At 44.2% G+C, this 247,668-nt stretch overlaps 25 protein-coding genes, 3 long non-coding RNA genes and 2 pseudogenes across 51 annotated transcripts; 14 read left to right on the top strand and 16 right to left on the bottom strand.

Annotated features, from left to right (window-relative positions):
- The first annotated feature begins 6,815 nt into the window (after positions 1-6,815).
- On the top strand, positions 6,816-7,777 carry LOC4347374 (probable E3 ubiquitin-protein ligase XERICO). The gene has a single exon (XM_015756678.3). It carries the CDS (start codon positions 6,973-6,975, stop codon positions 7,468-7,470), a length of 498 nt encoding a protein of 165 aa, XP_015612164.1. The 5' UTR covers positions 6,816-6,972; the 3' UTR covers positions 7,471-7,777.
- Positions 7,778-15,974: 8,197 nt separating this feature from the next.
- Positions 15,975-19,851, bottom strand: LOC4347373 (serine/threonine-protein kinase D6PK). Of its 4 annotated transcripts, none has more exons than XM_015756674.2 (3): positions 19,544-19,851; positions 17,581-18,563; positions 15,975-17,042 (listed from the first exon to the last, which is right to left on the bottom strand). In XM_015756674.2, exons 2-3 carry the CDS (start codon positions 18,450-18,452, stop codon positions 16,163-16,165), a joined length of 1,752 nt encoding a protein of 583 aa, XP_015612160.1. In that variant the 5' UTR covers positions 18,453-18,563; positions 19,544-19,851; the 3' UTR covers positions 15,975-16,162. The 4 variants fall into 4 exon arrangements, with proteins under 4 accessions (XP_015612160.1, XP_015612161.1, XP_015612162.1 ...); XM_015756675.3 differs by lacking the exon at positions 19,544-19,851 and adding an exon at positions 18,854-19,352; XM_015756676.3 differs by lacking the exon at positions 19,544-19,851 and adding an exon at positions 19,308-19,352.
- A 6,618-nt stretch (positions 19,852-26,469) lies between these two features.
- Positions 26,470-29,376, top strand: LOC4347372 (uncharacterized). Of its 3 annotated transcripts, XR_010735044.1 has the most exons (5): positions 26,470-26,791; positions 27,458-27,646; positions 27,986-28,091; positions 28,862-28,972; positions 29,123-29,376. XR_010735044.1 is itself a non-coding variant. In XM_026020535.2 (4 exons), exons 1-3 carry the CDS (start codon positions 26,519-26,521, stop codon positions 28,061-28,063), a joined length of 540 nt encoding a protein of 179 aa, XP_025876320.2. In that variant the 5' UTR covers positions 26,470-26,518; the 3' UTR covers positions 28,064-28,091; positions 28,862-29,105. The 3 variants fall into 3 exon arrangements, 2 of the variants coding, with proteins under 2 accessions (XP_025876320.2, XP_015610735.3); XM_026020535.2 differs by lacking the exon at positions 29,123-29,376 and having other exon boundaries at positions 28,862-29,105; XM_015755249.3 differs by lacking the exons at positions 28,862-28,972; positions 29,123-29,376 and having other exon boundaries at positions 27,986-28,522.
- Positions 29,377-37,271: 7,895 nt separating this feature from the next.
- On the top strand, positions 37,272-43,653 carry LOC9269152 (cellulose synthase-like protein E6). Of its 2 annotated transcripts, XM_015756203.3 has the most exons (8): positions 38,422-38,750; positions 40,787-41,105; positions 41,273-41,413; positions 41,494-41,625; positions 42,056-42,268; positions 42,378-42,950; positions 43,051-43,295; positions 43,391-43,653. In XM_015756203.3, the coding sequence occupies exons 1-8, from the start codon at positions 38,476-38,478 to the stop codon at positions 43,467-43,469; spliced, it is 1,977 nt and encodes a 658-aa protein (XP_015611689.1). In that variant the 5' UTR covers positions 38,422-38,475; the 3' UTR covers positions 43,470-43,653. The 2 variants fall into 2 exon arrangements, with proteins under 2 accessions (NP_001411783.1, XP_015611689.1); NM_001424854.1 differs by having other exon boundaries at positions 37,272-38,750; positions 43,051-43,651.
- A 1,770-nt stretch (positions 43,654-45,423) lies between these two features.
- Positions 45,424-51,768, top strand: LOC4347370 (cellulose synthase-like protein E1). Of its 2 annotated transcripts, none has more exons than NM_001403843.1 (7): positions 45,424-45,871; positions 48,582-48,900; positions 49,060-49,200; positions 49,319-49,450; positions 49,904-50,116; positions 50,223-50,795; positions 51,134-51,768. In NM_001403843.1, exons 1-7 carry the CDS (start codon positions 45,582-45,584, stop codon positions 51,677-51,679), a joined length of 2,214 nt encoding a protein of 737 aa, NP_001390772.1. In that variant the 5' UTR covers positions 45,424-45,581; the 3' UTR covers positions 51,680-51,768. The 2 variants fall into 2 exon arrangements, with proteins under 2 accessions (NP_001390772.1, NP_001390773.1); NM_001403844.1 differs by lacking the exon at positions 45,424-45,871 and adding an exon at positions 46,919-47,034 and having other exon boundaries at positions 51,134-51,765.
- On the bottom strand, positions 47,650-66,638 carry LOC4347368 (uncharacterized). Of its 9 annotated transcripts, XR_010735042.1 has the most exons (27): positions 66,459-66,638; positions 66,295-66,345; positions 66,107-66,160; positions 65,227-65,277; positions 65,109-65,159; positions 64,794-64,948; positions 64,341-64,454; positions 64,066-64,131; positions 63,443-63,526; positions 63,278-63,364; positions 62,938-63,029; positions 62,781-62,841; positions 62,473-62,529; positions 61,788-61,848; positions 61,420-61,527; positions 60,683-60,801; positions 60,415-60,486; positions 60,220-60,305; positions 60,042-60,138; positions 59,367-59,516; positions 59,042-59,144; positions 58,163-58,208; positions 55,863-55,927; positions 55,608-55,758; positions 48,747-48,797; positions 48,599-48,669; positions 47,650-47,965 (listed from the first exon to the last, which is right to left on the bottom strand). XR_010735042.1 is itself a non-coding variant. In XM_015756205.3 (21 exons), the coding sequence occupies exons 1-20, from the start codon at positions 66,568-66,570 to the stop codon at positions 59,382-59,384; spliced, it is 1,713 nt and encodes a 570-aa protein (XP_015611691.1). In that variant the 5' UTR covers positions 66,571-66,638; the 3' UTR covers positions 58,686-59,144; positions 59,367-59,381. The 9 variants fall into 9 exon arrangements, 1 of the variants encoding a protein (XP_015611691.1); XR_003238623.2 differs by lacking the exon at positions 47,650-47,965 and having other exon boundaries at positions 48,399-48,669; XR_003238625.2 differs by lacking the exon at positions 47,650-47,965 and having other exon boundaries at positions 48,619-48,669; positions 55,637-55,758.
- LOC4347369 (cellulose synthase-like protein E6) lies at positions 52,306-58,565 on the top strand (annotated as a pseudogene).
- Positions 66,639-67,532: 894 nt separating the features above from the next.
- Positions 67,533-69,328, top strand: LOC107276543 (protein ROOT INITIATION DEFECTIVE 3). Its single transcript, XM_026020534.2, has one exon. The coding sequence runs from the start codon at positions 67,612-67,614 to the stop codon at positions 68,941-68,943; it is 1,332 nt and encodes a 443-aa protein (XP_025876319.1). The 5' UTR covers positions 67,533-67,611; the 3' UTR covers positions 68,944-69,328.
- A 1,849-nt stretch (positions 69,329-71,177) lies between these two features.
- LOC4347367 (uncharacterized) lies at positions 71,178-78,127 on the bottom strand. Its single transcript, XM_015755191.3, has 9 exons — positions 77,861-78,127; positions 75,449-77,356; positions 74,709-75,355; positions 73,055-74,294; positions 72,585-72,919; positions 72,427-72,504; positions 72,026-72,132; positions 71,542-71,633; positions 71,178-71,458 (listed from the first exon to the last, which is right to left on the bottom strand). The coding sequence occupies exons 1-9, from the start codon at positions 78,021-78,023 to the stop codon at positions 71,421-71,423; spliced, it is 4,608 nt and encodes a 1,535-aa protein (XP_015610677.1). The 5' UTR covers positions 78,024-78,127; the 3' UTR covers positions 71,178-71,420.
- A 2,081-nt stretch (positions 78,128-80,208) lies between these two features.
- LOC136351894 (uncharacterized) lies at positions 80,209-80,961 on the top strand. Its single transcript, XM_066304356.1, has one exon. The coding sequence runs from the start codon at positions 80,326-80,328 to the stop codon at positions 80,824-80,826; it is 501 nt and encodes a 166-aa protein (XP_066160453.1). The 5' UTR covers positions 80,209-80,325; the 3' UTR covers positions 80,827-80,961.
- Positions 80,962-89,862: 8,901 nt separating this feature from the next.
- LOC4347366 (uncharacterized) lies at positions 89,863-90,561 on the bottom strand. Its single transcript, XR_001539829.3, has one exon. It is a non-coding gene; the product is annotated as an uncharacterized lncRNA (long non-coding RNA).
- A 1,066-nt stretch (positions 90,562-91,627) lies between these two features.
- LOC136351722 (uncharacterized) lies at positions 91,628-97,364 on the top strand (annotated as a pseudogene).
- Positions 97,365-100,816: 3,452 nt separating this feature from the next.
- LOC4347365 (fasciclin-like arabinogalactan protein 1) lies at positions 100,817-102,006 on the bottom strand. Its single transcript, XM_015755845.2, has one exon. The coding sequence runs from the start codon at positions 101,923-101,925 to the stop codon at positions 101,104-101,106; it is 822 nt and encodes a 273-aa protein (XP_015611331.1). The 5' UTR covers positions 101,926-102,006; the 3' UTR covers positions 100,817-101,103.
- Positions 102,007-109,922: 7,916 nt separating this feature from the next.
- Positions 109,923-110,684, bottom strand: LOC9267800 (uncharacterized). The gene has a single exon (XM_066303990.1). It carries the CDS (start codon positions 110,682-110,684, stop codon positions 109,923-109,925), a length of 762 nt encoding a protein of 253 aa, XP_066160087.1.
- A 3,653-nt stretch (positions 110,685-114,337) lies between these two features.
- On the top strand, positions 114,338-118,922 carry LOC4347363 (uncharacterized). Its single transcript, XM_015756814.3, has 2 exons — positions 114,338-116,394; positions 118,309-118,922. Exon 1 carries the CDS (start codon positions 114,405-114,407, stop codon positions 116,217-116,219), a length of 1,815 nt encoding a protein of 604 aa, XP_015612300.1. The 5' UTR covers positions 114,338-114,404; the 3' UTR covers positions 116,220-116,394; positions 118,309-118,922.
- Positions 118,923-119,254: 332 nt separating this feature from the next.
- Positions 119,255-121,960, bottom strand: LOC4347362 (protein MICROTUBULE BINDING PROTEIN 2C). Its single transcript, XM_015795884.3, has 5 exons — positions 121,710-121,960; positions 121,568-121,616; positions 121,001-121,285; positions 119,869-120,090; positions 119,255-119,732 (listed from the first exon to the last, which is right to left on the bottom strand). Exons 1-5 carry the CDS (start codon positions 121,799-121,801, stop codon positions 119,583-119,585), a joined length of 798 nt encoding a protein of 265 aa, XP_015651370.1. The 5' UTR covers positions 121,802-121,960; the 3' UTR covers positions 119,255-119,582.
- Positions 121,961-123,720: 1,760 nt separating this feature from the next.
- Positions 123,721-124,756, bottom strand: LOC9268074 (dof zinc finger protein MNB1A). The gene has a single exon (XM_015755433.3). The coding sequence runs from the start codon at positions 124,682-124,684 to the stop codon at positions 123,992-123,994; it is 693 nt and encodes a 230-aa protein (XP_015610919.1). The 5' UTR covers positions 124,685-124,756; the 3' UTR covers positions 123,721-123,991.
- A 3,945-nt stretch (positions 124,757-128,701) lies between these two features.
- On the top strand, positions 128,702-135,752 carry LOC4347361 (uncharacterized). Its single transcript, XM_066304185.1, has 11 exons — positions 128,702-129,141; positions 130,055-130,212; positions 130,352-130,574; positions 130,668-130,810; positions 130,918-131,120; positions 131,518-131,652; positions 131,951-132,079; positions 132,452-132,843; positions 133,376-133,586; positions 133,783-133,976; positions 134,147-135,752. The coding sequence occupies exons 1-11, from the start codon at positions 128,774-128,776 to the stop codon at positions 134,358-134,360; spliced, it is 2,370 nt and encodes a 789-aa protein (XP_066160282.1). The 5' UTR covers positions 128,702-128,773; the 3' UTR covers positions 134,361-135,752.
- A 2,779-nt stretch (positions 135,753-138,531) lies between these two features.
- Positions 138,532-142,109, top strand: LOC9269670 (rhamnogalacturonan I rhamnosyltransferase 1). Its single transcript, XM_015795747.3, has 8 exons — positions 138,532-139,162; positions 139,573-139,640; positions 139,747-139,835; positions 139,920-140,085; positions 140,186-140,475; positions 140,558-140,762; positions 140,851-141,005; positions 141,570-142,109. The coding sequence occupies exons 1-8, from the start codon at positions 138,841-138,843 to the stop codon at positions 141,811-141,813; spliced, it is 1,539 nt and encodes a 512-aa protein (XP_015651233.1). The 5' UTR covers positions 138,532-138,840; the 3' UTR covers positions 141,814-142,109.
- Positions 142,110-144,772: 2,663 nt separating this feature from the next.
- Positions 144,773-152,038, bottom strand: LOC4347359 (transcription factor BIM2). Of its 4 annotated transcripts, XR_010735022.1 has the most exons (13): positions 151,801-152,038; positions 151,552-151,659; positions 150,781-151,032; positions 149,990-150,196; positions 147,950-149,789; positions 147,545-147,671; positions 146,714-146,783; positions 146,530-146,625; positions 146,384-146,422; positions 146,081-146,291; positions 145,827-145,968; positions 145,598-145,730; positions 144,773-145,243 (listed from the first exon to the last, which is right to left on the bottom strand). XR_010735022.1 is itself a non-coding variant. In XM_015757038.3 (12 exons), exons 1-12 carry the CDS (start codon positions 151,811-151,813, stop codon positions 145,127-145,129), a joined length of 1,515 nt encoding a protein of 504 aa, XP_015612524.1. In that variant the 5' UTR covers positions 151,814-152,038; the 3' UTR covers positions 144,773-145,126. The 4 variants fall into 4 exon arrangements, 2 of the variants coding, with proteins under 2 accessions (XP_015612524.1, XP_015612525.1); XR_010735023.1 differs by lacking the exon at positions 150,781-151,032; XM_015757038.3 differs by lacking the exon at positions 147,950-149,789.
- Positions 152,039-164,677: 12,639 nt separating this feature from the next.
- LOC136351721 (uncharacterized) lies at positions 164,678-170,436 on the bottom strand. The gene is made up of 2 exons (XM_066303989.1): positions 168,855-170,436; positions 164,678-168,726 (listed from the first exon to the last, which is right to left on the bottom strand). The coding sequence occupies exons 1-2, from the start codon at positions 170,434-170,436 to the stop codon at positions 164,678-164,680; spliced, it is 5,631 nt and encodes a 1,876-aa protein (XP_066160086.1).
- A 10,281-nt stretch (positions 170,437-180,717) lies between these two features.
- Positions 180,718-185,104, top strand: LOC4347357 (phosphatidylinositol 4-kinase gamma 5). Of its 2 annotated transcripts, none has more exons than XM_015756546.3 (2): positions 180,718-180,975; positions 182,526-185,104. In XM_015756546.3, exon 2 carries the CDS (start codon positions 182,738-182,740, stop codon positions 184,718-184,720), a length of 1,983 nt encoding a protein of 660 aa, XP_015612032.1. In that variant the 5' UTR covers positions 180,718-180,975; positions 182,526-182,737; the 3' UTR covers positions 184,721-185,104. The 2 variants fall into 2 exon arrangements, with proteins under 2 accessions (XP_015612032.1, XP_015612033.1); XM_015756547.3 differs by having other exon boundaries at positions 182,498-185,104.
- Positions 185,105-189,920: 4,816 nt separating this feature from the next.
- On the bottom strand, positions 189,921-191,960 carry LOC107278901 (uncharacterized). Its single transcript, XR_001539819.3, has 2 exons — positions 190,952-191,960; positions 189,921-190,795 (listed from the first exon to the last, which is right to left on the bottom strand). It is a non-coding gene; the product is annotated as an uncharacterized lncRNA (long non-coding RNA).
- Positions 191,961-192,879: 919 nt separating this feature from the next.
- LOC136351665 (uncharacterized) lies at positions 192,880-193,922 on the bottom strand. The gene is made up of 2 exons (XR_010734850.1): positions 193,316-193,922; positions 192,880-193,002 (listed from the first exon to the last, which is right to left on the bottom strand). It is a non-coding gene; the product is annotated as an uncharacterized lncRNA (long non-coding RNA).
- Positions 193,923-195,206: 1,284 nt separating this feature from the next.
- LOC107277227 (uncharacterized) lies at positions 195,207-196,732 on the bottom strand. Of its 2 annotated transcripts, none has more exons than XR_010735154.1 (4): positions 196,586-196,726; positions 196,164-196,486; positions 195,856-195,905; positions 195,207-195,773 (listed from the first exon to the last, which is right to left on the bottom strand). XR_010735154.1 is itself a non-coding variant. In XM_015755940.3 (4 exons), exons 1-4 carry the CDS (start codon positions 196,664-196,666, stop codon positions 195,669-195,671), a joined length of 390 nt encoding a protein of 129 aa, XP_015611426.1. In that variant the 5' UTR covers positions 196,667-196,732; the 3' UTR covers positions 195,207-195,668. The 2 variants fall into 2 exon arrangements, 1 of the variants encoding a protein (XP_015611426.1); XM_015755940.3 differs by having other exon boundaries at positions 196,333-196,486; positions 196,586-196,732.
- A 2,522-nt stretch (positions 196,733-199,254) lies between these two features.
- On the bottom strand, positions 199,255-200,248 carry LOC136351931 (cation/H(+) antiporter 15-like). The gene has a single exon (XM_066304391.1). The coding sequence runs from the start codon at positions 200,150-200,152 to the stop codon at positions 199,694-199,696; it is 459 nt and encodes a 152-aa protein (XP_066160488.1). The 5' UTR covers positions 200,153-200,248; the 3' UTR covers positions 199,255-199,693.
- Positions 200,249-204,445: 4,197 nt separating this feature from the next.
- LOC4347356 (heat shock protein 90-5, chloroplastic) lies at positions 204,446-209,127 on the top strand. Its single transcript, XM_015757066.3, has 19 exons — positions 204,446-204,831; positions 205,040-205,113; positions 205,231-205,356; positions 205,443-205,536; positions 205,651-205,734; positions 205,868-206,011; positions 206,137-206,253; positions 206,353-206,394; positions 206,481-206,561; positions 206,709-206,813; positions 206,900-207,040; positions 207,141-207,233; positions 207,351-207,428; positions 207,507-207,761; positions 207,854-207,956; positions 208,040-208,214; positions 208,305-208,410; positions 208,544-208,633; positions 208,723-209,127. The coding sequence occupies exons 1-19, from the start codon at positions 204,562-204,564 to the stop codon at positions 208,918-208,920; spliced, it is 2,376 nt and encodes a 791-aa protein (XP_015612552.1). The 5' UTR covers positions 204,446-204,561; the 3' UTR covers positions 208,921-209,127.
- A 6,231-nt stretch (positions 209,128-215,358) lies between these two features.
- LOC4347355 (transcription factor bHLH49) lies at positions 215,359-220,755 on the bottom strand. 4 transcript variants are annotated; one of them, XM_066304403.1, is made up of 9 exons: positions 220,351-220,755; positions 219,559-220,237; positions 217,545-218,150; positions 217,206-217,430; positions 217,052-217,117; positions 216,883-216,951; positions 216,637-216,708; positions 216,371-216,547; positions 215,359-215,993 (listed from the first exon to the last, which is right to left on the bottom strand). In XM_066304403.1, the coding sequence occupies exons 3-9, from the start codon at positions 218,109-218,111 to the stop codon at positions 215,883-215,885; spliced, it is 1,287 nt and encodes a 428-aa protein (XP_066160500.1). In that variant the 5' UTR covers positions 218,112-218,150; positions 219,559-220,237; positions 220,351-220,755; the 3' UTR covers positions 215,359-215,882. The 4 variants fall into 4 exon arrangements, with proteins under 4 accessions (XP_066160500.1, XP_015612417.1, XP_066160501.1 ...); XM_015756931.3 differs by lacking the exon at positions 220,351-220,755 and having other exon boundaries at positions 215,359-215,996; positions 219,559-219,789; XM_066304404.1 differs by lacking the exons at positions 219,559-220,237; positions 220,351-220,755 and having other exon boundaries at positions 215,359-216,061; positions 217,545-218,631.
- Positions 220,756-223,474: 2,719 nt separating this feature from the next.
- LOC107277653 (pentatricopeptide repeat-containing protein At5g48910) lies at positions 223,475-225,472 on the bottom strand. The gene has a single exon (XM_015756927.3). The coding sequence runs from the start codon at positions 225,313-225,315 to the stop codon at positions 223,558-223,560; it is 1,758 nt and encodes a 585-aa protein (XP_015612413.2). The 5' UTR covers positions 225,316-225,472; the 3' UTR covers positions 223,475-223,557.
- A 10,925-nt stretch (positions 225,473-236,397) lies between these two features.
- LOC4347354 (basic leucine zipper 8) lies at positions 236,398-237,252 on the top strand. The gene has a single exon (XM_015756919.3). The coding sequence runs from the start codon at positions 236,511-236,513 to the stop codon at positions 237,030-237,032; it is 522 nt and encodes a 173-aa protein (XP_015612405.1). The 5' UTR covers positions 236,398-236,510; the 3' UTR covers positions 237,033-237,252.
- Positions 237,253-247,668: the final 10,416 nt, after the last annotated feature.

The following is a 247,668-nucleotide window of genomic DNA, read 5'->3' as shown; positions in this document are numbered from 1 at the left end:
TTAATTAAGTATTAGCTAATTTTTTTTTCAAAAATAGATTAATTTGATTTTTTAAGCAACTTTCGTATAGAAACTTTTTTAAAAAAAACACACCGTTTAGCTATTTAAAAAGCATGCGCACGAAAAATGAGGGAGAGGGGTTAGGAACAAGGGTTGCAAACAGGCCGGTTCATGGACGGAGACCTGGATGCTGTATTCCAGGGACCACTTATGTTCAGACTGAATTTGAAGAACCCAAACATCCAATTCTTTCAGAAATTTCTGCATTGTAGCGGCGACACCGGGGGACATTGGCTGTGGAATGGAGTGGTCACAAGACACACCTTGCCATCTACTCCTTTTTTTTATATTAGGGTGAATAGCTAAAGTGGTTCTCCAAGTTTCACTGAAGCTCAGTTTAGTCCTTGATGTTTTAATCTATCCATATTAGTCCTTCAAGTTTTCATTTTAGTTCAAACTTATCCTTAAACCAACAACTCTTTTCATAAATGACACTTATACCCCTCATCATTCACATATATAAGAGAGAAATTGCATGCTTAAATTTTTTATAGATAATACATAGTATATTATGTAAAACGAAAAAAAAAATATGTACTAGCAAGTGTATATGATAGCAATTGCTTAAATTTCATGTGCATATGTTGAAATAATGGGAAGTAGATCTGTAATATTGTTTATTCATGTTGTCTTTCTTTTTTCTAGTATATAGATGTATACAAATTAAGGGCAAAAATGATATTTTTTAATAGAAATATTGACTAGAAATAGCCATATGGCATATTAAGTGGACCCAAGAATGATTTCAAGCCAAAACAAATATTCGAAGGATCTATATGGACAAAATGAAACGTGAAGGACCAAATTGAGCCTTCGCTGAAACTTGAGGGACTAAATTAGCTATTCACCCTTTATATTATAAGTCGTTTTGATTTTTTTTTTCTAATCAAATTATTTTGGGTTTGATAAGTTTATAGAATAAATTACCCGAAGCCTGACGAGTATCTCCTCGATAACATCTGGTGTCATTCTTATGGCAGGAGTTGCCATTGGGTGCAGTACAGACAACAGTGTTTAGACCAGTGTCCATTACAAGCACCTTTCCTCTCGGAAGGTTGCCAAGTCCTGTAGAAAAGCTAATTAAGGATGAAAATGTAAGCCACAAAACAGAAAGGAAGATACAAGCATCTGTTATCAATGGATGACTAAACCATGGAATCACATTTTACCTTGTAATCTTATCTGAAACAAGTCTTTTACCTTGTAACGAAAGAAAGCACTTCCTCACTAATCACATCTTATTTAACTGAAGAGAGGCAATATGCATTTCTTTTGAATAATGAACTATGGTAACTTGTAGTTAACCCTCTATACATGATAAAGAAATAGCGATGTTTTAGTACTCTCTATTTATAATATTATACTATCAGTTGAAATGATCTGAATTGTTCGTTATTAAAGTTAACTTAGTAATTTACTAATATAATGGTTAGGGGTAACTTTATCATTTATATTTTTTTCCGGCTAAATCGATCTACGGTCATTCATTGTGATGGCATCGCTCATATTCCATCGAAAAAACCTAAAAAGAAGGGGAAAAAAGGTTTGGTCGAGGCTAAATGACGATTATACATCTCCATACTTCTTTTTTTCAATAGCGCCTCTCCACGTTTATACTACCACTAACTATGATGGTAGTATAATTAGATCCGAACCATTTAATTAAATAAGATCAACAGTAACCCAGTTATTTTACCGAAATTTCCTCCGATAAAAGAAAAATGCCATCTGCTGCACCAGAAGAAATACGTATCCCTGCTAGTACTGCTAGTCTACCACACGTAGTATTCGCTGATCCACTCGCCTACCCACTTGACCACTCACCACAGCGGCAACTCTCTCCCTCTATCTCCTTCTGCCGCCATGGTTGGATCCAGCTACTGATCGAGCCATCGTCGTCGTCGGACGTCCATTTCACGGCCTTGTTTTCACGCGTCAGTCGTAGTCGCCCTCGTCCTCATCTCCATCCACCTCAGACGCTCTCTGATGATGTGTCGACACACACGCACACACGTCGCTGCCATCACCCTACAAAAGCGCAAAACGACCGGTCGCTTGCAGTAGTAGTACCGCCACTTGCGTCCTTGACGGAACGTACCCAAACATGCTTCCCCCAAGTGGGCGGTCTCGTATTTTCGCTTATTCTTACGTTTATTAATTAGAATTTAAATTTTTAACAGTTGATTTTAAGAACTTTTTTATCAAAGTTTATTTTTTAGCTATTGTTTTTAGATCGCTAGGAACACGTATGTAGAAGTTTTATTCACAAATTATTTTCGTTTATAAATATGCCGTTTGGCTGTTCCTATAAAGGCATCCACAATGTAGTCTAAAATTAGTTCATAAGTAATAAAATATTTTATTCAGCCACCTAACCACATTGTGGAACTAATCCATAGCAAGAAAATAGCAAAAGTCACCCATAAACATATGGGTTCCCCGTATAAAATAAAATATTTATTTATCTCTATTTTCTCTCCTCCTAATACTAGTTGCTATCTTTATACTTCCTCCGTCCAAACAACAAATCTAGAACTGGACGTGATATATTCTAGTACGATGAATCTTGACAGATATATGTCCAGATTCGTAGTACTATAATGTGTCACATCTAGTACTATATTGGTTTTTTATAAAACAAAAAGAGAGTATATTGTGAAGATAGCAATAGTTATCTATATTAACTATTTTTGTTATATACATCTGCTCTCATAAGCGAAACAATGGGGACAGGGCTTGGCTGCCTCGTTCACCTGTCACCGGTACCGGCGCCGCCCGAGACTCGGATGCTCCACGCCCGCCGCTGCCGGCGGCAAACCGGCGACCAATTCTGTTCCACCGCCGGCGAGAGGCGGCCGACCCCGCCGCCGCGCATTGGCCCCGCGCGACGGCGACGGCGATGGCTGCTGCTTCCTGCTCCTGATGGTTTGCCAGGTTCACCGCTCCGGGACACAAGACCAGTCCACCACCACCACGACGTCGCTCTCCAGCACGAGACGAGCCACGTGGCGACCACGTGACCTGGCGGGGCGGGGGAGGGGCCCACCTGACCTGCCGCGCTGGGTGCACCGCACCGCACGGGCGGCGGCGGAAAGCAACGCCCGACGCGGCACACGTCAGCGGTCGCGGCTTCGCTTCGTGGGCGCGCGGCCACGTCCCCCCCCCCCCCCAACACTGCAGGCCGGGCCTACCTACATAGCCCACTAGTACGAGCCATGCACCCATCTGGGGGCCCATCTCACCATCCTCCCCTTCTCTCTCACACACCCACCCCTCTCCTTCATGTCCCTCCATTTTCACCCATTGGTAGACGAGGAGTCAGATGACTAAGGAATTATTCGTTTTGCTCGTCGAACCAATTATACCAAATTTTATTAATGCTAAATTTTGATATATTTTAACTTTTATCAAATTTCAGTAGTGTTAGTTTTATTTGTTTGTATAATCCTACCAGTAAAATGCAGCAGAACATCACTCACTCACCAAAATATAGTACTAATATTGAGAATTTAGTAAGGTTGATAGTGAACATGCACTAACCAAAGTCAATGACTATAAACCATACATATTGTTGCATAATTTTATATTTCACCCTTACTGAAACCTTCTAGAAAAAGGTGGTGGCCGGAACGTAACCAGACGCTTCCAAGCCGAAGAAGAAAAAACCGATAGAAATCAAAAGGCAGCATGGATCGATGATAGTGATCAGGAGAAGTATAGACTATAGAGTAGACAAAGCGTACAACACAAGCACCCACTTGACGAGCCCAACAAGTTGGGCAGGCAGGCAGAAAGGAAAGAGAGCAGCAAGCACGGCAACAATGCACGCACGCACGCACGCAGTCATCGGATGCCTCCTATCTATCGCTGTGGATTAGCGCCGCCCACATCATCCCCCATATGTAATTACTCTAATCTAATCTTCTCATCTCGATCTGGTCCACACGGCCAAAATCTCCACCCGGATCTCGCTTAACCGAGTCGTCATTACACTCGAAGCATCCATCCCATCGATTTACAAATTAATCCCCTCCAAGCAATTATAAGCCGGCTAAATACTGAGATGGAAGAGAGAGAATAAGCAAACTGTAAACTTACAGCCGATTTGGACACAAGAACCAAAAAAACTCAATGGAAGAGATAAGTGGACCATGTATTAATTACAAAAAGCTAACAATATATGGGTAGGCTGAGAAGGCTACAAATAACTTTATACCCAATCGGCTGTATTATTAACCTTGCTCTCACTAATCTAATCCTCCTCTGTACGCTAATTAAACTAGTCCCGTTCACATTAGGGGGCGGGGTTCGTTAAATGTGGCTGCGTAATTAGGCGCTAATCACGCCCACCCATGCATGTGCTGTGCCGGTGTAATTAAACAACCACCCAGGACACAACATAGTACATTAGTACTGCATTAGTACCCAGACTTTGATTAATTATATCATCCGGTCGAGATAAATTAGGCAGTTAATTAGAGCAGGTAAAATAACAAGCTATAAGCCAGTTGCAAACATATTTTAAGAAGATAAATCAGGAGAGAGAAGAGCAGCGGGCTACAGATTTATAGCTAGCTGTAGCACGGACTTCAAAACATAGTGTGTCTATGACAGGTGGGATCTTCAGACTTGAGTTCATTTGGTGCGCTTAAAATTAAATTGGCTATCGCAATCTCCGGCCCGAGATCGATGTGAATGTTAGTTTAGGTGAGGAACTAGCTAGCTAGTGGCTCGATCGGCGTATGAACGGAAATTTGCACTTTGAATTTGGCGAAATGGTTACAATATTCGAGTTATTAACCGACATGCTAGTGGAGATGAGCATTTGAAAAATGGGCCAAATCTTCTTCGCGATCCAACCGACTGTTCGAGGCGGTGGCACGCATGGCCTGGCCACGCTTGCTAATCCCCGAGTCAAGCCGGTGGCGAGGTCAAGTTCAGACACAAAACCAACATCAACAATTTTTTTTTGTTGGAAGCGCGTACATCTAGGCAGGCGTGCAGTGATTATATTACTGCCAAGTGTGAGACGAGTGGCAGTTTAATCAGTTAATTTTTCCGGATTAATCACCAGGTCCGAGAAATGGATTTTTTTTATAGATAACATGAACAACTTTATTCAACAAGACAGAATTTAGAGGATATACCCCAGTACATCGCACGAGGATACAACTTAAGCTAAGAAAACCATCTCTATCAAGGTAGAGAGTAATCACTCTAAGAAAGCAAACTTTCTAAAGAGACAAAACAACAGTAGAGAATCAGATTGACAGAGTTGAATCCTTTGGCCTCCATTGATATGCACACCGCTTGACAGACTGGAAGGCTCCTACAACAGTCACCACGATGAGCATTTCATACGCTGTAAGAGCGAGTATAATAGCAGGCTACAAGTTAGCTATAAGCAAGAGAAGAGAATAGAAGAGAGAGGAGAGAGGAGAAAAATGGACTACAGATTTATAGCCGGCTGCAATACGAACTCTAATACGTTATGTATATATAAGAGAGGTGGGACCATATATTAATAGCTTATAGGTAATTATTGTATGAATGGGCTACTCCCTCCATTCCAAAATATAAGGCACAACCACACTTAAACTAAAGACCAAGAAACAATTATTATCACCTCTTTGTTTGAATCATCCCAACTAATATAACACATGCACCCAATAGAATTAAACATCTTGTGATTATAGGATTTAAAAAATAATAGTTTAGGAGAGAGGAGGTGCTATTAATTGTCATATATGCATGCACGTCTTATATTATGAAACACCTTTAAAAAGTGGTTGTGTCTTATATTTTGGAACGGAGAGAGTATTAGATTGGTTATAGATGATTTAGAGCGGTAGTTGGCTATACTATTAATCTAACTGTGAGACGAGTGGCAGTTTAATCAGTTAATTTTTTCGGCTTAATCGCCAAGGTCCGAGAAATGGAGGAGCATTTCACACGCCGTGGCACCGACTCCGACATCGCGTCGCGTCGCGTCGTCTCGTCTCTCTCTCCATCTTATCGCCTCGATCGCCAGCCTCGAGCGACACGGGGAGCGCCGCGGCAGCCGCCGCGTGTGACGCGTCGCGCCCCCGCGGCGTCCCTGCCTCGGCCGGCACCGCCGCGCGGCGCGCTCCAGAGCGCGCGCGCCCACACCCATCGCGTCGCGCCGCGCTCCGCTCCGCGGGTCCCCCCCACGCGCCTCTCGCGGACACCGTTGCGCGCCGCGCGAGCCATGCACGCACGCACCGGACACCGATCGATCTGACGCCGCCGCCTTGACCGGCTCGCGCCGATCGAGCAGACGACGTTGCTGGCGGAAAGCCCAAGAAAAATGACAGACACAAAAACACCTCCGAATTCTCATCACATTTTCGCCGATCTTTGATCTGAATTGTGCCCAAATCCACCAATCATAGCTAACGACGATGGAATTAGAATATGTTCCTCCATTAGTCCGACGCATTCTGCATTTTGTACACATTACATATGATGATTATTTGGATCATTTTAGCTAGAATCTCTGAATAATTGGGGGGCTTCTCTTGAGCCGTGCACATTATTGGACGCCACGAACCAAAGCAAAGCCGAATTATTGGGCGCCCACGAACCGCACATGTGGGATGTCTCCCCCCGTTTGCCGATCCGACGGCCGGATGCTCGTCGGGGAGAGGATCCGACGGCTGGGATGGCCTCCGCGGCTCGCGTCACCCCACCCCGAGCTATAAATGCGGTTCGAGCCACCCCCCAGGCTCTCTCCCACTGTACGCAAACGCTTCCCACCCTCCACTCCTTCGCGTCGATCTCCCCGGAAGAATCGTAAATTACAGATAGGTCCTCGGATCGAGCGGGCTGAGATATTCGAGGGGGTTTGCTGCAATTTGTTGTGTTCGTCGGCGGCGAGCGAGAGAGAGAGAGATGGGGATCTCCAGCATGCCGGCGCCGAAGGATAGCCTCGTGCTGTACGTGCTGTACAACGCGGTGGTGTCGGTGGCGGCGCTGGCCGGCGTGGTGCGGGCGGCGCTGGTGTTCCTGGGGCTCCCCACGCCGCCGTCGCTGCTGCTGCTGCTCGGCGGCGAGGAAGGGGGGGAGGACGCGGCCGTGGCCGTGTCGGTCTCCGCGGCGGCGGCGGCGGCGGGGCCCAGCCTGGCGGACACGTTCAGGGCGAGGTTCCGACCGGCGCGGTTCGGCCACCGGCGCTGCGGCGGCGGCGCGACGGCGGACTGCCGCGTCTGCCTGGTGCGGTTCGAGGCGGAGGCGGTGGTGAACCGCCTCCCCTGCGGTCACATCTTCCACCGCGCCTGCCTCGAGACATGGCTTGACTACGACCACGCCACCTGCCCGCTCTGCCGCTCCCGCCTCCTCGCCGACTCCTCCTCGCCGCCGGCCGCCGCCGCCGCCTTGGCCCGGACTTAGCGAGTGGATTCGATTCGACTCGATTCGATTCTCCGACGAGCCGCCCCGCGCCGGCTACGCGCCACCGTCTCCGGGTGGCCTCCCCGTGTGGGCGTAGGAAACTAGAGAGAGAGCTCTTTGCCTTTTTTGCACTTTCACCCCTCACTTTGTCCCTTTTTTTTCCGTTTCGGGCGGTTTGTGCCTGTACCGTGTAAATACCTCGCAGCAAGAGAGTGCTCCTACGGGTGTAGCACTTTTTGTGAGCTTTGTGTATAAAACCTTCTCGGAATAGCAACCAAAAAAAGAAAAAATCGCATTTACACTGTTATTTATTTATTTATTTATTTATTGAATTTCATGCAAATGATATTGTGGAGTACATAGAGGAGAAATGATTTTTTTTTTGGGGGGGGGGGGGGTTTCTTCCGGAGAAACGGCAAGGAGAAATGATAGAGTAATGGAGTCAAGTGGACGGGTTGGTTACTTGATGGGGTTTTTTTTTTGTGATGAGAGAGGGGAGGGGGGAGACAAGGCGCTGAAAGGCACGGCAGCGGGAGCGGTTGTTTATGCGCGCGGGTCACATGGATACGTGCCTATCAACGTGGGGCCCACCCCCACCCCCGGTGCGTCCGTCCGCATCGCCCGCTGGCACATGCGCCCCCCAACCGGATTCGGTTCCTCTGCAGCAGTGTTCTTGGTGTAACAGTAACTTAAGCGGCCGTACTACGGCTGTTCAGATGACATCCAACGGCTGAGATTATTAATTAGTGAAGACACTGTTTGCAACAAATAAATAAATACTCCCTCCTTCCCTAAATGTTTGACGCCGTTAACTTTTTTAAACACGTTTGACCGTTCGTCTTATTCAAAATTTTTTGTAAAATATGTAAAATTATATGTATACATAAAGGTATATTTAACAATGAATTAAATTGTAGGAAAAGAATTAATAATTGCTTAAATTTTTTGAATAAGATAAATGGTTAAATATGTTTTAAAAAATCAACTGCGTCAAACATTTTGGGATTGAGGGAGTATGTTTATAATAGCATTGGGACTGTAGCACTCAATCTAAACCGTTTCTTGAAAAAAGAGAAAAAAGAGAGAGGAAGGGATGAGATAGCACACAGTCACTAACTTGTAGTTGTAGTAGTCACCGCATGTGATCTCAATCCCCTGCAACCTTGTTCTTTCTTCCTCCTCGCTGCTCATCCCTATCTCCTTCCCCTGGCACAACATGATCCATTTTTTTTGAGAGCTTTGAGATTCTAATAAGCAAACTATGAGTAGCTAAATACTACTCTCTCCCTATCCCAATTTAATCATTATCTAAGCAAATAGAGCAATTTAATCATCACTCTGAAATTAATCTTCATCGATCAAGATGCTATGTTGCTTCGTGTCCCATAGGTTGCATTGTGTTTTAAGTATTGCATGGAGGTGCACCAATAAAAAATAATCTTGGCTGGTTGCATACAGCGTATTCAATGATACCTATTTACCTTTTGCATAAATAGACGAAGAGAATGATCACATGATGTTCATTTTGGGAAGCAGGACCAAATCTTAGATGATGATTAAATTGGGATGAAGGAAATAACAAGAATTTATAAGTATTTAGTTTCTTTGTCTATCACTTCTAGTTTGTTTATGGATTCTTCATAATAATAAATTCTTAAAATCTTTATGGGATTTTAAAATATTTTAGGAGCTGAAGATTCTGGAAGAAATTACAGCTGGTAAAAGCTTCTTAAATATATATAATCCTCGACAATCCCCTTTGATCTTATGTATAGGGTCTCAGAAATGTCTTTGATACAAGTATATTGATCTTGTGCATAGGGTCTAATAAATTGTTTGCCGATGAATGCCGCTTGGGAGCGGTAATAGTTGGCGGTAATTCCAAATTCGACAAAATTGCTCTTGATTATCGCTCGATAATCAAATGAAAACCAGTAAAATTCGAATAATATTTGCTAGAAGTTTGAATTCCAGTTCGATTCCAGAGGATTTTTGTCAATTTGTTGATCACTGCTGCTCGAAAATTGATGTAAACAAGTGAAATTCAGATAATTCTTAACAGAAAATTGAAACTTAATTTTTTTCTATAAAGGCGATGGTTTACTGAGTGGTTTCCCATGCGAGCCGGAATGAATAAAGAAAACGTAAATACCAACCGGTGGTTCTACAAACTTTGCTCGAACTCCCTCTATTCCAAAATATAGAGCACAACTACTTTTTAAAAATATTTTATAATATAAAGCGTGTATGCATACATGGCAATTAATTAGCATCTCTTCTCTCCTAAATTATTATTATTTAAATCATACACTCACAAAATGTTTAATTATATTGGGTGCATGTATTGTATTAGTTGGAATGATTCAAACAAAGAGGTGATAATAATTGTTTATTGGTCTTTAGATTAAGGGTGGTTATGCCTTATATTTTGGAATGGAGAGAGTATCAGGTATAGATAATTATACGGTAGTTTATTCAGGAAGGCCATAAAACGTACTTTGCTCCAAAATATTCAAAATTATATTTTAAAATAGAGGAGTAGCTAATTGTACATTTTCTTTTAATACATGGATGGTGAGATGGTAGATGCTTTCGATGCAAGTTGCAGCTTTGCAACCAGCCTTGATCCTATCTCTTTGCATGAGATTTGCTTCGGTTGATTTTTTTTTTGTCAAATGATATTTATTAACATGATTTAGTAATAGCAAACATAAGATGCTCTCTCTGTAGTACTGTTCATTAATATGCAAGTCAAAGAGTAATTAAGAGTTAAGACCTAGGGTCTATTTGGTCCAACTTCAAGCTCTATTACTTTTGATTTTTTTTTCGAACGGCCAAACAGGTTGCTTGGCGTTATATTAATAGAAGGAGATTAAGTACACAGCAAAAACTGAAGAAAAATGAAAAACTGTACATTGCTGACTGCAAACATGTTTGCACATCAGTCCACCTTGCACCTCATGGCAACAATCTCGCAACGTGCTTTGCGCCGACCAAGCTCCAACAACCTAACTCGTCCTGAATTTAGTTGATTATTTGATGGGTTGTCGCTTCCTTGCCTCAGAACATTCTCGCATTTCTTTCTCTCCAGATTTCCTAAGCAACTAGCAGGAAGATTGATTTGAGCCCTTTGTGTTTTGTTGCTTCTGGATCGCTTGTTCCTTGCGTCCATCAATCTAGCAGATCCTTGCTAGTGCTCCACCTCGGGATGATGTGCCCTTATCGTAGCCAATGGAGCACGTCAAACCAGACTTGCTTCGAGACTAGGCATTCGAATAGCAGGTGGTTGATGGTTTCAAGGTTTCAAAAGCATAACTGGCATAAGTAATTGTTTGGCCACCCCCTGATTTGCAAACTATTTGCTATCCATACCTGATTTTGAATCGCAAGCCAACTGAAGATCTTGCATTTTGCTGGGGCCCATGCCTCCCAAGATAACGTTGCTGACGGCGGGGTTGTCATTATCTCAAATTGGTAAAGATAGGCAGATTTTGCGCTGTATTCCCCATTTACCGTCCATCTCCAAGTAATCAAATCCTCTACTCCTTCTATCAGTTGTGGGCATTGAAGTGCTAAGACCTCCCAGATCTTTATGTATTCTGAAAGAATGGTGATAGTGAGGTTATGATAGATGTCATTTATCCACCTTCCATGTTGCAAGGCATCATGTGCTGTGTGGCTTTTCCTATTGGAGTGCCTGAAGTGGTTCGGCGCTAGACTTTTGAACCTATGTCCGCCAATCTAGTTGGATTCCCAGAAGTTCGCCTTTCGCCCATCCCCAATAACGACTCTAGTCGATACCGCAAACAATTCCTTATCAAGATCATCACATGGTGTTTCGGTTCTTATCCAGGGTTTATTTGGCGCCTTCCATTCATACCTAAGCCATCTTAGTCGCAAGGCTCTAGCAAATTTTTCCAGGTTGGGAACTCCAAGACCGCCATAGCAGAACCTCATTACTTTGCATTTGCGCCCCACGTATTTCCTCATTACCGACCCAAAGGAAGCGTCTTCTTGCTTTGTCGATTTCTTGAAGAAATTGTTTTGGCGGCTTCAACACCGTGAGGACATACGTTGGGATGGAACTTAGCACCGAGTTGACCATAACCCGGCGCCCTCCTATGTACAACATCGATGGCTTCCAACCTGATAGGCGGCCTTTGATCTTATCATGCACCGGCTGGAGATGTACCTTGCGAGAAACCTAACCAAATGATTTCAGCTTCACGAGCTAGCTAGAGTGATCTCACAAAATAAAACAAGAGGGCTAAAGTTGGATTTAGGTAGCTTCACAACTCCATTTTATATTCAACTCTTAAAGTTAAATTTAAAAGTTACTCCCTCCGTTTTAGGTTATAAGACGTTTTGGTCAAAGTCAAACTAATCTAAGTTTGACTAATTTTGTAGAAAAAAGTAGTAATATTTTTAACCTAAGACAAATATATTATGAAAATTATTCAATTATAGATTCAATGAAACAATGCTGGTGTTGTAAATATTACTACTTTTTTCTATAGAGTTAGTCAAACCTAGAGTAGTTTGACTTTGACCAAAGTCAAAATGTCTTATAACCTGAAACGGAGGGAGTATATATGGTTGTGTTTAGTTCCTTCCAAAGTTAAAAGTTTGGGTTGAAATCGGTATGATGTGACTGAAAAGTTGTGTGTCTATGATAGATCGATGTGATGAAAAAGGTTGGAAGTTTGAATTTAAAGTTTAAATCTAAACACAGCCTATGTTAATGAGCGGTGATGCAATCATGCAAAGAACCCATATGTCCAATAACAAAGGAGGTGCTCCAGTACATACTCCTACGCACGTACTAGCAGCAAATGGTCGTTGTCAAACCAAGTTTGCAAGTTTGTTGCGACGTCGAATTCAGGTTGACATCTACGACTTGTCCAGCGTCAGCGTCGGCCGATCGTACGGCCTACGCAGCTGTAAAACCGGCGATAAGTATTGTGTGCATTATTTTGAACGAGACGGTTCCAGTTCTATTGATAGAGTAGCAAAAAATTACAAGATTACATCTTTGGAGGGTCGTAATCAGGAAAAGAAAAAAAAAACCACCTCCCGCACACCGGACCGGCCGCCGCTAAGCGTGACCGACCGCCGCTAGACCAACAAAGGAACACAGACAAGATCGCCCTCTAAGGGATGCCAAAAACGACGTCTTCAAGAAGAGAAGCGACGGAAAAAAAATCGCCGCCGCCGTCCATCGGGGCTCAAAGGAGCCGAGACTAGGCTTTTGCCCGGCAACCGCTCTTGAGAGGTGAGGCAATACGACAACGCCCTCAAGAGGAGAAATAAACCATCGTTGTCGGCCCGGCCAACACCGGACTAGGTTTTTTTTCATTAGCATCTCTCAAAGGAAGCGAAACGGTATTTTTGCAGGCACAGCTATTTATGCAGCCGAAGAAACACTGCTGTCTGTCGTGTGAGCTGCAAAGCTCGTTTTGCTCACTTGTTTTCCATGTGTGCAATTGAATTTGTCAGCAGTTTGTGAGGAAAATATGCTGGAACGAGTTCCAACAACAATGATGCTAACTGCTAAGGCAGAGAAATCAGAGTAGTTTCAATGAAACTATGGAATTTTTTTGATCAAAGCACTTTGGTTGTTTTATGCATACATTCCATGGGGGACATGGGCGGATATAAGGAGACGACGATGTTGCTGACCTCGGTCAGGAGAAGAAAACGATGTTGATGACATGCTGCCTCGCGTCACTGCGGCCTGAAGATCCGTGTGTGTGTTATTTCCGTGCGAATTGCGGCCGATTTGTTAATAAGTGGAACGAACAAAATAGATTCAGACATGTAAGCTGATTTCAGCGGCAGAAGGAAGAAACTAGGAAGGCGCCGTTCTCACTTCCCATACTTGTCTTAGCTGTTTCTCATCTTGTCAAGTAGGAATAGTCCTTAGGTTTATTTGTAAATATATTTTTTAATTACAATAGATCCTTTTGTTATTACAAATATATTCTTTTCAATTTATTTTACAAATTCATCCTCAGCATAAATGATATTGCTATCACCCCCTTTACATCAGTGAATTAACTTCCACGGGGAGACTAGGGGATGGCGTCAATGTCTTTGATATCATCAGGCGTCAGTAACGTTGGCGCCGCGAAAAGAGTTCACTCTGGTATACGTTTTTTAGGGTTTATTTGTAAAATAAATTTTTAAAAAGGACAAAATTTTGAAAATTCTCCATGGACTCTCACTGAGATGCAGATTCTGAACCAATCAGGAATGTTTGTTTGGCTGCAGCCTGCAAGTCATAGCTAGGACAGGCGAAAAGGACGGTTCAGAGTTTCAGACTTGTACAGTCAGTCAGTCTCATTCACATACCAGTAAAAATGTTCCACATGTGTCAACCTCGATGAGAAAATTCTGTCCTGTTACGTCGAATTCAGGGGGGGAAAAAAAGCAATGCATGAACCGATGGATCATGCAGAAAACAACAATTCTGAAGAGGATAGGATCGTATGGCAATGGAGCTAGTACAAAACTGTTGGAACTTCCAACCAGATTTTCTGCCCAAATCTCAGATGTCAGCTTGTGCAAACATGCCCAAATCGTTGCGGATTTGGATGCAAATTAACACCTTGCGCTTCCCGAACAGGTCAAAATTCCTTGAAACATTAACGGAGTAGTACTAGCAACGATCAAAGTGATTCACAAGTTTTCGTTGAATCTTTTTTGTTCTTGTTTTGTTTTACCACTGCATCACTTGACAGGGATAGTTGAGGTCAAGGAAAGTACCCCTGAAAATGACGGCCTAAATCCCAGGTCAAAGAAAAATGATTACCCTGCTCTTGTACCGGAGTACTCCGAATTATAACCTCTATCTTTTCGCTTATATTTATTAGCCAAAATTTAAATTTTCAACCTAAAATTTAGAGTTAATTTGGTGGTTTTCTCATCGAAATTTATTTTTCAACATTTGTTTTTAGATCGTTAAGAACACACACACACACACATATATATATATATATATATATATATATATATATATATATATATATATATATATATATATATATATATATATATATATATATAAGTTTTATGCACAAATCATTTTTCGTTTATAAATATGCCAATCGATGGGACCGTTAGTGTACTACTGCCGGTAAGAAACTTGCATTAAAAATGATAATGACAATACACCCAACTAATCCAACGATGAAATGTCACCGAGAGACAACATGGCGTGTCTGATCTGATCATCTGATTGAGCCGATGAAGAGACAACACTCGAATCAGAGCATGTATGGAGTCTACTCCCTCCATAAAAAAAAAACAAACCCCGGATTTCCGTGTTCAATGTTTGATTGTTCGTCTTATATAAAATTTTTTTATAATTACTATTTTTATTGTTGTTAGATGATAAAACATGTCCGTGACTTGTTTTTTTAATTTTTTTCATAATTTTTTAAATACAAGACGGATGGTCAAATGTTGGACATGGAAATTAAGGGTTTGTCTTTTTTCTTGAACGGAGGGGGGTATAGAAGACAAATTGTGCATGCAGAGAGAGGATAAGAACAGAAACACTGACGATGAAAAGGCGTACTAGGGAGTGGGATATTCGGTGTCGATTTTCCAGTCAGATTCAGAGTTTCAGACAACTTCCCCTGCTTTCGCGGGAGCCACTGCGACGTGATGCGCTCCTCCTCCTTGAGCTGAAACTTCTCCATTGGGCTAATACTGGATCAGTAGGCCCAGTTGGCCCAGCTGTATTTCTGAAGCCAACACTGCAGCAAAGCAACAGCCAACAGACATCTGAGTCATCTTTGTTTTGCCATGTGCTTATTATAAACTGTAACGGTTTATCAGCTAACAAAAAATAATTTATGGATGAAATTTCTGTATATATGCTCTTAGCTATTTAAAAGCCACAAAAAACCCTCAAAATCAACTGAAAATTAAGTTTTTAAAATTCAAAATTTGACAACTGCTTACAAGCTGAAAGCTCAAAGACAAATGATGGGCTATGACAGCATACAGGTGTTTCAGTCCCTACTAAACAACAGACGTTCTTAGATCATCGCCAACAGTATCTTGATATCATTTCCTACCTGATAATTTGAAGATCTTTTGGTCAAAAATCAGTTCCAACCGATCCCTCGATCACTCTGCTGGAGGGATGGAAATTTTAGCACCTCAAATTTTGTTTAAGATTCCCAAAACTAAAATTTTGAGATGCCGTTGGTGATGCTTTTCTAGTTTGTGCTGCATGTCTAACGTAGTAATGAACAATTAAAATCATAAAACTGCAGTGGCCACTGAGAAGTCTGAGATACGAGTACTTGCAATGTCAGGTACATGTATCAGTAGCAGCATTTTCCTCTGAACAAGATGTATATGATCAAGAACATTCAGCTACATGGAGAGCAGCAGCTCGAAGCCTCCAACAAGTACTCATCAACAAATCCATTCAAGTAACACCGGTGGCTTTGAAAATTGCAGCACAGATAAGAGTCATGGAGACAAGAGTATGAACTTGAGTTAAGCAGTTCAATGGAAAATAGCTCGGGGTTCCAGAAATGAGCTTACAAATCTACAGCTGAAGAGTACCTCATAACCAGGCATATATATGCCTGGAGGAGCTCTACATGTTTCTCTTTGTTTCGCGCATCAGCTCAAATGCACAGTTTCGGATTTCAGAAACCACAAAAGAAAAAACCTAGAAAAATTCAAACTCTAGATAATTGTCTGAGCCCTTCTGGTTGGAAGCTGGTGCAACCTTGCCATTCGTTGACGGCACCTGCTTCGGGCGACAATCGAGCTCAACGGGCTTAGGAATGTCTGGAGGGCTCGCGCATCTTATGAGCGCCCAGTTGACACCCTCAAAGAATGGATGCTGTTTTATCTCAGTAGCCCCACGCTTGTAGCCAAGTCGGTGCTGAGGGTCCTTGACCAGCAATCCCCTTATCATGTCCCTTGCCGAGAAGCTCACTATTGGGGATTCTGGGAACCGCAAGGGCTGGCCAACGACATTGAAGAGCGTCGCTCGATTGCCTGAACCCTTGAAAGGGGTCTTGCCAAACAATAGCTCATACAAGAATATGCCAAAGGTCCACCAATCCACCGCACTGCCATGGCCCTCGCCTTTAATTATTTCTGGGGCCAAGTACTCATGGGTGCCGACGAAGGACATGGACCGAGCATCAGTTGGTTCAGCGATGAGCTCAGGGAACAAGCTAGCTTGGTTTGCAGCTTCAGGCTTTGATTTCTCTTTCTTGGACTTCGATTTGGACTTAGACTTGAAGAACCGTGGTCCAAAGCATGTGGTTGGAGCAACACATGATGGCTGAATGCACGATGGCTCTATGCAAGCAGGCTGGACACAGTACGCTGCATTATTCCTCTGCAGTGCATCTAAACCAGGATTTGCAGACTTGATCACAGTTGGGCTCACTGAACAGCGAAGAGAGAGGTCAAAGTCGGAAAGCATGATGTGGCCGTCCTCCCGAACTAGGACATTTTCTGGCTTCAGATCACGGTATATGATACCAAGCATATGCAGGTACTCCAACGCTAGGAGAACCTCTGCTACATAGAACCTGAAAGAAACATCAAGAGATTGAGTACCAGTTTAAGCTAAATGCTTGCATAAACTTTTTTATATTGAAGATTGATTTGGCAAAGACTGATAACAAACAGGCCCCAAGTACCTATATTTTTTCTACCCATGTAATTCAACAATAATCGAAAGAATTAGACCAGAGCAGCTTAGAGTTCTCTAATAGAACAATACATACAACATGAAACACAAAAATATTTCACGAGCATACTTCAATTTCCTGGCTATCTTGTGCGCAACAAATGGGCTGTGCATTTGTATAAACACATAATGAGTTTTTCTTTGGTCCTTGGGAGGTATTGAATAGTAGTATATGTACATCACATTGTTAATCAGGAGGTACATACCTCTTAGTAGAGGTATTATACCTCCCAATTAATACTAAAAATACCTCTACCCCCAAGAACCAGAGAAATGTCAGAGAGATGATACTGCTAATAGTACACATACTAGCATTTAGTCAACAAATTATTCATGATGATATAGTGATAAATTTATGAAAAAGAAGAAGAACATACTTTGCTGCTTGCTCTGAAAAATGTTTTCCAGGCTGCCTTTGTCGAAGAGTGTGGAGGTCCCCTCCAGGGCAGAATTCCATCACCAGACATGAAAATTTATCTGTTTCGAAGTGAGTATATAGGGTTGGTAGAAATGGATGATCAAGCGACTGCAGTATCTCAAGCTCAGTCTGCGATCGAAGAAGCTTCTTCCGACTTGCCAAAGATGCCTTATCCATGACCTTCATTGCAAAGTAACTCCTAGTACCACTCAATTCTGAGAGATACACGCTGCCAATATCTCCCGAACCTAACTTCTTAAGCAATCTAAAATGGTTTAAACCAAGAATGCCATCCTTGGTTTTGACCGTCTGGATCGCTTCCCACCTTGAATCATTCCCTTTGTGCGGCTTTGTGGTGGCGCTGCTCATGCTGCTGCGTGAGCTCTCATCACTTATGTCGCTGCTCGTGCTCGCGCGACACATGCTGCTCTTCCCACTCTCAGTGAAATTAGCCCTGTCACTTGTCTTAGCACTACCACTGGTCTTCCTCAAACTATTCGTCCCATCACTCACTTTAGCAGAAGCAAAACTATCGCTCGTACTACTCTTCTGTGACGTCTTCTTCTCCTGATTCCCATTACAATCCAAGTTTTGGATCTCCTTCAGTTCGCCGGAATCTTCCTCCTCCGCGACTAACGAATCATCCAGGATCCCAGACTCCGAAGAGAGGCCTGAAAGCTCCTTGTCCAGCGTAGATGCCGGAGAACCTTGATGCTGGTCAGATGGTGTTCGCTCCTCGGAAACCACCTCAGCATCACCTCCCTGTTCCCCAGTGCCCTTCGGCTTTGCCGCTTGACCAGGCATGCTTTGCAGCGGTGATTTGGACGACATGAACTAAGCAGTTTATCAGAAACAATCAAGCGCGGAATCGGACAGCAAGGTGAACAAAATCCCTCCACCCCCAAATTCAGTACTTCAGCAGGGCGGTCAATAATTCCTCATCTGAAAAAAAAGGAGAGAAAAATTTCCCCATTAGCATTACCATGTTACCAACATAACAACTAGGGTTTGTTCCACAGTCACTCCGATTTCATTCACACAAACAAACAACTCGAGGGGATCAAGAATCCAACCAAAAAAAAAGAAGAGATAAAAACAAAGCGGCACCGATGAACCAGCCGGTCAAATCGAGCAGAAACCCACCTGAACCTTTCGAACAAAGAGAGAACCCAAAAAAAAACAGAAAGGGAAAAAAAAAACTTTCCGCGATTCAGGATCAAAGAAACACCTACGGATTCGACAGATCCAGCCCCGCCACATCGCCACTCTCCAAAAAGGGGAAGAAGAACAAGAACAAGAGAGTGCTTGCTAGGAGGAAGAAGAAGATGAAATCACGAGGCCCCCGGCATTTCCCACAGAAATAGGGGGTGGTGGGGAGGGGAGGGGGGGAGCAGTGGGCCAGAAGAAGAGGAGATTAATAACAAAAGCTGGAATCTTTAAGATAATCCCCTCTCCTCGGCTAAAGGAGGAGGCAGCCACAGCACAGCACAGCACAGCACACACACTGCTGCTCCTCCTCCTACTCCTACTATACATTGCAGCATGCAACCTGGAACAGCACAGCACAGCTGCAAGCTCACAAGAAGCAGCACACCATGACACCCCTCCTCCCCCACAAAAAGGAGAAGAAGAAGAAGCAGGAGTCGTATGAGCACACACACACAGACACATGTGGTGTTTCCTCACCTCCACATCCCACAGGCATGGGAGCTCTGCCACCAAGTCGCCATTGAATGCGGCAGCGGCGGCGGCGGTAGATTTATATAAAAAAAAGATTGGATCTAGAAAGTGATGTGGGTGGCACACATTAAAGCAAAGCAAGAAACAGATCAAGAACGAACATTTCCTACATCCCCCACACCTGAGGAAAATGACACCCCCAATCCGGGAAGGGAGATGGGGGTTGCAGTGGAAGGAAGTACCTGTGCTAGGGCCAAGAAGAGGCCATGGCAGTGGCAGGTTGTGGAGAGGGGAGATCTTCACAGATGGGATGCTTGCTGCCTGCTCCACCGGCTAGGGGATGTTCAGCTGTTCATTCACCCAGCTCTCTCTCTCTCTCTCTCTCCCTGACTCCATGGCAATGGCAATGGCAAAAGGCAAAGCTGGAGCTGCTGCATGCTAGTGGTGGCCTTGGGGGCTCAATTTGTGTGGGGCTTCAGGGTTCAGGCTGCAAACTGCAGAGTGCAAAGGGACAAGGGTGTGTGGAGAAGAGAATGGAGGAGGAGAGGACGGGTCAAAGCCTCTCAAAGCTCTAGTGAAAAGCTGAGCTCTTTGGGGTTTGTTTAGATAATGGAAAATGAGGGGTGGAATTGGAATTAGAAAATGAATGAATGGTTAGGATTAAATGGAAGGGGGAGAATGAATGGTTAGGATTTAAAGATGTCTTATGGTGGGTAGAAAATCATTTTCCTATCCCATTTGCCAAACATGGCCTTTAGGTGCTTTGGTTTAACTCATCCATCTAGGCCATGTTATCTTCGGTTATTCGCAGGAGTATTAAAATTGATTAATTATTTGCTCCCAACTTCACAAAACATGATTCTTATACCGTATTACTAAGGCTGTTTTTTTAAGGAGTTTAAAATTATGAGAGCTTCTGAAATTTTTCTATTTTTCTGAATTCTATAGATTGTTAAAATCCAAAAATGGTAATTTCGATCGTTTAGGGGAGTTGGAGATTCTAGATAAACCAAAAAGAAGCTTCCCAAACATAGTCTAAGTTTAAGCTATTTATCAGTATAATTTTACCATTCTTAAGGAACTACTAAGAGATATCATAATTTTTAATGTAAAATTTGGTACTCACATATAATTAAATATCTCGAGGTATTTTCTCAGGGATTGCTTATTCTCATATAAGTAATCGGTGATAATAATTCGCTAAAAATCTAAATCAACTGGGCCCTAACCTCTCTCTTTTTTTTTCTTACAGTAGGATTTTAAGACGGCTCATTAATCTAATCTTGCTTGTGCTTTTAGGACTTTGGGGGTGAGTGAGTGAGTGGTGACTCACTAATCTTTTGCTGGTTAATGCTTAAGACTACCAACTAATATAATCTCGGTGTTGCTTCGGCATTTGGGGTGAGTGGTAGCTGCTGGTACAGCGTGCATTGGCGACGTTCTCTCGTGGCCCGGACCCAAAAATATTATCCACAGGGCTAGCTTGGAAAAAATCTGAATGGGAAAAATTAATCCTGATAATTCACTTTACTGATTTCTAAAGAAGTATCTGGAAATTCGTAGGGAGAAGGATTTTACTGGATTTTTTTTGTCAGATAAGTGCAGTTACTCAACAAAGGCTACCCAAGCAAACTCATATGCTTGTACTATACGATACATCCATTTAAAACATGATTTTTTTTGGGATCTTTATGTGTTAAAATCACATGTTCTATGATGTATGCGTAAAAATTTCTTCTTCTTCTTTTTTTCATGTCCAAATTGTCAACCTCTTATGTAAGGCTTCTAAATTATTCTGGTTTTCTTTCCTTCGGGAAAAAATAAACTATTCTGGTATGTCCAAATTGTCCTTTTATGTAGAGTGGTTTCCTTTTCTTCAATTTCCTTTTTTCTGGTGATAGCCAAACTTTAGATTTCACCAGCCACTGTTATTTAGCTGCACTGCAAACGATTGTGTTCACTAACCGGTGCCGAGTAGCAATAACCATGCAATCACCACTGATCAATCAAATGGTTTCCAGTCTACAGCCGGCAGTTTCGGTAATGGGGATAAACTATGTTGCTACTATCAGCATTATCTAATCTGTAATGTCCAAAGCTTACCTTGAACTAATACATCTTAAAATCTCTATTAGAGTGGGGCTAACCAATTAAGCTTACTTTGATGGGCTGGTTAATCTCACTGTGGGGTTCACCAATCTTGAGAGCTAGCAATAAAGCTAGAGCCAAGAAATTGTAATCATAGCTGCTACAATCGAGGGCTTTGTGCTTAGGTCACATGTATCATTAACAAGGGCATGAGAAATAAACTATAAAGAACAGTTCCATGAGCAAACTCAAGGTACACATGGAAAATTACTGTGTGATTACTGAAAAGAGTTGTAAAACTCATGCTTTAGGGTTCATCTTTTTTTGCAAGATTGAAACAGTGATATTTTTTCTTGAAACTGTTGGTGTTTCTTGGCCAACTGGTGCCGGTTGCAACCATCATCTGACCAAAATTTTCATATCTAGCTAAGCAGTCAGTGAGCAAGGCAGGCAGACTTAGCTATCAACCAGGAATTTGGTGAATCAAATCAGAAAACCACATCAAAACTGGCACGTAGATTTCGACAATTCCATCAGAATCCATTGTCTGTAAAGACTGTAATCTGAATCTCCACCATTCGCCTCCTGAAATCTGAACATTGCAACTGACCAAAACAGTTTGGCACCTCCAAGCAGACAGCAACCTGAAAACAGCCTATCGACAAGCAATTCGGCGACGCTCTTAAACATATGCATCTATATCTCCCTATCACTGTACATACACTCATATAGATACCACGTGGTCCATGGATCTACAGATACATAATTCAGAAAAAATTTTGGAATCTTTGAAGTGTTAGGCGTTAGGTATGCAGAACTCTGAACACTTGACCGTTCTCTCGCTCTTAATTTTAATTAAACTAGCTGGGTGGCCCGCACAATTGCGCGGCTAGCACCCAAACAAAATCATATATTTTTTTAAGTATGATTTTACTTAAAATTTATTAAATAGCTATCTCATTGTCTTAAGACTTTGAAAGACCAAACCTTATCATCATCGAGTTTCTAATTATATAGTTTTTAAAAGTCACACCAGTTGCTACCCCTTATGTCTCATCTCCTTCTTTATTTGCTTGCTAGATCTACCACTATTTCTATTCATTCTTATTAGAACCTTTAAAAATTAGATTTTATAGTTTTTAGAGTTTATTGTCACGTTGGGTTTCATTTTTATAATTTCTAGATGTCTCGTCAAACATTGCTATTATACTCCTCTATGACACGTCCACTGTCTTATCTCTTTATTGTCATTGAGAATTTAAAAATCGAACATAATTATCGTTTAACTTCATTTTTACTTTTTAGAAGTCCCGCCAAACCGTTAGCGGCTTTGCCATTGTAATCCTCTACGGCTCGCCCGCTGCCTCCCTTCTTTATTTCATTTTGATTTTAAAATCGAATATGATTATCATTGGTTTTTTTACTTTTCAGAAGTTCCGAACCTTTAAAAATTGGACTTGTAGTTTTATTTTTAATAATTTTTAGAAGTGCCATCAAACGATGTCACTATGTCCCCGATCTACAGCCGGTCCGCCACCTACTCTTTATTGTCATTGTGATTCTAAAATTTTTTTTTTTACTTTCTACAAGTCCCGGCAACCGCCTTACTTGTTTGCTTCACGGTTTTAGATGTTACTTAATATATCTCGTCATGTGTTTTAGATGGTTTTTTATTTTAATAATCTTTATTTTTATCAAAAATTTTAGTTATTTATAAATTGTATTCCTAATTGAAATCTTATTTTTCTTGTTCTAATTTTAGAATTTTTTTTAAAAAATTATTTAATACCGTATTGTGTTATTTTAATGTTTTTATTTTTTATTTTCAATTTCAGTTGTTTCAAAATTGTATTCCTACTTGAACTCTCTTTTATTGTTTTCTAACTTTGGATATTAATTTATTTTTTATTCTAAATTTTATTGCTTCACAGCCTCCCTGACGTCTCTCCTTTTAATCGTCATTATGATTCTATTTGGTGTTTTATTAACAATTTTTATATGTCATATCAACCGTCACCACTCTACTCCTTTATAGGCATGTTACTTAATATATCTCGTCATGTGTTTTAGATGGTTTTTTATTTTAATAATATTTATTTTTATCAAAAAATTTAGTTATTTATAAATTGTATTACTAATTTAAATCTTATTTTTATTTTTCTAATTTTTAGAATTTTTTTAAAAAATTATTTAATACCGTATTGTGTTATTTTAATGTTTTTATTTTTTATTTTCAATTTCAGTTGTTTCAAAATTGTATTCCTACTTGAACTCTCTTTTATTGTTTTCTAACTTTGGATATTATTTTATTTTTTATTCTAAATTTTAATTAATCTCGTATTGGGTTCTTATATGGATTCTTTTTTCAGTATGCTTATTTTTAATTCCGAATTTCAGCTAATTTTAAATTGTATTCCTACTTGAACTCTTCTTTTATTTTCTTTTTCTAATTTTAGATTTATTTATTTTTATTCCGAATTTTACTTAATCTCGTATTGGGTTCTTATATGGACTCTTCTTTTAATATTCCTTATTTTTAATTCCGAATTTCAGCTATTTTTAAATCGTATTCCTAGTTGGACTCTTATTTCCTTTTCTAATTTTGGATCTTATTTTATTTTTATTTTGAATTTTGATTAATCTCGTATTGGGTTCTTATATGGAAACTTCTTTCAATATTGCTTATTTTTAATTCCGAATTTCAGCTATTTTTAAATTGTATTTCTATTTGGACTCTCCTTTCCTTTTCTAATTTTGGATTTTATTTTATTTTTATTTCGAATTTTGATTAATCACGTATTGGGTTCCTATATGGACTCCTCTTTCCATATTGCATATTTTAAATTCCGAATTTCAGCTATTTTTAATTGTATTTCTACTTTGACTCTTTTTTTCTTTTTCTCCGATTAATGTGGGAATTTCTAGCCCCACGGCGAACGTGGTGCCTTCGTTTCGAGCTGTCTTAATAATATAATAGATTCTACAGACAATGGAACAGTATATTAGTGACCTGTGAGATGAGATGGATAGCTAGGCAGGGATTATTAATTAACAAATGGTGATGATTAGTTTAATCTCTACACAACAAAGGCTAGGTTTGGAGCCATGAGCACTGGCACATGGAGCCCCTCATGGCCAAAAAAGCTAGCTTCAGTAAACAACTCAACTAAGATGGCCTCACCTTCAAAAGAAAAGAAAACGAAGAAAAAAAAAGATGGCTTCAGAGACTAGTACTACTGTTTGAAATTCAGAGGCTGCATGTGCAGATGTACAAGCTGGATGAATGACTTGGAACTTTGATGACGACAGAGACAGATCAGACCAGGTAACTAGTACGAGTTAAGTGGAGATTACAACTACTAACAGTCTATCAGAAGTGATGACTGGTAAGTTTAGTATGCACGCATATGCTTGTCATTTGTCAAGATGATGCAAAGTCACAGATTGATGTTGAAGTGTTGAACGGTGCAACGAAGAGATGAACAATCTGGTCGTCGGGTTAATCTGTCCCAAGATAAACTAGTAAAGATGATGGTGATGGGAAATTCAGAGTAGAAAATTTTGCAGTTGTTGCAGAAGATGCCCAACGACAAAGCTCACAAAAGAGACGGACTTTACCGGTCACCTACATACAACTACAAGTCTAAAGATAAGCAGTCGAATTAGGATAAGCCAGGGAAGAAAAAGCACAAGACCTGCAAAGCATGACACGCACCAGCAACTTAACTGATGTGCAGAGAAACTAACACCATGGAGGCAGACAGAATGAAAGAAAGAGATTGTTCAGATGAATCCAAGAAGGCAGGAGAGATGTTGGCATGCAGTTGCAAGATGATCAAAAGCAATGATCAAAAGCAATCTGGTAGGTTTTGGCAGGCAAGAGAGCTTCAGTTCAGCTGATCAGGAGATGCAGCAGCATCAGCAAATTCAGTAATGCATCCAAGCATGGATGAAGCGAGAGCACGACGCAATGGACAGCGACATGGCGTGTGATGTGATGTGATCCTGGTGTGCTGATACGCAGCACATGCCGGCGCCAAAGTTGCAGGCTTCTTGCAGCCGCATGCAGGTTGTTTAATTTTCTTCCCCCCCTTGCTTTTCTGAAAGAAGAAGAAGAAAAGTTCAGACATAAATCTCCATTTGTTGGTTACAGATTTGATGCCGAGAAAAAAGGTTGCAGGTGTGAAAGGAAATCCCACTTACAAAAAGAAATTTCATGCGGGGGAAAAAAAAGGCAAGAAGTAATCAATGGAGGCTGTACAGGAGAAGGCCAAATTGGCATTTGTTTTTAGTTCCAACACACAAGACTGAAACCAGAAATTGTGAAGAATTTTGGCTGACAATTGGTTGGTTTTGCTTTGGATAAAAATGAAAAGGAGGATACAATCCAACTCCAATACTCCATCGAATGAATTTTACCTAAATTCCAGTGTATATGCATTGAATGATTCCAAATCAAAGAAGATAAAAGGTTCAGAAATAATATACAGGCTCTAAAGAGAACAAAAGAAACAAGAAATAGAGATCGTATAACTGGGCCTGAATCAAATTGCCAAAATGAACCTAGATCAAATTAACAAGACGGGCCCAAATGGGCCTACACGAATTTATCAAAATGGGCCTAAACTAATTTATCAAAATAAGTCTAAGGGTACGTTTAAGAGATGAAGATTGAAGAAAATTGACAATATACACAAAACTAGGTAAGTATTAGTACATGATTAACTGAGTATTAATTATTTTAAACTTAAAAATAAATTAGTATGTTTTTAAAGTAATTTTACTTCATTTTTTTTAAAAGAAAATACATTAATAATTATTTTAAACATAAAAATGGATTAAAATATTTTTTAAAGTAACTTTACTATTTTTTAAAAGAAAATATATCGTTCAGCTATTCAGAAAGCGTGTGCGTGGAAAACGTAGAATTTTCTCACACTATCTTCCTCTCTCTCAAACACTGCTCTAAACCAATTTTACTAAATGGGCCTAACCAAACTGCCTGTATGGGCCTAGGAGTACATGGGCCTAAATCCATAGGCTCCCGTCTAACCAGTGGGCTAACCCACTTCCCATTCTCGAGGGCTCGTGTCTTGTCCGAGTCGCCGGCGGCGGCGGCGGCGGCGGCGATGTTGCGGTCGGCGCTGCGCCGGGGAGGGGCGGCCGTGAGGCACGCCGCGTCGTCGTCGTCGGCGGCGGAGGCGGCAGCGGACGGATCTCCGGGTGCCCTTCTCCGGCGGAAAGTGGCGGAGCGGGAGCGCGCGCGGAGGCGGCCACGGGACCCGTCCCGCGACGAGTTCTTCGTGGCGACGCCGGAGTCGCTCGCGTGGCTCGACTCGGCCTCCCTCCCCATGGTGCTCACGGCGGCCGCCATCGCGCTCTTCACCAAGCTGCTCATGATGGTATCCCTTCTCCCGCCGCGCTGATTAGCCTTGTCACTGGGGCGATGTGCGTCCCCCACCCCTAGGGTTTACTTGCTGATGATGCTATCTTGCTAGCGCCGTGTGTTTGCTTGAAATCCGAGTGAGCCACATGATGAATGCGCCTGTGTATGACCACATTATACACTGGATTAAATTCCCATGCTGCTTTTGCGAATTGCGACGGAGCCATTTTGCTCTATTATGAGCGTGTGCAGCTGTTAACCTTTAGGAACAAGTAGAAATGTCTTTCGGAAATGATTTTGTAAAGTAATTGAAGATTGTTTGGATATGGAAAATAGATAGATATAGAAATGCCAAGATTTTCTTTAGTTGTTTGATGTCTGTCTGAATGTATAGTTTACAGAAAAATGTTTCCTATGGGATAGGGCTTGTTGAAATCTGCAATTCAATCATGGCCTTTGGATATGCATTTTTGTTTGATATTACACTTCAATCCATATTTGTCTCACTCCAATTTCACTTCATTACCCATGAGCTAATAACTGCCTTAAGTTTTGATGGTAAGATTTGGGAATTCTTCTTGACTCTTGTGAACTAAATCAAATTAGTTGTTACCAACTGCATGATGTGCCCTTCCATGGGAAATGACAACTGTGCTGAATTTTAGTTGTATGTTGTGGGAAGGAACATGATGCAGCAGATCAAGAAAGAGGAGAACGCAAGATAAAGAATAGCCACCCTGATCAAGGAAAAGTAAGGATGCTTACGCGTGAAGAATGGGATGAGATCCAAGAAGTCAGGCCAAGGACCCCTTTTGAATCGAAGTTAGCTCGTCCGCATGCCCGTATAAGAACTGGGGAACCAGTACGGCTGGTTAGTAGCTGACATAACTTCTACATCGATGCATTTCCCCAATATTAATTTTGATATTCAGAATTAATTGAAGTTGGCATTCTGATATTCAGAATTGCTTCATCTACACTGTCGCTTCCATGCTGAAAAAAATAAGTGTTGATGATATATGCTAGATAGTGATATCGTTACATGTTTAAACAACCGAGAGCTGCAAGACTTCCTTGCAGCTTGGTTTGACTGGCATCCTAAGCTAATTAAGTTACTTCTTACCTGTATACAGTTTACAGTTTTATGCTTTTAACCACCTTTCTTTACATAGCTTATGTTAATGCTTCTCTTTATAACCCTTCTTTGTAGGAGGATGTCAAGGATTGGGCTACCGATATGATCATGGATGCTTTTACTAGAGCAGAAGAAAGTGCTAAGAAAAAATGATTCAGAAGAAATGGACAACACTAAATACGTATGCTTTGAGGTTCACCTGAATGCATAGTTAGTTAACTTTTCTTTTAATTTCGGTTCCTGTAAATGGCCACTTTTGTGAGTCATGATATCCGTGTAGAATAATATTTATGTACTTCCTCCTTTTCATATTATAAGACTTTCTAGCATTGTCCATATATTCATGTCTAGATTCATTAACGTATATATGAATGTGGGCAATGCTAGAAAGTCTTATAATATGAAACGGAGGGAGTAGTACCAATATATGCTTTTGGAACTGCACAAAGCTGCCCCCAAGCAGCCCATGTCTGTCTTGGCCTGAGCACCAGAGATTGAAGTTAATTGTACCATTTTCATTTTCATAGATAAATGGCTGATGGTCCAGCCCAAACCCAATAAATTGTGAGTTCGAGTGGCTCAATGGCCCAAACTGTCACCGGTTGAGCAAAAGTGGTGAAGTTTTCAAAGGTTTCTTCTGAGGTGGTGTTTGGATCACAGGGACTAATTTTAGTCCCTGTCACATTGGATGTTGGGATACTGATTAGAATTATTAAACGTAGACTATTGACAGAACCTATTTCATAACCCTGGACTAATTCGCGAGATGAATTAATTGAGCCTAATTAATCCATGATTAGCATATGTGATGCTACAGTAAACATGTGCTAATTATGGATTAATTAGGTTTTAAAAAAATTTCACGCGAATTAGCTCTCATTTATGTAATTAATTTTGTAAGTGGTCTATGTTTAATACTCTAAATTAGTATCCAAACATCTAATGTGACAGGAACAAAGTCCCTGGTCCAAACACCCCGTCTGTTACAATACTGGCAAGTGGTGAACCACACCAAGGATCCGTGAATCTTCATCGTCAGTCTGGCCAGGTTCATCTGGAAAGGTAATAATGTACTTACTGTATAATCTCTTTAACCAGAGTTTCGGCACTCCTCGCTCTCGTGATTGGGCGACAATCGCGTGAGTCATCTGAGTTTGGATAGAGAGGCCAATAATTCCCATCTGAGTTTGTGACTTGGTCCTGATTGCTCAGATGTGCTTGGTTTTCTCACTTCGCCATCTTTTACTCCTTGGCCGATACTGCCACATTTACTGTGATTCCCTCGATGCACGCGAGTGCACGTCGTTGACGCAGACGCCAGACATGGACCGATAGAACAGGGACAGTTTTTGGAATCTGATTCGCTGAGTGAAGAGTGAAGTGGCATAATAGATTTGTTTGTCATTTGTGAATATTTTCGGATGAAGACTGATGGATGATAGATTTGTTTGTAAATGTGGCTGTTACCAGTTATTCCCTCCTTCCTTTTATATACTATCTCCGTCCTAAAATACGAGGGATTTTAAATAGATGTGAGATTCATGGTACTTTGACACTTAAATCCCTTATATTTAGGGATGGAGAGAGTATGATATTGGGACTAACTTAAAAAAATCAGAGAAAGTATACTATAAGGGCTTGTTCTTTTTATTATTATTAGCTGTGGGTTATTTGTGTCACGCTTTTATTCAAATGTTTTTTTTAAACAAAATTTACATCAACATTGCTTGAACCACTTGTTTTAAGCCATCTGTAAGGTGTATATATAATAGATACTCCAATATTTTATTCATCGCTACAAACAAATCTATCATCCATCAGTCTTCATCCTAAAATAATATAGGTCCTCAATCTCACTTATTAGTAATATGACAAAAAACACATCACCCTCAAAATCCTAGATGTTTTTCGTTTCGGGAGGGTCAATAACTGGCTATGGTTCCACAATATTCACAAAGGGTAAATATCTGGTGATAGTTCAACAAGATTCGGACATATGTTTGTCTCATTGTCCATTTTCCATGGATGTTTGGACGGATTATGGCAAACACTTATAGCATGAATAAAATATTAAATTACCTCTATTTTTAATATATGATACCATTGACTTTTTAATAATTTTTTGACTATTTGTTTTATTAAAAATTTTCTGCAAACATAAAAGACCTTTAATATAAATTAAGTCACAACAAAATTAATGGCAATCACATATCTTTTTTTCACATACCTTTTTTAAATAAAATAATTTGTCAGACATATTTTAAAAGTTAATGACGTTATATATTAAAAAACGGAGGTAGTATATTATAAACTAAAAATAGCTTAGAACAAGTTATTTAAGCAATGCTAGCATTTTTTTTGCGGAAATTGTACTTAGTATGGCAAAAATAATTTAACATAATCCGTCAAACATATTCTAAAGACCGTACCTTCGTGGTCCCCAAAGAAACATAAATCTTTTACTTTTCTGCGATACAAGTAAAGCATGTTTTATATTTGAGTAAAATATATGGCCGGTCCTTAAACTTGTTGTGTGGTGTCACTTAGGTCTGTAAACTTAAAAATTTCACGTTTAGGTTCGTGAACTTGGTTTAATGTACCCACCCTTGGTCCAATTGTTCTTTGACCACGTTTGACCGCTAATATGGCATGCCACGTATGCAACATTTTTGTGCTCAACTCCCTCCACATATACCTTCACACATATTTGCCCTGACCAGTGCATTTCAACCCAAATCCCCCAAAATATCCCTAAATCGGCTAGGGTTTCAACGGTGAGGCTAGCGGAAGGAGGTCAAGAGGTAGCTTCTGCGGTGGCCTCGGCGGTGAGAATAGCGGTAGGAGGCAGCGCAGTGCACAGTGCGGCCGGATTAGCGGCGGGAGGCAGCGCAATGCGTCTTGCACGCTAGGCATCCCCATTGATTCTCCAAGCTCGTCCCCGTCTTGAAGTCGCCGGAAGAAGGTGTTGTTGATGAAGTGCCCGTTGCGCAAGGATAAGGTTATTTTGGAGCGCAGAGCAAATGGCAATTGCTAATCAAGACCACATTTTTTATATATGCAAGGAGAAAAATGAGGAGGAAGAACTATTTGAGGATTTTTTTTTGATTCTGGTGTCACTATATAGCTATAAGGAGATATATGCGACGTGTTGTAATGTGGAGGGGGCTGAGAGTAAAAGTGTTGCCTATGTGGGATGTCACGTTGGCGGTCAAACGCAGTCAAAGGACGTTTGGACCAGGGTGGTACATTAAACCAAGTTCACTGAGCGTGCAATTTTCAAGTTCACGGATCTAAGTGACACCGCAACACAAGTTTAGCGGCCATGTATTTTACTCTTTATATTTTAAGTATGTTTGCTTTCTAGAAACATAGTACAAACACAGAAGCTCACAACGCGCGCACACTCACCCTGCCTTTCTACGTCTGCTACCTCTGAGAAAAAACTAGCCATAAATGCGGGCACTATGTTAAATCTACGATTTAAATCTAGGTGGGTTGGTTCCACCACAAGCATCTAACCAGTTGAGGTACACTCACTTCGTCGTAAATACGAGCACATGTGTCAAGTATATTTGTCATAATCCAAACTTGAGTTGAATATATATGTTTGAGATCTCCATACCATATATACAATCTACCCAAAACCCCTACCGATATGGTTAAAACTCCTCTAAGAAAAGATAAAAACTTAACCTCTGAGAAATATTCCCACCAGCCCATGTGCTTCAAAAATAATAGCACCATCAATATAATATTGCACATTCACAGATTAATTGGAAGGACATGTAATGACGTTAACTTTCATGAATCATACACGCACTAATTAATTGAAAGACGACAAGAAAAGGTTCCACAATTTCCTCTTCCTCTTGGACGACGCTGTCAACGTTGTACCAACAGCAAGTAATTAATGTACAAAAAGTGGAATCTATATCAAACTAAAAGTGCACATTAGTTTTTTTTAAAAAAATTTATTCGTCAAACAAAGGTGATCGCCCGGCCCCGGCCGGCTGCTAACTCGAGTGTCAAATAGCACTATAATCAAATGCCATGGTGAATTAACTTTACGTGCACTTTATATATATAATCCATAGAGGATTGGATTGACTCGCCAATCACTAGCTAGCTATATGGTCCATCCGTGACTTGAGTTCTGATGACTAATATTCTTTTCTCTTTTTAGTCATTACCAATTTACCATATACATGTAAGTCATGTGCACATACTACCTTCGTTCTAAAATATAGGAGATTTTATCCATATAACTATGTAAGACAATATATCTTATATTTTAATATTTTAGAATGGAGCTAGTACCTACTCCCTCCGTCCCAAAAAAAGACAAACCCTGGTTTCCGTGTCCAACGTTTGACCGTTCGTTTTATTTAAAAAAAATATGAAAAAAAATTAAAAAGACAAGTCACGCATAAAATATTAATCATGTTTTATCATCTAACAACAATGAAAATATGAATTATAAAAAAATTTTATATAAGACGAACAGTCAAAGTTGGATACGGAAACCCAGGGTTTGTCTTTTTTTGGGACGGAGGGATTAAGTGGCTAAGCATACTCTGTCAATACATACTCTAATCCTACTACCTCAGTCCCGTAAAAATTAAATTTCTGCCTTTAAACATTTGTCGCATAAAAATCTTATTTCTACTAATATAGGACCCATCAAATTGATTACATTTTCTTGAAATCTTCCTTTCTTCCATCTCATCTCTAATCCGTTGTCTCAACCTTCTTTTTAATCAATCTTATATATGAAATGCGTGCATGCACTATGTTTATTAAATAAGGTTATTATAGTCTATCCTCCTAATTTATCTTTAATTTCCTGCTTTCTCCGTTTCACAATGTAAGTCATTCTAGCATTTCCCATATTCATATTGATGTTAATGAATTTAGATAGATATATATGTCTAGATTCATTGACATCAATATGAATATGAGAAATACTAGAATAACTTACATTGTGAAACGGAGGGAGTACATATTTAATTTTTATGGGACGGAGTTAGTACTAAATTTCTATTGAAGCATGTTTCTAGGAGCTAGGATTTAAACTCGGGATGGATTTATGTACCCACCGGTATCAGCACACCTCCGGTTGTTTCTGTGACGATGAGGACATAATATTCTTCTAGTACCATAATTCATCATTTTCCATGCAGATCTAGGCACATATCTTCATCTAGTTTTCAAAAATAAGAAAGTAAAAATAGCTTTGCTACACGTGCACATGCGGCTGCACGCGTTCAGCCAAAGGACAAAGGCAGCATCACATACTGTACAATGTACATCATATGAGAACTGTCATTTATGATTTTATTCGCTCCATGGAAATAGGATGGAGGCACCAGATGAAATGATCACGCGACGTGGAAGAACGAAGGCCACACTTGACGATATACAATATTATCGTGTGGTGTGTCTAGATTCATTAAAATATGAGCAATGCTATAAAGTTTTATACTACCTCCGTTTTTTAATAGATGACGCCATTGACTTTTTATCACATGTTTGACCATTCGTCTTATTCAAAAAATTTATACAAATATATAAGATATAAATCACACTTAAAGTATCATGAGTGATAAAACAACTCATAACAAAATAAATTATAATTATATAAATTTTTTTGAATAAGACGAATGATCAAACATGTGAGAAAAAATCAACGGCGTCATCTATTAAAAAACGGAGGGAATATTATGGAATAAAGAGAGTAGTAGCCAATCAAGCAGCTGGCAAGGTCTGTACGCGAGCAGTAGGATCTGTCCATCTGAATTACTAGTACTCTACTTATATGTCCATCTGAATTACTATTTTTGGCTGCGCTTGGCGACAGGATATGCATTACAAACAGCATATGCAGTCTTGTCCACTCCTGAGTCCTAAGTACTTCATCTGTCCGATAAAAAATCAAGTGAGGATTCCCGAGATCTATATCTAGATTCATTCTCTGAATTTGCTTTTTCCGACCTAATATATATATATATATATATATATATATATATATATATATATATATATATATATATATATATATATATATATATATATATATATATATATATATATATATATATATATATATATATATAAACTGAATATGACATATCCTAATACAACGAATCTGGATATATCTCAGTCTAGATTTGTTGTTTTAGGATATATTCCATCCAATCTCGTTTTGTTTTGACAATATAGATTTTGGGACGGAAGAAGTAGAAGTAGTAGTAGTTGGCACATAGCTAAAGATTTATCGTACTTATATTTAAAAAAAAACTATGTTCGTGAAGTCGCAAGATATATATCCCATAACGAGTTTAATATATAGGTTTATGCACACAATTGCATACAACATAGTAAAAATTAAATTGACACCTATGTGTCTATTCTCTTTATCCCAAAATAAATCAATCTAATACATGATGTGACACTACCTAGCACTATATATTTAATCTGATTTATAGTATTAGATAGTGTCACATCATATATACTATAATAGTTTATTGTGAAATGGGGAGTAATTTTTTTAAAAAAAGAGGATGCAGTAAAAAAAAATAAAAAAAAGGAGGAGTTAACACTATAGAATCACAAGGGAACTGAAGGCAACATCGAACAAATCTTTTCTTTTTATAAAGCTAATATCCACTAAACATCTAAAACTCAACATGCAAGCATAGTATTTATTACCACTCCTAAAAACCTGTATGCAAGCATACCACATCAACCCATTAAACACACATGCAAGCATATAGTAATTATGTCTACGATTTATTTCATTCTAAAACTAAACATACACATGTTAAATCATCATTCTCAAATCATTTTCATAATATTTTAATTCAAATTATTTCATCATTTCTCTAATATCTAACATATATCCCGTAAGAAAGCACGGAGTATTATCTAGTTGAGGGAATGTTGAAGGCAAAATGTAGTCAATCAAATTAAGGGATATTGTCATGTCACGTATGCATCACTATGATTAATTCGTGCGCTTACCCCACACGATCTATATATATAAATATATAATATACATATATGATCCACGCGAGACAGCGAGACAACAACTGCTAAACAAAACGGGAAAAATAAAATCCGTATGTTTGAGAAATGGAGTCTCTTGGTCATGGAATCAATATCGATGCGTGTACACGTACGTGAAATTCGTATGTAGATGTGGACACGGTGATATATAACAGAATATCTTCCTGTTCTTTTTGTACCACCAAAAAAAATATATTCGGATGTGTGCTAGTGCATACGATATTTTTTTTAATCTACGGAATTTGAAATTAAATTGGAGTCATATATATGGCATATTCGTATCGTCTCTGCATGCTACACAACTGTCCTTGCAGCCATATATATGGCATATTCGTATCGTCTCTGCATGCCGACGATGGTGACTGGCCTACTACCATTAATTAGCAAATAACACTGCATATTAAAACCATTCTACCCAAACATATATATATATATATATATATATATATATATATATATATATATATATATATATATATATATATTTGTTTGGTGCTCCATGGTGCCCGGGCACCATTGTTGAAATTGAGTATATACCCAATTCAAATGAGTATGAAACTTTTTCAATTACCTAGGTATTAACATTAACTACTTTACTAACTAGTTTAAAGCAAGTTTGAACTGAATTTGAACTTGTTTTTGTTAGATTTTGATTCTAGGTATATAGCATCCATACATATAATTAGTTAGGTATGTAATCATGTATTGTGAAATAAAGTTAAATTTGAGTTGTTTTGTTGATAAGTATAGGTATGAATCAAATTATTATAACTAGGTATATACTCACAATTTGAAAATTTTGAAAAATTTGAGTGATTTTGTGCATTAGATACCATGGTGCCCGGGCACCATGGTGCCCCATATGAGTGTCCTATATATATATATATATATATATATATATATATATATATATATATATATATATATATATATATATATATATATATATATATATATATATATATATATATATATATATATATTCAGATGTACTCCCTCCGGTTCCATTTTAATTGACGTTTTGGACAATGACACGGTCTACAAAATATATCTTTTGACCTTACTTTTCTATTATAATATATACAATAAATAAATGCATGTTTATTTTTATTATAGTGCTTTAAAAGAAAAATCTATATATGTTGTTTTAGTTTCTTTAAACTAAATATTTTTAAAGTTATTGATGGTCAAAGTTATAAAAATTTGATCTCAACCTTGTCAAAAACGTCAATTAATATAGAATCGAAGAGAGACGTAAGACGTTGAACCTTACTAACCCAGTTATATTTAACACCCTAGCAACAGTTCTTGTCATGAAAAACTGCTGTTAAGGCGTTAAATATAATGTTGTCACATCAACTTCAACTTGTTGCCTAGAGTTTCCTATAAAAACGTGTTGTCTAGAGCTTGACTATACTAGTACGCATTTGAAGGGGTATTAGAGTTTATTTACGAGACTTACATCATATATTAGACTGATTAATTTCTCGATCAGAAGATGCATACGCACACAAACAGCGAATACATGTCTTAACATACGCTAAAAAGATAATACTAAAGACATCCTTAACGTCATTAAAATCCTATGAAGACGCCCTGACATACGTGTAATATACTGTATTAGTAGGCACCATTAAATTAATACTAGTGGGTGAAGTTGTATACCCATGACTACTCTATCACCACACCGCTCGTGCATCCTCATGTTGCATTAGACTTGTTAAAAAAACATTCATAATAGTAAGAAATAATCAGACGATTATAAGTAGCAACACTCTCATTATAATTTTAATATAAAGTTATATATAATTGATAAGTAATTTTTTAATGAAATCAAGATAATTACATTAGGGTCATACAACCATCTTCAAATCATTTTCGGCCTCTATATAAATAAGGTCCTCATCGGTTGTATATGGCTTGATTATATAAGCTGTAATGGTTTATTAGTGATAAAAAATAATTATGGATAAAACTTTTCATATGTGTCTTTAGTGACTTAAAAGCCAATACTGAAAAACAAACTACATTAAAAAAAACATCAAAGTCGACTCCAAATAAAGTTTCAAAATTTAAACTTTGGCAGCGGCTTATAAGCCATAGAACAAACGATGAGGCCCTCAGATCCATAGGGCTCAGAAAACAAGCATCTATACTTCTTTAAATGTTCTCGGTGGTGGTGTCGATCCATTCTGCCTTCCCAACGCCACCACCATCTGACATGTGGGACCAAGGTCCAAGCCACCAACTCCAAGGAGGTCTACACGAGGGCAATCCATCCAAACGTACCAGGAACAATTGGATTTTGTTGGGATCCAATCCACGCCACCGAGTCCTTCGTTGTCCGGAGAAGACGGGAGAGGCAACTGCCACGGTCACCGACTCATCGTCCCATGCCATGTTGAATCCAATGGCAGCCGTGTCATCGTCGTCCTCCTCCGTCTTCAAGCAGTGGATCGAGAGCTGTCGTCGCTCGATATAGGGCCAGCGCCACCTGATCGAGGGCTAGTGTCGCCGGGAGGTACATGCTAGCTGAATCTGGCGGCGGGGTGCCCGTCAACCTCAATCCCTCGCCCTTCTTCTCCCTCCAAGGTGCCCTCTCCCCTTCCTCATCAGCGTCCTCTGCTCTTCATGAGAGGGGAATGCCCATTGTGGAGAGGCTCGGCATCCTCGGCGCCGCCTGAGGGAACCGCTGTCCACTACTGTTGTCGCCAAAACACCACCGAGCAACGGGGGTCGCCTTGGCTTCTTCCTTGCCATTCCCTAGGTTCTTCGCTGCCGCGTCGATCGGTTTCTTCCTCACCTCGACCCGAGCTCGCTGCGTGCCGGCTAGGGAAGGAGGAGAGGAGGGGCAGCACGGTGGCAGCTGGTAGAGGGGCTGGCCTGCCGAAGAAACCGAGGGGAAGGGAAAGTGGAGAGGAGGGTCTTTTTTTTTCCTTTTCTACTATTTTTTTATCAGCTGTCCTCCGCATTCCTTTCCTTCCTTAAATTCCCATGTGCAGGAGTACTACGCAATAAGGAAAGACAACATACAATTCACCTAATTCTTCACTTAGACTAAATATGTACTTAATTAACTTAATAAGCTAGAAATACAATTTATTTTCCGTTGCAACGCACAAACTCTTGGCTAGTATCCAAAAATTATATAGAAACAAAGTGTAAAGGACCATCAATCCAAAGACACTCAATAATCGTCTCCCATACATTTGGTCCTGGATAAAACACTCCCTGACCACGTGCTCCAGTGGCTGACACAGCACCACAACCAAATCTCATCAACCTGGCTTCTAAAGATATATGCTATATAAAATATATTCTAGTAAAAAACAATTTATATAGTATGACGTTATATATGCACATATCTGTGCATCAGAATTGGTTAGTCCATTTTGTCAGCTAGTGATCGATCGAGCTATATATGCATATATTACTACGGATCCTATGCTAGCGAAGATCGAGCTCACTACACAGAGAGAGTAGCTAGTTAGCCGCCGGCGATGGAGACGACGACGACGGAGAGGCGGCGGCTGTTCGCGACGGAGAAGGTGGGCGGCAGGGCGGTGTACAGGCTGCAGGCGGCGACGGTGGCCGCCGGGATACTGCTGGTGCTCTACTACAGGGCGACGCGCGTGCCGGCCGCCGGCGAAGGGCGGGCGGCGTGGCTGGGGATGGCGGCGGCGGAGCTCTGGTTCGCCGTCTACTGGGTCATCACGCAGTCCGTCCGGTGGTGCCCCGTCCGCCGCCGCACCTTCAAGAACAGGCTCGCCGAGAGGTTGGTTTGAATTTAACTTACTGTTATTTTTTATTTTTTGCATGTTTATTTATTATCTGAAGTGGCATCAAATATACTCTCTTTGTTTTTTTAATATATAACAACATTGTTTTCTTAGATATGTTGATCATTCGTTTTTATTTTATTCTGACTTGATTTATCGTAAATGTTTTTTAGTATGACTTTGATCTTTTTTATATTTGTAAAATTTTTTGAATAAAAACGAATGGTAAAAGATTTACGACGCCTTATATTAAAAACGGAGGTTGTACAACATAACTACGTGTCTTTTGTATGGTTTTGAAAGCTGGTAGCGACTGGCCAAGCATTAAGCAAGTGATTGATTTTTCTTTAAGAAAAACACACACGCCATGCCAGACATACTTCATTATAATATTTTAATAAAAACACGCCATGTCAGATATATTTTATTACAATTTATTCTTAGAACATCTCCAATCGGATTTATAAAAGAATCTTCAAATTGGAGGTGTTAATAAAATATGGACATATTTCTTTTATTTTTAAATATCATAGTACTATGTGGTGCTTTGGAACGTGATGGGAAGAAATACGACAAATGATTATACAGGGATTAGTTTTATCTATCTGGTGTTTAGATGTGGTAGTTTTTAGGCAGGGTGGGTTTTAAGTGGTGGGGAAATACACTGTTGGAAGAGGAAGATGACAACTCCGTTTTTATAACATTTTTGGATACACTATTTCACCTTCTCAAGGATGTCCTCCCTTCCACCCAACACCTCCACGTTGCCATCCTTCTTGTCTTGCTGTGCCTCCTGACACCGCCTCCTAACACGCCATACCTTATAGGCTTTTACACCGTGTTTAGATCCTAATTTTTTCTTCAAACTTACAACTTTTTCCATCACACCAAACTTTCCTACTCACATAAACTTCTAACTTTTCCATCGCATCGTTTCAATTTCAATTAAAGTTTTAATTTTGGCGTGAACTAAACACAGCCTTAGGTAGAGAGAAGCTGTTGCTGCCATCGCCGTTGCAATCTCCAGCCGCTGTCTTCCTCTAGGACAACCGGATTTCCGGCACTCACCTCTAGCGGCGGTGAGGAGGATCATTATTTAAAAACGGATGTAGCATTTGGAATGTCCACATAATCAAGCACAACCGCGTAAAGAGTCGTTCCTCCAACCCAAGCACCTTCTCTTAAGTGCTTAAGGCCCATTTAAACATATGCACCTGCTAAGCACATATGCTTTTTCAGATTAGGACACCTTCTATCTTTTTTTATTTATTTGAAAGGAACATTTCCTATCTTAGTTACAGCTGGTAGAATAAAATGGTTAGTTTTTTTTTATAAGCACTCCTCTCCTTTAAGCATTTGCATAGTTGCATCGGGCATGATCCTAAACGATCCACATACTGAGTAGGTGATCAGAACAGGGACAACCAGTGCTTGGAATTTTGGTTCGAAATTTCGGTAATTTCGGCCCCCACCGGCAAGCACAAATCTCTCTGAAATTTTCAATTTTTTGTCAAGTATTTGTAAATTTTTTCAAAATTTATTCAAATTCAGTCAAAATATGTTAAAAATTCAAAAAATACCCAAAATTCTGAAATTTTGGTGATTTCAGTTTTTTCGGCCTCCACCGGCAAAAAAACAGGGTTTCAAAATTGCAAACCCTGGGTACAACTCGCATTTTGGGCCCAACTTGTCTAACTCATCATGTTTCTTCAGGGGCGTCACTACTTTAAATCCATATTTTAATTTCAAATTTTATTTCGATAGAAACATGCAAAACTATATATACTCGATTTGTTAAAAAAATCTCATCCAGGTTATGGCTCTGAGTGTTCTCAACAGTTAACCCAATTAAATCATCACACCATCACGAGGACATTCATTAGTTTTTTTTTTCATTTTGCAACTTAATGTTGTTTTATTGTAAAAATATTATGGCCGAATACACATCGATGTAGAGGATGAAGTTATATCCATCATCGAGAAAACATATATTTCCCACAATTTAACACATTTACCATGTATTTTGGAGCAGATACAAAGAAAATCTACCTGGTGTGGATGTTTTTGTATGCACTGCAGACCCACACGCAGAGCCACCAAGCCTTGTCATCTCTACCATCCTATCAGTCATGGCATACAATTACCCATCAGAAAAAATAAGTGTGTATCTTTCTGATGATGGTGGTTCAATTCTTACTTTCTACGCTCTATGGGAGGCATCCATGTTTGCAAAGAAATGGCTACCATTCTGCAGAAGATATAACATTGAGCCAAGGTCCCCAGCTGCTTACTTCTCGGAATCAGAAGGGCATCACAATCTGTGCTCCCCAAAAGAATGGTCATTTATCAAGGTGTGTGCATTTTTAACATTCTTCTTTAAGGCATTTGTAATTCAACAAGTTGGACATAATTAAAATCAGCTCTCACATAATGAAATATATATACGGTTCCCCTAGGTTTCGGTAAAATAGGAGAAATCAAAACTCTCATATGACTGGCATGACTTTTTTTTTTTCAGAACCTGTATGAAGAAATGAGAGAGAGAATTGATTCGGCTGTCATGTCAGGAAAAATTCCTGAAGAAATTAAACTAAAGCATAAAGGATTTGATGAATGGAACTCGGAAATGACCTCAAAAAATCACCAGCCAATTGTTCAGGTAAGCCTTTCACGATTATGATTTTAAATAGTACTTTTTTATATATATTTGAGAGGTTCTAAATGTTGCTTCTTTCCTAGGTTCTGATAGATGGGAAAAGCCAAAATGCAGTTGATGACGACGGAAATGTGCTACCAACACTGGTATACATGGCGCGCGAGAAGAGCCCTCAGTATCACCATAACTTCAAAGCCGGGGCATTGAACGCTTTGGTGTGTTCACTAACGTTATTTATTTATTTTTATGTTAAAACAAGCCTAACAATACTCCCCCTACTTTCATTTTAGGTTGCCCTTATATATCTTCTTATAAATGCAAAAACACTGCAACAAGATGCACCATGTTTTCATTTTTGAATTAAAAAAATGAAGTATCCAGTAGGTTCTACAAGTAACCACTAACCAAAAGGTCATCAAATGTTATTTTCTCATGTATCAGATGCTATGTGGATGTAGTCAATAATTGGTCAAGAATTTTTTCATGTATCAATTGCGCACCATTAAATCACCACATACAATTTATTGTGCATCATTCATTGCACAAATTGGTCACAAAATTTTCTCTAGTATTTTAATGTTCAATATATATATTCCTTATTCCTGGAAGTATTTTAAAATATGTTAATTTTTTCGTTAAATGCAGATAAGGGTATCAGCACTGATAAGTGACAGCCCTGTTATCTTGAATGTGGACTGTGACATGTATTCCAACAATAGTGATTCAATCAGAGATGCGTTGTGCTTCTTCCTTGATGAAGAAATGAGCCACAAAATTGGATTTGTCCAGTATCCTCAGAACTACAACAATATGACCAAAAATAATATATATGGGAACTCTCTCAATGTTATCAATCATGTAAGTTCCATATATCAAATCAAACTGTACTTAAATACATTCCCATGCTTGCAAAAAAAAGAAATATGCTATCATATTTCTACACTAACAAAACAAATTTAATGTAAAGGTGGAGATGCGTGGTTTGGACAGTGCTGGTGGATGTCTCTATATTGGCACAGGATGCTTCCATAGAAGAGAGATCCTTTGTGGTAAGAAATTCAGCAAAGATTACAAGGAAGACTGGGGCAGAGGAATAAAGGAAAGAGGACATGAGAACATAGATGAGATTGAAGAGAAGGCAAAATCTTTAGCAACCTGCACTTATGAACTTAGGACACAATGGGGCAATGAGATTGGAGTGAAATATGGTTGCCCAGTAGAGGATGTCATCACTGGATTGGCAATACATTGCCGAGGATGGGAGTCAGTCTACATGGAACCTCAAAGGGCAGCATTTGTGGGTGTAGCTCCAGCAACACTTGCCCAGACAATACTGCAACACAAGAGATGGAGTGAGGGCAATTTCACAATTTTTCTTTCAAAGCACAACACCTTCCTGTTTGGACATGGAAAAATCAGCTTGCAGTTACAGATGGGCTACTGCATATATGGATTATGGGCAGCCAATTCACTGCCTACAATCTACTATGTTATGATTCCAGCACTAGGTCTTGTCAAAGGCACTCCCCTATTTCCAGAGGTACCGTTAAATTAAATGATAAGCCATACTTTGATTTCATTTTTGTCATTAAAACTTATTTTTATTATTGAAACTAACACTACACTTACATGACATTTAGATTATGAGTCCATGGGCTACACCCTTCATATATGTATTTTGTGTGAAGACCCTCTACAGTCTTTATGAGGCATTATTATCTGGGGATACATTGAAAGGATGGTGGAATGGACAAAGGATGTGGATGGTGAAAAGAATTACCTCATATCTATATGGCTTCATTGACACCATCCGAAAATTGTTAGGATTGTCAAAGATGTCATTTGAAATTACAGCAAAGGTAAGTGATGGCGATGAAGCAAAGAGGTATGAGCAAGAAATCCTTGAGTTTGGGTCATCATCTCCTGAATTTGTGATCATCGCAACTGTCGCATTACTGAACTTCGTCTGCCTAGTTGCAGGGCTAAGCAAAATAATGGCAGGTGTGTGGAATGTGTTTTTACCCCAGGTCATTCTATGTGGACTGATAGTGATCACTAATATCCCAATTTATGAGGCAATGTTTGTGAGAAAGGATAAGGGGAGAATACCATTACCAGTCACACTAGCTTCAATTGGCTTTGTAATGTTGGCATTCCTGTTACCAATAGTTTGAGGTCCTAAAATGGGAAGCGATGCCTTGTAAAATGATTATGGAAATAAATTGCACTGCCTTTTCTTTCAATTTTTGTTGGGATAAACTCTACCTGACATATTTCTTGCACGCTGATAATCATCTACCTACAGATGGCTAGCACAGATATTCAGAAGAAGGAGAAAAACATAAATTTCACAAGAATTTGTACTACAAGAATGCTGAGAAAGCATCTCTGAATTTCTCGTATAAAACTGATCTGCCACTACTTGGAAGTTGGAAAGAGAACTAGAGAAGCCAATAATTCCAGGTCCCAATTGTGTCTTGGTGACTTCGGAAAAGCTAATTGGCGAAGATGCACCAGTTACCTTGCTGGCGCGCACGCCGCGTGGCTGGCGCGTCTGCGCCTCTCCACGCGTTTTTTTCTCGTTTTTTCTGCCGATTTTTTCCTAGATTTTTTTTTTAGAATTTGAGTTAAAAGTTTTTAAGATTTTGAATTAAAAGTTTTAAAATTTTGAGATGAAAATTTTCAAATTTGAGTTGAATGTTTTGAATTTGGAGATGAAAGTTTTTAAATTCGATTTGAAAGTTTTCAAATCCTGACTTGAAAGTTTTCAAATCTTGGTTTGAAAGTTTTCAAATTCGAATTGAAAGTTTTCAAATCAGACTTGAAAGTTTCAACATCTTCTTAGTTCAAAAATTTTTAAATTTAAGTTTAAAGGGTTCAAATATTGACTTGAAAATTTTTCAATTAGAGTTTCAAACCTTGAAAGTTTTCAAATATTAGTTGAAAAATTTTCAAATCCTTGATAAATCTGAGTTGAAAGTTGCAATCAACTTTAAAAAAAAGAAATATACGCATGGCGGTTTTTATCTTAAAGAAGAAATGTATATAGCTTTTTTTTATCCAAAACTAAGCGCTAAAGCGCTATAAATACGGTGAAACGCGTGCCGCTTCAGTTCCTAGCGCTCACGTGTGAGGTAGGAATCCCATGGTGACTTGCTACCTGATGATTGCGTGGACGAGTTCACGAGTACTTGTTTTCCACTTCTCACTCTCCATCTTCTTCAACAGTTGCACTTCATTCGTCGCTTACTCCTGGTCGTTACACACAAGACAAAGAAAAGAGACGTGCATGAGCTGAATGATAGTAACAGTTGCGGAATTAATCTGATTATGTGAGTGAATTGGCATTTTGAACTATTTCCTCATTCTTAAAATATACTCACTTTTGTTTTATAGTATAGTTCGATTTAACTTTTTCTAGTTAAATTATTTCAATTTGTAATCAAGTTTATATAAAATTTTAGCAACACCTATAACACCAAATTAGATTCATCAAATATAAAATTAAATATATTTTAATAATGTATTTGTTTAATATTGAAAATATTGCTATATTTTTTTCTATTAATTTGATCCAACTTAAACAATTTTGATTAGAAAAAAATAAAACGACTAATAATATAAAACGGAGAGAGTAACAACATTACATACTTCTTCCGTCCTATAAAAAACCAACCTAGTACCGGATATGACACATTCTATTACTACGAATTTAAACATTCATCTGTCCAGATTAATCGTACTAGAATATGTCACATTATAGGACAGAGGGAGTATAATTTAGTACAGTACTACAAATTTATTTGGATAGCATCGATACCAGCTGACGGAGGGAGTATACAGTAATTCATGTTAGCAATAAATTCTTTTGGAAGGAGCTCAGAATTGGTCGGCAGCAGAGTGGCGCGAGCTCTCACAGCCTCTCACTTATAATAATATAATAACGAAAAATATCAAGTGATCTCGATGTTAGCCGCCACTTAGCTCAACGAAGTGCCTATGAAACAGACATAACTAAAGCTAAATTTTGATTTGTATGAGGAGCCTAACGATGATCAAGAGCTATATATATAACTAAATCAAGCGCTCACTGCTCACTGCTTACTGCTCTCTCCTGCACTTAAGCAACAAAGCAATTAGAGAGAGCGTAGAGCTGATCGATCGGCCGGCGATGGAGACGACGGCGGCGGCGACGGCGGCGGAGCGGCGGCGGCCGCTGTTCACGACGGAGGAGTTGGGCGGCAGGGCGGTGTACAGGGTGCAGGCGGCGACGGTGGCCGCCGGGATACTGCTGGTGCTCTACTACAGGGCGACGCGCGTGCCGGCCGCCGGCGAAGGGAGGGCGGCGTGGCTGGGGATGGCGGCGGCGGAGCTCTGGTTCGCCGTCTACTGGGTCATCGCGCAGTCCGTCCGGTGGCGCCCCTTCCGCCGCCGCACCTTCAGGGACAGGCTCGCCGAGAGGTTTGAATTCAAAAAATTAGTTTAATTTTGCATGTATTATTATTATTATTATTATTATTATTATTATTATTATTATTATTATTATTATTATCATCTAAAGTTATATCTACATACTACTTTCTCTGTCCCCAAATAGTTTAGTTATTTTATAAATTTAAATTTTATCCCACAATACTTACTATTACTTAAGAGTACTACTTATCACATCAGTCACCTTCAATTTAAATTTTTACACATTCTACCCTCACCACACTCTTACTTCCATTTAAAGAACGGGCAATATAGTTTTTACTTCTCAAATCTTAATTTGTATTAAACAATCTAAAAAGATAAGTATTGTGGGACGGAGGAAGTAATACTTAATATATTAATATATTATTGCTGGTAAGGTTCTGAAAATTGATGACAAACTGGCGAGTCATATTGACAAGATTTAGAACACATAAGCACCTGCTAAGTATGGATCGATGCTTAATCAAGCACAGATATTATAAACACCCATCCTTTTATCTTACGTGATGGGATAAAATGGTTAGTTTTTATTTTTAGTTGTATTGGACATGGCCCTATTATAAACGACCCTTACCAAGCAGGTAAGGTAGTCGGTACATGGAAAACTGGCCAGGATACTTTAAATACATCCTCCGTATTTCAAATTCAAATTTTACTTTGACACGGACATAAAACCTATACTCGATGTGTGAAACGATCTCATCCAGGGACTCTGGGGCTGTTTGGTTGCTACCCTGAGCAAAACTAGTCTGGCCTGGATCTAGCCTGAGTTCGATTACCTCCTATTTGGTTGCCACCCTGAGTCTGTTTTCCTCTTGCCTGGCCTGAGCAAACACGTAATGTCATTAGCCTGAACCAGGCGACCAAAATCGGTCGCCTGAGCTCCAGGCGCAGTATCGCTAAGAAAAAACGGGCGGCGGCGTCGCGCGAAGACCCCCACCGCCACCATTTTTGCCTCCGACGCCGGCGTGTGAGTCATCACCAACATGCTAAACCCACCGCTACGTAAAGCATCTCGCCCCCTGCCGCTGGGCTAAGCCCTCGATGCTGTCGTCTCAAAGGATTTCACGCACGAAGCAGTCCGGCCGCCTTGCTAGATCTGCAGCCTCGAGAAGATGCCACCATGGCTGCTAGCATTTGATTCGTTGATAGTAAGTGCTCTGCGTGTGTCTGAGAGAAATATCATTGATTGAATCGCTTTACATGGCTGGGAGAAATCATGGAATATTTAATTTGGTGCATGCTTGGATTTGAGGATTTCTTTCTTATTTCTCTTTCCCCTTTTTCCCCATTTTTTCCCCATGGATTTCAGTTGTCTTCTATGATTTGTGTCTGCAATTAGCATCTACACTAATCATCTCAATTTCTCAAGACCAACCGTATTGGCTCTAACATCAGTATTAGCAGTAATAATCTCAAGCCCAACATCAGTTTTTCCTCTCAGGCAGGAGTGGCAAACCAAACAAGGAAAGCATCAGGCGGCCTGGCCAGGCAAGCTTCATGAGCATCTCGAATGCCTCTCAGGCATACAAATTTCTCAGGCTTGGTGCTCAGGGTAGCAACCAAACAGACCCTCTGTGTTCTCACAGCTAGCTCAATCAGATCATCAAGCCATCATTATGATTATTTCTGTTAAATATCGAACTGCATACATAAACCAATAGAATGTCGGATTGGGGGTTTTCTCTTATTAGAACTCCATTGATTCGCAGGATAGGAAAAATATATGAATTGAAATGGTATGATTCTCCAATTCCACAAGAATATAAAAAACACAGGAAAGAAGATAGGAACTATTTGATAGTGCCATAGGAAAAACAAATGAAAGTTTACAAAGAGCTCATACTCTCTTACTGTTTTTTCCTATGAAATGCGAAACATAGTAATGCAATTCTATGTAAAGTTTCCTTTCTTTCCCTACAAATCAAAGTGACAGAGAGGAAAAAATTCATAGGAATTTGAATGCTGCGAAAATCCTTTGCCGATCCTATGAATCAAAGGACCCTTATAAAAAAGGGGACTTCGGTAAAGCAAACTCTCTCCTCCTTTAGCACATGCTTAGTTAAGTAGAAATGAGTTGTACTGCTTGATGCTCCGATCGAAAACAAAATAGTGGAGCCATGCCAGTATGATCAAGTATGAGTTAGAAGGTCAAAAAGAAAAAGTTCCGAACTTCAACAAAAAAGTAGCCTTAGCCTGGCGCAGGAATGGGGCTAAACGCATTTCTTTGAATCTAAGGTGTTATGGAATCAATTAATCCTTTTCAATATCGGGATACATGGATGGATATATCTTTATCCATATATCTTTCACAATCAATCACAAATACTTAATTTGGTCACGAAACAAAGCACCGCTTTGCCCAAGGAAGTGAAGGTAGAGCCAAGTGCCGTGTGGTGTGGTGTATGCACTTCTAGGCCCTTCCCGTGTACTAGATCACCCAGTGCTTCGTGTACTACAAACCCTCTGCCATCTATTATAGTAGGGCTATTTCATCAATTATCTATTTGCATTAAACTTATTTTTACTTAGCTATGTTCACTAGTTTGTTTTTTTCTTTTCACAACTTAAAAATGTTTCTTTATTGTAAAAATATTATGGCCAAAACATTTTTGACGTAGAGGTTGGTTTTATATCCATCATTGAGAAAACATATATTTCCCACAATTTAACACATTTACCATATCCTTTGAAGCAGATATGAACAAAATCTACCTGGTGTGGATATCTTTGTATGCACTGCGGATCCACAATCAGAGCCACCAAGCCTTGTCATCTCTACCATCCTATCAGTTATGGCATACAATTACCCATCAGAAAAAATAAGTGTGTACCTTTCCGATGATGGAGGTTCAATTCTTACTTTCTATGCTTTATGGGAGGCCTCCATATTTGCAAAGAAATGGCTACCATTCTGCAAAAGATATAACATTGAGCCAAGGTCACCAGCTGCTTACTTCTCAGAGTCAAAAGTGCATCACAATCTGTGCATCCCAAAAGAATGGGCACTGATCAAGGTATGTGCATTTTTATAAGCATAATTCTTCGAGATTTTTATAATCAACAGGTAGGCCACAATTAAATCAGCTCTCACATATGACTAGAACTATATATGTCCTAGTCATAACTTCATAGTGCTCAATATTTGGCATGGCAACCGATTTTTTTTTTGGCAGAACCTGTATGAAGAAATGAGAGAGAGAATTGATACAGCTACCATGTCAGGAAAAATTCCTGAAGAAATGAAGCTAAAGCATAAAGGATTTGATGAATGGAACTCAGATTTTACTTTGAAAAATCACCAGCCAATTGTTCAGGTAGGCTTCACTGTCCCAGAAAACAGCACAAAGTTTTTCACTATACAAATTAAAGTAAAGAAGTTCATAACACTTCAGTTTTGATAATTTGAGGTTCTAAATATTGCTTCTTTGGTAGATTCTGATAGATGGGAAAAACCGAAATGCAATTGATGATGATAGAAATGTGCTACCAACAATGGTATACGTGGCGCGCGAGAAGAGGCCTCAGTACCACCATAACTTCAAAGCTGGGGCATTGAACGCTTTGGTGAGTTCACTAACTTGGTTTAACATTTGAATATTAAAACAAGGTTAACTAATTTATTGTGAACTCCCTAATCTCATTAGACGTTATCATTACCAATTTTCTTATAAATGCAAAAATAGTGCGACAAGTTGTTCCACATTTTCATTTTGAATTTTAAAAAATGAAGTATCTAGTAGGTTCTACAGGTAACCACTAACCAAAAGGTCATTAAATTATATTTTCTTTAGTAAGAAAAAATGCATATAGTTGAACAATGGATGAATTCAATCAACAATTGATCACATAATTTTCTCAATTATCAATTCTGCATATTAAACTACAACATACGATGGAGTGTGCATCATTCAGTCAACAATTGATCATAAATTTTTCTCAAGTAATATTTTGATGTTCAAGACATGCCTTGTTCCTGAAAATATTTTTAAATATGTTAAATTTTATCCTAAAATGCAGATAAGGGTATCATCAGTGATAAGTGACAGCCCTGTTATCTTGAACGTGGACTGTGATATGTATTCCAACAATAGTGATTCAATCAGAGATGCGTTATGCTTCTTCCTCGATGAAGAAATGGGCCAGAAAATTGGATTTGTGCAGTACCCTCAGATCTTCAACAATATGACCCAAAATGATATATATGGAAACTCTTTCAATGTTAGCTATCATGTATGTTCTATGAAACTGTAACTTCAATACATTTTCATGTTTGCAACAATTTGTTCTATCATTAAATTAATATCTTTCTGCGCTAACAAAACAATTTAATGTAAAGGTGGAGATGTGTGGTTTAGACAGTGTTGGTGGTTGTCTCTACATTGGCACAGGATGCTTCCACAGAAGAGAGATCCTTTGTGGTAGGATATTCAGCAAAGACTACAAGGAAAACTGGAACAGAGGAATAAAGGAAAGAGGAAAAGAGAACATAAATGAGATTGAGGAGAAGGCAACATCTTTAGTAACTTGCACTTATGAGCATAGGACACAGTGGGGTAATGACATTGGAGTGAAATACGGTTTCCCGGCAGAGGATATCATTACTGGATTGGCAATACATTGCAGAGGATGGGAGTCAGCCTTCATAAATCCTAAAAGAGCAGCATTTTTGGGTTTAGCCCCATCAACACTTGCCCAGAATATACTGCAACATAAGAGATGGAGTGAGGGTAATCTCACAATTTTTCTTTCGAAGTACTGCTCCTTCTTGTTTGGACATGGAAAAATCAAGTTACAACTACAGATGGGCTACTGCATATGTGGATTATGGGCAGCCAACTCACTGCCTACACTCTATTATGTTGTGATTCCATCACTAGGTCTTGTTAAGGGCACCCCCCTATTCCCACAGGTACTATTAAACTAATGCTAATTGCTAAACCATACTCCCTCCGTACTCGTAAAGGAAGTCGTTTAGGACAATGTTTAAGTCAAACTTTGGGAATATAAATCATGAATAACTCTTAAGTTGTTGAGTTTGAAAATGTAAAAATTATATGAATAGATTTGTCTTGAAAAATGCTTTCATAAAAATATACATATATCAGAAGTCAAAGTTATGTTTGGGAGACCATGTCGCTGTCCAAAACAACTTCCTTTACGAGTACGAAGGGAGTACTTTGATTCATTTCTATCATTAGAACTTATTGTTTATTATTGAAACTAACACTACACTTATATGTCATTTAGATTATGAGTCCATGGGCTACACCCTTCATATATGTATTTTGTGTGAAGACCCTCTACGGTCTTTATGAGGCATTATTATCTGGGGATACATTGAAAGGATGGTGGAATGGACAAAGGATGTGGATGGTGAAAAGCATTACCTCATATCTATATGGCTTCATTGACACCATCCGAAAATGTGTAGGAATGTCAAAGATGTCATTTGAAGTTACAGCAAAGGTAAGCGGTCACGATGAAGCAAAGAGGTATGAGCAAGAAATCCTAGAATTTGGGTCATCGTCTCCTGAATATGTGATCATCGCAACCGTCGCATTACTGAACTTCGTCTGCCTAGTTGGAGGGTTAAGTCAAATAATGGCAGGTGTCTGGAATATGCCATGGAATGTGTTTTTACCCCAGGCCATCCTCTGTGGAATGATAGTAATCATTAATATGCCAATTTATGAGGCAATGTTCCTAAGAAAGGACAATGGGAGAATACCAACAGCAGTCACACTAGCTTCAATTGGCTTTGTAATGTTGGCATTCCTAGTACCAATAGTTTGAGGTCCCTAAAATGGGATTTGATGCCTTATAAAACATTGGGTGTTTCTGATGATGATCATGAAAATAAATTGCATTGCCATTTCATGAAATTCTCTTGAATATTTCACACATGTTAATGATCATCAGCATATAGATGCCTAGAACAGAAGTTCAGGAAAAAAAGAACATATAATTCACAGGAAGGGAGAGGCATCTCCCTCTTCCTCAAAAATATAATTCAGAGGAACTTCTTTTTTGGGAACATGTGATCAGGTATTATGACCTGTGACATATAACTTCGGGTATTATGTTCCTACATGCAGATAAGAGGTAGCATGACATTACACGTTTACTATAGTTCCTGCATCAGATATGCATAGTCAAATGATTCGTATGAGCTAGTGATCGAGAGCTATATATATGTTAGCCAAGTGCTCACTGTAGAGAAAACGCATATAAGCAGCTTAATTTGCTAGAGAGAGAGAGAGAGAGAGAGAGAGAGGACAGCTGATCGGCCGGCGATGTAGACGACGACGGCGGCTGTTGGCGAAGGAGAATATGGGCGGCAGGGCGGTGTACAGATTCCATTCCAGGCGGCGACGGTGGCCGCCGGGAAACTGCTGGTGCTGTACTACAGGGCGACGCACATGCCGGCCGGCGGCGAGGGGAGGGCGGCGTGGGTAGGGATGGAGGCGGCGGAGGTCATGTACACGGTACACCGTTTACTGGGTCGTCACGCAGGTAGGCCGTCCGGTGGTGTGCCCCGTCCGCCGCCGCACGTTCAAGGACAGGCTCGCCGAGAGGTTGGTCACTTTTGTGCGTTACAACTGTCTCTCTCTTCAAATTGGATCCTCGTACACGCATAAATTTTGACATGAATGACCATCAATCCTAACACATAAATCGAACGGTCAAGAACTTGGTCTCTCTCTTTCATATTACAAGACTATGCCTGTGTTTAGATTCAATGGTGAAAAATGTTGCCGTGTCACATCAGATATACAGACACATATTGGAAGTATTAAACGTAGTCTAATAACAAAACAAATTCCAAATTCCACCTCTAAACTGCGAGATGAATTTATTAAGCCTAATTAATCCATCATTAGCAAATGTTTCATGTAGCACAACATTGTCAAATCATAAAGCAATTAGGCTTAAAAGATTCGTCTTGCAATTTACACGTAATCTGTGTAATTAGTTTTTTTATCGATATCTAATACTTCATGCATGCGTCCAAACATTCGATGTAACAGGTGAAAAAACTTGCGAGGGGATCTAAACAGGCCCTATATATATACTCCTTCCGTCTAAAGAAAGACACTGTAGGGAGATGAATCTGAACCGTGCATGTTTTCATCCATAGAAATTGGCTTTTTTTTTTATGAAACAGAGTTGCATTGGGATTTTGTAGTATCTTTATTTTGTGTTGAAATTGTTGCTCTGTTTTTTTATAAATTTGGTCAAACTTGAACATGTTTGACTTAGTACAATTGTAAAATGACTTAAAATATAAAAATAAATGGAGATAGTATATTAAATTTTGTAAAATAAAAAAAGACATGTATATTACTGCTCGTCTACAACTCCACACTAAGGGTATGTTCGGCACCACATATTCCCAACTCCTCTCCCTCGTATTACATGCACACGCTTTTCAAACTGCTAAACAGTGTATTTTTTACAAAAAGTTTCTATACAAAAGCAGTTTAAAAATCATATTAATTTATTTTTGAAAAAGAGTAAAGTATACGGGCGGTCCTTAAACTTGTAGGGGTATGTCATCTAGGTCCCTAAACTCTCAAAATACATATCCAAGTCCCAGAACTTGTCATAGTGTGTCATCTAGGTACCAAATCGCCATAACCCCTTTGGGATCCTACGTGGCGTTGATGTGGCATGCCACACGGACATAATGTGGCATCATTTTGACTGACAAATGGGACCCATTTAAAGTTTTTCCATTTTCTTTTTTATTCTCTTTTTCTCCCTTTCTTCTCCTTTCTCTGTAACCCAAGCAGAAGAATGGAAAAAAAGAATAATGAAAAGAAAACGAAAAAGGAAAAAAAAGAAACGAAGAAAAAAAAAGGGCATGTCATGTCCATGTGGCATGCCACATCAGCGTCACGTAGGATCCTAGAGGGGATGTGTCGATTTAGGACAGATACACTTTGACAAGTTCTGGGACCTGAATATGCATTTTGAGAGTTTAGGAACCTATATGACACAACCCTACAAGTTTGAGGACCACCAATACACTTTACTCTTTGAAAAAAATTAGCTAATACTCTCTCCATCCCAAAAAAAACTTAATTCCTAGGTTTCCATGTCTAACGTTTGATTGTCCGTCTTATTTAAAAAAAATATGAAAAAATTTAAAAAGATAAGTCATATATAAAGTATTATTCATGTTTTATCATCTAACAGTAATAAAAATACTAATCATAAAAATTTTATATAAGACGGACGTTCAAACGTTGGACACGGAAACCCAAGAATTGAGTCTTTTTGACGGAGGGAGTACTTAATTAATCACGCGCTAATGGATCGCTCCGTTTTCCGTGCACAAGAGATTGGTTCTCATCTCCTTCCTACGAAGGCAACCTAACGGTGTCTCGCTTACAGTGTTTGAAATGTCAGTTGACCGACCAAATTTGGATTTCAAAAAACTGATGTAACGAGCCTTTCAACAAAGATCAAGATGCACAAATCTTATATGTATCCTTCATGTCTTAATACAAAGATATGCAAATCTTATACCGTATTCTCCATATGTTTATACACATGCGCAAATCTTATGTTAATTCTTAAAAAAAAACATTGCAACAAAGAAATCTCATGACTGGACAACCAGGACAGCAGTTTTTTTTTCTTACAACATCATTTTTTCTCTCAACTTCTCATATCATAAGTCATAACTTTTTTTAAGGGCCTAAGTTATAACTACAACGGGTAGGAACTCGCATATTAATGCACCAAGAAAATAATAAAAAAACTATTGCAGCTTAGAGTTTCAGGGCTCAAAATATTTCGTGCATATAATGGTATTCCCTCTGTTCTTTTAATATACGACACCATTACTTTCTCCTCAAACTTTGAACAGCAATATTTATTCAATTACTTAGTTATAAGTAAAGTGAAAAGAGTACCCCCTAGATCTATCCAAGTACTTAAGTGTGCCTTGTATATTTGTCTATTTGCACAAACATTTCTAGAAAGGACAAAAAAGTCAAACAAATTAAAAAAAATCAAAGGTACCATATATTTAAAACCGGAGGTAGTATAATAGGAGTATATAGATTCTGTTAGCAAAATATATACAATAATCTAAAAGATCAACATTTCTTATCTCAGCTTTACTAAAAATGGCTGCAAAAGGAACAGAACTATCTTTTGTACATGAAAGTGTGTACAGAAAGAGATGTATTGTGTAATATGGGTTCGTTGTATTTAGCCTCCCAGGTCGGTATATCAAGGAATCTCAGAGATGAAATGGAAACCAATCCTATCCTACCGTAACAATTGAATCCTCTAGAATCCTATCGGTATACTCTAACAGTACACAACAAAAAATTGATGATTTATGCTTTGAATTTAGCAAAAGGACTTCAGAACATGTCCGGTTTGTTTCTAGTATATTGATCTCAAAAAATTGAAGATGGTAAACTAAAGGAAGGTAAAGGTAGACCAGTTTAGCTAGCTTAAATCATTGAAGGGAAGATCTCTTTAAAATGTGTTCTATTGTTTTACACACGAGCCAACATTCAAACAGCTATTTACCACAATAAGCCTAAACACATTTAACATGTCATTTGGAGCATGCATGAAAAAAAAGCTGGATATCTTTGTATGCACGGCAGACCCACACTCAGAACCACCAAGTCTTGTCATATCTACCGTCGTATCAGTCATGGCATACAATTACCCGTCAAAAAAATTAAGAGTGTACCTTTCTGATGATGGAGGTTCAATTCTTACTTTCTATGCTCTATGGGAGGCCTCCGTGTTTGCAAAGCACTGGCTACCATTCTGCAAAAAGTTATAACATTGAGCCAAGGCCACCAGCTGCTTTCTTCGTGGAGTCAGAAGGGCATCACAATCTGTGCACCCCAAAAGAATGGTCATTTATCAAGGTATGTGCATTTCTTAACATTCTTCTTTAAGACATCGATAATCAACAAGTATGGGATGAATATGCACTCACAGATAATTACGGCTTATAATTCTCAACATTTGGTATGGCAACTGATCTTCTTTTATCGGCAGGACCTGTACAAAGAAATGACAGAGGATTGATACAGCTGTCATGTTAGGAAAAATTCCTGAAGAAATTAAACTGAATCATAAAGGATTTGATGGAAGGAACTCAGAAATTGCCTCAAAAATCATCCGCCAATTGTTCAGGTAGGCTTTACTGTCCTAAAAATTTCATGATTACAAAGTAAAGAAATCCATACTACTTCCATTTTGGGAATTTCAGGTTCTAAAAAAAATGTTGCTTCTTTGATAGATACTTATAGATGGGAAAAGCCAAAATGTAGTAGATGATGACGGAAATGTGCTACCAAGCCTGGTATACATGGCACGTGAGAAGAGGCCTCAGTACCACCATAACTTCAAATCTTGGGCTATGAACGCTTTGGTGTGTTCCCTAACCTTGTTTAGTTTTACCTTGAAACAAGGTTAACAAATTTATTATAAAATCCCTACTTTCCATTAGAGGTTACCTTACCCATTTTGTAATAAATACAACAATGCAACAAGTTGTTCCACACTTTCATTTTGAAAAATGAAGTATCAAGTAGGTTTCAGTTAAAAAAAAAAAAGAAGTATCTAGTAGGTTCTACAAGTGCAACAACCAACCAAAAGGTTATGTATTGCTACTGTTTGCTTCAGTCAGAAAAAAAATGCATGGAGTTAGAACCATATGGTCAGTTGTGCATTGTTCAATGAACAATTTATCGCAGCATTTTCACAAAGTATTCTAACATTCAGGAAATGCCTTATTCCTGAAAGTATTTTAAAATATGTTAAATTTCAATCCTGAAATATAGATATGTAACAACCCTATTATCTTGAATGTGGACTGCGACATGTATTCCAATAACAGTGACTCAATCAGAGGTACGTTGTGCTTCTTCCTTGATGAAGAAATGGGCCACAAAATCGGATTTGTACAGTACCCTCAGAACTATAACAACATGACCAAGAACAATATATATGGAAATTCCCTCCTTGTTCTCAATGAGGTAAGTTGTATCAAATTGTACTTTTAATACATTCTCTTGTTTTTAATAATCTATACTATCAATATACATTATTCGGCTAACAAAACAATTCAATGTTAAGGTGGATATGTGTGGTATGGACAGTGCTGTTGGCTCACCCTACATTGGTTGTTATGGGCATGGGCCAAGGCCATGCAACAGTTTAGGCATGATAAATTAGAAATAAGTCACATAAATATAGGAGATTACCTAGTTAGGAAAGAGATGAGGTTTATTAGAAAGCTAGAGACAGAGATTGGATTGGTTTATATAATACTAGAGACTAGTTCCTTATGTATCTAGTCTGTCCTCCCTATATATATAAAGGGACCCCATGGACTCTATAATCAATCAATCAATCTCTAAAGTTAGCCCTAAGCCTCAGAGCCTCTTTTAGCTCAGCAGAGAGAAGCCCTGCCTCTGCTATTAGAGGGCGAGCGCCTATCCCCCGGTCTTAGGACCCTTACCCTAGCCAATCCATAACATTGGTACTGGACGTTTCCATATAAGAGAGATCCTTTGTGTAGGAGGTTCAGCAAAGACTACAAGGAAGACTGGGAGAGGAATAAAGGAAAAAACACAGGCAGACATATATGAGATTGAAGAGAAGGCAAAATCTTTAGCAACCTGCACTTGTGAACATAGGACACAGTGGGGAAATGAGATTGAAATAAAATATGGTTGCACGGTAGAAGATAATCTTCACTGAATTGGCGATAAATTGCAGAGGATGGGAGTCAGTTTACATCAATCCTCAAAGAGCAGCACTTTTGGGTGTGGGTCCAGCAACACTTGCCCAGACAATACTGCAGCGCAAGAGATGGGGTGAGGATAATTTAACACTTTTTTTTTCAAAGAACTGCCCCTTCTTGATTGGACATGGAAAAATTAAGTTACAACTACAGATGGGCTATTGCTTATTTGGGTTATGGGCATCCAACTCACTGCCTACGCTTTATTATGTTATGTTTCCATCACTAGGCTTGTGAAGGGCACCCCTCTATTCCCAGAGGTAATATTACATGATAAACCTCACTTTGGTTTCATATTGCTCTTATTAAAACTAATCCTATGTTTATATGCCATTTAGATTATGAGTCCATGGGCTACACCCTTCGTATATGTATTATGTGTGAACTGTGAAGAATATATACAGTCTATATGAGGCATTATTATCAGGGGATACATTGAAAGGATGTTGGAATGGACAAAGGATGTGGATGGTTAGAAGAATTACCTCATATCTTTACGACCTCATTGATACCATCCGTAAGTTGCTAGGACTGTCGAAGATGACATTTGCGGTTACAGCAAAGGTAAGTAATAGAGATGAAGCAAAGAGGTATAAACAAGAAATCATTGAACTTGGGTCATCATATCCTGAATATGTGATCATTGTAATTGTTGCACTACTCAACCTCGTCTGCCTAGTGGAAGTGCTAAGTCAAATAATGACAGGTGTATGAAATATGCCATGGAATGTATTTCTAACCCAGGTCATCCTCTGTGGAATGATAGTGATCACTAGTATCCCAATTTATGAGGCAATGTTCCTAAGGAAGGACAAAGGGAGAATACCATCATCAGTCACACTAGCTTCCCTTGGCTTTGTAATGTTGGCCTTCCTGATAAAATACTAGATATTTCTTAGAATAAATTTTCTCCTGATATATTTCATGCATGTTTAGTGATCATCTACCTACAGATACTAGCAGAGAAATTCACTAAAAAAAGCACATAATAGTATGATACACAGGAAGTGTACTTGCATTATAGAAATTCCTTAAGTACCTTTCTCCTGTAAAAGTACATGTTTAGTATTACAAGCATTTCAACAAATGCTTATAATGTAACTCTTTTGTGTCCTCAAAAAATATATTTGCTGACTAAACTGAATCAATAAATGCCAATTTACATTTGGATGTAAACATCCAATCAGATTTCACCATTAAGGCAGTAACTTTAGAGATTATCTTTTAAGTTTTAATCACCGAGGCACCAAGTACGACCATTTAAATTATTGGAGAACTGAATACAAATTGTGACTCCGTGTGGTCCTAAGAAATAAAACATGTGCTCAGGTGAAGGCCAAGTCAGCAGGTATGGTTTTGGGTACCTCTAGCTCTCAACATATATATCTTGTGGTACATCATCATCAAAATGCAGTTTGCCTGCCAGGAATCAGGATGACCTCAGCATTCTTCATTGTGACAGCTTATCTGCATACAGAATGAGAAGCAATATAAAATTATGAAACGAGGAATATAAAGACCAATTTTCTTCTCTCTCTTTTATGAAGCCAAAGAACCATGCTGTTTAATGAGTAACGTGAAAGGAGAGATTACATGCATGTGCAGATACTGCAGATTTGCTTCTTAGAGGAGCAACTCGATGCACAGTGTTAGAAAAATAGAGTGGTTCTTTGTTATAATAAATCTCACCTATTTGTTGAACTCCTAGAGGACGGACCGAACAAGACGAGCAGCAAATGCCCCATCAATAGAGTGCTTAGTTGGACTTGAGGAATAGAAACCCTCATCTGTGACAAATTCAGCAGGAACATATCCATGCACGCTCTGTAGGACAAAGTCCTACAGCATAAAATTGATTTACAACATATCCATGCATAGCATAAAATATTGTCAAAAGCGAAATTATTAGTGCGAAAAAATACAACATTATGTGGCAACTCCATTTTAGTATATAAATGATGTCAAGGTTATAGAGATGGTTCACTAAAAAAGTGGTAAAACATGCTTAAATGTTTACATTTCGTGGAGACTTAATATGCTTGAAAGCTATATTACTGTTAAACTCACATCTGAACTATCAGGGTTAACAATATTAAAATGTAGTGTGAATGATGGGATCTTCCAAAAGCTGGATTAACATGTGCCAACAGCAACTGAATTTGTGATTATTACCTCGTTAGTTGAGATAAGTCAGTCTAAGTTGCACCAGAGATCATGTGCTTTTAGCACGTGTTTTACTAGCATGCTCAATATTACCAACAACACTGTAAACCATAAGGGACTTATTTTCTCAAATCAAACTTAATATTGAGTTTATTAACTTCCAGTAAATGATCCACGTTTGATGTTAAGACGAACTAGTACCGGATGCCTCTGAACAAAAGCAGCAATTCTGTGCTCGTTTTCTTCAGGGTCAATGGAACATGTACTGTAGACTAATATACCACCAGGCTTTACTAACCTACAGGCAAAACCAGAAAGTAATATCAGATGTTAGCCATATAAATTTTCTTTCACAGATTTGCAGGAGAAGGAATCCCACATTGATGCAGAATCAAGAAGCTCATCTTGCAAACACATTAGCTCCTCCAAATCTTCGAATTGTCTATTCCACCGCAAGTCTGCCCTCTTGGGAACGGAAAAAGGATTAAGGATTATCAGTTCATCAATCATTTGTTATTCAAGATTTAGATTAGTTCAGTGAAAGCAAAATAATGAACTTGCTTAACAAAGATACCTTGGAAAGAACTCCTAACCCAGAGCATGGAGCATCCAACAGTACCTTGTCAAATGTTGCAGTGGTTTCCTTCTGCAATTTTTTCATATGTATAAGCCTCCACATCATACATTTGGATAACGATTAGTAATAAGCTCATAACAGCCACTAGTCATATTCCTAATAAATACTTCCATTGGAGTGCAGTATCCTTAGATTTATGGGGACTTTCTATATTCTTGTTCCCCATTTTCTGGTTTAGAAACAAGGGATTTCCTCTTAAACTTACAGCATATAGTCGAAGATCAGCATGGATGTCACTGATCATAGCATCAAGATTGTGTAACTTTGCTGCCTCCATGAGAATTCTCAACCGACCTTTGTTTATGTCAAGTGCCCATATCTTCCCTGAATCAGACTACATGGTAAGTCCACAATATCAAATCTCTAAGCTACTATCATCCATGATGACTTGGAACTACCTCTGGATGGAACGTCAAAATGAGTTCTCATAAAACTATTTTGGACATGTGAGTTATATTTGCTTGTAATAAAATGCAAGGTTTCCTGGAATTTGCTCTAAAAATTACAAATGCTGGTTCGCGTTGCTGATGCAAAAGGATGAACTCGTGAACAGTTACTTATAGCAATTAAACATTAAGAAAGCCACCACATTCTTCATTTTAACTCCATGGACATACTGCACTCACTAATTTTATATCTGACAAATTAACTAGATCTCAACAACCAATGTCTGCAGGTGCTCAATATTATAATAAGTTAATAAAAGCAGTAAGATGTGAAAAGTAATTCATTTCAGTGTGTCATTCTTTTTCTCGGAAACGCATGAGAACTGTGCTTCATTTCATTAAGAAGGTGTGCGTCATTTTTTATGGACATAACATGCTAAATACATTGTCTATTTATATGTGCCATGTTCATAAAAAAATAAGTTTCCTACAACTACCTTGTTATGAGTGTGATATCAACAGATGATTGAACCCTCTCTCAATTCCATCTTCTTACCTTGTCCCGATAAACGGGCTGCCATGAACAAAGTTTTGCCACCAGGTGCAGCACAACAATCAATGATTGTTTCCCCAGGTTGTGGATCGACCACAGACACCACAAGACCTACAATAGATTCTTCATGTCTTAGCATAAGTATCAAGTGCTTACTCAAATGAGAAGTACCACTATCACTTAGACATGGAAACCTCAAGGATAAAGGAAAAACTCAGGTTAATGGAAGTGACGGACAGTAAAACTGAAACGATTTCCATAGTCATAAGCCATGTACAGTTATTTGCAGTCAACATCACTTCAATATAGTAATCTTATTGTACTAATTAAGGCATATGCTTAGCGGTCAAGAAATAACTATCATAACTTGCCTGCACTCTCATCCTGCACAGCACACATGCCTTCTTTCAGTAGTCCAGCTTGCAGGACAGTCTGTACATGGAACAAATTAAGATAATTCTGAAATAATATCCCAAGAGGTATTATCAAGAAAATAAGAACAGTAAAAGTAATGTTCATATAAAAGTATGCAAATATAAAAGAATGCAGATATTTTGTTATGTATAAAGGGCACAATGGTGGTGCTCCATCTCCAAAGTTGCAAACCACAAAGGCTTCAAAAAAGTTGTTTCTTTCAAAATAAACGAACTTGTACAGCTACTGAGATACACAACTTGACTGATCCAATACATGTGGTGATCAATACTTATACTCTGAACAGTAAAAGAAATAATAATCATTAAACATCTAAGGCATCACAAGTATAAAATTATCTCCCCTTTCTTGCTACTGCACAAACATTATTTCAGGATTATTTCTTATAAGTTCTTTTTAGATCATCTGCCTCTCAGCCTCACTTTCTTAGAACTGCAATCAATGTCGATATCTTATGTGCACGAACAAATTTAGGTTTTGAAACAGTGCTATTTTGTAAGTATACTGAACATATTGCGTTGTAGAAAAAAATACAAGGATGTCAATACATCATATTGATTTAAGTTTAACACAGCACTAGTGACTAGTCGTTGATTGAAAACCAACTATCAGTTTATTTACCTGCATACCCTCCTGAATACGGACAAATTCATCCATAGTTGACTTCTCATAATGAACCTACATAAAAGGAAATCAAATTATCTAGCAAATAATCAAGGCAGAATGTGACATCAATATGGATAAGGTATTAGAGTCCTGAATAGCTCTATATAATGAATTTATATACCCCGCAGCGAGCCGAATGACATAATTAAATGCCATTGCATAATATAGCACAAGGTACATGTTATATTCATTCTTGCTTCCTTATGAACTTTATTAAGCCTTATATTGATCAAGCAGAAGGTACTAAAGCTTAATGGAAGCACCTGCAAACTTTCCAATCGATCTATAAGATCAGCCCTTGTATACCCATTTGCTGTGTTGACCCTATGATATAAGGCATAAAAAAGACGAATCAACCATATGGACATGCATAAACAGAGCAGGTGACTGTATATTACAGTACATCATTTGGCTTAAAACCTTATACTGAAATGAGGATCACTGTTATTCCATTTCATTAATTTTAGAGCTTCTTCTTTGCCCAGAAAACGAATCCATCTTCTCACCATCCACTGCAGAGAAGAAAACAAATTATAGATTAAAAAATGAAATTTCTACAGATATTCTGTTGTGTTCTTAACAAATATTTGCCAGATAGAACTAGTAGATTGAATTCCACGTGAGTCCACAATCCTAGTTATCAAGGGCATTGATTGATAATTGGTCAAGTGGAATTGGTATGTTGATTAATGAATAATCTAGCACACAGAAAACTAAGAAACAGAAGCAAACTAAAGTTTAGAGGGTAAACGAAACTTACGACAGGATGAGAATAAATAATGGAAAGTGCGCGAGCTTGGGCACGATCATCACCTTCTATCTTTGGAAGAGGAAGAGAGTTTGCCTCCTGAATTGAAAAAACAAAATAACGATACTACAGTGCAATCCTACTGATCAGGCTGGCTAGATTAGTTCTAATTCATACCTTTAGCAGTAGAAGTTTACGCAGAATTGCATTCACCAGGTTCCCAGCACCAGGCCTTAGAGCTACTTTAGCAAGCCTTACATTCTAAAATTGTGATTTGAAAGAAGCATTACTAGATTCTTTACATTTGTCAGGTACGTTAGAAATACAAATGGTAACAGTATGACATGCCTATCTCAAAGAAAGGACAAAATGCAAAAGATCAGTGAAACAGGTGAATCAGCTTCAGAATATTATAACAGCAGTATCAATAAAATTCACTTTATTAGGTTAGATATAGTATACTGGCAAATATCATAATTTAACAAAAATGTAGCATGTCCAGGAACATAATCATCCTCAAAAGCCCTTTTATCGCCACCATCCATAAAACTCATAATAGTACTACAGGAAATGAAAAGGAAAAGTACAAAAACTGTGGAGAAATCATGGTTAAATGTATTATCATTACCATAAAACAACAGCATTCATACAAACTCCGTTATGGAACAAAGCATACAGAGAAAGAGATATACGTTTCCACATTATTTTGCTTTTTGATACAAAATTTGATATGGTTGGCATAGACATGAGCTTTTTAAGGCCCTTGGGAGCTCCCAAGGACATATAAAAAATCAACATACCTCATCAACAGCAGCATAAGCTGGCACATTGAGCTTGAGAATTTCAAAGAAACCAATTCGTAATATCTGAAACCAAAAATGCTAAACTTCAGAGATTCTACAGTGTGGAGTTAACTACTGTAGTTGCAGGCCAAATTGTTTGGTATTTTCCACATGTCATCTAACATGCAATAGTATTTTCCAATTTCCACAGCTTTGTGATGGTACTTACCTAATTTTCTCAATATAGGTTGTCAATAAAGAATATAGTATACTGTAAGAGATATAGAAGAAACCTGCAGAAGTAGTGGTTCCATCTCCCTGAACACCTTCTCCTCACTACAGAGTGACATGATCAGATAATCAAGGTACCGTTTCCAACGCACAGTTCCAGCGACTATGACAGTAACCTACAATCCAAGTATAACAGAGTCATACACAAGTCTTCTAAGGAATGTTGTCAACCCATGAACACATTATTTCAGCATCATTCACACATTATATCATATGACGTACGAGTAGACATAAGTGAAGAAAACAACACTGACAATTAGTTAGGTACATGTTATCAAATAAAGAAAGGACAATATCACATATGGTCATTCTGCAGGCCGCCTCCTACTTTATCTTTTACTCAGAACTCAACAATTGCCGTTTGATAGCTATAACCATCATGGTGCAAACCTTCTTGAACAAATCGAAGTTGGTGAATAGAATAACAAAGTAACATGCGGAATATGTAATTTTACCAATCTTATATCCCTGTTATCCAAACACCGTATGCTGAACCCTAGTGTCCTTTCGACATAGCTCATCTCATTCTCTCCGGAACTGTTTCCTTTCTCATTCAAAAGGTCCACAAATGCCTTCCCCTTCTCAATCCTTAGCAACCTCACTGCTGCAACTGCTCCAACGACACAAACAATGCAAATGATAAAGACAAATAAAACCATGAAAAATTAAAGCATGGCCAAAGAATTAGATAGTAAACTAATGAATAATAGATACAACAAAGAACCATTAAATTTTCTTGCTAACATAGTACCATATCATTAATGTTTTACCTGCTCTGTGATGAGATACCTCCAAATTTACATTTGAAACCTTAGTCCTCCCTAAGAGAAAAAACGAATTGGGTTAAAGAAGTGAATAGCTCTCGTTATTCAAGTAGTGATGAGATACCTGCTCTTTCAGTAGGCATCTCAGGACTACGATTTGGAACTCTAGTAATTCCTGAAAAAGATAGAATGTTTGGATTAGTAAAGACTCACATCACTTGCACGATAAGTCAGCAGACACCAACAACAAACAACAATGCTTTCAGGATGCGACGAATACAAGTGCTTGCAGGTAGACAAGCAAACAAACAATACACAAGTTTAGCACAGTACGTTCAGTATGTAAGATGTAGCAATCCTGGTTCCTGGATTGAGATTAGAAAGATACAATTCATCACTTCCAGACACACATGACAATGTTCTAAAGTTTAAGGTCATGAAAGTGGCAACTATCTCACTGTGTAAGTGTAACCTTTTGCTCAGTACTCAAATCTACAACTGAAGTATCTGAGGTGGCGTCAGTCGAGAATACATGACAGAAGGGATTGCTAGTTCACCTAACTTTCCCCAAGCATGGGTTTCCTTTACTATTTTTGTTCTTTTACCAGAAAATGAGTCTAGAGGCAGCAAGTCCACCTTAGTTACTCCAATAAGCATATGTGTGACTTTTGTATAACACATGCAAATACTATTCCAAAAGTTTGTAAAAGTGACTTCCAGGTGCAAGAATTGCCGACTTTACAAAATGCATCAGGCCATCAGCCCTTCTGTACACATAATCAAACATGTGAAGTTTACCGCTGTGCAACTAGTTTTGAATTTAGGTGAGTATATCTTCATTCCATTAATTGCCAGTTTGCCACATGTGACATAAGGCAGTTGAATGTCATGCAGCCAGTGACACGGTTCAATTTCATATAGGAAAACACTGTCCTAGTGCCTAATCAGTCAACCAAACATGCTTTGCTACACGAGTGATTCTCAGTACCAAGCAGCATTTTTACCTGATCGGCGAGGTGGAGCCTCCGGGCTGTCACGCTTCCAAGTCCTACCTCTCCCTTCGCAGAACAAATGGAATAGACCAAATTTACAGTTTATCCATCAGGTAAATCAGCGGCAAAGCCATAATTAACCAATCAAACAGCACGACGAAGCTGCAGCCTGCAGCAACCTCCAACTCCCCTCAATTTACCTGCACTTCTCGGATACGCTCCTGGATTAACCCTCGAAACCCTACTCCTCCCTTCCACATAAAAAAAAACAACAACCAACCAAATCCCCCATGAGAGGCAAGCTACAAATGACAGCCCCGATTAACCAAACAATGAGCAATCCCGTGGAAATGCGGGGTACTACCGGAGGCGCCGGAGCTCCTGCGGGCGGCGCCGGGGTCGGCGGAGAGCAGGATGGGCGAGCCGATGCCGACGCGCGAGCGGAAGTGCGGGAGTGCGAGGGCTCCTCCCTCCATCGTTCGCTCGGGGTTTTGGCTGGGGATGGCGTCTCGAGCGCGAGTGGGGAGCGGAGCGGAGATGAGGCGAGGAGGAAGACGAGGAGTGGTGATAGAGAAGTATCGTAGCGATAAAATTGGGCCGGGCTTATCTTCGTGGAGGCCCATATACTCTCCTCGTGGAGGACACGAATTTATTTAGGGCCCATCAAATTTATGGGCCGGATTTTGAAAAGCTGATCCAGCTTTTCACGGGATGGGCCGCAAATTGTAGGAATCAGAGCAATGCGTGGAATTAATCACGTTCAATCCTCTTAATCATTTTTATATGGGATTAATTGAACAAGCCCTAAAATGTTAAGAACGCAAATAATCATCGGTGTAAACGGCAAAGTATAACAAGACACCGTTAAGCACATACTCTATAAGTGTATAACATTATCAAATTGCAAGTTTCTTTTTCTCATGATCCTTGTTATCATTCAAGGAGTAAAAAACATAGAGGTATGTTACAGTTACTGAGACCTACTTTTAAGAGCAGATACAGGCTATAAGTCAGCTGCAAATATATTTTAAAAAGATAAATAAGGGGAGAGAAGAGCAGTGGGCTACAGATTTGTAGCCAGCTATAGTATGGACTCCAAGATGCAGTGTGTGTATGATAGGTGGGACCAGTTATTGATAGTGTAGTATGTAACTATTATATGAATAAGCTATTAAATTGGCTATAGATAAATTGGAGTTAGTAGTTAGCTATACTATTAAACTTGCTCTAATATTACAGTTCTTATTTTTGGCATAACTTTATCCGCTTAGGCTTTTAAGCCCAATTTTTTTGATTTTGTACTTTTATATCGCTTGCTTTTAAGCTAGCTTACCGTTTTGGAAAAGCTCTGAATGAAACGGCTACTAGTTTAGGCTACAAGTTAAAACTATTTTTATACTTATAAAAGCGCAAATAATCAGAGCCAAACAGGTCACTTCACACTCCTTTTTTTTTCCCTTCTTCAGTTTGCACCGGCGAACCCGCGACACGCAGCACGGCGGGGTCGCCGCGTGCTAATGGCGGCGTCCTCTTCCTCCTCCTCCTCCTCCCAGCAGCTGGCCGGCGACGGCGAGCTCATCCTCGCGGCCTGCCATGGCCGGCCGGTCACGGCCTACGACGCGGTGTCGGGCCACGTCGTGGCCGAGTTCCCGGCGCCGGTGAACACGTCGCGGCACGGCCTCGCCGTCGTCGCTGCCCCGGGCGCCGCGGCGCCCTTCGTCGCCGCGTCCCACGTCTGCCCCGTCACGGGCGCCGGCTCCGTGCTCCTCCTCCACTGGTGGTCGCGGGCGCCCGCGCGGTCGCTGCCGGTCCCCGAGCCGGTCGCGCCGCTCGTCGCGGCGCCGCGCGGCGGCTCCCACTCCCACCTCCTCGCCGGCGGCCTGTCAGGGCGCGTCCACGCCATCGCGCTCCCGTCGGGCGACGTCGCGCGCTCCTTCCGCGCCCACGGCGGCAGCGCCCCCGTGTCGTGCCTCGAGCTCAGCGACGACGGCTCGCTCCTCGTCTCCGGCGGCTACGACGGCGAGGTAGCCGTGTTCGTGCTCCTCTCCGTCCTCGACGTCGACGCCGACGCCGACGACGCCAGCGTCTCCGCCGACCTCTCGCTCTACCGCGTGCCGGCGCACGCCGCGCCGGTGACCTGCGTCGCGTGCGGGCGCGGCGGGTGCGACGCCGTCGTGGCCACGGCCTCCATGGACGGCACGTGCAAGGTCTGGACGCTCAAGGACGGTAGCCACCTGCGCACCCTCACGCTCCCATGCACCGCGTTCTCGCTGACCCTGGACCACCTCGCCGCCCGCCTCTTCGCCGGCGGCTCCGACGGCCGCGTCCACGTCGCGTCCCTAAGCCCCGCCGCCATCACGAGCTCGTCATGGCACGCAAGCGGCAACACCAACGCCGCCCTCGTCGGCGTCGGCATGGCGAACGGGAGCAAGAACCTCGTCACGTGCACGGAGGACGGCGAGGTCAGCGTCTGGGACATACCAAGCGGGTTGCTCCTCGATGCCTCGTTCCGGATCAGCGGCGCGGTGACCGACGTGATGGTGATCAAGAAATCCGCCGCCGCCGACGCCGCCGCCGGAGACATGGTCAGGCCACGCGACGGCGGCGTGGGCTTCACCGGCGTGCGCGACGGCGAGGCCTGGAGGAGAGCCGGCGAGGTGGCGCGGATGGAGCAGACGCTGCGGGAGTCGGAGGTGGAGAAGGCGAGGTCCGTCGAGCTCGTCGAGATGGCCGTCGGCGGGTACAGGAGATGCCTCCGGCTGATGCTCCGGGAGGTGACCGCCACCGTGGCCGGTGGCGGCCGCCGTCCGAATGACGTCAGCTCATCGGACGGTCACGTCAGTGACTAATACCACAACAACAAATTTTTACATCGATACGAATTGCTGGACTCTTACTACAGAGGTCAACTTCATCTACGTTACATTTTTTGTTGTTACAATTCCATTAAAATTTGCTTCGATCGCAATTCACAGTTTTTCTCGCACAGATGGTCCTATCACCCACAAGTGAGAATTACATGACACACTCACATATGCCGCTGCAAGTGGCACGCTACACTAGCGCTATGCCGCTTAGGGATGAAAATGGAGCGGATACTAACAGTTGATATTCATACCATATTTATTTTCGTAAATTTTGCTAGACATAGAAACGAACACGAATAGCTCAGATAAAAAATAAATACTCCCTCCATTTTAGGTTATAAGACGTTTTGATTTTGATTAAAGTCAAATTGTTTTAAGTTTGACTAAATTTATAGACAAATATAATAATATTTATAATACTAAACTAGTTTCATCAAATCAATAATTGAATCTATTTCATAATAAATTTTTCTTGGGTTGAAAATATTACTGTTTTTTTCTAAAACTTAAAGCAGTTTGATTTTGACTCTTATAACCTGAAACAGAGAGGAGTACGAATTATGTCAAAATATAAAAAAGGATTAAATATGACCGACACACAAACATACGGTATCCGTATTCATTTTTCACCGGAGCAGACAAAAAACAAACAGCTCCGTTTTCATCCCTAACGCCACTTACCAGTTACCACGACGGGCTCTGCGGAGACCCACGCGCACAGCTGGGACACGCAACGCTGTCTGCCGGATCGCCCATCTCAGCGCCTCGCGCAGCGCCATGGCCGTGACCCAAAGCCGCTCTCGACGCGAGGCCGCGAGCAGCCTGCCTGCGCCGCGCACGAGCCGCTACAGTTTGCGCTGTGCCTGCGCAGCGCAGGGGCCAGGCCGGCCAAGGGCCAACCACGCGCGCGCCCACGCCGAAATTAATCGCCGCGCGCGCGCGCGGGGCATGCCTGGTCCCCGTCGCGTGCCAGCGCCATGCCCCGCGCGCGCGCGCTCGATCGCCATGGCGTCGCCGTCGCGCCCACGCATATAGATATAGCCACTGCCGCGCGCGGCGCGCCCCTGGCCGCGGCCACGTTCACGCCGCGTTCCGGGGAAACCTGGAGTTAAAGTAGCAACACCCCCCATCACGAGAGCGAGAGCTTACACTGTTGCGGCACACACATGACAAACTCGATCGCACACTGGTGGCTGGCAACAACTATCGTCTATTCGTCTCGCCGTGCCATCCGACGAGCAGGAGCTGTGATCCAGTGGGAAAAAGTTAATTGAGCTGCATCTCCTTTTTTTTCACTTGTGAACAATGCATGATGCATGGGTAGAATTGTAGGAATGCATCGTGAGTCTAGTCTGTTCAGTCTGACTGATCATGCTCTTTCTTTCTTTTGTTTCTTTTTTCTTTTCGTGTTTTTGTTTAGGGAGGATTCAAACGATTGAGCCATGGAGGAGGATGTCATGGGGGAGGGGGGCAGTTGAGACTTGAGAGTGATGACAGAAGAGAGAGAGCACAACCCGGCAGCAGCGACGACGGCGGTCGCTTCTGCCAGGGCCGTGTGCTCTCTGATCTATCTGTCATTGCCGTCCATCTCGCCACCCCGGCCGTCGTCTCTCCGCCATGGCCATCGACGAAGTATCGTGCATCTCAGTACGGAGATTTGCTACAGTTCAGCAAAAAGTACCTCGAAGTATCGGTATCTCGAGGTATATTTTGTTGGACCGGAACAAATCTCATATAATTAATGTTTCATATTTGTTGTGATACTTTTTGTGCGCTACGAACTCGAGTGTACACCGCCGGACACCGGGACAAGCACGGCGATCGCCGGCGAGGGTCGGACACGGTCCCGGCCGGATGAGGCGGTGGCGAACAGGTATAGCGCCGGAGCAAGCGGCAAGCTACGACGACCATAGTTAACGGCTATTCTTCTTCCTGAAAACTGGGAGACATACAGAAGTTCTTCCTGAAAACTGGGAGACATACAGAAGTTCTTCCTGAAAACTTTTCGTTTACCTTTTGATTTTCTGGTTGTATCTCTCGAAAGAACAGAAAACTGTTGGTTACACAGTCCCATACTCTCATTCAATCATTTCACTTCCAACACGAGTTGATTTCGTCACTTTGAAGAGATTGTGTGCCAAAATCACGTAGTTTTCGTTTCCAAATGTATTGTCGTGGTCACTTTGCCGTCTGGTTTATATCCATAATCTCGGTAATTACTGTACTGCCCAGAAAGGTTTTCATAAACATAACTCGGCTGGTACAAATTGGTTATGCCCAAATATGTATACAAATGTGGCAACACATGTCCTGCTAAATTCTAATATTCCACAAGAAACAAATTTTCTGCTACGTTGATTAATTTCTAGCATACAAGAAAATGCCGTCCAAGCATATGCACAACTGTTGATGATGTAATTTGGCAATGACGTATTGCCGATAGTCCGTCAAATGGAAACTTATCTGAAGCCACGTTGTGGTATGTGAACTGAAAGAACTGGAGAGAACAGGCAAGAGAAGACAAATTCAGCAGCAGTAATAACCGAAATAAATTTATGACAGAGATGAGCTGGAGGTTACCATCAGATAAGTTGAAGGAGCACTTTTGTGCAAAAAGTTCTCTAGGGTCTAAACTCTGATTGGACAACAAGAGTTTATCCAAGTTTTCTTTCCTGCAAATCAGACAACTTTGTAAATAGAAAAGCTAGAGGACCAGTACTTCATTATGAACACAGAAGCAACAAGCAGCAAAAAGAAGTATGCAAGTTGTTAAAATAGAAAATATGTTCAACATTTATGTAAAGAAGCTTCCATAGCAACAATATGCTAATCAGTGTTAAAATAGAAAATATGTTTAACATTTATGTAAAGAAGCTTCCATAGTCACTTCACATCGTGCTCAAAAGACTATCATGTAATCTTTGACATAATACGGAAGCTACATTTGTTTCCCACAAGTGATGAGCTTTCACATTAGGCATCAGTGCATCACATCAAACACACAACTTTTTCTCAAATAAAGGCTGCAATTTTGAACAGGGGATTTGATTAGATGGATACATACCGAGCCCACGAAGGAATAAATTTCCTCCTACGTCTGGATTCTTGCTCATGTTCAAAATCATCATCATCCTCTTCATCAGAATCCTTATAGGGAGACATTTGGTATGACTGAAAGAAGTTTTCAGAAACAACACAGGAAGTAATACACTGTTAGAACTATTGTTGACTCTAGAACAAAAGCTATGAAGAGCAAACGGGTCAACTTGGCAACATTTAGTTGTTTTGCTCCATCTGCAAATAAAACTATTGGTGTGTGTATCTAAACATTTTGCCCACATTCTAAGGCTTATGAATTACGACATCAGTTACACAGTAATATACACAATAATTGACCAGTACCAATAAATACAGATTTCTATCTATGCCCCTCTTTCACAACGAAGTTAAATAAACAAAGCGTACCTCTTCAAGACTGTTTGGAATATTGGTCATAGCAGGTTCGGTAGTTCTCCCATCAGGTTTTGTCAGCTCTATATTATCCTGCAATAATTAATGTATTCAGTAACAAAAACATGTTCTAGGAAACACTGATAGAAATAAAATATTTTGCTTCTACTCACAGATGTTTTTCGACAAACATCTTTCTCATCATTCACAGCAAGACTTTTTTCTGTAGGCTGCTTCTGTTGTTTCCGAGCCTCCTCAGTGCATTTTCTTTTTCTCTGCTTTTCCTTCCTTTCCTCCTCTCCTCTTTGCCGTTTTTTAGCAGCCACATCGGCATCTCTCTTCTTCTTTTGTTCCTCCTGTTTTTGCTTTAATTCTTTCTCTTGCTTCAGTCTTTCACGCTCTAGTTTTGCAGCTGCTTTGCGCATTTCACGTTCATTTTGTTTCTTTTCTTCAAGGCGTTTTGCAGCTTCAGCTGCCTCAAGTGCCTTCACTCTGACATCTTTTTTCACTACAAGACAGAAGTCCAATTTATGAAAGCTATATATGAGCACCATTCAAATTCTTTTTAAGCTCAAAGCATCACTAGCCAAATGGACTAACATTTTTTTAAATAAACAATGATATTAAAAGTACTAGCACTTACCACATGCTGTTGTAGGTTGCAACTTTGGTTTTACAAGAGGTATAAATGATGTCACATTGGCAACAATATTGCTAGGCTTAGATTGTTTGTCAATATTGGCTTCACTCTGGTGTCTTCCATTTCTGTTATGTAGTTCTGTCCTCCTTAATCTAGGATGAAGGGAATCAGATATTTTTCTCTCTCTCTTGGTTGAAGCAGCAAGACTGTTTTTTGGCTTATCGTTGGCATGACCATTTATGAGATCTGTCTGATGATTGAGCTCATTACCTGTATCCAAGAATATTGAGGAAAGAGAGGCAGAATTTACAGTGTTTTGACATAATCCAGTGATATCCTGAAGTGCTTTTCTGCCAGATGGCAACTGATGCGAGTAACTCAAACCAGCAGATCCATGTAACATCCCTTGGTATTCATTTTCTTCTGCGATGCTGCTATGTTCATCAATTCGGAAGCATTCTAGTTCAGGAATAGAGCCCATATGTTCTGAACTAGATCCAGATCTAGCTGACAGTTTCCCCAGGCCATATTTTTCAACTGATGGGGTCAATGGATTGTCATTGTTCTCTTTTGCACTGCTACCATTTGAAGAACATGAAGCTGTGACATCATAAATAGAAAAGGAATCATCAAGTCCCAATCCACATGCTCCAAAAATGTCAGTTATGCTTCTATCATTATTTGCTCTGTATTGTTGCAAATCATCAGGGAAGTTTATAGGCTTCCCAGACATGGCTGACAATAGGTGGCTCACACCACTTTCTGTGTTAGTGTCATAATTTGAGAACTTTGAACTGAGGGTGACTAATTTTCTGGACTCACAAAGGGCTTCAGATGTCTTTGTCTCAGCACATGGGCTGTCAAATTGGATAGGAACATCAAATCGCTCGAATTCCGGCATTGTGGCATCACAGTCAACAGATTCATCCCCATCTTGCATAGTAATAGCAGCACCAGACAACAAACTTCCCTTTGAACCATTACTTTTACATCTCCTGTCAAGTTCTACACTGGAGCCATAACTTAAATTCTCACGAACCAATGCACTTGGTGCATGTGCTTGATCACCATTTTGATCCGAAACATAACTTGCAGATATAGTAATTGAGTTCTCTCTAGAATAATTTTCTGAATTTAATATTACACTCTGAGATGCAATGTTATCAATCTGAAGAGTCATTTGCTGGTGTACCACACTCGAACAAGTATCATTTGCGTGTTTACCTTCTAAGCAAGGATTTTCCTGCCAACAAAGACGATTTTTCAGTGCATTAAATTCTGATTCACAACCAAAAAAGTGAGCATCGCCTAACATACTGGCTAAAAATGCTAATAAATTATTTTTTATGAAAATGAGTGCAATATTACATGCAAAACTACATTACCATTGCCCTGCTGTATGCAAAATTTAGTTATGATCTAATTGTACCCATATCACTTACTCCAAAACAACAAAATGGACAGGCTACATGGCTGTATATTCAAGATTTATTAGAAAGTAAAAGTATAACAGATCCTACGGCCAGTCTGAGCATCACTAGTTCAGTACTTAGCTGCATATTATCTCAATAGAAGAGTATGATTGAGCTCTTCAGGTGAACTAAAATTTGTAAGATTTCAGAACAGAAAGGAAACAGAGCACTTGATGAACACGTACCTCTTCTGCGCATGATTTCTCATTATCAATTAAGGTACCATAGCAGCTAGGCAAAGCAGCGGTTGTTTTCACAACATCTAATGTATTTTGTAACTGTCCTGGAGAATTCCCATTTTCATTATCTAAACTAGCCTTATTATATCTTTCAGGAGAACTGCTGGTTTTATTATGGATACTAGATACTGATATGTTGCCGTGACTCACAGCATTCCTCTCCTCTGACTTGAGAGACATGCTCCCAGAGGACCCTAAATCCCTTAAGAAGTAACGGCCTGAAGGCTGAGACTTCCCTGAGAAATTTCCAAGGGGTAACACATGATTGTCAATATCAACTTGGTGGACCACAGACAATGAATTTGTGTTAGGAGAGCTGGAGAGAGCAGCATTTGATTGACGCTTTATTCTTCTTCTCTTAGATGATGGGCCACCGTTTACTTGAACTCCATCTGCATCTGACCTCTTCTGGCCACAAGCAGCACTTCTTCCTTCTGACTGGAGCAGATTAATTTTCTCATGTGACATCAAGCTACGTAAAGAGTATCGAACAGAAGGTCGTAAAGATTTGATTTGCTTATTGTTATCTGCGGTGCATCGATTAGCATTTATTTGAACAGCATTATCAAAAGGAGAGGTTTCTTGTTCTGTTCCTGCAAGATTAGAAACTATGTAAGCACGTGCCAGAGTGGCAGTTGCTACAAAAGACAAATTAAGATAATTCCTACAAGTAATAAGCGCAGTACCATCTTGTTGGAGATCTTCCGTGCAGTTCATGGCACAAAACCCCCTGCTCCTTTCTGTTGTGTGCATCACACCAGTTGAAATATTGCTTTCAACCTTTTGCCCTGCAGACTCATTCTTTCCGGAAGAAAAACCAGATGCTTCAGTCAAACCCTTGGGTTTTTTCTGAGAACTGTTGAGCTTTCCAGAATGGCAGTTCACCAAGTCGTCTGCCTTCTTTCCTTTCAGCATCTCATTATGTGTACCCAGAGTGTGGCCCAAGGGAGTATCCTCATCTGCAAAACCATTGAGTTCCATAGGTGGTCTATCCAATAAATATTGCTCCTGGGACGGCGGTTTCTCTATGGATACAGTGGTGCCCTCAACAGCACAACCATTGGAATCTTTGTTATTTTGTGATTTACAACAAGAGAAGCTCGGTTGATAAACATCACCAGAATTAACGAGTCGAAGTGGAAGCAGATCTGGGCTTGCAGCAGACCTAGATGGGGAGCATTGGCTATTTGTATCATTTGAATGCGGAAGGTGGTCTAAACCAACCGCTTCCAACAAACTGTCCGGCAATATTCCTGTTGATAGAGGAGGCCGAGAACTACTGTCAGCTGGTTGCACAGATCTACTGCGTTGACAAGGCAAGACATGAGGATCAGAGCTCCGTTGTTCAAGAGGAGTGGAGTTCCGAGAGGCAAGATTTCTTATTCTTTCGGTGCTTCCTATGGTATGCAATGCATCTGTTTTAAGCAGTGGATTGGCATCGGGGCATGCCTTCGTTTCTTCCTTTTCAAGCAGTTGGCTGACCTTAGAACATGGTCCTTCCAGAGAATTGATTTCAGGATTACAATATGTATCCTGCTCAACTAATGGTTCACTCGTGTAATTAGGTACTTCAGAGGAAATGGTTGGACACGGGTCCTTGTTTCGAGAATGTGTGGGACTAAGATCAGGACTGCCACATTGAAGGTGCTGCTTCAATGTTGCACTGTCAGTGCTTAAAAGTCCCAATTCAACACCATCAACCAATGAGCTTCCCACGGAACAAGGTACATGATAACAGCCAGTAGAAGATGGGTCTTCATTTAAAGGATGTGCCTCAGCAAGATCAAGATGGGCACTTTCCAGTGGCTGCCCCATTTTTTCACTTGAAAAATTCATGCATACTGATTCAACACCTTCAAATTGAAGAATTTTGGGCTCAACAAATAGATGAGTTTCAGGGAGGGGATGGCACACGCTATCTGCAACTTGTGTTCTTGATGAATCTCTAGCGGAGCAGTCATTAGGAACCTTGAAGAGACTGTCAGAACTAACAATCTTGTTTTCTAGAACCAGAGATGGGGAACAATCTAAGTGAACTCCACTTCCAAGACCACCCTCTTTACTGCACTTTAAGAATTCAACTGAGTTCCTCTTGTTGGTATAAATATCATTCTCCTGACCTCGAAAAGGGTGTGTTGCTCCAGAATTGTTTGCATCACCACCACATGGTTCAGAGGATGATGATGTGGTGGTCCTGTTTAGCCGCACGCCAGCAATCTTAGACCTCTCCATCCTGTCTTGCAAACCATCACTACTTCCACCATTTGCAGCTTCATCCCTTTCACGTAAGCGGTCTTCGATATTCCTTTGCCTTGACCTGGAACGTTGAATCCTTGAAAACATGTTGGCTTCAGCTCTAGTGTTGACAAACTCCTCATTAACTTTAGTCTGCTCTTGCTGGACCTCTTGGTGTTGGTCAGTATCCAGAGAATTACAAGCAGTCCATAGATGGCTATATCCACTTGGAAGCCCCACATTTCTTAAGGAAGTACTAGGAACAGCTGAAGGCTGATAGACAGTTCTATTGATTGCTGGTGTGGTAATATGGCTTCCAGTGAAAACAAACTCCGATGGCGCTGGTTTGCCATTCAGCCCTGCATGTCAACGAGGCATTTCAGCATTCAAACAAATTTAAGATAACAGAAAAGTGCATAAGAACAAAAACGAACAACATGCATGGCCCGAAATATACTACTGTATAAAAAACTCTTATATTCCTTCCAATGAAAACACAACTTGGTTCAAACTACTTTCCCTCGGTTTATAATTAAAAGAAATTGGAGACCTTCTGCTGTTTCGGCAATTTTAACTGCCAAATTTTAGCAAACAAGCTCTAAATCTGTGCACTACGAGGCCCAAAACTTTCAAAATGCAACGGATAAGAACGCTAACCAGACTAATCCAGTACGAAATGTTCGCAACGCTAAACTAAACCGAAATGGTAGCTAGCATAGGTAAAATTAAGCCTGCGCCACCTTAAATCTACCAAAAAATCCCATCAACTTGCCCAAGCCTAGCTTCAATCGCAAACCCAAACCCCACGGAAAATGGAACCGAGCGAGAGGAAAAGGGGGCAGCAGCAGCAGCAAGCAACTCACCCTGCGGCGCAGCGGGGCGCGACGGGAGGAGCCACGGCGGGGGGGGGCGGCCGGCGGCGAGGAGCGCGCAGGCGAGGGACTGGTCGTAGGACTCCACCTGCTGCCGCAGCTGCGCCGCCACCCAGTCCCGCCGCTCGAACACCTGCATGAACAGCTCCTCCATGGCGCTCCCTCGAGGTGGGTCGGTCGGCGGCTGGATCGGGCTAGGGTTTGGGCATTCGAGGAGGCGGGCGAGGGGGAGGCCGATGCGTTGAGTTTGAGAGAGATGGCGGAGGAGAGGAGGGGATCGGGAATTTTTGAATTTGGAGAGAGGAGGGCGGCGACGTGGGGCGAGAGATCTGTGGCGAATCCGCTGCGTTGCGGAGGATGTGTGGGGAGGAGGGGGGGACGAGGCCGATGCGGGGAAGTGATCGGACGGCCAGGAGGCCTGGAGGTTCGGCTGTCCCGTGGGACCCACCTGTCAGTGAGATAAGCTCGACTCGCCCGAGATGGACCGTCTCCTCTCCGTGATAGGCGGCCCATCTCGGTGCACCGCGAACGGCCCAAGTTATCTCTACCGCGAACAATTGACCGGCCCATATTTGATTGCTACCACTGGTTCCAGGAGGAAAAGGTTCACTTTGAGGTCCTCATCGTGTCGTCGAGTTTCAAAATCGTTCGTGAACCGGAATACCATATATAATGCATCCCTAATCTTGCAAAATCGAATCATATTGGGTCCTACCCAATATAAAAAAAACCAGGAGCAATAATGCTTACAACCTAATATGACCCAAGACCAGAGATGTTTTATATGGTATTTCGGTTTAAAGACAAGTTTTGAAACCCAACCACACTATGAGTAACCTCAAGTGGACTTTTTCCTACTAGCAAATTCAACACATCTCGATGGAGATGGATGGAGCTAGCAGTCGTGTGCACCGACGTATCTCGGGCAAGAAGGCACAACACTGGAGTTGTTCTTCATCGTGTCGTCTCTCCGGTGAGACCTGGAATAGTACCTGCTTCTTGTTATCTGGGACAACACTGGTAATAAATTTCAGATGTCACTGTAGAAGAATTCAGGAATCACACACAGGGTCACTGCATGCCGGGTAGAGTTAACCCCTTTGATTTGGAGAAAAAACATATAAATTTTGGAGGATTTTAATCCTACAAATGTCTTTGAAATAAAGTATCAAATACTATTCTATCATTTGAAAAGACTTACCGAGCAGGGTTTCAAGGCTAATGTAATCTATCAAGAATCCATTACTGAGACACAAATGCATAAGATTTATCTATCCAGGTTGAAGTTTACCTCTAGCCAAGAACAATCAATTTCAATAACATAAGGTGAACTATGTGTGCATACCACGCGGTACAACATTGCATTGTTAGATATCAGGGTTCACTAGCATAACCTGATAAAACTATTTATGGTTGAGAAACTGGGACTTCTTGGAAATTTGTAGTCAGGTTATATCATACAATTAGTAAAACAAACATGTGAGTTTCAGATACTATTCTATCATTTGAAAATCCTATAACTAACTTTTTTTCCCCGCGTCGCCTCCCCGTGAGGGCGGCACGGGCGGCGACAGCCCAAGCCGCCGCCGCAACCCACCACCCTCGCCTCTTGCCTCGCCGCCGCTCGAGCGAGGTGCCGGCAAAGCCAGCGTCTCGCCAGGACGGCGGCAGCGGGGCTCGCAGCTCTCGCTCCTCCGGTTTCCGACGCGGGCGGACCCGAGGGCGGAGGTCGGCGGCGCCGTTTCCTGCAGCGGGCGGAGGCCATGGCGGCTCGCGGCGTTGGGCGGAGGAGGCGTCGCCGGCGGGGCAGAGGGAGTGGCGCATGGGAGAGGGAGCAGCGGCGGTTGGTAGAGATGGTGGCGGTGGAAGTGCCGCCAGATCCACGCCTGGATCTGGCGGGGAGGTGACCGGCGGCGGGGCCTGCTGGTGGCGGCGGCGACGGTGGTGCCCGGTGGAGCAGAGGTGGACGAGGTCCGACTCCGTGACGGCCGGATCCGGCTGGACGATGACAGACGGCGGTGGGTGCATCCTTAGATGCGCGGCCAGCGTCGGGGCGAGCGGGCAACGGAGGCAGCGGCTGGTGGCGATGGTGCGACGGCGTGGAGGCCGGCGGCGGCGTCGTCGGGGCGGTTGCTGGCTGCTTGGTGGCGGATGGCGACGGCACAGTGGCGGTCTGTGGAGGCGGTGGCTGCCGTCGGTGGCAGCGGCGACGGCGACCATGACTATGGAGGCAGTGGTGACGTCGGCAGCGGGGAAGGAGTCAGGTGCGAGGTGAGGATGGCGACTGCGAGGTGGCTGGGCGTTCGGCAGCAGCGGCTGCGGTGGTGGTGACCGTCACCGGAGGCATGACGGCCTCAAACGGCTAGCCGAGGGCGTGGGAGACGACTGCATCTGGCCGGCGCGGCATCGTTTGGTGGAGGGGTCGGAGACCGGCTTGGCGCAGAGAGGCGCAGCCGATGGCAGCGGAGGCCGGCTCGGCGCGAGAGGCGTGGGCGGCGGAGATGGAGGCCGGCTTGGCGCGAGAGGTGCGGCCGATGGAGGGAGGCCGGATTGGCGCGAGAGGCGCGTCCGGTGGAGGAGGCCGGCTTGGCGCGAGAGGCGCGGCCGGCAGTGGAGGAGGTGACCTAGGTGTGTGGAGGAGCTGCCGGTGGGTGTGGCGCGGTCTTTGGCGCACAAAGGCTGGCCGGCAAGGGTCGCCGGTGCAGGGGTCCCACATGTCGGCAGAGCTTGTGTGGAGGTGGAGCATCAGTGCGTTAGCCGTGGATTCGCAGGTGGTGAGCAGCGGTGAAAACCCAGTCAGGCCTTGGTCGGACCGACAACGATGGTTCATTCCCCCTCCTGAGGGCGTTGTCGTGCTGTCTCACCCCTCAAGGGTGATTGCCGGGCGAAAGCCCAGTCTTAGCTCTTTTGAGCCCCGACGGACGGCGGTGGCGGTTTTCCGTCGCTTCTCTTCTTGAAGACGTCGTTTTGGCATCCCCTAGGGGGCGATCTCGTCTATGTCCTTTTGTTGGTCTAAGTGGCGGTCGGTCACGCTTAGCGGCGGCCGGTCCGGTGCTAGCCTTCTCCTAGGTTTGTGTGTTGGCGATGTCGGTGAGTGGGTGGTGGTTTTTTTTTCCTTTTTCCTGGTTACGACCCTCCAGGGTTGTAATCTTGTAATTTTTCCATGCTCTATCAATAGAACTTCGCACCGTCTCGTGCGAGTCGTTCAAAAAAAATTTGAAAATCCTATGGAATGGACAATCCTATAGAGATTTTGGAGGAAATTTAGCAAGAGCTTTAACATCTTGGAAAATTTCCTTCGAGTCTATCTCTCTCACCTGATTTCTATGTTTCTCCTATGATCCAATCAAACGGTTATTCCTGTGTTATGCAATACTCTGTTTTGCATTTCATTCCTGTCAGATTCCTCTGTTTTTCCTATTCCTATGGTTTTTTTTTATTCCTAAAATTCAAATGGGCCAACATTTTCAGAAGAAATGGCACCTGAAGTTGCAGAGAAGCGGAAATGAAGGGGTGGTCTGCAGAAATTCTTCAGAACACTACGTAGGACGAGTGGTCGAGTGGAGGACACAAACATGAAGATCTGCAACGCTGCATGATTGAAATGTAGGGGGTAAAGAGGGTTCAAGACTTCGATATATTGCCATTTCATCTCTGATATACAAGAACTCGTCGATTAAAGACAAATGCATGCGGTAAATCCTATTTCCTGTGTTCTTGCCCGCTGCCGTTTTCGTGTACAGATCAAGTCTTGCAGGTTGCTTCCTGTCATTGTGATCGTCTGATCGATCGATGGCTCAATGCACAGTTGCTTCCTGTCATAAACCGCCATCATCAACCTCAAGGATCACTGGTCTTAGCCTACAAGAATTATTCTTCATAGTTCATACTTCATTCTTCCATGCGCATGCAGCCCGCATTGGGATCCTCTGCATTGGAGTACAAAATGCAGAGATGCTACAGTAAATTGCATTAGAAGAAATCTGCACCATCCATTCATAATCCTATGCCAGCCCATGCACTTGCAACCTTGGCGAGCTCAAACGTGTAATTTACTTCAGATCTCATCTTGGGTATTGTAAAGTATAGCAATCTAATAGTAAATCACAAAATGACTCAGAGATGAGCCAATCAGCCAAACACAAGGTGAGAGCAGCAATCCAACTATATATACAGATCGCTGAGAAATTAACAGTAGAGCTAACTAGACAGTCTGCTCTGCACCAGCACCATGCTTAATTATCAGTGTATTATATTCCTGTACACCATCACTTTACACATAAGAATGTCGTCGTATGTGCAAAGCATATATATTTTCAGGATGTGTCATACGTAAAGCATCTAGCAAGGGATCAATGAGAGAATATGATATGATACTTAAAAGATTTTGTTCACATATTAAAAGGAGAAAAGGCCAGTGTTGTATCAGTGGAAGGCCATTTAAGTAGTAAAGCTCGTGGATAATGCCGCTGTTATAGAATTCGCTCCTTCTGTGTATGGGATTCATGGAGGCTTGGGTGGATGGAAGCTGGCATTAGGTCCTCACATGGCGTGCACATTTCTCTCTGAAGCAATACGTTACTCTCTCCTCGAAAAAGACATGGAGGCTGCTACGGATCGGATGTCCGATCTTGTGGAAATCGTCAGACGGTGTTGCACCGAGTTGTTGAGGGATGTTTCACATGTTTCATCTCTTGATAAAAAATATTTCAATAAAAATGTTCCAAATGTTTCACTGGCAGAGAAAAATGTTTTAGATATTTTGCAAAACATCAAACGGTGTTGCACCGTATTGTTGCAAAATGCTTTACATGTTGCACTTCTCGATGAAAAATGTTTCAGATGTTTCATCAATCAGGGAAAAATGTTTCATCGCTTCAACAGAGGTGTTTCAACCAAATGCAATTAGAACATATCGATTGCAACATCAAGAATCAATATATGCAACATCGAATCAAAACAAAATGAAACACCTTAATACACAAAGTGCAACACAAAGTTAAACCTACCTCCGTCTTCTTTGTCAACTCCGGTTGCTGCTCCTCGGACGACTAGCGGCATGAAGTGGGCGACCTCGTCTAGGACTAACCGCATCAACATCAGGTATCCCCGGCGGCCATGTCTAGCGTCGTCGCCACTGCGTCTTCGGGATGACGCCTTGCTTCTTCGTGGGCACCAGCTGCAAGGCCAACCACACGTCGAGGATGTAGAGACCGAACCGGTTGACGAGGCCGGTGGTGGTGGTAGAGGTTGGGAAGCCGGCCTCCTACTATCGTATCTCGGGAGTCGGGAAGGCATCGAAGACGAAGAGAGCGAGAGGTAGAGACGAAGAGAGTGAGATGCGAGAGAAGGGAATGGGGATAAGTTCGAGGATTGGGAGGAAAAGGTGGGAGATTGGTTCGGTGCTGGGACCCACTCAATGATGCGTCTGATATTTCATCCCACGTCGAACGCTCGAGATTAAGCATTTTCGAAAAGACCTATCACTCGACGCCAGTATGAAAAATCAATCACTAATTTTTGTTGACCTTTTTTCCATGTATTTTCAAATGTGTTCACTTGCATATATTTATATTTTTATGCTTTCCTAGAGGAGTATGTATTGCTTGTCTGTTTTGCGACTAGCTTGGCAACATTAATTTGTTCTATTTTTCGCTCTCCGTATAGGTTTTGCTGGATTCTTTTAATTAATTGCAGTTATATGCTTTTCGGGTCTTTTTTAAGAAAATTAAGTCATTTTTTTCTTCCTAATATTAAGTAGGACCTCTTTGTTCTCGAGATTATTTCTCGTGGTTTACCTTAAAAATATTTTCTGATGAATATTAATCCAATGGTTAAAATTAATTACATATGGGTATGGTTCAACAAAAATATTGTCTGAACACACTTTGCTAAACAGAGGCACTCATACACGCATGCTTGTTTCGATTGTATCCACTATATATACATTCACCATCCAAAAGGACCAAAACATCATAAACACGAACAAAATCCATCGAACTAAGAATTACAGAGCACTTCCATCAGTTTATTTCATGGCACATGCCCACTATAACATACATAATAATTAATACTTCATCCGATTCACTATGTAAGACTTTATAGCATTATACATATTTATATAGATGTTAATGAATCTATACACATGTATGATTAGATTCATTAACATCTATATGAATATAAGCAATGTTAGAAAATCTTACACCGTGAAACCTAAAACGGAGGAAGTAGTGATCAATCACAAGCTTAAGTACTACATCTCTTGGATCATATAGCCTGTAGTAGCTTCACCACACTGGCAATCACACACACAGAAAAAAAAGAAATAAAAGTAAAACCAACAAATTAAAGACGATCGAATCAGCGATGATTAATTAATTAATTAACCGTGGGCGTCCGGCGCCCGGTCGGCCGGGATGCCGTCGGCGGAGGCAGGGTCGGGGTCGGCGCCGACGGCCAGGGTGTTCGCGGCCGACCTCGCGACCTCGCCGCCGCCCTGGACGAGGCCGCCGTCCGCCGCGGCGCCGAGCGGCGCCACCGCGGCGGCGGCGGCCAGCAGCAGCAGGAGCGCGGAGGCGAGGGCGAGCGGCGGCGCCGCCTGCTGGCGAGACATGTGTGCTCTCCGGTCGTGTGGCGGCGACGGCGCGCGCGGCTGCAGGCGGCGGGCGCGGTCGATGTGTGTGCGTTGGTGGAGTATGTGTGTCGTCGTCGTGGATGGAGTCTGTGTATATATAAGCCAGCGAGAATGGTAGAGCGATGTGCGGATGACGAGGGCGAGGACGAGGCGAGGTGTCTGGTGAAGTGGTGAGTGGTGACCCGATGGTCACGGAGCATGGCGTGGCAATTGCATGCATGTGCCGGAGCCAGATTGCATGAGTGGTCTCGGGCTGTAAACATCTTTGATCACTTACATTAACATCCACCCATTTATTTTATTTCAACGCATTTGCGAAAAGAAATTTTACATGACAACTAAACAGTTATAAAAGAATTTTAAGAAAAACTGATAAGATAAATTCGTATGTAATATCTTGTTTCACAAATGAAAAAAAATGCAAGTTCAAATTCGGTTTCTGTGAGTTATAGAAAAAAAAAGAAATCAAACTATAACCAGTAAATAGTATATGTATATTCATGGTTAAAGTTAATATTTTAGCTACAATTTATATAATTTGAATTTCAAATCGTATGTCTATGAAGGGATATGTTATATATCAATCTACCTTGTTATTTTTTTCTAAAAAAAATTCATAATCATTTAGTTGATATACAATAAATTGGTAGACATTCATCCGAGCAATTAGAATCCATCTCCGTCTCGAGCGGGAAATGGATTCGAATCCCTCCAACCGGATGTCGTGTATTTCTCTTGTTATAATATATATAAGCATTCCTTATATTATATTTTAGGCCTTGTCCAAATACATGTCTAGAAATACTTATATTATAGAATAGATGTATTTTTTTCCTCTCAACTTCAATGAAAGTGGTTATGAATTCTTCATTGTCTGAAAATATACATTTATGGCTATGTATTTTGATATATTACACCAATTCTATGTGTCCATATACATCTTCAGTAGTTCTTATAGTTTGGGACCTTGTATACATAGACAGAAATGCTTATACTCACTCAAGTTGATAATAATCCACGTTTTGGACAAGACTAGCTAACAGCCAACTTTAAAACTTTTACTAAAACAATTTCCAAAATATTTGCCATATAAATATGGAGGCCATAGGTAAAGGTTAATTTTTAAAAGTACTTCAATAAAAACATATTCTTGTTGATATTTATAACGGAAATTAGTGACCAAAGTTATATTTTTAGAGATTGTGTCCTTCTCTGAAACAATAATTATTTTCAAACAAAGGGGAGTATTTTGAAAGAGAGGGACTTATTTTTTTGCTCTCAAATTCAATGAAACAGTCAGGAGTAATATTTTAGGATAGAGGGAGTATTTTTAAAAAAGAAAATTAAAAAAGTATAAGTCTATAGTGATATCTTCCTCCACCAAATCTAAGTTTGAGATCAATCTACATGTTGAGAGAGAAAAGGAAAAATCTAGGCGTGAATAGTATAAATGTTCATTCGTGGATATGTCTTTTTCTTTTTCTCTTCATGATTTGAGTTTGAGTTTAGATTTAAAATTGTGGAGTGGTATATGTATGTTGTAGCAACGTTATTAAATGTTTTGAGATACTTTACATAGCCATTTAGATTGTATTTGAAAAGTGATGAGGGGACATCCCCGTAACTTAAAAAAAATATATGTTTCTGATATGCTATCATATTACTATCATGTTTACTTATAGAGAACCCATATAAAATGAACGTGTTTTCATATACAAATCCAGTTTATTTGATACTACCTCCGTTTTTTAATAGATGACGCTGTTGATTTTTTCTCACATGTTTGACTATTCGTCTTATTCAAAAAATTTACGTAATTATTATTTATTTTGTTATGAGATGTTTTATCACTCATAGTACTTTAAGTGTGATTTATATCTTATACATTTGCATAAAATTTTTGAATAAAACGAATGATCAAACATGTGAGAAAAAGTCAACAACGTCATATATTAAAAAACGGTGGAAGTATATATGATAGACAACTGAACCAGACAAGAAGTGGCAACATTGATCAGACACACACAAGCAAGCGTGATTAATTACATATACTAGTATTTAGGTAGTAATTAATTAGGTATATATGGAATGAAATGGCCTCCAAAAACTCTGACAAATTAAAGTCACAAGGAAACAGCCACTGTAATACTGTAAATATATTAAGCGTTGGCGCCACCCGGCGACGGGTTGACCGGGACGCCGCCGATGTCGGAGCCGACCCCGAACGCGTTGGCGGCCGCCGACTTAATCGCGGACCCCGCGCTCTCCAGCTTCCCTTCCCCCGGGACTCCGGCGCCGCCGTCGTCCGCGGCGGCGAGCGGCGGCGCCACCGCGGCCACCAGCAGCAGGACAGCCGACGCGAGGGCGATCAGTGCGCGAGGCATGTCGTCGTCCGTCCGTCCGTGCGCGCGTCGTGGCCGCGGCCGGTCGGGAGTTGTTGTTGCTAGCTAGCTGCGGAATTTAATTTGCAGGCGTAGGTCGATCGGTGGCGTCGATAGATTCGCAAATCGCAATGCCAGTTTCGATCGGGCCGGAGGGTGGTGGTGGTGTATATCTGGGCGGCGAGGAGATCGCCGGAATGGGAGGAGGAGGAGGGCGGAGGCGAAGCGCGTGCAGCAGCCGCGCCGTATGTTTCGCCGGTGCGCGCGGGTGGTCGAGCGCGCGTGCGAAGCGGGAAGGACGGATTAACTTGGTTTGTCTGAATGAGTGGTCACCCGGTGGATCCGTGGTAATGCTTACTCCTCTCTAAAAAAATACTACTCCCTCCGTCCCAAAATAAGTGCAGTTTTAGCACTGTTCATGTTCAACGTTTGACCGTTCGTCTTATTTGAAAAAAGATTATGATTAGTATTTTTATTATTATTAGATGATAAAACATGAATAATACTTTATGTGTGACTAATTTTTTAAATATTTTTCATAAATTTTTCAGATAAGATGGATGGTCAAAGCGCTAAACACGGATATTTATGGCTGCACTTATTTTGGGACTGAGGTAGTACCTCTATATTTCATATTTTAATGTATAACGCCATTGATTTTTTTTCCAACGTTTAACTATTCGTCTTATTTAAAAAATTTATATAATTATAATATATTTTATTATGACTTGATTCATCATGAAATGTTTTTTAAGTATGACATAAAAATTTTCATATTTACACAATTTTTTTTTAATAAAACGATGGTCAAACGTTGGTTAAAAAGTCAACGACGTCATACATTAAAATATTAAAATATATGGAGGGAGTACTAATTTAGGTGAAGATATGATACAACCGTCTAATGAATTGGATATATGAGCTTGTTCAAAATAAATTAGGTGGTGTTAAATCATTACCTACGTTGATTTTTTTTAATGGAGTATGGCTGAACAAAAAGTTAAAAAAAATAATAGGGAAACCAAAAGTTTCATTCATGAGCATATAGGGTGTGTTTAGTTCACGCTAAAATTAGAAGTTTGATTGAAATTGAAACGATATGATGGAAAAGTCTGAAGTTTATGTATAGAAAAGTTTTGATGTGATGGAAAAGTTAAAATTTTGAAGAAAAAATTTGGAACCCTAACTTAATTAACTGTGGATGGCAGGCATATGCCAGCATTAGATGCGTGGATGGCAGGTATGATGTATCATGATTTTTGATGTGGCTGTGCACGTGCAGAATGTCAAGGGCTACGAACGAGGACACGATCATTAATCATAAAACTTTTAATTTTTTTTAGAGGAAGTTGTGCTTTATTGATTATGATAAATCATTACACAGTGTCTCCGAACACACTCTGGGATAACATTACGATAGATACCATTACTAGAATGCGCACAACTCACAAGACCGAGCTAGTAAAATGAGTTGCGACATTCGACACGTGACAAACATAATTAATCACTATGCCAACTAAAGATCGGTCCATCAACGACGACTTAACTCTCTGCATGATACTTCCTCCGTTTCACAATGTAAGACTTTCTAGTGTTGCCTATATTTATTTAGATGTTAATGAATCTAAACATATGTATGTGTTTAGATTTATTAATATATATATGATGTAGATAATGCTAGAAAGTATTACATTGTGAAATAGATCGGAGTAAATAGTAAGAATTGAAGCTGGCCTTTTGGAAACATTCGTCGCGAGTGAGAGCCACTGCGCAGCGTAGAGAAGGATTTAGCAAGCTCCGGTATGGTATCATCTTTTGTTGTCATAATGCACAAGAAACTATTCTCTCCACTTCACATGTTAAACACCTTAGAGGGTTGCTATTGCACAACGTCTATGTTCCAAATGATATAATACCTGTTAGGTATCAGATCCGATACTTTAATATTATCAACTAATAATTGTCGGTAGCAATTGATATCCTTCTTGCCACTGGATCCAACCTGAGCACGTGTTATCGACGAGGGTGGTGGACAAAAATAGTCTCGTGGCCTCTTCCTCTACCTCCTGTTCACGGCACAAACTCTATACTACGACACCAGATCTGACTCCCATGACAATAGGGGCGTAACTAGGGAGACGGGATGCCATAAACGAATACAATATTGACAGTCACATACTCTTTATACTAAATCTTAATGTATTTTTAAAATCTATAGAACTATTTGTATGTTGAAACGGAAGAGTTAGCCAATATGATGTGTGCGATGACGCGCACTATAGTAGAAAATGTCCAATCCATCACGGAGTTCGTTTGCGAGAAGAATTGTAGATGACCAGGGTTGTAAACAGTTGATTGAAACATGATATACCAGAGCCAGTAACACCTTCTTCGATTGCGTTTTTCTCCATTTTCACAGTTGTTTTTGGCTCCTTGGAGAGGCTTATGCGTGATGGCTATTTTGAAGGAAAAAAAAACTCATCGCAAATCTACGAAATCTTGCATAGGTCATGCCACCGCCTGACACTTAGGTGTGTTTTTTTTCCGAGAAAGGCCTCCTAATGGTAACCTAAATCCGTTCATTGTAAGTTGAAGTTGATGGCGCGGATCCGAATAACAGACCGAATGTACTCGTATGAATTTGGATCGCCTAAAAATCAATTTCGAGTGGATTTGGATTGCGCATAATCGTATTTCAACTACACGATCCAATGTAACAATATAGGTAGCTCATACAAATCGAAAGACAGATAGTTTTTGTTTTTTGCGCGACCATCCTAGCAGCAGGCTGCAGGCACGCGTGTTATTTTCCAAACGAATTTTAAATTTAAATCCTGTAATCCGACCTATGGGCTCTTGTGCCATATTGGGCTTTCAAGCAGAGACCAGACGAGCAGGCCGAATTATGCGAGCTTCTGCTGGAGCATTATATCGGCCCAATACAGCGGCAAGCTATTTGATACTTGTGCTTTGAAATATGCTAGAACAAATATAAAACTGTCCATATCTCAAATTAGTAGACAACAATTAAAAACTGTTACAGGAGAAATGAAGTCCAAAGAACACAAATACGATAGGCTGCGATTACAAACTAATTAATCTAGAGAATGAGAAAATTTCATCCGAAAAAAAAAACGAGGAGAGAACAAGTTGTAATCAAATCGCAGGACGACGACCATATATATATATCCTTATTAATCGCTCCAGATCATCAATCAAATTAACGGATTGTTCACGACGCGAGGTCGACGAGGCCGGCCGGCCGGCCGGGCTCAGTTGGAGGAGTCGTCGTCGTTGTCGTCGGAGAGGCCGTCGATCCCCTCGCCGGGGCCGGGCGCCGCCGCCGGCCCGTCGGGCCCCTCCGCCGGCGCGTCGGCGGAGGACGACGACGACGACTCGGAGGAGGACTCGGAGGAGGGGGACTCGGCGGATGACTCCTCCGCCGCCCTCGCCACCGGCACTACCACCATGGCGACGAAGAGGAGCGCGGCGAGGAAGAGCGCTGCGCGAGGCGCCATGGGTATAAATCCAAGTTTCCCGAGATCGATCGATCGAGCGAGAGATCAGCTGCTTGCTGCTTGCGTGCGGTGGCGTTGCCGATGGCGACGCGATCGATCGATCGATTGATTGATGGTGCGATGCGACGAGGGAGAGGGTGGCGGTGGCGGGAGCGGTATATATTGTGGGGGTTCGCGGGCTTTTTTTAGGGCGGGAAACGGCCGGCCTCTCGTGCTCGGGCGGTGGCGCGCGCTCGTCGCTAAGCTAAAGCTATTTTTTCTGGTGCTGATGAGGTGTGGCCGTTAGATCTCCGCCACGTGGCTGATCGTGCGGCTAGAATTGGTCTTCCGCCCCGGCGCTGTCAACGGTGAGGCGCTGAAGCATTTCTCCGACACAAGTACACAACGTCCAGGTGAGATTTCCTCTTTTTTTTTTAGACGACTACGGATCGGACGTACGATGCGATTGTTTTCGTCGGACGTCTGTTCTACTGGTGGATCCACATCCACCCCTTTATGTCCATCTGATTAAAAAAACTATTACATACGCATGTAGAGAAGAGCGACAACAAGAAAAGTTTATGTACCAAATGAGAGAGGTACATGGATAGTGACAAGCTTCAAACTATTTTTTCTCGAAAACCATTTATCCAATTTACAATCTGATTGCACTGTTGCATTCGTTGTAATTAAATCTATATAACAAGATATCACGAACAAAAAACTATTCATTAGTTGATATATCCTGATTTCCCGGATGTTAGGGTTTTGGCGACGCCCGAGTGATCGGACGGCGGCGGCCATTGTTCGTGGAGAGCGATGGATTTGGATGGAGTTCTACTCCGATCTGATGGTAAGTTTGGCCGGGCTTTCGCTCGTGCTTTCGGATTGTTCTTGTTTCTGCTTTTCTACGGAGAAATCAACTTTGTTCCTGGTGATCGGATCAGCATTCAATCTCCAAACGCTGAAATTCCTGTCCAGAACAGATAAGGATACATCTATAGGGTGGGTTCGATTATGGGATATCTGCAACAAACCTGCAGTAATTGGATATGGAATACAAAGAAGATATGGTTTTGGTTGGTACCCATGGTGGAAGTTCGTCAAAGATCCGGACTCGGAGGTTCTATCATATAAAACAGGAGGAGGGTCGTCCGGGGGGCGGTCAATCCTCCTGTCTTCCAAGAAGATATCTCCCCATATTCGGTTCCTAGGGTTTGCTTGGAAAGGCTGTAAAAGTACAATCATGGCGTCTGTTGGCGGTGGGGGTGATAAAAGGATCCTCGATAAGATGATTACCCGTCCGAAGCCAACAACATAAGTTGTGATCGAAAGTTCTCAACAGCCGCCGGGGGATCCATCGGCGAAGGGGAAACCAATGGCCTCGGCGTTGGTACTTGCATCTCAGGAGGTTGGAGAAGGCAGTCGGGATAGGGATTCCCATGGTACCCTGGAGGGTGATGCTGAAGGTTTCTACACTGAAGGTCCAGGAACCTTCACGGAGGGAGAAGTCTATGAGGAAGAAGAAGATGCAATTGAGGTGAATCTTGAAGATGAAGAAGTCAAGCTTGCGGGTCAATGGACAATCCTATCAAGGTATTACTCAATGCGCACACCAATCCCCACAGCTCTTTTTGATGATATGCGCAGAGCATGGAGGCTGAAATCTGGTATGAGTTATAAGTCGCTCAGAGATAATCTGTTCATCGTTACCTTTACATCTGAGGGTGACTATCAGTTTGTAGTTCAAGGGGGTCCATGGCTGCATAGGGGGGACGCCTTATTGGTGGCCCAATTTGATGGGATTATAAGCCCGTCGCAGGTACCTCTTGAGGTGGTACCCATCTGGGTTAGAATCTATGATCTGCCCTTGGTGTTGATGACGAGGGAAAGAGGAAATCTCTATGGTAGTAAGCTTGGTCACGTTCGGGAGGTGGATGTGGAGAATGACGGCCGTAATAAACATGATTTTTTCCGCATCCGTGTGGATCTCCCTGTTAAGCGCCCCCTCCGGAAAAAGCTTGCCATTAAGATCAAGGAGCAAGGTAGTGAGGTTGTCAGACATTTTGACTTACGGTATGAGAGGGTGCCCCACTTCTGCTTCATCTGTGGGTTTATCGGTCACTCAGACAAGGACTGCGAAAAGAAACTACTCACAGGTGGACAACCCTTCCAATTCTCTGCAGACCTGCGTTGCTCCCCTTTGAAACCGTTTGAGAGGAAGATCAGTAAAATACAACCAGTGCAGTCTTCAGGTGTGGCACACAAGCTGTCCTTCAGGAGTGCTGGTAGTGCAAGCTCTACATCGTCCAGACAGAAGAAGGGTGAGCAATGGGATGAGGCGATCCCACCGAGGGTGGATGCACATGATGGATTTGAGTCCAAGGAGAAAGCAGGAGATGGGAAGATAGATCAACTGCTTGCAGAGAAGGCCCGTAATTTGTAGGTTTCGGCACAGACAGGTCCAGAACAGTACGGTGAGTTGTCTCGGGAGGTTATCACTGATATAGTTGTTGATCAGCTACCTTCGGAGGAGATGATTCCGGCGATGAAGAACCTGCACCAGCAAGCTTCCTTTGGAGAGGGCTCAATGGATGAAACTAATAGTCAACACAAAAGAAGAACAACAGAGCAGGGAGATGGCAAGCATTCTGGCAGAGTCAAGCAAGCACTCTTGGAGTATGGCAAGGCAGCGGAGGAGAGTAAACAGCTTCAGCTAGCTCCTAGCAGCACTCCACGAGCGTTGAAGAGGTTTAAAAAGGAGAAAGGGGAGAGCATAAAGGTGGAAGACAGGGAAGCAACCAGCTCGGGGGCTGCTGGTAAACTGACGGGATCTGTGATTGGATCCCGTCAGGAGAAATGAGTTGCTTGTCATGGAACTGTCGGGGTATTGGGAACGCCACGACAGTTCGTGATCTTTGTACCTTGGTTAAGGAGGTTGGTTCCCATTTAGTGTTTTTATGTGAGACTAGACAAAAAGTGGAAAGAATTAGGCATTTGCGTAATAGATTGGGTTTGAAAGGTTTTGCTGGGGTCAGTAATGAAGGAATGTGCGGTGGTCTTGCTCTTTTCTGGCACGAGACTGTTTATGTGGAAGTTTTAAATATGAATGAAAGACATATTGATGCGTATGTGAGAATGACTGTGGATGGTCCTTTGTGGCATGTTACTTTTGTGTATGGGGAGCCTTGTGTTGAGAATAGACATCGTATGTGGTCCCTTTTGGAAGATATAAGGCAATCCTCTGATCTTCCATGGTTGGTTATGGGAGATTTCAATGAGGTGCTGTGGCAATACGAGCATTTCTCCAAGAGACCTAGAAATGAGTCTCAGATGAGAGCTTTCCGAGATGCTTTACATAGCTGTGAATTGCATGACCTGGGTTTTAGAGGACTGCCTCATACTTATGATAACAAAAGAGAGGGGTGGAACAATTGGAGAGATGTGTTTAGTAATGCCCAACTATCTCACTTAGTGTCCCCTTGCTCTGATCATTGTCCAATTGTGTTGCAATTGTCGGGTGATTCTCGGACCCAAGGGAGGAAGAAGTGCTTGCAGTATGAGATCTTTTGGGAGAGGGAAGCAGCAATATCTGAAGTGATAGGTGAGGCCTGGAGTGAATATGGGACAAAGGAGGATCTGGGGGAGATTAACAAGGCTCTCAGTAAAGTAATGATAGCACTTCACTCCTAGAGCAGAACCAAATGCAAAATCGTTGGCCGTGAACTGGAGAGAGCGCGGAAAAGGTTGTCCAACCTCCTTGAGGCAAACGCTGATGGGGCAACAGTTCGACAAGTGACTGACAACATGAATGATTTGTTGTATAGGGAGGAGATGCTCTGGCTGCAGCGTTCACGAGTTAGCTGGCTGAAAGAAGGGGATCGCAACACCAAGTTCTTTCACTCCCGAGCGGTGTGGAGAGCCAAAAAGAACAAAATTTTGAAGCTGCGGGACTCAGAGGGAACTGTTCACAGTTCGACAACAGAAATGAAGAGAATGGCAACTGATTACTTTCAGAAGTTGTACACTGCTGACCCCAAGCTTGGACCAGTCCAAGATTACTAGGCTCTTCCAAACTAAGGTTTCAGCTAAGATGAATGATAAACTGTGCGAGGATTTTACAGAGGAGGAAGTGGCCATTGCTATGTTTCAGATTGGCCCAATTAAGGCGCCGGGCCCCGACGGCTTCCCGGCTCGTTTCTATCAGAGGAACTGGGGTGGCTTGAAGAGTGACATTGTGAGGGCAGTGAAGGAATTTTTTAGGTCAGGAATTATGCCAGCGGGGGTTAATGACACTGCAATCGTGCTCATTCCAAAGATTGATCAACCCACTGAACTAAAAGACTTAAGACCGATCAGCCTGTGCAATGTGATCTATAAAGTGGTTTCGAAGTGCCTAGTGAACAGATTGAGACCCCTCTTGGATGAATTAATATCTGTTAACCAAAGTGCATTTGTACCTGGTAGAATGATCACAGATAATGCTCTTCTAGCCTTTGAGTGCTTCCACTATATCCAGAAGAACAAGAATCCAAACAAAGCAGCAAGTGCATACAAACTTGATCTATCGAAAGCGTATGACAGGGTGGATTGGGGCTTCTTGGAGCAGGCAATGTATAAGTTGGGTTTCGCTCACCGGTGGGTTAGATGGATTATGGAGTGTATAACCACGGTGAGATACTCGGTTAAATTCAATGGAACCCTTCTTCATTCATTTGCTCCATCTCGGGGACTTTGTCAAGGAGATCCCTTATCTCCCTTCCTATTCCTGTTCCTGGCCGACGGACTATCTTTGCTCTTAGATGAAAAGGTCCAGCAGGGGGTGCTTTCTCCTATTCACATATGCCGTAGTGCTCCGGGTATCTCACACTTACTATTCACAGATGATACTCTGTTATTTCTCAAGGCTGTACCAGAACAGGCAGAGGTGATCAGGGAGGTTCTTAATGACTATGCAACTGCTACAGGTCAGTAGATAAATCCCTCGAAATGCTCCATAATGTTTGGGGACTCTTCCTCAGAGTTAGTTCAGGAGGCTATCAGGGATACACTACAAATTGCTAATAATGTTTTTGAGGATAAGTACTTAGGCTTCCCAACCCCAGATGGAAGGCTAAAGAAAGGAAAATTTCAGAGCATCCAGGAAAGAATTTGGAAGAGGCTGATACAGTGGGGAGAAAATTATCTTTCAAGTGGAGGAAAGGAGATTCTGATCAAGGCGGTAATCCAAGCTATTCCGGTGTACGTCATGGGAATTTTTAAACTCCCAGAATCTGTGTGTGATGAACTTACAAGAATCACAAGAGGTTTTTGGTGGGGTGGTGAAAAGGGGGTGCGGAAAACACACTGGAAGGCTTGGGATACGCTGACTAAACCCAAGAATTGTGGTGGCTTGGGTTTCAGGGATTTTAGATTGTTCAACCAAGCTCTGTTAGCCAGGCAGGCCTGGAGGCTAATTGATTCTCCTGACAGTCTTTGTGCAATAGTTCTGAAAGCGAAATATTTCCTAAATGGAAATCTCATTGACACAAGTTTTGGCGGGAATGCTTCGCCGGGCTAGAGAGCAATTGAGTTTGGTTTGGAATTGCTGAAGAAGGGGATAATATGGAGAATTGGGAACGGTCGCTCAGTCCGTATATGGCGTGATCCATGGATTCCGCGTGATCACTCAAGACGACCGATCACCAAGAAGAGTAACTGCAGAACCAAATGGGTAGCTGACCTCCTAACAGATGCAGGCGAATGGGATGTCGATCGGGTTCGACAGATATTCTGGCCCATTGATGCTGAAGTTATACTGAAAATTCGTGTTCCCTCTCAGGATGTAAGCGACTTTGTGGCTTGGCACCCAGACAGATTAGGGAGGTTTTCAGTCCGAAGTGCTTATAGCCTGGCAGTTTCGCTTGCTTCTGAGAATGCTTGTTCAGCCTCATCTGCAGTCGACCGTAGTAAAGCATGGAACATGCTTTGGAAATGTAATGTGCCTCAGAAGGTAAAAATTTTCGCTTGGAAGGTGGCATTAGATTGCCTTGCTACCATGGTGAACAAGAAGAGAAGGAAATTGGAGGCCACAGATGTTTGTGCAATTTGCGGTACTGAGGAAGAAGACATTGCCCATGCATTGTATCGATGTCCACATGCCAAGTCTCTTTGGATGGTCATGAAGGAGTCCCAGAATATATCCTGTATTATGGATGATGGCCCGTTTGTATCAGGTTGGATCTTTGATAGATTGGAGCATCTTCTCGAACCCGAGCGGGCTATGTTTCTCATGGTATTGTGGCGCAACTGGTTTGTTCGCAATGATATTACGCATGGGAAACCTGCACCGACAACTGAGTCTTCCAGAAGATTCTTGGAAAGCTATATGTGTTCTCTGCTTGAGATCAAACAACAAACCCCAAGCAAATTTAATGAAAGGAAAACATGTTGTGGATTATGTAGCGACGGGCGCCATCAGGAGTTCCCAGATGTAGAACAATGTCAAGCACAGGTGGGTGAGACCTCCTTTGGGCTGGGTGAAACTGAATATTGATGGGTCCTTTGATGCTAGTCAAGATAAGGGAGGAATCAGCATGGTCCTCAGGGACAGTACAGGAGAGGTAATTGCTTCAGCCTGTAAACCCCTGGCGAGCTGCATCAGTGCCTTAGAATCAGAGCTTCTTGCCTACAGAGAAGGATTACTATTGGCCCTGCATTGGTCCCTCAGGCCGATCATTGTTGAGTCTGACTGCCTAGAAGCAATACAGCTTCTAAAGTCTACTGAGAAAGCGATGTCGGATCAAGCTTTTCTAGTTAAGGAAATCAAGGACCTCATACATGTTAGTAGGGAGATTAAGTTGGTTAAGGGTCACCGAAGTCAGAATAGTATCAGTCATCTTTTAGCTAATAAGGCTAGCGGTGAAAACATCTCTGAGGTCTGGTTAGGAAATAGTTGCAGTTTCATCTCTCATTTGGTTTGTAATGATATTCTAGAAGAGTAATCTATTTCCTTTCGCCGCAAAAAAAAAAACAAGATATCACGTCATTATATTCTAAGAAAAAATACAAATGTTTCAACCGTTGAACTTGGATGTTTCACGTGTGAGAAATAAATGTTTCAATTGGAATTTGACTATGTTGCACATTTTAAGTGTTATGTTGTAGTAGATCTTTATAAATATTGCACGTGATATTATTTAGATGTTTCAATAAGTATTTTCTAATGTTTCACTAGTTCAATGTAAATATTGCACCAGTGTTTTTTCTAGTGTTTCAATAAATAGGTGCAGTGTTGCAACACTTATAACTCGATGTTTCATATATAGAATAAAAATGTTTCAATTAGGATTTAATAGTGTTTTATTCTTTTTATTTATTTTTTTATCAAAAATATAATCAACTAAGATCTTATTGTAAAGATTTAATTGCAACAGATATAATAGTGTAATCGGATTGTAGATTTAATAAATATTTTTAGGAGAAAACTAGTTTGAATCTACTAATGCATGCATAGCTTTTTTTTTTCTACATACATACACACTTATATATTAGAGTGAAGTACTAAGGAGAAAAGTAAGAGAGAGAGAGAGAAATGTGCAACCATGCAGTAGGCTGAGAGAAAAAAAATAAGACAACAGCTAGACATATACTCCCTCCTTCTCTAAATGTTTGACGCCGTTGACTTTTTTTAAACATGTTTAACCGTTCGTATTATTCAAAAACTTTTGTGAAATGTGCAAAACTATATGTATACATAAAAGTATATTTAACAATAAATCAAATGATAGGAAAAGAATTAATAATTATTTAAATTTTTTGAATAAGACGAACGGTCAAATATTTTTAAAAAAGTCAACATCTTCAAACATTTTAGGATGGAGAGAGTAGTATGTAGGTCGTGAGCAGATCACGTCCGATTTTGTTTGGTGCGTCGGACGTCCGACCGCAAGCATTTTCCTTCTTTTTTTGCAAGTTAAAAACTTCTGAACTTATTTCTTCAAAATCAGTTTGAAACCTCCCAGTTTTTTTTTCAGCTCAGCTTTGATTGATTGAGCTATGACTGATAAACCGTAGAAATATAAAAGAAGCAATAGAAAATAATTGATGAATCAATTTTTTATATGTGTTATTAGCGGATTGGGTTGGAAAAGAAGTTTATTATGAAAAAAAATACTCTAAAATATATTTTTAAAATGGAAATGTACGAATTGCCCCCTGAACTATCGCGGTCGTATAAATTACCCTCTGAACTCGAAAAACAAATATTTTGCACCCTCAACTACTAAAACCGGACAAATAACCCCCTCTACTCAATCTCTGGAGTGGTTTTTGATCTACGTGGCATACACGTGGCAGGCAAGTCAGCACTCCTTTAAAAAAATTCGGTGGGGCCCACCTGTGCACCCCTCCTCTCTCTCTCCTCACATATTCATCCCCTCCCCTCGCTAAAGCACGCAGCGGCGGTGGTGGGCGCGGCTACGACGGTGGCTGGCTGGGCGAGCAGCGGCGACGGCGGGCGCGGCTGGGCGGGCGGAGGCGACTGGCTAGCCAAGCGGCTGCGACGGCGGGCGCGGCTGGACGGGCAGAGGCGGCTACGGCGGCGGCTGGCTGGGTGGAGGACTCTCCTCTGCCGCCGCACTCTTCCGTCGCCCTCTCTCCTCCTCCGCCGCCACGCTCTTCTGTCGTCCCCTCGCCTCCTCCGCCGCCGCGCTCGCCTTCTCCGAGACGCGACAGCGGCAGCACACGGGCGCAGGATGATGGCGACGGATGACGGCGCGCAGGTGGGGCTCAAGGCGACAACGACGACGGGCGACGGACGAGGGCACGCGATGCGGGCGGGGCCCGAGGGGAGATGGCGTCGGCGCGCGGTACCAGCGACGGCGACGGTGACCGCCGCTCCTCGAGTTCCTCCGTGGGATCGACGAGCCGCCGAGCGTGCATGCGCATGAGAGAGAGAGGGGGGAAGAGTGAGAGAGAGAGAGAGGAGAGAGAGGAAGTGGAAGAGGATATGACAGGTGGGTCCCATTTTTTTATATAAATAGAATGCTGACTGGACTACCACGCGTACGACACGTAAACCAAAACCATTGTGGACTGAGTCGAGGGGGGTAATTTGTCCGGTTTGCATAGTTGTGGGTGAAAAATATCCGTTTTTGTGGTTCAGGGGGGTATTTCGGACGACCGCGATAAAAGGGGTTAATTCGTACTTTTTTCTTTTTAAAAAGAAGTGCAAGGAGTGAAAGAAGAGAGTGACAGAGTACACAACTTCTAGTAGAATTCGATTCGAATTTAGCAAAATGCGGATTTTCCGGACTAGGCCAAAAATAAAAACCACTCGATTTTTCACGTAAAGTTAAAAAACAACCAAACTAAAATTTATTTTTTCAGCAAAAATTATTCAAATTTTATCAGTCTTTATCGGTTTATCAACGGATTCCACGAAATTAGATGATACCGTTCGTGACCGGATTGTGAAGCTTTAGAGAGGCCGTGACTGAAACAACCAACAACCAAGTGATCAGAGAAGCGGCATCACTGACCACCAAAGAAGAGGAATGACTGAAACAAGATTTGCTGCCCACTGTCTTGTCGGAAACGGGCACAGTTCCGAAGCGCTTTCTCGTGCCAAAAGATGCTGGGCTAGGATGGCAACACTGCGAGGTCGCTCAGCTGCGAGTGGCGGCAGTGTCCGAATGGATCCACAGCCCTGTCGGTGCTACCAATAAAGGCTCGTTTTCATCCCCTCCTAGGGGGAAATTGGCCCGAATCGGAATCGGTCTCGTGTCCTGTTTTCTCGGTAAAAAAGACACAATGCAACTAAAATTATGGCTGAGTTCTAAAGAAAAAAAAAGAACGTTTAACACGCTTTCAAAACTGCTCAACATTACGTTTTTTTACATTTAAAAACCTTTTATATATATAAGTCTTATGTAAATCAAAATTTTAATTTTGCGATAGCTAATGCATATAAATAATTATGTGCTAATGTCTCGTTTGTTTTCTGTGTCAAGGCACAATCTCAACCCCTCTTTCAAGCTCACCTTAAATCTCTCCGGCTCGATCACGTCAAATATCTCTGTCTCGATCTCCTCCTCTCCTTCTAGTAACAGTTACTTCCACCTTTCTTTATTTTTACTGTGTGCTTTTTAAGGAATTTTTTACTGTTGCTTTTGATGTGTGGGTTGGGTTGTTTTGACCTCTGAAGCAAATGGCCTTATGGCTCCACCGACAACTGAAATAACAAGAAATGAGCTGCAGAAGTTGCACTTGATGCAACGAAAAGATCCTTGCCAATTTGTCAGTAAAACGGGCACCATGATAAGTTTCATATCTGAGATTTGCTCGAGGAGATGTACAGAAAAACATTCCAACAATTTAAGTGACAAATCTCTCTGTCAAAAAAATAATGGAAAAGCTGCAAAATGGGTTTAAATTTTAAAATGCACGGTTCATGTAGCAAAATCTCAGCAACTTAACTGCACTCATCAAGTCAAAACCAAAATGCTGATAAGATATCAACATCTCATGATCTACTAATGCTAATTAACAATTAACAAGTAGCAACAGCAGGCACAAACAAAAAAACGAAAATCTAGGAAAGCACTAACAAAATATTTAAGCACTCCACTAGTTCTTCCACGAAAGTAAGCACAAATCTCGCAAGCACATCAACACGCCATCACACCACGATCACGCCAATGGATCATCAACCAAGAACACAAAAAAAAAAGAACAATTGCCCTAGGCCAATGTGGAGGCCATGGCGACGGCGGCCAACGCCGCGGCGAACCACCGGACGCACGGCGGCGCGCCGGCCGCCGCGCTCTTCTTGGCCTCCTTCTTCTGGTCCGCCGGAGGCGAGTCGGTGGCGGCGGGGCCGGGAGCGTCCGCCACGACGGGCGCCGGGTGGTGCGCGGGCTTACTGGCCTTGGGAGCGTCCGCCGCCGGAGCGGGCGACGGCGCGGGCGTCGGCGACGGCGCCGGCTTGAACAGCTCCACCGGCTCGATCACCGCGTCGACGGTGAAGATGGCGACGGGGTCGGCGTCCACCACCGTGGACTTGACCCGCGCGGCGTCCCCGGAGGCGGCGGTCTTGATGGTGACGGCGTCGCCCTCGTTCTGCACCGTGAAGTTGTAGTTCTTGGCGGCGCCGTCGGTGGCGAGGGTGTTCATGACGCCATTGTTGGACTTGAGGCTGCCGCGGGAGTAGTACACGGGCACGGCGTGGAACAGGAGCAGCTCGGCCTTGCCGTCGGCGGTGAGGTTCTTGTACCTGGGCAGGAACGCCCTGACGGCGTCGTCGGTGGGGCAGAACACGGTGATGCCGCCGCCGGCGGCGGACTGGTACGTGGAGGACGCGTCGGGCGACGCCGCGATCAGGTCGGCGAAGGCCTTGCACCCGCCCTTCGCCATCGCCGTCGTCACGTTGGGCGGAGCCGGCGGGGCCGCGGGCGCCTTGGCCGCCGCCGGCCCGGCCGCGGCCACGAGCGGCAGGAGGATGAGGAGGAGGAGGAGGACGCCGTGTGGCGCGGCGGCGGCGGCGGCGAGGCGGAGGCGGCGCATGGCGCGGCGCGGCGTGGGGTGGGGTGGGGGTGGGGGTGGAGTGGAGCGTGGTGCAGGGTGCAGCGGGGTGCGTGCCGCGTGGGAGTGAGGGGGAGTGGGCGCAGTATAGAGATTGGCGCTCACTTAACTTGGTTGGGTGCGCACAGCGTGATGCCCCGGGGGTTCACAGGTAATTGCAACCCTTTGCCATTTTGATATTTTCTTTTCAGTTCCTGAGACTTCCTAATAAGCCAAAACAGTTTATTAAAAAATAAAAAGTTATTAATAGGTAAAATTTTTATATATTTGTTTATAGTGATTTAAAAGCCAATGCTAAAAATAAATTACTTTGAAAATACCTTAAAATTAAATTTGAAATTTAAATTTTAGCTTTTGCTTTAGTTTATTTGACCAACCGATGGGGCTCCGAATATGATCATAGTTTTCGTACGCATATGTGCACATATATCATTACACATGGACATCACGTGTACATATATTTATATACTTATGTATACTTTATGTATACTTTAAAAGAAACTTAAAGATAAAAATAAATTCATAGGTTAACTAAATATATTTATACTACTGAAAACGTATTTTTACATAATATTTATAAGCATCATGATTTAAACTCAGACGAATATATTCATATGTCCACGGCTCCAATATAATATCACCAATGGCAATGCTTGTTCCTCCAAGCTCACCGCTTGCTCTTGCACTCCACCGAATAACCTTTTTATGCCCTCATCTTCCTCATCTCTTTTCATCCTCTTTATTTGGATCTTGTGTTTGATGTGATGATGTCCTCATTTACTATCAGTGGTTTCTAGCGTACGTAGGAAAGGCTGTTTTCATCAGCACTTCAGCAAGTTGTCGCGCGCAGTGAAATGTCTTCATGCAGAGCTTGCTCATGTCTTCACTCTAACTCGAGCTGCCTGGAATTGAAAACGAAGAAAGAAAATTTTAAAAAAGAACTAGTCGATGTCCTTTTCGAGCATGCGAGTTGCAATCGAGAAGAATCATGACCGGTGGAGTGTGCAGGGGCAAGAACAGCGGGCGGCGGGCCCAGCAGTAAGCGAGACAAAATTAGCACGGCAACTGAATTCCATCCGGAATTCCGGATGCATCATGAAGTGGTTAGAGCAGGTACAGAGAGGAGATAAAAGAGAAGAGTGAAAAACAGCGGGCTATAGATTTATAGCCAGCTGCAGTACGGACTCCTAGATACATGTGTATATGATATGTGGGACTAAGTATAATTGTGTAGTATATGTTTATAGGTATCTATAGTATGAATTGGCTATAAAATTGACTATAAATGGTTTGAAGCTGGTAGTTAGCGATACTATTAAGCTTGCTCTTATACGGATTGCAGAGCATGTCTAGTTTGCAGTTGTAAAAAAAAAAGCATGTCTAGTAGGAGTACTCCGTCTTCGCTAAGAGCAAGTTTAATAGTATAGCTAACTACTAGCTCCAAATCATCTCTAGCCAATTCATATAATAGTTACTTACTATTCTATTAATACCTAGTCCCATCTGTCATACACACATTATGTCTTGAAGTCCGCGCTGCAGCTGGCTACATATCTGTAGCCCATTGCTCTTCTCAAACTTTCTTTATTTTTTTTAAAATATATTTATAGTTGGCTTATAGTCTACTATTGAATCTGCTCTAATGATTTGCTCTCTAAAGAGAAGTTTTTACAGAGTGTAGCTAAGCATCCAAGCAACTAGTAATAGAGTAGAGTACTTTTATGTGGGCAACGTGGAGTACTAGCGTTGTGCGAAGAAGAGAGAAGCTGATATGACGAATACCGAGGCATCGTATTTCGAGGGTCAAAAGCTTGATACTCCAGAGAAAAGGTCATATCTGGCCCTAGATCTAGTCCATATCTGAGTCAGTGCGATGGTGAGAACTTTCTCAACTGTCATCAACCGCCGAGGACACAGGTCTCAACTGCCGCCGAATTTCGGTTGGAGCCCATGAAATTGCAGCCGATGTCGTGCACCAAAATGCTGTCCAAAAAGCCAGTCCATCGAAAATTCAAGGGCATCATCTTTTCACTTATATTTATATTTATCTGTCAAAATTTAAATTTTTAACTTTAAATTTGAAGCAGATTTTGAGATTTTTTTATCAAAGTTTATTTTTCAGCCTTTTCTTTTACTCCATCTATCCTATAATATAAGTGATTTTGATTGGATGTGTCACATCCTACTACTATACGAATTTGTTCATACTCTTCGTTTAGATTCGTAGTAATAAGATATTTCACATCCACCTGACAGCGGGAGTAATTGCTAAGAATACGTATATAAAAATTTTATTCACAAATTATTTTTCGTTTGTAAATATATCGTTTCGTTTATTTCGTAGATAAGCGAAACGATGGCTCCGCAAAAATCTACTCCGTAGGTTAGTAGTAGTAGTACGTAGCGTCAGCCATGGACGGCGGCTCGCCGACGGCGCCGTCCATCGCGCGGCGAGGCTGACGAAGCGACGAGACTTTAAAGCAAAAAAAAAAAAATTGTCCCCCCGAATCTGATGCTGCTGCTAACCTCGGTGTAATCCGGAGGTTTGTACGCAACCTCGCGCGTCTCCCCCACCGCCCGATCCCGCATCCGACGGCTGTGCACCCACCGGCCGGAAGCTTTTTAACCACGTGGTGAGCGGCAGATTGGGGAGATGCATGGGCCCGAAGCTTCGAGATGCCCCCCCGCCAACACGCCGCCGCGCGCGGTGGGTTGCCGCGAGTCGGGAGGCCGGGATTCCACGTGCACGGCGCCAGAGTGCAGCTGCCGCTGCTGTGCTGCACCGGTAGCCTACCAGTGTCGCGCTCCGGTTAAAAACGAGCCTGTAAGTCTGTAACACGCGGCCGACGCGACAAAGGCCACCGACGGACGATGGTGAGTGCGACGTATACCACCCTCCCTCCATCCCACAGAAAAACTAACCTAGGATGGGATTAGATGTTTTCTTGTCTAATTTGTTGTATAAAAAACATGTATCCAATCCCTTTCTAAATTGGCTTTTTGTGGGACGGAGGAAGTATGTTAGCAGTGTACTCACATACATATCATATAACCCTAACCGGTTAACCCAGAGATTTCTCTCCATGTTAATATTTTTCGTTGCCTCAACAAGAATAAGGAGCCAAAATAAGCTGCACGTTCTTTATCAAAATTGTAGATTTGGGCCCACAATCTTGTGTCCCACGCCCCTTCGGGAAGAGAGCTCGAGGTTGATCCGTCGCTGCTTCGCTCGGCGCTGCTTGGGCCGTGCGCTGCCGCTCCGCTTGTTGCCATTGCTTGGACCAAGCTGCTGCCGCTCACGACCATGACCTCAACCGTTTCATTCGGCACCACTTGGGCCGCGCCACTCGTGACTACGACCTCAATCACTCTGCTTGACGTTGCTTGGGTCGCGCCACTCGACGCCGTCGTGGCGCTGCTCGAGTATCGCCACTTTGTTTCCTTTGCCGAGGCGAAACAAAGAGAGGAGATATAGTGGGAGATGTGACCCACTATAAGCCACTGTGGAGTATATAGCTAGTAATGTTTTTGGTTTAGGTGATACTCTCTCCGTTTCGTAATGTAAGTCATTCTAGTATTTTTCCCATTCATATTGATGTTAATGATTCTAGACAGATTTATTGATATCAATATGCATGTGGGAAATGCTAGAATGATTTCCATTGTGAAAAAGAGGAAGTATATATGAGGCTAGGTAAATTCTGTCACAATGCTATTGCCCTCACACGCCGGAGCGTGTGTAGCCGGCGTGGCATCTGCATCTCTGACGCCCGACGGTGGCATGTTGACGTGAAGGACGGGCAGATCAGGGCTCAGCACCTGCCGATTTTGCTGTTCAGGTGTCTGTAGAACATGTTCGGTGAACTGGTGGAAGAAACCGAAATGCAAAGCATAGGCCACTGCGCGGGCAGGGAAAAATCACTCGAGATCTGAGACACTCACCGAGGGAGTTTGAGCAATTTGGCAGTAAACAAAAGTACAAAACCGCAGGTTTGCAGCGAACGATGTTTGTTTACCGCGGTTAGTACTTGGAGTAGTACTGTAGCTGACTTGGAACAGACAGTTCACATGATGGTGTCTGCTTGGATTTTGGACGAAGCCAAAATGGACGCGACAATGGAACGTGTAGCAGGTTGTACAAGGAGCAAACATCTGGGCCTTGGGCCTTGTGCTCTGTTTCGGGGCCCAAAGCCCGAAACAGTTTGGAATAAGTTCACCGGAGATCCCTTAACCGCGAGATATTCTAAGATCCCTTAACCACGAAACCAGAAATCTCCACCCCTAAACTATACAAAACAGTTCACTCAAAGTCCCTAGACAGTATATATGGGTGGTTTCGTTGACATGGCATCATAGTCAGCAAAAATAATTAAAATTAATATGTGGGGCCCACATGTAAGTGAGACAATGGTATAGGTCCCATATTTCTCTCTTTTCTTTCTTTTTCTCTTCTCTTCTCTCCGGGTTCTCTCAAGCAGGCGCGGCGACAGAGGGGGCGAGAGGTGGCCAGCGACGGAGCGGGGACGGCGGCGGCGGGAGAGGGAGAGAGAGGCGATCGACGCGACGACGGCGGTGGGAGAGGAGTGGTGGCGGTCGGCGCGATGGCGAGCTCGGCGGCGGAGATGTTCGAACGCGCCGGGTGCTCGACCTTGGGCCCAGCCGCCGGCGAGCGGCGCACTCTCCCCGTCGACCCTCTCTCCCTCCCTTGCCTACTCGTCGTACACCGCCATCCTCTCCAAGCACTCCCGCCACGGCCGCCCCCCAGGAGGCCCTCTCCCTCTTCTCCACCTCCGCAGTCGTCCGCCCCGACGTCGCCTCTTTTCTTACCTCTCTTCTCTTCTTCTTCAGTGAGGTAGGCCGTCGGCCGGCGGGCGGAACGGCGGCAGGCCCGCGGCGGGCGAGCGCGACGGGGCGGCGAGGAGAACGGTGGAGAAGGCGAGTGAGGTGGGCGGCAACCTTGCTCCCATTCGCGTGCGCCATCGGCGTCGCCTTTGTCCTTCGCAGCGATTTCCCCGACAGATGCGGGCTATAGATGCAAGCGCGGTGGTGCGCGGGGAAGAAGTGGGAGAGGGGGTCGGTACGGCTACGGGCGGCGCGGAGAGGGGAGAGAAGGCGGGCGTGGCGGCAGGTAGCGTAGATTGGGGGAGAGAGGCGGGCGGGACGGCGGGAGCAGCGAGCGGGGCGGAGGGTGGCGCCTCTCGCCGCTGCCCATCGCCGCTCTGCCCGCATCCCGGCGCCGCTCCGATGCCACATGGGCCCGCTGCCACCCATCGCCATGCTCGCCTGCCACCCTCCCATTGCCACTCCGCCCACTGACCGTCGACCTCCCTCACTGACTAAGAAGAGAAGAGAGAAGAGAAGGGAATGAATGTGCAGCTGACATGTGGTCCCCACATACTTTTTTTTCTGACTAGGATGCCACGTCAGTGAAACCACCCATATATAGTGTGTAGGGACCTTGAGTGAACGGTTTTGTATAGTTTAGAGGTGGAGATTTCTGGTTTTGTGGTTAAGGGACGTCAAAAAAAATCTCGTTGTTAAGTTGAGGGATCTCCGGTGAACTTATTCCAAACAGTTTTGGATGCCTACAAGTCGGCCCACTACCTCCACCACCGCTGAGGCCCAAACCCCCCTTCCTTACGTACGCAAGTCCAAATTCCTCGCGATAAAAGTAAATTTCATGAAAGCATAAATAACTTGACTAAAGATATATCAAAACTACACATTTACTCCTTAGAAAAAACGACACATTTACAATGATATATAACAAAACTACAAATTTGGTATGAAGTATCACATAACTATATATCCAACAATAAAACTATTATAAAGCTGCACATTTGGTGATAATTTAAATAGAAAACTACAACGTTGAAAACTCCACCATAGCTACACTGCAATTAATGGATTTAAACTATGAAATATGTAGTTTTGTGATAATACCTTTTTATTAAAATTATGGTTTTATGAATTTGTTGCTAAACAGTAGCCTATGATACACCGTCTTTTTTTTGAACGACTCGCACGAGACGGTGCGAGGTTCTATTGATAGAGCAGGAAAAAATTACAAGATTACAACTCTGGATGGTCGTAACCAGGAAAAAGGAAAAAATATACCACACCCACACACCGACATCACCAACACACAAATTCCAGGAGAAAGCTAACACCGGACTAGTCGCCGCTAAGCGTGACCGACCGCCGCTAAACCAATAAAGGAATACAGACGAGATCGCCCAAAAGAACGCCCTCACAACCAACACAAAGCCAACTCCTAGAGCGTGCTTGCACCAATCGTTCGAGAGGCTTCGGCTAGGTGATGCCAAAACAACATCTTCAAGAAGAGAAGCGACGGAAAACCGCCGCCGCCGTCCGTCGGAGCTTAAAGGAGCCAAGACAGGGCTTTCACCCAACAACCACCCTTGAAGAATGAGACAGCACGACAACGTCCTCAGGAGGGGGAATTAACCATCGATGTCGGTCCGGCCAAGGCCGGGCTAGGTTTTCACCCGCTGCTCACCACCTGCGAATCCGCGACTGACGTACCGATGCTCCACCACCGCTCAACATTTGCCGACATGTGGGACCACTGCACCGGCGCCCCCCGCCGGCTAGCCTTCGTGCGCCGAAGACCGCGCACATCCATCGGCAGCTCCTCCTCGCACCGGGGTCACCTCCTCTATCGCTGGCCGCGCCTCTCGCGCCAAGTCGGCCTCCTTCACTGTACGCGCCTCTCGTGCCAATCTGGCCTCCCTCCATCGGCTGCGCCTCTCTGCGCCAAGCCGGTCTCTGACCCCTCCTCCAAACGCTGCCTCGCCGGCCAGATGCAACCGTCTGCCATGCCCTCGGCTAGACGTCCGAGGCCGCCATGCCTTCTCCCATCTCAACCACAGTCGCCACCGTGCCTCCTCTCTCCATAGCCACGGTCGCCATAGTAGCCGCTGCTGCCGTCGTCCAGCCACCTACTGTCGCCGACCAGCCGCTGACGCCACCGTTGCAACAGCCTCTGCCTCCGCACCGCCAGCCACCGCCGCTGCCACCTCAGGCCACGGCCATAGTTACCACCGGCGCTGGCCCTGCCAGCTAGCCACAGCCACCACGCCGTCGGCCACGGTCGCCCGTGTCTCCGCCGCTGACGCCAGCGCCCGCGCCTTCGCTGCCGACGCTGTGCCTCCACGGCTGCCACGGCCGCCCGCTGTCGCCGGCACCCCGCGCCTTTGCTACCGACGCCGTGCCTCCACGGCTTCCACGGCCGTCCGCTGTCGCCGGCGCCCATGCCTTCGCTGCCGATGTCGTGCCTCCGCGGCTGCCACGCCGCGCCTCGCCGCCGTCGCCGTCACCTACGTCTCGCCTCCGACGCCGCGCCCGTGTCTCCACGGCCCAGATCCGGCGGCGGCGTCGGCGGATCCAGCCGCGAGGGTGCTAGATCCGGCGGTGGCGGCGCTAGATTCGTTGCCACAACGCCTCGCCACCGCGCGGCCTTCCTGGCGTTCCGCGCCGCCCCTTCGCGCAGAGACAGCCGCGCCGCCGAGGGTAGGAGCCTCGCCGACGCCATCCCGGCGGGCCGCGCGGTTTCCGCCGACGCGCTTCGGCGGTGGCGAGGCGGGGGAGAGGAGGGAAGAGTGGTGGCGACCGGAGGCTAGGGTTCGCCCCGGTCGCCCGCGCGAGGATGACAGGGACGCAGGCTCTGGAAGCTATGATACACCGTCTTAAGTCTATATTTCTCGATTGTTTAATTAAAATATATGTAGTTTGATAAAAATTACTCCAAGTTAAAAAGGTAAACCTAAACACAGCTATGCATGTCATGGAGACACAGAAGGCCTAACAGATGCATCGGGCCAACTCATCGTACAATTTGTAGTTTTGTACACTTGACCAATGGAACAACGAGTGCGTCGTAGTAGTGCAGCGTTTTTCGTTGCGACATGGATACACTCCAAGCTCCACCGTCGATTCGCCAGCCGGCCACGTCGATCTTACAGGGCAAAGACGGCGGCGCCGACGAGGAGCACGGCGGTGGCGGCGAGGCTGCCACGCTGCGTCGTGGCGCTCGCGCCGCTCTCGTCCTCCTCCTCGTCGGCGGCCGAGGGGCCGGGACCTTCCGCGGGGCCCTCGGAGACGGTGACCGCGGCCGGGGAGACGTCGGCGGCGGTGGCGGCCTCGGCGGTTGGGGCCTCCCCCGAGGCCGGCTCGGCTTCCTCGCCGCCGCCGGATTCTTCCGGGGCGGCGGCGGCGGCGGCAGATGGCTCCTCGGAGGACGCTTCGGATGGGCCGCTCGCCGCCTCCTCCGCCTCGGCGTCGGGGGCGCCCGCCGGGGCCTCCTCCTCCCCCTCCGCCTCCTCGCTCGCGCCGGGCGCAGACGCCGGCGACGCGGTGCTCGCGTCTTCCTCTTCGTCTCCCTCCTCCGCCGGCGCGGCGGCTGCGCCTGCAGGTGCCGTGGCAGCCGGGCTCTTGGACGGAGCAGCACCGTCGTCGTCGTCGTCGAGCATGTCCATGTCCATGCCCATCGTCTTGAGCGGCCCGGCCCCCAAGCCAAGCTCCTCGGAGGCTTCAGACAGCATCCCCGGGCCCTCCGCAGCCCACTCGGACTCTTCAGACTCCGGTGACTCGGCCTCGGACGACTCGGGAGAGGCGGCCGGGGAAGGGGGCTGGGACGACGCCGCGTGCACGGCGCACGCCATCGCGAGGAGGACGGCGAGGAGGAGGACGACGCCGGCGAGCGCGGGAGCGCGTGCCATCACGCGGAGAGGCTACGTACTCGCCGCACTTGATCGGTGTGTTCGATCCTGCAACTGGAAGAAGAGGGAGAAGCTTCCGATGAGGCGTGGCCGGCCGGGCGCGCTAGCCGTGCCGATCGATGGACGGACTCCGACGAGCGGTGGTTGTTGTTCTCGTCGCGCGGCCGTGATGGGGGTTGGGTCGAGGGGAGATGGCCGGCCGGAGACGAAGGCGCAGTTATACGGGAGGCGGCGGAGGCGATGGCTATCTTTGGCGCGCGGCGCGTGTTCGTCGGCATGGTCGGGGGGCGTCGCGGGTGGTGGCGCGCGGCATGCGGGGTCGCGGCGGGGAAGAAGAAGGGGTGGCGCGCATGCTTAGCTCGGGAGGCAGCGCCCTGGCCGTTCGATCTTGGCCTCGGTCGAGAACGGGCGGCTTGGATGGCGTCGTTTGGCCACGTGCCCCCTTCTTTTTTTGAAAGGTACTCCAGACCGTTGTGCCTCGTTGACTCGATTTGACTTAGACCTCATTGTGTATGACTTCCAGACCGTGGTTGTGTATTGAGAAATGTGTGATACAAGATGCACACGTTAATTGGCACGAGTACAACGTATGTCTTGGTATGCTCCATCGATAAACGCATGGTTTTATTTGATATGCATTCTCTTTTTTTTTGAGGGAACGATTTTTTTTTTGAGGGAACTTTGATATGCATTCTAATATTGAATTTTGGCCGTAAAATTTTGTAATATAGTGCAAATTATTATTTTTAGATAATAGATTTTCATTAATACGGACATAGTGCAAATTATAGTTTGTACTCTGTGTATATATGAAAAAGAAAAACTGCACAACGGTCTTAGAACCTGTGCGATTGTGTTATTTAGGTCCCTAAATAAGGGCTAGTTGTGCACCTAGATTGTTATAAATTTTGGGTGTGTTCCTATGCTGAGGTTGGGAACTTACCTCCTGTGCACGTAAAACGGAGCGACTCATTAGCGCATGATTAATTAAGTATTTGCTATTTTTTTAAAAAAATAAATTAATATGATTTTTTAAAGCAACTTTCGTATATAAACTTTTTGCAAAAAAATATATTGTTTAGTAGTTTGAAAAGTGTGCGCGCGAAAAATGAGGGTGGTGAGTTGGGAACTCTCTCAAAAGAACACAGCCTTAGAGCATCCCCAGCAGATCTTTCATCCGGTACTCCATCCGAAATATAGTGCATAAGAGGAGAAAACGGCGCTCCAGCAGATACGGTATCAATGCCTCAAAAAATAGAGGATGCGCCAAATCGAGAAGAAATATGTCAAATATGACGATTCTCTCTCCTCACGCCATACCTCAACGCTAGCGCTCCCGCCCCCATCCGGAGTTCCGGATCAACCTTGCTCCATCACGACCTCCCCTTCATCGTCGGCTAGAGGAATGGAAGTAGAGAGGAGATACTTACTGGATTTGGTGGCGGAGGCTCGGAGTAGAGGCGGAGGCCCGCCCACTGCCGGCTGCCGTTCCTTCGTCGCGACACCGCCACCCGCGCCCCGCAGCAATGTGGCTGCCGCCCGCCGCTCCTCCGCCCGCGACCCCGCTGCCCGCGCCCGCGGCCGTGCGGCTGCCGCCCGCACCTCGCCGCCCAAAACCCTCGCCCGCCCGCTGCCGTCTCCGGTTGTCCGCTGAGCAGTAGAGAAGAGAAGAGGAGAGAAGAGAAAAGGAGAGCAAAGAAGGGTAGTACTGGACAGGCGGCTGCTATCGTTGACATATTGATTTTGGAACGTTTGAACAAATAACGATTTTACAGTGTCCCGTATCATTTTATTTTTGTTCCTATGATTTTTCTTGCTACTATTCACTCAATTCAAATATATCAATTAAAAAATTACCAGGTAAAATTATCTCTGTTAAAATTTACTCATTTCGAAATTTTTATCGCGATAAATAACACCGCGATATATAATACCGTTGAAATTTAGTTGTTGAAAATATATCCCTTAATAAAAGATAGAAATGTAAGTTTAGTTGAAAGATATTACTAAAAAAATAGAGAATGTAATATGGATGATGTGGTATAGATGATCTGTTGGAGTAGGAAGGGATATGAATGAGGAATCTTTTTTTGGATGGCCATCCATATGGGTATATAGAGGATGAGATTTGGATGAACTGCTGGGATGCTCTTAGTCATCATTCAACATAACTTAATCTAGTAAAAAAAGTATAACAAGCATAACATTTGTAAATGTGAGTGATTCAAAACCAGTGCTAAACATGAACATGCTAACAAAGATAATAAAATCATTCAGTAACATGATTAACATTGAAATAAAAGACATAGTTAGAGAACACTCCAAGATCCAGTAGCGAAGTTGGTGTTCCTGATACCGATGTTGCCGTTCCCAATGCCAATGTTCACGTTCCTAGTGTTGACGGTCGACGTGATCACAAACTCCACCCAAAAAAAAGGCAATGCTGATGTACAGGAAGACGAAGAAGAGAGCAATCATGCGAAGAACACGCTATAAAAAAAATTAATCGCCCGCTTACCCGTATAGTTACTAAGGTGGATAGAGTTTTGGATGCCTACTCATCCAGGAGATCCGTACGGGCAGATCACAAGGATCAGGAATATCTAAAGCACCACATATGAGCATGGCCGTCAGTTTCGTTCTACAAAAACAATAACAGTCCGAAGATCACCCGACGGAGAAGTCTCCGTCGCTCGCTCGTACGCCATTCCTCGCCTCCACCCGGGTCGGCTCGGCGCATGCGCATGTGGCATTCCATCCACCAGTTTAACCGGTCAAACGGTGCATTCAATTTGTAGCATATTTAAGTTGAAATTTTTTCCGTTGGTTTTTCATATAGTATTAATCTCTAATGTTAATGTGTGCTCTTAAATTTTAAGATGATTAATTTAGGTCTGGCCCGTTTAATTCTAAGAGCACCCGCAATGGTAAAGTAGGGTGCTCTCTATAAAACATATACATCTCAGCAATAGACTAGATTAATAGTAAACCACCTCAATAGTATGTCTACATAGGTATCTATAGTTCTCTCATGCATTGCCTCGTTTTTCTCTATAGACTATCTCTAATCTAGTAGATAGCTTTGCTCTCTCTCTTCATTTAATATCTTCCAAGTAGGAAAATATGCTGACATGGATCTCTTGTAGATAGCTTATAGATAATCATTGTGGGTGCCCTAATATAGGTGACATGATTTAAGACCAATTGTGTACTTTTACTATTTTCGAAAAAAAAGTTTTTTGGACTTTCGATCTAAACTACCATTAGTCAAACTGTGTTGGGCACAATCTAAACATGTCAAAGGGCCTCAATTCTGGCACATTCTGTTTGGGCTTTCGATGGGCTGTAATCGAAGCCCCACCAAACAAGGCCCTACAAGTCTACAACAACAGGCGGGGGGCGTTGCGCCGGTCGGAACGGGATCCACACGATATGACGTCAGGTCAAATCCCACCCGTGCACTCGAGCCCCGCCACGTCCTTCCCCCCTCGACGACGAACCATCTCGCGCGTGGGGCCCACCCGTCATACGCACCGCACCACCCGCTCGTTAGCTCTGAACCCGAGACGCCTCCAGAAATCCGAACCCAATCACACCGGATTAGTTGAGCTCGTTTTGCGTTTTGCCCCCTTTCCCACCTCCTCCTCTCCCTCGCGCTCTCTCCCCTCTCTTCTAGATCCAGCCCTCCCCTCCTAGGGTTTGGCTCCGCCGCCCGCCGCCATGGATCCCGACGGCGACGGCTCGTTCCACCGCAACGAGGCCATCTCCGCCGTCCAGGACGTCGACCAGTACTATGGCGACGACGACGACTACGACGACCTCTACAACGACGTCAACGTCGGGGACGGCTTCCTCCAGTCGTCTCACCCGCCGCCCCAGCCCCCGCCCCCGCCGCAGCAGCAGCAGCAGCCGCCGCCGATTTCGCAGCAGCCGCCTCCGTTGCAGGCGCCACCGCCGCCGCCGCAGCAGCAACAGCAGCAGCAGCAGCTGCAGGCGCCCCCTTCGCTCCCGCCGCCGCCTCCGCAGCGGCAGCCGGAGAAGGTGCACATCCCGGGCGTCGCGGCTGTCCCCCCCGCCCCCGTTCCCGACCGGCCCAACCCGGTCCACCTCCCGCCGCAGCCGCAGCCACCGGTGGCCGCCGCGCCTCCGCCGCCTCCGCATAACCAGATCCAGCCGGGAGGAGGCGACGGCTTCCACCGCCAGGGTGGGGGAAACTACGGTGGGGGCCCGATTGTGGTCGGCAACGGCGGGGGTGGTGATGGCCCCGGTGGTACGACCCTCTTCGTAGGGGAGCTCCACTGGTGGACCACGGACGCCGATCTAGAGGCAGAGCTAAGCAAGTACGGGCAGGTCAAGGAGGTGAGATTCTTCGACGAGAAGGCGAGCGGCAAGTCCAAGGGATACTGCCAGGTTGATTTCTATGACCCTGGCGCTGCTGCCTCTTGCAAAGAGGGCATGAACGGCCACTTGTTCAATGGACGCCCCTGTGTCGTGGCCTTCGCCTCGCCTCACACCGTGCGCCGCATGGGTGAAGCTCAGGTGAAGAACCAACAATCGATGGCTCAGCAAAACTCGGGTGTGCAGAAGGGTGGTAGAGGTGGTGGTGCAGCTGGAGGTCCGGGTGGAGCTCAGGTGGGTGGGAATTATGGTGGTGGTCGTGGAGGCGGAGGAGGTGGACCGGGTGGTGGCGGAGGTGGAGGCGGCGGTGGAAATTGGGGAAGGGGTGGCGGGGGTATGGGGGGTAGAGGCCAAGCTGGGAATATGAGGAATCGGATGGGTCCGGTTGGTGGACGTGGATTAATGGGGAACGGAGGGATGGTAGCTCCACCACCACCTATGCTTCATCCTGGAGGCATGTTAGGGCAGGGTTTTGATCCAACTGGCTATGGTGCAGCAATGGGGAGGATGGGTGGTGGGTTTGGTGGCTTCCCTGGAGGACCTGGGGCTGCTCCATTCCCAGGCTTAATGCAGCCATTCCCACCTGTTGTTGCACCTCATGTAAACCCAGCGTTCTTTGGAAGAGGAGGTGGTATGGGTGCTGGTGGGGTCGGGATGTGGCCAGACCCGAGCATGGGTGGTTGGGGTGGGGAAGAGCAATCAAGCTATGGCGACGATGCAGCATCAGATCAACAATATGGTGAAGGTGGGAGCCATGGTAAGGAGAGGCCACCAGAGAGGGAATGGTCAGGGGCATCTGATAGGAGGCGGGAGAGGGAGAAAGATTTGCCTCCTCCACCAGACTGGCCAGAGAGGAGGCACCGTGATGAACGGGACGCAGGTCGGGAGAGGGAGAGGGAGAGAGACAGGGACAGGGAAAGGGAAAGAGACCGAGACAGGGAACGGGAAAGGGAAAGAGATCGAGACAGGGAGAGGGAACGGTACCGGGATGATAGAGATCGCCATGGCGATTATCATAGGCACGGGAAGCGTGAGTCGGATCGTAATGAAGACTGGGATAGGGGAAGATCATCTGGGAGGCGTAGCAGATCAAGGGAGGTTGACCACTCAAAGCGGCGGCGGATGTCGCCTGAGTAATGTATCTGGATGGGCTATGTTTAGTGTAGGGGTATCGGCAATTCGCGGCGGCATCTTTTTTGCACATGCCTTTTGGTTAGCGAATCAGCTTGCAACTGTCAACTGTTTACTGCTTATAACATCGGTGGATTTTACCTGCTTGTCTCCAAGGATCTGTTGTAGCATTAATTGAGATGTAAGTTCTTAATCTGTTCTCCTTTTTTATGTAAATATTCTTTTTTTTTGTCGTTGTATACCTGTATATAATTTCTTGTTGGATACTAGTGTATAGCATCATATTCATGTAACCTCATCATGTATACCAGTTTTTGTTGTGTATAGTTATTCTTTTTTCCATTTATTCTTTTGTAGCATAAAGGAATTGCTCAAGCCGAGAATGTAATTAGTTTTGTATGCTTAACATGTAACTATAGCGCTGTAGGAAGCAAACCTTTTTGTAATCCATTTGCTGATTATATGTATTCTCAAACAAAAATGTAAAGGTTCCTGTCCTCTACTCTGCAACTGACTTTGTAACAAGTGGGCTATATTTCTCAGAAACTGGATTAATATTGCAGCGGGTATCCTTTGAACTTAATGTAAGTTTGCAAAATTATCTATCTTTATGGAACCTGGAATTGTTGTATCATCCTTTCGGTTATAGAGAGGATGCTATACCAATTAGCCCACAAGCCCCTGCTATCAGTAGTATTTGCACAATGAAATATTAAGCATGTACCTGTGGAAGTTTACAACATGGACTAGATAGTATCACATGAAAACAAAGCCAGAAAAGAATAGCACATTAAATCATGTATAAAAGAGCAGCAGTCTTGGGGTAAAAATCCTAAACAAATATCATTTGTATGTTGAAAGGGAATGCCAATGCTTGAAGTTTAGTATGCAAGGTGTAGACAAATCATTGCAAAGTATAATATGGGAATGCATAAAAGAGTTCCTTCATCTACACATGACTGGACTTAACTGTGCTTTTTATAAGAAAAAAGAAGTTTCTTTCTTCAAATATATGTAAAAAAATCATCCACAATTCAACTTAACAGAGCATGCTACATTTTGGCAGTTGTACTTAGCACTGATCAGTACCAAAATCAATTTCACTAACTAAATTTCAATGTTATAGCTGTACTGATCCAAGCTGGATTGCTGCGCTTTGAATATGTTAATAGTTATCATATTTAAATATGTTTCTTAGTATATGACTACTCAATGCTTGCACAATTATACTGTGCATTGGTGCTTTTTTTGGTTATTTGTATTTCTACTACTCCATTAGTGCATTGGTGCTTTCTTGGTTATTTGTATTTATGCTACTCCATTAGCTATAAACAAGATTAACTCCATTAGCTGTAAATTTTGCACTGGGATAAACTTTAGATTTGTACAATGTTACGGTTGGCATGTTTTATTTTTTATCATTTACGCTCTTTTGTACTGTTCAAATGAAAATTTAATTTTCAAATTTGCATAGAGATCAATGCTCCTTAGTTTTTTTCCTGTTCATATTATTTGGTGATAGCAAACATGTATGAGCTAGCACAAATTTACTCTGGTTCGAGGAATGCATCATTTTTAGGGTGCAATATGCTCTCTATTTGGTACTAATCCCTTGTGTGTAGAACTTGACTTGAAACTCCATATCTGAAAGGCTTAAGAAAAATTAGTATGAAGCACAAGAAATTATTATCGGAGACAAGTTAGTGTTGGTTAAATAACATAAATATGAAACCTGTGGTGGGTACATTGCATCACATGGACTAGATCTCATATATGTTGTATGCTATTTAATCCAAGCTGCTGAAGTATCACATGATTTTGTTAATATTTTAATTGGTACTCGCTTTGCAAAAGTTTTCCCTATCAGCCTAAAAGAAATGCTGTTCAGATGCTTATCATACTGTACTGTGTTGCATTCGTTTTAATGCACCAGGTTTCGTATGTTATGCTTACCCAGATCCTTATTGTTATACTTGTGCCATACCAGTAGATTTTCCATACTATCAACGCTCATTTACTATTTTTCTGGTGTTGTTACTTTGCCTTCTGTTTCTCTGCGGCTAATGAGTACTGACTTTTGCTTTCTTGTTTGCAGTAATAAAAGCAGTTGGAATAACAAGATGTAGCTGCGGCTGTGACTTCAACTTCCTGCCTTCCTCTAATTCAAGATGTAGCTGCTGCCTGCCCACCCCTACCATTAACCATAATATAGTGCTCAAGTAGCTTACTGCCAGAAAAACTGTCAAATGTATTGTGATTCCCCTAAGTAGCTTTCTGCTTAATTTCTTTTCTAGTGGGGATAAAAGAACTCTGTACTATTACTTTGTATTAGGACGATCCTCTGGTCTGTGTTGTGAGTTGTAAGTTGTAACTCGTGACTTGGCTTTTACTCACTTTTCCCTTCTGCTGATGGCGGACAGAGGACTCGACAGTCAACATTCCTGTGGCTCAGTCCTTCACTGAAGGTAGCTTGGGAGTGTCTGATTTTGCTTGGTTTTATATGTTTTGTTGTATTATGCCAATCATGAGTGCCTTTTCTGTATCTGAACGAAAGAATGTTGTTTTTGATGTTGTAACTCTTAGAAATGTAACCAAGCAGAAAATCTTGTTAGGTCTGTTAGATGTCTTAGATCACCAACCTGTATATACGCTCTTTATGTTGGTCGTTACTCATTTCATAATTTATTCTAGTTTTCTTATTACGGTCCACTGCATTTTTTCCCCCCTTGAAATCCAGTGTTCATTTGATTTAAAGCCTGCACTCCAATTTAAAACCCTATGGAAAATCCTTCAATCGGAATCCGGAAGGTTCAATGCTTAAATGTGATAAAGGACTAGTTCTGAAATACTTAGATCCAAATAGATATATTTGTTGTGGTTTGAATGGTTCTGAAATACTGTAGCTATCCGCGTGCGCGTTAACATTTCATGATTGGGCAAATGTGTACATATCATACGTTAGCTCGTGACTTCGTTTTCTGGGTAAAATGCTGCATCAAATTCAGTTGGCTCCAAAGCTCAAACCACAGAGAACGTCAATCTTTAGGTCGTTCAGGTAAACTGAACTCACCTTCTGTTCACCCTTCACTAAAATGGTACACGGTGTGACATCTACTAAGATGTTCAGATGTTCGGTCATAGTGTCATACGGTTCTTAGCTTACAAAGTTACAACAATAACAAGCTCAGTGGCATCATCAGACAGACCCAGACCGACAGAACGCAAACATGGATCTTTTTGAAATGTGAGATCCAGGAAGCAAGAGCTGTCAGTTTAGATGCATTATGACACCCGCATAACACATGATGGCCCATCAAAATAGAGCTACTCCTTCAGGTAGTACAGGGCATGTCAGTGCTTCAATCCAAATTAGAGTACGAAGGCTTGGAGTCTTAGTCTTGCCTCTGTTACTGCCTTCAAGAACTCGTCAGTAGGATTGTCTTTCGCGGCAGCGAGAGCTGTAGCGTATGCAGACATTTCCTGCTCCATCTTCTCCATGTCGATGTCACCAACCATATCCTGCCCATATCAAGTAGGACGTTTAGCCAATTGTATTGAGGAAAAACAATCGCTCATCAAAGAGGTGGTAAAACTACATGACGTACTTTGGGTTGAAGAGCGAAAGGAAACTATAACAAGGAAAAAATGAGCTTACGTCAAGTTGAACCGGTTCACATTCCAAAGATGAATCATCGGCTCTCTCCCTCGAGTAAGGGGCTCGGTCGTTTTCTGTTATTTTTCTAAATAGCTTCATTAACGCAGAGATTTCAACATCCATAGACGCCACATCTACTTGGAGCTCTTCGACTTTTGTACTTGAAACCTTTGCCTCCCACTCTAACTTCTCCAGTGCAGCTTGTTTCTCTGCCAATTGAATCTACAGCAAACAACATTCAATCAGCAAGTGTTAAACACTGTTATAATAAAAAATGTTATCAAGTGAGAACACACGCACACAATGTTGGTTCCACATGATGTTACACTGCATACTTAGCAATTTATATTACGGCAAGAACAGGAATAATATGCACTTCAGAATAATCAGGCTTGATATTCCCATATAGCACTACAACAAAGATAAATTAAAATGCAAAGAGCAATGTTCTTTTTTCTTCTTTTTTATAGTCTGCCAATTGAAGTTAAAGACAAGGACAAACACACAAGAATCTTCTGAACAGCACTAATACACAGTGGTGGGAACATATCTTTCTAATCAAGTAAAAATACACAAATAGAGACCAATTCCATGCTTGCACCTGTATTTGTTGAATCCAAAGGAGCATCCACATTGAATGCCATGCAGTAGTGTAGTTAGAACCTCAAATCAGCATATCAAAAATTCATTTGTTCAGTGCAGTCCAACAAATGAATCCACTATGGATGACAAAAGGACAGACTAACTAAACTGGAATGGGCTTAGAAAAGATGATGTACACGTAACAACCTATTTTCAGATTAGACTGTTTTAAAGATGATACTAGACAGTTGGGCACTTGGGCTACATCACATTCTTTTATGAAAACTGTATGGTGTGAGAAAATGTTTGAAAATTTTACTTCTAGATATTACGCATAATATGGTCATATGTAATGCAGACAAAAGCTTATGCCATTCAGTGATCACGTTTTTTGCTGGCATCAGGGCTCTAAAGATAATTTCATAGCTAATGTGGTATTGTGGTGTTTTCTTCAACAAAAGGTCTTTTCAACTGATAGATGCATTAGTAGTTTATAATGGTATATATCTGCAGTGCAATACCAATGGTATAAAATCAGATCTTAATTCACCTTTGCACCATGCAATTCTGATCCGGTGGATTCAATCTGCGATTCCTTCTCAGTAAGCTGCCCTCTCAGTTCATCGACCGCTGCATTCGCCGCGCTGATTCGGCTAATCAAGTGCTCAGCCGACCTCAGGGCCTCATCTTTCTCAAGCAACTTCTTTTGCAGGCCACTCAGCTGCTCCTGCAAAGCGGCAAGCTCTTCTCTCTGCTTCTGCGCCTGATCTACCTGCGGCCGCTTCTTGACCGGCGTCGTTTTCCTGGCTGGCTTCACAACCTTCGGGTCAGGAACCTGAACACGAAGATGGTTAGGAGAGATCAATCACTTGAGACAACACCAACAAGCATACATACTTTCAGTTAGAACAGTAGACACTATCCATTTTGTGCAGTGGCATCAGATTTTTCACACATATTGTACTACTGCTCATCGGTAACAAAGTAAAGTAAAGATTCACGCTTTGAACACAAGAACCCACCATTTCACTGACCAGACAAAGAAGCGATTCCAAAAGCCCCAAAAAAGAATCAAAGATTTTTCAAAAAAAATAAAAAAAAATAACGAAAAACCCACCTTCTTGGTCAGATTCGGCGCCGCCGTGTACGACACCGCAGACAGCCTCCTGCATCTCAAAACAAAGCTTCCAAAATCAAATTCAAATCGAAACCCCGCTAGTAGAAAAATGCAGATCGAGGAGTGGGAGGCGAGACAAAACCTCGCGGCGGCGGAGGGCGCGGTGGGGGCGGCGGCGAGGCCGCCGCCGCGGATCCTCGTCCTGGGCCCGTGCCCCACCGCCTTCTCCGCCATCCTCCTCCTCTTCTCCGGCGAGGCCGCGCGCGCCTCGGCGTCTGCGCCCGCGGTGGCGGTGGCCGTGAACGGTGGACCGGTTCCACCAGGCGGCGTCGTGGACCCGTGAAACGGCGCGGCGCGGGCTTCACTGCACTGCACGGCCACTACTCTTACTCTGCCTGAGCCGTGGACCCAAGGGATGTTTTGTAGTGGAGCGCATATCACACTATCAAAAGGAGATTTTGCCCTGATTTTATTATTTTGTTTTGTTTCTATTTTATGAAGAGATCGGCTAGTGGGTGATAGGGGGAGGAAATGTTTTGGGTCATGTCAACATCCAACATTCCATTGAATGATTTTATAGTGATTAAAGAAATTTGTCGGTAGAAAATGGGTGTGGTTATTAACTTGTGGAGGTGTATGACCTGGCCATAGGCCCCTAATATGAATATTTTGAAAGCAAAATAAATAAAATTCTCTCTTCTGTATACAATAATCTCATTCCGTCCTATAACTATGATCGGGGTTTTTTTATTATTGTTTTAACTACAACAATTATACTTTTGACCTCTCAAAATTAGAAATTTGGAGTAGATTATTTATTTAAATAATTAAAAATATATTAATATCGATAATTGAAAGCGAGACTAATTCAAGTCTCTCAACGCTTAGTTTTGAAAGCACTAACCAAGAATGTCACGCAAGTACAGTTCAGCTATATAAGTGTATAATAAACTAAGCAAGTTTCTCCGATTGAATGCATTCCATACGATCTTAGGTGGCTGTTTTTTTTCAACTGGTTTTATTTTTCTTATTAACCTTTTAACGGTCAAGAATTTCACGATTGCTTTTAAATTAGTGCAGTCTTTTATAAGCCTAGCACTATCTATTATCTTCATTTACTCTGTCTCATCCCACCCCAACCCACTAGGATTCAGACCTCCATCTCGCCGATACTAATGTAGAGGTGGCGCTAGCTAGTCACACGCCCTTCTCGACACCTCCCAACTCCTCCTTCCTAGATCTGTTGTCTCCAAGTCCAGTGACTCCTCCATGTCGCATCTCCTCCCCCGTATTCGGTCGAACACGCCGATAGATTTGCCTACGTAGATGCCGTTTTCCGCCCACGAGGCTTCTCTTGCCCTCGCCACCGATCTTGTCCACTGCTTTGACATCTCGCCGCCCACCATCCCTATAATAGTCACCCTATCCCTCCTACAAAGTTCTAACCATGAAAACCTAATCCGTGAAACCTGCTAGAGTTCGGAGGTCGCCGACTTAGTTGGTGCCTTCCCCCGTTCAGAGGCTGAACACACTATTACTTATCTTAGCCATTTTGGACTTGTGAGATACAACGACCTGGGCTAGGTGACCTCTCAATTTTCGGTCACCTGGTGAAACAGTAAAGGCGATCCCGTTTTATTTCGTACCGATCTCGTACTGTGGTACCTCGATACCAGACGCCAACGTACGGTCGACGTCGGCGGGAGCCAGCCGGCGAATAGCGAAGGGCACGCACGCCCCGACGCGCGCCGGGGACACGTACGGCCCCGCGCCACGTCGCCGTCCTCACACGGCGATGCGGTGCCGCCCCCACCGCGCGCACGTCGCGCCACACGGGCGCGGAACGGACGAGACGACGACGACGAATCGACCTGACCATGACACCGCCCGCACCTCCGTCGCCGTCGGAATCACGCCCGGGCCCCGCCCCCCCCCCCCCCCCCCCCCCCGCCGCGCGCGCGTCGCCGTCGGCCTCGGCGCCACGCCGCCCCGCAATTTAAAGCCCTCTCTCTCTCTCCCCGCGACGCCGACGTCTAACCGAACGAACAGATCCCCCATGCTCTCCATTGCCGATCGATAACTCGAGTCATTTCGTCTAAGCTTATCTCGTCATCTTATCTAGTAGTACTAGTACTTGATGATTTCATGTCGTGTGATGGGTGATATCGCCGACTTTAATACAATAACAAATTCACACATACATCGGAGATAATTATCCTTGCAAACTTAAGTGATAATAAATCTTGTAGCTCAGATTTAATAATTACATAGTTCGTTCATCTTCCTCCTAAGTTAGCATTTGGATTGGAAAATAAACTAGAATCTGATGAAACTGAGATGGAGCAGAGGTGAAATCAAGAACTTGATCGATAAAACTTGGAAGTTTTTTGCTAACCATCCTCTCGTTCGTCCGGGAGAGGCTTGTCATGGCAGGTTAAGGAACAGTGATGGATCGGTGTCGGCGAACACGCCGGTTGGCCAGTACGGCCCGAGGTCGCAGCCCGACGGCCACTCGAACGGGCTCGTGTCCAGGTGCTCCTTCCCGCCGCCGCCGCCGTCGGCGACGCCGAGCCCGAGCGCCACCGCCGGCTGTGTCGCTGCCGCCGCGGTGAGGTCTTCCGGGGCTTTCTTGGTTGTGGCTTCTGGTGCCGTCGGTGCGGCTACGTCGGCAGCGTCGGCGGTGGTGGGCGGCGGCGGCGCAGGCACGGGCTGAGGAGGGGGCGGAGAGACGCGGCGGCGCTTGGAGTTCTTGGAGCGCTTGGGGCTCTTGGCTGGCGAAGAAGGCGACGACGACGATGAGGCGGCGGCGGCGGCGGCGGAGGAGGAGGAAGTCGAGCTCTTGCGGGAGCCGCCGCCGACGGGGACGTTGCGGAGGGAGCCGCCCTTGGTCCAGTAGCGGCGGCACGACTTGCAGAAGTGCCGCGGCTGCGACGTGTTGTAGTTGTTGTAGTAGCAGAACTTGGTGTCCCGCGACTCGCACCGCGGGCACGGGTCGCCCACGCCGGCTGCCGCCTCCTCCGCCGCCGGCGTCAGCTGCGCCGCCGCCGGGTACCCCTTCGGCCGGCGGAGGTCCACGCCCGCGAACTGCGGCGCCGGCCGTCGCCCCGCCTCCTGCATGCGCGCCCGCAGAAAAGCTCGGACGAACACGCGCGCGCGCTCTCTCGTCGGTGCAGTGCAGGCGAGGTGTTCGTCCTCGTAGCCGTGTAGCCGCTCCCGCTCTTAAGGCGACCGCTGCCACGGGAGTCGGTGGAGGGAGCAGGTCGCGTCGCGTCGCGTCTCGGCCATTTCTACGGTGTGTTTTCACCATCGTGAGTCGTGACGGCGTCGCGGGTTTACGTGCGGGGGGTGTGAACAGCGGAGCCGGTAGGCGTGCGTGCGTGCGCCACAGTTGCGAGTTGCGACACGGGGGGGGCAAGTAGACTGTACGGGTGTACGACGAACGAGTAACGCGGCCTACTACTACTACTCCTACTAGGCGGCTAGGACGAGGAGACTTACCACCGCGCGGACGCCGAGGTTTCTGTCCTTCCAGAGGGGGGGCGGTGCCGTACGCGTCCGTCCGTCTCGTACCCCAAGTCCCCCAACTGCCTCATGGACATGGATGGACCCAGCCGCTACGTGCCAACGTGACCTACCCCACTCGGATGTTACCGTGGGACTCCCTACACCTGTTCAGGGAGTTTTCTTCTAGTAGAATAAAAGCTCTCGTAAACAGTTTAATTTTTAGTATTTTTAAATATTGTAGTGGTAGAATTTAGAAAATAAATTAAAAGTTAGAAACCGAATAATCTAGTTGTTTTAATTGAAAAACACTGGCTATCAGAGCAGGTATAACTATAAGCCAGCTGCAAACATATTTTAAGCAGATAAATGAGTAGAGAGAAGAGCAGCGGGCTACAGATCTGTAGCCAACTGCAGCACGGACTCCAAGACGTAATGTGTGTATGACAGGTGAGACCATATATTAATAGTGTAGTAAGCAACTATCGTATGAATTGAGTATTAAATTGGCTATAGATGAATTGGAGCAGTAGTGGGCTACACTATTAAACTTGCTCTCAACTAAGCTGTGTTTGGGAGTGAGGGTTAGGAACCCTTATTTCCCGGCACGTAAAATGAAGCAGCGTTTAACGCGCGATTAATTAAGTTTTAGCTATTTTTTAAAAAATAGATTAATATAATTTTTAAGCAACTTTCGTACATAATTTTTTTTTAAAAAAAACACAACGTTTAGCGGTTTGGAAAGCGTGCGCGCGGAAAATAAGGGAGAGGGGTTGGGAACCCCTGCAACCGAACGTAGCCTAAATGTTTCTTACTTCATCCGTCCTAAAATCTAAATTTGAACAACGAATTTAGATAGAGTTGTCTAGATTCGTTGCTTTAGGATGGGTCAAATCCCATTACAACAACATTTTGGGACGGGGGGAGTAGAATTTTAAGCTTCCTAACCAAATCTTGGTTGTGTTTAGTTCCACAGTAAAATTGGAAGTTTGAAGAAATTAGAATGATGTGACAGAAAAGTTGAAAGTTTGTGTGTAGAAAAGTTTGATGTGACGGAAAAGTCGGAACTAACCATGACCCTTATCTCTCTCGTGTCGTATAGTAGTATGGCGATGCTCTCCGCCTTGATGGGGGGCCCGCCCGGGCACCGCCGGCACGGACGGATGCGCGGCTGCTCGGGTGCGAAACGCCACGACGACTCGGCTCCTCTGGCTGGTGGACGTGACGAACGGCTGCACTGCAGCCTGTGCCGTGCATCTTGGTGCGTGCATCTGCGGTGTGCCGGTGCGAGCGAGGCGTGTGCGTGGGTCCCCCGAGTTAAGGTGTTTTTAGTTCACGTTAAAATTAAAAGTTTAATTAAAACTGAAACGATGTGATAAAAAAATTAAAAGTTTTTGTGTGTAAATTTTTTTTATGTGATGAAAAAGTTAGAAATTTGAAGAAAAAAATTGTAAGTAAATTAGGCCTTAGGCGTGTGAGGTTGGGGTTGGTGGAGCCACGTGACGGGATCGTGGGAGCCATATGGGTGGAGACATGGGACTCTTTGCCATCCACGCTGCGTGTGGGAGATGGCCACCGCCACCGCCACGGCACGGCGGCTCGGATCGTCGTCGTCGTCAGCTTCGTTCTCGACGTGTTCGTGAGTCGTGTGTCTTATTTGTTTCTCTCTCCCGCGCGGCGCGTCGCAGACTCGCGGTACGGCGTGTATCGATCACAACGACGACGGAACATGCGCAGAACGTTATTGCGAGGAAACAACGGCTGTTTCGGCCATACCCCATACGGAGGACTCCATCTCCATGCATTGCAAGGCACGCGGCATGCGGAAGCAGGTCTTCGATCAGACCACACTGGGCAGGCGAAATCCACTGCACGCGGGCCGTACTACACGTACTCGCGAAGTACTCGTCACTGTACGAAATACTACTGTACACGATACATCCCCTCTGTTTTAATGTTTCGTCATAGCGTCTGAGTTCTCAGGACCTGTTTAGTTGGTAAAAAAATTTACTCCTACATGTCACATCGAATATACGGACATATATTTAAAGTACAATACAAATTATAAATTCCGTTAAAAAAACTATGAGATAAATTTATTAAGCCTAATTAATCCGTCATCAGTAAATGTTTATTGTAGCACCACATTATCAAATCATGGGCAATTAGACTTAAAAGATTCGTCAAGCAATTTCCTGACGAACTGTGTAAGTGGTTTATTTTATATTTAATACTTTATGCATGTGTCCAAGTATTCGATGTAACAGCGTGACAAATTTTGTTTGGGAAATAAACGGACCCATAGGTGGACTCTTTAAAACACATGATTGAAAAAAATAGATAAATAAGAAAATATAAGAGTGCGGAATTAGCTAACAAGTGCTTATTAAAGTTTTCAGGAAAACCGTGACTCGTTAGTTATATACATAGTTCATAAGCCTATAAGCTAAAAAGAATGGGTTATTTATTTACACCTTCAAATTAGAACATGAACTTATCATAGCATTTGCTATGCCGTGCAACCAAACATGCAAATTAGATCTTCGCAAACCATAAACCGTTTGTATGAAAATCACACCATTTTAATGTTGTAGCTGAACAATGTTTTTATGATATTGGATGTAGTTTTTTTATACCAACTCAACCCGTCTAAACTATAATATATAAATACAAATTTATATTTTAAGACATATTTAAAGTAAATCATGTCAAATGTCAAGGAAATGAGTATGGAACAATAGATGGCTATATCATGGCTCCCAATTGTTAGGATCTACGAGTTCCATCACGTTAACGTTAAATGGTATTTTCGCAGACCTTGATAGTGAAGTTCTTTTAAGAGTGACAGTTAAATGTACCTAATATATTATGTCAGACATATGGATTTCAGGTAGGTATAACTAACAATTAAAATAGGAAAAACGAGTTATATTTGTATGTTAGCGAACTCAATACATATGTGGCCTTGTTTAGTTCCCCAATTTTTTTTCCCAAAAACATCCCATCGAATCTTTGGATAAATGCATGGAGCATTAAATATAGATAAAAATAAAAACTAATTGCACAGTGAGGGGAAATCGCAAGACGAATCTTTTGAGCCTAATTAGTCCATAATTAGCCATAAGTGCTACAGTAACCTACATGTGCTAATGATGAATTAATTAGGCTCAACAAATTCGTCTCGCGGTTTCCAGGCGAGTTATGAAATTAGTTTTTTTATTCGTGTAAAAAACCCCTTCGGACATCCGGTCAAACATCCGATGTGACACCAAAAAATTTTCTTTCCGCGAACTAAACAAGGCTTGTATCAACCATGTTAGCTCGTGTTTTTCTCCCAACGAATGTTATTACTGAACCATATTTTGATTTATAACTAAAGATATTTTTCAAAAATTAGGGAAAAAACCGTTTATGAATATTTACAAAATGTCTTAGATTATCAAATCATTTACAAACAAGAACATCCGTATCGAATTATTAGACAATTAATTAAATAACTACTCCACTATACACTAAAAAGCTATCTGAAAAGAAGATTTTATAATTTAGCACAGCTACACAGAAATTCGTTTGAAATTTATCCATTCCAAAAGGATATGCCTAATAAACCCGTCAAAAACCCTCTTCTGCACCAAACCCATTCTACTCACAACGAGCAAACAGCGCAAAACCGAAAAACCGTCGACCCGCGGCCGCGCCGGCGCGATGCTCCGCCGGCGCCACCACCTCCCCGCCGTCCTCCGCCTCTTCTCCACTTCCTGCCGCCGCGGCCACCCCACGCAGCCGCCGCAGCATCCGAGCCCCGCCCCGCTCCCGCTCCCGCCGCCGGTGGCGAAGAAGGTCCCCTTCACGGCGTCGGCGCACGGGAGGTCGTGGAGCGACCCCTACCACTGGATGCGCGACACCTCCGACCCCGACCTCGCGGCGCTCCTCGAGGCCGAGAACGCCTACGCGGACGCCTTCGTCGACTCCGCCGGCGAGGGCGGCGGCGGCCTCCGCGCGCGCCTCGCGGCCGAGATGCGCGCGCGGCTGCCCCCTTCCGCCGCCTCCCCGCCTCAGCCCTGGGGCCCCTGGTTCGTATTGCTCCATTCCGTTTGGTACTGTAGTTTGGTCACGCACGCACTGTGTGGATTGGAACTGTATCGCCGCTATACCTAATTTAGCTATGGCCTGTGATTGTGAAGCTGCTTCAGTGATGTAAACACAACACAATGCACAAATCTACGGGAATAGTAGCAGTTACTGTAGTTTCACAAACTTTTGATTTTGTAGTTTTGAGGTTTACGCATTTGGGATGATTCTATGGTGTTAGCTTTGCGGATTCGTTTGGACCTAGGAGTGAGGCTGATTCTGTGATGGAAACACTCGTAAGTCTACATGAATAGCAGTTGCTGTAGTTTCACAAACCTCTGGCTGCTTCTGTAGTGTTGAGATTTATGCATCTATTTCATTTTTTGCATAGCTAAGCCAGATATTGACTGGCTTGGCTGCATTGGGATGTAGAGTTATTTTGAAGGACACTCAGGAGCGATCTGTTTTATTATTGCCTTTTGCTTTTGTGTGCTTAAATGAGTTAACTGTTCCAGTGTAACGTTACGGTTGGTTTTCCAATCCTTGTAGTGTAATATACTGAGATTGTTTTACTTGCCTTTGCACCACTGAAATGCGCTTCCATTTTTGGCTCTTTTGATTATGTCAGATGGAAGGCTGCGTTGCAAATCGAAATTTTACATGCTAGTGAGGACATGTTTTTATTGGTTTGATCAGGCCTAGTTTTCTTGGAGATATCACATTCTGTGTATATGTCTATGGTTGGAAACAAGTTCAAATATAAGACAGGAAACCAAAGAGCTTTATATTATGTTTTGTTGCTGCAATATTTTTATATCAAGTTAAATGATACCATTTAATATACTGTTCTTATTTGAATTGAGCATTTCATACTGTAAATCCAGAATTATAACATAACTTGCTCTGTGGATCCAGGTTATATTACCAGTATGTTCCAGAGGGTAAGGAATACCCAGTTTTATCCAGAAGATTGAGGTCTTCTGGTGGTCTAGCAAGAGCTGCCCTTGATTTCATTTCTGGTTCAAAAAAGGAGCAGGTGTTGCTTGACTGGAATGAGATTGCAGAAAAATTTGGTGTGTGCTATATTTATGCAGTATTGTCTGGACTCTGCATGCTTAACAAATTAAGCTACTCATTACTAATCATCATAGTAAGGATTATTTATTTACCTAGATATGAAAAGTTCATCATTTGGTCTTGAAACTTATGCAGGTTATGTGCACATCGGGAGTTGTCGAATCTCTCCTGATCATAGGTTTCTCGCATATACTCTTGATATATCTGGGGATGAGTTCTTTTCCTTAGAAGTGAAAGATATTCAGTCGACAAACACCATTTTTTGTTCACCCCACAAGGGAATAGTTAGCTTAGCATGGTCTCGCAACAGCGACAACTTATTTTACACAGTCTGTGATGAGACTCTACGACCTAATCAGTAATTTCCCTTTCCTGCAAAAATCAATGTCTGATAAGCTTATGAAACTTGTAAGGATACGTTTGATGTTTTTGATATGTTTGCATGTTATAGGGTTCTCTGTAAAGATCTGCAATCAGATCAGGCAGGTTTTTTGGTTTTCATGGAGAAAGATATAAACTGTTGTGTGGATATCACAAGCACAAAAGATTTCAAGTATGTCACTATCAATTCAAACACTAGGACATCATCCGAGGAAGGTTTCTTTTTCAGCTCTTTTCATCTAAAATGCATTTTGCCACCTTCACGCCACTTTGTTTCTCTTTTACTCTTATTTCTTCTCATGTGGTCATGTCATTGCAGGTGTACGTGATGGAGTCTGGTCATGTAAGAGGTGGCTTATGGCCCGTACAGAAACGTTCTGACAAAGTGCAGTACTTTCTGGAGCATCATAATGGGTTTTTCTACATCCTTACTAATGCACCCTTAGAAGGTACTGAAACAGCAAATGGTGGTTACTACCTGGCCAGGTGCAGAGCTGAAAAGTCAGAAATGGATAAATGGCAGGTCTATCTCTCTCTCTGTCTCTGCCTGGCCTTACATGCGTGCGTGTATGTGTTTGTAGGGAAAGAGTGGGGGGGGGGGAATCACCTGTCCACATTGCAAATCTGATGAAGAAAGTCAAATTTAAGGAATTGTCCCCACCACACTTTGAAAATCTGCTGCGTTGATTGGAGTACATACATTAAAGCAGCAAGTAGAGCAATGATTACTAGCTCTTCTTTCCGTCTAATGATGCCAATGAAAGCCGATCCTGTGAAATGTACAAGTTTAGTTTAATGCACTAATCTAATAATCTGTATCATGGGTATTTCATTTCCTGGCTCGTAAAGATTGATTCTAATATCGCGAGAAATCAGAGTCCTTACTTTTTAAATTTTGGTGTTTCAATGGCTGTTTCTAGGTTGTTGCACTCCCTGGATCATATTATACCTTTCAGGATATGGACATTTTTCATGAACAATTAGTTCTATTTATTCGAAAAAGCGGTCTTCCTCTTATTTGCTCCATCAATTTGCCAATTGATGTTGACTTTCAGGTATATTCTTTGGCTCAGCTCTTGTTAAATTTGTTATACAATTTGCTTGTACTGAGGTGAGCAAGACATTTAATAGGCAACTTTGTTTTTGGACCATAACATTTTAATGATTTAGCTCACTGAAAGACCTGCTTGTTGAATGCAATGAATCATCTAGGACCATGTAGCTTCATCTAACGCACTTCTAGTCTTCTAGCTGACAAGTACTTTGATTTTCAATGTTAGATTTGTTCTATTATGCTCTTTGATTGTTTTATTATGTTCAAATATTTGATACTGTTACTAATGTGATTTGTAGGAGCAAAAGGAACTTGATGATCTTGATCCATGGTTTTTCCCTGTACCGTCAGACTTATGCAGCATTGTTCCTGGATCCAACAATGACTTCATGTCATCTACTTATCGTCTGGTTTTGTCATCACCAGTGGTAAGTCATTCCTGCCCTTACTTTGTTATACTTTCTGCATGAATGGAGATTCTTTATTCCATGCCTATGTTACCTCTTGTTTTCTTGATGACTTGCTGTCCAGGATTTGATGCTGCAGTTTATATTGTAGATCCCATGAAATTCTGTTGTGCACATTCAGACATGGGCTATCTCTTTATGTTCACGTAGTGTCACACAATGGCACTAACCATACAACCCAAAATATTAAAAGAAAAAGAGTTTCACAATAAATTCTGTCTACTTGCAATACTTATTGTGTTAATTGAGCAAGTTGATGTTACAATGCAAGCGATGGATAACTGAAGCCAGAGATAAATTTTGTTTCCATAATCTTTAATTTTCTTACTGTAGCTTCCAGACTTAACAGTGGACTATAACATGAGAATGAGGACATTTGCAATCCTTCACCAAGAGGAAGTAACTGGCCTTTCCTCAAATCTATGCACAGTTGGGCTGCAATCCAATATTACAGGCATCCAACAAAACCTTCAGCTTATTGAAGACTCACAGAGTTGGAGTGATCTATCCAAGCTATTTTCTTGTGAAAGGGTCCAAGTTATTTCACACGATGGTGTCTCAGTACCTTTAGTGATCCTGTATTCACGGGAAGCACATCGTCGTGGAGAATCACCTGGCGTCTTGTATGGATATGGAGCTTATGGAGAAGATCTGGACAAGAGCTGGTGTTCTGATAGGTTAAGTCTGCTTGCTCGAGGTTGGGTTGTCGCATTTGCAGACGTTAGGTATAGTTTCTATTAAGCTTACATATCTGCACTTTCCATCATCTTTCAGTATTTCCTATTTTGTCCTTTTGCCCTGTTGCTACATTTTGAGCTGTGCCTTTTCATTTGATGAATCGGGATTTCAGGCATTGTTTATTCTTGTGCAAGGAATCCCAGCTTTCTTATTCCTATCAATATAGTAGGTTTGGACATTCGGTGATCCCTCTCTCGAGGGAGAAAGGAGTCAAGGGCTCAAGAGTAACCTACCAGAATTATGAAAACTGCCTATTTAGAGTCTTCTAGTTCTAGTTTTTATTTTCCTTTTAATCCAGTGGAGTTACAAGGTACAGAACTTTGAATGGTCTGCATGGAGTTTGAGCTGAAAAGTTGCATGTAGAATGATCCTAGCTGCCACAACAGAATAATGTAGTTGTTTTAATTCATTTTGTTTTTGATATTCTTTATTAAAGCAAAGTAATGTAATACCTTTTTAATTGGAAACTGCAATTTTTGTGTTGCATGCTGATTGTGGTTCTTGAGCTTAATCGTGCAGGGGTGGTGGGGATTCATCATGGCATCTTGCAGGCACCAAAGCTAACAAGATAAATTCTATCAAAGATTTTGCTGCATGTGGTACACATCTCATCAAGGAAGGATTTGTTCACAAAAATAGACTTTGTGCTATAGGTTGCAGTGCTGGTGGCCTGTTGGTTGGTGCAGTCATCAATATGCTGCCGGATTTATTTTCTGCTGCAGTTCTAAAGGTAAATCTTTGACATCATCTTCTAATGTGTCAATACATTGCTACTCAAAAGAGAAGAAAATTCCTGGACTACAGTAAATAATTCAAGCGGTAATGGAATTTCATTATGCCTTTATTGTCTCTACGATGTTCATTTCTGCTAGTAAATTATGTGTCTGGTCTTTCATACATTATTAGTAACATGATTTTGTAAACAGGTCCCTTTTCTTGATATCTGCAATACAATGATGGATTCTACTTTGCCTCTAACCATCTTGGATTATGAAGAATTTGGTGACCCTAATATCTCCACTGAATTTGATACTATTCGTAGTTATTCTCCTTATGACAATTTATCTCCTGACATATGCTACCCACCGGTTCTGGTAACTGCCTCATTTAATGATACAAGGTTTTGCTCTACTCCATTTGCTACTCTTGAGATTCATTTCCGTACACTTTGGATCAAGCTTGTTCTGCATTTGACTGCCAGCTCATCTTTTCTATTATTTCTCCTTTCAGCTCAAATCACTATTAATTTTCTCGTAAATCCTTGAATTTCTCATTTTCTTTTACTTTCAGGGTAGGAGTCTGGGAAGCTGCTAAATGGGTTTCAAAAGTGAGAGATATTACATGCCAATCCTGTTCCTGGTCTGTCATTCTCAAAACTAATATGCAAAGTGGTCATTTTGGTGAGGGTGGACGCTTCATGCATTGCGATGAGACAGCTTTTGAGTATGCATTTCTCATGAAAGCCTTGGGGTTGGATGACAATGACAGCTGCAAAATAGTGTGATAGTTTTCAGGGCTTTCTACGCTTCAATGTTTTGTGCAAGTGTGACATATGACTGCAGAAACTGATTACATTGTGGTAAGATCTGGCAGCTCATAGTCCTTTATTAGTTGAAGAGCATGTGCTTTTGTAATTTTCTGCATCGCAGACTGTTAGGTGAGATGAGCAGATTGTTATCTTGTGCTCTCAGGGTAGCACGTGTTTTTCTTAAGACAGGAGATCAACTGCTCCGCTATCAAAGGTCAGTAGCCTGCACTATCTGCGGTAGTAGCATCAATAAAATGTTACTACAGCGGTTGAAAATATCTGGTATCTTGTATTCTGATTATCTAGCCTTTCTCACAATAAATGTTATGCTAAAGCACTATTGGTTACATCAAATTGATTTCTTCGAAGGAGATCCATCACCAATTCATGATGAATTATGACCAAGTTGACCTTCCAACATGATAGGTGATGTTGATGGTGCTAAATACAGAGCTACTTGAGCCCCCGCAAAAAAGTAGAGAGTGGATGTCACTTTTGACTTCTGCATGATATATCAGGCTATTGTCTGTTCCTTTCTTATTTTTTGCTCATCTGAATGAAACCATCTTTTAACAAGCTTCCTTGAGGCGTCATCAGATTGCATGTAACACTCATATGTACATTTTGTGATGTAGTCCATATCTGCGAGATACACATGGCCTATCCAGCTACTTCATATGACTTGTTAAAACGTACTGAGCACATTTCTCTGATCTTATCCTTGTTAAAGATTTAGTTTTCTATAGCGATGTAAATTATTAAGACTTGTAGTGCACGGTGCACTTATCTAAAATTAGGTGTTGGTGCGTATGGATCAGTGATATAAACAACTAATATACAGTTAAAACAAATCCAAATGTTCAGATCATTCCATTTACTTAGCCCTTTTTGTCTGGCAAGTGGTAACACGAGCTTTAGCTATTTCCATACCATTCTGTCACTCGGTCCACACCATTTTCATGTGCCAGGGCCAGGCAGCAGCTGCTGAGTTTTCTGACTCCTTGATTGCTTGCAGGTGCAGGTGCTTTAGCCTCTTAAGGCAACTACTCCAAATCTAAATCGAAGTATTTCGAGAAGCAAGCCAATTTCGACATGAGATCACTCTTTTCTATCTGCAAAATTTCTCATGCAGTACTCGACCAGGCGTGTTTCTCCATGGGTTCCACACCTCCACGCTTGCGCCATCATGGCCTTGTTGGAAAATGCGATGAATGGCCTCTGATTGCTTCCATTTTTTTTTCTAGTGCTGATCTACTCCGTGTTTCACTTTGGTTTTCGATTTCATGATTTGTCTTGCATGTATCCAATAGCCATGATTGGCACACTTGATTTTTTCGGGAATACGCAAGACGCCCATTTTTGTATTAAGGAGGAGTAAATGTAATTACAGGAGGGCCAAACAATTTAAAAGAGAAGGGGACAGGGTACAGGGTACAGAAGGGGGAAAAAACATAAATCCTAATCTCCTAAGGAATTTGGCGACCCGTGAACAAATGAAGGAACTACCATGACCGGAATGGCTACCCTAGCCATCCGCCAAAGGTCCGCTTCCCCTGACATCGCCCTAGTGATCTCCGGTTAGGTTCTGCTTTCTTGGTTAAAGACCCGATTGTTTCTTTCCTTCCAAATTGTCCAAGCTGCCAGCGTGGCGATGGTGTCGAAACCCCGGCGATGATCCTTGGTCAACTTCTTGCGGCTGTCACACAACCAGCCGTGGAAGGACCGCTCATTGAGCGGGAGGCATTCGGCATGGCCGATAACACTAAGAGCGATCCACCAAAGTTGCCGCGATTCCGGGCAAGCGACCAAGAGATGATCAATTGTTTCGGGACCTTGATCACAGAGTGGGCAGCGGTCCGGGTGAGGCAATCCACGACTTTAGAGGTGGTCCGCCGTCCAACAACGGTTCAACGCGACCAGCCAAAGGAAGTAACGGCACCGAGGGGGCGCGAAAGATTTCCAAATCGGCGCGTGTTGGAAGCGAGTTCTTCCGAAGAAGAGGACACGATAAGCCGAACGGGAGGAGTACTGCCCCAAGTTCTCCCACCGCCAAGAAGCTTGTCTGGCTCCTCCGTTAGCTGCACAGGTCGAAGGAGACACACTTGATTTTTCTTAAATCAGAGAATCGATACGCTTGGTTTGAGTTCAGAGGACACGTAACTTTCGTAGATTGGATGTGTAAACAATTTGAAGTGTGTACCATTTTGATTGCATGGTTCTGATTGGGATAAGCTACTTTGCTTCTCGTGCGCGCCTTCTTCCGTCTCATGGGTGTAGTAGTTGTCATGGCATTGTAGGCCACCGTTTTGCTCGGTGAAAGACGCCGTGTTGGCTGGTGTATGCCATGCGATTGTTATCGTGGATTTGGAGTACGCGTCTCGATGTCTCCATAATAAATCTTCTGGTAATATCAGCGTTTAATGCATTGTGCAAGGCAGTTTCAGAGTTTTCTAACACCAATCTCTCTTTTTTTTCTGTGAGTACTACTTGTATGCCGAATCTATGGCGTTCAAAGCTTGGAACGATGGTTTGAACGGTAGACTAATCTAACAAAATCTCGACAAATATAAATCGCAAACTAAAATAGCTATTTACTCCCTCCGTTTTTTAATAGATGACGCCGTTGATTTTTTTCTTACATGTTTGACCATTCATCTTATTTAAAAACAACATTTTTATTATGAGTTGTTTTATCACCCATAGTACTTTAAGTGTGATTTATATCTTATACATTTATATAAAGTTTTTGAATAAGACGAATGGTCAAACATGTGAGAAAAAGTCAACGGCGTCATCTATTAAAAAACGGAGGTAATATTTTTTTCCAATTACATGAAATACCCATATGCACATACATCATTATATACTGATTAAAGTAATTCATGAATGTGCACCTTAACACATTCCCAAATCATTGTACACTGATTAAAGTAATTCATGAATGTGCACCTCAACACATTCTCAAATCATTATACACCGATTAAAGTAATTCATGAATGTGCACATTAACACATTCTCAAAGAGATAAAAATCAACTGTAAATTCCTAGCCTCGCTGAAATTCGTGGACACCAGGACCCGAGAATCATGCACCCATAACTATACAATAATACCATCATTACTTCTACCAAAATAACTATACTTATTGTTATCAACCAAATTAGCAGGAATTTCCTTCGGGCTAGACTTTTCCATCTAAAAACCGGCTTATCCTTCTAGAAAAGTAGAATAATAATAATAATAAAACCTTGTCGTGGAAGCTTGTTTCCGATAGGAACGTTTCTTCCTTCTCCATAGTTTGATTAGTTTCCAGTTAGGATGAGAGTTTCGGCGCCAAGTTCCTCTCCCCATTTGAGAATCCTTTTAACCAAGCAAAACCACTGAAATGTGGGGCCAGGGATCTAGTATTGGCCCCACATGTCAGTGTTTTCAAAGTACTACTACCTCCGTCCCTTGATATAAGGGATATTTACTATTTTCTTAGTATAACGTTTGACCACTTATTTTATTTAAAAAATTGTGCAAATATAAAAGTTGTGCTTAAAGTGTTTTGAATAATAAAGTAAGTCATAAATAAAATAAATAATAATTCTAAATTTTTTTAATAAGATGAATAATCAAATACTACCTCTGTTCTAAAATAAGTGCAGCCGTGGATATCCGTGCCCAACGTTTGACCGTCCGTTTTATTTGAAAAATTTGCGAAAAATTTAAAAATATTTAGTCACACATAAAGTACTATTTATGTTTTATCATCTAATAGCAATAAAAATACTAATAATAAAAAAATTTCAAATAAGACGAACGGTCAAACATTGAATATGAATAGTGTAAAACTGTACTTATTTTAGAACGGAGGGAATAGTACAATCAAAACGTCAAAATCCTTATGGGACGGAGTTAGTAGTATCACGAGGTCCACAGTGCTGGTGCGGAAGTCAAAACTCGAACCCCTCCATGAACCAACCCGAGTACTGGTATCCTACAATTCACCCACTGACCATGTGGGCCCACTAACCAGAATTCTTCTGGTCTATGGACCATGTCCACACAGCACGGGTTGGCTACTTGGCTGGTTCTCTTGCTGTTCGAACAGCGCCGTGTCGCCGTGTGTGTACAAATAATATGCCAACCTGGCCGCGGCCACCACGCGGCACGTCTTGACACGCGCCTCCTCCTCGCCTCGCCTCGCCGCCGGTGGCCGCCACCGCCGCCGCCGACGCAGCCGTCGCCATCGCCGCGCCCACCCTGGCTTGGCGGCGAGCCGAGCAACAGGAAGGCGATAAGCACGCGAGGAGGAGCCCATAGCAAAGAGAGGGAGAGAGAGAGAGAGAGAGAGAGAGAGAGAGAGAGAGAGAGCTTTGATCACGCAAGACCGCGGCGTGCGAGGACCTTCCGGGTGCTGTGCTGTGCTGCGCGTGCGGCTGTTTGGGCGGCGGCGCGCGCCTTCGGATGAGATGCGCAGGGGCGGGGTGAAGGCGGCGGCGGCGGCCGAGAAGGCGCGGGAGGCGGCGCGGGCGAAGGTGTGGGCGGCGCGGGCGAGCACCACCGTGGTGCTCTGGCTGTGCTGCGCGCTGCTGCTCGCGACGTCGCGGGAGCTCGGGAGGTGGTCGGGCTGCCTCACCCAGCCGCTGATCGTCGTAGAGCGCCGGTTCGAGGCGGTTGCCGCCGCGGGCAGCGAGAGGGCGGCTGCATCAGCATCGGCAGCGGCAGCGGCGCGCGGCGAGAGGGCAGAATCATCAGCATCGGAAGCGGCGGTGGCGGCGCTCCCGCCGAAGAGTAAGTCGATCGTGGCGTCGCTTTCCTTTACTTCTTTGGATTTTGATTTTTTGAGCTTTGGGCTTCCCTTCTCTGTTTGGTTAGGAATATTTCAGCATTTACTGCAAATGTTTTCCCCTTCCCCTTCATTATCGGGGATTACAAATGATTTCGTTTCCAATTTGGGAGGTTGATTTATCAGTTCTGTGTATAGCTTGCTGATAATGTTTGGCGATCAATTCAGTTCATATCCATGTTGTGATTTAGTTTCAGTCGATCAGTTCATGTCAGACTAATCCGGTTGATCGATTGCAATAATCGTTTCATATCTTCCATGCGTTCTGCTAACTCTAACTCTGTTTGAGCCTCTACCATTCAAGCTATTGATGGAAATATGGACTTCTATTTGATTTAGTTTATTCGATGTCCAGGAATCTACAAGAACAATGGCTATCTGATGGTCTCCTGCAACGGTGGGCTTAACCAGATGCGAGCAGCTGTATGTCTGTTTGTGAATACATTACTAATACATTATGCATCAGCTTTGCAAGTCAGTATATCTGAATCTGTCAATGGAAGTACTGAATTTTGATTGTTTGTGTCAGATATGTGATATGGTGACGATTGCAAGATACCTGAACGTCACCCTTATCGTCCCAGAACTGGACAAAACTTCATTTTGGGCTGATCCTAGGTGAGCCTTGTTCATGCAGTTGACACTTGCCAGAATTCAGTTGAGAATGGTCCTGATTCATCTCTTTTGGTTCTTTTGTTACAGTGAGTTCAAGGATATATTTGATGTGGATTACTTCATATCATCATTGAGAGACGAGGTTCGGATACTGAAAGAGCTGCCTCCAAGGCTGAAAAGAAGAGTTGAACTGGGATATGTTCGCTCGATGCCACCTGTCAGTTGGTCTGATATATCTTATTACCAAAATCAGGTTTGGTGAATCTCTCGTTTTCGTTGATGTATTCATCATGAACTGAAAATCATGTGCAAAAATCAGGGGAGGATTGTAAGTGTTTATTTGCGGAAAACAGATTCTACCACTGATTAGGAAGTACAAGATCGTTCATCTGAACAAAACTGATGCTCGCCTTGCAAATAATGGCCTACCTATGGAGATTCAGAAATTGAGGTGCCGTGTCAATTTTGCTGCATTGAGATTTACCCCTGAGATAGAAGAGCTGGGTAGGCGTGTGGTTCGAATTCTTCGTCGTAATGGCCCTTTTCTGGTTCTTCACTTGCGATATGAAATGGACATGCTCGCGTTCTCTGGTTGCACACATGGTTGCAGCAACGAGGAGGCTGAGGAGCTCACAAGAATGAGGTATATAAGTTTCATCCTAAAATTTTTCTCGCACTATTTTTGCCATCTGTATTAACAAATGGATTGTGTTGGGAAATGGAAGATATGCTTACCCATGGTGGAAAGAGAAGGTGATTGACTCAAATGCAAAGAGGAACGACGGGCTCTGTCCATTAACACCGGAGGAGACTGCAATGGTATTAAAGGCACTAGACATTGATAGCAGTTATCAAATATACATTGCCGCTGGTGAAATATACGGTGGGCAAAGAAGAATGTCTGCCCTTACCTCAGCTTATCCCAATGTGGTCAGTTCAGCATCTCCATTGCTTACTAGCACTTCATTCTTTTCATGTCCCATATTTCTAAAATTAATTCCTTATTGTTGATGATCAGGTGAGAAAAGAGACATTATTGCCTTCAGATCTCAGGTTTTTCCAGAACCATTCCTCCCAGATGGCAGCATTAGATTACATTGTATCCTTGGAGAGTGATATTTTTATCCCCACTTATGATGGTAATATGGCAAAAGTTGTTGAAGGTCATCGCAGGTAATTTTGTCAAGTTCCACTACTACAGATATTTTGTCAGAATTCTGTTACTGCTGATAAATTGTCTCCTGGTAACATTTTGCTTAATACTTTTGCCATACAACACCTGAGAAACAATTGCCAGCCTACACTATTCCTCCTACTATATTATACTGTAGTATAACAAAAACAGAAGTTCTTGTTATTAAACTCTGAAACATATAGTACCTCCACGGCCCCACCACTTACCTCTATAAATGGCAGCCCATATCATGCTGCATGATCCAAACCCTTTCTTTCAATGGAAGGATGTCCTCAAACCCTCACCTAATGATACACTGAAATGCTCCACTCAACATCGTGGAAATAATTAGACATTAAACTGGATGCTCTATGCGTATTCATTGCAATCTTGATAACTGTTCGCTGTAAGCTGAAACTGTTCGCTGCAATCTTGACATTGTTTCCGAAACTCTGAATAATCATTTATCTCCTTTCCCGTTCAACCTCTGATTGGATCATTCTTTCTTGTTCCTTTTCTTTAGATAACGGGATTGATTTTCTTTCTTGTTCCTATGAGAACAGATACTTGGGCTTCAAGAAGACTGTACTGCTAGATAGGAAGCTTATAGTTGAGCTCGTTGATCAGTACAAAAACGGCACAATGAGATGGAACCATTTCTCCTCCGCTGTGAAGGCGTCGCATAGCAGCCGCATGGGCGCGCCATCAAGGAGGCAGATGATTCCTGACAAACCTAAGGAAGAAGACTACTTCTATGCAAATCCTCATGAGTGTTTGCACCAACCAGAAGAGCTATCAGTTTTGTGACACCCCTCCCACTATACAGAATTACACATTCTTTCAGGATTATATTACAGATTGAATTGGCAATAAATGGAGGCCCAGTTGTATTGATGAATAAAAGCACACGAGATGAGAGAATTTGGCCTCCTTTTGCTAGGTGACTGTTACATAACATACACGTTGGCATAATTTTTTGCCGTTTTCTCCCAAAAATAAGCATGTAATTTTGTTTTGTAAATATAAGCATACATGCTCACAGGTGTTGAGTTGTTCGTACATATACATACGGATCAAGACTTGTCAAAAATTCTTCCACTGTACTTCTCTGTACTACATTTGGGCAGTTGGTGGTTCATGCATGTACTTTCCTGATTGTTTCTGAATTCTGAATTATCATTTTCGCCGGGCTGAATTCTGGTAATCCTCTCTACTATAAAGTTATAACCTACTAAATATTAAAGCTTAGCATGCAAAAATACTACATCATCATCTACTAACAATTATTACATATAATCATCATGCAAGCATACTATATTATCTATAATTTTATAATTTATTAAATTTTAGATATTAGTAAAATGGAAGCATGTTAAATCATCGAACATAATTCACATAATATTTCAATATATCTCTCCATCACTCTTTGTAATATCCTATATACCTATATAGTTCATCCTCACTTAGTTAATGTTATTTCTATTTTCTTTCATTAAGCCATATCATTTTAATTTTTTAGCCCTTAGATATATGGTCTAAATTATCTTGCTCCTTTTCTTCTCTCGTGAAGCCAAATCATCTTATTTTTAAATTTGAACCATTATTTTATATACTATTTAAATTTAAATCACATCAACTTATGTAAGTTTATGTTGTTTAAGCTATCTTACACATTGTTTTTACTTTTTGTTATCATATTAAACTCCCGCAGCAACACGCGGGGTTTCACAAAGTATATACAGTTCTTTTGGCTCGTACAGAAACTCTTGCTCTCCCCGTAATTATTAATTTATTATAAGCTTTGTCCGTTCCATGTTGACCGGTTTAAGTATATAACTACGGAGATAGTAACATGTGCACTGAACAAACATTCCAAGAAACTTCCACGTGCTGTGCCCCCTCTGAATCTGAAGTCGTCACTCCTCCCTCGTCGTCTCCTTGAAGCTACCGCAAAAGAAAGCAGCGCACACTTCGAGTTTTAAAGCCACTCCTCCTCCGCCGCAAGCAACCAACCGCACATGCCCCCACCCGCGCCGTGTGCGTGCAGCTTGCACCCGTGCATCCGTGCATGCGTGCACGTGCAGTTGCCACGGGAAATCGCTCGCGTCAAGCGCACCTCGCCCGCGGGTGGTACGCGCGCGTGTGCGCGCCGCACCAATTGACCGGCGCGATGTCGCCGTGCTCCCGGTGGAGCGTAGCGTCGTGCGTGCGCGTCGTCGGGTTCTCGGCATCCGGCGAGCCGCGCACGTACGCCAAACGCAGCGGCCGCGCGCGCGAGTTCTCTCTCTCGATTTTCTCTATTTTAAAATTTTAAGGACAGATCCTTCCAAAACTTAATCTGAACTTTATTTTAAGCACTTCTGTCATGACAAAACAATACGGAGACGTCATGTAACAGACGTTATGGTTTTGTCTTACCACGCTAGTGAGGATAGCGTGAGCAAATAACGTTGTCACGTTAGCCAGATCGGTTCATAGTATTGCTTTGCTACGTCAGTTCCGCTGGCATGTTTAAAAGGTTCATGTCTTACAAATTTTCTTGAAAAGGTTTATTTTTAAAATTAAAAATTAAAAAAGTTCAAAAAAAATAAAAGAAAAAAATCAGCGCTCGCTCTCTCTCTCTCTCACTCGTTCCGGTGAGCACGGGCTGCACGGCGAAGAAACGGGACAAAGGTGGTGGTGGGTGCGGGTGCGTGTGCGGTGGCCACTTTCCCTAGTGCGGATCCTTGCGATGGCGACGGCATCGGCATGCGTAGAAGAGCAGCAGCAGCATCAGCAGCGGTCACCGGGTTTCGAAGACCGACTCCAGTTCTGGAGCTTCTGAAGACTTCGATTTCTTGAGTTCCATATTGATCTTTTACTGTGTGGATTTTTCTTCAAGCACGTCAAGTCCACCTTGTCTTGGAAGGGACAAGAATTAAGATAGCCTTTCGGTACATATGCTGACATTTTTTTTTGTCTACTACACATGATCAAATCGCAAGCTTAGCTTTTCAAACTCCAGCTTGAAGTATTGAAGGTACCGAACCGTCACGTTGATGTCACCATGCTTTTGATTGAAATGCTTGCATGCTTGTTCGATACTCCAATCCAACAGTACCAGGCTACCAGTCATCAAGCCAACAAGTAGTTCAAAGGGCTGGATTTTCTTCGCCTATCTGCATAATTGGTCAGAGTGAGAAATAAATCGGAGATGATGCGTACTGAATAGGGACTACAATACTCCAACGTATTGCTTCCTCGTGCGCTCGCGAAATTCCCTAGTGCGACCATTGCAACGGCATTCGCATGCGTACAAGAGCAGCAGCATCAGCGGCAGTCACCGGGTTTCGAAGACTTACAATTTTGGAGTTTTATGAAGCGTCACCGGTGGAGCGAATTGCCTAGCTGAATATACATTACTTCGAAGTTGCTTACACAAGACAAGCTTAGTCTGCGCAAGCACGGGAGCCCAGAAGGACAATTAGCGAGATTACATGGGAATATTACAGAGAAAAGAGAAGAAAACATAGGAGATGACAGCATCCCAAAAGCACACATGGAAAAGAGAAAAATACTTCGATTTCCTGAGTTTGATTTTTACTCATGCATTTGGTTTTTGTTTTAGCATGTCAAGGCCACGGAATCTATGAGCTTGCATGTTTAGTACTTCAACCCATCAGTAGTAGCCAGCAAGTCACAACCGAAAAGGATTAATACTTCACTCATCAGCACAATAGGTCAGAGATAGAGAAGTGATGTGCAATGAAGCACTAGAGATCTAGAATACTTCAACGAATTACTACTTCACATAGCTAACAGGTGCAGCTGAGTTATCATACAGGTTACAACGTAGGACTGACTGTCTTGTCAGGGGGGAGCTTCTCATAGGAATGGAAGCCTGTGTACAAGAGCAGCTTCACAATCCACAATGAGAAGCGCCTTTCTTTGGTCTTTTTTTTTTCTTAAAACAGGTTGGCCAAGTGATTGAATGAAAGAATTACACCAAGGTCTGCCTTGTTCAACGCGATGCCGTCACTGCTAACATAATGTACATCCAATTCTGGAATGTCCTGGCTGGTTGGTAGGGAGGAAAGAATGATCAATCGGTCTGGATGATGCAACAGAGTGAGAACCGCCATCAGCTGTTGCCCGATTTATGGCGCTTCGTTGGGTGTGGAAGTTCTTCAGTACCACCCCCTAACATCGTCAGCTGGTGACCCATGTTTTCGTTGTTCGCTGATGTACTGGGGAGCTCCTACATAGATGTAAAGTGGCATCAGATCAGATATCTGTCGGGGAGGATGGCGTTGATCAATGCAAAATACCAGATGTTAGATACCTAGATATATTTGTGAGAATCACCTCCGTGCTCTTTATGGGGGTTTGCGGGTGTGGGGGTGTGTATGGGTTACCGGTTAAGACTTTGAGTTAAGTTCATGCAAATATGTCTAATAAGCAATGCGCATGCACTAGGATAATGTCAAACAATTCATTTTGTTCGCAGTTCATCACAAACTGGCAACAGGAATGATTGTGACTATTCAAGTTTTGCTGATGGTGTATCCTTAAAATGAATCTCTAGCCGGGCATATGAATATCTTTGATGTACCTTAGAACTGGAGGATCCATCAGCACCAGGTCTCTTAACAGCTCGCTTGCCAAGGTTGATCTGCACAGATATGCTGGATTGGGACAGATCAACACCTGAGCTTTCAAGGGCATGAGTCAACGTACCAAGTAGCCTGTAGTAAGTCAACAAAAACAAACCTATGCATCAATGTACTTTTCCCAGCAAGGGGAACAAAATAACACTGGGAATTATATTTTTAAAGACGTACTGTTGGGAATATTGGCTTGACAAGCTTATTGTTCCTTCATCAATTGCCAACTGTTGGTTATTTAACATTTCGCTGTTCATTGCACAGTCATCCACACCAGCCGGACTAGCCCACTGGGCTTGGGCTTGGGATGTAACATTGTCTACGTTCAAAGAAAGATTTATTCGTGAATAACCAATCCTGCTTCTGGTCTCAGAAAGGTAGCAGAGAAAACTATTCTAAAAATTAAATCAATTGTGGATTAGCAATCATACTGGTAATGTTTGTCGGAGTTTCTGCTGATCTGTAGGACACGCTAGCTGCATGGTCAGTTTCCACCAGTTCTTGTGCCCCTGAGGCAGCTGCTGATGTCACCATGTTGTGGTTATCATCAGGTTTGCCAGTGAAATTATACCCAGAAGAGGACCCATTCCGGATGAACTGTGAAGGATCAGGCAAATCATCTCCAGGGTTCTGACCTTTACTCTGCAGCACAAGAGCATGAGGAAGATGCTGGTCAGAATACCAATTGAAAAATGAAATTATTTGAAAAGGGTATAATATCAACAGTAACTTACTTGTGAATTTTTCCAGAACGATCTAAAATATATGTTTGACTGCAAAATACAAAACTGTGTTCAGACGCAGACAGCCAAAATTTGACTTCATAAAAATGCTAATCAAGCAGCGCTGGCTTGGGAGGATAAAAATGAGTAGTAATTACCCATGGAAGTATCTTTGCATTTTCTTGGTTCCATTCAGGGACTGAAGCTTCAAACTTCTGCACTTTCTCTTGCAAAAAGCGTATGTATTCAATAACCTGCATTAGAAAGGGTGTTAAAAAAATAACCAAGCTGATTACCTCGGAGAGACTAATTGGATCAAATAGGCTGCTGCTACGAGCATACCTCTAACAGAAATGTTGCTTTGTCTCTCTTTTGGTCGCTATGAGGTAACAGCTCCCTAAGTATCTGAAACCTGTGGAAATGATGCAGAGTAAAGGAAACAGTTACACAAGTGTTTGCTCAACTTCATATAAGCGACCCATTCCGTTCCACATGAACATATACCTACGATCTTTCAAAGTAAATATTTGGTAGCGTTACATGCATAACCTTTATGATCTCAGAAATTCATATGGTTTTGACGATTGAATGTGGTTCCAGTTGTTTATCATGAACAAAATATGACAATTTACTCATAATACTAGACTTAAGAGACTTCACAAAGACATTTTTTTCCTGTCAGTATACAAAAGGGAAGCCCGACCAATTACATGTCCAAAAGTTATTTAGACAATGCATCCTCTAGACACCTGCTTAGTCTTCAACAAGCATTAGTACTCATGTCTTCGATTTTCCAGATTGCAAGATTAAAAAAGAGAACTTCAGGGTTTTTTTGGATGGAGAGGATTTGTAGTTTTGTGCCAATGTGCTCTTGCATAACTCAGTAAAGTGCACTTTATACCCTTTTGTGATTTTTGTTTAAAAAACTGATTTGGGATTTCTTTTCAAATTCACTGTATTTAATAGGTACAAACATTGCCTCAATATGTACAAATACACCAGAAATTTTTGCAATACTTTATAACCAGGCACTCTATTCCTGCAGTATATTCTCTTCATCCAGGGAACATAACATGTGGTCAAACATAATCTACAGCACCAAAGGTCCTGCAGACAATCATACTGTAATAGCCATTTCTATGGTTCAGAAACTCCGGATACAGGAAATGTTACCTGTCATTGATCTTGCTGCGCCGACGCTGCTCGGTAGCAGAGTGCTTTGAACGTGGTGAGCTGGGCCGCTGATCAGTACCACTTCCACTGCAGCTCCCACCCTTCCCATCCACCCTCACTGTCAACTCTGCTACATAAATAAAAATTCATTAGTACCAAATAAGGTGAGGGGAATGTTCCATAGAATATTTTACTCCATATATGTAAATAAATAAGCTGTACTGGTATGTAAAAAATATTTTTTTCGTTTTCTTTTCGTTGGTTCAGGTGTTCTGTTGTGAAATATATTGTGGTTGCATTATCATAACAAGATACAAATAACAGAATGAATGCTGACTGAAGACTGCTCAGGTCATAAACAATTGCAGGATACAAACAATGCATGGCTAGTTAAAGGCACTCAACAACTTTCACCCTCCAACTCCGGTTGGAGTTGGAGAAAGAAGGCACAGCATGGCGAATATCTCGGTGGCCCTCGGGTGCGAGTGATCCCAAGCATGGAATGAGTGCATCTCTCCATCAACCTCGATGAAGCTAAACCCCGTTGCCTTGGTGACACCCCTCTCTCTCATGGTGACTCGCATGCCAGCGACTTGGCTCCACATCCCTGCAGATGCATACATGTTTGCAAGCTGAACATAGTGCCCTGCATTGGACTGCTCCAACTCAAAAATGTGCTGTGCTGCGCATTCAGCCATGGCCATGTTTGAGTGCCCGTGCATCTTGCAACCATGGAGTAAAGCGCCCCAGACAGTCATCTCTGGTTTGATGGGCATATTCAGTATAAATTGGTAGGCTCTATCAAGCTGTCCAGCACGAGAAAGCAGGTCTACCACGCAAGCATAGTGCTGGTGCTGGGGCTCAATTCCATAGTCAGGTTTCATAGAGTGAAAGTAGCTCCATCCTTTCTCAACAGCACCTGCATGGTTGCATGCTGATAGAAGTCCAAGGAATGTCACGTCATTTGGTCTTACTCCAGCAAGCTTCATGTCCTGAAACAAAGTGCAAGCCTCATTGACAAGGCCTTGCACACCATAACCCGTGATTAAAGCACTCCAGACTACCACATCACGGTCATCCACATGCATCCGTTCAAAGACTGCACGTGCATGAGAGATGCTCCCTGATTTGGCATACATGTCAATCAAAGCTGTGTTCACAAGCACATCCTCCCTGTACTCACTGCGGCATACACAATCCTCCATCCATGCCGCAAGCTCAGTGGAGCCAAGCTGAGCACATGCAAATATTACTGATCGCAAAGTGATAGAATCGGGAGCCAAGTTCCTAGCAACCAGCTGCATATGCTTGTATAAATGCACTGCCTCACTGGCAAATCCATTCTTGGAGTAACCTGATATCATGGCATTCCACAGGATCACATTCACCTGCTGGGGTGGGACCATGTCAAAAAGCGCCCTCGCAGCTACTAAGCACCCAAAGCTGGCATACATGGCTGTCAATGTGATCATCACATCTTGTTCATCATGGAAACCGCCCTTGACAACTAAGGAATGAGCTGATTCAGCACCTGGCAGGTTATCAAGCTCCATGAACGCCTTGGCGACGGTCACTAGCACCACAAAGTCAGGGCGTACATCACAGTGCATCATCGTTGCAAACTGCTGTATACCTTGCAAGGGGCTGCCATTTTGCACTAGTCCTGAGATTAGCGATGTCCATGAGATGACATCCCGGTCACACATTCCCTCAAACACAAGCCGTGCGCGCTGGACATCTCCACAGGCAAAGTACATCGCGACAAGTGTGTTATCCAGGAACCTAGTGTCCCCTGCGTGGGCGGTGACGCGTAGCGCGTGGGCATGCGCGGCGCGGCCACGGACAGACTTGAGCATGTCCGCGATGGCCGCTGCGGGAGGGAGGAACACCGGGTGGTGCGTGCGGAGGGCGACATAGTGGCGGAGCGCGAGGGAAGGCAGGCGCAGACGGTACGCGAGGCGAGCGGCCGCGTGGAGCAGATGCGGGTGCGGGCGCGGGATATGGTCGAGCAGGTGGTGGGCGAGGGGACGCAGGCACGGCGACGCGCGCACGCGGCACGCGGCGCGGAGCAGCGCGAGCGCGAGCGACGGCGAGGTGCAGCGGAGGCGGCCGGAGACCACGAGGCGCGCATGCAGCTGGTGGATGTGGGATGGCCGCGCGCACCGCGAGTACATCTCCATCTCCATCTCCATGAGCTCACGCGACCTCCTCCTCCCTTCTTCCCCCCTACCCTCCCTCCTCCTCTCTGCTACACAAACACTACCTCGTGAGCACCAACAACGGGGCATTTCTCTGCTTCTCGCATAAAACACAGGCCAAAAAATTGGGGGAAAACGATGCCAAAACCCCGCAAAACCCGCGGATTCTCCACCATCGACGCGGCCAGCAACCCAGAACAACAAAATTTCTCGCGAAACCGAGCGGAATTGAACGGAATTGGGGTACCTTTGAGCGAGGACGAGACCTCACGCCGCGCGGCCACGCCATCGTCGTCGTCGAACCCGGCGCCGCCACTGGATCTGGAGCCAGAGTCCATGAACCCGCCTCCCCCGACTCGCCCCTTCCACTCCTGCTGCTGCCTCGCCGCGGTGGCGGCCACCTGCCCGACGCCGGCGAAGGGGAGCGTCCACTGGTGGTGGTGGTGGTGGTGCCCTGCACAGTGGAGGAGTACACACAATGACAAAGTGCTCGCCTTTAGCTTTTGTCTAAGGCAGCAGAGAAAATGCCCACTGGCCCACATGTCAGTGGGATAGTGGTGCTCTACGTGGAGACGCGCGTGTGGCCGTAGCCGCGGTGGCGGCCACCGGTGGTGGGCCGCGTCCGGCGGCTAAGCACCTGGCGTTCACGTGGTGGGACGCGTGACGACTAGACGAAGGCTCAGTTTTGCACGGACAACATGGGCCCCATTTTCCGGCCCAAACTTCTGATCGCCCGGCCCACCGATCGAGGCCCAGCTTGTCCCCTCCCCCTCGGCCCTCCTCCACCTTTCTCCCTCGGTCTCACGCGCACGCGCGCGCGAGTGTGATGCCGCGAAAGCGACCGCGGTAAGGAGAGGAGAAAAGGCGATGCGCTCGCGCACCGCGCAGCGCGTGTGCCCCCGCGAGCGTCAACGTCGGCGACCGGAAAAGGCAAACGCGAACGCGAGAGCGGCGTCCACTAGCTACCGCGGCGGCGTGCGCGCGCGCGCGCGCGGCGCCGCAGGTATTCGCTGTAGACGAGTGTATGTATGTGCGTACCTAGTGCGGCGACCGGGTGCGCGGCGGCGGCGGCGGCGGGCTGGCCCCAGAGAACGAACGGCGTCGGCTCGGCCTTGACGACGGCAGCCGCGACCGGGCGTGCGCCGGCGACGTGGCTGATGCTGAACGTTCCGATGCCGCCGGGGAACGCTTGCTGCTGCTGCTGCTGCAGCTGGCTCGTCGGAGGCGGCGTCGGCGCCGGCGTCGGCTTCTCCAGCGGCTGCAGGAAGTCGTGCGTCCTCAGGAAGAAACCTGCGGTAATTCTAACATCTCAGTACAAGTTGGAACAAGAAGCTAGAGAGGGTATACGTGCTAGTAGGCTAGTAGTATTGACAAGCTAGAGCTAGGGTTATGACCAGGCTAATCATGATTAAGCCCGTGGGTTGGAGGGGTGGGTCCCAGCCAGATAGGATGGAAGGCCGTCGACGGCTCCTTGCGTCCAACCCACACGTGATCCTTTCGTTGCTTTTGGTTGTCGCTTCCCATCACGAACTTTGCACGAAATTTGAACCCCTACCATCACACGCGATAGCGCTAATAATGTACTTACTGACTTGCTAATTAACTAACCAATGGTCTTGCGCACCTGCCCCCCTTCGTGATTTCCATCCCGATTGATTTGTCAGCGAAATTTCCAAATTCTGCAACTCCTCACAGATCTACCTACCGCCCAAGCAACCGCTAGTTCGGAGCTCGAAGAACTGAGACGAGAGAGAGCAGAATTGCGCCGAGAAATTAAGAGGCAAAATTGAAGGGTTTTTTTTTTCAGACCTTGGGAAGGAGGCGGCGGCTTGGCGTCGTGGAGCTGGAGAGACGGATCCTTAGCGGCGGTGGTGTACAGCGAGAGGAAGTCGTGCTCGCGCGTCGTCGCCTTGTTCCCTGCGTTGCGAGCAACACGAGACCGACGCGGCTTTTGCCGAATTAGGCGACGCAGCCATGGATCCACGGCGAAAGAGAAAAAATCACGGGACATCTCCGCATGCTTTGCATTCGATCTCACCATGCGTGCGTGCGTCATACCTTGGATGCCCATAATTGTAGCTCGCTGATCAATCCCACCGCCTCCCGGCCGCCGCCGCTGCCGACTCGCCGCGATCGCTCGCCGGACCAATCATGCCGCGGCCACAACGCGAGAATTCCGACGCGAGACGACGAGAGACCCCTCCTCTCTACAAGACAAGCTTTTCTCCGCTTCGCTTCCCTTTGCTTGGCTTCGCTTGGCTTGGCTTCGCCTTCTCCTCTACCAGCAGCGGGCCGCGAGCTACCAGCTGCTCGTGTGAAGTTCAGCTTTATACGGCCTTCGCGCGGCTAACGACGGCGTTACGTACGTGACGGCGGTTAGCGGCGCGGCGCAAGCTAGCGCACGTGCCGTGGGTGGTGGTTACCCGCGGCGCGCGTGGCCGCGCCGTACTGTCGCGAGTCGAACATTAGCGGGGTTAATCCCGAGGCGGGGAGATTAAAGGCTGGCTAATTAGGGCGTGGGTGACGGGTTGATTAACAAGATGTTAAGTACATCATCAAGGGGGAGTTTATAGATGATGGGCGGCAACGGCGTGTCACGTACTCACGTGACGGTTGGGAGTGGGGCCCGCGGGGGTGTGGGCCGGGGGAGGGGGGAGGCACATGAGGCCGGAAAATGCGGGCATCCCGTGGATGGAGACGGCGAGGGGGTCATGTGCTCGAGATTCGGCCAGGCCACTCCTCTCCATTTCCACACTTGTCTCCTTTTCCTCTTTATGATTCGGGGGAGAAAATTTATTCAGAAAAAAAAATAGAGTGTTTTTATATCATTGATCGCTTCATTCTTCGTGCATGCATCTGTGTATTACCTTACGTTGTAAGATAACTGAGGTGAGATATACGATGTGATGAGCACGTAGTTGACAGCGGAACAATCTAAAGACGCATGAATGCGTAAATAAACCAATAAACATACGTACCCCCTCCATCCAAAAAAAAGACAAACCCTATTTTTGTGCTCAACGTTTAACTGTCTGTCCTATTTAAAAAATTATGAAAAAAAATTAAAAAGACAAGTCATGAATAAAATATTAATCATGTTTTATCATCTAACAATAATGAAAATACGAATTATAAAAAAAAATTATATAAGACGAATAGTTAAAGTTGGACACGGAAACCCATGACTTGTCTTTTTTTTTTTTTGAACGGAGGGAGTAACAAATTTCTTATTCGTCGCACGAACCAGTTGATAGTTTGCCGCCGGCCGAGCCGCCTGAGTGTTAGGAAAGGAATATTTTCGCCTTGCGCTTTTCGCTTTCCCCATCGGCCGTGCCGTAGAGAAGACACGACCACGCGATCTCCTTGTGGCTCGCAAGCTGCCGCCTCTGTGGCTCTGGCTCTTCGACCGCACCGCACGCACTTCCCTTCTTTCACTTTCTATCCTGTCACCACGGTAAAAAAGAATCGGTCGACGACGCATCATCAATCACCAACAAGCCCAGGCCGCTTCACGTGGAACGTACAGACCTAGTGTCCTAGAGTACTCCTATACTGCTCCCCGCCACATAAGTGAAAAAAAAAAAAGGACCATGCATGCATGCAAAATTAACCGCACGTGGCCGGTCAGTCAGTCCGCCTCGCCTGCTGCTCGCTGCACGGGCGCAAGATACTGTAGTAAGATCTCAGAAAGGTTAAGGTTTAGTAGGCCAGTTTTGCGCGCGGTTGGAACAAAGCAGCTGTCTTTGGCTTACCGGCGATTGCGACGTTGGAAGCGAAGCGATGACGATGCGTGCGAGTGAGCGGCCGCCCCGCCCGCGGCGCGCGTGGTGGCGATGTCGCCGTGTCGGGGCATTCGCGTGGGACTGATCGGATGGGCGTGGCGTGGTGGGGTCGTGGGGGGCTCCGGCTTGGCGTGTGGGCGTGTGGCCACGGTGCCGCGCGCGCTCCTGCCTTGCACGCGTACGATCGATCGAGCTAGACATTGAGATCTAGTACTACACTACTGTAGTAGTACTACTAGCTTAGGTAGCCGCGTTGCAGGTCAGGATGGGAATGGTTAGGATATGGATTGAACCTAAACCGTTTTAAGTGAGTTCGTTGATCCATGGTTTAATAGGGTCGATCCACCATGAGTCCATTATATCAATAGGTTATCTATGGATATCCAAATGGATCGGCTACTCTTATTACATGTGGGTAAAACTCAGACCCAAAATTTTTAAACTCGCGTTTACACTTTAAAAACTTATCGAATTCAGTTGAATTTTGGTGGGATAATTTATTGCACAAAGAAGCAACTTTGTATAAATTTTGTGCCCTTTATACAAGTGGGGCCCACGATGCATTACTAGGACCCAAAAATTCTAGTTATATGTGTGTAAAACTCGGACCCAAAATTTTTAAACTCACGTTCACACTATAAAAACTTATCGAATTCAGTCTAATTTTGGTGGGATAATTTATTGCACAGAGAAGCAACTTTGTGTAAATTTTGAGCCTTTTATACATGTGGGGCCCATAATGCGTTGCTAAGACCCAAAAATTCTAGTTACATGTAAAACTCGGACCCAAAATTTTTAAACCCATGTTCACACTATGAAAACTTGTTAAATTTAGTTGAATTTTGCAGGAATGAATCATTATATAGCGAAGTAACTTTGTACAAATTTTTGAAACATTTATACATGTGAAGTCATTTTGAATCGAACCCCTTGAACCTTAGTTATAATGGTTTGATCCATTTATATTCTTGGAGCGACCCTACAAATCCATTAGGTTAAATTTACGGATAGGTTTAATGGATAAATGGATCGACCCTAGCCATTTCCATCCTGAGTTGCAAGTTGCGAGGTGTGTGTGTGTGTGGGGGGGGGGGGGGGGGGGGGGGCGACGACGGGATCATATCGCGGGGGCGGCCTACGTACGTGTACTCATGTCTCCGTGCGCATCCGCGTGATTCTGGGCGAAGGAAAAAAGGCGGATCTGCGAGGGGGGGGGGGGGGGTCAGGCAGGCAGGCAGGGGCCAGGCGTCGTGTCAGCCATGTCGCGTGCGTGCCACATGAGCTCGTACGTACGCGCTCCAGTTAACTTTTCAGTCACTTTTCCTTTCCTACATGAATGAATGAATTGAATGAAGCAATCCGTCTGGATTATGCGGCGCCTACATGCATGTACTCATCAGTCTCTCCCAATAGAAACCACAAGGATCCGGCCGGTAGAAACCACAAGGATTGGTTAGCCAAGGGGTGGTCTTCCGTTTAGTGGTACTAGCAGAACTCGAACGAGTTTCTGAATCCTCTGATAGTAGGATACGTACAGTTCAATATGTCACAATAAATGCTAGCTCTCGTTATACATGTGTGACCCAAAAAGCACTGTACCGAACTACTGATGTACACCCCACTGTGGTACACTCGTGTCGGCCCTTTTGTTTGCATGCCCCCCGGACTTACCAAGGCCAAGCAATCGGTCCAAGCCTGCGTTAATTTCCAAAGCAATGCTCCTGTCTACAAAGGACGCCTAAGTATGAGAAAAACACATACTACTTCCTGTAGATGTCGCCCCAAGTCATGTTCTAGTAAGACGTACTACTACGTACTATACCTAGTAGTCTCACCATGTACTGATGCATCAAGAAATATATATACAGTAGTTTTTTCTATCTGTCGATCCCTTTGGTCCATGAGTGCCATGCAGACATGCAGAAGGCCATAATGACGGCTCATCGAGAGTGTACGAATGATCAGCCGATCGATCGACTTGATTGGGGGGAGACATGGACCCGTGCCGGCCGTGCGCGTGTGCAGTGCAGGCCACCAGCGCGCGCGCCGCGGGGGGGGGGGGGGGGGGGGGCGGGCGGGCGGGCGGGACCGGGGCCCGGCCGGATCACGTACGGCTCCAACTGCAAGCGCCGATCGAGCAGCACGTACGCGTCGGCGCCGTGTCGACACAGGGCGCGCATGGGACGCAACGGCCCGATTCCCCCGGATCACCGAGCTGACGAGGCGCACGCACCGTCCATTCCGCGCGGGGGCCCTGCCCTGCCTGCTTACCTCCGTCCCTCCTCCAAGCTCGGGCCGGCGCGCGCCGCGCCAGACGAGTGGACCACCAACACCACCACCACACTGCGTTGATCTGCAAACAGCCGCAGCGCGAGATCATGTCACTGGGCGCGCTCACGTGTGCGCGCTGACACGCGCGCGCAAGCAAGCACGTGCCAACAGTGGTGCACTGGTGCGGGGGGCGCTCGCACTGTGCCTGCCGCGAGATCTGGAAAACCGAGAGGGAGGCCACGGCCCGGTCCGCGGCTGGATTGCCCGGCGGCATTCATGCACGCATGCATGCAACGCTGATCAGGGAGTGGCTAAAGATGGCATGCCATGCCATGCCGTGCACGTTGCACGCCGCCACGCATGCCGCATGCGTGCCTCTGGCTCTGTGTCACGGAGGAGAGTATATACGCGCATTTGAATTTGGCCCGTGACCTTGATCAGCCATGGCATGCATTGCATCAGACTTGTCCACGAAGACCGCGACCAAGACCAACAGTCGACGTGCTTGCATTGATATTCCACAACCACTTGAGGTATAAACGACGGTCTTACATTAGGGGTGTGTTTATATTAGGGATGTGTTTAGTTCACGTTAAAATTAGAAGTTTGATTGAAATTAAAATGATGTGACGGAAAAGTTAAAAGTTTGTGGTAGAAAAGTTTTAATGTGATGAAAAAGTTGAAAGTTTTTTAAAAAAAGTTTGGAACTATGCACTCGGCCTAGATCGATTATATTCTTCGCTTATTCATTGTTGATGTCTTCTGCAAAATCAAGCCCAGTAACGATTTTTTGTAATAAGGCTACTTTTGTACTGACTTGCATACATGTGCAGTCAGGGACCCAATCGCATAAAATGTTCCGCTCAGTTTAGATATATACCAACAGATGGGCATAGACTTTTCAGCAGGAAAAACAATCACTACTACAAAAAACCTCACCCTGCATACGTCCACGGTGCGAACCAAAACACACCAAAATGGTCGTTGTACTTTTGGCTGCGTTGTCATGTCGGAGTTTAATTAGCGCAGTACTTAATCGAAACATGTCTGAATAGAGCTTTAGATCCATAGTGCCATCATGCCTGCAGCATCCCATCATGTGTGCGCCACTTTTCTCCTCCTCTTCTCTTTTAGTCATTTCGAGTTTAAGAAATGTCCATTTGTTATACTTTACATCACGATCGAGCTAAACATTGGCACCGCCCACCTAGGCCTATGTGTCTTGTTGTGTAGAGTCAGAAATCTTTGTCAGGGTTAAGACATCCACTAACTAACATGCATGCTAATTAACTTGCTGGCCTTGAGTTATCCTTATTAACACGAGAAGTTCAGAAAGTGAGATGATCGGATCGATGGCTGTCAACTTTGTGTACTGGAGTTTTTTTTTTAGAACTGCTGCGTATATAATCATTTGACTGGGACCAATCCAATGTATCACATCTTCATGTATATACTGCTACAATAACAGAGCGACAAAAGGGCTGCGAGATGTACATGGAATGGGCAAAAGGAAAAGTGTGGCCAGATTATAGCATTTGCTGATAGAAATAATGGAGTCACATGCCCACTCCAAGCCTACTTGTCCCCCCTAATCAGAAAAACAAAAGGTGAGCTGATGAGACGTAGGACGCTCACGCCACACCTATCCCTCACGCACAGAAAGGCAGACAAAACACAAGCATAAACAAAGCGCACGCACCGGCCCAGATCTGCCTCATACTGTACTCTGCACGTAGCCACCACCGGATCCGTCCCTCATGTTGGCTGGCTAGTACTGTAGTAGTAGCTAGCTTGATTAGCCTCTCCCGCGACCGCGAAAGCAACACGGCGATTAAAGCGACCGAACAATAGGAACGCAAATGATGATTAGATATCTAAAGTACGATTAAAATGACGCCGTGACGGAGTGGAAGATTCCAAGCCGATTAAAGAAGGAACAGGGCAAAAAGCCTCGTTTTTTAATGGGGTTTTCCGGTGGGGTGTACTCCTCTATCCTCAGCGTCGCGTAGACATTCCGACCCTCTGCGCCAGTACGTGCCGCCGTGCCGGCCGGCTTGCGTTTCTTTAACGAAAAATCAGCTTAGGGATCTGCAAATAAACCGAAACGATTAGATAAACTAGTACTACTACTAGTCCTGCTTTTGGCAGGAGGGGATTAACTAGGGCAAACTCCCTCTAATCTCGGGCGCACCCGTTGCATGTGATCTGTAATTAGTGCAGAGGAGATTAACTATTTAACTATCCCTCCGCCGGTTAGAGCTAGCCACGTGTAGTTTCGAGAGTGGGTGGATGTGTCACGTGACGTGCGAGAGCCCACCACCACCACCACACACACCCGCCCGCGCCGCGGCGCCATCGCTCGCCGTGGCGTGCATGTGGCCAACCCAACGCTGGTGCGCGATGGATGGCGCCGCGGCGCCCACACCGACGATAGCGAGAGGGGATATGGGCTTTCCGGCCGTTCCGCTCGCGCCACGATTGAGTACGGCGCGGCGGAACGACCCGCACGAGTCGTTCTCTCTCTCGCGTGTCCCCAAGCCTGCTCGTGCTGGTGCGGGACCGTTACTATCGTGGGAGAGAATATTGGTCGCTCGCTGCATGCACACGGGTGTATAAATGCACGCCGGTTTTCTGATTGGCCCAACATTCAAGCTGAAAAAAATGCATATCTCCGGTATATACGAGAAAGCACTATCTGCTGCCCCTACCCGGTGGAGCATCTTCCTTTTTCAAAAGCAAACATGATTCTGTTGTTACTCATGCTAGTGTGTATACAAGTTCGATCACTAGTTCACGATTTGTTTACATGTTAATCACTGTTTTGACGACTTGGGTATCCGGAGGACGAGACGGTGACACGAAATCTACAGCGCGAGCGAGGTGGGAGCCCGGCACGTACCTGCGCCACACGCTGCCCCACGAGACGTCGCTGTCGTGCCGGGGAGGAGGAGGGCAAGGCACGTGAGGACGAGACGAGACCCCGGCGCGCAGCGGCTCGGCTCGATCGGCCTCACGTGCGAGCCCCACCTGAACCCGACGGCTCTCCCTTTCCCGGTAGGAGTAAGGGCTAGTTTGGTTTGAGGCCTAAGCTTATCAATTTTTTGACAACCTTAATAATAATTGTGTATGTTTGGATTGAAGCCAAATTTTGACATGCCTATGTAACATAGGCCATTTTAATAGCCAAATTAGTTTAATTTGGCTTCAATCCAAACACATGTTGGCCTTAACAAAAATTGGCATGCCAAAATCATACCAAATTTTGGTAAGGCCAACATTGGTCACAAACCAAACTGGCCCTAAATTTTTCGAGCACCGGCGCCCGCATGACAGGTGGCCGTGGCGAGAGCCCCGCGTGCGGCCGGGCCCACAACCCAAGCTTGCGTTGTCCTCGAGCGCCGGGTAGGGGAAGTGACGTGACGCCGTCTGGGCGGCGCGCGTCGTGGTCGTGCGTGCCCCCTCGCTCTCCTCTGGTGCGTGGGCCCGGTCTCCACGTGGAGATAGGAGTGGACGAGGCGAACAGGGAAAGTCTCCCCCTCGCTGCTATGCGCAAATTTTACCGCAGCGGCAGGTGTCGTAAAAAACCGCTTCTGCCGTAGAACGAACTGTAGAATACGGTGTGCACACCGAACGAAGGAAAGTTTTTGGGTTTTGACTAGTCATCATACTAGTGTACTACTCTCTCGTAAGCACTGTCTTAAAAAAATATAATTTTCACCATTACTCCCTCCATTCTATAATATAAGTCACAACCACTTTTATTAGATGTTATATAATATAAGTTATGCATGCAAGCATATAATTAATTATAGCATCTTCTCCATTTAATTATTACGTTTTAAAATCCTCCATTCTCATGTTATCTGATCCTATTAGATGCATGCATTATATTTATTAGGATGATTCAAACTACAAGATGATAATAATTATTTCTTATTATTTGGGTTAAGGGTGGTTGTGCCTTATATTTTGAAATGGAGGGAGTATTTTCTAAAAGTGTTAAACAAATATTCTTCGAATATACTCATAGGGGTAAGGTTGACGTGCGTGCGTTTATAGGGGTGAGTATGCGTGTATTGTAAGTATCTACGTTGTAATGTGTAATTGTAAAAAAATAATTTTATTAAAGTACTTTTTAGGGCTAATCTATATATGTAATCACCGTATTTAAAAGACAAATATTTTAAAAATAATTTATAATTAAAGATTTTAAAGTTTGATCTCATCATTATCTAAAACGATAAGTATTATAAAAAAAAATTACTGTACCATGCATGCCGTGTTTGTTTTCCCCTCTCTCTACTTCCATCTTACACTGCCCTTTCCTCCTGTGGACTCGTTTTGTGGTGCTCGGTATGTGTCGTTTTCACCCGTAGCAATGGTCCTACGGAGAATCATCGTGCATGCCGTAGACCATAGCACAACCACACTACTGCAGTAGTAGCAGCTCCTATACAAGAGGAGGCAGTGAATAAGCTTGCAGGCGCAGTCTGCCCTGTCGCGGTGATCGGAGCGGCAGTCGGCAGAGCACGGGAGACACCGTTAGGGCTGTCAACGAGCCGAGATTAAGCGAGCTTGTCTGTCTAGGCTCGAGCTCGATATAAGTTTGAGCTGAGCCTATAAAATATTCGAGCTTTTAAACAGGCTCGGTTCAAGCTCGATCAAGCTTGAGCTTGACTACCGAGCTCAATTTTTAATTAGAACAATGCATACTTCAAAGGATATTTTTTAAAAAATAATTAATTAATGGTTTATCATATTAGTAGAAGAGAAAAAAGAATAAAATAAATATACGATGCCAATACGAGACATACAAATAACATATTTAATCTACCAATTTATTAAATAGTAATAAAAAATCATATATTACTAGGCTCGTTAGAAGCTCGAGCGCGAGCTTTGGGACAGGCTCGAGCTTGGAGCCGAGCTCGAGCAGCTTGCGAGCCTCGAGCTTTTTTGACAGCCCTAGACACCGTGCACGTGCCCCGCGGCCCACGCACAGCAACTCGTCACTCGCCGAGGCCGCGGCCGCCGTCGGCCCCCACCCATCCTCGGTCTTCCGGCCGGGACCCGCCGCAGTTGTGTTGCGAACCACACGTTACGTTTCGATTCAGTTCAGCCCCGGGCCCTCGGTCGTCTCAGAATTCAGAACGGTGACCAGTTTACATGTTGAGCCCAGGTGGTACCCGGCGGGTGGGTCAACCGAATAAATTGTCTTAAAATATGTGGCGAAATTTTGTCTTAAACATTTTGTGGGCCAAAAAGTTTAGGTTGAAGGCACAAATGAATAAGTCTAGTTTATGTCCCTCAGCTATGCCCCAGGTTTCATTCGCATCCAAAGATAAAATGTAGTCCGTTTGGCTGACATGGCAAATATGTGGCTCATTTGACTAGGTCTTCATCCTACGTTATATTGACATGGTATTTTGTAGCAATTCCATCAAAATAATAATAATCCTATGCCCATGTGTTAGTGACACCACAAAATAATAATAATAGTAAATGGTTGGGCCCGCATGTCCTTGTCTCGTGCCCACAACATTTCTCGTCCTTGACCTCCGCTCTGGCCTAGACTCCACCTAGGCACGGTTATCGTCACTCTCTCCATTCGATAGGAATCACTCAGCCCACTAGGCCCCTTATTCAGCGCCTGTTGGCCTCGGCCTGGACACTCTCCGCATCACCACCACGGTGTTGCCTGTCGAGGGTGCTGCTGTTTCTCCTTTGTCATCAGTGACACTTGCGCCGTCGCACTGCGTTCGTCGCACGCCCCGCTCGCGAGCTCCCTCCTGCTATGCTCTAGGGGTGACAATTCCCCCCACGGAGATGAGCCCCTATGGGGGGCGGGGGCGGGGGAAGTTTTCACTCCGCAGGGGATCCGCTCCTCCACGTTGCTCTTCTCGGTTCCACTGTGGCTACCACACCGTCTCATAGAAAAAGGGGAGAGATAAGAGGGGGGAGGAGATTGAGAATTATATGTGGACCGCTCCCCTTTGTTTTTGCCACGCAAGCGTCTAGTCAGCATGAGTGACTCATGTCGAACTTACTATGTTAGCAAAACTGACCCTCCATACTGTCTAAGGACCTCACTTGACCCGATTTTACAAGATGGGTGTTTAAATTTTCTGATATCGTGTTGTTAGGAATGTGATTCAAACTCGGTCAAAACTTGTTAAATATTAAATTTTAGTTTAAACTTTTTAAACACGCCTAATAAGAAAAAGGAAAATCCGTAGGGAAAGGCTCAATCTCCAGTTGACACGTTCCACATGAGAGGGAGAGAGGGGCATGCTTTATCTCACTTGTAAGTAGGGGCTAACCCAAACCCCGGGCCACCTAGACCGTGGCCCTAGAGCTGGAAGTGAAGGCCCATATAAACTTAGGCCCTGTGTTAGTTGGTGAATATTTTTTTTTGCCACATTAGATGTTTGATCGGATGTCGGAAGGGGTTTTTTATAAGAATGAAAAAACTAATTTCATAACTCGCCTGGAAACTGTGAGACGAATATTTTGAACCTAATTAATTCGTCATTAGCACATGTGGGTTACTGTAGCACTTTATAGCTAATCATGGACTAATTAGGCTTAAAAGATTCGTCTCGTGATTTCCCTCCTAACTACGCAATTAGTTTTTGTTTTTATCTATATTTAATACTTCATACATGTTAGAGTTTGTGTCGAATATGTGTACAAAGTCAGTTACAGTTTAGGACTTGGAGTTGTACTAGGTGTAGGACTAGAGTAAGAGTCGGACTCTATTCTAGGATCTCTCATAAATAGAGGAGCGTGCCTGTTGTAACCGTATGGCGATTTAGCATAGCGAGATGAAGCGGCTGCCGGCGGCGACCGGCCGTGAGTCGTTGTAACTCTGATACGCTGTATATGCTGGATAAGGGAGGAGCACCCGTAATCAGTGCCCCGGAGATGTAGGCCTCGGCTGAATTCCGTTATCAAATATCGTGCCTCGGTGTCGTCATCGTGTTTGAATCTCCTATGGCGTTTCTTCCGCGTTTGGTTTCCGATGTGATTTCGGAGCCGGTTTTATAACAATACATATGTTCTAAGATTTGATGTGATGTTTTTGGGAAAAATTTTAGGAACTAAACTGTGCCTCATGTGATTTCACCATGTAAAAGATATATGGGCCAAAATCGCTATGGGCTGACTCGGGGCTTGCTTAAAGTCTGGATCCGTCCCTGCTCGTTAGTCGTAAAACACATCTTAAAAAAAAGTCGTAAAACACACAGTGCTCTAGTGCTCAACCAGTTATAACAGGGACTGCTCCCTCTGTCGCACGCAGGTCGCACAAAGCACAGTTCTCACTCGTACACCGGTTTGGTGGCTCGATCGCTCGCTCGATAATTATCGCCGTGACCAACTGCCGGGGGTCGGTGTCCCCGGCCCGTGAAAGGCGTTAATGTCTCCCATGTGCACGCGGCGCCATCGCGCCCTTCGTAACGTCGCACCTAACGCCACCCCGATGCCACGTACAATCGCGAACCGGGCCGGCCGGATGCAAGGTATTGGCTCTTATCCTAACTAATCCACCCACTCACCACGTGATCGGTCGTCGATGCTGAGAGTGTGAGAGAGTGATCATTGCTCGATCGATCGATTCGTGCGTTACGTGTGCAAAGCTCGATCTCGGAGCAATGGATTAGGAACAAAGTAATCCGTGTTTATAACGCCTTTGTTCTGTTAATTTCTTTACTACTACTCTTATCATTACCTCCGCGCTGTCAGATCGGTCCCTCTTTGCTTTTGGAAAGCTCGAGCAGCTGCGGCCTGCCGGAGAACGACCGACCAACAGTACATGCATATAATCTCAAATTACTGCTCCCTCTATGACACTTTGACTTGTTGACCAACGTTTGACCATCCGTTTTATTTGAAATTTTTGTAAAAATATAAAATATTTATGTCATTATTAAAGAACATTTGATGATGAATTAAGTTACAATAAAATAAGTGATAATTTTATAAATTTTATGAATAAGACGAATGGTCAAGTGTTGAACGAAAAATCAACGGCGTCATAAATTAAAATATGGAGGTAGTACGTGATTTCACGATCGTTTTTCCCCGGGAGGAATGAATGAATGAGAAGATTGCCTGAACCTTCATTTTTGTGCATTGCTCGAGGTATTCATCCAAATTCTTCTCCACCTGCTCCCTTTCATATTTTCTGTAAGTACTGACCTGTTCCGGTCTCAATTTACTTGCATGGAACTTGCCTCCCACTACCATGTAATTAGATGAGTTGTTTAGTAATTAGTACACCACGCGAACAAAGTATGTCATTTGAAGTTGCAATAGCAGATTTAGCTGAAATTTAACACATGAGGTCAACATCCTTCCCAACTGCGTAGCGCCCGCATATACATCCTTCCCAACTGCGTGGCGCACGGCCGAATCCGCCCTGTGCATGCCATCGGCTCCTCCCGGAAGAGTGGAGCCCTTCCACCGCTCCACGACTCCACGTCGCGCGCGCGTCGTGTGGGCGAATTTTTGGTGCGTCCTCGATCGCGCGTGTAGGCGCCGAATCGACGGGTAGCTGCAGGTGGAGGCGTAGCATCTGTGCCATGCATGCCACGCGCCCCCTCGGCACATGGTATCATATATCGATCAGCTTCGCATATTGTTGGTTGGTTGGTTGATGCATCCATCGCTTCCGTGGACTCGGAGCAAAGCAAAGCACATCTCAACACGATTGATTAATTATGGTCTTTGCATCCCATGTGGTTTAACTGGTTATGCTTATGCATGCAGATAACGAATTGAACCGAGCGAGCTGGGATTGGCAGGATGTCGTTGTTCACTAAGCTAGCGCAGCTCTAATTACGACGACTTGATACTTTTTTTTTTGTGGGGAAAGGGATATATTACTCCGGACTTAAATCGTCCAAAACAAGACGAGAAATACAAGAGCATTCATCATCTAACCAAAATACAGACAAGCCCTCACAACGGCCTTTATTTGCTAATAAATGACTGACTGAATTTTGGCTGCGATGAATTTTCTGGAGCTGAATCTCCCTATCACCGGATAACAGTTCTGTAGCTTCTTTCACCAAAAAAGCTACCTCAGACATTTCCCTCTCCTTTGATTCGAGCATCTGCATCACCATCAAGCAATCCGTCTCCACTACAAACTGTCTAAGCGACCATTGGAGTCCCAGGAGAATGCCCTCCTTGCAAGCTAAAATTTCTGATTCCAGAGCACTGCCACACCGAGGCAGGTGTTTGCAACAGGCGAAAATTACCTTCCCGCTCCAGTCCCGCATAACCACGCCAATACCTCCACTCCCAGTCTGCGCATCAAAGGAGCCATCAACATTAACTTTCATCCACCCCTCACACGGTTTCCTCCATTTTTGGTTTTTATCCTCAGGAGGTCGCCTGGCTGGATTGGTTTTCCCCTTAACAAAGGAAATAACATGCTTCTCCTTCTCTACATTCGCTAGAGGATGTTGCCGGATCTCCAACAGTGACTTTACATAGCTCTCCAGGAAACGCTTGGAAGCTTCTATAGGGGGTGGTTGCTTCCCATGGACGATCTCATTCCGGACAAACCAAATCCTCCATAGAATCAACAGGAACACAGTTCGCTCATACTCCGACAGGATTTCCAATTGATCAAAAATCCAACCTGGGCCATTGCACAGATTACCCCCATTTAGGGATATATGACCCGCCTCACACATGGCCCCCCATAGGTTCCTGGCGTGAGGACATCTGCACAACACATGCCTGGTGTCTTCCTTTTCTAAACCACACACTGAACATATATCAGATTGCTCCAGCTTCCGCTTTGCTTTATTCTCCATTGTGGCTAAACAATTGGTGGCTGCTCTCCATGCAAAAATTCTGACCTTTTGGGGGGCATTGGTCTGCCATATAAGATTCCACATTCTTTTGCATCCAGCGGAAGAAGAACTGGAACTGGTCTCCATATTAACAAGGTTACAAGCGAGCCCATATGCGCTCCTTACTGAAAATTTGCCATGTTTATCCGGGTGCCATGCTACAAAGTCATCTTCTTGCCGTGAAGAGACCCGGATGCTGCATATTGTTTCAGCATCAACAGGTAGAAACACCTGGTTTACTCTGGTTTCATCCCAGGCACCATTTTCTGACAGCAGATCCGAAACCCATTTTAGTCTGCAGTTACCTTTGCGTGTGATTGGCCGTCTGGAAAAATCCCTTGGCAACCAAGGGTCTCTCCAAATGCGCACTGACTTCCCATTCCCGATTCTCCATATAATTCCTTCCTTAAGAAGTGACAGCCCATACTCAATTGCTTTCCACACCGGGGAGGCATTTCCTCCAAAACTTGTATCCACAAGGGAACCATTTGGAAAATATTTTGCCTTGAGTACCCTTGCACATAGACTGTCAGGATTAACAATGAGCCGCCAGGCCTGCCGTGCTAGAAGTGCTTGGTTGAAGAGACGAAAATCTCTAAAACCCAGGCCCCCGTTGCTCTTCGGCCGAGTTAAACACTCCCAGGATTTCCAATGTGTTTTCCTTTTCCCCTTTTCTACACCCCACCAAAAATTCCGTGTTAACTTGGTTAACTCCTCACATACTGACTCCGGTAGCTTAAAGATGCCCATCACATATACCGGAATAGCCTGGATAACAGATTTTATAAGCACCTCCTTCCCGCCACTCGACAACAGGTTTTCGCCCCAGATAATAAGCCTTTTCCAGATTCTTTCCTGTAAGCTTTGGAATTTCCCTTTGCACATTCTTCCTTCAGGGGTTGGGAAGCCCAAGTATCTGTCCTCAAAGCCAGAATTAGCTATTTGCAAGGTCACTCTAATAGCATCCCGAGTCTGCAGCGGAGAGGATTCCCCAAACATGATTGAGCACTTTGCCGGGTTTATGAGTTGGCCTGTTGCTGAAGCATAATCAGAAATGACCTCTTTGACAGCCTGGGCTTGAACGTTATCAGCTTTGAAAAACAAAAGTGTGTCATCAGCAAAAAGCAAGTGTGAAATCCCCGGGGCTTGCCTACAAATCTTCACTGGCGAGAGAGCTCCCTGAGCCACTTTGTCTTCCAACAGCAATGATAGTCCATCGGCTATGAACAGAAATAGAAAGGGGGATAGCGGGTCTCCCTGACGAAGACCTCGCGATGGAGCAAAAGTAGAGAGCAGAGTTCCATTGAATTTGACAGAGTATCTCACCGTGGTTATACAAACCATTATCCATCTAACCCAGTGGTGAGCGAAACCCAGCTTATACAGAGACTGCTCCAAAAAACCCCAATCCACCCGATCATAAGCCTTTGAAAGATCAAGCTTATAAGCACAAGCAGCGCTCTCAGGCTTTCTATTCTTTTGTATAGAGTGAAAACATTCAAAAGCCAGAATCGCATTATCTGTGATCATCCGACCCAGAACAAACGCACTTTGGCAAGGCGAAACCAACTCATCCAGGATAGGTCTCAGTCTATTGACGAGACATTTCGATACAACTTTGTAAATGACGTTACAAAGACTAATGGGACGAAAATCCCGAAGTTCCATAGGTTGCTCAATTTTCGGGATAAGCACGATCGCTGTATCGTTGACTCCTTCAGGCATGACCCCGGTATCAAAAAACAGCTTAACTGCCCTAACAATGTCATTCTTCATAAAACCCCAATGTCGTTGATAGAACCGAGCCGGGAATCCATCCGGACCTGGGGCCTTGAGGGGACCAATCTGAAACATGGCATTGGAAATTTCTTCTTCCTTGAACTCAGAACATAATGTCTCATTCATAGCTGGTGAAACCTTCCTCTGAATCAACCGGGTAACCTTGGACTGATCAAGCAAGGGATCGGCCGAAAAAACTTCTTTAAAGTATTCTGTAGCCATATCTTCTAATTTCGCTGTCGTACTATGAACAGTACCCTCCCTATCTTTCAATTTTGTTATTCTATTCTTTTTTGCCCGCCAAACTGCCTTACTGTGAAAGAATCGCGTATTACGATCGCCTTCTTTCAACCAATTAACTCGTGACCTCTGCAACCATAACATTTCTTCTCGGTACAGAAGTTCATGCAGGTTATCTGAGGCACTTCGAATACTTCTACTATCTGCACCTGATTCTATCAGTTCTGCTAGCCTCTTCCTCCCTTTTTCGATTTCCCGGCCAACATTTTTACACTTCCTCCTACTCCAACTGTGCAGCTTCGCCATTACCTGACTCAGGGCTCTACTGATGTCTGCCAAATCTGATTTATCACCCGAAGCAGCCCATGACTCATCTATCACCTCCACAAGCTCTGCCTCCCGTTCCCAGAAAATCTCATAGTGTAGGCACTTCCTCCTCGCTGGCTGGTTTGTATCAACACAAAATTTCAAGACAACAGGACAATGGTCAGAACAGGGGGAGATCAGGTGTTCCACTTGGGAGCTCCTGAACATATCACGCCATCCATCATCTGCCACAGCCCGGTCAAGTCTCACTCTAACATTATTAATACCTTCCCTCTTATTATCATACGTATATGGCAAACCTTTGAAGCCTAGATCATGCAGCTCACAGGTTTGTAACACGTCACGAAAAGCCTGCATCTGAACTTCACTTCGTTTTTTCTTTGAAAAGTGCTCAAATTGCCAAAGAGTCTCATTAAAGTCCCCCAAAACTAGCCATGGAAGGTTGGAGGATTGTTTGATCGAATTGAGCATAGACCACATTCTATGTCTGTGTTCAACTCTTGGTTCACCATAAACAAAAGTGACATGCCAGATTGGATCATTCACAGACAAACGCACATACGCATCAATATATCTTTCATTTATTCCTTTGATTTCCACAAAGACAGACTCATCCCAAAACAAAGCAAGACCTCCACTCATACCATTACAATTCTCACCCACAAAACCTCTAAGGCCCAATCTACTTCGAAGACGTCTCATCCTTTCCACACTTTGACGAGTTTCACATAAGAACACTAACTGGGAACCAGCCTCACGGGACAAGGCACAAAGATCGCGAACTGTCGCAGCGTTCCCTATACCGCGACAGTTCCATATTAGACAACTCATTTCTCCTGGCGGGATCCCATCATAGGACCCGCCAGTTGACCAGCAGCCCCGGGGCTGGTTTCTTCCGAATCTCCCAAAACCGCATCATCCAGGCCTGCTTTCTTTGATCTCTTCGAGGCCCTGCCCTTGGGTAGAGGATCGCCCTGCTCCTTATATCCTGCATCTGAGTTCTTCCCAAACTCGATTAGAGCTTGTTGAACCCTGCCAACCTTCTTGTGCCCACTCTGCTCAGGAATCCTTCTCTTGTGTGCACTTGATGTCTCTTCTGTTGATTCCTCCCCAAACGAAGCAGGGAGATGCAGATCCTTCATTGCCGGAATCATCTCTCCCTGGAACGCCATGACCATGCCAACTTTGCCTTTTTCCTCCACGCTTGACAGAGCCTTCCCTTTACCTGTCCCTTCCTGGACTGCCCTCTCAGAGACATTTAACTTATCTGTTTGGTGTGCAAGTTGTTCATCTATTGTGACGTCCCCTGCCTTTTCTCTTGTTTCAAAACCATCATGATCATCAGCTCTCTGAGGAATAGCCTCATCCCACTGTTCTTCCTGGGCCTTCCTTGATGATGAAGAGCCTGCACTCCCCGCGCCCCGAAACACCAGCCTCCGTGAAGCACCTGATTGATTAGTTGCCTTAACTCTGCTAACTTTCCTGTCGAAAGGCTTCAGTGGTGAGCAACGCAGTTCAGCAGAAAAACGGAACGGAGCAGCAGTATTCACACCCTTCTTATCGCAATCTTTATCTGAATGCCCAATAAAGCCACAGAAGAAGCAAAAATATGGAATCCGCTCATATCTGACATCAAACCTCTTGATCTCCTCACTCCCATGCACATTAATCCTAATAGCTATCTTCGATTTCAGAGGTTTTGTAACCGGCAAATCCACCCTGATACGGAAGAAATCGTGTCTGTTTCGGCCATCCGCTTCCACATCAACCTCCCGAACCCTACCGAATTTGCTGCCATACAGTTCACCTCTAGCTTTTGTCATCAGAACTAACGGTAAATCATAGATTCTAATCCAGATTGGAACCACTTCTAATGGGATGTTTGACGGACTAGTCAGCCCATTAAATTCAGCAACCAGTAAGGCATCTCCCCTATGCAGCCATGGACCTCCTTGAGTGACAAACTTGAAATCACCTTCATTGCTGAAGGCAATGATGAAGAGATTATCCCTTAGTGACTTATAATTCATATCTGAACGGAGTCTCCACGCTCGACTCATATCCTCAAAGAGAGCCACTTGGTTAGGAGTTCTGATGGAATAGAACCGAGCCAAAACTGTCCACTTATCTGTATTTTTAATCTCTTCCTCGTCGATATACACCTCGACGATGTCCTCCTCCTCGTCGTGGATCTCCCCTTCAGTGAATGCCATTGGACCCTGCTTGGTACTGTTTTGAGGATCCGCTCCAAGATGCAAGTCAGCCATCTTCTCCTGGGCAGCCTTATCCTGTTGGTCTTCCTTCGACACCGCCGCCGACAAAGCCAGGGTCTGATTCGTTTGCAAGATCATGGCTCCTTCAGGCAGCTTCGGGCGGGTAATCATCCCAGTGATGATCCCTTTTTCGCCCCCACCACCAGCAGAAGCCATAAATCGACCTCTAGCGAATCGACGACACAGGCAACGAAGACGAACGATGAATTCTGCTTCCTGAGATTGGATTTGTTGGATCCATGGCTCTTGCAGACGACTGTTTATATTGATCCTCCAAGCCGAGTCCCACTTCCACACGGACCCAGCCCAGGGAATCCTATATTGTTCCGAACTCCAACAGAACCCTCCGTTTCCAATCTGAAAACCTACCAAAACATCGCGAAGATTGCCCCATTGGCACGAGGTGCGAGCAGGCGTAATCCCTGCAGACTTCGTAAGCAGATCGGAGACGAGCTCCATCCAAATCCATGGCCAGGAAGGATAGGAAGGCGCCGCCACCCGGTCGCCCGGGTTTCGCTGCAGCCCTAACCAAAACCCTAACATCTTGCTGCACGACTTGATACTTTGATATCGTGTTACTCCTTAACTACTCATCCGAATCATCCGATCGATGCTGTTCAGCTGAAGATCTCGCGTGCTGTTGGATTGAATGTGTGTGCAGGCATCTAGCTCTGTGAAAACCGGGGCGTGACGGCACGGCACGCCGCTCAATTTATTCTTGACCGCATCGATCGGTTGTTTGCCTCCTTCCACCCGGCACCCGCCGGTTACGGCCCTTTTGCTTCCTGACGGGTTTCATGTGACGCATAATAACTTACCTTCACTTTATTTTTTTTTCACAATTACAAACCAAATGCACATAGACATCAATACATACGTAACATCATATTTGTACATCCACTAAAATACGTTTAAAAAGATGGAAACTAACGGTATATTTCTGATCTCACTAATTTAAAAAATAGATATACATTACTAGCACATATAGCACACTGACACCACCAGTACGTCACCATGTTTATATCGGTATGTGTATTTTTGTTTTGCAAACATGAACTTGGTTCCTTTCTCATATTGGCATTCTCGTAATGGAGATGTTATCATTTTTTTGGAAATACGCGTAAGCTTTGCACATCTTTGTAATATTAGGGAAGAACTTTTATCGTCAATAAAAAATGGAAAAAAAAACTACCTGTGAGCCTGTGACAAGAGTACCTTTAGTGGTAGTGAACTAGTGATTTATAAGGTCTAATATCAGTAGGAAATATATATATTGCCAACAGTTAAGCTAAATAGATATAATACATTAGATTAGAAAAGATAAAGGAAAAAGTACGAATTACCCCTCGAACTATCGCGGTCTTCCGAATTATCCCCCTGAACCACAAAACCGGACATTCTTCACCCCCAACTATGCAAACCGGATGAATTACCCCCCTCGAACTAATTCAGAGTGGTTTTATCCAACGTGGCGCACACGTGGCAATCCGGTCAGCGTTTTTTTAATTAAAAAATTGTGGGACCCGCATGTCATCCTCTTCTCTTCTTCTTCTCTCTTTATTCTCTCTCTCTCTCTCTCTCGCGGCTCGCGGGGACGGCGAGGACGTCGACGGTGGAGGTAGCGGCGGCGGCGGCGGCGAGGCGAGGCGGCGGAGGAGGCGAGCGGCGGCGGGGTGCGGCGGAGGAGACGACGGCAGCAGCGAGGCGAGGCGGTAGAGAGGGAAGAGGCGGCCGGCGAGCCCGGTCAAGCTGCGCCCCCTCCGCGGCGGACCCACCGGCGGCAACGCCGACCGCCACGCCTCTCCCCTCCCACATCTTTCGACGCCAACCGCCGCGCCTCTCCCCTCCCCCATCTTTCGTCGGCCACCACCTCGCCTCGCCGCCGCCGCACCCCACCGCCGCTCGCCTCCCCGCTACCACCTCGCCTCGCCGCCGCCGCTGCCTTCGCCGCCGCCTCGCCTCTCTGCCGCCGCTGCCTCCGTCGTCGCCGTCCTCGCCGTCCCTGTGCCGTCCGCCGCGAGAGAGAAAAAGCGAGAGAGAGAGAGAGAGAATAGATAGAGAGGGGGGAAGAAGAGAAGAGTATGGCATGCGGGTCTCACAATTTTTTAATTAAAAAACGCTGACTGGATTGCCACGTGTGCGCCACGTTGGACAAAACCGCTCTAAATTGATTCGAGGGGGGTAATTCGTCCGGTTTGTATAGTTGAGGGTGAAGAATGTCTGGTTTTGTGGTTCAGGAGGGTAATTTGGACGACTACGATAGTTTGGGGGGTAATTTGTACTTTTTCCAAAGATAAATAATGTACCATTGTACCTACTGATAAAAGGTTAAAGGCCCTTTGAAATTGAGAATCGGCAGAGTTTTTTTTTTCCTTGAGGTCTCTTTGATTCATAGGGAGAAGATATATTTTTTTATAGGATTGCATTCCCATGGTCAATTCTATAGAAAAATAAGTAAGATGCAAAACTACTTTGATTTTTTTTCAATCTTTTCTGTAGTGCAATCAAAGGTTTCTATACTTTTCTTGTGTTTTCTTCGAGTACATTTATGATAAAAAAAAATTTGATTCTTGCATTTTCTCTATTCTGCCATTCGAAGATGCCTTATTGTGTATAGTAGATTTGTGCGACCACACCGCAACCAGAGGCTGCTAGGTCAAGAAGGTCAAAATGAACGTGTAATTAGCTCTTGGATGGTGTTCCTTTTTCCTGGGAGGATGTTAGTAGTGTTTATAATTTACCTATCTTATCTTATTCTCCGGTCCAAAGTTGCTGCTTAATTAGGGGCCAGGAAGTGGTGGAGTGGGCCACATGCCGGTGCATGAATTGGCAGGTTTGCCAAGTGCCTGTAGTAGCTAGCATCACTGTTTCCTTTACTACCAAGTGATTCTCTTGGCACTAAAACTGATCGATTCCGGCAGGTAGATCTGTCTCGGCTTTCACGGACAGCTCTGCACGTTCTTTGCTCTACTGGGCAACTGAAAGCATGTCTTTTCTTTTAGTGTGGTGTGATTTCCCTTGCACTTTCAAACCTCACACATCAATTACAATATACCACTGCACGAAAACTATATGGTGTAGGATGTCAAGGTATTTCAATTGGTCTTATAGTATATGGTGCGTCCACGAAAACTAATGTTTTATTTATGTATAATCCTTTTCTGCACAGAAAAACAACTTTCTCACTGAAGTAGTCAATCATGTTAAATTATAGAAAAAAATACGAATTAACCCCTCGAACTATCGCGGTTGTCCGAATTACCTCCTGAACCACAAAACCGGACATTCTTCACCCCCAACAATGCAAACCGGACGAATTACCCCCCTCGACTCAATCCGCGGTGGTTTGGTCTACGTGGCGTACACGTGGGCAGTCCAGTCAGCATTTTATTTATTAAAAAAATATGGGACCCACCTGTCATACTCCTATTCCTCTCTCTTCTCTCTCACTTCCTCTCTCTCTTCTCTCACTCTCTCTCACTCAGGCGCACGGCGGTACGGGGGACAGGGAGCGGCGGCGGCGGCGGAGGAGGAGGCGAGGCGAGGCGGCGGCGGCGAGGCGAGGCGACGACGGCGAACCGCACGCGGGCGCGGGGTCGAGGCGAGGACGGCGACGGGTGAAGGACGACGGCGCGCGGCGCGGGCGGGACTCGAGGGGAGATGGCGACAGGCGACGGTACTCATCAGTGTGCTTGCTTTCTCTCCCATCGCTTTCCCCTCCTCTCGCTTGTCGTCGCATCCATCCACCACCTCTCACCTCGCGGATGCGATTCCCTCCCTCCCGCCGCCGCGACTAGCTAGCTCGCTCGGAGGTCGGAGGGGACGGTGGTATGACTACAATGGTGAGCGCGTCGGAGGACGACGCCGGCTCAGAGCGGTGCTGCGGAAGATACAGCCCGAGCGTGGACGTCAACGAGTCGGAGACATCCAGCGACTGCTCCGCGCCAACCACCACCACCACCACCTGTCGCTTCCCCTCCTTCTCCTCTTCCGCCGCCTCCCGCGGCGTCGCCTCCTCCTCCTCCTTCTCGCTCCTCCCGACCCCTCCCCCTTCCTCCGCCGCCGCCGCCGTTGTCCGTCGCCCGTCGCCGTCGTCGCCTCGACCCCGCGCCCGCGTGCTGCCGCCGTCACGTCGCCTCCTTGCGCCCCTACCCGCCGCGCCGTGCGTGCCGCCGTCCTCGCCACCGCCTCCCGCCCCCGTCCGCGTGCGTGCGCCGCCGCCGCCTCGCCTCGCCTCGCCTCCTCCGCCGCACCCCGCCGCCGCTCGCCGCCTCATCCCCTGCCGTCACCGCCATCTCCCCTCGAGTCCCACCCGCTCCGTGCGCCGTCGTCCTTCGCCCGTTGCCGTCGTCGCCTCGCCTCGCCGCCGCCGCCTCGCCTCGCCTCCTCCGCCACCGCTCCCTGTCCCCCGTGCCGTCGTGTGCCTGAGTAAGAGAGTGAGAGAAGAGAGAGAAGTGAGAGAGAAGAGAGAGGAATATGAGTATGACAGGTGGGTCCCACATTTTTTAATAAATAAAATGCTGACTGGACTGCCACGCGAATGCCACGTAGACCAAAACCATTGTGGATTGGGTCGAGGGGGGTAATTCGTCCGGTTTGTATAGTTGGTGGTGAAGAATGTCCGGTTTTATGGTTCAGGGGGGTAATTCGGACAACCACGATAGTTCAAGGGTGTAATTCGTACTTTTTCCTAAATTATATAGTACTACCTTTTGCATCACCCTCAGGGTGCCGAGTCCGATAGAGCTGAAGAAACTAATGGCATACTCCCTTTGTCCCAAAAATACCAACCTAGATACGGATGAGCATGTCCAGATTTATTATACTATGTAACGTTACATTGTGTTTAGGTTTTTTTAGACGGAGGGAGTACTATGCATACCGCAAGCGTCCATACATCAGGAGGTTGAAATGTACAAGCCAATCGAGAGCAACTGATCAGGAATTCAGGACGGCAATAGTCAAGTCAATTATGTGGATGTCATTGTAGTTTTACATCTGCATTGACGTAGAATGGACCAATCGAGTAGGTGCAGGCCTGATCAGATTACTCGGTCAGCTAGAGCGATTCAAGGGTGCGTGCATACAGTTGGTCAAATTGATGAGTGCTGTATGTACGTGTACGTAGCTTACGTCGACATCTTTGATTTATATCAGACTCTTGAACGCGAGAGACGACAAAGTTTACATAAGTACAGGGGTCTATTAGCATCAAGGACCAACCTGTGTGGCTGCTGAATGCTACTAGGATGTACTAATGTGCTTAAGCAGTTTTGCATCACATCGTATCGCAGCTGTGGGAAAGATTATAAGCCGTCGTCATTTTGCTTAGGTGGATTATAAACCATAATGGATCATCATCAATCAATAAATATTTTATAAATAAAAATAATTAAAAATAATTTATAAAATAAAACTTATATACGTGTGTTCGTTGTAATTTAAAAGCAAGTACTTAAAAACTAAATTAAAAAAACCCTCAAAACTAACTCTAAGCCAAGAATTTTGGCTACTACTTATAACTGAAGAGTAAACGAGGGGAGTGCCTTTTACCATAATAGTTCAGTTTTAAAATCTTTTACCGTGAATGAGTTTTTTTTAAAGAATCATCACAAAGAGGTTTTATAAGGGTTAGTTTGATTGGACCAATTATTTCAGTGTTCGGTAGCAGAGGATTGGAAGAAAAACTCACTCGTTCTCCGTGCGCCCGCTTCACGAACTAATAAACAATGTCTTTTTTACAAGAAATTTTTATAGGAAAGTTCATTTAAAAAATCATATCAATCCCTTCTTTAAATTTAAAATAATTAAAATTTAATTAATTACGTGTAATGAATCACTTTGTTTTGCATATATTCTCAATCCTCTTCTTTCATCTCCTCTCAATCATATGGCAAAGATTTGTATTGAAATAAATATCCATGTGATATTTTGAAAGTTGTTAAAATGTTAGCATAGCAAAACTTGGCCTAATCCAAATAAGCTCTATGTCCACGAATAAGCACTTTAAAATAATATTAAGAAGAGGACATGTCCTGTAAAAATTATTAAATAAGTAAATAAGTGATAACCCGTGAAAACCAGACCTAAAAGTTCATTAAATTCATAAAAAAATTAATAGAGATAGGCGTAGCCATAAAATGTATTCTCATCAAATTTCAAGTTAAAACTAAATTTCATTTGGGAGTTAAAAAAAAATAAGTTTTAGGTAAATAGTAACATGATACAGTTCACTTAAATTTTTGTTTATCTCAAATGAAATTGAGTTTGGACTTGAGGGTATGAATGTATTTGGGGCCAATGTATTTCATGCCTATATACTCATCTTAACTTTTTTTTCATAAATTTATATAACTCTTAGATCCGATTTTTACTGGTAGATATTTTCCATGTTAGGAAATGTAAATTATAGTCCTGACATGTACGAAATCCACAGCGACATTCACAGCAAGCCTAGTCAGGCACGTGCCGGAGTATCACTCGATCACTGTGCGTCTGTGACTGTGAGTGCCCAGGGACGGAGACTCACCCCAATCAAAGCACGGTCCTACCTCACCGTCCTTCCTTGCGTGAACCAGCAGGCCGGATTTCCTCGCTGCCGCCCCCATCGCCGGCAGCTTCGCGCGGGCGACGCGCGCGGCGGTATCTCATTCTCACCGCGCACCGCGGGGTGAGCGGCCGGCGCCACCCACGCCCGCTTCCACGTGGGCCCCACGCGCGGTGTGGTCACCGGCCACTCGAGTGACGCCACGTGGCCCAATGGCGGGGCGGGGAGGACGCTGCCAGGTGGGGCCCCACCACGCGCGGTTCTAGAGGCTTCCGGGCTCCGATCCCGACGCGAAGCAGCAGATCCCCCCAGTTAATATAATTTATGAATTAATTAATTTTGCAATCGTTTTCTCTTTTCGTTTTCTGTCAGAGAAAGTAATTGGGAGACGCTTTCTTTTCTTTTTTTTTTCCATTGCTCGCTGCCCAGGAAAGTATCGGGAATTCAGGATCGCTTTTGCATACAAGGACGCCCAAGAATTCCTTTTCGTGGACAAGGACTATACGATGTTTTTCTCTTGTTTCAAATTAGTAGTAGTACAATTTGTGCATCCCTTTATTAGGATTTAGGAGTGAGGAGACTGTGGTTGGACTTGACATGTGTCCACATCTGTGATAATTAAGGATTAGCTTCGCTTTAATTTCATGCCGCGTCCATGGTTCGTGGGCTTGTAGTTGTACGCTGGGTGTCTTGTAGTTTAACGAGAGGTTATGGTGTACTCTCTCAATTCCATTTCATAGTATAAGGAACAACGAGAGGTTCTCGTGTACTCTCTCTTATAATAAATCTTGACAACTGTATGTCCAGATTTATAGATAAAAATTACTATATTTAAAATGGAGGTAGTATAAGACTAGGACCTCTTTTCCATTGAATTATTACTTTTAAATCCTTCACTCTCAAGATCTCTAACTCCATTGGATGCATGCATTGTATTTATTAGAGTGATCTAAATTAGGAAATGATAATAATTGTTTCTTAATATTTGAGTTAAGGACGATTGTGTCTTATATTTTGAAATGGGTCTGTTTGGCTGCCATTTTTCGCAGCAGCAAGCAACACAGTTGACCAGTTGTAGCCGCACAACCAAGCGCTGCAGAGCGCTGCCGCAAGAATGACAGCCGAACAGCCCAATGGAGGGAGTAGTTGTATACTGGGGGTAAGGTACTTTGTACCTTTCTAATACTTTTAGCTATCATTCATGACTTTGTTCATCTATTCTATTTATTAATATTATAAAAATATCTAGTATTCTTTAAAAAAGAACTTGCATTAATTTTGTTTGACGATAACTTTTGGACATGTTCTTGTACTTTTTTTTAGGGTAATGTTCTTCTCTACTTAATGGGAACCAATTGCGTTCTTCTCTATTTAATGGGAACCAATTGCTTATGTTAGTTGTCCAATAAATAAATTACTCCAACATAATGCAATAGGTTTTTCAGTATTTTTGGTTAGCATATTTTCCTCTTCAATACTTTATTTCTATGGTGAAAGACAAAAAACAATGAAAAAAAAAGGTGACAACAGTATTAACCTTTACAATTTATATCAAAGGGTTGGAACAACAATAATTATATTAAATATCCTATTTAAACATAGGCTAGAAGGGTGGATTAAAAATATTAATGGTGTGGATAACATGGGTATTTGGTACACACACGACCTACATATCCGACTAGAGATAGGAGGTGAGACGGATCCATGTATTATGTAAGGCAAATTTTGCTACAGGACATCGCAATTGTATGTATTTAGCTCAGGGACACCACGAAAGTGAACATTTGGGGGAAGACATCCCATAATCGTGGATATTTGCCCATGGACACCGCGCCGTCTCCTCTCCACTTGACTTGCTGACGTGGCAGACGAGAGGCTGTTTTTTGGCTCGGTCGGACGCAAATACCCCTTGGCCTTATCTCCGATGGTGTCAGCGGCGGCGGCTCGGGTGCGGCGTGCGAGCCCTCCTCCTCGCCGAAGCGATCGCGTGCAGGGGAAGACTCGGTGTAGGGTGAATCCGGCGAGGAGACCAGTGGTGGGGGAGTGGGCACGCGGCGGCGGCGCCGGCCAGTCATCCTGCGCGGTTTCGTACGAGGAGGAAGAAGGGGATGACGCCGCCAACCCGAGGTAGAACTCGACCGACGGCTCGGCGGAAGGATGGGGTGAGGGGGAGTCGGGCTGCCTCGTCGCCGCGGGTGCAGGTGGTGCCGCCGAGGTACCCAGCTCTAGCAAGGAGAAGAACGAAGGCTGCGCTGGCGGGCCCGCCGCACCGGGGGTCCCATCGATCGGAGGTTGCGGTTCTTCCACCCTGGGTCGCTCCTTGGTGGCCTGACCTTGAGACGGCGGCGAGATCGGGGTGGCGTGGTGGGGCTGCGGGGATGGCTCCGGTGGAGCGTCGGTTGGTAGGGAGTGGTCTCCTTGGAGAGGAGGAGGAGGAGAAGGGGAATGGGATGGCGGAGGTGAACCCATGTGTGTGCTCTCCGGTGGTACGGTTGTCTCCGGCGAGCTCGCCATGGGTGAGGGGGTGGCGCCGCGCGACGGCGGCGGTATATGCGAGTGGATATGAGGAGATAAGGCCGAGGGGTATTTGCGTCCGACCGGGCCAAAAAACAGCCTCCCGTTTGCCACGTCAACACGTCAAGTGGAGAGGAGACGGCGCGGTGTCCGTGGGCAAATATCCAAGATTATGGGATGTTTTCCCCCCAAATGTTCACTTTCGCGGTGTCCCTGAGCTAAATACACACAATTGCGATGTCCTGTAGCAAAATTTGCCATTATGTAATAGAGTAGTACTTGGTTGCAATATTGTCTTGTGTTCTATGACAGGGCCTAGAGTCTTGATTGAGTACTGCTATGTGGTAGATTAGGAAACTTATGCGTGCCCGTTTACGTTTTCCTCTACGTATACAATCTCTAAACAGTAGTAGGGTATTCTCTCTCATCGAGAGGATCTGAATCTATCTAAATCCTTGTCTTTATCATCCATCAACTTTTAGTTCTTATGTGCTATCCCATTTTATCATTGCCAATTCCCATAATCGACAAATGGTTTGCAAAACTGTAGACTAAATAGACAAAACTAAAACTTGAAACGAGCAACCACGATAATTCATAAAATATATCCAAAATTTGATCACCCCGTGTTTTAGTTCGAGGTGTATGTATGACTAGCAAAACAATATGGAGAAATTTGGAAAAAAATTAATTGCATAGTTTAAATTCATCTGTGTTGGTTTTAAGGAATGTCCTCGATAAATTTGAAGGAATGATAAGAAATCACATCACATACAACAAATAAAGAGCGTCAGTGCTATATATCCAAGTATTAGTCTTAAAATATATGCCTTATTATTCACAAACTTTAAATGATAATTGATTTTTTAATAAAAATTAGTGGTTTCACTAAAATGCTAATCCCTTCATCCAAAAATATATCAACATTTAAGTGGACGAGATAAATCATAATATAGACCCTATTTAGATTTGTAGTACCATAATATGTCTTATCAATTTAAAACTTGTTATATTTTGAGATGAACGTAGCAATAGATTTCAACCTACAAAAGTGAAGTAATATAGCACTGATACAATTCAACACATCCATTCCACAAGAAAAAAAATCCAATTCTTCGAACTATCTCCCAAAGATTTAACATCACACCTTGATCAATCCAAAGAAGCTTACCTCTCATTTTTCTTGGCCGTGCACGACCCTGCGGTTTTGTTTTTGCAACATAAGCAACGTTGTAGCGACGTGCAACGCAAGTGGCGCTCTTTTTGTCGCGATCCCAGGAGGCAAAGGACCTTTCCGTCAAAATAGTAAAATTTCGAAGGGTCCTATCGCAAAATTGCAAGGCTATAAGATGGCGCCAAGGGGGATCGCCTTAACCACGGTTTAGATTAACCCGTCACCTAGGGCCTCTTCGAGTTAAGCGCGCAGAGGCCAAGGGAGAAAAGGAAAAAAAAACGAAAAAAAAAGAGAAAAAAAAAAGGACGCGCCACCGCGGCGGGAGAGGCGTACGGCGCACCGGCCGGCCGTCGGATCTGCGCCGGCGACGCGCGCCCCCGCCGGATCCCCGCTGCCGGAGGTGGACGAGGCGGCGCTCCGGCCATTTCCCCGCCCGCGAGCGCCCAGATCCGTCCCGCCGGTGAGTTCTGCCTGCCTGCGACTCCTGCCCTCCTCCTCCTCCACTCGGCTTGTGTGCTGCCTGGGACGATGGATGTCATGCCAACCACGGTGTTGTGCGGGGCTAGCGGGCAGCGGGATGGAGATATCGGGATTTTTTTTTTGTTCGGATGAGTCTCACGGTGTTGTGCTTTGATGGATGTGAGTTCCCTGCGGGAGATTTCGGCTTGTTGTGTTCTCGTTTTCGGTTTAGCGTGTGATCGCAGTTCCTCAAGCCGTTGTCTGAGGATTTCGCCGGTGAACGGTGCAGGATTTGCGAATGTTTGGGGATCGTGTGTAGTTTCGTGATTTCCCAGTGACTTTTTTTTGGTTTTGGTCGATCGAAATGTGTGTGATCTGGTTCTCGTCTAATCACTTCGGAATATGTTAGATTCATGTGCGGTTCACTCCCTCTCTAAATTTTGATGCAACTCTCGTTTTATTCATGTATCGATTTTTTGCGCCGAGTTTTAGGACTCAGCCAGTTCGTGAGAGTTTTTTTTGGAGTTGTTTTTGTGAGTTCGTATTTTGTCGTTTTACATGCAGTGCGAACAAGTTGATGTAGCAGAGAAGTGGAGAATTTCTAGGATCGAATTTTGAGTGATTTTGTTTTTGATTCTGTGTACGGGAAATCGATTTGCTGTGTGCTGGGGGTATTTGTTAAATGGAGCTGTGTAGCTTTTCCAGAGATCATTTCCTTTAATCTATATTCTGGTTCACTCATGGTTGTATTGTATGGGATTTAAATCTATCTGCTGCACTTGTAGTGATCGAGATTATTTTAGATGACTACACTATGCTTTATAGACTTACCATTCGAAAATCACCATGTTTCCACCGTGTGGTTGACTGATTCTTATGACCGGCTTTCATCAGACCCCCCCCCCCCCCCCCCCCCAAAAAAAACTAGTCTCGATCTAACTTACGGAGTAATTAGAACTGCTAAGAGTTTCGTTTGTTCTATGTTGGCCTTCTGTATGTTATTGGCGGGGTGTTTTCCACATGATTTCTGCCGTATATTTTAAAATTTTACCATCAACTGATGATATTGTCTGTCCGGGGTTCAGACCGGAGCTTGCTGTCATACATGATGGACAAAACTATGGTAGTACAAGCTATTTCTCTTACCGGCTTTGATGACTCCCATAGCTGTCGACAAAAGGCTTGTGTAGTTGTGTACCTCTGACTCTGAGAAGTATGAAAACCAGAAGTAAACCAACTTGGCAAGATGTGCTCGGTGTTACGGAACTATAGTTACAAAATTTCGGAAACTAGATTGACGCTTGCAGCGGTACAGATGATCTAAAGACATTTGTTTGTTGAAACAAGTTGAGGCTCGATTAAGGCAGCACTGTAGACAATTTATTGTGTCAAATATCCATATATTTTCCCTTGAATTGCTTTTGTACCATGGATGGTTGTCTTAGATACTTCCTAGCTTTGCCCTAAACTTACTTAAACCTGTGAATGTTGAAAAGCTACCCTTTTTTTTATAAATATTTTAGGTTTCATGGTTCAATTCTTCGTTCTCAGGATATTTGCTGCTCAATTATGCGATAAAGTGCTTCCAGTTGACGCGGAGTTGGTGGAGACGCCTTGCTCTATAATCTATTCTCCATTGCTCAGCAGTGATCAGTTGGAAGATTCTGCCTTTCTTCCTCTTGCTGCCTGTTTGTTTGCTTCCTTGGTGGAGTAGACGAGAGGAGGAGGGCAAGAAGATAAAGGTAGCTTCTTTCAGCCACTCTATGTCCAGGGACTTGGATTGTCCTGTTCAGACACAGATGGCCGTTGCAGTACTGGATCGGAGCTTCAGCAGTGAATATCCTGCAAGCAGCAGAACTGAGGGGAGATCATGTAGTTGGAAAAGAGTCTTTGTCCAAACTGAAAATGGTTATGTCCTGGGCATTGAACTGGAGAGGGGAGAAAATGCACACACTGTGAAAAAGAAGCTCCAGGTAGCCCTCAAGGTACCCACAGAGGAGAGCTCACTGACCTTTGGTGATCTGGTTCTGAATAATGATCTCAGCAGTATTCGCAATGACTCACCACTGCTCCTCAGAAAGAATCAAATGCACCGGAGCAGCTCAACTCCTTGCCTCTCTCCTACTGCTCATGATGTGCAGGAGCAAGATCACAGCGAACCCATTGAAATCCTTGGATGTTTGAGCCCCTCTTCTCGGATGAAGCAGCTTGCTAAGGATGTTGTGGAAGCCATAAGGAATGGTGTTGACCCGGTACCTGTTAATAGTGGCATGGGTGGCGCATACTACTTCAAGAACATTTACGGGGAACGTGTTGCAATTGTCAAGCCAACAGATGAAGAACCATTTGCTCCAAATAATCCTAAAGGTTTTGTGGGGAAGACCCTTGGACTGCCAGGCCTCAAAAGATCAGTACCGGTCGGTGAGACTGGGCTCCGAGAGGTTGCTGCTTACCTTCTTGACCATGATAACTTTGCAAATGTCCCACCCACAATGCTGGTCAAGATCACGCACTCTGTGTTCAATGTGAATGATACTGTCAGCTGCAAAAGTAAAGTCTTCCACAACAAATTGCAGGCTGTGAGCAAGCTTGCATCATTGCAGCAATTTATTGCTCATGATTATGATGCTAGTGACCATGGGACATCAAGCTTCCCTGTATCTGCAGTGCACAGGATTGGCATACTTGACATCAGAATATTCAACACGGACAGGCACGCAGGAAATCTTCTGGTTAGGAAGCTTGGACCTGGGCCTGACAATTTTGGAGTGCAGACTGAACTCATTCCTATTGACCATGGTCTCTGTCTTCCAGAAAGTCTAGAAGACCCTTACTTTGAATGGATTCACTGGCCACAGGCATCCATTCCTTTCACTGAGGAGGAACTCGAATACATTGCAAATCTGGATCCTGTAAAAGATGCTGAAATGCTTCGCTTGGAGCTGCCCTTTATCCGTGGAGCATGTCTGAGGGTGCTGGTGCTATCAACAATATTTCTCAAAGAAGCTGCAGCATTTGGCCTCTGCTTATCAGAGATAGGAGAGATGATGAGTAGGCAATTCACTGGGAAAGAAGAGGAGCCAAGTGAGCTTGAGCTTCTTTGCATGGAGGCAAGGAAGTGGGTCAAGAAAAGAGAGCTATTTCTTCCAGAAGCCGGAGTTGAAGATGACAATGATGGCATCACCCAGTTCTCTATCGACAGCGAAGATGGTTCAGATGCATCTGAATTACCATCTTTCAGCAAGTTCGGGCTCATGAATGCTAGTCACAGAAATCCACTGTCAAAGTTAGATGAGTGTGATGAGGAAGATGGTGAAGAGGAAGAGGATGATGATGGTGATGAAGAGGATGATGATGAAGATATGTTCAAAGATGATGCTGGCAACTTGAAAAATCCGTTTTCGAAGCATATTCCTTCAGTCTCAAAGTTATCAGCATCATTTAAGGGGCTCGGTTTCATTGGGAAAGCTAGAGCCTACCACAAAGGTGTTCCCAAGAACAAGGTGACTGCTAAAACTAACTATAGTGGCAAAGGTAGTGAGCATCAGTCTGGTAGCAGGAGTGCCAATGAGCTTCTCCCTCCCAGCGCCAGTTTTGTGAAGCTGTCCGACATGGGCTCTGATGAGTGGAGCGCATTCCTCGACAAGTTCCAGGAGCTGCTCCCGAGCGCCTTCCGAGCCCGGAAGCACGCCGCTGCTGATGGCCCTCGTCCGTTGCAGAGGCTGGGCACTTCTTGCCAGTTTTGAAACTAGAAGAAGAAGAAGCAGCAGCTTTATACCAAGGTAATGTAGATGGAACCCATCAGGTGTTCAGCAGCAGCAGCTTTGTCCGTCGAAGGCAGCTAGCAGAAGCTCTGTACGCTTGTAGGTGTCTGTTCTCGGAGAAGATATAGAGGTGGTTCGGGAATAAGACCGTCCGTCCTTGACAAATATGAGCTTGCAGGAGGGTTTGTGTCGTGTTTGTGAATAGCTTTGACATATGTGTTGGGTTGTTCTTTCATCTGTACATATATGAAATGAATGAGTACCTCTCGATACCGGGCTTGACCTGGTAGTGGTGAGTGTGCTGGCCTTGCCGGTGTACCGGCGCTGTACCATTTTGGAGACGTTTACCTGGATATTATTACTGCAGATATGCACACACACACACACACACACTATATATATATATATATATATATATATATATATATATATATATATATATATATATATATATATATATATATATATATATATATATATATATATATATATATATATATAACCAGTTTGTATCTGTAATCTGTAGAGATCCTCATCGGTGCTCTTGTGGATGAACTATCCAGAACTTGCATCAGAAAAAAAATGTCAATAAGCAATTCCTTACTCTGCTTGCATGTTTGGCTGATATCACCATCAGTGTGGGTCTCTCATGCCTCTCCTGCAGAAATCTTGTGTTACTACTAAATGATATCCTTGTGATATCTACCTACGAAAGCACCGATTTTCTGGTCTCCAACATCGTTGTTTTCTGCCGGGATTGACGTATGCTCTTGGAGAGATCGCCTGGGACTGTTTCTGATATCGCCAGCATATGTCCTGTAGACATTCAAGGGAGCCGCCACCCCTGCTGTGTTATCCACAGCATAAGTGACCTTTTTTATGCCCTTTCTTCCTTCCCTTGTCAGGAGTGTGAGTCAGGTTAGGTAGCACGTCCATCTCATCTTACACCCTCACAGCTCATCACAAGTGGAGGTTGCTTTCCATGGCGAAACGGAGGGGTTGTTTAGATTCACGGGTGTAAAATTTTAACGTATCACATCGGATATTATGTAGAGTATCACATGAGATGTTCGGGTATTAATAAAAAATAATTACAGAATCCGTCAGTAAACCGCGAGATGAATTTATTAAGCCTAATTAACATGTCATTAGTAAATATTTACTGTAGCACCACATTATCAAATCATGAAGCAATTAGGCTAAAAAATTCATCTTGTAAATTAGTCGTAATATGTGCAATTAGTTATGTTTTAGCCTATATTTAATATTTTATGTAGATGTTTAAACGTTCGATATGATAGGCGTAAAATTTTTTGCGTGGCATGTAAACAGGGCCTGAACTCATCTCGTAGGTAAAAAGGAAAAAAAACTGAAAATATTCAGAGGAATATGATGCTCTCGAGCTCAGAAGTCGACGTCCATAACAGCAACAGGTGTCTCGCCCTCCTCCCGCTGTGTCGCCTCGCCGTAGGCGCCAACGCGCGCGGGGGCGTCCTGGCCGCGGCCGTCTCGTCATCGTCAATTCGTCATGTCGCGCGCGGTGTATTATTGGCTACGCGTCGCCGTCGTCGCCCACGCGGCGCGTTTGGTGGCGTAGTGATCTCGGCGGCGGCATGGGCGAGGAGTGGAAAGCGCGCGTGGTCGGGTTCGCCACGGCTGCCATTGGCTCTGCTTGATTGTTTGTTTGGATGGGCAGCTGCTACGGCAAGGGAAGGGAGAGGCTTTTTCTCTTTTTTTCTTCTTGGAACTCCCGGTAACAGGAGGCACGCAACTGGCATGTGAGAGCTGCTATATATGTTTCCTGTTGGTGAGAGCTGCTATGCTTGCTTGAGTTTCAATTCAACGGACAACAGTCCCGTGGAAGCTTGAACTGAGATTGTTTTTTTTCGGACGTACAAAAGAGTTGCACAAAAGTATATCTACTACTATTTAAAAAATAAGAGGTGCTTCCATCGTCCGTTAAAAAAACCGGGTGAAAAAAAACCGGAACGAATCCGATTCATCAACGCGGTAAAAGAAAAATCGGGAAAAAAAAAGAATATGTCCGATTCCACAAAAATAGGAAACAAACTCCCATCTGTTTTCATTTGAGCTGATTAGGACTTTGTTTCTGTTTGGGCGAATAGGACTTGGTTTGAATTATACCAAGTCCTATTCGGTTAGCATCACCAGGAGAACCGACACCATTCACAGAGAGAGAGAGAAAGAGACGACGCCGCCACCTCTCCCGCCCCCGTCGAACCGCAGCCGCCTCCATGCCGCCGAATCTGGCGGAGGCGAGGTCCGGCCCGCCGCCCCTCCCACCCCCGCCGGGCTGCAGCTGCCTCCACACCGCCGGATCTGGCGGAGGCGAGGCCCGACCAGCGTTCCATGACATCCGCCACCACCACCACTGCCGCACCTCCCCACCATGCACAGAGAGAAAGAGATGACGCCGCCGCCTCTCCTGCCCTCGCCGGACCACAGCCGCTTCCATGCCGCCAGATCTGGCGGAGGCGAGGTCCGGCCCGCCGCCCCTCCCGCTCCCGCCGGGCCGCAGCCGCCTCCACGCCGCCGTTGTTCGGGGAGAGGGCGCCGCGCCGTTGGTTGTGGGGGAGGGCGCCGCCGCCGCCGCTCGCGGGAAGAGGGGCGCCGTCGCCGCCGCTCGGGGGCGCGGAGGGGAGGGCGGCGATGTGAGATGGGAGGGAGGGAAATGGGCTAGGGTTTTGTTTCCCCGATATCGACGCTCGGCCGTCCGATCAAGACCCTAAAGATCGGACGATCGGTGTCGTCCAGGCCGAAATCAGCCCAAGAGGGATCGAGAGTGAGGCCACTTTTCTGGCCCAAGCCCAGGTTGTGGCCTGGGGAGGGGAAGTGCACTTGCGCGTGCACAAAAGGCCGTGGACCGACCGGCAAGGGCCGGAAATAAGTCTATTTTAGGTCCCTCAGGCCTAAAAAAAGAGAATAAGTTCATTTTTAGTGCTCATTTTTTCAGAAGCATTACAATTATAAGTTATTGAATGTGTTTATTTCGAAGCAAACCTAAAAGGAAGTATTTTCTTTCTTTTTCCAAGTAAATAATTGTTAAATGACGTTTGTATTAATAAAATTAACAATTAAGCTCTGAAAAATTCAAATATAATTTCAAAGAGCGTAACTAATCATGGAGAATTTAAAAAAAATTAAATTTAACCATGTCATTTTATTTCTCACACTTGCTTTACTTGTAAATTTATTTAATTATACACATACCTACTTAAAAATACCAAATATTTCAGCGAATTTGTATTTTAATTAATTGCATATTTTTCTAATCTGTACGCTTCACATTGTAACACACAGGCACTTTTGCTAGACCAAACAACACTTTTGGTCAATATACACACTCCGTAATCACCCGGTGCAACGCACGGGTACTTTTGCTAGTTAGAAGGAAAAAGAGAACATCTACTCCCTCACCTTTTTTTTGGATGGGAGGGAATATGACTTGCCTAGGTGGTTGCCGAGGAATACATAGAGAACAAGAACTAGATGGTCGCCGAGGAATACATGGAAAACAAGAACAAAAATAACTATTTCAGACAACAGGAAAAGACTAGCAGCAAAAATGTAACAACCCTTCCTGTAGAACCGCGTAGCCAGCCCATCCGATGAACGAGCCCACTTACACATGCCACCCTATTTACACTTTCGTCATCGCTTTGTGTAAAAGGGTTAACCTGAGAGTGGCATGGTTGAAGGGACAAGGCCTTATAAGTTGGTTTCACCCTTGTTAAAATAGCAAGGTGGTACTACACATGCGCACACGGCTCATATGGGCCACACATACCTCATTCTAAATGGACCGGGATGTAAAAAAAGAACTAGACAGTTAACAAAACATCTAATGGGCTAGCGTTCGCTTCCATCCACTATTGCCTCTCCTTGTTAATCCAATCGATCACTTAAGCATGAGTTTGTTTTCGGGACTAGGTGGGATGGAATGAAACCATCATTGATTTTGGGGTTGGGATGATTCCATTCACATGTTTGGTTTGTAGGATGGGACTATCCAAATTTTTTTTTGGTTAAAGAGGCGAGGGAGAGATGGGATGGACGTCGTTTGCAACCACCGTCAACGACCATCGTCATCGACGCTGCCGCAGCCGGAGCACTCACACTCACTCGTCGTCGTCGTCGTCGCCGCACCACCGAATCCGCCATTGCCAAGCCTCCTGCCGCCGCCACCGTCGAAGCACTCACCCTCGCCCGTCGTCGCCGTAGCCCTCCTCGCCTCCGGATCCGCTGCTGCAGCCCTCCCCTCCTCGAGATCCTCCGTCGCAGCCCTCCCCGCCTCTGGATTCGCCGCTGCCGTCCTCCCCATCACCGAATCTGTCGTCGCCAAGCCCCCATTCGTCGTCGTCGCCCGAGCTGCCTGCTGCCGCTCGAGCCCGCCATCGTCATCACTCACAGTGGGCGGAGGAGCACGAGCGGAGTGCGACGATGTGAGTGAAAGGGGACAGTGCGAGCGAGTGAACGGGGTGAAGCGGCGCGCCTCACGCCGTGAGCCCGTTCCAGGTGAGACGAGCTCATCCGCGAGATTTTGCAGGATGGATTGGTCCCGGATCTGAGAGGAATATTTCTCTCCAGGGATCAACCCATCCCACTCACCCTTAAATCAAACATCTCAAAAAGTAGATTCGTCCCATGTTATTCAATCATATCCCATCCTTACAACCATCCTTACAACCAAACACTATCTACGGCATTTAAGAGAGAATATCGTCGATGACGCGAAGATGCCAAGAGACGAGAACGATGGGAGTATCAAAACCTCATTTGAGCTACTTGCCCAGTCGACCCCTCGAAAGGTGCCAGTGCCACCACTCGTGAAGCAGGGCATGTCGGTCCGACGAAAGGTCGCCTCTGCCAAAGGTTAGCACGTAAAGCCAAACTTTATGAGCAAAGACGCGCTCGATCAGGATGTGGTTTACCGTCTCCTCCTATGCACAAAAATGACACAACGAGTGGTTGTCCATCCATGCGTTGCATCCAAAAACCGTGCCAGTGCCAGCCATAAAAACAGCTTACACTTGGCTGGCCCCCACTGTGCCGAAGTCGCTCGACATAGGGAAGAAGTGCCGCTAGAAGAAAATTTGAACAGAGTCTCACAGAATTATCATGTTCTCAGTTCTCTCAATCTAAAATAGAAGATAGTACTCCCTTTTGAGATAATGGAAACTTTATTTAGACTCAATTAATTACATCAAAAATGATACAATTAAACTAAGTCACCCCCGGCCTCTGCATAAAATACACACAGCCAAAAAAGGAAAGAAACAACTAGAACATCTCCAAAGTACAAAAGTTTGACAGAAACATACTCCCTCCATTACAAATTGATCTACATATAGTTTTTTTAGGTTATTATTAAATGATCTACACATCTGTGTTCATTCATAATGCAATATCTTGATTTGCTATTGGCTAGAAAATAGTGGGGATGGTGCATGCATTAAGTTTGTTGCTAGAGTAAATATAGTATGAGAGAGTTATTAGCTTTTCTTGGTCTTGATCTACATATAAAATATGTAGATCAATTTGGAATGGAGAGAGTATATCTTATTGGCTATCAATCCGTAAACTAGACCGTCACCCATGTTCCTGGGTAAAAAAACTCCTGTTCCACCTGGTCCAACTGCAACTGTCGAGATACCACCGTATATCTTAATAGCTATCAATCCGTAGACTAGACCGCCACCCATGCTCCTGGGTAAAAAACTCATGTACTACCTGGTCCAACTGTCGAGATATCACTGTAATAGTATCCCGCAGTCCTGGTTGGTGGAGGATAGCCCAGGTACATAGCCACCGGGTAACTAAGGTGATAACCTGCGAAGGAGAAGACACCATCTTGATTACTCCATTCCTACTTAGCCAAATGGACCAACACAGAGCTGTTGCACCCATCAAAAGCAGATTCCTCATTTCTTTGGGGACACATGATAGCCAACTCCCAAACATATGACCAACATTGCGAGGAGGTTTCAGATTAGAAGCCAAATGAATTACAGACCACACCAAGCGAGATAAGCGGCACTGAAAGAATAAATGTTGGATAGTGTCAAGCCCGGAAATTCACTAGTAATTTCCGAACTAATTTGTGCATAAAATCCTCGTCTAGGAATCAGCCGAGGTACACAAACTGACAATTTAATATACAAATCCATCATAATAATAACGTTGCATACTTACAAAAGAAAAGAAAAACAGCAACGGATTAACGGTCTAGCGATGAATTCAGCTCCACTCCCACAGGCAGCTCAACTGGGGTATAAGCCAAACGTCTTCTCCTTCTGGATCCTTTCTCTTCAAAGGAGGTTGATTGATTATTGCAAGGTGAGCATATGACATACTCAACAAATCACACAGCAAATATGCAAGTGTACAAGGATACCTGGCATAATATAGGCTCATTTGCAAAAGCAGCATTTAGCAAACATTTAAGAGAAGTAAAACAGTAGAGTAATTAATCATCAATTTTAATCAACACTGAACAGCACACCCATACTGCTCAGGCCCAACCATCCTGAACAACCATACCCGGTTGTACAGATCTAACTCCAAACCAGAAGCTAAGCAAATTATTACCAGTTATAGCATCAATAATTTTTGTGAGAGGTATGAGACTAATCACGAAAAACATTGCTCAACCCGCCCATAACCGCGGGCACGGCTATTCAAATAGTTTTACTTTGGCCAGAGGTGTACCACTGTACCCACAAGACACAGCCTCAACATCATGTCTACCATGCGTCGCGATACTGGAAAGTACCTGAATAGAGGCTATGAAAATACCCTCAGCACAACACAACTCACCACAGTGCACCATTCCTGGATCATAATCACCCCCTCTATAAATATAACCAGAGGCATGGACTCCCCAGCGACCCCCCACGGACTTCTCGCCGCTTCTCAGTCTGGCACCCCACAATGAATCATGCTATACAAAAGGTAAAGCCGTTGCCCACGCTGGCTTGTGGTTGGTACAGTTAATGTCTCACAACAGTAGCTCGCGAACCGGTCCTTAATTGTCATGAGCACGACCTTTAAAACCATGTGCTCACAACCCACCATTGTCAAGTTTTAATTATCATAACACGATTAACCATCATGGGCTACCATTGAATATAATCATAAATAATAATGTAGTATGATTCATCCTATTAATAAGCTAATGTTTCTAAGCATGGCTAAGCATATATATATATATATATATATATATATATATATATATATATATATATATATATATATATATATATATATATATATATATATATATATATATATATATATATATATATATATATATATATATATATATATATATATATATATATATATATATATATATATATATATATATATATATATATATATATATATATATATATATATATATATATATATATATATATATATATATATATATATATATATATATATATATATATATGATACACATATGGGACTCCATGGTGCCCGGGCTCCAATGTATAAAACACACAAATTCTCTCAAATTTTTTAAAATTTTCAAATTGTGAGTATATACCTAGGTATATGAATTTGATTCATACAAATACCTAACAACAAAACAACTCAAACTCAACTTTATTTCACAATTCATTATTACATACCTAACGAATTATATGTTTGGATGTTATATACTTAGAACTAAAATCTAAAAAAAAAAGTTTAAACTCAGTTCAAACTTGTTAGTAAAGAAGTTAATGTTCATATCTAAACATTTAAAAAAATTTCATACTCATTCAAATTGGGTATATACTCAATTTGAATCTTGGAGCCCATACTCCATATAGCACCAATCAATTTATATATATATATATATATATATATATATATATATATATATATATATATATATATATATATATATATATATATATATATATATATATATATATATATATATATAGCTTTTAGCTGAACCAAACCAATATATAAGGTTCAAACTAATCAATTTGTTACCCAAGGTATCGAGGAATAGAGTAATCAATGCAATTTGGCCATAACAAAAGGAATAGGTTCACACCATCCGGTGACATTCGAAAATAAATGCACAGTTGAAATAAATAGAGAATTTAAATATAGGATCAACATGCTCAAAGGATTGGATTGTGTTTAGGATCTGTGTGACTTGCCTTGCAATAATCGGTCTTCAAATAGTCTTCTAAACCAGTTTCGACGCACTCGCGAACCTTCGCAACAACGGAAACGACGAGCTAACACGTAAAACGAAGAAAAAAACTAATAAAAACCAAATAAACAGTATATAAAAAGTAAACAAACATGTAGATCATGATTTTAAGTGAATTTAGCAACTTGAATGACTCAAATCCGAGTTATGATGATTTAATTATGAATTTCCGAAGTTTAATCAGATTTTATCTAATACAGAAAAACTAAAAAAAGATTTATGATGTCGCGATGACATCATCGCAGCGATGGCACTGGACCACAACTCCGCCGGCGATAGAGAGCTCGGTTGGGCTATCTGAAGACACCAACACAAAGAGGACGACGACGCGAGCTCACCGGTGCAAAGAAAAACGACGGACGACGACAAACGACGGCCGGCGACGAGGTCCCAAGGCGGCACGGTTCGGCTCAACGTCGACGGCGGCGCTCCGGCGGTCTTCGGCGGCTGCAAAGGGGCGGACGGGGTGCTCCTCCTCCTCACGAACCCGACGGTGGCGACGTAAGGCGGCGGCGACGACCACAGCAGCGGCGCGGCGCGGCTGAAGCGACGACAACGACGGCGACGACTAGGGCTACGCGGTGGCGGCGCTACGGGCGACGGCTGCGGCTTGGACTCGACGCAAACGGAAGAGGGCAGCTAGGGGATCCTTTATATAGGCATGGGTGAGGGAGATCGGACTCCAAACGAAAGGATTTGAGCCGGAAAATCCGAGGGTTAGGTGGAGAGATAAACACGAACCGAGCTCGATTCCGCGTTGATTTCTTCGGGATAAAGTTCGATTCTTGGGGGAAAAGTAGAGGAGATATAAAGGAATATTTCCCCTCAACTAATTTTGAAATAACACGAGAGAGGAGACCGGATTTGGAGGGGAAATCGACGGCAACTGTGCACGGGACGGCTGGCTCGGCTCTGCCTGGAGGTTGAAGATGGTACTGTAGCGATAGGGAGGCAAAGAAGACTTTCGGCTGGGCTTATTCTTCCAAGGACTGATTAAAGGAGGGATACAAAGCAGACTTGATAGAGACAGGAAGAGGAGCTGCTGGATCGGCTGGGCTGAAGAAGGAGGGAATGGGCTGAAAAGGGCCCAAGACTAGGAAGATGATTTTTATTACTTTTCCAATTAAATTAATCACTGAAATGATCTTTGAATTGTTAAAAATACTTCCAATGCTCAAATAATTTCAAGAAAAATCCTGAAAATATTTGGACACTCAAAGTACTTAAAAAGATTATAATAAGACCATTTAATGATTAATTTAATATGTGGATAATTACTGAAATGTTGTTTGTATGATTAAAATTAGGAATTGAGCTCCGAAAAATCCGAGAAAATTCCAGAGAGTATAATTAACCATGAAGAATTTAATAAAAATTAAATCCATCCATGCTTTATATTTAAGAAATTTTATTTCCCACATTTAACTTCACTTGTAAATTAATGAACATTTAATATAAATTTTAATGATAATGTATTAAATAATTTATAAATCCTAAAACGAAAATCAGGATGCGACAGATAGTTTCATCCTTGTGGCAGAAACATGTCTTGCTGCCTTTCCAATTTCTCTTAGCAAGGTTGTCCTTGGTGAGAGATAGTACTCCCTATAGTCAAAAATAGCCCGAGACTCTTTTTAGATGGGCTGGTTTGGAACTTCGGACGAATGCCATGGGCCAAACGAAGTCAGAAATTGCCCAACAACTCAAGGAACTGTGAATCTTCCATGTCCCTCCCCCATCACTGCAAACTGAACGACCTGAAGAACATACTGCTGCACTTCACATGATGCTACAGCATGAAGTACAAGGGCCGCCGTCCATTTAACAGCAGAGTGGCCCTTTGGCCCCGGTTACCACCAGGTGGTCGTAACAGTAAGGGCTTAATAACCCCACAAAGTTCAAAAGAAATTTAAATAAAAAAATACTGTTTTTAACTTTTCACCATGGTTATTGTGGTTACGGGACTTACCACCTGGGTGCGATAACCCCTCCTCTCTGGTACCTTTGGTAAGGAAAACCTTATCTGACAGTTACCACCTTGTCCTATTCTTTTCTTATTAAGATATAGATTTACCTCGGTTTACGTTAGCACGTGCTTTTCAAACTATTAAACGGCGTGTTCTGTGTGAAAATTTGATATGTAGAAGTTGTTTTAAAATACCAAATATATCAATTTGTCAAGTTTCTAATAATTAAAACTTAATCGATCATATGCTAATAGCTTTCTCATTTTACGTGTGTCAACTTAATCATAATCTTCATCAGTTCCAAACAATTCTGCAACTTCAGAAATGTTGCTGAAAGATTACAGATGTTCCCCACACCAATCTCCGAGGACATATCACACACACCAAAACTGCCCATCTCCTCAACCGTAGTGGCCAGGAATGGGCTATAATGCTACATATTGCTTGGGGTCAGAACGGGTACCTACCTTACCTAGCTAGCTATCAGCTAACTAATGACTACCATATGTATCTGACAAAAAAAAAAGCAGAGAAGAAATACATGTATCTATGAAGGTAGAGGAGTCAGCATCTCGATCTCATGTTCCGATATATAGCTAGTAGATATCTAGCTAGCTAAGTCAAAAATGTGTCTAGGGCTTCTCGACGAGCTCATGGTCCAACGGAGCATCGTTGTTGATCGGTCGATGATGACGAGCATCCTGCGTCTTGTAGTCCATGCTCATCATCCTGGACACCGCGGCGGCAGTATCGTCATGCTTACTTGGCTCCTGAAACATGACAGATGAGTTGTTGCTGCTGCTGAAGCTCCCCCCTTGCTCTGCTTCTCCTGAAATGCAAACAAGAACATACATCAGCAAACTGTAGAAGCTGATACTCGTGCAAGCTTGCACACAGGTGAATGCACATACCTCATGATTTACAGCTTTAGCAGATGCATCTGCTTCTTGATTTGCTGCTCCTGGAACAACAGAAATGACACATTTCAGCCCCTCATTAAGAGGTGATTTAATTCTGTCAGAAAAGCAGTATAACTGAACTAACTACGCTTCGCTAATGCAATGCTAATGACAGGATCAAGTCTGGGTGCTAAAATTTTTGGGAGGTATCAGAGATTAAGAGCCTACAAGAAAAGCACAAAAAACACACTATCTGGTTCAAATTAGTCCCTAGTAAATCAATCAGTGGCAACAACCAAGAAGAAGTCTAAAGTCTTTGCCTTTTCTTTTTCTCTCAGTTATTCCTTGGTGGATGAGTTCTCGGAGTGCGGTAATCGGAGCTGAACGGCACGAGGCCGGCAAACCCGTGCTTGCCGCCACTCTTGCCGACAACGGCAACATCTACGGCTCTCTCGCTTCCATTTCCATGGACATGGGCAGTGTTTGCACCTGTGTTCTTCTTATTCTTCTCCTCTCCTCCTCCCTTGCCTTCCACCACCACCACACCACCATGTCCCAGCCGACCTGCAGCTGCCATTGCCTTCCTTCCTCTCAACCATTTCCGACCCGTTATCGGCATCGCATTTTCTCGCAATAACCTTTCCTGCATTTTTATACAAGAAGCAGAAAAATAACCTGAGTTTCACTTGCAAAGTTACTACAACTAGTTGGCAGAATTGTAGTGGTCAGTAGTAGTACTAACCTCGTTGGCTTCAGAAGCTGAAGCAGACAGAGCAGACAGGGAGAGCAGGAGTAGCAGAAGAAGAACACCTGCGCACCTCATGTTGCCACACGGACACAAACCCTGCAAGCCAAGCCAGTTGCCAAACTCTGAACCAGCACAGGATCAAAGGAGAGGTTTAGATGGCAAGTGAAGGGGTTTTATAAGGCTTCAGAGCTTCAGATCAACAGAGATGTGTTAGTCAAAGAGAGCTACTGCATATTCAAATTGCCATCTGACAACGCCCTCTAGAATACCAAACTGTCCCCGGCCGTGTACGTGCTTTCCGTTTTTCTTAATCCTTTTTTCTCACCTTCTCTCTCTCTCTCTCTCTAGCGCGCACGCACACCGATGCACGCACGCAGTGGTCCTAGCTACGAGTCGAAATCTTGAACTCGCTCTTGCTTGTCACATGGAAGGATATCAAATTTATCAAATTCTGAGGCGAAAAAACGATCGAAACCGATCAATCTCCGGGGCACTCATCACCGGCCATCGGGGTTCAGACAAGGATCACTCCCATTGAGGCTTCTGCCGCGACGGAATGCACGCAAGAATGGAAAGCCCCGAGAAGTGATGATTTTTTGCATTGTTCTCTCTGCCCTCCATTCGCGCCGCCGCGCGCTCGACGATGAGATGCAACGGAGGCGATCGCCATCGGATGCGTAGATCCACGCATCTGAGATGTCTTCAGATCGACGAACCCTGCGTGCATTGGAGACGGTAAACTAGTACAAAACCGTCTCGCATTCTCGTGTGTGAGATCCAGCTCCCTATAATACTCCCCTTGGTTCTTGCAGGGAGATCACTAGCTAGGGTCTAGGATTCCTTCAGAGACCAAGCTGCCATTGTTGTGCTTAGCTAGGGGTACCAATTAGTAGGGAAAAATATGTAGTGCAAACCATATATGCAGTGGAAACTTGGAAACTACCGTTGGACCGAGAAACGACGTCAGAGTTTCGTCCACGTCACCATGAGTTAAAATTTAACTCGCAGATTCACTCATGAGTTAAAATTTCATTGGGAGTTAAAATTTAACTCATGGTGACGTGGACGAATCTCGAACGTCCATTTCTCGATCCAACAGTAGTTTCCAAGTTTCCACTACATATGTGGTTTGCACTACATATTTTTTCAGTTAGTAGCACTGACACAGTGATTACTTGCGCACTACGGAGTTAATTACAGCATCTGGAGGAGTGTGATCTGATCTGCCAAGTGGTAACGGTGAGATTGGTGAGTGAGTGGTGAATGATGAAGTGATGGGTGAGTGGTCTTGATTAATTACCAAAGATAATGTGGGAGGAGGGTTTATTTTTGCAGCTACCTAAGAGCACCCGCAATGGTAAAGTAAGGTGCTCTCTATAAAACATGTGCATCTCAGCAATAGACTCGATTAATAGTAAACCACCTTAATAGTATGTCTATATTGGTATCTATAGCTCTCTCATGCATTGCCTCATTTTTTTCTATAGACTATCTCTAAGTTAGTAGATAGTTTTGCTCTCTCTCTTCATTTAATACTTTCCAAGTAGGAAAATATGCTGACATGGATCTCTTGTAGAGAGTCTATAGATAACTATTGTGGGTGCCCTAAGCAGGGGGCCACGTTGCTTAACAGTCAAGATTCTTTGCCCCTAGTAACTAGTAATTTAGGGCCCTAACCATTTGTTTGCTACCCCGGTCAAAGATCTGTCACACAGCTGCATCGTGGTGATGGAATTAACAATTGGCGCGTGAGAGAGAGATCGGGCATTGATTCAAGCGAGTGCTGGTGCCAAGCGGTCCGGGATTAGTACTAGTCTAGCTTAGCACTAGTATTACCGCGGCGATCGAGATGGTGAGTGTGTTCGTGGTCATGGTCAGACCCGTGGCCCCACCTGGCAGTGTCTGGTGATGGGGCGTGACAGTTTGTTGTCGTTGCTACTATCTCGATCATGGTTTCAGTTTGTTGTCTTCCAGATTTTCAGTTGGTAGTTGAGTGCTCTGCTACTAATTTCTTCAGTCCCAGAGCGTCTGGATCTGGCTGTCCCTGGCGCCTCGCATCTTTGACTGTGCCGCACGGGCGCTGCTGCTGCTGCTGCAGTGCTCTGTCTCGCGTAGGTTTGACATGAGGCGAGAGGCATGGTCGCATGGACGCATGGTGTGCATGCATTGATACGATGAAAAGTTCACAGTGGCGGCTTTGGTTCGCTAGCTGCTCGTCGTCTTCTTGTCGCCCGGCAATAAGCTCCGGCTGCGAACGTCGCGTGCGGACGCCGTTTTTTTTTTCTGGCCGGTGCGCGCTTCTGATTCAACGGTTCTCACTTCTCAGGCGTGGTGGTGGTAAGGGTGCGCGGCGTGCGTGCGTGCGTGCGTACGAGTCCGGTTTTGCGGTGGCGTGTGGCTGCGGTGAGCAGACGGGGGTGAGTCGACGTGCGAGCGGGGCACCCGGTGCGGATTGGCAGGTCGCGCGCGTGCCGTGTGCAGCGCCAGTCGCCGACGCGGATTGCAGTGGTTTTCGTGGGCGGAATTGGTCTATTATGCCTCTCTCAACTCATGCACAAGCTTGAATCGTACCTCTTAACTGTAAAACCGGGTATAACCCGTCCCTTAACTCCCAAAACCGATACAAATCGACTCTCTGAACTGTTTCGGAGGTGGTTTTATCCCACGTGGTATTTTTATTCCGTCGATGTGTTAAGTTAGCTTGTGAGATCCACATGTCAGTGACAAGGATAAAAAAGAAAAACGGTGGAGCCCTCTATCAGCGACACTTCTCCTTTTTTTATCTAATCCCTTCTCTTTCTCCTCCAGCTGACCAGCTCGCCGATTGCCACCCCACCCTCCGCCCACCGGCCATCGCCCGTCGTTCATCTCGTGCCCCTCTCTTGGTCGCCTGCCTCACAGCGCCCGTCCTCACCCATACCGCCTCCACCGCTTCCACCCTCCTCAAATCCTAGCCACCACAGCTCGCATAGCGAGCCTAGTCCCGACGACTTGGGAGGCTCATCGGGGACGGCTGTGGACAGGCGGAAGCGCCGTGAGGCCGATGCCAGCGTGGCGGTCGTCCGAGCCTCCCTTGTTCTGCACCTTCATCTGCATAGCAGCTCACATGGACGGCCAGCGACATGGCAGGATTTGTGCGACCGCCCTCGAGGGAGACATGCCGGGATGCGCTTGCGCAATATGTTGCGGCCGGCGGCCAGCGGGCTGTGCGACGAAGGCGACGGAGAGGACGAAGGTAGCAAAGGAGGTGAGCACCTTGGCCTCCGTGATGAGGAAGGCGGCAATGAAGTAGGCGTGGAGGAACCAGGAGGTGACGTCGGTGATGAGCGAGGTGTTGAGGGAGAAGAAGCCAAGCTCGGAGTTGAGAAGGTCGAGCTTGGTGAGCGCGTCGACAATGACGGGGAAGGAGGAGAGGGAGAGGCGGATGATAAGTTTGGTGATGAGGGAGGGGCCACGTAGGTCGACGAGGAGTGTGACGACGAGCAGGGCGAGGTAGTCGGTGATGGTGAGGGCATGGGCAGTGGAGCGGCGAAGCAAGGTGAGGTCTGTCTTGATGGCCATGGAGAAGAGTAAGAGGAATAGGGCGACGAGGGAGACGCTCTCGAGGATGTAGGTGGCACGCTTTGATCGGTGTGGTTGATGGTGGGCCTCACTTTTTTATTTTTATCCTTGTCACTGACATATGGGTCCCACAAGCTGACTCAGCCAGTCAATGGAATAAAAATGCCACGTGAAAAAAAATGCTTCCGAAGCACCCGAGAGATCGATTTGTAACTGTTTTAGGGTTAGGGGATGGATTATACCGGGTTTTACGATTGAGAGATACGATTCAAGCATGGGCATGAGTTGAGGGAGGCAAGACTTAGGGTCTATTTAGTTGCTACCCTTAGCACCAAGCCTGAGAAATTTGTATGCCTGAGAGGCATCCGAGATGCTCATGAAGCTTGCTTGCTCAGGCCGCCTGATGCTTTCCTTGTTTGGTTTGCCACTCTTGTCTAAGAGGAAAAACTGATGTTGGGTTTGATATTATTACTGCTAATACTGATGTTAGAGCCAATACGGTTGGGCTTGAGAAATTGAGATGATTAGTGTAGATGCTAATTGAAGACACAAATCATAGAAGACAACTGAAATCCATGGGGAAAAAATGGGAAAAAAAGGGAAAGAAAAATAAGAAAGAAATCCCCAAATCCAAGCATGCACCAAATTAAGCGATTCAATCAACGATGATTTCTCTCAGACACACGCAGAGCACTTACCATCAACGAATCAAATGCTAGCAGCCATGGCGGCATCTTCGGAACCGGATGCTCTGACGTAGCAGTTTCTACGTCAGAGGGACGTCCGGCTACGCTGCTCCATCCGATCGGCGTCGAACGGGAGCGATCGAACAAGCTTCTCGTGGCCCACATGACGAGGCTTGACCACTGTCCCACTCACTCCCAACGCAACCGGACCGCCGCCTGGGAGGACGAACAACATAGAGCGGCGCCTACCGCCGGAAAAAATCAGCCCACGAACAGCAGGCGCCCACGATTCCATTCGAGAACATACGGTCCAAAAAATGCGTGTGAATACTCTCGTGCTTGCTTTTGCAGCAGAAGCCACGAGCTTGCCGTTAAACAAAAATCATTTCGGACCAAGTTAATTAAAAGAAACACTAGATCTTGCTCTGATTATGGATGAATTTCACCATAGATTTGATCACTAACACCCCAAAAAAGAGACGGACAGATACACATGAGTCCTTCCTTGCTTGAAACTGGACCACTGGAGATCACGACGCCGCCGCCGCCGCCGCTGCCGCCGGCGCGACCGAAGCACAAACTGGAGCTATGCCATGGAGCGCACCAGCATCTCCAGTGCCGCAATGTAATCCGACGCCTCCGCCAGCAACGTCGGGAACACAAGCTTTCGGGACCTGGGCACCAGATGTCCAGCCGCACCGCCGCACCGGCACCTTTGCCTTGCTCACCACATGCGGCCGTGCGCGCGAGCCCTGCCGGGGAGGGCAGGTCTTCCGGACAAAGCCAAGGCCACCTCAACCCGTCTCTCCTGCGATCTCCTGACACCGTAGCTCGAGAGAGATGAAGATCACGTCAGTCGGCTTTCCCCATTGGCAGCGCCGATGCTTGCCTTCTCTTCCCCTTACCGGCGCCGCTTCGGTTGTCAGGGGGGCGGCGGTGGAGCCTCTTCGTGGGCCGATTTTTCTTGTATGGGCCGCAAGAGCTAGCTTGCTCGATCGCTCCCGTCCAATACCGATCGGACGGATCAGCGTAGCCGGACGTCCCTCTGACGTAGAAACCGCTACGTCAGAGGATCCGGTTCCGGCATGTTCTCGCGGCTGCAGATCTAGCACTGCTTCGTGCGCGAAATCCTTTGAGACGACGGCATCGAGGGCTTCGCGCAGCGGCAGGGGGCGAGATGCTTTACGTGGCGGTGGGTTTAGCATGTTGGTGATGACTCACACGCCGGCGTCGGAGGCAAAAGCGGCGGCGGTGGGGGTCTTCGCGCGACGACGACGCCCTCTTCTTCTTAGCGATACTGCGCCTGGAGCTCAGGCTGAGTTTGTTTTCCTCTTGCCACCCTGAGTTTGTTTTCCTCTTGCCTGGCCTGAGCAAACACGTAATGTCATTAGCCTGATCCAGGCTAGATCCAGGCCAGGCTAGTTTTGCTCAGGGTAGCAACCAAACAGCCCCTTACTCCTTCGTGGGCGGTGTGAGCTGCGGTTATCGTGGCCTGCCGGCTTGGAGTGAATCTGGGCCGGGTGGACAAAAGCCCCAAACAGTAACGGGAATAAGTTCACTTTGACTCCTTAAAAAGTGACCCGAATCTAATCCATGACCCTAAACCGCAAAACCGGATATCTTCACCCCTAAACTATTAAAACCGGTGCAATTTGATTCCCTTAGCGGTTTTGGAGAGCGGTTTCGCTGACGTGGCGTTGACATGGTGGTGTTGACCTAGTCTGTGTGCTGACGTGGCACTGAGGTGGTATTTTAATTAAAAAATATATGTGGGACATGTTTGTCATTCCCACACACAAAATTGTGGGGCCCACTGTCATCTCTTCCCTTTCTTCTTCCTCCCCTCCTCCTCTCTTCTCTCTTTCTGTTCTCCCTCTCCTCTTCGGCCATCCGCGAGGAGCGAGCGGCGGCGGCGGGAGCTGAAGCGGCGGCGACGGTGGACTGGAGCTGGCAGCGGCGGGCATGGGCCGGATTGGTGGCGGCCGGTGAGAATCCGGCAACCATAGTGTTGCATGAAATGCCATCCTTCTTACCAGCTTCATCAAAGACTCTCATGGCCATGTTCATTTCCCCGCATTTGGCATACATATCCAAGAGAGCATTGCTCAAAATCAATCCCCTATCCACGATACCGATCCTCCGCACAATGATGCCATGGACGGACCTACCAAGAACTGCCTTCTTCAGCCGCCCGCAGCAAGCGAGGAGAGCAACAGCCGTGTACTGAGTACTGATCAACACCGATCCCCCTCGACACCATGCCGCAGAAAAACCGCAGCGCCTTCCCGCCGCATCCTCCCTTGACGTACCCGGACAGCATGATGTTGCAGGACACCGTGTCCGCCGTCGGCGTACACCGGAACATCGCCTCCTCCGCCTCCACATCGCCGGCGTCGAGGTACATCTTGATCAGCGAGTTCCGGAGGTACACGCTCGAATGCAAGCCACTCACCTCCACGTGCACGTGCACCTGCTTCCCGACGGAGCGGCGCTCCGACTTGAGCATCGACAGGAAGGTTTGCTCATCGGGGGGAATGGATGACGCCATCATCGACATGTAGAGAGCAGCCGGTCGACGACTCGGCGAGGAGGAGGCCGCCGCCGTCGCCGAAGAGAGCATGAAATTGTAGTCTTGTAGATGTAGAGGTTGGGGCGAGGGGTGAAGTGCTCGAAGAGGATCTCAGCGGCGCGCGCGTGGTGCGGGAAGGAGACGGTGGCGCAGTGGAGGAGCTTGCTCATGGGGAAGGATGTACCTCCAGCTAGCTCCCGCAGCCGCCGCCGCTTCAGCCCCCGCCGGCCACCGTCGCTTCAGCCCCCGCCCGCCGCCGCTCGCTCCCCGCGGACGGCCGAAAGGGAGAGGGAGAACAGAGAGAGAAGGGAGGAGGAGGGGAGGAAGAAGAAAGGGAGGAGATGACATGTGGGGCCCACATGTCAGTGGGCCCCACAATTTTGTGTGTGTGAATGACAAACGGTCCCACATATATGTTTTTAATTGAAATGTCACCTCAGCGTCACATCAGTACACAGATTAGGTCAATACCGCCACGTCAACGCCACGTCGACGAAACCGCCCTCTAAAACCGCTAAGGGAGTCAAATTGCACCGGTTTCAATAGTTTGGGGGTGAAGATATCCGGTTTTGCAGTTTAGGGTCATGGATTAGATTCAGGTCATATTTTAGGGAGTCAAAGTGAACTTATTCGAACAGTAATGTAGCAGTACGTCCTCGGCCAGCCCATAAACAGTACTACAGTAGTACTAACTTAAGCCCAGCAACAATGTTAACCCAGAACTGACCCTGACACGTGGGCCCTCCATCCTTTCACACTCATATCTTCCTCGCCCATCGCATATCCCTTGCTGGCAAAAGATCAACCAACCCGTCCCCATCCCCGCCGTCGACGCGCCCATCCGACGAACCACAGCCGTCCGCGCGCAGCGCCGCGACCCCACCACACCACGCCACTCCCGTGCGCCCGAGGCGCTTCTAGAACACTCCGGGCTCGCCGCCACGCGCGCCGCGCGCCATCCTCCCCCTCTCCCTCGCCCAGTCGCCCTCCTCTCCATCCATCCCCTCCAAAACCCGCTCCTCCCCGCCTCGCCTTGCCGTTGCGTCTCGTATAAACCCTAAGTCTCTCTCTTATCCATTCGTCTCTCTTCTCTCATCAGAAGCGGAGCCCGCGGCGAGAGAGCACAGAGGTATAGTGGTGGGAGGGGGAAGGCCATGGCGCCGGCGCTGAGCAGGAGCCTGGGGGCGTCGTCCGTTGCGGCGCTGAGGCCGACCCCGTCGCGGGGCCGGGGTCCCACGCTGCGGAGCGCGGTCGCGGTGCAGGGGAGGGGAGCGGCGGCGGTGGCCGCGAGAGGGGTGAGGTGGGAGGCCGGGAGGAGGAAGGGGAAGGGGAGGATGGTCGGGGTCAGGTGCGAGGCCGCCGTCACCGAGAAGCCCGCCGGGGAGGAGGAGGCGGCCGGCGAGCAGTTCGAGTACCAGGCTGAGGTGGGGCTGACGAGTCCGCGTCTAGGTCGAATGTTGGATTTGGCTTCTTCTGCGAAATGCCAGTGTTGATTGATATGCGTTTTTGGAATTCGTGTTTAGATAACTGAAGCTGACATTGTCATGAACTGTTCCTACAATCTGCTTATTGTTTTTAGAATTTGTAGCTCGAGGATTAGTTGGTCATGCAATGTTTCTCCTTGTCCTGCAGGTCAGCCGATTGCTGGATTTGATTGTCCACAGCCTGTATAGCCACAAGGAGGTTTTTCTCCGTGAACTCGTAAGGTTAGTTTTCTACTCATTGTTAGGGTTTTTAAATTAGTCGCGCCCAAGGAGGAATCACTATCCACAAACTGCAATTCAGTACCATTTGATGCTGACACATTTTATGTTTCCCCTCAGTAATGCAAGTGACGCGCTGGATAAGCTGAGATTTCTCAGTGTAACTGATTCCTCTGTATTGTCCGATGGCGGTGAGTTGGAAATTAGGATCAAACCCGACCCAGAGGCTGGCACAATTACTATCACGTGAGTTCTATTTTTATCCACTAATCATTTTAAGCATCAATTGCACTGGAACTCGTCAGGCGATCTCATTGTTTTGCATCTTACAGTGATACTGGCATTGGGATGACCAAAGATGAACTCAAAGATTGCCTTGGAACCATCGCCCAAAGTGGCACCTCCAAATTTTTGAAGGCTCTTAAGGTGCACTTTGCCCACATGTAGTCACATATGTGTTGCGTTCTATTATTATTATTATTATTATTATTATTATTATTATTATTTGTTGCTGCCATGCTAAACCCTGCTTCTTATCAGGAGAACAAAGATCTTGGTGCAGATAATGGACTTATTGGTCAATTTGGTGTGGGATTTTATTCGGCTTTTCTTGTTGCAGAGAAGGTACACAATATCCCAAGGTTTTTTTTTTTGGATTTTCAATGCTTGTAAAACCTTCCCTCTCAAATTGAATATTGGATTGAATTTACAATTAGAAAATGTTACTCTAGCTTGTTGTCGTTTCATTTCCTTGCAGGTTGTGGTTTCCACTAAGAGTCCAAAGGCAGACAAACAGTATGTATGGGAAGCTATGGCTGACAGCAGCTCATATGTTATTAAGGAAGAAACCGATCCTGAGAAAATGTTGACACGCGGAACACAGATTACTCTGTTTTTAAGAGTGAGTAGCTTATACTAACTCACCAGTACACAACTATGTATATGTGATTAAATTCACTTCCTAGCACATTGTTTACTAATTTTCATTTCGTAGCACATCTTTAACTATCTCTTTTGTTCTTTTAGGATGATGATAAGTACGAGTTTGCTGACCCTGGACGTATTCAAGGTTTAGTTAAGAACTATTCCCAGTTTGTTTCATTCCCCATATATACATGGCAGGAGAAATCAAGAACAGTTGAGGTAGAGAAAGACCATGCTAGAATCCTTCTGAATCCTGAGTATTACTGCAGTTCGTGCTTACTAAATTTCCACTCTCCTTTTCCCTGTTTGTGTACCTAGGTTGAAGAAGAAGAACCGAAAGAAGGTGAAGAGGCAACAGAGGTTAGTTTCCTGCGTAATTTTGTTGCCTTCATGTTGAAGTTGTCTCCAGTATATTTGTATGTGATGTATTTCCCTTTGTTCGATAGGGTGAAAAGAAGAAGAAAAAGAAAACAATCACTGAGAAGTACTGGGATTGGGAATTGGCTAATGAAACAAAGCCCATATGGGTAAGGCAACACCTGATTAGTTTGTTACCTAGAATTGGTGCCTCCGCTGCAGTTATAACATGAAACATGTCTTTGATTTTCTCAATCTCCCATAGCTGCATGAACAGATATGTGTTCTATTATTAATGGAAATTTTCTTCCATGCAGATGAGAAATCCAAAGGAAGTTGAGAAAACTGAGTACAATGAATTCTACAAGAAGGCATTCAATGAGTTTTTGGATCCTCTTGCTTACACCCACTTTACAACAGAGGTGCCTGGACTTGTCAAACTTTACTTGTTTGTGTTTATCATTTTCATGCGTAGAAACATTCATGATGAAACGGATGTTCTAAACAGGGTGAGGTGGAATTCAGGAGCGTCCTCTACATTCCAGGAATGGCACCTCTTAGCAATGAGGAGATAATGAACCCTAAGACCAAGAATATCCGGCTGTATGTTAAGAGAGTCTTCATATCAGATGACTTCGATGGCGAGTTGGTATGTTGCTGTATTTTTTACTGCTCTGTTTACATTATAGCTAGATGTTAGTTCTTCCGTTACTATGATAATAATGTTGAATGAATTACTCTCTTTGCAGTTCCCTAGATACTTAAGCTTTGTAAAGGGTGTAGTGGACTCAAATGATCTTCCTCTCAATGTTTCCCGTGAGATTCTTCAAGAAAGTCGTATTGTAAGTTCTGGATATAATACATCTGCGGTTTAACTTATAGTTACTGCTTACTAGACTCTGGGGAGTTATTGATGTCTGAATAATAACGGTTCGCTGATTGGGATCCTAATGTTTCAGGTCAGGATCATGCGCAAAAGACTTGTCAGGAAGACATTTGATATGATTCAGGAGATTGCTGAGAAAGAGGACAAGGAGGTTAGAACCAGACTTCTCTTTCCCAAGATGTTGATGTTTTGGGCCTTTTTTTTATGCATGTTGTTGTTTGTATTGCAGGACTACAAAAAATTTTGGGAGAGTTTTGGCAAATTTGTTAAACTTGGCTGCATTGAGGACACAGGAAATCACAAACGCCTTGCTCCTCTGTTGCGGTTTTACTCTTCCAAAAATGAGACAGATTTGATAAGTCTTGATCAGTATGTAGAGAACATGCCAGAAAACCAAAAGGCAATCTACTACATTGCTACAGACAGTCTTCAGAGTGCAAAGACTGCTCCTTTCTTGGAAAAGTTGGTTCAAAAAGACATTGAAGTAAGAGCACGATTTTTATTTACCATTTACCAAAGGTTTGTTGTTTGCTTGTGCTACAGTTCTGGCTCAGAGGCACACTTTTCCTTTTTCAGGTTCTCTACCTTATCGAGCCGATTGATGAGGTTGCCATTCAGAATTTACAGACATACAAAGAGAAAAAATTTGTTGATATCAGCAAAGAAGACCTGGAATTGGGTAATGGAATTTTGATGCGGTTGGCTATAAGTTTCCCCTGTTATGCCATCACATTTACTTACGTTGGCTCTTGGCTGCTACAGGTGATGAAGATGAGGACAAGGAAAATGAGAGCAAGCAGGAATACACTCTTCTATGTGACTGGATAAAGCAACAGCTTGGTGACAAAGTTGCCAAGGTTCAGATATCAAACCGGCTTAGCTCTTCGCCATGTGTTCTTGTATCTGGCAAATTTGGTTGGTCAGCAAACATGGAAAGGTACTCATAATGTTTTATAGATTTAATACAATTAGATCATCACCTAAAAATCTGTATTTTTTTCTAATGCTTGTTTATTTAAATTGACAGGCTTATGAAGGCACAAACACTTGGTGATACTTCAAGCTTAGAGTTCATGAGAGGAAGAAGAATTTTTGAAATCAACCCCGACCACCCAATTGTCAAGGACTTGAGTGTAAGAGTTACTGTACCCTGCTAGTTCTTATACCTTGCCACATGCCTATCTTGATATAGAGCTTTCGTCCATATGTCATCCCCCCTTTATAAGAGGTTGGTCGACTAATCCTTTACAACAAACACAATTGCAGGCTGCTTGCAAAAACGAGCCTGAAAGTACCGAAGCCAAGAGGGCCGTTGAGCTGTTGTACGAGACTGCGCTGATCTCCAGTGGATATACTGTAAGTGCAACAAAAACTATGCTTGTACACACGCTTTTATGATAACGAATGTTGCTATTTCCTCATGTTTCTTCATTTGCATCATCCAGCCTGACAGCCCAGCTGAGTTGGGTGGCAAGATCTACGAGATGATGACCATCGCTCTTGGCGGGAGATGGGGAAGACCGGAGGAGTCTGAAGCCGCCACCAGCGAATCCAACGTTGAGGTAGAGTCTTCTGAAGGTTCCGCGACGGAAGTTGTTGAGCCCTCTGAAGTGAGGCCCGAGAGTGATCCATGGAAGGATTAATGTGCTTGCAATTCTAGGCATACCTTTTCTTAGCCCAAAGGTAGGATAGGAGCAGACTGCACCACAGAAGCCAGATCTATGATGAACTGAGCACAAACGTCTTAGACATTGGGTATTTGGGTTTGTCATGTTTGGGTTGCCGCCAAGGCTAAAAAATTTTGTAGGCATTTGCTTATTTATAAGCTCGTAATGAGAAGGCCTTATACATATGTCCTGCTATTATTTTAGTTTTTTACTTCTGAGGTAGAGGAAAAACAAAAGCTGAAATGTGTTTGCGATATCACCGTTAATCAAGTTCAGTATTCACAATATTGGTTTTTTTTTTTGACACCACAATATTGGGTTGACGTAGTATGTACCATGTATAGGACATATCCAATTATTATAAGCCCCACTTAATACAAGTTTGCCCGCCCAGCGTAAAACAAAATAGTTTCAGCTTTCTGATAAAGCGAAGATATTAAGATAAATTCTTGTGAGCCTCTTTCTTATGGCCGGTGTATAGATGTTCTTAGCCTCAAGCCCTTTAAGGGTGCCTTTTTTACTCTCTTCTCAATCTTCTGAATTGTTAAATGGTATTTTTATGAAAATTAATTTATAAAAAATGCTTTAAAAATTCATATTACTTATTTTTTAAATTTCTAGTTAATTCTTAATTAATCATGTGCTAATAGAACACCCCAAATATAGGACGCATTCATTCTGATTCGCCTAAATTAAGACGTAGATAGGCACCAAATTACAAACTAAAGCAATAGGGAAACAATTTCCCAAGAAGAAAATCTATGTACACGCATTAGAGTGACACCAAAACTCAAAAGTAAATGGAAAATACATAGGCTGTGTTTAGTTCGTGTGCCAAAATTTTTCTAAGTATAAGGACACACATTTGAAGTATTAAACGTAGACTAATAATAAAACAAATTACAAATTCCGCCTATAAACTGCAAGACGAATTTATTAAGTCTAATTAATCCGTCATTAGTAAAATGTTTACTGTAGCATCACATTATCAAATCATGGCGTAATTAGGCTCAAAAGATTCGTCTCGCAATTTATAGTCGAAATGTGCAATTGTTTTTTTTTTCCACATTTGATGCTCCATACATATGTACAAACATTTGATGTGACGGAAAAGTTGAAAGTTTGAAGAAAAAAGTTAGAATCTAAACACGGCCATAGTCATTCATTACTGCGGAAACCAGAACGAAAAATACATGGTTCTTTGACCAGGATGAGGAAAGAAGAAAAAACAATACAGCATACTCCCTTCGTAAAAAAAAAGTAAAAAAAAAGACAACCTAGAAGGAGGTTTGATCCCTCTTTGTATTAGGAGGTCCTCCGGTAATCTGCTTTCCCGTCATCGTATACTACTGCAGTCAGAAAACCCAAAATTAATTAAGGACAAGCTGCAACCGTAATACACATACCTTAGCTTGATAAGAATATGAGAGAGAGAGAAAGAGAGAGAGAGAGAGAGAGAGAGAGAGAGAGAGAGCAATCTACAAGGTCATGCAAACCCATGCAAGTGAAGGCCCAGGCCTACAACATTATTACCATGCACTCCAGAGGTATCCATGAACCGACAGCTGCATCCTACCACTTCCTCTTCTTCACACCGTGTTCGAGCACTTGCCGTAAACCGTTAGATGGAGAAATCAATCAAATCTGTGTAGTTATAGTAATATAACTTGGCATGAGACCATGAGTATAGTAGTTGGCATGAGTTCGTTAGGAAAGATGATTCTGTACCACCTTCGAAATCTTTGCTCTGCAAATGTATTTCCTTTTTGGAAATGGTTTTCACAAACATTGCCTTGAAGTTTCCATATCCATTCTGTTATTTCCATTCCACAGAGTTTTTTTTTATGCTTGCGCGGTATACGCAAATGGAAGCAAATTCCCACCATGTGGTGAGACATTTCGAGAGAATTTTGCCTGGGTGCAGATTTCTCTCGTCCCGCTCACCCGTTGATGATTCTCTGGCTGTTTTTCTTTTACCTTTCATCCATCTTAAGGCCAATGTCTGTCTGTTCTGTGGCCAATGTCTGTCTGTTCTGTCATTCAGTGCAGGCTAGACGTTGCTACTACCTCCGTCCCAAAATAAGTGCAGCCATAGATATCCGTGTTTAGTGTTTTGACCGCCCGTCTTATTTAAAAAATTTATGAAAAAATTAAAAAATAGTCACACATAAAGTACTACTCATGTTTTATCATATAATAACAATAAAAATACTAATTATATTTTTTTTAAATAAGACAAACGATCAAACATTAGACATGAACAGTGCTAAAACTACACTTATTTTGAAATGGAGGGAGTACATTGCACGGGGTTTCACTGTACAAGATTTATCGTTACCGTCCTAAACAGTTGAGCTTTCACGTCAGAGAATTACTGTAGATCGAATGACAGCACGGGCGAATTGGCCTGTCCGACGACGCGCGACCGCTGCAGAGGAGATCGAGAAGTACTCCCTCCGTAAAAAAAAAAAGTTTCTGTGTCCAGCTTTGACTGTCCGTCTTATAGGAATTTTTTTTATAATTTGTATTTTCATTGTTGTTAGATGATAAAACATGATTAATATTTTATGAGTGACTTGTCTTTTTATTTTTTTAATATTTTTTTTAAATAAGACGGACGGTTAAACGTTGGACACGGAAACCAGGGTTTGTTTTTTTTTAGGACGGAGGGAGTATGCGTGTTCTGTTCTTCTATCTATCCTGCCGGCAAATTCGATCGGAATGCGCACCGTGCACGTACTGCCGTCTGCCTGAGAATTGTCCCTTGTGTTGTCTCCGTCGCTGAAGTCTGAAGAGATCTTTAATTTGGCGTCGTCGCGTGCTGCTTACCGGAATCCAAACAAAATGCTGAAGTATACATATTGTAGTCCGTATCTCGTTGCGTTAGAATAGGTATCAAATATACTAGTTATATTTAATGATAGTTGTACTTAAATTCATAATAATAGGTGGTAAGGGTAAAGTTAAAATCAAACTCTGTAACCCGGCAACTTTTTTAAATAGAGAGGGGGCACTACAATATAACTATGGTAACTACAATATATATAGCGTAGACACGCAGGGAGAGTAACAGCGTGGCCATGAACTCGTATTGGCTAGGTACTATGTTGATTGAGGAGGAGTGCCTATAATCAAAACCTCGAAGATGTAGTTTGGGTTGAATTTCGTTAACAAATATCGTGTGTTTCTGTGTTGTCATTTGGTGTATTATAACAAATTGAGTCATCGTACGCATGGTCGAACCAGGAACGGATAAAAAAGAGGTTGATGGTGTTCTTTTCTCCTGAAGATGAAGGTGAAGTTGAAGATTAAGTTTTTTTACGCAAAACGAGGTGGTATTAACGTATGATTGATTGAGTTTTAATTATTACAAACTTTAAAAATAGATTAATATGATATTTTAGACCAACTTTCAAATAGAAAGTTTTCACACGAAACGTCTCGTTTAGCAGTTTGAAAAGCGTATGCTTCAAAAATCTTAATCTCCATCCAACTCTTGTTGGAGAAAAAAAACAAGAAGGTTGAGTAGAGTAGATGAATCTCTAGCCATTTCTTACTAGGGCTCATATAACCCTAATGCCGATATTGAAAACTCGAATCCCCGCCTCCTCCATACATAGCACATCCGCCACCGGCTGTCTCGAACTGATGCGAACTGTCACGGAATTGGTTCATCATCAGGTGGAATCTTAAGCATACCGACCTGTTCTCGTCCTATATATACATATAGAGCCAATTGGACAGCAGCATAGTGCATGTAGATCGTACAGGCACCCGGAAGTTCACCATTGCTGGGATCGATATTAGGCCCTTCACAGTGCATACAGCTGGCTCGGTGCTATGGGACGCCACGTGGGATTCTTGCTTGCGTGGAGGGAGGGCGCACACCCGTGGAGAGCGACTCGCTCCCGTCCTGAGCCGCGCCAAACTTTCTCTCGCGAGGCGAGAAACAGAGACGCGACAAAACAGATGCGTTTGCACTGTGGGATGCGTGGCTTTGTGCCAACTTTTTGGCCAAAGGAGGTGGGGCCATAGCTTCCACTGTGACCGGCCTTACGTCGCCTTCGCGTCTCACTACGAGCTGTGTCAGTGACTCAGCTATAGTTACTACAGGGTTTTATTTTTTTCGCCGGAATTTTGCTGGTTACAGTTGCAATTTCGCAATCCGTCCGGCCCAAATACAGGCCCAGCACGGCCGTTCTGGCGCAGCCCACCGGCTAGCTATAGCCGTCGGTGACGAAAACACATGCGATTCCTATCAGCAATTCGATCGGAATGCTCGACGCGCACGGACAGAAGTTTGTCCCATGCGTTGTCGCCGTCGACGGCTTGGATCCCGACATCCCGTCCTCCTCGCCGACAAGTTGCGCGCGAGCTTTGTGTCACGGAGTTGGGCCGGTGTACGGGCCTGCCTCTGTCTGAGCAAATATAAAAGCATAAGCTAGAAGATACACTTGATAGTACAGTGATAAAAGATGCATGATTTCAATTTTGAAACCTCGTGTTTAATTTTCAACACGCTTACAACTTTTTTGAAAAAAATTCTTTGAAGGAAGACCTCTCCCTCCAGATCTCGTTTTGTTTTTTTAAAAATAAGCGTAAGCTAGCTTGTTGGAGGCGGGCGGAGCAGCTATAGCTCTGAATCAGCTGGAGGAATATATATAAGCTGTAGTAGTAGCAATAGGATTCCTTGTCCTGGATTCCCAACAACGCCGCCAGAATGTCGTACCGAATCATTTCTATTTGATTAATACGTTGTGTCCTGTGTATATTTTGCATGCATATGTTCCGCTTTTGGTACTAGCTAGCGAGAGTGCATAGGGACGCCAGTGTTGAACAGCAGCTAGATCGTAAACCGAAGAAACAAACTGTATGTGATTAAGACAGCATCTCTCAAAATCACAGGACGCAAAGCGTGTTGTATGCATCGCCATCTGTATTGCCAGCAAGTTCGATCGAGATGCGCGACGCACACGGGCAGCAGCTTGTCCATTGCGGCGTCGCCATTGCTGGGAGGTTGACGCCCTGTGCAGACGACGGTCGGAATTTTGGCGCCGTACCAATCAATTCTTGTCCTCGGACTCCACAGTGTAGTACCAGCCGATACCCCATCTACAGTTTCTACGTACACCTGCAGAAATGTACGGGGGTACAGGGTACTAACCCGAAAGGCATGTTTAATTTTTGTGGTAGCTAGCGCCTAGCTGGCACTTGAATTCCATTGGCAGGGTTGCGGTGGTACTGTACATCCACTGTTTGTGCCAAAGTTAAAGCTACGTACTATGTCCTTTGAGATATGAAAGTTCGACGAGGAAACATGAAGAACTCGGATGATCGGATTGACTAGAAGCAAGGTAACCAAAAGGTTCGCCTGAAGCTGGATCGCTATTCGGCATGTGTGCATTCCCAACGCACATTTTTTTCATATGGGAATTCTTCGATGAAAGTTTTTAGATAAAAGTTATTTGACGAAAGTTTTCAAAAAAAAAAATAAACAACTACTATCTCCGTTCTATAAAAAAATCAACCTAGTATCAAATGTGACACATCATAATACTACGAATCTGTGTATATATATATATATATGTTCAAATTTGTGTACTTGAATATGTCGCATTCTATTCTAGATTTGTTTTTTTTATGAGCCGGAGGAAGTAGGAACGAACGTGCGTTTAATAGCAAGCGCCCTTTCTAAAGTCCATGAACAGCGAGAGGCCATGATTTCGGGCTTGGGCTCTCCACGACGGCCCACGCACCTCCGCTTCCCGGCTCGCTCGTGAAACCACGCACGCACGGCTGCACGCACGCACGCGCGTTTCCACGATATTTTCCGTTGGATCATACCGGCAGCAGCACGACGATCGGGATGGGATTTTTGTCCCGTGCGACGCCGCCGTCGCGTCTCCTGTTCACGCATGGAGGGCACAAACTGTTCCGCAGAATTGCGGCAGCGTACGGGCGCGTACCGACGTGCCAGTTTTATTTGGGCGGAAATTGGAACGGAATCCTCCCGTGCCAAAGCCAATGCTTGTCCTTGGCCGGGGAACCCTAGAAATATACTGTACCCAAGCTTCTTTTTTATCACTTGTCCGATGTCCACTTCTGTGCGTGCAGCTGCAGCTTCTACAGTGCACGATTTTGTTTCTGTGGTGAGAAGAATCAGTGCACAGGGTTTTCACTGTGCAGGATATCACTTGTTATTCGCAAGTGGATCTGTAGTGATGTCGGAGAAATGCTCTGAGAATTTTGATGGTTTTGAGAGAATTTGATTCTGATGTTTGGAAGCTGATGGCTAGCCTGATACATCATGGAAGAGTGTAGTAGGTTGCAAGCAAGAGGGAGAAAAGAAAGCATGAGAAGGAAAGCAAAGAAGCACTATTAGTGGCAGTAGAGAGGGAACTGAGAGTTAACACAGGAGTCAAATGTGTTTGATCTTAACATTAACACCATTCAGCGCCACGTTTATGATGAGTTGTTTAATCGTTTTCGCAACCAACAATGCATCGGAAGTAACTTAACAAAGCCACCGGATGAGTGATCTTGCATTGTGCCAGCCCTGCAGCAAATTCAGCTGCCTGCCTGCTGCTCCTCGTGCTGCAGTGTAAATGCACGCTCCCCAGACAGAATTTCCAGCCATCAAGGACGCAGATTTTTCGTTTCCAGCGTCCCTGTACGTGGGGGCTCAAAAGCCTTTCAGTTTCAGTTCTGAACACAATAAAACCTCGATGGATATACAGCTAGCCACGGAAGGAATTAAAAGCCCTTCAGACTTCAGTTACGCGATGAGCTAGCAGCACTGCAAACGCTGCTTCTCCAGCAGTAGTAGCAAGCTTCAGTCATGTGCGTGTGCCTGCCCTTGTTCACCAGATGCCAGAAGCAATTGCACGTACATGGAATTGGCCCCCTCATCATCATCATCTTCTTCTTCTTCGTCTTCTTCACATTTGAAACCCATCCTGAGATGGCCTGATGCTTAGGTCCTGAGAACCGAGGGACGGGTACGCCATTTGGGAAACGTCACTGAATGATCCATTCAATGAGTGGGGCATCTGCTGGAAAGAATTGTAAACTTCGTCAGCTTCTTTTCGGGTTTGAGTAGTAGTACGTTTTCGCCTTTCTGAAGATTATGGAGTTCAGTTTGTGCATGAGGACGCTATATACATATATATGATAAGAATGGTAGAGCCTAAATTTGATAGCCTTTAGAAAATAAGCTATATGGATGTTTCCTCTAGTTCATTGAATATGTCTAGGTGAATGAATCTGTACTGTAGGTCTCAGCCAATACAATCTAGTGACTGTAATCGGATAGCTGTTGACTGTTGAAGCATGGCTATAGGAGTAGTCTATGTTCAATGACAGCTTAAGCTATGCCAACTTCTAAATATTGGTATATAGTAAAATTGGTTGGTGAAAAGATTCTAACCTGAGATCCATCCTTTGCACCTAATTGCGCTTGTATTATTCGTCTGAACACATCGGGGTTGGCCATGCCAGCGGTACCACCATGAATCAGTCCTGGTTGTGACAATTGTAGTTGAGGATGCATCATTTCTGGGGAGAATCCGATAGAGGATGAAGGAACTCCAGGGAAGCGAAGAAGCTGTAGTTGAGGAGAAAAAAATGGACATTGTTAGCTTCCTAGAAGGAAAAGTAGTGGAAGTAAAGTGAGGTTGCAACTTGCTGGCATACGTCTTTTGAAAGAAGCCCTTCTATGTTGAGGTCAAGCCTTGGGTTTACTGTCGCAAGCTTCATCGATAAGAACTGCAATACAAAAGGAAGGTCAGCATTTTCCGTTTTGTGGTTTACCATGGCAGACATAATTAGTTACTAGAAACACGTCTCTGGTAAATTATAAATAAGTAGTGATTCTATTCAATCCTACATGACAATTTTCAACAGTAAATGTGGATAGTCAGAACCTTAGAGGAACAGTACCTCAACTTGTCTTTGCAGGGACTGAACATAGTTGATGATCTCGTCAAGCATCACCGCTTTTCCGGTGACCTAAATTCAATTGAAAGAAGCACAACGATTTTGAATTTGTTCAATTCTTTCTTCAGATAGATAAACTCACAATTCTTTCTTCAGAAAGAAAAAAACTCACCTTGCTGCAGCCAGGAACTAGGTCCTGAAGAAGTTTCATCCTCTCACTGATCTTCTCCCTTCTCAACTGCACACGAAACGTAAAATACTCAGTTTCAACGTACTGATGCCAATTGCAAAGCATACTGTCCATACTAGAACACTGAAATATGTACCCTTTCTGCTAAGCTGTGGCTGTTGGTTGCCTGGCCACGCCGAGCCCGGACATGAATGTACTCTTCTTTCTGTGACTCAGAGGTCTCCTTTGCTCCCTTCCCTTTCGACTTGCCGCCGTTCGTCGTCGCCGGGCTGCTCTCCTCGCCTTTGTCTTTGCTGTGAACACTCTCGTTCGCAGAATCAGATGGCAAGTTGGAAGAATGGACTTGATCGGTTCCCATCACCTTTGTTTATCAATCAATGTACACAAATTTACATTCTTTGAACATCGAAGCAAAGAACTCAACAGAGTTCTGAAATGAAAGATTTTTAGTCGTACGCAAGAACAACAGTGTTACCTCGTTAGGCCTTCTCCTCTTCTTGGAGTCTGAACCTTTGGAGGAGCAGTCTCCACCGGCTACCTCCGAGCTCGGCACCTCGTCGTGGCCGTTGCCGGCGAACTCCTCGGCCTTGTCGTTGCCAACGTTCCTGTGATGATCCATGAGACCCTCCGCGGTGCCACCGAAAGCGTCGCCCATGGCCTGGTCAGCTGCGCCGTATGGGCCGCCGGCCATCATCCCGCCGCCGAAGCACGTCGACCGCGCTGCGCGCTCGATGAAGCCGGAGTCCACCGGGAAATGGCCGAGCCCCTGCTGGAGGAACCCGGGCACCGGCGCCAAGAACCCCGCGCCCCGCGGCGGCGCGGCCGATGACATGGCGCTGACGACGTCGGAGGACGCCCACAGGCCGGCGGACGCCGCCGCGAAGGAGTCCATCATGGCGTGCTGCTGGTGCTGCGCCGCCACCGACGGCTGGCACGCGAAGGCGCTGCTGAATTGGCTCTGCCACTCCACCGGGATGCCATTGCCAGGGCCAGACGACGCATTGCTCTCCATTCCTTTCTCACTGCTCTCGCTCATGTCCATCGAATCACCCAACCTCGGCTCAAGACTACGAATTCCTAGCTGACGAGCAAGCGAAAGATGATGAGCAAGAACCAAGTGATCGATGCTTAGAGAGCTTGATCAGAGCTGTATGAACAATGCGATAGGAGGAGGAGGAGAAGCAAGCAAGAACTCTTATTGTAGCCTATGGCCAGATATGGCAAGAAAAGGAAAGATGCCCAGTGAGGATTCTGATGCTATATGTTCCAGCAAGAGGGAGAAGAGAGGTAGAAGATCATAGACTACCACTAGAGAGTGTGTAGGCAAAGGCTTGATACATTTATAGGACTATTTACTAGCTGTTCATCACTAGTTTGTGTAGGGCTAATGCTAGTACAGGGTTAACCACAGAGGCAGGCAGCCGCTTTACTACTCCTCTCGTAGTCACCAACACACCAATACAAACACCATGGTTTATTTGTGTTAGTCGTTTAGCCTTAAGGGAGGGCTTATATTTTAGTGACTCACTGCTTTATCTTTGTTAACAGCCCTTTAATCATGCTGTTTACCTTTGCTTTTGTTTACTTACTTGCTACTTACACTACTATTACACAAACACATAACAGGCGTAAAGAGAGGAAGCTTACAGCATAGTAGTAGCCAGCAGAGCATAGCATATTAGCATCCCTGACACTGCCAACCCTCACAGGCATTTGTTTATCAGCTCGGCTGCTCGCTTTCTCAAGGAGCCTGGCTGTAAATTATGCACCCCTAACTCTCATCATTATTTGACTGCTTGCATTTTTTATGCTCGACACGGGCAATTATTTACACGCCCTTCATGATCGGCATGATTAGTTTTGTTGAAGAAAATGGTGGTCAACATTAGGAGGGGGTTGCATCGAGGCATTGCCCCACAACAAAGCAATGGCACTTTCATTTCATCACTGGATTTTTTCTCTCTTGTTCAAGGTCCTACTAAGTACTCCTAACCATGTTCCTATCTTTCTTATGAGGAAGTGACTGAAAACAAGCAGGTAGTATATATGACATGTGGGAGCCTTGTATACACAAGCTCTTCCAAGAAAGAGAAACTGGAAGGAAAGAGAGCAAAGCTAGAGACAGCCAGGGTTAGAGTTTTGAACTTTGATTAGAGCAAGTTTAACCCATCAGAGAGAGATGCCCTCCAGAGTTCAGATTCTCCTAATCTCAATCTTTCTTTGCAGTAAATAAATAAAAACTATTCGTTAGCCTCGGGGTTAGCGAACGCTCGAATCTAGCTTTAGATTAGTTAAAGCCTACCACCCATGCAATACTTTTATTCACTCCAAACACGCTTTTGCCCCCCCCCCCCCCCTCCTTAAGCTTTTAAATTGGTGCTTAAGAAAAGCATCAGGAAGCTGTGATAAAATCCTATCTACTACTTACTATCTTTCATGGTTAACACTGCAAGAAGTGGCCTGCAAGTTACAAGTTATCCCCTGCTTACCTCTTTACCTTTCTTTCTTTCAGCAGTGCCTGCCTCCGGTCCCTCCCTGCCCTTCTTTTTTTCTCTTCATCTGCCAACCATTAGTGGCGCCCTTACTAAACTGTTCACTCTTAAAGGGGAAGGAAAAGCAAAGAAACCGAATCTTGAGAGAAATGCAAAACTAAAGATTGGAAAGGATACGACTTCAAACTCCCCAGAACATGGACCACAAGCTACTTAGATAACAAGTCTTGATAGATTCCTAGCCAAGCCCAGCTCCTCCTTTCTTTTTATCTTTGAGAAGACGACCATAGCTGATAGCTCCCTGTATGGGGCTAGCCCTACATATCTCCTTCGCCATCCATGACCGGGTGTCACCACTGGGCAGGCCCTCCTTTTGCCAGTATTGTGCACGGCAGCGCTGGCCGGCCTCGACACAAGGCATTTACCCGTGCTCCTCCCGGCTCCTGCAGTCATTGAGGGATGGAAATGGACCCGACCATCCACCAGATTATCTTCTCGTGCATCATTATGCTCACCAGAAAGGTTGCTGCAGATCTATGTCTTCTTTTCCAATCATTGTCATACATATTCATATGTACCACATGCTCTCACATCTTATGGGCCTGCATCAGAAACTGGATAGGGCGAGAGCAGATGATCACTTCAGAGCTTGTTGTCAACAGGAGCAGGGTATGAGCTGAAAACAAGAGCAACATAGTCATTTTCGCTTTCTTTCTCGAAAGAAAAAAAACGAGAGGAAATGGAAATGCAGTGTTGATATGGATGGGACTTCTTGTTTTTAGGTCCTACCTGTCGGCAGCGGGCCATCTGGTGCTAGTAAGAGCAGAGGATTCCTGCAAACAAAACAGCTCCAAGAAATAACAGCCAAAGAACTCAAAGTAAAAAAATGGAACAATGTCTGCATGAGATTAGCTGGCAATCGTCTCTTTTGGGGTAAGTCTAAAGCTAAAAAACATATCCATGTTAATGAAGATAAGAGTTTCAGCATCGGATTCGTTCATCTCGCAGACCCTGCTCCCTGAGTAGACTGTCCTGATTAACTAGTTTACACCAAATTTTATTTTTGTCACTACAATATAATTGCACTCTTGTCCTTCAAAACTCAGAAATTAACAGGAAAGCATTCAACATATGATTTTTGGTGTTGATTCATAAGCAAAAAAAAAAAAAAAAAAAAAAAAAAAAAAAAAAAAAAAAAACCTAAGATCTAGAACAGAATAGAAAGGTTTTCAATACATTCTAAGCTTAACATGAAAGCATTCAACATATGATTTTTGGTGTTGATTCATAAGCAAAAAAAAAAAAAAAGATCTAGAACAGAATAGAAAGGTTTTCAATACATTCTAAGCTTAACAGGAAAGCATTCAACATATGATTTTTGGTGTTGATTCATAAGCAAAAAAAAAAAAAAAAAAAAAAAAAAAACTAAGATCTAGAACAGAATAGAAAGGTTTTCAATACATTCTAAGCTTACTCAAAGTAAAAGAACGATCAAACCAAACCCCCATGCCTATCATAATTTGTACTACATGCTAAAAAAGTTTGTGCAAACAGTTACTAGAAAGATGTATCGAGAAGCAAAGAACAGAAAAGCAGTCTTAATGGGATCATTACCAAGAATGGATGATTAGAATTGAACATGGATGATTTGATTACAGTACAAGTTGGCCCATAGTATCTCAGCATTGTGAGTACACCTGTGTGTTAATTCAGCATTCGGTTCCCATGTGCTAGGGTACAGGATCTCTAATTTTGCTTAGGAAAGCGTATGTTACACCTTTCTGTAAACCATAAACAAAGCACAGTCCGTGGCAAAGCCAGCTGCACGCGAGATGCAAGTGAGTATATTTTTGGTAAAGGTCTATGTTAGGTGAAAACCATCTTGCGGGCTATATAATCCAAACCATGCATATGTATTACCGATTATTCCAAACCATAATTATGCATTGTGCCATGCGCTAATGGTCTTATTATACTCCTAGAGTAGTGATTAGAGTTGTAAACTAGGGCCTAGGCCACAAATTACATATCTGGGGAACACTAAAAAACTTCTCCCAAGAGAAAATAAACAAGTAGAGTTGATAAGGGCAGCAGGCAGCTTATTTTGTCCAGGCCAACCTATTAATGATTGGCATGGAGCTGCATTTCTACTATACATCATATAACATTATGTGCGTGTGCATATGCGTATGCATGCGTGTCTATGTTGCCTTGTGTGTGAAGGAAAAAAGGCTACCAATTCCTAGTTGTAATGTACCAGATCTGGATAACTAATATTGCAGTATATGCATTTGTGGTGCCTACAGAATGCAAAGCTGTAAACTAACCAGTTGAACAGAGTGCTGGTGGAGTGGTGGCCATGATAGTTCACATAGAACTGTAGAAGTATAGAACTACTGAGTTTTCTCTTAAAGGTTAAGAACTCAGTAATGTTTCAAATCTTTCTACTTTACATGGGAAAGTGTTGATTTAATTTAAATTTATGTGTTCTCTCTAGACATCACAATATGAGAAGATCGCACATGATTCTTTGTATCCTTCCCTTTTACCATGATGATGTCCTTACGGAATGCTATATAAAGTTGCAAAGGTTCAGTGTTTCTCAAGGGCATAAACATTCGAATTTGACACCATGAAGATCTAAACTTTTCCTATTTAGAGGATTTAATGCAACCTCTGTACTAGGCTACTAGCAACTACAACTCCATCTTCATGAATGTGACATTAGATAATATCTATGCTGTAAGCTTGCAAATGCCCAATAAACATGCAATTGCGTCAAAGACACTCCCTTGTCATATGTTCAAATCAAAGGCCCTACATCGACCAGACCACCAGGAAGTAATAACAACAGCATGGTGGAAGTGATTACTTCTGCCAAATAGTGTTGATCTTTGTCCTTATCACAAACTCGCACTTTACTTTGTTTGTGAATTAAACAACTGCTACCATTTCTTGCGCAGAGCGCTTCATGTCTCATTCAACATCAACAACAGGCAACAAGCAAGATAAAAGAACTAGCAAATCTAGTGGGTAACTGTTCTCCCAGGGGTATAGCTTTCCTAGTACATGAATTTTCAGACCCTGAAGGACAGTTAAGAACATAACAGTAGAATAAATCTGTCATCTGGGCCTTTGCCAAAGAATACGAAAGGTATAACCCAGGGACAACTAATCCCACTTTATCACTGTACTTGTAAAGTACTCTATTACTAGATTTGTTTCCAGACTATTGTAACTTGAAAGACTTTTTTGTGACACAAATAAGCTGTAGTATAACTCAATTGTTCAATAACATATTCAATACTTGCATTACATATGTAGGATGTCATGGATGAATGTATAGTGCGCAAAGAACAGAATAGATGCACAGACAAAGTAGAAGAATCTAACATGAGCAAACAATATAAATGAATTGGCATAAAAGGCAATGGATTGTGTGGAAGAATAGATGAATGAAGAAGGTTTTCATTGGCAAGCAGAAGCTAAAAACAGGACTTACTCACTAAAAAGGCAAGCAGATGCCTGCCCAAGTTGTCCCTATCACCTAGACACCTACTATTTTCCCTCTTTAAAATGCAAGTTCATGTGAAGCTGCCATCTCAACAATTACAGTAACAACACTAGAGAAAAAAAGCATTAAGTATGTATCAGGTTATTGATGATTTGTAGCCCCTACCATATGGAAGGAGTTGAATTTATTTTTAATTGAACTTTTGCGTAGGACATACATCTCAGATTCATGTTCAGTACTGGATCATGGAGACTGAAAAGGAACAATAATTAGGTTTCAAGTTGCTGAGACACAAGAGGGTAGTAATCATGGTGTTGGTTTATGGATACCTTAGCTTTTAATAGAGACGTGGAATCAAGTAAAGACCCTCAACTGTTCTCAGACAAACAACTATAACCATTTCCAAAACTTTTCCCACATGCCATATATTTTTGTGTTAACATTTACAACTACAAAGAAATAGAATTGTAGCTCAACTGAAGTTACCAGAAATCCCCGCAAGAGCATGATCCTTCTCTGAAATGATGAAATCGATTTGCATCCCTAACAATTATGCACCTCCCATAAATCTTGCTTAGAAGTTTAACGGCATTATGACAATCTCCACAAACCCGGAGGTTCTTTGCTATCCTAATAGGCGTGCCTGGTGCAGTGCTTATCAATCCAAAGGCAATTGCAAGCTTCTCGCTGTGAAGAGCTAGTGAGCTCTCCTTCACATCCTCATCATCAATATCTAGTAGCACATGTGAAGTATCTGGAACATATCCTGCAACTTTCAATTGCTGACACATTTCACTTAGCATCTCGTATATGTCCTCCTTGCTTGAATGGCTTTTATCCCCAGATATGAACTCATGAATTACACCATCAATTTCTATTGAGCTGCTTCCAGGTACCTTCTGCACACCACGATCAAGCATCAGCTTCCTCACCTTATGCACTCCTGTCCAGTTTCCATCTAGTGCATATATGTTGGATAGCAGCACATACCCTGCGTGATCATTTGGTGCAGCCTCAATAAGCATATGGCCTGCTTTCCTTCCCAGTTCAAAGTTCCTGTGAGTTTTACAAGCACCCACTAGGGCCTTCCACACAGCAGCATCTGGTTTCATAGGCATCATTTGGATCATCTTTTCAGCCTTGTCAAAAAGCCCTGCACGACAGAACAGATCCACCATGCAACCATAGTGGGCAATGTCAGGCTCAATACCATAAACCTTGGTCATTCTCTCGAAACACCCCATACCTTCCTCAACAAAACCACCATGACTACAAGCATTCAGCACAGTGTTGAAAGTAATCTTGTTAGGCACCAAACCTGTTATCTCCATCCTAGCGAAAAGCTCCAGAGCTTTCTCACTGCATCCATTTGCTGTGAAGCCAGCTAACATAGCGTTCCATGTGTCCACATTCATCTGTGCACCCAGATTTTCAAACACATGAACTGCACCTTCAATGCAACCGCACTTTGAATACATGTTTATGAGAGCTGAGCTCAGCCTCTCCTCGACTTCGATACCTTTCCTGCAAACATATGCATGCGCCCACAGCCCCTGGGCTAGTGCACCCAAATATGTAATCGCTGAGATGACGCTCACCAGTGTGACTCTATCAGGAAGACACTCCATGCTTGCCAGCATCTCACGGAACACCGCAATTGCCTCCTCATATTCCCCATTCTCAACACACCACGCGATGATCGTGTTCCACGAAACCGTGTCCCGGGCTTGCATCCCCACGAAGAACTCCCGGAGCGCGTTCACGTCCCCAGCAGCCGCGTACCCGCGCAGCAGGGAGTTCCATGCCACCGCGTCACCCTCGTGCCCGCGGTCGAACACCTTGCGCGCGTCGAGCAGCGACCCGCAGACGGCGTACGCGTGGATGAGCCCGTTGCAGACGCGACGGTGGGACGCGGCCCCTCGCTTAGCGGCGTGCGCGTGGAGCTGCGCGGCGGCGCGGCGGTCCCGCCCGCGCGCGCAGCGGCCCAGCGCGAGGGCGTACGCCACGTGGTCCGGGTCGGCGCCCGAGCGGAGCAGGTGGTCGAACAGGCGGAGCGCGAGCTGCGGGTTGAGCCGCATGCGCGCGGTGTACGACGCGCACGCGTCCCGAGAACCATCCCGCGCCTCGCGCGGCTGCTGCTTCTGCGCCGGTGGCGAGGGCGGCCCGGGCCGCTGCGGCTTCGCGGCCGCAGCGGCGAGCGTGGTGGAGGTGAGGAAGAAGGGGACGGTGGGAGGAGGCATAGTTACTTGCAGCGGCGTGCATCGGCGGCTGGGTCGCGGGTTCGCGGCCGCCGGTCGGCGACGGTGAGCGCGGCGCGCCCGGGGCTCCGGCCGCCGGCCACCGGGAAGACGGGAGGAAACCGCCGTTCGCCGCGGCCGTGGATCAGGTGGGGCGGGTGGAGGTTGGATTCCGGCCCACGCCAACTTCTCTAGGAGGCTTGAGTTCACTGTGTTGGGCTTAGCCTACAGCGCATAGGCCCAGTAACAAACGCAGCAGGCTTACTCGGGCCGTAGGCTGGTACAGTATGTTTCCATCCAGAATTTTCAGATAGCGTTTGTATACAGCATATGGCAGTTGCTTTTTTTTTTTCATACTCTAGGAAAACTAAATCAGTGATATGAACTATAGTTACAAGCTCCATTGGGTCTATTTGAGTATTGGCACTTGATGGGTCTTTTTTTTTTTACAAAAGATGTATAACTTTCATTCTATTATTGAGCGTAGCTCAACTGATCAGATTTCTTTTGGTGAAACTAGCTCAGATGGGTTTAAGTTCTATACTTGACACGGATACTCACATTTATGTATAATTATTCTTTCAATGGTAGACAGATGTTCGTACTTATGTCTAATTATTCTTTTAATGGTAAACAACATTTCCGTCGATAGCGAGACGCTTGATGACTTCGTTAATCTCGAGATATGTCGATCTAGGTTTTTGGAGGTGTTTATAGATGTAGGGTATGCGTGTGTGCATTTACAGGGATAAGTGCGCGCGCGTATTGTATACTGTATACTATGTTTCTGGAAAGAAAAAAAAAAGAGTGCACAAATTTTATGAACGCCAGAATTAAAATTCATATAGGTTAAGTTATACACACGCGTTCACGTATATGCAAGCAACATATGGCTTAGGGGTAATTAATTATGGGAATGGGATGTGTCGGTTATATTTATATACTCTCTGTTAGCAAAAATGTCTTACTTTTGAGATAATGATCTTCATTGTGCCTTGCATATATTGGGACCATACTACCATAGAGACACCGTACCACAGGTAATTACATTGGCTGGAAGCTCGGACGAGCTAACTGATGAGCCATGAGCCTTTGGCATTTCAATATCTTTGCGCGGGTGCTAATGGCGATGCTTAATAGGCCATCAAACTTTAATTTCTATTAGTTGGACCACTAGGGCCATCCTTCTTTCTGTTCGAGCTTGTTTACTCTCTCCTACTTTATGTTTCGACTTTGCTTGCTTTCTTGTCATACCCTTGTGTGTTCCTCCATCTCTTTCTTTATCACAAGCTATAGCTAGCTAGACCTTGTCCTCGCAAAAATAAAATTAATAAAAAGCTAGCTAGAGTTTGGCTCTGAGTTGAGACAGAAATAAATCCATCGCTAGGCTCACATAAACAACTCCATGTTGCCCACCAAAAAGCACCAAACCAGATCAAACCAAACTATAAAAATGGCACGCAGAAAAGGTGGTGAAATAAGAGGCGTCTCGGACTCGAGATTCAATTGCGCGACACCTGAAAGCAAAGCACGCATCGATCGATCGATCGATCTTGCGCGCAGTCGTCACACACGCGAGACGCTGCAGAAAAAAAAGGTATAGCTTCGTCTCCGGCGACGGCGACACCCCCCCGATCCTCTTGCATGCATCAGCTTCTTGACGGCGATAGATCATGCGTACATGCACGATCCGGATGGCCACTCTCACTCTTCTCACCCACTCACCACCACCACCACCCACAACGCGGCTCAGCTACAGCGCAAAACTGTTCATGTGTGCGATCGTGTCACCAACACATAGGATTCGTGACGTTCATGATCCACATGTCAGTGATAAAGTCGTCTCATACATTTACGTTGTTGTCACTTATGTAGCTTTGATAGATTAATTGAGAAGTTTTTAATGGGTTTGATAGCAATGTGGGGTGAGATTGATTGATTAATTTAACTGATGAGAATGCAACATAGTTGGGTTCTTGCCCCTTGATTAGTAGGAGGGGGACCCTCCATATGCCCTAATGGCCTTCGTTATCCCCATCATATATCCACATTGTTGTTAGTGGGTGACGACCCTAGTTTTAATTAGTTGAGCGAGTAGTTAATTGAAAAGTTGGTACGTAAGCGGACTTTAACATGCGTGCCAAAGTTTGTTTGCATCACCTTGGGTGACCAACTTGCATGCCGTTGTTTTTACTTAAGCTTAACCACCAATGCTTTGTTAAGTCAGTGTCATCAACTGGGTTTGTATTTTCACCTAATTATTGGTGCATGCACTCCCATAACTGTGAGAGTATTTCCTTTTAATTAGTGAAAAATAACTAGGTAATTACTTGTAACATCTAGATGGAAACACTTTTTTCTCATTAGTAAAATTAATTTGGAGCATTGATTATCTCTATAACGTGAGCTTAATTTCTTAAGTTGTGGTTGTAGTTAAATGTCGTGTGCAGATGGATTACTAACAGTTAGCTAGTTAGAGTATAATTCTGCTATATATGACCATCTTGTTGTAGTTAGCTAAAATAAAAAAAACTGTCAACTGCATATTATATTGCATATAGAAAATTAAATAGAGAACAAAAAAGTTCTTTTGAAAAACTATGTAGCCTTTCATAGAACATTTGCAGAGATTGGAGGAAACTTTGAGGTAACCATACATATTTGTGTTGCTTGATTATATAATTAAGCATTGCTAATATGTAGAGATGCTTAGGGGAAAGAGGGAGTAGGGCTTATCCATACAAGTCCAATGAGAGGAGAGTTTTCTGGAGGAAAATATGCAGCCTATTGTGCGCATCTAAGCTACTAAAATTTGAACATCTTTCTATGCCTTTATGAAGGAAAGACATCTTTGTGCAATTATGACAAAAAGGTTAGTGAATGACCACAACTTGCACAAGTACACACAAAATGAAAAAAAAGAAGATATATATACTACTCCTAATTAAAATGTAAACTGAACTTTCACCGGATACGTGCATGTTTAAACCAAGCTTTACCTTCAGCTTGTTAGTGTGTAGAGCGGTAGGCAATCAAACAATGAAATAAATCTTAATCAGCGACATGAGCCACTGTAAAGGTAAAACCGCTCTTGACCCATTCAGGTGTGTGGATGATGCACACAAGGTCAACACTTGTGTGTATTGTTCTAGCAAGCCGGCAGGTAGTAGCAGATATCTCGGTTGGTCCTACTGCTGAGTGTACTGATGGATTTGATTACCTGGACATATATTATCTAAACTCGTTTAGAAAAATATACTGGTGTATCCTAAATCTTTTTTCACCGCTAATTACCTACAGTCTGAATCACCAAAACAGAGAGCGCGGGAGTTATAGGATCCATGTAGGTTATACGTCAATGACAATTATTTTCCTTTACTTTTTATTTCTATAATTCTGCAACAACGTGCTCCCTCCATAAAAAAAATACAATTGGACTATTTAATAGACAAATTGATATTGAGTGGAAATAAATTAGATGCCCCTCGTTAAATGAGGGGTAGCTAAGAGTAAGATGAGAAAATTTTAAAGTACATGGTTACAGAACAATACTATTACTGTAGAATTACTTATATATACTTATTTAAAAAAAGTAGTGGTGGTGGCAGTGAATTTGTTGCCTCGCCTATTCTCATTATAAATTTTGCAAGTTAATCTGAACTTCCTAATATTAAAAAAAATCAAAATTAAATGGATAGCCACACAAAAATTAGAGTAGGATGAATATTCCCTATAGAAAAAAAAGTAGCGCATTAGGATGTTTTCTTTTATCCGTAGTAAATCACAGGCATTTAGCAAGATTCTGGTAAAATTTGAACGCTGTGAATTTCAGCTAGTTACTGGAATTTGGAAAAGATTAATTGGCTAAGCAAGGCAACAACAAGCTGGGAACTGAGGTGACCGGCCCCGGCGGTGCCGGCCGACCGTACGTGTCGCCAATGGCCGCGGGTGGGACGTGGGGAGCGAGGCGCACGCACGCCGTACGCCCGGCGCCGCGACGTTTCGCGCTGCGGTTGGCCGGCCGCGCGCGCGGCCTCACCTGATCGACGTACGTCGATCGGTGACGCGCGCGAGGGGCGGGCGAGGTGGACGACTCCTCCCTCCATGTCAAATCCTCGGGAGTCATCAGGAGCATACTCCTACCATGCAAATCGCACTCGCGGCAATGCAAAGAACAATCGATCGGACGGGACTGGACAGGACACGACGGGTTGGATTGGACCTGCACGCCATTCATAGCCTCATGGTCGTCATAGCCGTCGCCTCACGATTGGATGATGTCAAAATCGAATCCCATGTAGGAATACAGCTTATTCCAATATTGTTTTTCTGTATGTACATGATTAATGTACTAAACAGGGTAGAGCTTTACACACCACTACACCAGGAATCACAAAATCGACAAAAATCGCTTGCTTTTTTTATCGTTTTTATTTTAAGGTTTCTAACCGGTTCGAGTTAACAAACCGCTTGGGGAACCGGACAAATACAATAATTTCAAACTAAATCTCAAATACTTGATAAAATTTATAACAATTTCGTTCATGTTCACAATGGTTTTCACGAAAACCGGCCGCTAAGGAGCTGGTTCTTATCATGTAATGGTTATGTGAAACCTGGTATACACACACGATTATGGAGTTGCAAAATCAGGTTAAGAAATTACTTGAAATTCATACACTAGCCCTATCTATTTGAGATGAGCATTTGTTGTAGTACTAGCCTACGATTCGTGTTTGCTTGGGTTCGGCGATCACACGAGAGTATACCAGCGGTCAAACGGCGGTAACGTGTCGGTCAGACTGACGACGGCGACATGTGACGGTGGGAAGATTACGCAGTCCGATCAAAGCGACTACACTGGTTAGACCGACGCATCTTCCGGTCAAACCTATCTCCATTGGCTACTAGGTAACTTTTAGTTCCGCTAAAAGTTTTTGTTTTTGGATACTCTAACCGTTCATCCCCCCCCCCCCGGTTGGGTAAGTTCTTGTTATGCGATCCTAAGGTTCTGAGTGTTTTAATTCTAAATCTTTTTTTCTGGATGTGATATGAATTACCCAAATTTAATGGAACATATAAGATTTTGTGAAAAAATGCAAGGGATCTATAGCTAGCTAGTTCTTCTGTTTGACTAGTGCACGGGTGTTCCTTCCTGTATTTGTTGACACCTAGTGCTTCCTGACCTAACGGCTATATATATATTTATTGCTCTTTTTTATTAGGAAGAGACGAGAGAATACTAAAAGGTACAATTCTGAACATGAAGGATAAGACTGAATTTTTAATTTGTATAATATGATGTTCAGCCAAAGATTAGATACATAGCAACAAAACTATTATGCGTATCAAACGTCCCTATAGAATGGTACATATTTTTGTCAGCCATCGCCGGATTCTTTCTGGCCACTAATATAAACATATCTGAAAAAAAATCCTTAATAAATATCTGAAATCACAACAGTATCACACCATCCATGAAAGCAACCGATGCTAGCTATAGCGACTTGTTCCATCTTCTCCTGAATTTTGTTTTGTCCATTTCTTTGAACCTCTTCGTCTAGCTACCACCTTTCTGCATGTTGCATAATTTAGGTCATGGATCATGCATCCATTACCTCTTTTTTTTTTTTGGGGGGGGGGGGGGGTGGTTCTCGTCGGGATTGTTTGCTAAATTGTCCCAATTAACTAACTGCTGTTTGCTCTTGCAAAATTAAGTTGCATACCTGCCAAGAACAGTAGCGTATAGCAATGCATAATTGACATGTGTGGATTAAACATAGGATTTAGCAAAAGGGAACTTGTGTTTATCCCAAATCCTAGTGACGACATGCATTGAGAATATTATTATTGTACATTGTGCCACGAGTTGATTTGAGCACTAGTGGATCAAGGCAGCCGCCTGGAAGCTATTAACGTTTCTGTACATTGGCAACCAAGAACATGCAAACATGTTGCATGTGCATCCAATTCGGGTCACTATAGCGTGTGGACAACATTGTTTATGAATAGAAGAGGTATGGATGAGTTTTGCATATGTCAATTAGGTCAGAGTTTCAGAGAATTTAGGGCTTGATTGATTTATTGATAATGGCATATATACTACTGCCAATGGCATATTGCCGTTCAGAAGGAACCAGCTACAAATTAAATTGCAATCTTGGATCCACTATCTGTTTTTTCTAGAACAAATGGAAAAGGAGCACAATTTTTCAGGAGTCATCTATATACTTTTCACCCGCCAAAGTTTTCAGAATTACGTGCAACTCCCTCTATTTTCAAGAACAAGTCTCTGGTTCATGCTTCGGACAGCTTGACCATCATTTCGGTGAACGGAAGTCTTTTTCTTCTCAAAGACTAGAACGAAAGAGGAAAACTGTTTTGGAGACCAGATGGGAGACACATAATAGACCGTGTGATAGAACATTTGCAATTACAATGGCAGGCAAGGTAGCTAATGGAAAACACCATAAATGTAGCAGCATGAGTTCATAATAATGCACCGCAGTTGGAGTCTCAACCCCCAGCATATCATCTCAAGCTGATGGGGAGCTCTCTTTTTCTTAGGCTCACTCATGGTCTTTGCAACTTTGCCTCGAAGGAGATGGTACATCGATGCCTCCTCAAAGCAAAGATATCAATATCCACCAAGTTTTGTGGACGCCGTTAATCCCACTTTTCAAGGAGCAGAGCTGGTAAGAAATGATTAAGAGTTGGAAGAAGTATTTTACGAGAGCACACTTCATGAGTATTTCATGAGTTGGAATTGATATAATTGCACCCATGTTACAACAATTTGGTAGGTGGGTGCGATATAGTGCAAGAATTTGAGAATTGAACGTCCGAGTGCAACAACTTGACAAATTAACAATTTAGTATTTTGATGCACCAACTTGGCTAAGCATATGCTAGGAGAGTTTTTTTTTTCACGATGTCAATATGCCATTACATAGTATGATAGTAATCTTACGGATATTACCTTAAATATTAAATTTAATCTTTAAGAATTATACTGCACGTACAGTTTACATCCAATTACCTTAAGATTTTTTTTGTTTCTTTCACCTTCTCAAATATCAACCGAAATATAATATTTTTTTACATCCAGTTCAATTGACTTTCAGTTATTAGTTATTAGGATAAAAAAAACATGCTTATACAAATCCACGCTAGTATATTTTCAAAATAATTACTTAAATATTGAATCTATATAAAAAATACTCCAAATAATTAAGTTGTTGCATAACTTCTTAGTTTATTGTATCAAAATTATACATACCTTGCAAGTTGTTGCATTTATACGATCACTTATAAAATTCTTATACTAAATTGCACATGCCTATCAAGTTGTTGCACTATAACACTCATTTCTCAAGTTCTTGCACCAAATTACATCCACCTGCTAAGTTCATGCACCGTGGGTGCAATTTACTCCTAATAAATTTTGCCTTGTTCTCATTATTTATGAAAGAGTAAAATACACGGTTAGTCCTTAAATTTAGACCGGGGTGGCGGGTGTCATCTAGATTTATGAACTTGCAAAATACGTATTAGGGTCCATTATATTAAACGTTTAATGTATCATCCAAAGTCTAAAGTGTAGCTCAAGCGAGTGGCCAACTGGCCATCCACGGTGATGAGTATTTTACATTTACGCCCTCCGGATATATAATATACCTCAAATCGATTCTCACTACTCCCAAATCAAATTGGGGGTAGAGCTACGATTAGGCTGTTAGGGAGAGATGGGGCAAGGACAAAGAGAGATGGACGGAACTCTCCATAAACAATCATCGATTCACCTTTCTCCCACAAATTGAGGTTATCCGTGTTCACGCTGCACCGTACTCATGGATTACCCTCTCCCTATCACGCTGTTTATCTCAGCTCCAAGGACCTCCGACCACCAACGATCACCTCCACCATTGTTTGTTTCTACACGCATCCCCACCATTTTTCATTGCATATTATCGTTGTAATTATTGTCTTTTGAGCTGTCTTTAGTTGATGTAGAAATCTATAAAGATATCTCAGCCCTGAATATATATGTGGCAGGAAAAACAAGTTGCCCTACAATCAACAGGTGACATCTTCCGTATTGTACTTACCATATCCGTTCCACTACTTTTCTGAAACGATACACGGTTTATCTCCAATTCACGGCTCATCTTCTTCCAGGTCCAATCACATGAGCTTTTATCCGCAAACATAGCATCCAATTCTTTGAGTATGCAATAGGAATTAATCCCATTTTACATTTTTGTGGGGCTTCCTAGAAAGAGTACTAGGCTTAGGTAACCCATATTTGGGAAACAAAAACATCAGGACCAAAGCCAGGTGTTTCTGTCTCACACTGACACTTAGCATATATTCGTTCATCGTCCCAATGACAAGACTCTGTTGCATGAATGGCGAATGCACAGGCGCATCCTAAGAATATATCTGTGTAAAGAGGAGGAGAGACAGGCTTCCAACCGTGCAAAAGCCTGAAACATCTCGACGATTTAACGGTTCTGTGCCTCACGCAGGACTGATTTATTCTCTTCATTTTTCTGAAGACTGGGACTGATTTATTCGGTGCAAGAATGATATTATGAGTTGCGAATGCATCATCAAATGGAATAAAGCGATGTTGATCAGACGAAGTTGATAGCAAGACTGACCAAGTGGGAATTATAACTTCAAATTAGTTAGTAATTTTCTAGAATTCCAGATTCCCCAATTCTCAGGGTTATCTTTGCCTCTTCTTTTTTTTTCTTTCCCTACCATGCTTGGAGTAATTCAGTTGTGATATAGTGATTTTACGGCCCTTAAGAAGGTATCGGGATTTACCCCATTTTTTATGTAAAATTTAGTAACTCTCGGTATCTCTGGTACTACCAAAATTTACATTAAAAATGTTGGTATCCTAAAGGACAGTTAAATTACTCTAACAATATATATATATTCTCAAAAGGAGAACTGACAAGGACTGAAAATTCCATTGAAATGAAGCATATATTTTCAGATGTAAAAAGAGAACATATGACAAAATCTTAGGTACACACCTGTTGCTTGCAGGCATAGGCATGGTTGTTCTTGAGCCCATTATTTTTCTTCTTAGTGCCAAGATACGCATCTGTTCTGCGTATTCTCGAAAGAGAAAAGTATGCACCAGTTGAACTATACACTCGCTGTTGGCTTCAGTTCTCATCTCCTTTGGTGCCCACTCCTTTATAAAACGAGTACCCACAAAACAAAGTCAGTCACTGTTCCTGTTTCAGAAAAAAAAAAGGGCTAGATCTTTGAGCCACATAAACGTATATACTATGCATACGACAATGCAAAAAAACCGAAAACGACGCATTCGACAAAGGCATCACGAGAGGCAAAGAAAAATAACAATAAAGGAGGCAAGCAACTGCTTTACATAATGTTCGTGATGATCGTGGTTATGTCCTGATTAGTGGCCATCTCTCGGTGCTGCGGCTGCCACTCTGATAGAACGGAAGCCCAACTATCCATTTCAGCCAGCAGGGCAGCGGGGGCCTGGGTCACTGAAAGGTGGGGCCCACCTCAACGGTGGATGGTCGCCTCAATCATCCGAAATCTTCATGTCCATGCTTTTGCAAAAGTGGCTCGCTCCGATGGCGTCACATTCCCCCAATCCAATTGCTTATTGCTGCCACAATTAGAGCAACTGCATTAGGTCTCTGTGGACAATTAGGAATTGCAGGTTCATGCATGCATGCCAAGTTGAGCTTATTGCTCTGGGTACAGGAGCTGAATCACTTGGGGAGTTCACAAAATAGTTAGATAAATTAAAAAGAAGCCCTGAAAAAAATTTGAAAGATATAGTACCTGCGCAATATTTTTGTCGTTATGCGCTTCCCTAGTTCGCGCATAATTATTTGATTTTCAGTTGTCAAATAAAGGTTTGATCTTCTCCTGTTTCACTTGATTTTCTGTATATTGTAGTTGTCACATAAAGGTTTTGTAGGTTCCTTTCCTCCTGTCCATTTGTTTCTTTCCAAAATAAAGAAGAGAAAGACCTTATGAGTATCAGAGCTCAAAGGCATGTATGCAGCAGCACACCCAGCAATGTGGCTATATGTTACCCATCTACTACTTGTTTATGGTGAGGAAAACACCCTAAATGGATGCATTAGAAAATGAATTAATCGGAATTGGTACCTTTGTTGCTTTTGAGAAGTCATGCATTATAGGCTTATAGAAGCACACCACTAATTCTTTTTGGAACTGCTCAAGTAAGATGAAAATTGTTCTGTCTTAACCTGCTTTCATATTAATTGTTAAAGTTGTCATCATCCAAATTGTTATAGCAACACGCCATGCCTTTATATTTCAAAATAGAAAGGCAGGGGATACACACATTAATCTATCTCTTAGGTGCCATACCTCTATGCTAGAGATGAAAAGCTGATTACTGACCACTTGTGAACAAACCCTTAGGTGTCTTGCTTCCACAGTGCGTGCTGCCATATGTAATCTAAATTGTCATGCCCAATCTGATCTACTTCATTCTCTAGTGGCCTAACAATCTCTGTTCGTTTATTCCCACAGTGGCTACCAGTAGGTAAAGCTGTGTGTTTATCCAGAGATTTCATGCCACTCTAACCAGGTACAAGATTTTAATAAGTAAACTAGCTTGAGTGATGAGAAAAGCCAAAAACAAAGGCCGAGCATCTTTGAGGGGAGAATGCATTACAAGGTAAAAAGCAAGGTTTGGCATGGATGAACTGGAATAAATTTACCTTAGACAAGACTACTCGCGCAAGTCAAGTCATGGATGCAAACGAAGGGAAAAGAAAATGACAAATGTTCTCTAAAAAAATAAAAGCAAAGATAGGGAGGTAGTAGAAGATTAATGAGCCACAACTATTGTAGGCATATATTGTTTGGATATTGTTGGCGAAAAGCTCACCGTCATGGCCATGTACCAAATCGACAAAATTAAAGCTACCAAATTCTACAAAAACAAGGAGGGGTGGAGAGGGAGAGAAAGAAGGTGGTCTCTCTCTAGTCTCTAGCCATAGGCAATCAAAAGCACCTTTTCTCACCCTATAAAAGGCCCTCACCAACCCATCGCCTCCTCCGCTCAGAGAGAGCAAATTCTTCAGTAAGCAGAATCAAAGCAGATTAACCCTCATCTACTTCTGGCCCTCTAAGAGTTCTCCACTAAGCAAGCGAAAACAGCCATGCTGCACCACCATTACCATGGCGAGGTGGCCAGCCTGCACTGCCTCTCACCTCCAAGCCTACCATTCAGTTCCCACTACCACAGCAACATGATCACCATGGCACCCTCGCCCTTCCACTTCCCAGCAGCTACCTGTGAACCTATCCAGGAATTGCTCCCTGTGGTAGCGGGCAATCGCCCAGCCGGCTCTGGCAGCACAGATGACGCCTACCAGATGGCAGCGGAGGAGGAGCGGAGGCGGCGGAGGATGATCTCCAACCGGGAGTCGGCACGGCGGTCGCGCATGCGCAAGCAGCGGCAGCTCAGCGAGCTGAGGGGGCAGGTTGTCCACCTCCGTGACGCCAACCGCCGCCTCCTTGATGAGCTCAACCAAGCAATGAGGGGCTGCAGTGATGTCCACTGCGAGAACGCCCGGCTCAGGAAGGAGAGGGCCGAGCTCCAGACCAAGCTCGAGCACCTCATGCAAGCACAGAAGAATAACACCTCGCCGAGCTCCTCACAGCCATGCGAGAATATTTGATTACTGAATAATAAATCATTCTTAATTATCTCCTCATTTTAACTACGAGGATTATTATTAGTATATCAAAATAAGACATGTTTTGAGATGCTTCCTTCGGCTTCTGTTTTTTTGTTTTATCTTTTATGTACGGGAATATTCTAACTGCCCATTATTGACATCTTTTTGTCAAGGTGGCTAAGATAAATATGGATTGAGCCTATTGGCGAGTTGACATTGATTAGTAGCAATAACATATGGATATCGATGAGAAAACAAGAAGCTGCAGCAAAGTATAATAAAAGAATTCTTACCATTGGTCTGTTATCAACGGATGATGCTTTCCTCTGAAAATGATGTGTTTGATGCCTTGATGGTTTGCCCATGTCGCTGCAGTTCGCTTTTGCGCTTCTGCATTTCTTCAGTAGTAGCCCAGTAGTTGTATTTCCATGACAAACAAGGGGGATATTGTTTGGATTAAATCACGGTACCACATAATAAGAATTAAGACCCATCCATCTGGTACTTACTGGAATGAATTTTCCTGAACCTCATGCAATGCTTGAGACAAACTGACATTGTTTTTTAACTTCAATAGAAAATTGGATGTGCATAAATGAGAGAACTATCATTATCTAAAAATGATAGAGCTAAATGATCTCACATGCATATACATGATTTTAAAGACTAATGGGACAAATACTCAAGGATATGGTACCTTGTTCAATTCTCTAGTTACCAACAATGGAAGAGAAAATTTTACCTTGCTCACGTGAAAAATAAGTGTGGATAGCAAGGGTTACATATCAAATTCACTGAGCGCACCTAAGATACAAAATCAAGTCAGTATCGTGCACACACAAACACAAAAAAAACCATTTAGATGATTATGCACTCTTCTGAAAGTATGTCTAAGCTCACAAAATCCTTCAGACAGATGTGCTCTAATTCAATTGCAGATGCAGAAACTCAATGTTTTGTTGACACAATTGCAAATATATCGATTGAAGCTATTGCAGTAACATGGCAATGATTGTCAATGACAGTAGCAGGTTTCAAGTATTGGCAAACAATTCAGATTTGCAACTGGCAAGTGTGCCATTAAAACAACGCTGTCCAAGCTTGCGTGAGCATGTGAATACAAAATAGAAAGGCATAGGGCAGTAAGATGTTCACATCACAGGGACCAAGCAAAATTGCAAAGGTGACCAGAAAGCAAGAGCTTGATACAACAAGTGGACATCCTGGGACAAGCACAATATAATTTCTTCGTAGTGGTGGTGATGGAGCTCTTTTTTATAGGACAAAACTATAGAACACTACAAAATTTCAACAAATACTACCGAATTTCAACAAGATGTCAAAATAGGATAGTTCACACTGCCATAAATAGTAGCTGAAGCATGTCTCAACGTGTTGCCTAAAGGACTGAAATCATTTCAAGTGTGTGCAAATATTTGCATATAAAGAGTACAGGGATCAACATGATACTGGTATGTTAGCACTGGGAAATAATGGGATCAGCAAAAAACAAATATTGGGAATATGGACATTACAGATGAGTAATAGAAACATTACCATGAAGTGTGAAAAGAAGCACCATCAGAATGTCTTCCTGGGTCATCAACCAAAGGTCCATAGTGTAAAAGACTTGTTTCATGCTTTCATCTACTCGTGTATCGAGGACTATGTAGTCGCAGAGTAAATTGAACAGTTACATTCAAAGTATAACCAAAGTTCGACAAAAGTTTGAGCAACCAATGAATGCTTCACCAGGAATCGTCTATAATACATCAAACACAAATACAATGTTTTTCTTACTACAGATGTTACTGGAACTTCACTGAAATGAATCTAGCATTGGCCACAAACATGCGCAGGTTGAATTTGCCTTTCAAGTTAGCTTACATGCTTCAAGTTGCGTACCTTCAGACTTCGGACGAACAGAAAACAACCAACTAGCGTACTGTTATCCCATCAGATCTTCTTGGATGGTTGTCTCTTCCCAGGTGTTAGATTGTTCTCTGTGGCCAAAGCACTTGCACTATTTTTCGGTGAGGAATCTGTTCTAGGAGAATTGTTCTTGGCAGCGGAGTCTGCTGTCAAGGATGGAGAATCACTCCTCTCATGGCTGTTCTTATCTCGAAAAAAATTTACTGGGTCTGCAAATGATCTTGTACATGGCCACCTACAAACAGAAAATTCAGACGGTTGCTATTCTGTAACTTTATATACACGATGAGAAATTCAGAGGAAACGTACCTGCTTGACTGAATAGTTTCACCTTCAACAGTGATTTCTTCAAAGACATTTCCTGTTAACAGAATGAAGAAAAACTAAGAGTAAACATTGACACAAGGTGTAATAAAAGAGAAATAGTTAGTAAAGACATGTTAATCAGGAAACCATCATAGAATTTACTTTGATGAACAGAGGATAGCCTCTTACATATGTACATACCCCTAATCTTAAGTAAATTTGGTTGGCCTATCTTGGGCCGGCCCGGCAGGGATAGCCTCTTACAACAAAGCAAAAAATGTTAGAATTTCAATGGTTACTCTCATTGAGAAGAGGATGGCACTCGAGATGGGGCAATTTTCTGGTTTTCTTCATTCACAAAACACAAAAGCCATACCTTCCCGAGGGAGGTTGGATACATATATATAGCCATAGCTGGCTGGATGGCTGCTAGCTAATTGCTGCCCACACTAGTCTAAAATTTGAACGCAATGCTGTCCTAGAGAGCATCCAAACTGAATAAAGCATAAAGGAGATGCTAGATGCTGTCCTAGGGATGCTAAAAGCAAAACCGAAAGATGCTAAAAGCAAAACTGAAAGGATGCTGTCCTAAAAGGGGGAAAAACAACCTAAAAGCAAGAGAAGGACCACAAGGACCAAAGACCACAAGGCTTATTCCATCATTCTCCCCCTAAGTCTTGTGCGTCGTCTTGTGGGAAAGTTGGGCCATCCCGATCCTGGAGCAGAGCTCGAGGAACTTGATCCTCCCAAGAGGCTTGGTGAGCAAGTCCGCAAGCTGGTCCTTGGTGTTGATGTAGCTCGCCTTGATGCTCCCTTCCTCCAAGTAGCTTCGAATGAAGTGGTACCTCACCCGGATGTGCTTGCTCCGTTCGTGAAAAACGGGGTTCTTTGCCAGGGCCAGAGCGGACTTGCTGTCCACCCTGAGCTCTACTGCTCCAGTGTCTCTGCCGAGGAGATCACCAAGCAGTCGAGCAAGCCAGAGCGCCTGGGTCGAAGCGGCAGATGCCGCCATGTACTCGGCCTCGCAGCTGGACAGGGCCACCACCTGCTGCTTGACCGACTGCCAGCTAACGAGGCACTCGCCGAGGAAGAAGAGAATCCCGCTCGTGCTCTTGCTGGTGTCGATGTCGCCGGCGTGGTCGCTGTCGCTGTACCCGACGAAGTGTGCCTTGCCAGGACACCTCGGGTAGTAGAGACCATGGTCGAGAGTCCCCGCAACGTAGCGGATGATCCTCTTCACAGCCTGCTGGTGCTCCGTCGTCGGTCGCTGCATGAACCGACTGACGTAGCCGACGGAGAAGGCCAAGTCCGTCCGTGTGTGGGTGAGGTAGCGAAGGCTCCCCACAAGACGTCGGTACTGTGTAGCATCCACCTCCTCCGTCGTGCTGTCGCGGCTCAGCTTCAGTCTCTCCTCCATCGGAGTGAGAGCTGGGTTGCAATCGGTGAGCCCAGCCAGCTCAACGACGCGCTTGGCGTAGGCGGTCTGTCGAAGCGTGATCCCGGAGTTGTCCTGGTGCACTTCGATCCCCAGGTAGAAGGAGAGAGGCCCCAGATCACTCATCTGGAAGGTGGCCTTCATCTCCTCCTTGAACGCCGCGACCTCCGCATCCTTGGTGCCGGTGATCACCAAGTCGTCGACGTAGACACCCACCAGCAAGGCATTTCCTCCATTGCCCCGCCGGTAGATGGCCGCCTCGTACGGGCTTTGCTCGAAGCCCATCCCCTTGAGCGTGGAATCCAACTTGGCATTCCACGCCCTCGGTGCCTGCCGCAAGCCGTAGAGGGCCTTGTGCAGGCGTAGCACCTTGCCCTCCTTGCCGGGGATCACAAATCCCGGCGGCTGGTGCACGTAGACCTCCTCCTTCAAGTCGCCGTTTAGAAACGCCGACTTGACGTCCATGTGATGGACGCCCCAGCCTTCCTGAGCAGCCAGCGCAAGAAGGAGCCGCACGGACTCCATCCGTGCCACGGGAGCGAAGGCATCGTCGTAGTCGATCCCCTCCTGCTGCACGAAACCGCGTGCCACCAAGCGAGCCTTGTGCTTGACGATGGCTCTGGCTTCATCCCTCTTCAGCTTGAACACCCACTTAAGGGTGATTGCGCGGTGACCATGAGGGAGGTCAGCAAGCTCCCAGGTGCGGTTCTCCTGAACCGCGTCCATCTCCGACTGCATCGCGGCATGCCATGCCGCGTGTTTCTCGGCCTCTGCAAAAAACCGAGGCTCATCGTCGTCGCACGCAAGGTGCAACTGCGCCTCTAGGTCGCGAGGCACCAGTCCCGGCACCGGCTGGTCGCCGAGAAGATCCTCTATCGTACGGTACCGTAGCTGCTCGCCGTCGTGGTACGCGTCGATGCGCTCCCCGTCGTGGGAGAGCGGAGTAGCGAACTCCACCGGGCTGCGCTCAACACGAGCTGGCGTCGGAGTAGACGTGCCCGGAGGAGTGGCTATTGGTGCTGGAGCGCGTGGGGACACCGGCTGGGGTGGTGTCGACGAAGAGCTCGTCGTAGTCGAAGTCGTGGCCCGAGGGTGTGTTGGTGTTGGAGTCGGTGGAGGCTCGGGGACTGGGGTAGACACGCTCGGTGAAGAAGAGCTGCCTACTCCCCCAGCTCCCTCGAAGTGGACGTACTCGATGGTGAAGTCGTCGTACGTCGGAGTCGAACCATCATCCACCGCCTTGTCCCATACCCACCCTCGCCCTTCGTCGAACACTACGTCGCGCACTGTGCGCACACGCTGTGTCTCCGGGTCGAGGATGCGGTAGGCCTTCGAGCCCTCCGCGTAGCCGATGAACACCCCTGGGGTGCTCCTGTCGTCGAGCTTACCGATGTGGCCAAGCTCCTTGGCGAACGCGAGGCAGCCGAAGACCCGTAGGTGGGAGACCGCCAGCTTGTGCCCATGCCAAGCCTCGTACGGTGTCCTGCCATCGAGGGCCTTGGTAGGCGAGCGATTGAGGATGTAGACGGCTGTCACCACCGCCTCCCCCCAGAAGATGGCCGGCATCCCCCTCTGCTTGAGAAGAGCCCGAGCCATCCCCACAACCGTCTGGTTGCGCCGCTCGACGACGCCGTTCTGCTGTGGGCTATACGGCGCGGTGTAGTGGCGCTGAATGCCCTCATCAACGCAGTACGACGCGAATTCAGCCGCCGTGAATTCGCCGCCGTTGTCAGTGCGCAGCACGCGCAGCTTGCGGCCACACTCCGCCTCTGCAGCAGCCTGCGCATGCCTGATGGCGTCCGCAGCCTCTCCCTTGCTGCCGAGGACCATCACCCACATGTAGCGGGAGAGGTCGTCGACGAGCAGCAGGAAGTAACGTCGTCCTCCTGGTGTGGCCGGTGTCACTGGGCCACACAAGTCCCCGTGCACGAGCTCGAGCCGCTCCTTGGCTCGGAAGCTCGTCTGCTGGGGAAAGGGGAGCCGCCGCTGCTTCGTCACCACGCAGACGTCGCAGAGCTGCTCCACGTGGTCAAGGCACGGCATGCCTCGCACCATCTCCTTGGCACTGAGCTGCTTCAGGGCCTCGAAGTGGAGGTGCCCGAAGCGCTCATGCCACTGCCACGCCTCGTCGTCCCGACGAGCGGCGAGGCAAACTGGTTGTGCGACCTGCGCGCTGAGGATGTAGAGTCGATTAGTGCCTCTGGTTACCTTGGCAAGAAGGCGACGACGGCGATCCCAAATCCTCATGAGTCCGTCCTCGACCAACACGCGTGAGCCGTTCTCATCCAGCTGTCCCACGCTGATGATAGAATTCCTCAACGCGGGGATGTAGTAGACTCCGGTGAGCAGCCTGTGCTCACCGGACTTGGCGGTGAAGGTGACGGAGCCAACACCCTTGATCTCCACGCCGGAGGCGTCCCCGAACTTGACGGAGCCTCGGACGCTGGAGTCGAACTCGGTGAAGAACTCCCGTCGGCCGGTCATGTGATGGGTGGCGCCGGTGTCAAGGTACCACCCATCAGCCTTGTCGTTGCTAGAGCCGTTGCAGAGGGAGACGAGTACCTTCGGCTCATCAAGGTGGAGGAAAGCCGCTGCGGCCGGTGCCGCTGGAGGTAGCTCGATGCTTGCGTGAGCCAGGAGCAGAGCCGGCTCTTCCTCCTCCACCCGTGAGACGTGGGCCTGGCCGCGTCGTGGCTGTCGACAGTCTTTGGCCCAATGGCCAAGCTTGCCACAGTTGCGGCAGGCGTCGTCTCGTGCCGGCTTGTGGTTGCCGGTGGCAACGCCCTGGGCGCCTCTGCGGGCGCCACCCTCGGCACGTCTTCGCGCCCACCGTAGCTGGACACCTCCCCGCGCCTTGCGCGGCTTACGGCCGCCTGTCGGGGAAGATGACTCCCCCTTCCTCCCGTCACCCTGAGAGGCCTCCCACTGCTCCCTAGTGAGATGGAGCTTCCCGCCGATGGTGATGGGCCCCGAGAGAGGCTGTGGCTCATCACCATCGACGACCTTGAGGCGACCTAACGCCTCCTCGATCGACATCGTGGAGAGGTCCAGCAAAGATTCGATCGAGCGAGCGATCTGTCTGTACTTCTCAGGGACGCAGCGGAAGAGCTTCTCGACAGCTCTCTCCTCGTCGTAGGTGTCGTCACCGTACTGCACCATTTTCTGCAAGAGAGTGTTGAGACGGAGAGCAAAGTCATCAACATCCTCACCTGGCTTGAAGGCCAGGTTCTCCCACTCCTTGCGGAGTGCCTGCAGTGTGGACTTGCGGGCGCGGTCGCTGCCGATGCGTGCCGCAGCGATGGTGTCCCAGGCCTCCTTGGCAGTCCGCTTCTGGGAAAGCGAGAACTGCATCTCGGGCGGGACTGCAGCGATGAGGGCATCCAGTGCCCGCCGATCCTCGTCGTAGTCGACGTCACCGTACCGGACTGCCTCCCACATGTGCCGCACCTGGAGCCTCACCCTCATCACCGCGGCCCACTCGATGTAGTTGGTTTTGGTGAGGGTAGGCCACCCACCGCCGGGACCAAAGTCCCTGACCACCGTCTGGACACCGTGGTGACCATGGCGCCGGTCAGGGGAGAGAGAGCCGTGCTGCCTGCGAGGGCCACGTGCGAGCTCCGGGCTGCCGCCGGCACGCCTGCGCTCGTCTGGGTTCCCGTCGGCGGGCGCGCGGTCCCTTGGGCCGCCGCCGCCGCCGTGGAGGTGGGCTGCTGCCCACCGCTCTGCTCGCTCCCGTGCCCTTCCTCTTGCCAGCTCCTCAAGCTCCCTGTCGGCGGTGATGTCGCCGGCAATGGAGCCGTTGATGCTGCTGCGCAAGGTCTCAACCTCTACCTCCGCCGCACGTGCCGCATCTTCCGCCGCCTCCGCCTTCGCCTCCGCCCTGGCTGCTGCCAACTCCGCTGCCGCCAGTCTGGCCGCCCTCGCTGCTGCTGCAGCGGTCTGAGCCGTTGCTCGCCTGCGCTCTTCTGCTGCGGCGAGCTCGGCGTCCTGCTGACGCCGAGTGCTCGAGGCGACCGAACGCCGAGACCGAGCGTCGGACATGGCTCACCTCCGGGGGGCTGCTGCGTGGAGAAGGGGAAGGGAAAGGGGAAGGAGGAGCAACCGGTGCTGCTGCTGCTGCTGGCTGAGAGCTCAACCGAGCTTGGGAAGGGGTGGAACAAGAGATGTTTAGCCTACAGGAAAGTGTGGCTCTGATACCAGATGTTAGAATTTCAATGGTTACTCTCATTGAGAAGAGGATGGCACTCGAGATGGGGCAATTTTCTGGTTTTCTTCATTCACAAAACACAAAAGCCATACCTTCCCGAGGGAGGTTGGATACATATATATAGCCATAGCTGGCTGGATGGCTGCTAGCTAATTGCTGCCCACACTAGTCTAAAATTTGAACGCAATGCTGTCCTAGAGAGCATCCAAACTGAATAAAGCATAAAGGAGATGCTAGATGCTGTCCTAGGGATGCTAAAAGCAAAACCGAAAGATGCTAAAAGCAAAACTGAAAGGATGCTGTCCTAAAAGGGGGAAAAACAACCTAAAAGCAAGAGAAGGACCACAAGGACCAAAGACCACAAGGCTTATTCCATCAAAAAAATTCAAAATACTTGAAAGAAACCCGTTTACATGTGAGAACAGAAGGGAGGCCTAGTGATGTGATTATGTCAAGTTATAAAGTATATACAATAATGGAAGAACATTTCGTATTTCAAACAGGACATACGGTTGTGGTGGTGGTGGGGGGGGGGGGGTTGGGTTCGACGTAAGCATAGTAAGAAGGGCAGTGGAAGTATGATCAGCATCTCCAAGGACATGATTGCATAGCCCACATGCAGCTAAGTTGACGATTGACTTATTTGGTAGTCAATCCTTTGCAAGCAGCCAGGCAAAGAAATGAACATGCCGAGGCACGGCATTCCTCCAGGTGAATTTCCAATTTGGGCATTTTATTGTGTTTTGCATTTCAACTCGTAAATTTGCTTTACTAGTTATTCGCTGAGCACTAATTTTGCATGAGGAGTTCTAGGAGAGCGTGTTCAATCTATGCCTGACTTGTTAGTCCAGGTACTAGGAGTCTATCTGGGCCTTGTTAGTCCCAAGGTGACATTCCATAAGGTCACATTTTTCTCATTCTTTCCTTTTGGAGGACTTTGATAGTGGAAGTAGTAAGTAAATGGAAAATTCAATGAAAATGGAAGCTTAACAGATCCATACTAAGATGACGTACACACTTACTGTTAATAAATGCAAAGAGACATGGTCCCATAATTATAGACTTTTAGGGTTAAGATGTCGACCAATTGGGTAACATGCCATGCTTCAGTTCAACTTTTTTTTTTATTCAGGATAAACTTAATCCAAAACAAATAGCATGAAAGTAATGCATCTATGTTTATCAGTTTATTATGTATTCCCAAATGTTCCATCCTCCTTTTTGTATAAATGATGATAATTAACTTAAAGAGGGATTTTCTTCTGGCCTCCAATGGAATAACTATGTTTAACAGTTAACTTAAGTTTGTCACGTTTTCTCATTTCATCCATGGGTTTTTTGAAAGAAAAATGATGCACTGTATCAATAGCAGATCTCTATAGCATGAGACTGAAAAAATGGCATGCCTGTATGTGATTAAACGTGTGAAAAAAAAAGTGTGCACAAATATACTAGGTAATATCTATACTGCACATAGATGATGATTTCACAAATACCTCCATCAAAATCCTTATTAGAGAAGTATTTGGCCTTCAAACGGGCTGCAAGTATAGCTTGATATTTGTTTATCTTCTGTTCGTGCACTTGGATTTCTGTTTCTCTGCACATGACAATGCAATGCACGAATTTAACTGCCATTTTTTTTTATTTCTCATGGCAACAACAAGCAGAAGGTAAATACCATGACAGAGTAATTTCTATATCAAGTATGAGCCAATGAGGGCCAAGGTGTTCCAAATTCTATATAGAGCATGCCTTGAGGTAGTGTGGGGAGAAATTTTAGTCTTCTTCAAAGTATATACTCCCTCCGTTTCACAATGTACGACTTTCTAGCATTGTCCATATACATATAGATGTTAATGAATTTAAACACATACATATGTCTAGATTCATTAACATCTAAATGAATATGCACAATGCTAGAAAGTCTTACATTGTGAAACGGAGGAAGTATGTACCAACTTGGTCTTTTTCAAAGATCTTATGTATTCGCTTTGTTACCTAAAAACCATCAAAGGGTTTGAAATTCGAACAAAGAGTTAAACTATTTTACCACACAGAAAGGAATTTATATTAATATAGGTGCTGAGCTCAGATTGAGATGCTTACTACCTATGGAATTAACATATTACATTACAGTAGGAAATATAACAAAAACAGTTAAATCCTTCATCAATTTCTGAAGTTATATTCCTATTTTTCATTTTCTCACATACTATTCTGGAAAACAGTAGTAAAGTGGTACATGATAAGTAATCAACAATAATTGTAGCAGAAACTTTAACGTATGCAGTGATGAACAGATGATATCTGCAAGCAAAGATGCATGCTAGTCCTTCAATTTTTCATAGAAGAATATATTTTGCAACTCCGTTTTTTTTTACAGAACTCTGTTTTCCCAATCTATTTTAAAAGCACTAGATTTGTTGAGCCTTCTTTGATCTCTCTATTCGAAAAAAAAAATGTGTTAACCTTTATTGGCAGCCAAACAGTTCATGGTGCAATTTACATAGTAACATCATGCAAATCAACTCCTCAAGGGTGGGTTCTATTAGAGAAGGTGATTGTGACACCTTAATTTTGAAATATACAAGACAGAACAAGTGAAATTGCAGATGCCAAAGATAAAATCAAACAAAACCGGGTGCATAGGCACGGAATCTAAGCTTTTGCTATACTACAGGACAAAAAGTTATGCGCAGTTGATTTCAGAATTCTCCATATGTTGGTGAGAAACAGCACATTTGGAAGGAAAA

This window comes from Oryza sativa, chromosome 9, assembly GCF_034140825.1.
Source record: "Oryza sativa Japonica Group chromosome 9, ASM3414082v1".
In the NCBI taxonomy this organism is placed as follows: domain Eukaryota; kingdom Viridiplantae; phylum Streptophyta; class Magnoliopsida; order Poales; family Poaceae; genus Oryza; species Oryza sativa.
The sequence above is the reverse complement of the archived record's forward strand: the minus strand, read 5'-3'. Positions and strand labels throughout refer to the sequence as shown.

Bases quoted from the DNA above. Each gene is read 5' to 3' on its own strand.
- LOC4347359 (XM_015757038.3), bottom strand. The intron at 151,033-151,551 runs GTCTGAAAAAAA...GAATTACCGCAG, and splicing joins GCCGCCGCCTCCTTCCCAAG to GTTTCTTCCTGAGGACGCAC. The intron at 146,423-146,529 runs GTAATTACTACT...TGTATTTTGCAG, and splicing joins ATGCAAAGATACTTCCATGG to TCAAACATATATTTTAGATC.
- LOC9269152 (NM_001424854.1), top strand. From the start codon at position 38,476: ATGGAGACGACGACGACGGAGAGGCGGCGGCTGTTCGCGACGGAGAAG. The intron at 41,414-41,493 runs GTAAGCCTTTCA...CTTCTTTCCTAG, and splicing joins ATCACCAGCCAATTGTTCAG to GTTCTGATAGATGGGAAAAG. The intron at 42,951-43,050 runs GTACCGTTAAAT...CATGACATTTAG, and splicing joins GCACTCCCCTATTTCCAGAG to ATTATGAGTCCATGGGCTAC.
- LOC9269670 (XM_015795747.3), top strand. From the start codon at position 138,841: ATGCGCAGGGGCGGGGTGAAGGCGGCGGCGGCGGCCGAGAAGGCGCGG. The intron at 139,836-139,919 runs GTGAGCCTTGTT...CTTTTGTTACAG, and splicing joins TCATTTTGGGCTGATCCTAG to TGAGTTCAAGGATATATTTG. The intron at 140,086-140,185 runs GTTTGGTGAATC...TGCGGAAAACAG, and splicing joins TATCTTATTACCAAAATCAG to ATTCTACCACTGATTAGGAA.
- LOC107276543 (XM_026020534.2), top strand. From the start codon at position 67,612: ATGGCGGCGTCCTCTTCCTCCTCCTCCTCCTCCCAGCAGCTGGCCGGC.
- LOC4347354 (XM_015756919.3), top strand. From the start codon at position 236,511: ATGCTGCACCACCATTACCATGGCGAGGTGGCCAGCCTGCACTGCCTC.
- LOC136351931 (XM_066304391.1), bottom strand. From the start codon at position 200,152: ATGGCCATCAAGACAGACCTCACCTTGCTTCGCCGCTCCACTGCCCAT.
- LOC4347367 (XM_015755191.3), bottom strand. From the start codon at position 78,023: ATGGAGGAGCTGTTCATGCAGGTGTTCGAGCGGCGGGACTGGGTGGCG. The intron at 75,356-75,448 runs GTACTGCGCTTA...CTAATCTTGCAG, and splicing joins GGAAGATCTCCAACAAGATG to GAACAGAACAAGAAACCTCT. The intron at 71,459-71,541 runs GTAACCTCCAGC...TGTTCTCTCCAG, and splicing joins CTCCTTCAACTTATCTGATG to TTCTTTCAGTTCACATACCA.
- LOC4347373 (XM_015756674.2), bottom strand. From the start codon at position 18,452: ATGTCGTCCAAATCACCGCTGCAAAGCATGCCTGGTCAAGCGGCAAAG. The intron at 17,043-17,580 runs GTATGTTCTTCT...TGTTTCTTTCAG, and splicing joins TTTTCAGAGCAAGCAGCAAA to GTTCTATGTAGCAGAGGTTC.
- LOC9268074 (XM_015755433.3), bottom strand. From the start codon at position 124,684: ATGCAGGAGGCGGGGCGACGGCCGGCGCCGCAGTTCGCGGGCGTGGAC.
- LOC4347374 (XM_015756678.3), top strand. From the start codon at position 6,973: ATGGGGATCTCCAGCATGCCGGCGCCGAAGGATAGCCTCGTGCTGTAC.
- LOC4347370 (NM_001403843.1), top strand. From the start codon at position 45,582: ATGGAGACGACGGCGGCGGCGACGGCGGCGGAGCGGCGGCGGCCGCTG. The intron at 48,901-49,059 runs GTATGTGCATTT...TTTTTTTGGCAG, and splicing joins AAGAATGGGCACTGATCAAG to AACCTGTATGAAGAAATGAG. The intron at 49,451-49,903 runs GTGAGTTCACTA...CCTAAAATGCAG, and splicing joins CTGGGGCATTGAACGCTTTG to ATAAGGGTATCATCAGTGAT.
- LOC4347356 (XM_015757066.3), top strand. From the start codon at position 204,562: ATGGCGCCGGCGCTGAGCAGGAGCCTGGGGGCGTCGTCCGTTGCGGCG. The intron at 205,357-205,442 runs GTGAGTTCTATT...TGCATCTTACAG, and splicing joins GCTGGCACAATTACTATCAC to TGATACTGGCATTGGGATGA. The intron at 207,957-208,039 runs GTAATGGAATTT...TGGCTGCTACAG, and splicing joins CAAAGAAGACCTGGAATTGG to GTGATGAAGATGAGGACAAG.
- LOC107277653 (XM_015756927.3), bottom strand. From the start codon at position 225,315: ATGCCTCCTCCCACCGTCCCCTTCTTCCTCACCTCCACCACGCTCGCC.
- LOC4347357 (XM_015756546.3), top strand. From the start codon at position 182,738: ATGTCCAGGGACTTGGATTGTCCTGTTCAGACACAGATGGCCGTTGCA.
- LOC9267800 (XM_066303990.1), bottom strand. From the start codon at position 110,684: ATGGCACGCGCTCCCGCGCTCGCCGGCGTCGTCCTCCTCCTCGCCGTC.
- LOC4347365 (XM_015755845.2), bottom strand. From the start codon at position 101,925: ATGCGCCGCCTCCGCCTCGCCGCCGCCGCCGCCGCGCCACACGGCGTC.
- LOC4347361 (XM_066304185.1), top strand. From the start codon at position 128,774: ATGCTCCGCCGGCGCCACCACCTCCCCGCCGTCCTCCGCCTCTTCTCC. The intron at 130,811-130,917 runs AAGGTTTCTTTT...TGTCATTGCAGG, and splicing joins CACTAGGACATCATCCGAGG to TGTACGTGATGGAGTCTGGT. The intron at 131,121-131,517 runs GTCTATCTCTCT...GGCTGTTTCTAG, and splicing joins CAGAAATGGATAAATGGCAG to GTTGTTGCACTCCCTGGATC.
- LOC136351721 (XM_066303989.1), bottom strand. From the start codon at position 170,436: ATGGCTTCTGCTGGTGGTGGGGGCGAAAAAGGGATCATCACTGGGATG. The intron at 168,727-168,854 runs GATCCCGCCAGG...TATGTGAAACTC, and splicing joins ACTGGCGGGTCCTATGATGG to GTCAAAGTGTGGAAAGGATG.
- LOC4347363 (XM_015756814.3), top strand. From the start codon at position 114,405: ATGGATCCCGACGGCGACGGCTCGTTCCACCGCAACGAGGCCATCTCC.
- LOC4347372 (XM_026020535.2), top strand. From the start codon at position 26,519: ATGTTGCGGTCGGCGCTGCGCCGGGGAGGGGCGGCCGTGAGGCACGCC. The intron at 26,792-27,457 runs GTATCCCTTCTC...TGTTGTGGGAAG, and splicing joins TCACCAAGCTGCTCATGATG to GAACATGATGCAGCAGATCA. The intron at 27,647-27,985 runs GTTAGTAGCTGA...CCTTCTTTGTAG, and splicing joins CTGGGGAACCAGTACGGCTG to GAGGATGTCAAGGATTGGGC.
- LOC4347362 (XM_015795884.3), bottom strand. From the start codon at position 121,801: ATGGCGGAGAAGGCGGTGGGGCACGGGCCCAGGACGAGGATCCGCGGC. The intron at 120,091-121,000 runs GTGAATTAAGAT...TGTTTGCTGTAG, and splicing joins CAGAATTGCATGGTGCAAAG to ATTCAATTGGCAGAGAAACA. The intron at 119,733-119,868 runs GTAAGCTCATTT...TGATATGGGCAG, and splicing joins GTGAACCGGTTCAACTTGAC to GATATGGTTGGTGACATCGA.
- LOC136351894 (XM_066304356.1), top strand. From the start codon at position 80,326: ATGGCAGCGGAGGCCGGCTCGGCGCGAGAGGCGTGGGCGGCGGAGATG.
- LOC4347368 (XM_015756205.3), bottom strand. From the start codon at position 66,570: ATGGAGGGAGGAGCCCTCGCACTCCCGCACTTCCGCTCGCGCGTCGGC. The intron at 63,030-63,277 runs GTAAGTTTCGTT...TCTTCTCTGCAG, and splicing joins TTATTTATTCTCATCCTGTC to TGGATGGTGAGAAGATGGAT. The intron at 59,517-60,041 runs GTACTAGTTCGT...TTTATGCTGTAG, and splicing joins CTTTTGTTCAGAGGCATCCG to GACTTTGTCCTACAGAGCGT.
- LOC4347355 (XM_015756931.3), bottom strand. From the start codon at position 218,111: ATGGACATGAGCGAGAGCAGTGAGAAAGGAATGGAGAGCAATGCGTCG. The intron at 216,952-217,051 runs GTGAGTTTTTTT...AATTGAATTTAG, and splicing joins TAGTTCCTGGCTGCAGCAAG to GTCACCGGAAAAGCGGTGAT. The intron at 216,709-216,882 runs GTACTGTTCCTC...TTTGTATTGCAG, and splicing joins CCCTGCAAAGACAAGTTGAG to TTCTTATCGATGAAGCTTGC.
- LOC107277227 (XM_015755940.3), bottom strand. From the start codon at position 196,666: ATGAGGTGCGCAGGTGTTCTTCTTCTGCTACTCCTGCTCTCCCTGTCT. The intron at 195,906-196,332 runs GTGCAAACACTG...CTGTTGTTCCAG, and splicing joins GAAGAATAAGAAGAACACAG to GAGCAGCAAATCAAGAAGCA. The intron at 195,774-195,855 runs GTATGTGCATTC...TTTGCATTTCAG, and splicing joins CTAAAGCTGTAAATCATGAG to GAGAAGCAGAGCAAGGGGGG.